Raw genomic sequence first — 288,358 nt, 5'->3', positions numbered from 1 at the left:
TCATTTGAGTTCAGAAGACAAGACAAACTTATTGACACAGCAAATACTTATTGGTGTTCTTACATGGTCGGTACTGAGACGAGGCTTCGCCTGAACAAGGATCTATACACGGATTTGAAGAGGAAATCAGGCACTTGCGAAGCTTACAGAGAAAAGAAGGTTTCTAGAGATTGGAGGATGTCACAGAGTTCGCGTGGTTTGATATCACTGATGGTGATGAGTGATCAGGTAGGTTGTCGAATGAAATATGCCTCAGAAGTACAAGGTTATTCGTTCGAAAACAAAAGGAGCATTATAGGGATTGGAGATTACACAGATAGGGTGAACGTTGGAGCTGCATGAAATGCAGATATAGGGAGAGTTGTAGGGATGGGAGATTGCAAAAAGTAACCATGATAGTTGGAGTTGCAAGAGATACGGAAGTAGACAGGATTGTAAGGGCTAGGCATTACACGATTAAGGATGTTAGCTGGACCTGCAGGGGTTTACTGAGGTAGGGAGCTTTGAAGGGTTTGGATCGGTTCACAGAGCTAGGAAGAATTGAATGGATTGGAGGAGCTACAGACACTGATGGTTGTAAGGCTGCAGGAGATCAGAGAGTTTCTGAGGGCTGTACAGGTAGGTTTGCAACATTCCAATCAGTGACACAGAGATGTAGAGTGCTGTTCTGGAAGAGGGTACAGGAATCGAGAGGTTTGCCAATGCGTGCGTTGTAGTCATGGAGCAGTTGGAGACTACGGCATTTATTAAAGATACTTCAAATAATCAACCTCCTGACCTTGATGAGGAGGATTAGAAAGTGTGGAGATTAAGAAGTTGAATAACAGTGACTGACGAATATGACAGAGTTGGGGAGTAACATTTTAGCTAGATGAATTATAACATGAGACAAGATGTAGTCAATGGAGTCCAGAAGGACAATGGGAGATCTGAAGGGGTTGCAGGTGATTAAAAGGAAAGTGAGCTTTTCTGCGTAGGATGGGGTAGTTTGCACAGACAGGGAATAGTCCAATTTTCCGAGATTAAGAGAATTGAGGAACTAACAGAGATATGAAAGGCTGCATCGAATGTCGACATTTGCTGATATGGAATACTTAGATTTTGGACAATATTTCGATGTGAAGGCTGGAGATTCTAGCAGAGCTTACAGACACAGGAACGGCAACAGGGACTGGAGACACTTACAGAGAGAGAGAGCATTGTATGAACTGTACGAGCTTCCTGTGGTTGGGACGGTTGTAGGGGAACTTGACATTTACGAAGTTAAGCGTTTATGAGCTGGAGAAGATTACGGAAATGAGTAGCTGATTTGGAGGAGGGGTTAACATTAACAGAGTTGGTAATAGCGATGGGAGGATGTTACACAGATAGTGTGTCTTATGGGAACTGTATTAGGAGAGTCACAGACATTGGAGTGGGTCCAACAGATCCAGAGTTTTGCAGAGACCTGAGAGGATTGCAAAGACAGGGAGCAATATAGGGCCTCCACAGCTTTAGAAGATTTCAGGACTGAAAGCTAAGCACAGAAAAGAGGGGATGTTGGAGCTGTAGGAGTTTACAGAGATGAGGAACTTTGGATGTTTTTGAGTTGTTTGCAGATGGAGGGAGGTTTTGATTGGAACGCAGAGGGGGAGTTGCACAATTACACGAAGAAAGAGCATTTGAGCTGCATGGAGGGCTGTAGGGAGTGAAGGAGCAAATAGCGTTGTGCAATGCACTTGTTGCTACAAATGAATACTGAGTACAGGGAGACTAGCAGGAGCTGAGGGAAGTTAGAAAGAGAGCAACCTGCAGAACTGTCTGAGTCAGTCTGGACTGGAGTAGGCCTGACAGATGGGGAGTGATATAGCTGCTGGAGCAGTTACATAGAGAGAGGAATTCAGGATCTGGAAGAGGTTACATTTGGAACAGTTGGAAGGAGGGCAACAGAGCTTACAACGACTGAAGTTAGAAGGTGTACTGATGAATTACTGAGGACAACACAGACAAGGAGGACTGCAGGACCAGGAGAAGGTAACAGTGAAGGTCTTAATCTTGGAAGAAGTGAAACTTGAAAGGGGTCAGAAAAGATTTACAAGGATGTTGCCAGGGTTGGAGGATCTGAGCTACAGGGAGAGGCTGAACAGGCTGGGGCTGTTTTCCTTGGAGCATCGGTGACCTTAAAGAGGTTTACAAAATTATGAGGGACATGGATAGGATAAATAGACAAAGTCTTTTCCCTGGGATCGGTACGTCCAGAGCTAGAAAGCATAGGTTTAGGGTGAGAGGGGAAAAATATAAAAGAGACGCAAGGGGCAACTTTTTCACGCAGAGGGTGGGACATGTGTGGAATGAGCTGCCAGAGGAAGTGATGGAGGCTGGTACAATTGCAACATTTAAGAGGCATTTGGATGGGTATATGAATAGGAAGTGTTTGGAGAGATACTGGCAGTTGGGACTACATTGGGTTGGGCTTTTTAGTCGACATGGACGGGTTGGACCGAAGGGTCTGTTTCCGTGCTGTATACCTCTATGACTCTATGACTCTCAGTGTAACTGTTTGTGGAGAAACGCCCTAGAGGCAGGGGCCACCCAACAGAAAGGAATGGACGCTGTAGCATATGTTACAGACATAACGAGGGCTCCAACAGCTGAACGATAGGAAGGTTTATCGCTCAGGGAGAGGAAGGAGATTGAGTGGTTGAAGGGACTGGGCAAGTTTTGGCAGATAGCCAGTTTCTGTGATCAGAAGAAGTTCGAGTGATAGGGATTTGTGTAGGTTAACAGATAGGGAGGATAGTAAGGACTAAAGAAGGTACAGAGACAGGGTGTGTCACATAGAAACATAGGAAAGGGGGGCAGGTGTCGGCCAAGCAGCATCACGAGCCTGTCCCAGTATTCAATATCATCACGACTGGCCATCAAACACTGTGCCCTCTTCCTGCATTCACCCCATACAGAGATTATCATTACTGGTGGAAGTTACAGAGACGGGGGGTTTGAAGTGACTGGGGAGATGTTTAAGAGATAGGGATGTGTGAGTGGCTGGAGGAATTTCCATAGATACGGAAGATTGGACTGACTGGGGAAGGTAACAGAGTAAGGCAGGGATGAATATATATGGGGATTACAGAGATCAGGAGAATTTGAGTGACTGGAGAAGGTTACAGAGATAGGGAGGGTTAGAGTGCCTAAAGGATGACATAGATAGCGGTGGTAGTTGGATTTGCAGCAATAACTTTGATAGGAAAGCTGTATGAATTGGAATATAGATAGGTCAGGGTGGTAGTTGTCACTACAGGAGTATAATAGACAGAGAGGAATGTAGGAACTCGAGAGTACACGGGTAGAAGTTGGTATCGAAAGGGTTTATAGAGAGAGGGAGAGATGTCGAGTCTGGAGATTCAACACAAAGTGATGATAGTTGGAGCTGCAAACTTTACAGATTTCGAGAGGGTTGCATGGATTGCCAGTTACACAGTTACAGATGGCAGTTGAAGCTGCAGGAAATACAGAGGTAGGGAGGGTTGGATGGACTGGCGATTACACAGATAGGGGCCGTAGATGGACCTGGAGGACTGACTGTTAGAGGAGGGTTGTAGGGGCTGGAGAGGATGCAGATAAGAACGGTCATTGAATCATAAAAGACAAAGACGTTAGAAACAGGCCATTTGGCCCAAAAACTTCACACCAAAACTCCAAAGAGTAACCCACGAGTGAGTGTTCGAGTGAGTGGATGAGATTTCAGAGATAGTGAGGCTTGTGGATTCTGATCGAGGTTCAAGAGGGAGAGAGGATCATTCAGTCTGGAAAGGATTGTGGAGAAATGCATAGTTAATGCTGGAGGTGAATGATCAGAGAGGCGTGTGGAGGTTGGAAAAAGGATGCTGTGACTGGGAGTCATAAGGAAATAAATGTTATCGTCGTTTCAGTAGGAAGTAATAGACACGTGTTTCTAATAACTCTCGGAATTTACATTCACAAGGAGGGAAGTAGGGAGGGAAAGATTTTACTGAGAGATGGACTGGGTTGTCGAGGTAGAAGAAGTTTATTTTAAGAGTTGTTGAGATGAAATGACGTGATAAGGAGGGTAATATAGACAGGATTGTGTACGGAGATAGGGAGGAACTGGAAGAGGTTACCGCAATCGTGAGGGATGTGATGATGGGTTTGGTGATTGGATGAAGTTAATAATACAGAGGGGTGTAAACACTAGATTTTTTTGAAACTGTTAGGACTGGAGTTGAATACAGCTGGTTTCAGGATTATGGGTGTTTTTACTGGCTTCAGGAGGTTACAGAGAAATGTCGGCGAGTAGTAATGGAAGAAGGTAGAGGTAAGGAGTATTGTAGAGATCGGAGAATGTGACAATGATAGAGGAGATTGCAAAGACTGCATGAAGTTTCAGACACGGGTTGGGTTAAAGTGGGTTCACAGTGATGGTCACATGGTGGTTTGTCGGGATTGGGGCAGGTTACACCGGCAGGAACGGTTATCAGGAATGGAGTTTGTACAGAGACGGCTGTCAGTTAGGATGGAAGATGGTTCCGCATGTCGAGTGGTGTTGTCGGATAGGAGGCAGGCGCGTTTTCAGGTCTGGAAAATGTTACAATGATATCATGTGGCATAGGGCTGGAGGAGGTTACACAGATGAGGACGTTCTTAAGGGCTGAAGAATGTCATAGAGACAAGGTGGGTTGCAGGTACTGGACAAAATAACAGAAATAGGGATTACTGGAGGGACTGGAGGAGGACATTACCGAGACAGGGCATATTATTCGGACGGGAGATACGGAGAGTAGTTAGCATTGGAGTAAGTTTCAAATATACAGTTAGTTTGCGGGGAGTAGAGAAGGTTGTAGACATAGAAACTGTACTCAGAGTGAGAAGCATTTAAGGCTCTGGTGCATGATTGGACCAAACATTGTGCTCCCTTGCTGTGTGACTCTATGATATGACAACAGAGAGTGTTGGAGAGGAAATAGAGAACTGAAATATCCCAGGCTTCAATACCACGTTCTTCTGGGAGACCTGCTATCACATGTGTTGTACTGATGTTCACTAAGAGAGCACAGGCCTGGAATGATAATGAGAAATCCCTATGCTGTCTCATGAAGGCTCGTTACAGCAGAGTGGAATGTACTCCTCTCATAAGAGAACGATGATTGAGCCTGCTGCCTTTATCCTTTGTGCTCATCCTTCAACACTATATCTATGTCATGCCTTGCGGGCTGATGTTTGAAGCCTTCTCATTTCTCTCTGCTCTGTTCACTGTGATAAATCTTATCTCGTTGCAGCATTTATTAAAGGTTCCAGATCTCCCTGCCCTCTGGCTGGCCATCTGCGTTCTGATGCACCCAACAGGGGACGACTGACGCACCCAACCGTTGGGAAGATTGTTGAGAACCTTCCTGAGACCCAACAGGTGACAGAGAAATAGACAGAATGGGAAATTACACTGGTGCAGTAAGGCTGACACAAAGAGATCTGGAAAATCCCAGTCTCCATCCGTGGTCTGTGCTGACTCGTCTATTTTGAGTAGAGAATTCCGTTGGCCTAGGATCCAAAGTAGCTGCAAAAGTGGGAGGTGCTGACAGAGGCAGCAATTGCACCCAGAAAATGAGGGATACCACATGGAGAGATACTGGGTGATGTCACTCGAGTTCAGGAAGGTATCAGGGTCTAATAGTGGTCAAGAGCAAGGGGGCTTGATTCATGGTACAGGTATCATTACTTAAGGATGAGTGAGCTGAGTGCGACAGGGGATGGCCTAGTGTTATTATCACCAGGGTGCTCATCCAGATTTTAATTCTGGTGTCAGGTATGGCCATCTGACTACTTAACATCTTTTAAGGTAGGAAATCTCTTATGGGCAGCAGATCTGCCCGACATATGACTCTCGACCCAGAGCAATGGGTTTGACTGTCAACTACCCTCACAACTGGTATAGAAAGTCACGCTATTCATGGGCAGCTCGCGGAGGTCAAGAAATGCTGGTAAGAGCTGAGAGTGTGGGGCTGGAAAGGCTCCTCGGATGCTGCCCGATCTCCTGTTTTTTTTTCCAGCGACAGATCTCTGTGCTCTGGTCGCTAGCATCTGTAGTCCTCAGATTGTCCCAATAGATATGGTCCCCCGAGTTAATGTTTTAAAAATGCCGTTGCACCAGGCTTCAATGCCTCCGTGCTTGGGCCAGTCTATAGGTTTGTGAATGGAAATTGTGGAAGAAATTCAGCTGAGTCTTTGTTTTAAATTACGATTGAAACTATTGATGTGGTTAGCGTGGAATATGTGGCTTCCCTGGAGGTCCATGAAGTTAAAACTTTGACAAGAATCCACAGGGAATGCTGGGACGCAAAAACAATGTAATCCAAGACAAGTTGGCAAACAGTTTCCAAGATTGATGGACGGTTTGAGATTGAAATTCTTTAACCAGGGATCTGTGCAGGAACCATTGATGTGTATTATTGACATTAATAACTTGGATGTGAAAGCAGAGATATCATGAATCGGTTTGCAGATGAGATGAAAGGCGAGGGTGCTGCCCACAGTATGGCAGATGGTCTCACAATACGGTCTGATTTTTGAGGCTGAGACAGAATTTCACGTGAGTAATCTGAATAGGCAAGGCAGGCAAGAATATGGCAGGCAATGAAGGAACACTGATGAATTAAGCTGCATTTACTTCGATGTTAAACTCCTGACACGTAATATAGATGAACTCAAGGCATGAATGAGAACATGGGATCGGGATATTATAGGCATTGCAGAAACACAGTTGAGGGAGGGACAGGAATGGCGGCTCAATGTTCCAGTGTACGTATGCGACAGGAAGGATAAAAAGCAAGGCAAGTGAGGAGGGAGATTTGACTGTTTGATCAGTAAGGACTCACTGCAACACCTCGAGTGGACATTCCTGAAAACCACGCAGTGAATCTCTTTTAGTGGAGAAATTAAGAACAGATTATCACTATGACATGACTGTACGACAGGACCCCAACAGTCAGCAGGAAATTGAGCAGCAAATGCGTTGGGAGATAGATGATATCTTTAAGAATGGCATGGTTGTAATAGTAGGGGATTTTAACTTTGCAAACCTAGCCTGACACGGCCAAAGTGTTCACATTTGGATGGGAGGAATTTGTTAGGTGGATTGAAGAAAACTGTCTCAGTCGAAATGTAAATGGCCCGACAGGAGGAAGGGGTAAAACCTCACCTCCCCTTGGGAAAAAAGGTTAAGAAAGTACTTGAGGTAGTACTTGTCGGGTGGGGAGGTGTGCGTACTTTAGCGAAGTGACCACTATTCTATGGGATTGAAAATATTTATAAAAAATGGTAGACCCGGTGCACAATTTAAATATTAAAATTAGACTTGGGCATTCCTGAAGGTCTTAGTCAAGAGCTTTCGAAACTTGATTTGTGGAGGATATTTGCAGGTAAAGGAATGGTTAGCACGTGGGAACCTTTCAAAATAAAGATAACCTGAGACTTCAGGGACCACATTTCCTCTTAGTGTGACGGACAATGCTGACACAAGTAGGAAACACTACATGTCTGGGGATATTGAGGCTCTGGTGATGAAAAAAGGTCATGTACCATATGTAGTCGGCTGGAGTAAATGAATCTTTTGAAAACATGGCGGGTGTTGTAATAGACTTAAAAGGGAAGTCAAAAGGGCAAACGGGGACCTGAGAAAGCTTTGGTAGATAAGGCTAAGGGAAATGTTAAGCGACGCTAAAAGTATATTAATAATAGAGGATTAACTAGTGACAGAATGTGGCCCCTTGAAGATCAATTGGGCCATGCATGTGTGGAACCACAAAAGTTGAGTGAGATCCTAAATGAAAACTTCACGTCAGTACTTACCGTGGAGAAAAACTGGGCAAGTCAAGGAAATAAATAGTGATGTTTACAAAAAAAGTCCATATCATAAAACAGGAGACACTGCAGGCTTTAAAATGCATAAAATATCGACAAATCCCTGTAAATTAATCATGTTTCACAGGACATTGGGGGAATTTTTGGAAGAATTTGTAGGGCCGATTGAAGAGATATTTCTGTCATTGACAGCCACAAGTGATGAGCCGGGAGCCGGGGGTTGGCTCATGTTGTCCCAGTGTTTAGGAAGGGCTGGGAGGCAAAGCTAGGGACCTAAAGATCAATTCGTTTCGTGTCGCCGTTGCAGACAATAATGGAAGTGATTTTTCGGGTCAGGACTTACATGCTTTTGGAAAGGCAAGGATTGATCAGGGATAGGCAGCACAGCTTTGTGCAAACAAAGTATCATTTTTCAAACTTGATTGCGCTTGTTGAAGAGTTGACCAACCAAGTAAATGAAGGTAGAGTTGTAGACATTGTCTATACTGACGTCACCAAGGCCTTGTCGAGGGTTTAGCATGGTTCATGCGTTCGTATGGTTCGATCACATGGGGTCTGAAACAGCAAGCCAAATAGACACAAAACGGGTTTGACAGTGGGAGAGAGAAGGTGGTGGTAGAGGATTGTTGTGCAGACTGGATGGCTGTGAACAACGGTGTGCCATAAGCATCAGTGCTGAGTCCACTGATGTGCATCATTTACAGAAACGAGTTGGGTCAGAATATAGGAGTCATTGTTAGTAGGTTTGTGGACACAAAAATTATGTTATAGTGGGCAGTGAATCCTGTTATCGAAGGGGATCTTGATCAGCTGGGACAGTGGGCCAAGCAATGGAAGATGATTTTAATTCGATTGTTGAATTTTGTTAAGACAAACCAGGGAGGACTAGCACAGTTCATGGTCGGGCCATAGGCAGTGATGTCCGACAGAGAGAGAGAGTGACCAAGGGGTTCAGTTACATTGTTCCTTGAAAGTGTCATCACAGGTGGACAGGGTGAGGAAAGTGGCATTTGGTACACTTGCCCTCATAGAACATAGAACATAGAACATAGAAACATACAGCGCAGTACAGGCCCTTTGGCCCTCGATGTTGCGCCGATCCAAGCCCACCTAACCTACACTAGTCCACTATCCTCCATATGCCTATCCAATGCCCGCTTAAATGCCCATAAAGAGGGAGAGTCCACCACTGCTACTGACAGGGCATTCCATGAACTCACGACTCGCTGAGTAAAGAATCTACCCCTAACATCTGTCCTATACCTACCACCCCTTAATTTAAAGCTATGCCCCCTCGTAAAAGCTGACTCCATACGTGGAAAAAGGTTCTCATGGTCAACCCTATCTAAACCCCTAATCATCTTGTACACCTCTATCAAGTCACCCCTAAACCTTCTTTTCTCCAATGAAAACAGCCCCAAGTGCCTCAGCCTTTCCTCATACTATCTTCCTACCATACCAGGCAACATCCTGGTAAACCTCCTCTGCACCCGTTCCAGTGCCTCCACATCCTTCATATAGTATGGGGACCAAAACTGCACGCAATACTCCAGATGCGGCCGCACAAGAGTCTTATACAACTGCAACATGAGCACAGGGCTCCGGAACTCAATTTCTCTACCAATAAAAGCCAGTACGCCATATGCCTTCTTCACCGCACTATTTACCTGGGTGGCAACTTTCAGAGATCTGTGTACATGGACACCAAGATCCCTCTGCTCATTCACACTACCAAGTATCCGACCATTAGCCCAGTACCCCGTCTTTTTGTTACTCTTACCAAAGTGAATCACCTCACACTTAGCTACATTGAACTCCATTTGCCATCTTTCTGCCCAACTCTGCAACTTATCTATATCCCGCTGTAACCTGACACATCCTTCCTCACTGTCAACAACTCCACCGACTTTCGTATCATCCACAAACTTGCTCACCCAACCTTCTAGCCCCTCCTCCAGGTCATTTATAAAAATGACAAACAACAATGGTCCCAAAACAGAACCTTGCAGAACACCACTAGTAACTGCACTCCAAGATGAACCTTTACCATTAACTACTACCCTCTGTCTTCTTCCAGCCAGCCAATTCCTAATCCAAACCTCCAACTCACCCTCAATGCCTTATATCCGTACTTTTTGCAGTAGCCTACCATGGGGAACCTTATCAAACGCCTTACTAAAATCCATATACACCACATCTACCGCTTTACCCTCGTCTACCTCCTTAGTCACCTTCCCAAAGAATTCAATAAGGTTTGTGAGGCACGACCTGCCCTTCACAAAACCATGCTGACTATCCTTGATCACATTATTCCTATCCAGATGTTCATAAATCCTATCCCTTACAATTCTCTCTAAGACTTTGCCCACAACAGAAGTGAGACTCACCAGCCTATAGTTACATGGGTCGGTACATCTTTTATGTTTGTACAAGACATTACTGGGTCTCCTTTTGGAGTACTGCGTGGAATTCTAATCATCCTGCTTAAGGAAACATTTCCTGAAACTGCAAATGGAGCAAATAATGACCAAGATGTTTCCCATACTCGAGTGTTTGACTGACCAGGAAAGTCTCGACAGAGTCCGTAGGAATTCAACAACATATTAGGATAATACGTTCCAGAAATAGGAAGGGTTTAGTAAAACTAGGAAGTTACAAACATTGGGAGTGTTGGAAATATTCATACAGGATTGATATAAAAGGAGTGTTCGAGGGTTTGAAGGAGGAGGTTGCAGTGATAGGGAGTAATGTCAGAGCTTGAATACGTTACACAGAGAGGGAAGGCTGTGGGTAATGAAGGAGGTTATGGAGATCGGCAGAGTCTTGAGGTTGAAGGAAGTTATGGCGATCGGGAGTATCGTGGGGACTGAATTAGGATGCGCAAATAAGGAGTTTCATGGAGACTGAAAGAGGTTATGGAGAAGGAGAGGGTTGTGGAGATTGAAGGAAGTTATAAAAATAGCGACAGTTGTGGGGACATGAAGGAGGTGATGGAGATGGGGAAGGCTATGAGTACTGAAGGAGGTTACACAGATTGGGAGAGTCATGGAGACTGAAAGAGTTTAAACATATAGGGAGGTCTGAGGGGAATGAAGAATGGTATGGAGACAGGAAGGATTGAGAGGACTATTAAGGTTATGGGGATATGGAGAGTTGTGGGGTCTGAACGAGATTTAACAAATAAAGGACAGCTCTGGGAACTGGTGGTGCTTATGGAGGCAGAGAGAACTCTAGGGACTGAAGGTGGTTATGGAGACAGAGAGCATTATGGGTTGAAGGCAGTTATGGAGATCGAGATCTTTGTGGGATCTGAAGGAGGTTGCACACTGATGGGGAGGCGCGTGGGGACTGAAGGAGGTTATGGAGATAGGGAGTCTCTTGACAACTGGTAGAGATTTTGGAGATACAGATGGTTGTGGTGACTGGAAGAGTTATGTCGATAGGGAGGGTCAAGTGTACTGCTGGAGGTCATGCAGATTGCAGAGAAACACAGGAACGAGAGCTCCAAATCCGCCATTTGATCACACATTGATGTGCCACCATGCAATATGATCACAACTGATCATCTAACTCAGCACCTTGTTCCTGTTTCACTCCATACTCTGATATTGTAGTGACTGGTGGCATTTAGCGACACAGAGGGCTGTAGTAACTGAGAGGGCGATGAGTCTTACATATATAGAGATGGCTGTGGAGGTTGGAACAGTTGACAGAGAAAGGGCGAGGTTGGGGAATGGGAGGACGTCATATGGAAGCGGAGGTCTGTCGGGACGGAACGTTGTAACAGTCACAGAGAGGATTATTGAAGCTCATGGAGGTCATGGAAATAAACTGTGTGGTAGTGTCTGAAGGAAGTTAAAGGATTAAAGGTTTGTAGTGACTGAACAACATGACATTAATAGGCACCAGCGGAGTTTACATAGACTGTGTGTTTTAGAGACAGAAAGAATTTATAGTCATCATTAGAATTGTAGAAAATAAATTATGGGAGGGCTACGGTAGCTTTGCATGGTGTACAGGGTTCAGACAATATTTTCAAGGATGCTGCCAGTGTTGGAGGATTTGAGCTATAGGGAGAGTTTGAATAGGCTGGGTCTGTTTTCTTTGGTGCGGAAGAGGATGAGGGGTGACATTTTAGAGGTTTATAAAATCATGAGGAGCATGGATAGGATAAATAGACAAAATCATTTCCTCTGGGGTGGCGGAGTCCAGAACGTGAGAAAAAAGGTTTAGGGTGAGTGGGGAAAGATATAAAATAGAGCGAAGGGTCAACTTTATCAGGCAGAGGATGGTAAATGTATGGAAGGAGCTGCCAAAGGAAGTGATGGAGTCTAGTACAACTGCAACATTTAAAAAGGCTTCTGGGTGGGTATATGAATAGGAAGGGCTTGGAACAATATGGGACAGGTGGGACTAGTTTGGTTTGTGTACCTGGTCGGCATGGACAAATTGGACTGAAGTGGCTGTTTCCGTGCTGTACATCTCGATGATTGTATGACTGTATGACAAGGAGGATTCTAATAGCTGGATGAAGTTGCTAAGGAAGACAGCTTATTTTTTTGCCATGATAGGGAAGGTTACATCGATCATGAAGAAAGTAGGAGATAGTTAGAAAGACAGGGAGGATTTTCGTCTGAAATGGACGACAGTGATTGGGATAGCTAAAGGAACTGAAGAGGGGTTTTCACAAATGAGGAGGGCTGTAGGGGCTAGAGACGAATACCCACATAAAGACGGATATAGAGACTAAATCCAAATGCACAGAAATGGAGAGTTGTACAGGTTGGAGAAGCTTACAGATATAGACGGGACTGTGAGGGGCTGACAGAGACAGGGAAGGTAGTGTCTACTGGAGGGTGTTACAATGACACAGACAGGTTTAGAGATTGGAGAAACTGGCATAGGGAGTATTCTATGGACTAGAGGAATTTACACACAAGAAGATGATAATGACACCCGGTACTTTGCGATTGTTCCTTGCCCAGCATTTTATCTACATCAAGTCCTCAGGGTCTGAATTAACGTCCACTACCTCCTCATTGCGCTGCTTACTGTGAATTTTCTTAACTCGCTGCAGGGTCTTCTGAAGGTCCCAGGTCTTCCTCTCCATCTCTTTCTGGCTGAACTACCGTCTTCAATGAAGTGATTGGCGAGATAGCCGTTTGGATTTCTGTTGAGTCAGGAGCATCCTGATTACCTGCTGGAGACAGAAAAAGGCAAGCTCAGCGATTAGACTGTTGCAGTGATGGTTACTCATGTAGAATGTTACTGAGCACAACAGAGGTTTGGAAATCCCAGCCTGTATCCCTGACCTGTGCTAAAGCGTCTGTCTGGAGTGGGGAATTCTGCTGCCTTCGGATCTCATACCAGCTGCGAGAGCGACATTCGCAGACAGAGATAGCAATTAGACCAATACTGTCAGGCATACCACATGGAGATATGCTGAGTGATATCACCAGTGTGCAGAAATGTGTCAGGATTACACCATGGTGTCATGAGAAGTGGTTTTGATTCAGTGGGCACTGCTACCAGCACTCGGGCAGGAGTGAGCGATTGAATTGGGATAGCTTCACTGGTAGGAGAAAGTGAGGTCTGCAGATGCTGGAGATCAGAGATGGAAATGTGTTGCTGGAAAAGCGCAGCAGGTCAGGCAGCATCTAGGGAACAGGAGAATCGACGTTTCGGGCATTAGCCCTTCTTCAGGAAGCTTCACTGGTACACTGCTGGGGCCAGTTTCGTCTTCAATCATATGAACAGGATAATGCAGACTGCTTTAACTGACATAGATGAGGAGAAACGGGCTCAGGTGAAAGACAATGTTCAAACCCAAAAGAGAATTTTTGCAATTTCGGAAAAGCATGGGGAAATAGCTAAAGACAACCAGGAGGTAACAGCAAAGGACTGAGTGTAACTAAAATACCACTTCATGAAATAGATTTGTGCATAAATTATGGTTAAAAAAAGTAAATGACAGCTCCTTTATTTGAATGCATAAAACTTCTGCAATAACATATGTGTACTTGTGACACAGAGACGTAAACAATTTCTATCTAATTACCATCAGGGAGACGTGGGAACAAGGTGAACATAAAGTGGGGCATCAGTATTCACGGCTCCGGAACATTGTGGAAAGTCAGGCAGAATGGAAGCAGAAGAGGGAACTGTCATGATTAGGGATAATAATGGGATTGCAAGGAAATATTTGACTCTCAGAATATAAATCAGTATGATTTTAATTTCTGGGTATTGGGGGTCAGAAAACTGAACTGGTAGGGTAAGGTTATGGCATATATTGTTCGGCACTGCAATAGCAGGGATTTGTTAGAATTTGCAAGGAAAGTCACTGGGATAATTGTGAGGGAATTCGATCTTCCTATCTCACTGTCTCATTAGTAGTGGGTCACAGACGAGGCTGACTCAGGGTTTTTTGTCGGTGGTGTTAAAAGCGATGTGGCTTCCACAGACACTGATAAACTTCAGGCAAAAGGTGGTCATGGGAAGGGGATGGGTGGGGCATTTTTGTGGCATCACGCCCCTTGTGCTCTTTCCTCCTGGATTCACCTTTTCTCGATAGAAAGTCTCGAGGTGGTCAATACCATTCCCAATGGTCCTCACCCATTTTGGACAGTCTTGCGACAGCAATTCCCAGATATCGGTGGGAATCCTGAACTTCCCTAGTGAGGCCTTGTGGGTATCCCTGAAGCATGTCCTCTGTCCACCTTAGGCTTGTCTGCCGTTTCAGAGCTGGGAGTGCAGCACTTGCTTGGGGAGTGTGGTGACAGTCATGAGGACAATGTATCTAGCCAATTGCAGCCGATCAATGAGGGGGGGGGGGGGAAGGTGGGTCAGCAACTCAATGCTGAGGATGTTGGTCTGTGTTGGAGCACGCTACTGTCAGTGTGTCTGTGGATGCCCTCTGTCTTGTGAGTGTTCAGAGTGAGACGTACGTTCTGGTATGTATCTGAAGAAATGTTGACAATGGGTGGGAATACCTCTTCTGAGATTGTACACACACTCAAATACCATCCACGTACTGTAGCTAGAAGACATTGAGTTGAGGTGAACTTGGTTTTGGTTTGAAGGGGGTGGGGGGAGGTTGAATAATCTCCTGCTCGTTCTGGAGATGAACACCACTCCCGCCGGGAGATTCTGGGCGGTGAGATGAAGCATTTAAGTGAGGTAGTTCAGGAACAGTGTTGAGGCGATTACAAAGTCCTGCTTGTCACTGAACCGAACAGGGAATGGGGCGATGGGGAAACCACTTTTCATTACCATGACTTCCATGTCATCATCAAGCATGTAAAGGATGGGGACAAACTTCATAGTGTAGCCAAATCAGAGAAGGACACTCCATGGCGTTTCCCAGATGGCGTGTGAAAATAGCATAATGACGTCGACTGTGGCCATGTACAGGGGTTGGTACTGTTTTCTGCATTTCTTCTGCAGCTATCACACGGTGACAATCATGTCCATTCTGTCGCTACGTGTCCGAAAGCCACACTGCGATTCCAGAAGTAGTTCCTCAGTGACAAGGAGGAGACTGTTGAGGAGCACCTTGGCGATAACCTTTGCAATAATTAACATCAGGTTCGATTCCTCTGTAGTTGCCACAGTCAGAAAAGTTTCCTTTTCTGAAAATGTTTCTGATGGTGACAAGTCGGAGCTCTCCCAGTGTACTCTCCTCCTTCCAGGTGAGGTAGGCAAGGGCATGAGGTTCCACTGGGAGCTCTGTGCCTCCGCAGTTCAATACCTCATCTGAATCACTCTCTGCTCCTAAAGGCTTGTTGTTCTTGAGCTGCCGGACGGCCTTCTCTATTAGAAAATTGCTGAGCCCGTAGTGCGTAGTGTGCTGTGGAATATGGTCAAGGACACACAGATCGATGGCATAGTCCTGTTTGTTGAGATCTCTGAAATGTTCCCCCAGAGTTGTTTGATTGCTTTTTGACTTTGATGAGAGTCACTCCGTCCTTTACCAGCAGTGGACTGGGGCATCAGGGATTTGGCTGATAACGTGGAATTCAATTGGAGCATGAAGTTTTACAGTGACCACTCCCAGAACACCCAATAATCTGAACTTGAAACAAAGCGAACGACAAGTGTATGAGAGAAGAACTGTCCAAGGATATGAGGCTGCACAGACGGACATGTATGGCTCTAAATTAACAGCAATAAATATTCAACGAAAGGACATTCCATTGACACAGGTAAAACTTCAGCAAGAAAGACCAATCGGTGGCTCACTCAGGTCGTTTAGGATTATATTAAATTAAACGAGTTTTCGAAGCCAGTCAACAAAAACCAGCAATTCTGAAGACAGAGTGTTTTAGATCTACCAAATTAATGAAGCAGGTGTTAAGCAGAGAGCAAGTGGAATCATTGTTGGACTTTAATGAGATGACAAAGGAGACTTAATGTGCTGGGAGTAATGGCTGATGTTCGAAGTGTGATAACGATCTGACATACGTTATAATACCCGTAGGAACTGTTCTGGCAGGAAGAGTTCACAGATATATGGAGGGCAATATTTACTGGAGTGTTTTAAAGAGATATGGTGTGCTGTGCGATATGGGATGAATTACAAACGCAGAGCATGTTGTGGAACTCAAAACAGGTAATAGAGAAACAAAGTGCCAATAATGTTTAAATGTACTGGACATTAACATCGCAGTACGGGATAAAGGAAGTTCGATATTGGGAGAAGCTGTTGGAACATGTGGATGCTTGTGCCTAAAGGCAAGGACAGCCAGATGGAAAACAGGGAGTGGAAGAAGAGAGGGACCTCGTGCTTGAGGAGGAAATGCCAACACATAAGCACAGAATATTTACAACGGCACACAAAGATCACACACACCACTCTCTCTCTCTCTCACACACACACACACAATCTGCAGGATAAATATCAACTCCGCATTGGTGTCAGTTGTATGTTAAGTCGGGAGCGGAATATGTATTTTTATTTATGCATTCATGGGATGTGTGCGTCACTGACTGGACCAGCTTTCATTACCCACTGCTATTTGAAAGAGGGCAGTTCAATGTCAGGCATATTGCTGTGGGTTCGGAGACATACCTAGGCCAAACCAAGCAAGAATGTCAGACGTCCTTCCCTTGAGGATATAAGTGGACAAGATGAACTTTTCCTGATGACCAAAAGGTACTTTTATGGTCATCATTCGATGACTGTAAATGGTCTCACCAATGTCCTGTAACGCCACAACATGGTACGCCAACTCCTCCGCTCAATGCTCTGACAAATGAAGGCAAATGTGACAAATTACTTCTTCACTACCCTGTCCACCTGTGAAACCACTTTCAATGAACTGCATACCTGCACCCTTAAGTGTGTATCTTTGAAGACTCTACCCAGGGCTTGACCATTTAACTAAATTAAATTTCAACAGCTGCTCCTGAGACCAGAGACCAAACTGATCAACATCCCATGAAAATCTTAGGAAACCTTCTTCACTGTTCACTCTACCACCAATTTTATTGTCACCCACAGACGTGCTAACTATGCCTCAGATATTCTCCTCCAAATTGTTTGTAGGAATGACGGAACCAGTAGACCCAACTACCGATCGTTGCCAAACACTACTGATCATAGGACACCAGTCAGAGCAACAAACCCTATCATCACCCTCTGTATACTACCAGAAAGCCAATTTTGAATCCAATTATCTTGCTCTCCCTTGATATCACTTTATTAACCAGTCGCCCATGCAGAAACCAGTCAGTGTCATTGTTAAAGAAAATATGTTTCCTGCTTCCTCGTGACCACATCCTCAAAAACTCAATTAGGTTCGTAAAATATAATCTCCCAGGCACAGAACCATGTTAAATATCCGTAATCCGTTTTGCTTTCCCAAATACACGAAGATTTAGAATGTATTCCAACACATTACCCACCAACAATGTCAGCCCTTACTGCTCTGTAGTTTCAGGTAGTTCCTTGCAACCCTCAACTGATGGAACAGCATTATCCGCCCTCCAGTCTTCTGGCACCTCGCCATATCTGTCGTTGATACAAATCTCTCTGCAAAGTGTCCTGCAAGCTGTTCACTGGCATCTCACGGAATCCTCTATACACCTGATCAGGTCCTGAGGATTTATTTACCTTTCCGTGCCTTATGACCTTCAGCATCTCCTGTTCCCTATTGTGAAATCTTTTCAAGGCATCATTATTTATTTCCCAAGGTTCCTGAGCTTCGATGTCATTCTTCGCAGTAAAGTCCGGAGCAAAACATTTGATTATATCTCCCTTGTCTCCTATATTTCCTTACAGACTGCTCCGCTGGTCTTAAAGGCGCCCTATTCTCTCCCGTGTTATCTTTAACCTTATGAAAATTTGTCAAATGACTTCTGAAAGTTCAAATAACCCATAGCGCTCTCTCCCAATCTTATCTATTCTGTCATTTATAGACGCTCCAAAACATAAAATACAACGGGTTCATCAAAAATAATTTTTTTTTTTCTAAACTCATGCATCTACATTGTTTCCAACTCTCCAGTAATTGTTTGTCATATCATTTTTAATACATTCCAGTACGTTCCCGACTTACTGTCAGGCTAACACCTTTTGGTTTCAGAATGACTGCACAAAGAGTTTTGCGACTCCTTGTGTATCAACCTGAAAAATGTAGCTTAGTGGGTCAGCAAGTATTAGAGAAGGCAAATCAAATTTTGGCATTTATTACAAAGGCAATGGACTCTAAAAAAGGGAGGCATTTCTAAAACTATACAAGGTGCAAGTCAGACAACACAAGAATATTACGAAAAGTATGAATGCCCGAAGGAAAGATATTCTTGGACTGGAGGCAAGCCAGAGAAGGTGCAGTAAGCTGCTCTTGCGAATAGAGAGATTTTCTAATGGGAAGTGAGGAATTCGGTGGAACTTGGCCTCAAGGGAGTTTAAGAAGAATGAGAGAAACATTTTATGAAACTTCCTAGATTCTGGGGTAGATTCTGTGTATTTAGAAAATAGAACAAAGAACATAGAACGTTACAGCGCAGTACGGGCCCTTCAGCACTCGATGTTGCGCCGAACTGTCATACCAATCTGAAGCCCATGTACTATTCCATGTACGTCCACACACTTGTAGAATGACGACTTAAATGTACTTAAAGTTGGCAAATCTACGACCTTTGCAGGCAAGCATTCCATACCCTTACTAATCCCAGAGTAAAGAAACTACCTCTGACATCTGTTCTATATCTATCACCCATCAATTTAAAGCTAAGCTCCCTCGTGCTCGCCGTCACTATACTTGGAAAAAGGCTCTGCCTGTCCACCCAATCTAACCCTCTGATTATCTTCTTTAAAGAACAGTACAAGACAGCATTAGGGCTGCAGCCCACCATCGCTGCACAGAACACATTGCTTCTACTGATGTTATTATTATTATTGTTGTTATTATTATTATTTTATTATTATTATTATTCCCAGACGTTGCTACTCCCTGCACTTCCTGTCTTCAAGTGATCAAACAATCCTTCGTCTACTTCATATGATTCTAATCTATTATTACCTTCTTGTATATGGTTCACATTCGTCCATTGTCTTCCTGTTGATTTAGTTTTCTGAATGGCATTTCAAACACTTGGTAATATTTGCACTTCTATAATCTCCGTTGTCATCTTCCACTCTTCTCGTAAAAAATTCTACGACGCAAGTCTAGTTTAAAATTCGTTCCTCTCATCTTAAACCTATGAAACCAACTATATGACAATTCCAAATTGAAAATTCGATTCCGATTATGCGCACGATCCAAGCCTCTGCTAATATTTTATACGTGAACCAGGTCAGCCCTCAGCCTCCGACACCCCAACCAAACGATCCATGTGTGTCGAACCTCTCATTATCGCTAACAAATCCTCATCCTGGCAATGTTCTCGTATACCTCGTTTGCATCCTCTCCAAAGCCTCCACACCCTTTCTGTAGTGTGCTGACAAGAAGTGGATGCATTATGCCAACTTTGGCGGAGCATGCGGTTTGCACAGCAAAATCATGAATTGCAGACTGTTACTTGTATTCTCATGCTGTGACCAGTAAAGGCAAACATACAATTCACTTTCATTGCCGTCTTATTCACTTGCATTGCTATTTTCAGGGAGCTATGGATTTACACACAAGTTCTCTCCGTATATCAATGCAGCTCAGTTCTCCGTCCGTTATAGTGCATTTCCCTTTTGCATTTGCAATTCCAGAAGGCAGCAGCTCACACGTGTCTGGATTAGTTCAATTTATCATTTCTCTCCTGATTTTTCCAGCTTATCTTCATTCCGCTGCATCATTTCATATCCTTCCTCGTTATCCACAACTCCACCGAAATTGGCGTCATCTATTCGCACCACTGACATTTTTTGTGCAAATCACTGATATAAATTACAACTCGGCGTTTCAGCACTGACCCTTGCAATACACCACTTTTAGATTAGGTTAGATTACCTACAGTGTGGAAACAGGCCCTTCGGCCCAACAAGTCCACACCGACCCGCCGAAGCACAACCCACCCACCTACATTTCACCCCTTCACCTAACACTACGGGCAACTTAGCATGGCCAATTCACCTAACCTACACATTTTAGGACTGTGGGAGGAAACCAGAGCACCCGGAGGAAAGCCACGCAGACACGGGGAGAATTTGCAAACTCCACAGAGTCGGTTGCCTGATTTGGGAATTGAATCCGGGTCTCTGGCGCTGTGAGGCAGCAGTAGCTAACCACGGTGCCACCGTGCCGCCCAAAGGGAATCATCTCACACTTGTCCGCATTAAGCCTCCATTTGCCACCTCTCAGTCCATCTCTGCAGCTTATCTCGATCTCTCTGAAACGTACGACATCCTTCGTCACTATCCACAACTCCACCGACCTTAGTGTCGTCTGCAAATTTACTAACCCACCCTTCTATTCCCTCATGCAGGTTGTTTATAAAAATGACGAACAGCAGTGGACCCAACACCGACCTTTGCGGTACACCACTGGTAACTGGACTCCAGGATGAACATTTCCCATCAAGCACCACACTCTGTCTTCTTTCAGCAAGCCAATTACTGATCCAAACTGCAATATCTTCTACAATCCCATTCCTCCGCATTTGTAAAATAGCCTACTGTGGTAAACGTTATCGAACGCCTTGCTGAAATCCATATACACCACAGCAACCGGTTTAGCATCATCTACCTGTTTGGTCACCTTCTCAAAGGACTCAATAACGTTTGTGAGGCACGACCTACCCTTCACAAAACCGTGCTGACTATCACTAATCACATTATTATTTTCGAGGTGATTATAAATCCTACCTCTTATTAACTTTTCCAACACTTGGCCAACAACTGAAGTGATGCTCAATGGTCTATAATTACCAGGCTTGTCTCTACTCTCATTCTTGAACAGGGAAACCACATTTGATGTCCTCCAGTCTTCTGGCATTATTCCTGTAGACCATGACGATTTAAATATCAATGCCAAAGGCTCGGAAATCTCCTCCCTGTCTTCGCAGAGGATCCTAGGATAAATCCCATTTGGACCAGGGACTTATCTATTTTCACACTCTGCAGGATTTCTAATACCTTCTCCTTGTGAACCTCAATCACACCTACTCTAGTAACCAGTGTCTCGGTAATCTCCTCGACAACATTGTCGCTTTCTAGAGTGAATACTGTTGTAAAGTATTCGTTTAGTGCGTCCCCATCTCCTCTGACTCCACACACAAATTCCCACTCCTATCCTTGATTGGCCCTAATCTTACTCTCGTCATTATTTTATTCCTTAAATACCTATAGAAAGCCTTAGTGTTTACCTTGATCCTATCCGCCAAGAACTTCTCATGTCTCCTCCTGGCTCTTCTGAGCTCTCTCTTTAGGTCTTTCCTGGCTAACTTGTAACCCTCAAGCGCCCTAACTGAGCTTCACATCTCATCCTAACATAAGCCTGCTTCTTCCTCTTGACCAGAGATCCCACTTCCTTCGTAAACCACGGCTCCCGCGCTCTACAGCTTCCTCCCTGGCTGACAGGTACATACGTATCTAGGACACACAGTAGCTTTTCCTTGAATAAGCTCCACATTTCTAATATGCCTATCTCTTCCAGTTTCCTTCTCTATTCGATTCTTCCTAAATCTTGCCTAATCGCATCGTAATTGCCTTTTCCCCAGCTGTAACTCTTGCCCAGTAGTATTCACCTATCCCTTTCTATCACTAAAGTAAACATAACAGAATTGTGACCTAAGTGCTCACCTACTTCCAAGTCTAACGCCTGGCCGGGCTCATTACCCAGTACCAAATCTAATGTGGCCTCGCTCCTTGTTGGCCTGTCTGCATACTGAGTCAGGAAGCCCTCCTGCACACACTGGACAAAAACTGAACCATCTCTAGTACTCGTACTATAGTGTTCCCAGTCAATATTAGGAAAGATGAAGTCCCCCATGACAACTACCCTGTCTCTCTCACTCCTATCGAGAATAAGTTTTGCAATCCTTTCCTCTACATCTCTCGAACTATTCGGAGCCCTATAGAAAACTCCCAACAGGGTGACCTCTCCTTTCCTGTTTCTAACTTCAGCCCATACTACCTCAGTTGACGAGTCCCCAAACATCTCTTCTGCAACTGTAATACTGTCCTTGACCAACAATGCCACACCTCCCCCTCTTTTACCACCTTCTCCGTTGTTACGGAAACATCTAAATCCTGGAACCTGCAACAACCATTCCTGTCCCTGCTCTAACCATGTCTCTGCAATGGCCACAACATCAAAGTCCCAGGTACCAACCCAGAATACTCATGGCGTTAAAGTAGGCACACTTCAAACAAACATCTTGCTTGCCGATGCCACCTTGTGTCCCTGAATCTTGATTTTGGGCCTCCCTACGCTGAACCTTTTCTATACTTGAACTACAATTTTGGTTCCCATCCCCCTGCTGGATTAGTTTAAACCCAATAGCCTTCGCGAATTTCCCCCCAGGATATTGGTACCCCTCTGGTTCAGATGAAGACCATCATGCTTGTAGCGGTCCCACCTAGCCAAGAAAGAGCCCCATTTATCCAAGATTCCAAAACCTTCTCTCCTACACCATCTCTGTAGTCACGTGTTCAACTCCCCTCTCTCCCTTTTCATTGCCTCACCAGCACATGCCACGGGCAACAAACCAGAGACAAGGACACTGTTCGTCCTAGCTCTGAGCTTCCATCCTAGCTGCCTTAATTTCTGCCTTAAATCCCCATCTCTCTTCCGACCTATGATGTTGTGCCTTAAGGGTCCCAACAACACGATCAGAGACATCACGAATCCTGACTCCTGGGAGCTAACACATCAACCGTGAGTCTCTCTCGTCCCCTATTTGTCCCCGTAACTATGGAGTCCCCAAATACTACTGCTCTGCTCCTCATCCCGTTTCTCTTATGAGCAGCAGGGACAGACTCTGTGCCAGAGCCCTGTACCACACTGCTTTCCCCTGGTCAGTCATCCCCCCCAACTTTATCCAAAATGGCATACTTATTGTTGAGGGGAATGGCCACAGGGGATCCCTGCACTGTCAGCTGGTTTCCTTTCGTCCCCTGACTGCAACCAATTTGCCTTTTTTCTTGTACCTGAGGAGTGACTACCGCCCTGTAATTCCTCTCAATAACCCCGCTGCCTCCTGAATGATCTTTAGTTCATCCAGCTCCAGCTCCAGTTCCCTCACGTGGTTTCTGATTCGCTGACGTTCCCCTAGATGTAGGCAGCAGGAATACTAGTGGTGACCCTTACCTCCCACATGCTGCAGGAGGAACACTCAAGCAATAAGACAAACCTCGTTACCTTACCAATCTGGCGCACAGGTCCATTTTTTTGGTTAGAGGAGGAGGATGGGTGGGAGACACTACCCGAGTAGTGTTTCGGGTGAAGCAACCACACAAATATATGTCTTCCCAGAAGTCCTTCGCTCCTCTGGCAAAACGGAGGCCCAACCCCCGATGTAAGTCCCTTTAAATGCGGGAAAACTCAACCTTCCCGGGAGCCCTCGCTTCACCTCTCCTTCTCTCCTCGCCGCTCTGGCAAAATGGAGGACGCACTGCGTCCAGACATTAATGGGTGAGGACCAGGGAGTTCTATTCTTGTTGCACTTGGACGGGTGGCGTTATCGGCCAGAGATGCAGGAAGTTGATGAAATTCACTGGAGGGTGTTGTTGACCATGTTGGAGGGGAAATTACGGTCCTGAAAATAAGAGGCCTTCTGCGATGTCCTGGATTGAAATTGATTCTCTTGTGAGCAGATACATGGAAGAATCGGACGTAAGATATAGCGTTTTTACCAGGATGGGGGATGGGATGAGTTGTAGTCCAGGCAGCTGTCGGAGTCGGTGGGTTTGAAATAGATGTCCATGTTGAGTTGTTCCTCGGAGACATAGAGGTCCAATAGTGGGAAGGAGATGTCAGAGATGGTCCAGGTTAACTTGGGGTCAGAGTGGAAAGTTTTGCTAAAGCTGTTGAACATTTCAAAATCCTTGTGGATAAAAGAGATGGCGCCGATACAGCCATAAATACACTGGAGGAATAGGTGGGTTGTTGTGCCTGCGTAACAGTGGAAAATAGACTGTTCCATGTCTCATCTGATCCAAACTACCATGAGGAGACTTAACAAATGCACCGGTAAATTTCATGTCAACAATATGTATTGCCTGAGCCTCAATAACCATCATTGTCAGTTTTTTGGTTTCCGTTGTGTGAGAAAGTGTAAACGGGCAGACAGTCCCAGCAATGGCTCTCATTCAAGATGGAGTTGAGGAGGAATATCTTCCCTCGGGGTGGTAGTGAATCTTTGGGATTTCTTACTGCAGAGGCCTTTTGAGATTGTATCATTAAGAATATTTATATAGAGCCGACAGTGTCAGATTTTAATTAATCAATGAAACAAGGCTGACGAGAGAAAGGTGGGAAAGTACAATGGAGGATTACCGGATCAGCCATGATCTCAAAGAACAGCAGGGCATACTCAGTGGACCAAATAGCCTAATTCCACTCCCAAGTATCATGATTTTAACTCAATCTGATTCGAACTCAGAAAAGATTTCATAATATTGTGTTTCACTGCTTACAAATAGGAGATAGGATACTTGCATTGATTGAAATCACAGAGATCGAGGGGACTGGACGAGATCCAAGACATATGTATGGATGTAGGCTAGCGGTCATTAGAGACTACATTGAGCAGAGTGTGGAGACTTTTGGGGGAATCAAGGTTGCAGAAATATTAATGCCATGTTGTGACGTCTGTAGAACTTTCCAGCGACATAGAGCATGTTATGAACTGCAGAATATTATACGAACAGGAAGAGTGGTATGGAACAGAGTATGTTAGATGGCAGGGAGGGTGATATCGACTGGAAAATGTTACATGGACAGTGAGGATGGTATGCACTGAAGAATACTACAAGGATAAGGAGGATAGTATGGGTTGATGAATGTCATAGGGCTGGAAGGTATGGATTGGATTGGAGAATATTATAGGCAAAGGGATGATGGCATGATGTGGAGAATGTTACAGGGGCAGACATGGTTATATCTGAGTGGAGAACTTTACAGGGATAAGCAGCACCGTATGGAATGGAGAATGTCACAGTGCTGGGAAGGATTGTTTGAACTGGAGAATGTTGCTGGGATAGGAGATGATATGGACTGGAAAATATTACAAGGCTAGTGAGGAATGTATGTACCGGAGAATAGTACAGAGATGCGGAATATGGTTTGGATTGGAGAAGGATACAAGATAAGGAGGATGGTAATGGACTAGAGAATGGTTCAGGAATGGGAGGTGATATATACTGGAGAACGGTGCATGGGTAGGAAGGATGGTCCGAAGTGGAGACTATTACAGCAATAGCTAGGATGGAAAGGACTAAACACAATTACTGGGAGAGGGAAATATCGTGGTGTGGAAAATGTTACATGGAGAAGACGAGTGGTTTGCACTGTAGAATTAACAGGGATTGGGTGGATGGTATGGAGTGGAAACTAAGACAGAAATAGGGAGGATGGCACGGGCTGAAGACAATTACAGGTGCAGAGAGGATTGTATGAACTGGCGAATATGACAGGAACGTGGAATACGGTATGGTTTGGAGAAATTTACAGGGGTAGGCAGTTTGGTACAGACTGGTGAACATAGCAGTGATAGGGATGATGGTAGGGACCGGAGAATTCTACAGGGATAGAGAACGTGGTATAGACCCGAGAATGTTCCACGGGTAGGGAGGATGGTATGAACTGGAGAATGTTACAGGTATAGAGAAGCGATATGGACTGGAAAATATTACACCTCAGGGAGTGCAGTATGGACTAGTGAACATAAAAGTGACAGGGAGGATGGCATATACTGCAGAATTCTGCAGGGTTGGGGAGATGATATTGACTGTGGAATACTCGATTGATAGCGAGAATGGTATGTGCAGTAGAATATTACCAGGATAGAGAGGATTTTGTTGGACTGGAAAATGTTGCAGGAATAGGGAGGATATTATCGACTGGAGAATCTTACAAGGATAGGAAGGGTGATATGGGATGGAGAATAACACAACACTGAAGTGTGGTAGGGTCTGGAGTTTGTTACAGGATTATGGAGGATGGTTTGGACTGGAGAACATTATAGGGATAGCAAGGATGGAATGGACAGGGATAGGGCGATGGTATAAACTGGAGAGTACTCCAGGGATAGGGAGCGTGGTATGGACTGGAGAATGTTACAATTATCGGGAAAATTGCATGGACTGGCATATTTTACATGGATAGTGAGGGTAACATGATCTGGAGAATGTTACAGGATAGCGAGGGAGGTATAAACTTGAGAATGTTGCATGGACGTGGAGACTGGCATTGATTGGAGAATATTACAGATTTGAAGGATGGTTGGACTGGAGAATGTTACAGGGACAGGGAGGGTGGTATGAACTTGTGATTGTTAGAGAGTGAAATGAATGTTTGCACTGGAAGCTTTTTCTGAGAGAGTGAGTCTTTTGCATGCTGGAAGATGTGACAGGGATAGGAATGCTTATCATAATTGGGAGAGACTGCATTCAGAGAGAATGTTGTGAGGGAATAGAGTCCCTTGCGGTATTTTGATGGGCCACAGTGAGAGGAGCTGTTTAAGGACATAAGGAGGATATAACTGCCCAAACTCGTCACACCTCTAGGGAGGCATATCACTTCTGTTGGAGTTTTCACAGGATGGATATTGTCAGTGTTTGAAGAGGCTACACAGATTGCGATCATTATAAGGGCTGGATGAGATTATACTGATCGGGATGGATTTAGAAACTGAAGAATGTCAAGAAATATTGAGGGTTGCAATGGTGAGAGAAGGCGTCAGCAATGTTGAGATATGACAATGAAGGAAGTTACCCAGATATCGATGCTGTAGCGTCTGGTTGGGATGACGTAGAGAAAGAGTTGCAGTGACTGTGGTCATTTGCACAGACAGGGAGGGTACAAGTGTAAGGCAGAGTTTACATGGAAAGGTAGAATTGAAGAGGCTGCAAGAGATTACAGAAGTGAGGAAGGTTGCATAAATCGAACGATGTTCACAGGCAGAGACTGGAGCAGCTCACCATTGTATGAGTCTGGAAGACGTCATAGAGTTGGCAATCTTATGGAGACTGGGAACACTGGAGACAGTCATAGAGTGCGAGAAAAGTGTAAGACCTGGTGTAGGTTCCACAAATCTGGAGGGTTATAGGGACAAGATAAAGCATAATTAGCGTTGACGGGGCAGACGTTTGTTAGAGAGATAGTGAGGGCTATAGGAGTTAGTAGGCATTGCGAGGGTCCAGAGGATATTCAGCAGATAGGTATGGTTGTTGGAGTTGCAGTACCTTCCGGAGAAAGAGAGTTCACGGGGACAGAGAGAATTGTAGCGATTGGAGGACACAAAGATGACAATGGCTGTAGGAGAAACTAAAAACTGGGAGCACTGTCGAAACTGGATGTTTCACAGCGATGAGGCGGATTGTACGAGTGTGTGACATTTACAGAATTAAGGAGGTGTGTAACATTCCCAGTAATTAGTGACTTGGAGTACGGTCCAGAATGTAGCAGGTTTCAGAATTTAGGAGGAATAGAGCAACAGGCAGTTGTTGAAGAAACATAGAGGGATATCGACTTCTAATCTGAGGTCCTGTGTCAGCTGAGTGTCATCAGGATGAGAGCTGACCTCGTTGAAATATATGGATTCGCAGGAGAAATTAACGGGTGGATGCTGAAAGGATGTTTTCTTCCTCCTATGGGAGAGGCAAACAAGCACACTCAGTTTGACATAGAGATTTCTCACATAATATGGAGAAGGGGACATTTTATTATTCAGTGACCTAAAGCTACTTCAAGTTTGTTTCTCCACAGCACCTAGGAATTTAACAGGATAACAAAAAAACAAGGTCATTATGGAGTGCAGTATATAACAGATGAAGGCCAGGCTGGAAGGACTGGTCGTGGTTCGAGACAGGGAAGACGTTCAGCAGCAGAAAGGGGTTACAGTGATGGTGTCCTGTCGGGACTGGAGAACAGAACAGGATCAATTAAAGAGAGGGTGGATAACTATATAGAACAAGGCTAGAGAATACAGGAAAGCCCAAAGCTCTCTATCTGTCATTTACTCAGTGAGCTACTCTCACCCGTTCTGGTGTCAAGCCCCACATACAATCAGCATGAGTTTTCCAACCTCAGGTCGCAGTGCACTAACCTCTGACCCAGTCGGTGAGATACCATCGGATATGTATTTACACTGGTACAGACTGCCCACAAACACACCATTTCTGTTATAATCACCATTCATACTCTACCAGGCAAAGGAAATGAGCAATCACATTCATTGGTTATATAATCCTCTGAATGACAGCCCACAGAAAAGAACAGAAACTACAAAACCTCTCTGCATTGTTCAAGGTGAATGGGAAAGGTTTCATTCTCTCCATTTGAAAGCACATTCCTGCAACTCACGAAACTGGCACTCAAAAATAATGAAAAGAAAGAATATTCCAGTCGAAAACTTGATGAGGTAAGCTCTGGTCAGTCATGCAGTTTGGAAGGTGACATGAGCAGCACCAGGTCAGTATCAGGTGCACATTCAGAATGGGCAAATAGATTCACATCTGAACTCACATCTCTAAGCCTGTGAATCTAAAGCTTTGATCACCCATTCTAGTAAAGATTTCCAGATGCAACTCAATAAGATCTCAGCCTTGTGCATTTGCCACAAACTATATTGTTGTTTAAACCCAAGATCCAATCTAAACAAAATCATCATTCCGATTCCAACATCCTTCAGATTCCACTAACCATTCTTGGTCCCATTCAGCAGGTTCTATGAATCCCGCTACCTCTAACCCCCTGCAGGGTCCATACCCCTTCTTAAATTTGTGCCATCCTCAGTTTCTGAAGGCCTTCGTACCTCCGTAGCTTGTTCTGGACGCTACAACTTTTCCTTACTCTGCAGTTTTACCCGGAAGAGTACTTGAAGTTGGAGGAGGTTACAGAGATAGGGAGGGATATCAGGAGAGGAGGGCATTGCAGGCATTAGGAAGACTGGTGTGGTAAAAGGAGGCTTTTGGAATTATGAAGTTTCATGTTGATTAAGGTATTTCTTGTGGTAGGGAGGATTTGAAGGGAGGATGACATTTACACAGATGTGGTGTAGGTGATGGAATGATTATGAGATGACTAGATGGATGGAGAAGCCGGTGGAGTTCATTGAAAGGCTGAGTGAAAGCGACTGGAGGAAGTTTCATAGATAGTGTATCTTGCAGAAACTGGATTGCGAGAGTCACAGGCATCAGAGTGCTTTCTAAAGATCGGGGGTGTTACATGATCCTGAGAGGATTGCACAGATAGGGAGGAATGTAGGGTCTACACACATGGATATTTTTGTTGAGACTGGAAGATATTACACTGATTGGTCACGTTTTATAAGCTGCAGGAGTCCAGGGAAACAGGGAGGCTTGAATTTATAGGAGGAATTTACAGAGAGAGGGAGCTATTTCGGACAGTACCAGGTTGCAGGTAGAACATAGAACAGAAAGGGCCCTTCCGCCCTCGATGTTGCGCCGTCCTGCGAACGAATCTAAGCTCATCGCCCAAACTATCCCATCGACATCCATATGCTTTTCCATGGACTGTCTAATAGCCCCTAATGTGGCTGAGTTAACCACATTGGCAAGCAAGGCATTCCACGCCATTCTCCCTCTCTGAGTAAAGAACATGCATCTGACATCAGTCTTAAATTCTATCAGTCCTCATTTTGCAGCTGTGCCCCTCGTACAAGCCGACGTAATCATCCGAGAGAAAAGATTCTCACTGGCCACCCTATCTAATCCTCTGATCTCCTTATATGTCTCTATTAATTCCCCGATTAGCCTGCGTATTCCAATGACAAAACACCCAAGTCCCTCAGCCTTTCCTCATAAGACCTTCTCTCCAGACCAGGCAACATCCTAGTAAATCTCCTCCGCACGTTTTCCAATGCTTCCAGACCCTTCCCCTAATGACCAGAAGTGTACACAATAATCCAAGTGAGGCTGCACTAACATTTTGTACATTTGCAGCAAAACATCTGGAACTCAATGCATCTATCAATAAGCCCTAATACACCGTATGCCTTCTGAACAGCACTATCAATCTGAGTGGCAGTTTTCAGGGATTTATGTACATGGACAGCAAGATCCCTCTGCACATCCACACGATCAAGGATCGTTCCATTGACCCAGTATTCTGCCTTCCTGTTATTCTTCCCTAAGTGAATCACCTCACATGTTATCTGAAATGAACTCCATTTGCTAACTCACAGCCCAATTCGGCAGTTTATACCTGCAACATTCTTCCACACTGACCAGGACTCCACAGACTTTAGTGTCATCTGCAAGCTTACTAAATCGTCCACTGCCTGCGTCCAAGACAGTTATAAAACTGACAAACAACCAAAATAGATCCTTGTGGCACACTGCTAGAACCGGACTCCAGTCTGAGTACTTTCAATGAACTCGTTGCCTTCTTACAGAAAATCAGTTTCTAATCCAAATTGCTCAATCACCTCAATCCCATCCCTCCACATTTTCTCCAATATTCAACCATGTGGAACCTTATCATAGGCTGTCTTGCAATCCATGCACACCACGTCAACTGCCATACCCTCATTCACATGCTGGATCACCTTCTCAAAAATATCAATGAGGATGGTTAGGCAGGACTTGCCCGTGCCGAAACCATGTTGTCTACCACCAATCAAATTGTAGCTTGCTCGATATTATAAATCCTATCTCTTATAATCACTTCCAAAACATTTCCGAGAACAGACGTAAGGCTCACTGGTCGATAATTACCTGGGTAAACTCTGCTGCCCTTCTTGAACAAGGGCACAACCTTCGCAACCCTCCAGTCCTCTTGTACTCAACCTATATGCAACGACGACTCGAAGATCAAGGCCTAAGTCTCCGCTTTCACCTTCCCAGCTTCCCGGAGAATCCATGGATAAATCCCATCAGGCCTAGAGTATGTAGCTACTTTCACATATCCAAAACTGATAACACCTCCTCCTTACTGACCTCAATCTTTTCAAGTCTAATAGCTCGCATCTCCGCCTTCTCCTCCACAATATTCTCCTTTTCTTGAGTGAAAACAGGTGTGCCATTTTTGCTCTTCTTAACTCTTTCTTTAAACCCTTCTCGCTATTTTGTAACTCTCCAACGCCTCATCTGAAGTGTCTTGTCTCAATGTCACATAAGCCTCCCCCTTCCCCTTAACAAGAGATACAATTTCTTCAGTTTGCCACGGTTCTCTCCCCTTATCACTACATCCCTGCCTGACAGAGATATACCTATCAACGACGCGCAATATCGGTTCCTCAAACCAGCTCCACGTTTCGACTGTCCCCATCCCCTGCATTTTGTTAAGCCATTCTATGCCTCCTGTGTTCTGCCTCACCGCATTATAATTGCCCTTCCCCCATTTATAACACTTGGCTTGTGGCATGTACATAACCCTTTCCATGGCAAACCCAATCGTAAGCGAATTATGGTCACTCTCACCAAAGTGCTCACCTACAACTATATCAAAGGTCCAGCCCGGTTCATTACCAAGTACCAGATACACCGTGGCCTCCCCTCTTGTCAGCCCTTCGACATACTGTGTCAGTAAACCCTCCTGCACACATTGGACAAAAAAACAACTGATCCATCTAATGCTATTATAGCATTTACGGTCAATGTTGGAGAACTTATAATGACCACCCTGTTCCTTTCAGACCTGCAAAGAATCGTTTCGCCAATCCTCTCCTCCACATCCTTCTAAATTTCCAGAGGCCTTTAAAAAATTTCCCAGCAGTGTTAACTCTCCTCTTCTGTTTCTAACTTCAGTCTATAACACTTCAGTAGACGAGTCCTCGTGAAAGATTCTTTCAACCACCATTATACTATCCTTGACTAACAAAGCCACATCTACCCCTCCTTTATCGCCTTGACTGATGTTAATGAAATATCTCAACACTGCAACCTGCAACATCCATTACTGACCTTGCTCTATCCGTGTACCCGCAAAGACCACAAAACCGAATTCCCAGGTATCCATCCATGGTGCAAGCTCACCTACCCTTTTCCGGATCCACCTGACGTTGAAGTAGACACTCTTGAAACCAGCTTGCTGTCTGCCAGCACACTCGTGGAACCGTGAAATCCTCCCATCTCAGATGAGAAAACACTCACTTTCATAGCTGAAAGGAAAAGAAGTTCCTCCTTTCCCAGACACTTCTGCTCTCCAATGTAAGCATTTAAAGATCTTAATTAGTGACTCACCTCTCCTGAGAGTCGCCTGGTCCAAGCTCCCATTAATCCTGATGCTGAAAACAGAAAAAAATAAACAGATATGGAGGGTTCTGTGGCATGAGAAAGTTAAGGGGAGAGTTTTTGTATCTGAAAGAGATTATAGAGATTCGGACCACTGAGGGGACTGCGATATTTTCATGGATAAGGTAATTTCAAGGCTCCGAAGAAGATATGCAGATAATGAAAGATGCCGGATTGAAGGCAAACACACAGGCATGGACAATTTTTTGGGAGATGGAAATTCCAGTGATTGGGGCTACTCTCCGGAGTTTACGTTGAGAAGGAAGGTTGAATTGATTGGAGAAGCTTACACTGATGTAGACAGTGTTTGAAATTCCAAAAATTGACGGAGGTAGATATTCAAAGTTTGTGAAAAGATTTGTAGCTCGGGTGCTCGTTGCTGTGGTTCTGTTCGCCGAGCTGGAAGTTTTTGTTGCAAACGTTTCGTCCCCTGTCTAGGTGACATCCTCAGTGCTTGGGAGCCTACTGTGAAGCGCTTCTGTGGTGTTTCCTCCGGCATTTATAGTGGACTGTCCCTGCCGCTTCCGGTTGTCAGTTTCAGCTGTTTGCTGTAGTGGCCGATATATTGGGTCCAGGTCGATATTTTTCTTGATGGAGTTTGTGGATGAGTGCCATGCTTCTAGGAATTCCCTGGCTGTTCGTTGTTTGGCTTGCCCTATAATGGTAGTGTTGTCCCAGTCAAATTCATGTTGCTTGTCGTCTGCGTGTGTGGCTACTAGGGATAGCTGGTCGTGTCGTTTCGTGGCTAGTTGATGTTCGTGGATGCGGATCGTTAGCTGTCTTCCTGTTTGTCCTATATAGTGTTTTGTGCAGTCCTTGCATGGGACTTTGTCCACTACATTAGTTTTGCTCATGCTCGATATCGGGTCCTTCGTTCTTTTGAGTTGTTGTCTGAGTGTGGCTGTTGGTTTGTGTGCTGTTATAAGTCCTAGTGGTCGCAGTCGTCTGGCTGTCATTTCAGAGATGTTCTTGATGTATGGTAGTGTGGCTAATCTTTTGGGTTGCGGCATGTCCTCGTTCCATTGTCTTTCCCTTAGACATCTGTTGATGAAATTGCGAGGATATCCATTTTTGGCGAATACCTTGTATAGGTGTTCCTCTTCCTCTTTTTGCAGTTCTGGTGTGCTGCAGTGTGTTGTGGCCCTTTTGAATAGTGTCTTGATGCAACTTCGTTTGTGTGTATTGGGGTGGTTGCTTTCATAGTTCAGGATTTGGTCTGTGTGTGTGGCTTTCCTGTGTACCTGAGTTGTGAATTCTCCGTTTGATGTTCTCTGTACCCTCACGTCTAGGAATGGGAGTTGGTTGTCCTTTTCTTCCTCTCTCGTGAATCGGATTCCTGTGAGTGTGGAGTTGATGATCCAGTGTGTTTTCTCTATTTCCGTGTTTTTAATGATTACAAAGGTGTCATCAACGTATCTGACCCAGAGTCTGGGTTGAACTTGTGGTAAGACCGTTTGTTCTAACCATTGCATTACTGCTTCTGCTATGAGTCCCGAGATCGGTGAGCCCATGAGTGCTCCGTTGATTTGTTCGTATATCTGGTTGTTGAATGTGAAGTGTGTTGTTAAGCACAAGTCCAATAATTTAAGTACGCCGTCTTTCTGGATGGGTTCAACGTCCTGTTGTCTGTTGTGTCTGTTCAGCAGGTTGGCTATTGTCTCTCTGGCTAGGGCTTTGTCAAAGGACTAGCCACACTACCATACATCAAGAACATCTCTGAAATGACAGCCAGACTACTGCGACCACTAGGACTTATAACAGCACACAAACCAACAACAACTCTCAGACAACAACTCACCAGAACGAAGGACCCGATATCCAGCATGAGCAAAACTAATGTAGGGTACAAAATCCCATGCAAGGACTGCACAAAACACTATATAGGACAAACAGGAAGACAGCTAACGATCCGCATCCACGAACATCAACTAGCCACGAAACGACACGACCAGCTATCCCTCGTAGCCACACACGCAGACGACAAGCAACATGAATTTGACTGGGACAACACTACCATTCTTGGGCAAGCCAAACAACGAACAGCCAGGGAATTCCTAGAAGCACGGCACTCATCCACAAACTCCATCAAGAAAAACATCGACCTGGACCCAATATACCGGCCACTACAGCGGACAGCTGAAACTGACAACCGGAAGCGGCAGGGACAGTCCACTATAAATGCCGAAGGAAACACCACAGAAGCGCTTCACAGGAGGCTCCCAAGTACTGAGGATGTCACCTAGACAGGGGACGAAACGGTTGCAACAAAAACTTCCAGCTCGGCGAACAGAACCACAGCAGGAGGTAGATATTGTTACAAACAGGATTATGGGAACTCGAGAGGACTACCGCCATGTGGAGGGCTGTAAATTTGCGAAGACGACGAGATCATCAGTTTCAGGCTGGGGTGTGTCGAAGTTGGAGTGATTATCAAATTTGTCCCGTCTCAACGACTTTCTTGCTATTGAGGGGGAGGGAACAATGACAGTAAAAGAGACGTTTATACAATCCAGATCACTTTACACCGATATATGGTATTTAGTCGGAGTTGCAGGCAGTACCCGCGATAGAGAGTGCTGTAGAGCATGCCAATGTGACCTTTTTTCTTCATTATTCTATTCTGTTATTAAGGATTGTACCGAGGTACTCAGTACCTAAGATGACACCGTGTGTTGGTGACATTGTTGCACTGCATCTGATCTTGTAACTAAAGAGTCAATACCTAATCACCTGTGCAAATTAGATGGCGCTGTAAGTTGGAAGTTAAAAACTTTTCTCGCCCATCATTTGAATGCATGTTGCAATAAAGCTAAATCATTCTTACGAAGATTACACTCCAAGGAAGGAATAAGTGTCAGTCATATGGTGCGTTGTGAGGACTAGAGAAGACGGCATAGGCAATGAATGTATTACTGACTGTTTACAGAATTCCATATAACAGTGGGAAAGAGGAAAGGTTCAATGTATAAGGATTGTTCACAGGAGGATGATACAGTAATACAGAGTATTGCAAAGATAGACGAGTTCACAAAGTTGACAAGGATTATAGGAACAGGAGGAGGATACAGTCACAGTCGAGTATAAAAAACAGGAGCAGGCTATATTGCTATTGATTATTAGAGGTACTGGAGGAGGTCACAGCATTAGCAGGGAGGTTATAGCTCTAGCCGATTACAGAGGTAGTGTCAGATGTCGAGACTGGATGAAGTTAGCAAGACTGAGGATTGCAGAGTTTGCAAGTAGTTTTCAGTCTGACCAAAGTTACAAGCAGAGAGACCACGATGTTGTGGCCGTAACGGACCCGTGGGTTTCACAGAGGCAGGAATAGTTGCTTGATGTTCCAGGGTTTAGAGCATTTAAAAAGAACAGGGAGGGTGCATGTAGAGTATGGGGTGTAGCATTGCTAAATAGAGGGTGTTTCACAGCAACAGAAACGAAGGTTGTTGAAGGCTTGTTTACTGAGTCAGTATGGGTCGAAGTTAGGAACAGCAAGGGAACAGCCACCGCATTGGGGGTTTTCTACAGACCACCTAATAGCAGTCGAGAGATTGAAGAACTCATATGCGGGCGGATTCTGCAAAAATACAGATGTAGCAGGATTGTTGTTATGGGCGATTTCAACTTTCTCAATATCGGCTGGAACCTCCCAAATGCAGATGGATTAGATGGAGACGTTTTTGTCAGGTGTGTTCAGGAGGGTTTCCTTACTCAGTATGTGGTCAGGCCGACGAAGGGAGAGGCCATTTTGGATTTGGTGCTCGGCAATGAGGCAGGACAGGTGTCAGATCTCGCGGTGGGAGAGCACTTTGGTGACAGTGATCACAACTGCCTCACATTTACCATGGCCTTGGAGAGGGAAAGGAGCAGTTACCGAGGGAACATATTTAATTGGAGAAAAGGAAATTATGAGGCCATCAGGCAGGAGTTGGGAAGTACAGACTGGGAGCAATTGTTCCACAGAAAGGGCACAGCAAATATGTGGAAAACATTTAAGGAACAATTGTTGCCTGTGATGTACAACTTCATTCCTCTGATACAGGTAAGATGGGTTAAGATTAAGAAAATTTGAATGAAGAGAACAGAGGAGTTTCTCGTCCAAAGGAATAAGGCACCTTATGTAAGGTGGAGGAGGCAATGATCGAGCACAGCATTAGAGGATTACAGGCTTGCAAGAAAGAAGCTCAGAAATGGACTGAGAAGAGCCAGGAGGGAGCACGACTAAGGCTTGCCATGAAGGATTGGGGGAATCCAAAGGCATTTTACTCATACATAAGGAATAAGAGAATGACCAGGGACAATGTAGGGCCAATTAGGGATAGGGAGGGTATTTGTTTGTAGAATCTGAGCAGATAGTGGAGACCTTAAATAAGGTTTTTGCTTCGGTTTTCACTAAGGAAAGGGACCTTGTTGCGAATGAGAAATTTGAGGAGCTGGGATACAGGCGTGACCAGATCAAGATTGATGAAGTTGATGTGATGGAATTTTTGGAAAACATTAAGATCAATAAGCCCCCAGGGCTAGACCAGATTTATCCCAGGCTGCTCCGGGAAGCGAGAATGGATATTGTTAAGCTGCTAGCGAGGATATTTGCCTCCTCACTGTCCACGCGGTTCTTACTGGATGATTGGAACGAGGCGAATGTTGTTCTTTAGATTACTTACAGTGTGGAAACAGGCCCTTCGGCCCAACAAGTCCACACCGACCCGCCGAAGCGTAACCCACCCATAGCCCTACATTTACCCCTTTACCTAACACTACGGGCGATTTAGCATGGCCAATTCACCTGACTTGCACATCTTTGGACTGTGGGAGGAAACCGGAGCCCCCGGAGGAAACCCACGCAGACACGGGGAGAACGTCCAAACTCCACACAGTCAGTCGCCTGAGTCGGGAATTGAACCCGGGTCTCTGGCGCTGCGAGGCAGCAGTGCTAACCACTGTGCCACCGTGCCGCCCTTTCAAGAAGGGAAAAGGGAAATCCCTGCCAATTACAGACCAGTCAGTCTTACATCTGTGTTCAGCAAACGTTTGGGAAGATTTCTGAGGAATATGATTTATTACTATTTGGCAAAGAATAGTATGATTTAAGCAGTTAGTATGGCTTTTTAAAGGGCAGGTCCTGCCTCACAAACCTTATTGCGTTCTCTGAGAAGGTGACAAGACAAGTCGACGAAGGTCGAGCAGTGTATGTGGTGTATATGCACTTCAGCAAGGCAATTGATAAGGTTTCCCATGGTGGGCTCATTCATAAAGTCAGTAAGTATGGGATACAGGGAGATTTGGCTATCTGGATTCAGAATTGGTTGGCTGACAGAAGGCAGAATTGTTGTGGTGGAAAGTATTCTGCGTGGAGATCGGTGATGAGTGGGGTTCCGCAGGGCTCCGTTTTGGGCCTCTGCTCTTTGTAGTTTTTATAAATTACTTGGAACAGGAGGTTGAGGGGTGGGTTAGTAAATTTGCACATGACAGAAATGTTGGAGATGCCGTTGATAGTATCGACGGCTATTGTAGGCTGCAGCGCGACATAGACAGGATGCAGAGCTGGGCTGAGAAATGGCAGTTGGAGTTCAACCTGGACAAATGCGAAATGATGCATTTTGGAAAGTCGAACTCGGATGCCGAATGTAGAAATAAAGACATGATTCTTGGAAGTGTGGAGGAACGGAGGCATCTGGGTATACAAGTAGATAGTTCCTTCAAAGTTGCCACCCAAGTTGCCACCATATAAGAAAGCATATGGTGTTTTTGCTTTCATTAACAGGTAGATCGAGTTTAAGAGTCGACAGGTTTTGCTACAGCTCTACAAGTCCCTGGTGAGACCACACTTGGAATATTGTGTCCACTTCTTGTCGGCCTTCTATAGGGAAGATACAGAGGTTTTGGAAAAGGTGCAAAGAAGGTTTACCGGGATGCTGCCTGGAGTGGAGGGCCTGCCTTATGAAGACAGGTTGAATACCCTCGAACTATTCTCTCTGGTGATCAGGAGGAAGAGGGGAGACCTGATCGAGGTGTGCAAGATAATTAGAGGAGCAGAAAAAGTCAATAGCCAGAAACATATCCCCCTGGCAGTATTGACTGGTACAAGGGGTCATAGTTTTAAGATTTTAGGAAAAAGGTATAGAGGGGACATCAGAGGTTGGTTCTTTACGCAGAGAGTTGTGAATGCATGGAGTGCGTTTCCAGCTGTGTTGGTGGAAGCAGAGTCATTAGGGGCATTTAAGAGACTGCTGGACATGCACATGGATAGCAGTGAGCTGTGGGTTGCGTAGGTTAAGTTATTATATTTTAAATTAGGAAGAAACCTCGGCACAACATTGTGGGCCTAAGGGCCTGTTCTGTGCTGTACGTTTCTAAGTTCTATGTTCTAATTACTCTGGACTGGACTAGGTGACAGTAATCAGTAGGAATTTACGGATTCAAGGATGGTTTTAGTGATTACAGGCGGTTACAGAGTAAAGAAGGATTAGTAGTGACGGGAGGAGGTCACAGAGATAGAAAAGATTTCCGATACTGCGCGAGGTTTCAGATAAACGGAAGGGTGAAGTGGCTTCAACAATGTTACACAAACTGCGTATTGGCAGGAAAGCTTGCAGGGTTACATACAGATAAGGGGAGTTATTGTGATGGTAGAAGGTTAGAGGGAAAGAGGTGCTGCAGTACAGGGTGGAGGAGTGCTGAATGGACAGGAGAAAATAATAGTGATATCATATTCTGGAGAGACTGGGGAAAGATACACAGTTCGGGAGGTTTGCTAAGAGCTGCAGGGAATTACAGAGACACGGTGGACTGAAGATACTGGACAAGATGACAGGGGTAACTATTAGGTAGATGTTTTGGGAATAATCATCATGATTCTGTAAGTTTCAAAGTCCTTATGGAAAGCGACAAAGGTTGTGCAGAATTTAAGCGTTTAAATTTGCAATTTGGCGAAGTGACCACAATTCCATTAGCTTGAAAAGAAAACAAAGGAAAAGTACAGGCTTGGTTCACAAGTGAACGTTATAAACTGGGGCAAGACAAATCTTGAAAGTATTAGACATAAATTGCTAACAGTTGATTGGGGAGTCTATTTGCAGGGAAAGGGAAGTCTGGCAAGTGTGAATATTTTAAAACTGAGATGAAATGAGCGTTTAGCGCTAGCATGATTCTATTAGTGGGCAGATCAATGCTGACAGATTTAGGAAACACTGGCTGACTATTGAGGCTCTGGGCAAGAAACAGTGAGCACATGTCAGGTATTGTCAGCTGGAACCCCGCACTGCCCGGTTCTACCTTCTTCCCAAGATCCACAAGAATGACCACCCTGGCCGACCCATTGTCTCAGCATGCACTTGCCCCACTGAACTCATTTCTACCGACCTCGACACTGTCCTATCCCCCCTAGTCCAGGAACTCCCCACATACGTTCGAGATACCACCTACGCCCTCCACCTCCTCCAAGACTACAGTTTCCCCGACCCCAAAAGCCTCATCTTCACCACGGATATCCAGTCGCTCTACATCTCCATCCGCCATGACCAGGGCCTCCAAGCCCTCCGCTTCTTCCTCTCCCGACGTCCCCAACAGTACCCTTCCACCGACACTCTCAATAGCTTGACCGAACTGGTCCTCACCCTTAACAATTTCTCCTTCCAATCTTCCCACAGTCCTCCCACAGTGGGTTAGTATAGGTTAGGTGGGCTTGGATCGGCGCAACATCGAGGGCCAAAGGGCCTGTACTGCGCTGTATTCTTCTATGTTCTATGTTCTATGTTCCCACTTCCTTTATAGCCCCAGATATGCCTGTTTCTCTGTTGGCTGCGTAGAACAGTCTATCTTCCTTAGTTACACCGGCACCATGCCCCACCTCTTCCTCCTCTTCATTGATGACTGCATTGGCACCACCTCGTGCTCCCACAAGGAGGCTGAGCAATTCATCACCTTAACCAACACATTCCACCCTGATCTTAAATTTACCTGGACCATCTCTGACACATCCCTCTCCTTCCTGGACCTCTCCATCTTCATGAATGAAGACCGACCTGACACGGACATTTTTTACAAACCCACCGAATCCCACAGCTACCTGGCTTACATCTCTTCCCACCATACCTCCGGCAAAACTGCCATCCCGTATTCCTAATTCCTCCGCCTCTGCCGTATCTGCTCCCAGGAGGACCAGTTCCACCACAGACCACTCCAGATGGCCTCCGTCTTTAGAGACCACAATTTCCCTTCTGCCATGGTTAAAGATGCCCTCCAACGCATCTCGTCCACATCCCGCTCCTTTGCCCTCAGACCCCACCCGTCCAACCGCAACAAGGACAAAACGCCCCTGGTGCTCGCCTTCCACCCTACCAACCTTCGCATTAACCAAATCATCCGCCGATATTTCTGCCACATCCAAACGGACCCCACCACCAGGGATACATTTCCCTCCCCACCCCTTTCCACCTTCCGCAAAGACCGTTCACTCCGTGACAACCTGGTCAGGTCCACGCCCCACCCCCACCCCCACTCCCGTCCAGGCACATTCACTTGCCACCAGAGGAATTGCAAAACCTGCGGCCACACCTTCTCCCCCACCTCCATTCCAGGCCCTAAAGGAGCTTTCCACATCCATCAAAGTTTTACCTGCACATCCACTGATATCATTTATTGTATCCGTTGATCCCGATGCGGTCTCTTGTACATTGGGGAGACTGGACGCCTGTTAGCAGAGCGCTTTAAGGAACATCTCTGCGACACCCGCACCAATCAATCACAGCGCTCCGTGGCCCAACATTTCAACTTCTCCTCCCACGCTGCCGAGGACATGCACGTCCTGGGCCTCCTTCACCACCGCTCCCTCACCACCAAATGCCTGGAGGAAGAAGGACTCATCTTCCGCCTCGGAACACTTCAACCCCAGGGCATCAATGTGGACTTCAACAGTTTCCTCATTTTCCCTTACCCCACCTCAGGCCAGTTCAAAACTTCCAGCTCAGCACTGTCCCCATGACTTGTCCTACATGCCTATCTTCTTTTCCAACTATACACTCCCCCCACCCCCTGACCTATCACCTTCATCCCCTCCGCTACTCACCTATTGTACTCTATGCTACATTCTCCCCAGCCCCGCCCTTCTCTCACTTATCTCTCCACCTATCAGGCTTTCTGCCTCTATTACTGGTGAAGGGCTTTTGCCCGAAACGTCGACTTCACTGTTCCTCGGATGCTGCCTGAGATGCTGTGCTTTTCCAGCACCACTCTACTCCAGCTGGATCAAGTGAATCGCTTGAGGTGCATCGGGGCTGAAGGAATAAACTTCAGATGGAAATCAGGAATGCAGAAAGGGGTCATGAAATAACTTCAGTAGATAACGTTAAGGAGAATTCAAAGAGATTCCATAATTGTATGAAGAGCAAAAGAATAACTAGGGCCAAAATATTAATCCTTAGTGATCAACGAAGCCAACGATGTGTGAAATAAAAAGATCCAAAACAAATATTTCACTTTGAAATTTATTGTGGATAACGACTCGGGGAACCAGTGAACTAAACAGTGATTGGCTTGACCACTGTTGGAATACTGTGTGCAATTCTGGTCCAAATGCCACGGGAAGGATGTTGTGGAAGTTGAAAGGGTACACAAAAAATGAACAAGGATGTTGTCAGGGTTGTAGGATTTGAGCTGCAGGGAGAAGCTGACTAGATTACATTTTTTTTAGATTACATTACAGTGTGAAAACAGGCCCTTCGGCCCAACAAGTCCACACCCACCCGCCGAAGCGAAACCCACCCATACCCCTACATTTACCCCTTACCTAACAACTACGGGCAATTTAGCATGGCCAGTTCACCTGACCCTGCACATCTTTTGGACTGTGGGAGGAAACCGGAGCACCCGGAGGAAACCCACGCAGACACGGGGAGAACGTGCAAACTCCACACAGTCAGTCGCCTGAGGCGGGAATTGAACCCGGATCTCAGGCGCTGTGAGGCAGCAGTGCTAACCACTGTGCCACCGTGCCGCCCACTAGACTGGTATCGTTTTCAGTTAAACATGGAAACCTGAGGAGTTATCTTATAAAAGCGTTTAAAGTTATGAGCGGCATTCGTAGGGTCAACACACATGGTGTTTTCTCCAGACTGTGGGATTTCAAACCAAGAGGGAATAGCTTTAAAATGCGAGGAGAACTTTTAAAAGGACCGCAGGTACAAATCGTTCACGCAGAGAGTGGTGCGTGTACGGAATAACCTGCCAGAGAAACTGGTAGAGGCTAGCAGAAATACGTTAAACAGGCAAGTGGATGAATCTACGAATAGCAAGTGTTTAGAGGAAAAGTGGCAAAATTCTGGTAATTGGAACGAGAAACAACATGGATGAGTTGGACCGAAAGTGTTATTTCCGTGCTGTATATCCCTATGACTCAATGTTTTCAAATGAGTCCACGTCATAGAAGAGGACATGCTGGAGTTTTTTAAAATACTAAGGTAGGTAGATCCCTAGGACCTGACCAAGAGTATCTCATGACATTGTGGGAAGCCAGGGAAGAAATTGACGGGCCCTAGCCGAGATATTTGACAGCCATGTGTGATGTGATGGAAGACTGGAGGGAGGCATAGTGGACAGTGAATGAGGTTTTCTTTGATGACAACGGTGTCTTGATGAAATGCGTGAATGGGCTGAAAAACCGTAAATATAGTTCTACCTGAAAAAAAATACGAGGTCATGCATGTTGGTACAGCAAACAAGTGTCGGGAATATACAATTAATGGAAGGCCTTCAGTAGTGTCCTAGAACATAGGGACACAATGGTCCAGAACATAGGGACACCAGGTATATCATTCTTTGAATCTTGCTAACATGGAGAGACAGAATGGTTAAAAAATGTACTTGACACACTTCACATCACTATACAGTTACTTCGAGAACAAGAGTTGGAAGGTCGTGATGAGTTTGTACAGGACACTGTTGAAACCTCTTCTGTAATACATTGTGCAGTTCTGTTCGTCCAGTTACAGGATGAATTTTCTTTTAAGCTGGAGAAAGTTCAGGTGAGATTTACCGGGATGTTGATGTATATGGAAGGTTTTAGTTACAAAGAAAGCCTGGATAAGTTAGAACTTTTTCATTGGAGCTTGGAGGTTAATAGGCGAGCTTACAGATGTTCATAAAGTAATGAGGGGGTATAGATAGAATTAATGGCAGTTGTCTTTTCCCAAGGGCAGGGGATCATCAAGACCAGGAGCTCCATATTTAACGTTAGTGAGAGATTTAAATAAAAATACACGAGGAACAGATTTTTACATAGAGGGTGGTTTGTGTGTAGAATGAACTTTCCAAGGAAGGTGTGAATGTGTGGACAATTGCAACGTTTAAAAGGAATTGCGAAAGTTTGAAGGGATATGATCCAGGAAGAGTCAGCTGTGTCAAGACTAGTTTTAAATTATGATGAACGGAACACTCAGTTACCGGGCTTTATGACTATGACTGTGAATATAGAATTGTGCCATTATTTAAGAAGGACTGCAGGTGAACTACAGATCGATGAGCCAGACTGCAGGAACTACAGACTGATGAGAAAGACTGCAGGATGGGTAAGTTGTTGGAGATCATTCTGATAGATGGGATTTACATGCATTTGGAAACACAAGGACTTATTACTGAGAGTCAGCAAGGCTTTGTGTGTGGGAAAAAATATCTTACAAACGTGCGTGAGTTTGTTAAAGATCTGACCAAGAAGATGGATGAAGGCAGAGCAATAGACGTAGTTTTTGGATTCAGCAAGGTCTTGGACAGGTTTTGACATGGTACACACGTTAATAAGTTTAGACCACATGGGATCAGGGAGAGGTAACCAACTGGATACAAAATGGGCTTGACGGTCGGAGACAGAGGGTGATTGTAGAGTATTTTTGTTCGGACTGGAGGCCTCTGACTAATGGAGTGTCGTACAGGTTGGTGCTGGGGCACTGTTGTTCACCATTTATATAAACGATTTGAGTGGTTATATCGGAGTCATAGTTAGTACGTTTGTGGATAACAAAATCTGTGTAATAGTGTCCAGTGAATATAGTTATCGAAGGGGATCTTGATAAACTGGGCCAAGTTGGCTAAGAAATGAAAGATGGAGATTAATTCAGGTGCTGGACTTTGTTAAAGTAATCCAGGGAGGACTAATACAGAAAATGTTAGGGCCCCAGGCAGTGTTGTCGAACAGAAAGAGACCAAGGGATGCAGTTATACTGTTCCTTGGAAGAACTATCACAGGTACTCAGGGTGGGGAAAGTAGAATTTGGCACACTTGCCATCATTGTCAAGAACACTGAGTACATGAGTTGGACATACCTCTAACATTGTCCTCAATATTTCCCTCGGGCCAAGAAGGCCATGGGACAACTTATGAATATTTATAAAACCATGCGGGATTTAAGTAAGGTGAATACCAAATGGTAGATGAGTCCAAATCTAAAGAGTATAAACACGAGGTGAGATAGCAAAGAGTTAAAGAGAGACCGACGTGTCTAACATTTTCCACAGAGGATGGTGAATATACAGAACGGACTGGCAGATAAAATGGAAGAAACAAATGCAATTGTTTTTGTACAACATGCAAAATACATTTGAGCAGGAACATGGAAACGAATAGGTTTGAAAGGATATGAATCAAACGCAGGTGAATATAACTCGTTCAGTTTTGGAAAACGGGTCAGCATTGTCGAAGTCGGTTGAAGAATCTGTTCCCGTGCAGCAGGACTCTACGACTCCAGTTATTGGAAGACAAGGCAATGGGGACAAGGTTTGTTGTACAGTCAGAAACAAGTTTCAGCCATCAGCGTAGTAGTTTGGACTGGAGTATATTTCAAATATATGGAAGCATTGTAGTGAGTAGAGGAGATGACAGAGATATAAACTGCCCTAAGAGATAGAATGATTGAAGACAATGGTCCACAAGACGTGTTATAGATACGGTATTGGAGAGAGAACATAGAACAGAAATGTCCCAGGCATCATTACCAGCCTCTCGTGCCAGGCCTTCTTTTATTTCTGTTGTACTGATGCTCACTAAGACAGCTTAGGCCTGGATTTATAAGTGTGAACTCCTTCTGCTGTCTTAGTAAAATAAAATGTAGTGTTGGGATAGTGATTCAGCCTGGGGTGTATCTGTACTGTGCTCTCCCACCAGAACGTTTGTATCTATGTCATGTCTTGTCAGCTGATGTTTGGAGTCCCCTCATTGCTCTCTGCTCTGTGCAGTGTGAATCATCTTACCTCGCTGCAGGATTTATTGAAGGCCCCAGATCTCCCTACCCCACCTCTCGTGGAAAATCCAACTATCTTCAATGAATTGTTCGACGACACATCCAGCAATTGGCAAGTCTATTGAGACAGGAACTTCCTGAATACCTACAGCAGACAGAGTATTAAACAGAATCGGATATTAGACTGATGCAGTCAGAGTTGCATGTGGGGAATGGCACTGAATTCCACACAGATCTGAACAATCCCAGTCTCCATCCTTGGCTTGTACAGCCTCGTCTCGCTGGAGGGGAGACTTCTGTTGGCTCAGGATCTGGAGTAGCTGCAAGTGTCAGAGACACTGACAGAGGCAGCAATTAGACCCTCACAAAGAGGGATACCACATGGAGACATACTGAGTGATATCACTAGACTGTAGAAAGTTGTCAGATTTTAAAATGCGTAGGAATCAGGCATTTTGATTCATGGTGCGGTGGGATGAGCAACCTGTCAGTAGGCGATGTGATGGCCGAGTCGTATGTGTACAAGACGATTTATTCAGAAACTCAGCTAATGTTCTCTGGGCACAGATTCAAATCCCGCTATCACAAATTAGATTAGATCAGATTACATTACAGTGTGGAAACAGGCCCTTCGGCCCAACAAGTCCACACCGACCCGCCGAAGCGTAACCCACTCATACCCCTACATTTACCCCTTACCTAACACTACGGGCAACTTCGCATGGCCAATTCACCTGACCGAAACATCTTTGGACTGTGGGAGGAAACCGGAGCACCCGGAGGAAACCCACGCAGACACGGGGAGAACGTGCAAACTCCACACAGTCAGTCGACTGAGGCGGGAAATGAACCCGGGTCTCTGGCTGTGAGGCAGCAGTGTTAACCACTGTGCCACCGTGCCGCTCACACGGCTCACACGGAGATCTGGGGCCTTCAATAAATCCTGCCGCGAGGTAAGATGATTCACAATGCACAGAGCAGAGAGCAATGAGGGGACTGCAAACATCAGCTGACTGCAGAAGAAATGCTCAGAAAAGAATATTGAATTAAAAACCTGCAAATGAGTATTAAACAATTGCTGACGATAGGAAAAATGTATCCGCTACATTCATGCCTTCGGGGATGGACGTCTGCAATTCTCACTTGGTGTGCACATCAGAGTGTGTCTCCACACCCACAGCAATGTAGTTGCCTCTAAATTGTCCTGTGGAATTACCCAGCAAGCCACTCAGTTGAAGGGCAGCTAGGAGAGGGCAATATATGCTGACCAGCCAGAGATCTCCATATTCCACGAGTGAATTTTTAAAAAAAATCCCATTGCAGTGAACCGCAATGATTCCGGGCTGTGATCAGTGTCCTGGCCAATAATGTTGGTCGGTCTATCAACAGGGTTTTCAACGGACAGAGAGGATGAAGGGACAGCGTTCAGTTGTAAGCAGCTTTCCAAATCCAAAGAGAAAACCTGAAGCATCGGAACAGTCATGGGGATGTGGCTGAAGACAGGCAGAACGGAACAGGAGTGGACAGTGTTTAACTAAAGCTGTACATCAGTGAGTAGGATTGCAAAAGGAAATTGCGGGAGAAAATACATCAGACTGTTCTTTTTTAAAATACACAAAGGATTTTCAATGGGATAGATGGAAATTAATGAGATTTAGTAACCAGAGTGACGTGGTTACAGGGTGAATAAAAGGTGGGATAAATATTTAACTGTACACAAATTGTGGGGTATCAGGCAGAAGGGGAAAGTAGGATGAATAAGCCCGGCATTAATGGATAACAATCCCATTACGGAGAAAGCATTTAGCCTCAGATAATGCAGCTGAATCAGTGTGCATGCCCATTCTGGGCAAAAGGTGTCAAAAACTCAAAGGAGAACTGTTTTACGCTGCCTTACAGTATTTCGTTGTTCATCACTGCATTAAACAGGAATTCACTGGAATTTATAACAAAGGCGATGTGAGAATTTTGGGGAGACTTCAATCTTCATATCAACTTGGACAGTTACACTGGTAACAGTGATATTCGAAGAGAAACTTAAGGAATGTTTCTGTCAGTGTTCCAGTTAACAGAACTTTATGCAAACGATTTGTGTCCTAACTATTTCAGATCCACGAGTAGGTGATGAAACTGAGTGACTGAGTAATGTCAGAGAAGGAGATCCTCGGGGAAATTGTGATAAAGTGATATCCAAAGGAATTTTGAAATTTTAAAGTGACTAAAGAAAAGACAAGCTCCATTTGCTATTAGAATCAAAGCCAACTCCATTTTGACAGAATGGCGAGGAGAGAAGGTGGAGTGAATCCAGGGCTTCTGGGAAGAATAAGTTTTCCCACTTAAAAAGGGACTTACCTCGGGAGTCAGGCCTCCATTTGACAGCGCGGCGAGGAGAGAAGGTGGACTGAAGCGATGGTTGTCTGGAGTTGAAGGGAGTTTCTCAAAAGGGAGAAAGGTGAACATTGGTGTTCCACAGGGGTCAGTGTTGGGGTTACTGTTGTTTGTAATATACATAAATGATCTGGACGAGGGTGCTGTTGATAGGAACAGTAAGTTTGCAGATGGCACGAAGATTGGTGGTACAGCAGAAAGCATAAACGACTGTCAGAGAATACAGGAGGACTGGAAAGTTGGGCGGAAAAGTGGCAGACGGATTCAATCCAGACAAATGTGAGGTGATATTTTTCGGCAAGACTAATTCTAGAGCGAATTATACAATGAAAGGAAGAGCCTTGGGAAAAGTTGATGGGCAGAGAGATCTGGGAGTGCAAGTCCATTGTAACCTGACGGATGCTGCACAGGTGGATAGAGTGGTCAAGAAGTCAAATCGTATGTTTGCCTTCATTGTTCGGGGTATTGAGGAGAAGAACTGGAAAGTCATGTTAACATTGTACGAGACATTGGTTCGGCCGCATTTAGAATACTTTGTCCAGTTCTGGTCGCCACATTATCCAAAGCATGTCGACGCTTTGAAGAGGGTGCAGAGAAGGTTTACTAGGATGGTGCTTGATATGGAAGGTGCTAGCTATGAAGAAAGGGTAGGTACCTTATTTATGTTTACATTAGAAAAAAGGAGATTGAGGGTGGGCCTGATTGAGGTTTATAAAATCATGAAGTGTATAGATAGGGGGGATAGAAATAAGGTTTTTCCCAGGGTGAATGATTCAATAACGACAGGTCACGCTTTCAAGGTGGGAGGTGGAAAGTTTAAGGGGGATACACGCGGCAAGTATTTCACACAGAGGGTGGTGGGCGTTTGGAACGCGTTGCCAGCGGAGGTGTTAGAGGCAGTCACGGTCGATTTATTTAAGATGCGGCTGGATAAATGCATGAGTCGGGGGGAGTAGAGGGATTCGCATGCTCAGGAATTGACCGACCGGTTTAGACAGTACATTTTGATTGGCTCAGGCTTGGAGGGCCAACAGACCTGTTCCTGGGCTGTCACCTTTCTTTCTTCTTCAGTGTCCTTTGTTCTACATGTGTTTGATAGGAGAACTGACCAAGACAAACAGGGTAAACAGACTGAAATATGTGTATGCAAATGAACGGTGGAAAACATTTGAAGAAACCATGTAAACATTCAGCAAAAGATCACTCCATCGAAACAGAGAAAACCTCCGGTCTCAGAATTGAACGATTCAGATTCAATTCAAAGAGGCGCTGATCAACTCTCGAAAAAAAAATCCCTTGAAATAAGCAGTTTTTTTTTTTAGGAACTGACAATGAGTCACAGAAATATGTAAGCAGGTGTTAAAGGGATTGCAACGGATCTCCGAACAAGAGGGGTGCAGCCGGAAGAGGACGCAATATCAGGGTTTAATGAAAAGATATGAACAGGGTGAGGTGTGGGCATTGGTGATTGCAAAGAGTGTGACAGAGAGGCGGAAGGGTCTGAGCAATGTTACAAAGACAGTACAAATTGTGTAGCTGGAGATGTTTGATGAGGTTGAGAAGGACATGTTCACTCTTACTTTTCATTCTTTGGGTGAGAGTATTATTGGATGGACCAGCAAATGTTGCTCACCACAAATTGACTGGAAGCGGCTCAAATTCATCCGTATTGGTGTGGGTCTGGAGTCACGTGTAGGCCAGACCAGTGAAGAATGCCTGATGTCCTTGCAGAAAGGGAATAAGAGAAGCAGTTCTACATCTGACATGATCAATAATCTGTTAATGATGGCTTCACCAATGTCCTGTACAGCCCCAAAATAACATCCCAACTCACCTTCTCAATGCTATGATGAATGAAGGCAAGCATGCCAAATTCCTTCATCACCGCCCTGTCTACCCGCAAAGCCACCGTTAACGAACTATGTATCTGCAGCTCTGAGCCTCTGTGTCTGATAACACTAAGCATTAAGGATTTCCGTCCAGCGATGGTTTTTTGAATCGAAATGCAATACCTCAAATTTATCTCAGTTAAACTCCAACTAATATGGCTCAGCTCCATTGGCCCAGCTTATCAACAGCCTGTTGAAACCTTAGACAACGTTCTCCCATGTCCACTGTTCCACCTATTTAAAGTCACCCACAATCGTACTAACCATGTCTCCTATATTCTCATCCAAATCATTTATAGAAATGACAAACGACAGTGGAACCACCAATTATCCTTGTGACACACCGCTGGTCGCAGGCCTCCAGTCAGAACAACAAACCTCTCCCACCACCCTCTGCCCCGCAATGACAAGCCAATTGTGTATCCAGTTGGCGAGCTCCCCCTGGATCCGATGTGATCTAACCCTATTACTCAGTCGACCAGGCAGTCTTTTCGAAGGCCTTGGCGAAGTTGGCTAGGCCGTTTATCAGTAGATTATCTCTGCCCCGAGACATTTTCATTACACTGGCAAGCATAGACTGGAAGGAACTGCACTCAGCTCTGTCTGTATTTGCGAAGTGGGAGTATTTTAGAATTCAGGGCCAGTGTGCTTCACGAAGAGTAAATGGCAAAGGCAGCACATCCAGTGAATGCTGATCAAGCGCTGTCATGAGTTTACTAAAGTAAAAAAAAAGTGTAGTAAAACCAGGTACAGAAAGTGCAAAGTGATCCTTAACAAAGAAAGGTAAACAATGTTTGCAAAATATCCGAGACAAGTACTAATAAGGAAAAGCCACAAGATACTATTTTAACTAAAGTTATAATAATTGGATTCCCAGCTAAAATGTAGAGCGTTTTCGAAACCAAAGAACAACCTGTGCACGGAGCCAGAGGAAGTAGGTGTGATCTTAAATGAATACTTCTTATCTTCATTCACACAGGAGAAAGACATTGTAGCTGGGAATGCTGCTGTGGGAGTTAAGGGAGAAGATTGCTGGGCTCCTGGTGCACGTACTTAATACTTTTCTGGCCACAGGTGAAGTGCTGAATGGCTGGAGGATAACCTATGTGGTTCATTTGCTCGAGAAGGCCAGCAGGGATAGGCCAAGCAACTACAATGGAGATGGTCTGACAACAGTGGGAGGGAAATTATTGGACACAATTCTGAGCGACAGGATAAATCAACATTTGGAATAGCGGGGATTAATGAATAGTTAGCATGGATTTGGTGGAAGAATCAATCTAAACATCAGGTCATAGATAGAGAACACAGGGGGCTAACACCTTCAACATATTGTCTAGCTATCACCATTGTTAACAGCTAACCCGAGAATGCAACTTTTAAAAAAAGGATTTTGTGATTTACACATGAAAGAAGTGAAACTATCACTGTATTCTAACAGATGCAAGGCTTAACAGACAATCAATTTTTCAATCTAAAATTTCAGTTACATCACACTGCAAATTTATGTTATAAATTCTGTGTTATGATCGAGGCCTCCACAATCACCTGATGAAGGAGCGTCACTCCGAAGGCTAGTGTGCTTCCAATTAAACCTGTTGGGCTATAACCTGGTGTTGTGTGATTTTTAACTAATGTTAATAAAGATACCTACAGTCTGTAACTCGATGGCGAGACTAAATATAGACTCAACAAGAGCCAGGATGGGTTAAAAAAATAAGGGGTGATAATAATCAAATTTCGCATCCAATATGCTCACCAAGGCACTGAAGAAAATGTGAAAAGAAATCAGGATAAATCCCTTTCCATTGTTGCTGAATTGCGGTCTCTTGTTTCCAGATACAGATCCATTGAATGGACATTCCGAGATCTTCTTCTCATTTTCGGAACTCTCCTCTCCCTCTCTCTGAAGCTGACGATCCCAGTTCCTGCTAGAGATGAGGCTCCAGCTAAACGCTGAAACCAGTCCATATTATTGGGAGAGACAAAGCCTCCAGTAACACAAATACGATCCACGGAGACTGACATTAATTAAAGTCTCTCATCACGAGGAGTTTGCATTCAGACCACTCCACAGATTAGACCTGTATGTACGCCACACAAGCATGGCAGTTCTTATTCATTAATTTAAAGACTTTCACAATTTACAATCAGAGCAAATATGTCGTCTGCTTCTCAACAGTGAACAGAATTCCCTCATTCTATTTTCTAGATTTTGTCTCATCGCTGGGGTTTACTGCAAATAAATATCTAATTCCTCCACAATGTAACGAGGTTTGTTCCTAAGCAGTGTGTTGCAAACTTTATTTATCCTCTGGGTCAAAGCAGTATTCAAACATCACATCGTAGATTTTCTACCTTTAATGGTTAATCTATGCTACACATCACTGTTCCCTCAACAAAATGAAACAGTGCCTTCATACGCACTGTCCTTGCGACCTTCATAACTTTCTGAATCCTGCTCAGCGACTCTGAGCGACCTGCTCAGTTTCCTCTGCTCAGAAGTTAAAGAAATGATCGAATTCACAAACACCGCCGCCACTGCGTCCACCACCACCACCAACCCGTGTTCGGCATGTTCTAGCATTTGCTGGTTGCAATGATTTGCTTTTCGTCAGTGATAACAAATGGACACAAATCAAGGGCAAAATCGATAATGAAGCAGACAAAAACATTGAGTAGCAGAGAAGGTAAGGTATTTAAGAAAGATTTGTGCTGGAATAACAGTTGCAATGTTTCAACTGGAAGTGACCAACATGATACAAACCACAACCTTTCTCATGAGTGATACCGTTTGGGAGGCCACGTTGCCAGCTAGTCATGATGAATATTAACATCGAGATAACTGAAGCTGAACGAACATCACCAGGAAATTAATTATCAAATCCTAGTGCAAATCGGCTTCTCAGATATAAATGCAAAGCCATTGAATTGTAGGAGTTGATGTGAAAAGAATTGGGATCAGTTTATGGAGGATCATTTCATGACCATGTTTACGGATTAACATTGACAGAGAGCCAGTGAGTAGCTTAGCTACCTTGGGTCGTACTGTATCTCAAAATGCGTGGAATTCAACATATTAACCTGTGTCATCACAAAACGGCCATGGATCGCTCACTGGAGCACTTCCTCTGCAATTGTTATTCTCTGTCTCTGAGTTGTGTTTGCAGTAAATTAACGTCCATCCATTAAGAAAAGAAAGCACTGTGATTACTTGTTCTCTAATTATATCCGCTCATAAACTAATAAAGGGAAAGGAAGCATCACATTCCCAATGGCATAGAAAACTTGCTTCAATGGCCCGTCATGGCCCTACAGTGATAAACAAGCTCAAACAATGCATTGAAGAAATTAACACCAGTCTGGTTCCTTCAAATTCTTCGACACTCTGTCAATGTAGCCTCCGCTACAATAGACCCCGCCGCCTCTCCCCACCCTCTGTCTGCCCAGTCTCTCCCCACAATCAATCGGTGTCTCAGAATCTTTCGCCCATATTCTGTCTCCCCCAGTCTCCAGCCGAAATATTTCTCCCCGTGTACGTCACCTCAATCTGTCGCGCAGTGTGTCTCACCAAATGTGCTACCTCGAATCCATCTCGCCCATTCTTTTCCAGCAATCTGTCTCCCCCCACATTCTGTGTCCTCCCATTCCTTTTCACCCAGTCCCTTCTGATCGTTTGCATCACCGGTCTCTATTTCTGCAACTACCTTTCTCTGTCTTTCTCTTTTTCTTCTCTGGGTGTTTGCCCATCTCGCGGTCGATTGCTCAGTGCATTTTCTCCTTTACAATCCTTTACTCAACAATCATACTCTGGCGGATAACCGCACAATCTTTCTCAAGATCATTTTGTTTAATTTACGCTGTGTGTCAATTTATTCGTGCTCTGCGTTCTGCAGCCAGAGAATATCAACTCTCATTCACTGTTCACTTCACCTTTGACAGATTTATGACAACTTATTGTCAATGCCTAAGGCAAAATATTGCACTGACGCAACTGCAGCGTTAGTTTAAAAAATAACCGCCGTTTTCTTCTAATTATAAGACATACCTCAGGACTTTGTATCGGAAGGTGAATCTATAAAAGACAATGTTCTGCTCTGTTAAGCCAAACAAATTAAATTGATCCTGGATGGGTGTTGTTTGATTATTTTGATACATTTTAAACCCATTGCTTCCATTTGCTTTAATATTCTGACTAATAGAAACATGATAGTGAGGAATCAGAGCCTGAGAGGTCATCCTATCAAAGTTAATGCTAATGACGCAGTTTGTCTGAGTTTTAGTCGGCATTCTAGAAAAGAACACTGATTACAGTGAAACTGCTACATTGAAAATAGATTACCATTCCTCAACAGATGTTTCTGGCTTGACTCTATTCTGTGAAATCTCTCCTGCCTGCAAGATCATGTGTTTGCATTTGCCATTTGCCAAGGGCTGTGTTATTGGGATGTTGCGGTAATTAGAACACATTTGTAAAGCTTTGATACCGGATCATTTGGCTTTCCCAATACTTCAATTATTCTAAATTCTGTTTTCTATCGTTTGGGATTCATTGTCGTGATTAAATAAGTTATGTTTTTTCTTCAAGCCGAGTGGTTTGACAAGCTGCTTCATTCCTGGAATATACACGCTACACTGAAAAAAAAGTAACGGTCTGGACTGTCTTATTCGAAAGTTTTGGCTTGGCCCATCCCATAATATGTTTGTCAGGCAGCTGGACTTCATTAGAATGGAATCCTCCAAGTCGGTGTTTCCCTTCAGATTTAGTGCATTATGAAGATTAAGAGTTTATTGATACTGGAAATCTGGATACGTCGGACATAAATTCCACCTACCTGAGCGAGATTGACCAATCAGCTGCACAGCAGTCTCACCAATTTTCTCTCAGTCAATGTTTTCTGTAATAGTGTTTTCCAAATATGGTGCATTCAGCACGGATTGACACTGAGCCCGAACTACGAAACAAATGCATGTACTTTCGGATTTACGTGATCATGGTTCATCTGCACAGTACATTTGTTCAGCGACTGTGGGAAAACTGAGTGCAGGTCTGCCTTTCCTGCTCTTGGACGGATGTTATGAAATATGACAGTGTTCTGAAAAGATAAATAAGAATGTTGCAGGTTTGGAGAGCTTGAGCTATACAGAGAGACTGAAGACAATTAGTTTGCATTCCTTGGAGTGGTAGAGGCTGAGTGCGACATTGTAGAGATTTTGGGAAATCAGGAGGGACATGGATACAGTTAATAGGCAAGGCAATTCCCCTGAGGTGAGACAGCCCGAAACTCAAGGGTGTAGCATTAAGATGAAAGGGCAACGAATCAAAAGGGATCTAAGTAGCAACAATTTCATGCAAAGGGTTGTGTGTGAATGGAATGGGCTGCCAGATAAAGTCGTGGATACTCGTATAAATACAGCATTTAATACACATCTGGATGGGGACAGTAACTGGATGGAGGGATACGGACCAAACGCTGGCAAATGTGAAGAAACTTATTTCGGATAGCTGGTCATCTGGTCCGAGTTGGTCTGGAAGTTGTGTTCCCATCCAGTCTGTCACTATGACTATATGTCTATTTCATATGGCCTTGAGTTTAACAATGGTGCATCATAATTTGCAGTAAGTGTTTGGAAGTTAGAGAAGTTACACTTGCCAACATTTGTAAATTTCCAGTCTAGTGCACATATCTTACAAGTGATTGTGCTTCCAAACGGTTATGTTCATATTCTCAAGCTTTTTTATTCAAATTTTACTAACCTTTCCATATCACACTTCTTCCCGTCTTTCTCTCTCTCACGCTCACTCTCTCACTTCCTCAATCAATCTCTCATTTGGTATTCCTCTGTCAAACTGTCAGAAATCTGCTAGTTCCTAATGTATCCTGAATTAAAGACAAATATCAGTAATGACGCGGAAATGCATATCTGTTGAGAGATATCGGGTCGTTCAATGTGTGGTAGTCAAAACCAAGTACTGAACTATACAAAAACGATTTTCAATACATGAGTCACAGCCATGTTATGCCCTGACCTCACAAGTGTACATCAAAACTAACTTCAATACTTTTGGGGCTTCTGCTCCACCGTCCACTGGTGAACAGTTCCACCATTCTCTGATTGTATACATTTTCCCTCGTAAATCTTCCTAAATCTCTTACACTGTACTTTATGTCTATTGCTCTCTGTTATTCATCCCTCATTCAAGGGGAAATATTCCTCCTGTCGATGCTATGCATGTCCCTCATAACTTTATATGCCTCAATCATGCGCTTGCACAATATCCTCTCCGTCAAGGATAACAAATTCAATCTGTACGATTTATTTATAAATAAAACGCTTCAGCGCCATCAACATCTCCTCTGCACCCTCTCCAGTGCCATCATATCCCTCCAATAATTCAAATACGAGAATAGAAAAAAAAGTAAAGATCATACTGTTGCATCATTACATCCCAGCCCTTTAATTCTGCGCCTCGACAAATCGTTTTGATGATGACCTGCGACAAAGGAATGCCCACGGTTGTCGGTAACAGACAGGCATTTGCCTGTTTGACAACAAGACAGAGTTGATGAGTCAGTGTCTGCTTATTTGGCGGGCAAGAATTCTGTACTTCTGTGTGGTCTGATGTTGGCTCGTAATGTAAAAGTAAAACAATCCAATACTCCAATAATTACTTCAATAGTTAGCAACCAAATTTCATGTAACATATCCCAAACCTTGTAAATGATTATTTACAAAACTTTATTTTCTCCTTCAAACAGTAGACTTAACAGTTTATTGATAATTCATTCAATGAGAGATATCATTAACAGACGAATAAATGAAGAACAAAGTCAACTGAATGATTGCTGTAACAAAAGTCCAATATATTTGTTTCCAGCACCCTCAAGTGACAGTCAATTGAATGTAGTGTTTCTCACAATTCACAATTAATTTCTACTTAAAACAAAAAAACTTAAGAATTTATTCATAAGTCATGCGATGAGAAACATTTTTAACAGACGAATAATCAAACAACAACGTCAACTGAATGATTGCTATAACGTAAGTCCAAAACGTTTGTTATCAGCACCCACAAATGACAGACAGTCGAGTGCATGTAGTTTTTCTCACAATTATGAATGGAAGAATATAATAACGCTGGTAAGATTACTTAAACGGTTTTCATGTCTGTTTTAAATGATCGAAATAGATAAAGATCTTAGGCTGGTTTTCTGTCGCCGGCAGATCGGGTCACCTTCTTAATACACATATGACCATAAAAAAATGCACAGAAATATGTTGCTTTGGCTCTTGTCTCTGTGTTGTCAATCTCATTGTATCACGACTGATCCAAATTTATGCACGTCCACTTTCCAGACCTTTTTGTTTTCACAAATCTTCAGGATGCATAAACCTTGATTATAATTCGCTGAGGACCATTTTTACTGCAGTTCATACGATTAAGGCATGTGGAAACCACAAACGTCTTCAGAGGGCTGGGCAATGCAAATACAGGAAGAGTTTTCTTCATATTGTGAGAGTACAGAAGCAGGGATGAAAGTTTAAGAAAAGAGAAAGGTGATTCCTCCCCGAAATCATGGTCCTTGTCTTCATCTCGAGAGTGGATGACATGTCGTCATGAAATCTCTACTATGAAACAAGGCCATTTGATATATCGTGTCATCAGCGATACTCTGAAGTGGATCATATCCACACCAAGTCCCGCCCCATCCCTTTAATACCGCATTTACCTGAGCTAATTCACCTATTCAGCAAAGCGCGAGAGACACTGTACAATTTAGCATAACCAATCCATCGAACTTGCACATGTTTGGACTGTAAAAGGACACTGGAGCACTCACGCAGACACGAAAAAACATGCAAACTCCATACAGACAGCACGCCATAAACCGTGGCCGTCGCCTTATGAGGGGCTTCTATGCAATTCACGACAGGTAACAGTTTAGATTTGAATAATAAATATTGTGAAGAAGGAGATAGATATACTTCTGATGAATGAATAGGTGAATGGGAAAAGTGGGAACATGTTTTGATTGAGTCACCACCCATGAACATATTCGACAGTGCGTTGTTGGAAAAGCACAGCAGGTTATGCGGCATCCGAGGAGCAAGGGATCGACATTTCGGGCTTAAGCTCTTCATCAGATAAATAAGAGGGTGTTGGCTTGAAGTGAAGGTAGATGAGAAAGCGATAAGTGATGGGGAAGTTGACAGGTCAGAGCGGGTACTGCTCCTTGATGCTACCTGACCTACTGTGCTTTTCCTGCAACATGCTCTCGATTCTGATCTCCAGCATCTGCAGCCCTCACTTTCTTCATCTAAGGAAATATTGAATGATGGAATCAGTGTGAAGTGCAGAATGACTTTCTCCTGTTCCAGGTTTCTATATTTACATCAAGAAATGTAGCTTTGATGCAATTTGTTGCCTCTGTCAAACATATAAGTTGTGAAAAATGAGGCCACAGTTAAATCTTGCCAATTCTATAGTTGTTAATTAATACCAACCTCTTTTCTTTGTTAGGTAGTCTAAATTGAAGTCAACATGATGTATCATGTCTAAAATCACAATGCCTTGTTTTCTGCTGTGTAAGTGTAAGCAGGACTATGCTGGGAAAATTAATAGACTGCTGATCGCAGATCCGAATGTCGCTGTGGTAGGTGCTGATACTTAACTTAAAAATTGAATTAAGAGTCGAATGATGATCATGCATTTATTGTCAATTGTGAAACAAAATCAGTCTTGTCCACTAATGTCCTTTATGGAAAAAAATCCGCCATGGTTTGGACTATTTGGGACCTCAGATCCAGGGCAAGGAGTTTAACTTTTGACTGCCCTCTTGGATGTTCAGGATGGGCAATAAATCATGACCAAGCTACTTACTCCGTCATCCTTTGAATGAATGTTTTTGAAAATCAAAGCTGTTTTATTCTACCATATCAATTATATCCTGAAATCATATCAAACAAAGGAAATTTACTCATCTCTCCACTCTGTTCTCCTGGGAACTGCATGGGTCCACTTGCAAGCTCTGCTGTCCTATCATTGGCATTGGAAACCATCTGCACACAGTTCCGAGAGCAATGGACTCTGAACACATCAAAACTGTACTCTCCTCACAGTGGCCCATGTCGCCATGCACAATCTGTTGCCCGCGAACGGCCTGGAAAACTTTCATAGAACATAGAATAATACGCGCAGAATAGGCTATTCGGCCCTCGATGTTGCGCCAACCTGTGAACTATTCTCAGCCCGGCCCCGACACAATCCTAAAATCATTCATGTGCTTATCTAACGATTGGAACAGGAGAATCGACGTTTAGGGCATAAGCCCTTCTTCAGGAATGAGAAGGGTGTGCCAAGCAGGCTAAGATAAAAGGTAGGGAGGAGGGACTTGGGGGAGGGGCGTTGGAAATACGATAGGTGGAAGGAGGTTAAGGTGAGGGTGATAGGCCGCAGAGGGGGTGGTGGCGGAGTGGTCGGAAAGAAGATTGCAGGTCAAGAAGGTGGTGCTGAGTCTGAGGGTTGGGACTGAGAAATGGTGGGGTGAGGGGAAATGAGAAAGCTGGAGAAATCTTCATTCATCCCTTGTGGTTGGAGGGTTCCTAGGCAGAAGATAAATGTGTTGCTAGAAAAGCGCAGCAGGTCAGGCAGCATCAGTAACAGGAGAATGAAATCAATTTGTTGGTTGCTCGATGATTATAAATCTTATCTCTCATAAGAGTTCCAAAACCTTTCCTACAACAGAAGTAAGGCTCACTGGTCTATAATTACCTGGGTCATCTCTGCTGTCCTCCTTAAACAAGGGAACAACATTTGCAATCCTCCTGTTCTCAGGTACTAAACCCGTAGACAATGATGACTTAAATATCTACTTTCACTCCTTCTCGAATTGATAACACCTGTGTGTAAATAACCGTGACCATTTCTAGTCTCATATCTCGTCACTCATTCTTTTCTTCCACAATGTTCTACTTTTCGTGAGTGAACAACGATAAGAAATGTTCATGTCGCAGCTCTCCAATCTCTACAGGGTCCAGACTCAATTTCCCAATTCTGTCTTTGACTGGCCCTATTCCTACCCTAATCATCCTTTTATACCTCACAGACCTTTTGAAAGCTTTAGGGTTCTCCTTTATTCTATTTGCTAAAGACTGATCGTGTCCTCTATTTGTTCTTCCTACCTCTCTCTTTAAATCCTTCCTAGCTGATCTGTACTTCCCCATCGCCTCATCTGTACCATCTTGCCTCATCCACACATAAGCCTCTTTCTTCTCCTTAACAAGAGATGCAATTTCTGTAGCGAGCCACGCTTAATTTACCTTATCACTTCCTCCCTGCCTGACAGGGACGTACCTATCAAGGACATGCAATATCCGTTCCTTGTCTGCATCCCCTGCAATTTGCTACCCCATTCTATGCATCCTAATTCTCGCCTAATCGCATTATAATTGACCTTGCCCCATCGATAACGCTTGACCTGCGGCACGTACCTATCCCTTTTCCTTGCTAAACTATACGTAACTGAATGATGGTCAATCTCTTCAAAGTGCTCACCTTCAACTAAATCAAACGCATGAGAGAACGTGAGGGCTGAAGACGTTGGAGATCAGAGCTGAAAATGTGTTGCTGGAAAAGCGCAGCAGGTCAGGCAGCATCCAAGGAACTGGAGAATCGACGTTTCGGGCATAAGCCGTTCTTCAGGAATCTTTAAATCAAACGCATGGCCTGGTTTATTACCAAGTACCAGATCCAACGTGGCCTCCCCTCTTGTCGCCCCCTCGACGTACTGTGTCAGAAAACCCTCCTGTATACATTGGACAAAAACTGATCCATCCGACCTATTCGAGCAGTAATATTTCCAATCAATTTTGGGGAAGTTAAAGTCCCCCATAATGACCACCCTGTTCCTTTCACTCCTCTCTTCCACTCCCTGGAAATCTGCGGAGGCTTACAAAAAACTCCAAGAAGTGTGACCTCTTCTCTCCTATTTCTAAGTTCAGCCCACACTACCTCAGTAGACGAGTCCTCATCAAAAGTTCTCCCAGCCACCGTTGCATTATCTTTGACTTACAAGGCCACACCTCCCCCTCTTTTACCGCCTTGCCTGTTTTTAATGAAAGATCTAAACCCTGGAACCTGCAACATCCATTCCTCACCCTGCTCTATCCATGTCTCCGATATGGCAACAATATCGAAGTCCCAGGTCCCTATCCATGCTGCAAGCTCACCTAACGTATATGGATATTTCTTCCGTTGAAGTGGACACACTTCCAACCACTTCGCTGACTGCCAGCATATTCCTGTGAACCTGAAATCCTGTCCCTGTCCTTCCTACGCTCATCCCCCTGTGCACTGCTGCTTCACCTCAGGTTCCTACCCCCAAGAGCTAGTTTAAACCCACCCGAATAGTACCAGCAAATATCGCACCCAGGATATAAGTACCCCTCTGGTTCAAGTGAAGACGGTCCTGTTTGTAGAGTTCCCACCTTCCTCAGAATGAGCCCCAATGACTCAAAAACCTGAAGCCCTCCCTCCTGCACCATTCTTGCAGCCAAGTGTTTCGCTGATATTTCTCCCTATTCCTTGCCTCGCTATCCAGAGATAACAACTTTGTTTGTTCTAGCTCTCAGCTTCCACCCCAGCTCCCCGAAATACTGCCTTACATCCCTACCCCTCTTTCTGCCTATGTCGTTGGTACCTCCATGGACTTGAGGCTGGTCACCTTGGCCCTTCGTGACCCCAAAGTTACGATCCGAGACATCACGGACACTGGCAGCTGCGAGGTTACACAACATCCGTGAGTCTGGTTCGTTCCCAACAAGCCTTCTATCTGAGCCTCTAAGAATTGAGTCCCCAATGACTAATACTCTCCTCCTTTCCCTCCTTCTCTTCTGTGCAACAGGGACAGGCTCTGTGCCAGAGACCTGGGCCCCACTGCTTGACCTTGGTAAGTCGTCACCCTCAACAGTATCCAAAACGGCATACATGCTTTTCAGGGGAACGACCACAGGGGATCTCTCCACTGACTGTTTTTTTTCTCCTTTTGAGCAGTCACCTAGCTTTCTTCTTGCCTATGAGTAACTACTTCCCTGTAACTCCTATATATCACAGCCTTTGCCTCTTGAATGATCGGAAGTTCATACAGCTTCCGCTCCAGTCCCCTAACACGGTCTTGGAGGAGCGAGAGTTGGGTGTACTTCCTGCAGATGTACTTGGATGGGACCCTATTATCGTCCCTGACCTCAAACATCATGCAGGAGGAACATTCCTCTCCCTATACCGTCCCGTCCCTGCTAGTACCCTCTTCACGAGGTAAAAAAAAGACGCTTTCCTGATATGAACCTTGTTAGAGGAGGTGGTTGTTTGGGAGGCCCTACAAATGTAGCGTCTCGGATTGAGAATACAATGACTTACATAGCAGGATGGAAATGAAAATAAGAAGTCCCTCCTTTCCCAGAAACCTCTGCTATCTGACTTCAAAGTTAAAAGCACAAATCAGTGACTCACCGCTCCCGGCTGTCCCCTGGTGCAAGCACCCGCCCTTCGAGTTGCTGCTGCCACTGCCGGAAAAAATCAGAAATGGAGGACTCCCGCGCTGGTGATAAGTTCAACCTCTGTTCTCATAGCATCTGCCTGTGAACCTATCCCCACGCTCTTCTTCTACCAATAGCCATGACCCCATCCCCACTATGTTTCCCTTGCAACGATTTCTTAAACAATTCTCAATCGGTTCCTCAAGCAATGAATTGTGAACCCATCACCACGCTTAGTGACTCACAACAGTCTGTGAACACATGGCCAGCCTGTTTCCCAGCAATCGGCTTTGGACTCATTCCCATTGTCTTCTGCCAGGAGCTGCTTGTGAATACATGCCCACTCAGTTCCCATTGCCTTGGCCTCTGAGCCCATGTTCACTCTTTCTCGTCACGACCGTTCATAGGCCATTGGTAGGGGAACAGATTTCAGATATATAACAGGAGTTTGCTCCTGGAAGATGGGGCATAGAATAATGGTGTTTACATAAGGAATCAGGCTGTTTGTGGGAGAACAAGATGGGGATGTATTCTCAGTTGTTGCGAAAGCAAAAACGTGGGGATGGGTTCACAGGCTGCGACATGTGGAACACTCAGCATTGTGGCTGATTAGTTACCTCTTGGCGCAAGTACAAATAGATAAACTTATTCATATATCCAGTCTGTTCTCCAATCGGCGGTCTGTGTCCCGTTCCACCCTCTGCTCCCCTCGCAACAGCCTGTGAACTCATCCCCAGTCTGTATCCTGAACAATAGCTGTGAATCGATCTCTAACCTGTTTTCCCTACAAAGGCATGTTGCCCCATCCCAGCTTCATTTTCATAGCATCGGACTGTTGACCCATACCTACACTTTTCCTCTCGTCATGGCCTGTGAACCCATAACTACTCTGTTCCTCTAGTAACGCCCTAAGACCCCATCGCCACTCTGTTCCTCTGGCAACAATATGTGCATAGGTCTCCAATCTATTTGCCTAGAAAAGGCTGTGAACCAATCATCAATCTGTTCGACCTACAATGGCCTAATGCTCCATCTTAACTTCATTTTGCCAGCAATGACCAATGAAACAATCACTATTCTGTGCTCTGAATTTTGGCCATTGAATCCAACGCCACTCTGTTTTTCAAACATCGACCCCTGACTCCAGTGACACTTTGTCCCACTCTCAGCAGTTCCGAAACCATTCTGAACCTTTTCTCCCGAATACCGCCTGTTGCCCAAACTCAATTCCGCTTTCGTAACAACGGACTGTGAACCCATTCCCCTATCTTCCGTTAGCAAACTCCTGTTACACTTCCCAACATTGTTCCCTCAGCAACGGCCTGAACCCATCCACACAATGCTTCCTTAGTAACGAACTATCAAGCCATGTCTTTTCTGTTCAATCAGCGACGGCCTCTGATCCCATCGCCACAGAATCTCCTCAGCAACAGCCTGTGTAACAATCTCAACTTGCTTACCCACGCAACGGCCTGTAAGCCCATCGACACGATGTCCTCTGTGCAATGGCCTGCTAAACCATCCCCTCGATGTTCAACTTGTAGTGGCCTGTATTGTCATTCCCACTCGATTCTCCCAGCATCTGCCTTTGATCTCATTCACCTTCTGTTTTCCCAGCAACGGTCTCTGAAACCATCCTCACTCTGTTCCCCTAGCAGCAGCCTGTGTCCCATTTTACGCTGTTCTCTGAGCAATGGCATATGAACCCATCTCCGATCTGTTCCATTCGAAGCGGTCTGTGAACCAATTCCCATTCCTTTCTGCTGCCAGCGGCCTGTGTCACAATTCCCTATCTGTTGCACTGGTCACTGTCTGAAAACCCATCCGAACTCTGTTCTTGTAGCCATTCCCACACTCTTCTCTGGCACTGGCCGGTAATCCTATCTCCACTTCACTTTTCTCGCAACGGTCTCTAAAACAAATGTCACCAGCTTCTGCTAGCAATGACAGAGAACCCATCTGCGCACTGAGTTCCTCCCAACAACCCGTGAAACGATCGCCAGTTTCTTTCCCCTGCAATGACCTTTGGTAGCATTCCCATTCTGTGCTCCTTGCAACAAAATCTGAACCCATCCCTATTCTATTTCCATGGTATTGAATGTGAAACCATCCACATTCTTTTCTCTTCACAGCAATCTATGACAAGGTCCACACTCAGTTCTCGGAACAACAATCTCCGAACCTATTCCCAATGTCTTCCCCGAGGAACGGCTGTTAACCAATCTCCATCCTGTTGGCCGAGCAAGGAATGTTGCGCCATCAGAACTCCATTTTTCATAGCAACGGCCTGTGAGCCTCCCCCCACTCTTTTCCCCGAGTAACGGTCTGTGAACGCATCCCTTTTCTGCTCCTCCAGCAATGGGCTGTGAATACATCTCCACTCTGTTCAGCTCCTCCGGTAATGGCTGTGAACCAATGATCATTCTGATCTGCCAACAATGGCCTGTTGCCTAATCAGAACTCCTTATTCCCAGCAATGGTCTATGAACCCATCACTGCTCTCTTCCCCTAACAATAGCCTGTGAAATTAACACCACTTAATTCCCCCAGAAGCATGTGAAACCATCCACACTTCGTTCTCCTACCAATGGCCTGTACGTCCATTCCCACTCTAGTCCTCCAGCAACAACCTGTGATCTCATCGCCACTGTGTCTCCTTACGAACGGCCTGTGTACATTTTCAAAATCGTTTCCAATGACAAAGTCCTATGAACTCATCGCCACACTGTCCTCTGAGTAACTGTCTGTGAGCGCATCCCTATCTCTGTTCAACTGACAACAGCCTCTAAACCCATTCCCTCTCCATTTGCCAGGCACGGGCGTTTTGTCCTCATTCCCACCCTGTTGTCCTAGCAAAGCTGTGTGAATCAATCACCCATTCTGCTCCCTGGCAGCGGCCTGTGTCATCAACGCCAATCTGCTCGCCTTGGAACGGTGTGTAACCATATCCCAAAATTGTTCTCGTAACAACTGCCCCTGGAACAATCCCACTCTCTTTTTAAACAATGGTCGCTGACTCCATCCCCACTGTGTTCTCCTGGCAACGGTGTCGAAAACCTATCTTAGTCGATTGCTCTAGCAACTACGTGTGAACCCATCCCCATGCTGATTGCCTCTCAGCAGCCTGTGAACCCACTGCCAGTCTGTTTCCCTGGTAATCACCATTGAAACTATTCCTGTTCTGTTTCTATAGCAATGTCCTGTGAACACATCCCCACTCTGTTCCCATTGCATTGACCTGTGCCAGCATCATCACTCTTTTTATGCTCACAAGAAACTGTGGTACCATCTGCAATGTGTTCCAAGAGCAACAGACCGTGAATCCATCCATCTTCTCTTCCCTGAGGCACGGCTAATCTCATGTCGACACTTTTCATCCAACCTCGGTCTGCTGCACCATCTCAGCTCAATTTTCCCCGCAGCAGCCTTTGACCCCATTCCGACTCAGTTCCCCTAGCGACCGTCTGTAAACCCTTCCCGCTATGCATTTCTCCCATTGGCCTCGAAACCCATTACCACAGTGTCCACCAATTAAATGTTTGTGAACACTTCCTCACCGCTTTTTTCCCGAGCAACGGCCTATAAATCGATTCCCACTCCGTTCACTTGGCACGAGCCTGTATCGAAATCCCCACTCTGCTTGCCAAGCAACGGCCTTTGATCCCAACACCGCTCGGTCCTCCCAGCAGCTTCTTTTGAACTCAGTATTACTCTGTTCCCTCCGCAATGGTCTCTGAAACCATCCCCACTCTGTTCCCATGGCAAAGTCTGCCCATCCATTCCACCGTGGTGTCCGAGCGGCGCCCTGTGAACGATTCCCCACAGCGTTTCCCCAACAATTGCCTTTTGCCCTCACTCAACTCCGTTTTCCTACCAACTGGCTGTGAGCCCAACTCTAATCTCCTTCCTTAGTTTTGGCCTATGAACCCATCCCTACATGTTCCCCTAGTTTTGGTCTTTGAATCTGTCCCCACACTGTTCCATTAACAACGACCTGTGACAACATTTCTACTCGGTTTGCCTAGCAGACGCCTGTTAATCTATCCGCAGTCTATTTGCCGAGAAACGGCCTGTGACACCGTCCTCATTCTCTTCACCGAGAAACTACCTGTGAGCCAATCAACTCACAAACGAACATAAACGTGAATTAAATATGTGAGACGAAGATTGGGAGGTAGAGGTAGTGCAAAACGGAGAGCGAGTGAAGGAAACTAGACAAGAGTGCTCAACACCTGAGGCGAAAGCAACGACAGAGTGAATTAAAACCAGTTTATTTGCTCGGGCCCCTGTCACTTCCACTTGTCGAAGGACCCTGACTTGGGGCTGAATCTGTCGCTCTCCAGGTCAACTTCTTCAACACACAGACAAACAGAAATAAAGTTCACTTTGCTGCTTGGAACTTTTTTAATGAACATTTTTATTGTTTTTAGATTGAAGTAATAGATACAGTCAGTGGGATGGCGCCTTTTATCACTGGCTCCTGATTCAAGAGAAACGTTGTAATGTATCCCCGACATGCCCTTTAGGATACATTTGTTAAAAAAAAAGCAGTGCCTTTAGCCTGTTACCACTGTGACAGGCTGCATCATTGGTGAAACATTGAACTGAAATAAGAGCAACCAGGATAGATTAATGACTGAATTTAGTTGACCGCTGAATGTGGGTAAAGGGATATTTTAGCACATTCTTCAGCTGATGCCTGAACTTAGTCTGGGTCACGGCATAAATTCCGGTGTTCGTGCAACAACTGAGGAGCTGGAGCATGAAACCCAATTCCTGCACAAAGTCGTCGATAATCACTGGAGTAACTACAATAAACCGCATCCGTCTCCAGATGTAATACACCATTACCGTTGACCATAACACAATGAAATTTGTCGAGATCACAAACATTAAAATGATGGATTTTTTTCGATTTCTCAATTCTGTGTCACATTGAGAGTCAACATTAGAATGAGCCCGAAGTCTCCTGCGGGCACTGCTGGCCACTAAAATGTATCTGACGGTGAAAACATTGAGCAGCAGAATCAGGAGAAATGCGAGAGCAGGGGTTAGAATGTAGTGGAGGAACTCGATTGTGACCCAGACACGGGACTTGTGAACATCGAGTGTAACATCACAAAACCAGGGTGTGTTCGCCAGTGTATACCAAGGTCTGAGCATAAAATACCAGAAAATGTTCTTTAAACAGCTCAGCACAGTCACAGTTACGAGAACAACAGCTGCCGTTTTCTCATTGCAATATTTACTTTTCAGCTTCAGGCAACAAATAGCCAAAAACCGATCAAAGGTGAAAGTGACAGTGAACCAGACGGAACAGTCAGTGGCTGCATAGAGCAGGACGGCGTGGAGATTACAAATGGGGATGGAGGTCAGGAAATTAAACTGATCCCAATAAACAATAGGAATGTGTCTCAATATAAGGTCGAGGAAAATGACCAGTAAATCTGCTATTGCCATAGCCGAGAGGTAACGACTGACACATGGAGACAATCCACAATCTTTACAAACCAAGACATAGACCGTCACCACATTAGCTATGAGGAAGGAAAACAAACAAATTATACTTCAGCCTGCAGGCATGCTGATCTGTTTGAATAAGTATTCAGAGAGATTTTCAAGTGTGGCACTTAATTTAGTTTTATTAGAACAATTAGAGCTGAAATAGCATTCTGTAAGGTATGCATTAATGTCAACAATGTGTCCTATAACGCAAGAAGCCTTCCCTCCTGAAATACACAGATGCACCCATAATAATAGATGATGTCCAGAACATTCCCACACACTCAATCAGTTGAGAGCAGAAACAGGTCACTTCTTCCCGGTTCCAATACGAAGGGTAAAACCTCTGCTATTCTGAAGGATTCTCTCCCACTTCCTTGAAGATGAATGGAGTTTGGAAATTTTGGTCTTTTAGTCTGAATAGTGGTCGCTCATACACCATGAACAAACGTCAACACAAGGAAAACTAATTCACCACTTTACTTGCTTGAGTTGACTTCGAAACAGTGTCTCCTTCTCCCTGAAATTCAATCTCGTCCTCGAGATCTTATCTTTCTTCAATTGGCTGACACATGAGAGTCAGTTATGGAATGTTCCAGAGAATGTCGAGCACGGATGTTCCGGGGAATACCGGGTATAGAATGTCTAGAGAAAGGTATGTAATGAATGTTCCAGTGAATTTCAAGTAGGGAATGTTCCGTGGACGGTCAGGCATGCAATAACCTGGGAAATGTCAGGTATATAATGTTCAGGGGAATGTCAGGTATGGAACATTGAGGTGAATGTTAGTTATAGAATGCTCCAGGAAATGTCGGGTGTAGCATGTTTTGAGGTATCACGCGTCCAGACTATCCGGTAATGGAATGTATTGAATGATCAGAGGTATGTTGGGTATGGAACCTTCCAGGAATCTCGGTTATAGAATGCTCTGTGGAATGCCGTGGACAGAACGTTGTCGGGATTATCGGGTACAGAATTTTTTGAGGAATGTCTCTGAAAGAATGTTCTGTGGAATGTCAGGTACAGGATGTTCTGGAGAATGTTGTGTATAGAATTTTCAGACGAATGCTGCTTACACGTTGTCTATGGCACGGTCAGGTTAACAATGTTCTCGGGAATGCGGGCTGTAGAAACTTCCAGAGAATATAGGGTATTGCACGTTCGGGCAATGTCACCTACAGGTAATTCAGGGAATGTCGGGTATCGAGTTTTCTGTGAATGGTCGGGTGAACAATGTTCTGGGGAATGTCGGGTAGAGAATGTTCCAGGGAATGTCGGGTATGGTATTTCCTGGAGCATATCAATTGCTGAATGTTCTGGGAATGTCAGGTTGAGATTGTTCCTTGGAATGTAGGTATGGAATGTCCCAGGGAATGTTGTTTACAGAGTAATTCAGGTTATATTGAGAATGGAATGCTCTGGGGATGCCAGCTGAAGAATGTTCCAGAGAATGTCGGGTACAGAATGTTCCTGGCTGTGTCGGGTACAAAATGTTCCGGGGAATATCGGGAAAATAATGTTTTGGGGAATGTAGCACAGAGAATGAACCGTGGAATGACGGATGTAGAGTGCTCCGGGGAAGAGTTAGGAAATCAATATTCTGGAAAATATCGAATACACAATTGTCGGGTCAAGATGTGCCCCCGGGTGTGTCGGATCTAAAATAGTCTGGCGAATGTCGGTTACAGAATATTAGATTAGATTACAGTGTAGAAACAGGCCCTTCGGCCCAACAAGTCCACACCGACCCGCCACCCACCCATACCCCTAATCTAACACTACGGGCAATTTAGCATGGCCAATTCACCTTACCTGCACATCTTTGGACTGTGGGAGAAAACCGGAGCACCCGGAGGAAACCCACGCAGACACGGGGAGAACGTGCAAATTCCACACAGTCAGTCACCTGAGGCGGGAATTGAACCCGGGTCTTTGGCGCTGTAAAGCAGCAGTACTAACCACTGTGCCACCATTACGGGAAGGTTCGAGCAAGAATGTCCCAGGAAATCTTGGATAGAGAGGTTTCCAAGGAGTATCTGGTACAGAACATTCCAGAAATGTCGGTCCCAGAATTTTCTGAGAAATATCGGGAACGCAATGTTCTGGGTAAGGAGACGTACTGAATGTTCAATGCACTGACAAGTTCGCAATGTGCTGGCGAAGTTCAGAAGTAGAAAGTTCGGTGGAAGACCGATTATGGAACGTCGGTGTAATGTCAGGTATGGAATGTAATGTGGAATGTCATGTATTGAACTTTCCGGGCAATGTCGGTCACAGAATGTCCAGGGAATATCAGTTACAGAATGTTCAGTAAATGTCAGGTCTGACATTTCCTGACCAATGTCAGGTATAGAATGTACCTGGGTGGTCGGGTATAAAATGTTCTGGGAATGTTGAGCACAAAATATTCCGGGCAGTGTCAGGTAAAGAAGGCCCCGAGGAGAGTCACGTGTACAAATCTCTGGGCAATATTGTCAACAGAATGCTCTGGCGAGTATTGGAAATTTTGAGTATGGAATGTTCGGGGGAATGCTGGAAGGAGAATGCTCTGAAGAATAGTGAGAATAGAATGTTCTGTAAATGTCAGGTAAAAATAAATGTTGTTCGTGTCGCGTACGCAATGTTCTGGGGGCATTTGGAATAGAATGCTCTGAGGAAAGTGGCCTCCTCAACTTTTTTGGGGACTGCTGGGCCCAGAATGATCTAGGCACTGCCGTTTACAAAAAGAAAATCCGGCAATGTTGGGAAAATATTGTTCCTGGGAGTATAGGGATACAATGTTCTGGGGAATGTCGGTCACACAACGTCGGGGACTGTCAGGTAGAGAATGAATCGGTGAATGTCGGGTATAAGAATGCCCTGGGCAATGTCTGTCAATTAATGTTCCGGGCTACAATTTTTAGAAGAACATTCCGATAATGCTCGGGGTTTTGGGACTGGCAGCTACAGACTACTCCAGGAAATGTCTGGTATGGAATATCCCAGCGAATGTCAGTAACAGAATGCCTCGAGAATGTTGGTGCAGCATGCCCGAAGGAATGTTGGATGTATAATTCTCCGGGAACTGTCAAACAGAATGCTCGGGCAATGTTGGGTAAAGAGTGTTCCGGGAAATATCAAGTACAGAATGTTCCAGGAGTGATGGGGCCAGAAGGCTCCAGCGAATTCTGAGTAAAAAATGGTCTGAAGAATGTCCACTAGAGAATTTTGGGTTGATGTCGAGTGTAGATGGTTCTGGGAAATGATGGATATAGAATTTTCGAGATACTGGATGGTATGGAAGGTTCTTGGTATAGAATGTTCCGTGGATGTTCTCTTACAGAATGTGCAGTAATGTTGGGCAGATAACGTTCTAGGCATTGTCGGTGTAGAATGTTCCATGGAATGTCGGGTACAGAATATTCCCGGGAATGTCACGTACTGAAATTTCTGGTGAATGATCGTTGCAGACTGTGTGGGGAATGTCTGGTGTAGAATGATTTAATGACGATGTGTTACACAATGTTCTGACAAGTGTTGGGAATAGAATGTTCCGGGGCATGTCTGATACCAAACTTTCTGAGGGATGGTGATTGTGGAATGTTCTGGGGAATGTTGGAAGTAGAATGTTTTAGCAACTCTCAGTTACACATTATTCCAAAGATTGCTGGGAATAGATTGTTCTGGAAAATGTTGGGTACTGAATCTTCTGGGACATGTTGATTGCAGAATGTTCTGGAGATTATCACAGACTATCAGTTGCAGAAAGTTGAAACGAGTGTTGGGAATAGAATTTTCTGGTGGAACGTCGAATACAGAACTTTCTGGGGATGTCATGTAAAGAATGTTCCGGGGAAAGTTGGGTATAGAATCTTCCGGAAATGTTGAATATAGAGTGTTCCAGGAAAAGTCGGTTGCAGAATGCTTCAGGGAAATAATTGTACAGAATATTCCGTAGAGTTTCGAATAAAGAATTTTCCGGGAAATTTCGAGTGAAGAATATTCTTGAGTATGTCAGGTAGAGAAAGTTCTGGGGATGTCAGGCGCAGGATCGTTCAGAGAGTGTTACCCAAAAGATGGTCTGGAGAATGTCCTGTACAGAATGTTCCGACGAATCCCAGGAAGAGTGTGTTCCTGGGAGTATATGGTACAGATTTTTCCGGGGAATATGGTGTCTGCAATGTCCTGGGGAATGTCGTATTAAGAATGCTCAAGGTAATGACGGGTGTGGAATATTCAGGGTAGTATCAGGTTTACAATTTTCTAGTGCATGCTGCGAAAAGAACATTCGTGTAAAGTTCGGTTGAGAATGTACCGGGAATGTCATTCAGAGAGTGTTCTGGGCTATGTTCGTTCTGGAATGCGCTGGGAATGTCAGATATAGAATAAGCGTGTGGATATCTTCACGGAATGTCCCACGGAATGTTCGTTACAGAATATTCATGCAAAATCAGGCATAGAATGTAATGGATTATGTTGAGTATCTGTTTTTCTGGGAATGTTGGCAACAGAATATTCCGGCAATGCCATGACAGACTTTTCCAGAAAAAAAATGGATCCAGAATATTCCAGGCAGCGTTGGAGACAAAATGTTCTGGGCATTGTCGGGGAACGAATATTTGGCGAGTGTTGGGTCGACACTATCCCGGAGAATGAATGGCAGAACATGTTAAGCGGAAATTACGGAGTGTACTGGGAATGTGGGGTATAGAATATCCAGGGGAATGTGGTGTATTGAATTTGCGGGGCAATGTCAATCCAGAATGTTCTGTTGAATGTCGTATGCAGAATGCACCGGAAATGTCGGTAACAGAATGCTTCAAGAATGTCGGGCACAGAATGTTCTGTATGATGCCGGGTATAGCATATGCTTGGAAATGACGCTTGTAGGATTTTCTAGCCAATATCGACTATGCAATATTCTATGGAATGTCAGGTGCACAAAGTACTGGGGAGGCGAGGTTACAGAATGTCCCGCGAATATCTGAAAACAAATGTTCTGCAGAATGATGGTATAGAATGTTGTGGGATTTTCGGGAACAGAATGATCCAGGGAAAATTCGATCCAGAATGATCCGAGGAAGCTTGGTTATAGAATATGCAAAAAATATCTAGAATAGATCATTCTAGGCAATGTCGATGTTCAATGTCCTGCGGATTGCCAGGTATAGACTGAGCCAGGGAAGGTCAGCTCCAGATTGCACTGGGGAGCTTCAGGAAAAGAATATTCTAAGGAATGTTTGTAAGTAATCTTTATTGCGGAATGTCATGAACAGAATGTTCCGGCAACTGTCAAATATAGCATGGGGAATGTCGGTACGAGAATGTTCTCAGAATGTCGGGTCCAGAATGTTCTAGACGAAGTCGGCTCGAGAATGGTCAGGGGGGTCTCAACTATAGAATATACAGTGGAATAACGAATCGAGGTTCTTCTAGGAAGTATCGGTCTGCAATGTTCTGCAGAATGTTGGGTACATAAAGTTCTGGAGAAGATCAGTTATGTAATGTCGCTGAAATATCTGGCATTGAATGCTCGGGGGAATATCGATATAGAATGTTGTGGGGATTTTAGGGTATAGAATGATTCGGTGAATGTCGGGTACAGAATTATCTGGAGAGCTTCGGATGCAGAATTTTCCTTGAATGTCGGTCAATGAATTTTCTTCGGAATGGCGCGTAGAGTGCCACCCGTGGAATATTGTGTGTGGAATGTTCTTGGGAATGACGGGTATAGAATTGTGTGGGCAGTGTCCGGTTTACAATGTTCTAGGTACATACTGTTTTGGGAAATGTCGTGTTCATTATGCTCTCGGGAATGTCTGGTACAGAATATTCTGGATAATGTCAGGGAGAAAGTATAGAGGGGAATGACGCATAACGAATGCTCCACAGAATACCACGTATGCCATATTCTGCAGAATGTCAGGTCCATAAAGTGTTGGGGACGATTGGTTATGGAATGTCCCAGGAATATATGATTTGGAGACGCCGGTGTTGGACTGGTGTTTACAAGGATAAAATCACAGAAAATCAGGTAATTGTCCAATAGGTTCATTTGGAAGCACGAGCTTTTGGAGCAATGCACCTTCATCAAGTGATCGTGGAGGATAAGATTGTGAAGGCACAGAATTTATAGCAAAAGTTTCCAGTGTGATGTAAATGAAATGATATGCTGAAAAAGATCAGAATTGTTTGCCCAGTCTCTTATCTTTTAGAATGACGATGTTGGTGTCAGTTCGTTCATAACTAAATCGCAAAACTTTTTATCTCAAGTTACATTCTGTAGTACTATTTGATAATTAGTGTCATGTTGGCTCAAATAAGGTATTGCAGGTGTTTACTGCCTGTGAGGCTGTCTGTGCCGGAATGGTCAGACTGATTCTGATCCAAAGGAAACGGATTTTAGTATCTTACATGGATTCTTGCAGTTTTTGAGGAAAATCAAATGTAATTCTGTAAGTACAAATTCACACCACAAACGTATGTCTGTGTGCATGTGGGACGGGGTGGGGGGCGGTGGGGGTGTTATGACTGTTGTGTGAGGTTGTGTGCATGTGTGAGATTGCAAAGGGGTTTAAGTCTGTGAGAGGGTGTGTGTCGGAATGTATGCGTGAGTGTATGAGTGACTGTCTGAGTGTCCGTCCGTCTCCGTGTGTGTACAGTATATAGAATGTTTCATGGACTGTTGTAAATAAAATGTTCTGGTTAACGTCGGTTGCAGAAACCTTTGGGCTGGTCGGCAATACAATGTGCTACGCACTGTCGAGAATAGAATGTTAAGGACAATGTCTGTCACTGAAAGATCAGGGAATGCCCATCACAGAAAAGGCAAGCAATGTAGTGTATAGAATATTCCCTGGCATTGCGGTTGTTGGATATTCCGAAAATGTCAGGGATAAAATGCTTTGGGACGTGTCAGGAATAGAATGATCCAGCGAATGTCGTTATAAAATGTTCAGGGATATGTCCGTTACAGAATATCGAGAATGTCGCATACACAATGATCTGGGACGTGCCAGTTACAGAATGTTCCGATAAATGTTGGGTAGAGAATGTACAGGGGGGTGTCAGATATATAATGTTCTGTGGCGCGTTGTGTGTACAATATTCTGAGTAATGTCGGTTGCAGAAAGTTCCAACATGGGCGATAATACAATGTTCTCGGGAATTAAGGGAATGGAATGTCACAGGCAATATCTGAAACTGAACGTTGCGAGAAATGTCCTTCATAGAATACTTCAGCGATGTCGGGTATATAATGTTCTGGGAGCTGTCACATCCAGACTGTTCTGGCAAATAAGAGTAAGAGAATGTTCTGGAAATATCAGGAAGAGAGTGTTCCAGACATACCCAGGGGAATGTCCGTGTTAGAATATTCCAGGAATTTCCAGTGGAGAATGGTCCGGGGAATTATGATGTCGAATGCTGCCGGGAATGTCGCGTTTACACTGTTCTGAGGCATGTTGTGTATCTAAAATTCGGGGCAATCTTTGTTACCGAATATTTCGGGAAAATCTGGTGTAACACGTGACAGGAAATGTCAGGTACCGAGTGCACAAGGGAGTGTCGTGGCCAGAATATTTCTGGGAAATACAAGTACAGAACTTCCTGGGGAATGTCAGGTGCAGAATATATGAGGGTGTGTCGGGTAGGGAATGTTCTGGAAATTACACGTGCAACATGATTCAGAGAGTGTTGGCTGCAGAACGCTCCGGAACGTCTTGGAGAATGTCGGGTACGCTGGGAAGCGTCAGTGAGAGTATTCTCCCAGAGTTTTGATACCTAATGTTCCCAGGTGTGTAGGGTTTTGGCTGTTCCGAGAATTGTCAGTAAATAATCTGCCAGGAATGTTAGATGCAGAAATTTTGGGGTAATGTTGGATGTAGATTATCCCAGAGAATTTGTGGTGTAGAATTCTCCAGGGAAAATCAGTTACAGAATCTTCTGTAAATTCTATAAAATGTAGCCGAAATTGACTCGTTTAGAATGTTCCAGGGAATGTACGTACAGAATGTTATGAGGAATAGCAGTTACAGACTATTCCGGAAATGTCGCTGACAGAAAGTCCCGGGGAGTGGCAGATACAGAATAATTCGAGGTTTTCAGACATAAAACGTTCAGGTGAAGATCGGTTTTGGAATGTTCCAGAAATATCACCTAAATTATGGCCCGGGGAATACAGGGTACATGATTTCCTGGGGACTGTCAGGTAAAGAATGCTCCGTGGAATGTCAGGTACAGAATGTTCTGGGGAATGTTGCTGAGAGAATGTTCTGAGAATGTCGGGTATCCCATATTTCGGTCATTGTTAGCTGCAGTATGTTCAGAGGCGTGTCGAGTATAATATATAATGCGGAATGTCGGATAGCGAATGTTCTGGGAATGTCAGGTCGAAGAAGTTCTGAGGAATGTCTAGTATAAATGTTCCAGCTATTTTCACGTATAAAATGTGCTGTGGAATATTGTGTATAGAAAATTGTGGGAAACGATTTGCCAACCTGCCAACCCATAATAGGTCCACACAGAACATAGCAAAGCAAACTTGGCCAAACTTTACAGCGGAACACTCAGAATGCCTCAGCAGGCACCAAGCAGTCTGATAAGCGAAACTAGACAACACTCGCAGATAAGGGAATAACGTCCCAGCACCCACTAACAATAACACAACAACACATCTATTCCAAAGCCCTGAGGGCTGTTTCAACACCCAGCAATACCAAAGCCACACAAGGAATAGTTCATCGAGAGAGGCACCACCAAAAACATTGCTCCCAGGGCAGGAAAATTGAAGAATCTTACTGCTTCATAAGAGACATTAGCACCTACCTGCCAAGGGGATTGGAGTCTCTTGACCCATTGATACTGTCAGGATCTTACATTGTATCGAGAATCAAGATATTCATCCAATAAATGTATTCCAATTAGCATCATTGCAGCTAGATTACTCTATTTCCAGTTACATTGTACTTTCCCCATTCCTGATTAGCCATGTTGTCTAAGATTATTATACAAACTGGCTTCTTCCTCAGCTCGAGGAAGAAATATTCTTGGTTACCTGGACAGACTGTCTGTGGTGTTTCAGCTTAGTCAATTTCTCTTCCACGATATTGCTGCAATAATAAACTTTTATTATTGGTGTGCAAATAAATTAAATTTAACGAATTGGCAGCCGGCAATTCGGAACTGAGCAGCCTTAGACTTGCCCTGGGGAGGTAGTCAGGTTTACTTTTAAATTCATTACCTAAATTGTATAAGAAACAGAATATTTTGTACGTGCTTAATTGCCATGAGCCTGGCCTTCTGTGACGAAACTGACCTCACCAGTGGAAAAATGGTCGGGCAGAGAACGTGTGGCGATATAGGTGGAGAGACTGTTGATCAAATTTTCCCTTTATTAGTGGTAAATCTTCCGCTTAAAAGAAAATTACTGGGGTTGCAGCTATGCTACCCTGTCCTGTTATTTCTAAGTGTTTGTTTTCGGTCTGTTAGCTCCCCGGTTACTGAGTGCTTGACTTTTTAATTTCGGCTGTCACCTCTGCCTGTGTTTCTTCAGCGCTTAAATGTTTGATGACTTTGTGGTCAGCGACAACACACTCGATTTCCCTTCATACCTTCACCTGTTAATCACTCACTGCCTCTGTGAGCGCTCTCCCTCTTTGTTTTTACCTTGAAAACCTAACTACAGCACTTGCAAGTCAATCCAAGACGTCCAGGACGCCATGGGAGCATGGGAATCCACCCTCTGCAGGGAGATTTCAATTGTGGGAACGGGGCAACTCCAACCATGTGGTGAGAACTACCCGGGGCGAAAATGAACAAGACTCCTCAGGAAAGACATGGTTATTACGTGAACTTCAAGAATAAGGTAGGAGATGCTCTGGCTACACCTGCATCACCGGCAGACAGTATGCTAAAAGAAACAGTGGACAGCCATTACGTTGACCCCTTCACAGGGCACCGTACTCATGGTCCCAAGGGAACTGATCATGTGGGGAGTCCTGCAAAATTGAAAAATTCACGACTGAACCAGGGACATCTCCCGGGGTCACAGTGTTCCCTCACAGGACACTGCCAACATGCTGCAGTGTCTCGCGATATTTTGCGACGTTGCCAAACTCCATCAGCCCCCTGGTCAATAGGAGACAGAGGGTGTAGTGGAAGGGAGTTTCTCAAAATGGAGACCTGTCACCATTGGTGTTTCACAGGGATCCATGCTGGGACAACTGTTGTTTGAGATATATATGACATGGAGGAAGGAATCGGTTGCCTGATTAGCAAATTCGCAGATGATACAAAGATTGATGGAACAGAAGGTAGTGAAGGGGACTGTCAGAAAATACAGCTGAATATAGACAGATTGTAGTTATGGACAGAGAAATGGCAGATAAATTTCATTCCAGGCAAAAGCTAGTTAATGCATTTTGGAAGATCTTTTGAAGTGCGATGTATACAGTAAATTTGAAAAGTCCTGGCGAAAATTGACGTAGAGAGGGATCTGGGTGCACAGGTCCATTGTTTCCTGAATGTGGAAATGCAGGACAGTAAAGAGGTCAGGAAGGCATGTGGCATGCTTTCCTTATTAGACAGGGCAATGAGTACAATAGTTGGCAGGTCATGTTCCAGTTGTATAGGACGTTGGTTCAGACGCATTTGGAATACTGGAAAATGTCCTGGTTGTCACATTGCTGCAAGGATGTAGATGCTTTGGAGAGGCTGCAGAGCAGGTTCACTAGGATAGTGCCTTATATGGTGCACAATAGCTTTGAAGAGACGTTAAAAGGATTAGGATTATTTTCATGTGGAAGACGGAGGTGGAGGGGAGACCTGATTGAGGTCAATAAAATGATGACAGCTATTGAAAGTGTGAATAGCAATAAGCCTATTTCCCAGACTATGGAACTCAAATTGTAGGGGTCACGAGTTCAAATTGAGAGTGGAAAGGTTTAGGGGAGATATGTGTGGAAAGCTCTTTATGCAGTGAGTAGTGGGTTGCTGGAACACTTTGCCAGTGTATGTTTTAGAGGCGGAAACAATAGCGTCATTTACGATTTATCTGGACAGATACACGAATTGCAGGGAGTAAAGGGGTAGAGATCTTTCGGAAAGAGCTGGCAGGTTTAGACAGACGAGCTGGATTTGCACAGTCTTGGACGCCCGAAGGGCCTGTTCCTCTGCTGTGACTTTCTTCGTTCTTTGTTCTTTATTTATCTCTGAAATAAGTATAGTGCTTCCCCCTGCGATGAAGCGTGGAAAACACGTGTTTAAATTATTTGCCTGTTCCCTTTGCAATTCTCCGGTCTCATCTTCTGAGTGTCCCATATCTACTATCCTCACTTTGTTTCTTCCAAGTGTCATACACTCATCTTGAATTACTTTTTCAAGGTACAGAAAAGCTCCTGCGGGCTTTTCATTATTTCCTCTCAGTTTACTTTCTTGATATGTTTTCTTCCTTTTTTTTCAAATCTATCTTATGCTTCTCATTCCTAAAATAAAAATCCCATGTCTGGCCTACGCTAGTGCACACCAATCTGTGATTGAGTAGAATACATGACAGCCTTCGCCAACCATGGATGGTTCATCTTCTTTTCCAATCCTTCTTTTTGAAATCCACCAATCATTCCTGAGCAGAATGAAATATGATTTTGGGGCGGCACGGTGGCACAGTGGTTAGCACTGCTGCCTCACAGCGCCAGAGACCCGGGTTCAATTCCCGCCTCAGGCGACTGACTGTGTGGAGTTTGCACGTTCTCCCCGTGTCTGCGTGTGTTTCCTCCGGGTTTTCCGGTTTCCTCCCACAGTCCAAAAAATGTGCAGGTCAGGTGAATTGGCCATGCTAAATTGCCCGTAGTGTTAGGTAAGGGGTAAATGTAGGGGTATGGGTGGGTTGCGCTTCAGCGGGTCGGTGTGGACTTGTTGGGCCGAAGGGCCTGTTTCCACACTGTAATGTAATCTAAAAAAAAATCTGCTTAAGTGTTTGCACCTGCGCAGCCACTGAGCTTCCCCTGGATTTATTTTCACATTCTGATTTAGATGAGATGTAAGACAGAAAGCTGCAGTTATAATTTCGGTTTGTTTTCAATCATTTGCATGAAGGAACACGTGATCAGCTGAGAGTGACAGAATTTTAGCGAGTTTTGAGTAGATTTGGAGCTCAGGTTAATCTTCTGGATGTCCGTTTTGTCGGTGAGCTGGGAGTTTATTTCCAACCGTTTCGTCACTGCACTAGGTATCATATTGAGTGGGCCTCAGGCTAAGCAGTGTAAATGATTTCTGCTTTCTATTTATATGTTTGGATTTCTTTGGGTTGATGATGGCATTTCCTGTGGTGATATCATTTCCTGTTCTTTTTCTCAGGGTTTAGAAGATGGGGTGTGACTCGATCTTTTTTGTTGATAGGGTTCTGGTTAGAATGCCATGCGTATAGAGATTCTCGTGTGTGTCTCTGTTCAGCTTGTCCAAAGATGGGTGTGTTGCCTCAGTGAAGTGGTATCCTTCCTTATCTCTACTGAAGGATGCTAGTGAGATAGGGTCATGTCGTTTTGTGGCTTGTTGTTGTTAATGTATCCTGGCGGCTACTTTCTGCCTGTTTGTCCAACGTCGTTTTTTTACAGTTCTTGCACGGTATTTTTGTAAATGACGGTAGTTTTGCTTGTTGTCTGTATATGGTCGTTCAAGTTCATTAGCTGCTGTTTTTGTGTGTTGGTGGGTTTGTGGGATTGGAATCATGTGCACTGCTTCTCCTGAGTCCAACTGGAGATTTTACCTAGTAGGATGACGAACTGTCTGGAAATGAACCTCCCTGTTCAGCGAGCAAACCTACATGCAGTGACTGAATTGTTCCACTTTCTCCCTCTTTCTTATTTCCGGTAGATGATGCCACATTCTACTGGGAAGTTTCCGACAACATCTTCTTTCTGTCAACGAGAAATCCCGCCAACACGAATGGACTGAGCCTTCAGCTGTGACTGACACATCACCCTCTCTTTTGTCCTGAACATTCACCTCGTTTCCCGAAAAATGATAGAGATCCCCTTGTACTCATTTACCAGGACACTGCAGTGCACATTCACAGAGTCATCCTCCGCCACTTCCATCAATTCCAGCAGGACAACACCATGAAACCCTGCTTCCCGTCCCGATCACTGTCAGCATTTCACTGGAACCATTGCCTCTGTGATACCTTCCATCATCCTGAGCCCTTCCCAACTCACCCATGGTAAGTTCCCATGCAATTCTGGAATCTGAAACTCGTGCCCCTTCATCTCTTCCTTCCTCACTGTCCAAGGCCCCAAACAAATCTTCCAGGTGAAGCAACATTTCAGTTGTACACTTTCAATCCAGTCACTTGTCATTGCTGCACACAATGGAATCTTCTTTACATTGAAGAAGCCAAACTTGCTTTGAGTAACACCTGCACTCTTTCTTTCTGAGCAACCCTGTCCTTCTCATTGATTCCCATTTCAATAAGGTGCCTTGTTCTCAAAGTACCATTTCTGTCCGCGGCTGTGCAATGTTCCAATGAAGAACAACCAAAGCTCGAGTAAAACGTGGCTTTACACGTTGGAACATTACAGCCTGAAGGAAGTAATGTTCAAATCCATAGCTTCACAGCCTGACCCTATTATGACTGTGATCCGTTTTCAGACGATTGTTCTGCCTGCTCTCCCGATCACCATTTCTTGTTTTGTATTGCATTCAATAGAGAAGATCGTGCAACACAACTGGGAAACTTTGCACTAAAACTCTTTGCTGACTCATGCAACAGACATGAATTGACAGACAGAATTCAAAAAGCCACAGATATTAGAAAGCAACAAACACATAAATTAATCAAAAAAAGACTTGACCTGCAGAGAAAAAAGCAGACAAACTTACATAAAGTAACAACGTTACTTCACTGACAACACAGAAGAATGGAAAAAAAAACGTATCAGACCGACCCTTAACAGACACTGAAAAAAGCCGTAACAGTAAGGGGATTAAACCGCAACTGCCAGGATGCGGACGGGAAAGATTTCTTAGCAGCATTAGAAACAAAACTAAAAGACAAACAACTCACTGAAGAAACCCAGAAATCCATCAGACCGGTAGTCACATCAACATTAAGCAGAAAGAATTGGAAGGAAACACACTCAATACAGAAGAATGGAAAGCATTGGAAAGACTTAAAAAAGGTAAAATACATTGTAATCCTACCTGCAGACAAAAAACACTAGACAGTCATTCTATATCGAAGAGACTACATTGAAAACGCGATCACACTACTTACAGATACCAATACTTGAGAACAAGTGGCGATAGACCCGAACCGACAACTCGTGAACCAAAGCGCTACCTGACTCAAACAAACGTCTGAAGTCTGGAGAAATAAATAAGATCGACTTCTAAAAAATGAAACCAGTTAGTTCCAACACACCACGCTTCTACGGATTATGATAATTCACAAACCAAGAGCCCCGTTAAGAGCCATAATCTCACGACCTGGAACACCAACATACAGATTGCCAAAGGAGCTCCGCCAAAGACTAAAATACTTAGTCAAAGACACACGCCACTCCATCCACTCCACCGAAGATGTCAAGACGACCATCAAAGGCACTAAGATAGAAGAGGATGAAATAATTGGCTCGTTTGATGTAACAACCCTGTTTACAACAATCAACATTAACCTGGCACTGACTACACTATTAGAAGACCCAAAGACGCAGTCAGCAAATACCACTAACTTCATCAAAAACGACAGTATCATCAAGCTCGTGGACCTATGCATTACCACACACTTCATCTTCAACGTCGCAATCTACAGACAAACCAATGGAATACCCATTGGACCACCGATATCAGGGTTCTTAGCAGAGGCAATAATGCAGAGACTAGAACAAATAGCTCTGCCAAACATTCAACCTAAACTTTGGGTCAGCTACGTGGATGACACCTTCGTGATCACTAAACGAAACAAATGATAGGAAACCTTCAAGACCATCGACAATACGCTCACTGGCATAAAGATCACGAAAGAGGATATACTTAACACAAACTTCCATTCCGAGATGTCACAGTAGAGCGAATAGCCAATGGGGAATTTCGAACAGCGTCTACAGAAAGACAACACAGACGGAACAAATATTGTACTACAGAAGGAATGATCCCAACATCCGCAGACAGTGTAAAAACAATGACTGCAGATGCTGGAAACCAGATTCTGGATTAGTGGTGCTGGAAGAGCACAGCAGTTCACGCAGCATCCAAGGAGCTTTGAAATCGACGTTTCGGGCAAAAGCCCTTCATCAGGAATAAAGGCAGTGAGCCTGAAACGTGGAGAAACAAGCTAGAGGAGGGTGGGGGTGGGGAGAAAGTAGCATAGAGTACAATGGGTGAGTGGGGGAGGGGATGAAGGTGATAGGTCAGGGAGGAGAGGGTGGAGTGGATAGGTGGAAAAGGAGATCGGCTGGTAGGACAAGTCCAGACAAGTCATGGGGACAGTGCTGAGCTGGAAGTTTGGAAATGGGTGAGTTGGGGGACGGGGAAATGAGGAAACTGTTGAAAGTCCACATTGATGGCCTGGGGTTGAAGTGTTCCAAGGCGGAAGATGAGGCGTTCTTCCTCCAGGCGTCTGGTGGTGAGGGAGCGGCGGTGAATGAGGCCCAGGACCTCCATGTCCTCGGCAGAGTGGGAGGGGGAGTTGAAATGTTGGGCCACGGGGCGGTGTGGTTGATTGGTGCGGGTGTCTTGGAGATGTTCCCTAAAGCGCTCTGCTAGGAGGCGCCCAGTCTCCCCAATGTAGAGGAGACCGCATCGGGAGCATTGGATACAATAAATGATATTAGTGGATGTGCAAGTAAAACTTTGATGGATGTGGAAGGCTCCTTTACGGCCTTGGATCGAGGTGAGGGAGGAGGTGTGGGCGCAGGTTTTACAGTTCCTGCGGTGGCAGGGGTAAGTGCCAGGATGGAAGGGTAGGTTGAAGGGGGGCGTGGACCTGACGAGGTAGTCACGGAGGGAACGGTCTTTGCGGAAGGCGGAAAGGGGTGGAGAGGGAAATATATCCCTTGTGGTGGTGTCTGTTTGGAGGTGGCGGAAATGTCGGCGGATGATTTGGTTTATGCGGAGGTTTGTAGGGTGGAAGGTGAGCACCAGGGGCGTTCTGTCCTTGTTACGGTTGGAGGGGGGTGGTCTGAGGGCGGAGGCGTGGGATGTAGAGGAGATGCGGTGGAAGGCATCGTTAACCACTAGGGAAGGGAAATTGCGGTCTCTAAAGAAGGAGGCCATCTGGTGTGTTCTGTGGTGGAACTGGTCCTCCTGGGAGCAGATACGGCGGAGGCTGAGGAATTGGGAATACGGGATGGAATTTCTGCAAGAGGTAGGGTGGGAAGAGGTGTAATCCAGGTAGCTGTGGGAGTCGGTGGGTTTGTAAAAAATGTCAGTGTCAAGTCGGTCGTCATTAATGGAGATGGAGAAGTCCAAAAAGGAGAGGGAGGTGTCAGAGATGGTCCAGGTAAATTTAAGTTCAGTGTGGAATGTGTTGGTGAAATTGATGAATTGCTCAACCTCCTCACGGGAGCACGACGTGGTGCCAATGCAGTCATCAATGTAGGGAGGAAGAGGTGGGGAGTGGTGCCAGTGTAATTACGGAAGATCAAATGCTCGACGAAGCCAACAAAGAGACAGGCATAGCTGGGGTCCATACGTGTGCCCATGGCTACCCCTTTGGTCTGGAGGAAGTGGGAGGATTCAAAGGAGAAATTGTTCAGGGTGAGGACCAGTTCGGCCAATCGAATGAGAGTGTCGGTGGAAGGGTACTGTTGGGGACGTCTGGAGAGGAAAAAACGGAGGGCTTGGAGGTCCTGGTCATGGCGGATGGATTGTCTCTCCACGCTTCAGGCTCACTGCCTTTATTCCGATGAAGGGCTTTTGCCCGAAACGTTAATTTCGAAGCTCATTGGATGCTGCCTGAACTGCTGTGCTATTCTAATACAGTAACATACAATAAACAGACCATTGGAGAAAGGTAATTTCGAGCGCAGATTCTTGTGTGTGTTTCTCCAGTGCATGAGGAAACAACATCAAGAGAGATCTCGGAGAGATTAGGCGCTGGGATCATGTATTGAAGCTGCCAAACCTGCTGGGACCCCAAGCAGCTCCTGGACGCTGCAGCTAAAAACAAAACGAGAAGATCAGGTCTGTGAGCGCTGGCCACTGCCTTTCCATTGTCACCACCATTTTAATGCATGAAACACCTCCTACGTTATTTACTTAAGCCACTTTAAGGTGGCAAATCTGTACCACTGCTTTTACGGCGTCTCTACAGAAAAAAATACACTGAGGAAAATGACCATTAAAAGGTAAAGCATCGTCACGCCTCCTCCTTTAATAAAATGAGCTATCAATATACAAAGATGTGTCATCTCTTTTTAAATCATTTATTCTTGCTCTCCTGGTAAACAACAATACAAACGTAAATTACAATCAATCTAAGCGTGCAAGCATGAATAACTCCACTTTAATTCAGTCAGTTTAATCCTGCCACAGAACGCCTCCATCTTTCTGCATCCACGTTTCGACAACATGTCAGCAATTACGTTTGCTCGTCCTATCACCTGTATAATTCTCAAACTGAATGCTGGCAATACTATGCTATATCTAAACAGACTGGATATTTCCTCCTTTAATACCAACACCAAGCTCAAGGTTTTCTTCTCAAATGTGGGATATTTCTGTTGAAGATGTCTCCAAAGACTCCAACCTCACTTTACGTAATTGAGAGTTGATTCCGCCAATAGTCCTTCTGAAAGACGTATCTCTTAATGTCTCAGCCTCCAAGATTTACAAGCCTTTGCACATCCTAATATTGTAACCTCTTTACCTGCTGCTCCTGGCCTATTTCAGTAAACCTTACTCTCACAAGTAAGTTATATTAAGATCTTACACATTCGTCGCAATCCCTCACAGAAGCCAAACCTTGATTTATGGTCCAACTCATTATCATCAGCCACGCCAGCTTCTAATCTTGTCATTTTAAGTCTCTGGTCTTCCATATGAGTTCTCGTCAACACAGGAACTGAATTTCTGAACACCTCCAAACTTACAGTGTTATATACTTGATCAACCTTCAATTCCCAAATCCACCTATCAACCTTAGTTTGTATGATTCTTTTAAAGTCAATGCACGTTTATCCTGAGTCCCTCATTAGATTCCTAAACCTTTGTCTGCAGGCTTCTGGCAGAACTTCAGATGCACTAAAGATAGTTTTATTCACCTCCTCATACTCCCCAGATACCTTCTCTGATAGTGATGAAATTACATCTCTAGCTCTATCGACCAGCTTTGTTTTAAACAACCAAATCCACATGGACAGTGGATACAACATTTGTTTAGCCACTTTTTAAAACGAAATGAAGAAAGACTTCTACATCCTTCTCATCAAATTTAGGCAAAACTTCGATATATTTAAACAGGTCCCATTAAGCCTTTGACTACGATCGTTTTGCTATCCTCAACATTGTCCTTATTTAGCCAAACATCGACCTTCATCTCCCCCTTTTACGTCGACTTTCCACGCTAATTGCCAAATTATGAAGAATAAACTCCATCTTCCTGTTTTTTCTTTTTTTTCCACTCTTTCTTCTTCTTCTACTATTTGTCCTTTAAATCAGCGTTTTATCAGAATTCTAACTGTTTCAACTCAGTTTCATGAACAATTGTTTCATCTGTAATTGAATTTGAACATTTTCGAAGATTCCAATGGCATATCCATCAAATCTAAATGCTGAGACATTACTGTAATTAGCTTTCCTTTTCCCACACACGAAGGTGGCCCCAACGCCATCTTGTCTCCAATTCTAACAGCCTTGATTTGGTCAGCTTTCGTGAAATCCCCAAGGTCACTCTTTCCACCCCGAGCCAACTACATGTGATTGAGCAAGTCATGACTACACAGTGCTGGGAACGCCCAACAGGCAGGCAGCATCTGAGGACCAAAAGACTCGATGTTTCGGCCACAAGCCCACCTTCGACTCTGATCTCCAGCATCTCCAGTGCTCACTTTCTCCTAGTTCGTTACTACACTATGCACTGTTGAAACAAACCAAATTCCACAGCCAGAACAAAACACACTCTGCCTTTAAGCTGTACAATTCTAAACACAACTTGTTTATCGATTTAGAATCGGACAAGAGTCCCCAGTTTGCTGTGGACCAAACAGACTGCCTTTAAGCAGGTAGCCTAAACATCAACCTTTTCTTATTCTTAAGGTGGGTGTTCCAGATCTGATGCGACTGGCCAAACCTCTCAGCTTTATGCAAAAAATAACTTTTGTTACACTCGTATAAAAATATAAACAAAATGAATAAGAATTTAGAATCATATAACTGTTGGAAAACTTAAGCGAATAATAGCTACAGTACCTTTTAATAATTAAGTGTTCTAATATAGTTAAATACCACAAACACACCACTTGCCAAAAAAGCAAATTCAGACATTCATTCTTACGTGTAGGTCTCCAATCCAGGGGAAAACAACTATAAGACAGATTTCTGAGAGAATAGCAGCTGGCAGTCAATCACTGAAGCTTCCAATCCTTCCAGAACCCAAGCACCTGCTGACTGTAAAACATATTGGAACGCCTGGTCTGTAAGATTTGGCCGCTCCCTTCTAATTGTTGCCACCTTTAAAAAATAAACCTTCTGCCAATTTCTGCAGTCGGTTCGGCACCCCTGTCTGAAGGACTCGCCTTCAAAAAAGGTTGAAACAAAGTAACGCTTTTTTTAAAGAAGTGACAGCATTGTTACATAAGTAAGATGTCTGTTCATGGAGCGCTGTGCAGACGACACTCGTGTTTTGCCCAGTGAAGAGGACAATCTGTCCAGTCTGGGAGAATTGCAATCCTTTCCAAACATATAGGAAGTATCCGTACTTCAGATGACTGTCCTGCACGGTAGATATGCTGGTCTTTCTCTGAAACACAGTAAATGGGCTTCCCACAAATGTTTGTCTCAAAATTTCAATTTGAACAGCACAAGGGAATATATGTGTGATGCCGAGCGTGCGGTCTTGAGCATTGGGATCATCAAATGTGATATTAATTTGATAGAGATTACACTCTGTGGAAATAACGTTGAATGTGAACAATTGGCAGGGGTACGGAATATCGATGGAAAAAGACTGAGTGGCGTTTAATGGATAGACGAGATAAAGTGATTGAGAATGTCAAAATAAAGGCATTGCCAGACCCAATTAATCTATAAATCAGTGTGCATGAGAATGATGATGGATAGGATTTGGTGGGAATAAGGATACAAATGTGAAGTGTTGACTCAAATTCGCTTCTGCAGATTTGAAGCTAGGAGTGTCAGCAGCAGATAGTTGACATTATTAAGAGTGCATTACATAGTTCCAGGATCAAACAACAAATGGAATGAGACAGTGAAGTACATTCTGTATGTTCTCATAGTTAGAATTTAAAATGGTGGTGTTATGGTGTCAGGGATAAGCTCATGACCGAAGGGATCATCACATTTGTGACTCATCTGTCTCAGCCTCAGAAATTCGCCAGGGATGGGATGGGGGTCAGAGAAAAAAAATATGATTTTTTGAACAGAACTTCATTTTCCCAATCATGAAACTGAGTAGGTCAACATAGAATCCGATTAGGGACACTGGCAGAAGCAAAGTGGGAGACAGTGAACGAACCATTTCACTGATGCAGTTAGTAGTGGCTTATAACTTGCATATTTGAAGTCAGAGTCTCAGAAGGAACAATAATTGTGGCAACGAGTAGGGAGTAAATGAAAGAACTGTATTGCAGTCATAACTGGTTTTAAGCAATAATATTTGGACAGGCAGACTTACCAGGGACACCAACGATAGCCAAGATAGGAAAATAAAAATGCTTAATAATGCAAAGAGCATAGTAGATGTGCCATGATAAAGGCAACCAATAATATGTTGAAAGAGCCCAAATATAATTGGATAAACTCCTTTCTATTGTTGGAACATTCCAGTCCATTGTTCTCAGATTCTGATCCATTGTTGGAATATGCCAAACTGTTGTTCTTAGATTCTGGTCCATCGTTGGAAAATTCGAATCTAATGTTCTCAGGTTCTGATATCTCTTCCCCGACTCTCTGGAGCTGCTGATCCCTATTAGTGTGATGCTTACACTCATATAACACACTGAATGGAGCCTGCTTCTCATTAAAAGATGGGAACATTCCAATGTGATTCACGAAATCCATGGAGATGACATTAATCACAGTCGCCGAACAAACAGGTCCAGTTAACCCCTTCCTTACATTGCTTTTCATACCACAATAAAATGGATAATTTACTTGATCTGGATAAAATGTATAAGGTTGACTGCAGGATGGACCAAAATCTTTCTATCATTTTGACCCTTCTTCTTTGAATGTGTGAGTAATGGCAACATACTTCAGGTTTGTATGTGTGCCATTCAGATAATAAAAGGAGACAAAACTACAAGAAAAGAGAAGTTGCTTAAAATGACTGGATGGAATTTTACGAGAGACAGTCATCCAGGGTACGATGTGTATTGTCCATAGAGTTGTTGTGAGGCTTTACTTGGTATAAAGTGCAGTGTTATCAAATCCTTTCATACGCTTGACACAGAGCATTGAGAAAGCTGCTCAGGATAAGGGGGACCTGCAGGAGCATAGGTGAGCATAGCAAGAGAAGTCGGTTGAGGAGGTGGAGAACTCGACATTTTGTGTGTAAGAATTATTCAGTACTGGGAGTGAGTACAAGGGGAGATGCAGTAAAAAGGGGTCATTGGGGGAAAGGTAGTGAAGTGGGGAAAACTGGTGCATCATACAATTAGCGAATTGGTCCAATTCATATCCAGATTTACGGGATCGAGCAAAGGACGAATCGTTGCAGGGCACTAACAAATGGAAGAATTGGGCTTAGGCTTATATAATTGGGAAGTTTGGAGCCGGGCGTCAGATAACGGGAAATATTGTGCAGTTACCAGTAAATGGGACAATTGAGGCAGGACAATATTGAATGGGAGAATCAGAGGAAGATACCCCAAAATAGTCTCTGGCTCCCAGTCATTAAAATAATTGATGTAGGGCAACTCTTTGAAGTTAATTCACATTTGATATTTGGGAGGCTTTTGAAGACAGTTTGACAGACTTCAGGAGAGATATGCTCCTATGAAAATGGGTCGAGCAATGGAAAGATTAGGGAACGATAGTTGACAGGTGAATTTATGAGACTACATAAGAGGAAAAAGGAAGCACAATTGAGGTCCAGGCGATTCAAGACAGATGAAGGTTTGGAAGAATGTTGGGAATGTGGAGCCAATCCGAAACGGTGAATTAAGAGATTTAAAATGTGTGATGAGATATGTTAAGCAAACAGGGTTAAAGAAAATTCCAAAAACTTTTATTCATATATCAGGAGCAAGGTGGCAACTAGAGGAAGGGTTTGCCACTCAAGGACAAAACCGGAAATTTATGCGTACGGTCAGAGAAAATGCGTGCGATTCTTAATGAATACTTTGGATCAGTTTTCAGCGAGTTGAGGGGCATGACGGATTTTGAGGAGATGGATGGATATTTAAATACTCAAGGTCAAGGCGGCATAAGCAGGGAAGTAGTGTCGGGTTTTCTGAAAGACATGAAGGTGGACAAGTCCCGAGGTCCGGATTGGATCTACCCCAGGGAACAGAGGGAAACAAGCGATGAAATAGCTGGTAATTGAACAGACATGCTTTCAGCAATCTTGAATACGGGTGAGGTCCTGGCGGACTGGAGATTTGCTCATCTTTTTCCCTTTTTAAGAAGGGAAGCGGGGAAATCCAGACAATTATACACCTGTGACCGCGACGTCAGTTGTCGGGAGCTGCTGGAAACGTTACTGAGGGACAGGATCTGTTCGTATTTGGAAAATAATGGGCTTGTCAGTGATAGACAACACCGTTTTGAGCAGGGAATGTCATATCTTGGAAATTGAATCGAATTCTTTGAGGAAGTGACAAAGTTGATTGATGAGGGAAGGGCTATAGATGTCATATACATGCATTTTAATAATGAATTTGGTAAGTTTGCCCATGGTAGGCCGATGAAGATTGTGAGTCGCATGGTGTCCAAGGTTTACAAGCTAGATGGATAGAGAACTGGTTGAGCAAAAGGAGGCAATGAGTAATAGTGCAACGCAGGTCCCAAAATGAAGACCTGTGAGCAGTGGTGTTCCATAGGGATCCGTACTTGGAACACTATTGTTTTTGATACACATAAATAATTTGGTGGAAGATGGAGGTGGCCTGATTAGCAAGTTTGCAGGTAATCTTATGATTGATAGAATAGCAGATAGGGAAGGGGACTGTCAGAGAATTCAGCAGAATATAGGTACTTTGGAGAGTCGGGCAGAGAAATGGCATATGGAGTTCAATCTGGGCAAATGCGACGTGATGCATTTTGCAAGACACAGTTCAAGAACGACCTCAACAGTAAATGGTAAATTCCTGAAGTATGTTGGTGAAAAGAGAGTTCTGGGTGTTCATGTCCATTTTTCCTGAAAGTGGCAACGCAGGTCAGTAGCGTGATGAAGCAGGCATACGGTGTACTTTGCTTCATTGGACGGGTTACTGAGTATAAGAGTAGGCAGCTAATTTTACTGTTGTATTAACACATTTTCCGGTAACATTTGGAATACTGTGCACAGTTCTTGTCACCACATTACGGAAACGATGTGAATGTTCTGGAGAGGGTGCATAGGATTTTCTCTTGGATGTTGCCTGCTATGGAGGTCTCTGCATAAGAAGAGAGGTCGCTCAGATTAGCATTATATTCATTAGATATACGCAGGTTGAGAGGGGCCCTGATTATGGCTCACAAAATCACGAGATAATTTCCTTCCCTGAAGTGGGGGACTCAGTTACTGGAGTTCACTCGAAGAGATATGGTTCCAAAGTCTTTTCTGCAAAGGGTGGTGGGTGCTAGGAACGCGTTGCCAGCTGAGGTATTGGGGCGGGAACGATATCATATTGTAAGACCTATTGCGACAGATACATGAATAGACAGGCAACAAAGGGAGACAGATGCTTGGAAATTGACGAAAGGTTTCGATGGAGGATTTGGATCAGCGGAGGCTTGGAGAGCAGAGAAAATCCATCTGATTAACCAGCATTTCCACACACATCGTCTGCTGTATTCCTTCCTTCTGATGTGCTCTGCTCCACATTAGGGAGACCGGACGCCACCGTGTAGTACGCTTCCCGAGAACATTCCCGTGACATGTGCATGGAACAACCCCAACGCACCTTGGCTGATCACTTTAAGTCCCCCTCCCACTCCACCAAGCACATGCCATTACTGGGCCACCTCTACCGCCAGACCTTTCCACCCTTCTCCAGGAGAGAGAAATCCTCATTTTCCGCATTGTGACCTACCAACCTGACCAGATCAATGTGGATTTCACTAGTTTCCACATTTCCACTTCCCGCTCCCCACCTTATCCCAATTCCAAACTTTTTACCCTGCACAACGTTCTTGGACTGTCCTATCTGTACATTTTCCTTCCCACCAATCTGTTGGACGCTCCTCAGCGACGCTCATCTTCACCCCCAACTTCACCTCCATGTCGCCTTCTCAGCAACCTTCACCCAGCCCATCCCCCGTCCTCCCCCCCCCCCCCTTTAACTCTCATGCCCCTCAGCCACCCGGTCATTCCTGATGAAGGTCTTATGCTCGAAATCTCGGTTCTCCTCCCTGTCAGATGCTGCCTGACTGGCTGTACTTTTCCAGGCACACACTCTTCGACTCTGATCTCTAGCGTATTCAGTGCTCACTATCTATATATGCTATAACTCGAGTACGTCGGATGGATCAATTGTTTTGGCTAATGTGTACAGGAGAGTTTCTTGAAACATTATATCGAAAGGCAGACAACAGGGGAGGCCACACTTGATCTGGCGCTTGATAATGAACCAGGCCAGGTATTTGATGGAGTTTTAGGTGAGCACGTTGGAGAGTATGACCATCATTCAGTTTCGTTTAGTTTAGCGATGGAAAGGAATAGGTTCATGCCACAAGTCAGGAGTTATCGATGGGGCTAGTGCAATTATAATCCGATTCGGCAAGAATTAGGATGCATAGAATGGGGTAATAAAATGCAGGGGATGCGGAAAATGGAAATGTGGAACTGGTTCAAGGAACAGATATTGCGTGTCCGTGATGGGTAGGTCATGTCTCACAAATCTCTTTGAGTTTTTAGAGAAGGTGACCAAGCATGTAGATGAGGGTAGGGCGGTTGATGTGATATTCATGAACTTCAGTAAAACCTTTGATAAGGTTCCACATGGTAGGCTGTTGGAGAAACTGCTGAGGCATGGAATTGATGGTAATTTAGCAGTTTGGATTAGAAACTAAATTTCTGAAAGAAGACAGAGAGTGGTGTTTGATGGAAAATATTCAGCCTGGAGTCCGGTTAATAGCGCTGTGCAACAAAGGTCTGTTTTGGGAACACTGATGTTTGTCATTACTAAAAATGACTTAGACACAGGCATAGTTGGATGGATTCGTAAATTTGCAGACGACACGAAAGTCGGTGGAGTAGTGAACAGTGTGGAAGAATGTTACAGGTTGCAGGGGGACTTGGATAAACTGCAGAATTGGGCTGAGAGGTGGCAAATGGAGTTCAACGCAGCTAAATGTTAGGTGATGCACTTTGGGAGGACAACAGGAAGGCAGCGTACTGAGTCACTGGAAAGATTCTTGGTCGTGTGGATGTGCAGAGGGATCTTGGAGTCCATAGATCCTTGAATGTTGGCAGCCAGGTGGATAGTGCTGTTAAGAAGGGGTACAGTGTGTTCGGTTTCATTCATAGAGAGATTGCGTTCGGGAGCCGCAATATCATGCTGCAACTATACAAAACGCTGGTCCGGCCACACTTGGATATATTGTGTACAGGTCTGGACTCCATATTTCGGGAAGGATGTGGAATCATTGCAATATGTGCAGAGGAGATTAACTAGGATGTTGGCTGGTCTGGAATGAAGGTCTTATGAGGAAAGGCTGAGAGACTTGAACCTGTTCGTAGGCTAAGACGGGATTTGATAGACATACAAGATGATCAGAGGATTAGATAGGCTCATTAGTGAAAGCCTTTTTCCTAGGATGGTGACTTCAGCGTGTACGAGGCGGCATGACTACAAATTGAGGGGTGATGGCAGCTGGTGATGAGTGGAGTTCCGCAGGTGTCAGTGTTGGGACCACAACTGTAAAACTTTATACGTGAACAGTCTCGATGTTGGATGTCAAGGATACAGAAAGCAGGGTTACAAGAAGGATCGGAGGGATGAAATGTTTTTCATGTGAGGAACAGTTGAAGATGCTAGGTTTGCATTCGAGGTTTAGGAGTCGGAAGCAGAAAGTCATTCAAACTCAAAGAATACCGAGTGAACTAGATAGAGTGGAGTTGCGAAGATGTTTCCCTGAGTAGTAGAGATTTAGCCCGAAGGTCACAGCTTCAGCGTGAAGGAATTACTCTTTTGAATGGAGATATCGAGGAATGTATTCAGTCAGAGGGTGATGAATCTTTGGAACTCATTGCCTCGGATGACTTGGGAAGCGAAGTAATTCAGTGTATTTAACTCTGAGAGAAATAGGGGCTTGATGATTAAGGGGATAAATTGTTATAGGAGCTAGGTGAAAGAATGGGTTTGAGGAAGAATTCAGCCAGGATCGAATGGTGGAGTCGATTCGATGGTCCGAATGGTGTAATTCTTCTCCTATATCTGAGGATATTATGGATTACGATTATTGTGTTGGTTTCATTTCTGTCACATCGTTTCACATAATTTCCAGCACTTAGCTGATTATTGTTGTCACCTCTTCGTTTCAGATCGACTGCAGAAAGCTGGACCACAGAGCAATTTGGGAATTCTTGTGTATAACTCTCAGAAAGATTAGATTAGATTACATTACAGTGTGGAAACAGGCCCTTCGGTCCAACAAGTCCACACCGACCCGCCGAAGCGAAACCCACCCATACCCCTACATTTACCCCTTACCTAACACTACGGGCAATTTAGCATAAATTGGCATAAAGGGCCAGCAGGTCATAGAGAAGGCAAATGGAATGCTGGTGTTGATTTCAAAGGGAATGGAGAATAAAAATAGGACAGTCTTGCAACAGCTATATCGGGCTGCAGTCAATCCACACTTAGAAGACTGTGAATAGGTTTGGACTCCTATCCAAATGGAAAATGTTCTTTTGCAGTGGAGTCAGTCAGACAAGATTCACGAGATTGATTCCCAAAATGTAGGGGTATTGATGAGAAGAAGTGGAGAATATTGAACTCAAAATAATTAGAATTCAGAAAACGAGCTAACATATTAATATGTCGAAGATTCTTCGGTGTTCTTACAGGGTTGGTACTGAGACATTGGTTCCCCTGAGCAAGGATCAATAACTGGAGATAGACGGGTGTGCAGTCGCTAGAGAACGTTACAGAGAAAAGAAAGGTAATACAGACTGGATGATCTTACAGAGTGCAGCGGTTTGAGATAAATGATGGTTGTTCGAGATCAGATAGGCAGTCGAGGTAATGGATGTCACAAAGAGGTGCAGGGTTATCAGTCCTGAAGTAGTAGGAGAAGAAGCGAGTATTACAGGAATTAGAGGTTGCACAGATCGCAGAGGGAGAGTTGCAGAGTTGCACAAAGGGAGAGTGTTTGTGGTGGTGGGTGGGATGTAGGAAGTGGAGGAGCAAACAGATATAATTAGTACTATTGCTGCTGAAAAATCAAACCGAATAAAGGAAGCTTGCGGAACCAGGACGATGTTAGAGAGACAGTGGGCTGCAGAGTTTGGCAGAGTCTGTAGGGACGGGAGTAAACCTGAGAGATGGTGGGTGATATTTGTGCTGGAGCAGTTACAGACAGAGAGGCCTGTTGGGACTGCAGGACGTTACAGATACAAGGAGGGCAACGGAGATTGGTGAAAATTGCAGAGACAGGGATGAAAAACTGCAGAGGAATGTTACAGGCAGAAAGAACTGCAGAGCAGGAGCGGGTAGTGCAACCAGAATGGTTTCAAGGGAGGCCAGTGTATGCGTCAAAGTAACAGAGTGTAGGGGCAGCTGTAGGGATTGGAGTAGCACCCAATGTTAGGGACGCTTTAGAATATCACGTTAGATGGATAGAGAGGTTTTCAGAAGCTAAAGGAATTTATAAAAATAGTGAGGGTATCACGCACGCGGAGGAAACAGATTGGGAGAGTTGAAGGGACTGGAGGAGATTTGAGAGATAGGGAGTATTCCGTGGTCTGAGAACGTTCCAGTGATTAGAGATGAGAGAGCATCGAACATTACAACGCAATAAAGGCCCTTCAGCCTTAGATGTTCAATTTTCATGCATAAGTCTATAGAATGAACATTAAATTTGGTGAGTCCAGTAATTTTACAGGCAGTGCCCCTGCTACTCTCTGAGTAAAGAAATATCTCTGAACTCTTTCCAATATCTATCACTCCACAATTTAAAGCTATGTCCCCTCGCGCTATCCATCACCATTCGAGGAAAAAAGCTTTCACTGCCCAGCTTACTCAGGCTGCACAGATCGAGTGGATTGTAGGGACTCAAAGAGAGAGACGAAGACAGAGGGTGTTGCAAGTAAACAGAGGAAATGGGGCATTTGTAGCCATTCACTCACACGAGTCAGGCCAGCCTTTCAGCATGATTACGGCTGACCATCTAACACAGTGCCCTGTTCTTGCTTTCACCCCAGACGGAGACTTACTTAACTGGGGAATGTTACAGAGATAGGGAGAGATGGAGTGACTGGATCAGGCTACTGAGACAGGGAGTATTGGAATCTCTTAGGGAGCTTACACAGATAGAGAGGCTTGGAGTGACTGCGAGAGGTTACAGAGATTGGGCGACCTGTGGAGTATCGAGGTTATAGAGACAGAGACTATCATTCAGCCTGGAGAAGATTATGGAGATTTGCTGACTTGTGAATGCTGAAGAAGTTGACCGAAAATGGAGTTATGTGGTGTCTGAAGAATGTTACTGTGACTGGGAGGATTATAATAGGAAGTGCTAGTTGTAGAAGTAAATATCATCATCTCTTGTAGAGGAGGTAATAGACAAATATTTCTAATGACTCTCAGTGTTTACAAGCACCGGGAGGTGAGTCGGGAGAGGAAGAGTTTACTGAGGGATGGACTGGGTTGTAGAGATAGAAGAAGTTTATTGTAAGCGTGAGGGTGTTCGTGATTAAATGTTGTGACAGGGAGGGTAGTAGGAAAGGATTGTGTACAGAGATTGGGAGGAGCTGGAAGACTGTAAATTGTGTGGTGTTGCAGTGGGGGGGGGCAGGAATGTTATCGAATATGGAGAAGGTTACAGTGATAACATATGCTATAAGGGCTGGAGGAAGGTACACAGATGAGGAGGCTGATAGGGACTGGAGGATTTTACAAAGACAAGGTGAACTGTTGGTATTGTGCCAGATGACAGAAATAGAGATTATTGTAGTGTCTGCAAGCAGTGATTGCTGATATTCCGCACGTGATGCAGCCTGGAGGAATAGAAAGAGATCGGGAGGGTAGTCAACATTGCAGTGGGCTTGAAATTTACACTGGGGTTGTATGGAGTTGGAGGAAGTTGCAGAGGTAGGAACTGTTCAAAGAATTCTAGGTTAAAATTCACACAACACCAGGTTATAGTCCAACAGGTTTATTTGGAAGCACACTAGCTTTCGGAGCGATGCTCCTTTATTAGGTGATTTCGGAGTGACGCTCCTTCAAGACAATCACCTGATGAAGGAGCATCGCTCCGAAAGCTAGTGTGCTTCCAATTAAACCTTTTGGACTATAACCTGGTGTTGTGTGATTTTAAACTTTGTACACCCCAGTCCAACACCGGCATCTCCGAATCAAAGAATTCTAAGTATTCAAATCAATGGCGCAGATCAGTTGGACCGAAGGGTCTGTTTCCTTGCTGCATGACTCTACTATATGACAAGACAAGGTGTTAGTCTGGTGATCCAGACAGAATGATCCCAGTCATTATTACCATCTTCTTGTGGGAAGCCTCATTTCACCTACGTTATACTGATGCTCACGAAGAGAGCATGGGCCTTGATTGGTAACTGCGAACTCCCGATGCTGTCTCAGGAAGGGTCAATGCAGCACAGCTGAAAGCAATCCTCTCACAGGACGAAGACGATTGAGCCTGGGACCTTTATGCTCAGTGTTCACATTTCAGTACTGCATCTACATAATGTCCTGTGGACCGATGTTTTACGCCTTCTACTGCATTCTGCTCTGTGCACTGCGAGTGATCTGACCTTGCTGCAGGGTATATTGAAGTCTCCAGATCTCCCTGTCCCTCGTCTCTCTCTCTCTGACAGAAGCCTTGAATTCTGCAGAGTGAGGAAGTCCCCGAATATCTGTGGGAGACAGATAAATATAAAGACTCGGAAATTAGACTGATTCAGTGAGGGTTACAGTTTTAGAAATGGTATTGAGTCCCACAGAGTAATGGAACATTCCAGAATCCATTCCTGTCCTGTGCTGCCTCCTCTTTCTGAACTGCAGAGTTCTGATGGCTCAGGATCTACAGTGGCTGCAAAAGGTGCCGTCAGAGGCAGCAATGAGACCAACAAAGTGGCAAATATGACATGGAAAAAACTGGGTGAAATCACTAGAACGGAGAAAGGAATCAGGATCAAACAATAGTCAGGAAGAAGGGGGTTAGTTTCATGGTGCACTGATGTCAAAACTCAGGGATGAGTGTGCTATAAATATCATTCCTGATGAAGGGCTTTTGACCGAAACGTCGATTTTCCTGTTCCTCGGATGCTGCCTGGCCTGTTGTGCTTTTCCAGCATCACTCTAATCATGACTCTAATCTCCAACTCTGCAGTCCCAACCTCCACCTGAGCTATGAGTTGAAAGGTCCATGGGCTTGTGTTATTCTCACTGGACTGTTCATCCTGAAATTAATGAGGTTGTCTGAACGGTCAATATTATTTCAGGAAGGACATATCTTCTTGGCAGCAGATCTGGATTGCATATGACGCCAGACTAAGAGCAAGGTGTTGATTCTCAAATGCACTCTGAATTGGTCGAGCAAGCCTATAATTTGAAGGGCAGCTAGGGGTGGGAAAGAAATGCTGGACAGCCAGAGATACCCAGATGTAAACGTCTGAAGAAAACAAAAATAATTGAAACCGTGCTGCAACCAGTTTCCTTGCCAATCGTTTCGGTAGGTTCGTGGACAGGCCTTTAAACTGACTGAGAGGATGCAGGGACTAGGTTCACGTGAAAGAGGTTTTCCATATCCAAACAGAAAAGGTGAAGCATTGGAACAGCATTGGCATCTGGCTAAAGGCAAGCAGAAATGAACAGGAAGTGACAGATTTTAAATTAACCTGTACATGAGTGAATAGATTTGAGACAGGAAAATGTTGGAACGGACAAAGTAACTGCAGTGAGCTGGAGGTAATTGAGAAACAGGTATAAATGAGATGTAGTCACCGGAGATGTGATTGCATCGTGAAAAAAAAACGTTGAACATCCATATTCAATTGTACACAATCTTGCGGAGACACAAGCAGAATGGGAAAGCAGGATGAACAACCTGGAAAGTAATGAGTGTCAAAGCATGATAGAGAAAACATTTGGCCTCAGATTAGGAAGTAGAATTAGTAATTTCTGGGTAAAATGTGTCAAACGCACAAACAGGACAACATTTTAAACTGTCCGACATTATGCCATAGCTCCTCGTTATAATAAACAGTAATGCATTGGCATTTGTAACAAAGGCATTGTGTTGATTTTGGGGAGAGTTCATTCTTCATGTAATCTGGGAGAGGTACACATTCAAGAGTTACATTCGAAGAGGTGATCAGAGATTTTTTCAATACTTCTTTGAATAACACATTGTGCAACTGGCTAGGGATGTAACCATCTCAGTTTAATCGTTGGGTGATGAATCTGAGTGAATGAGTCAGGATCACACTAAGAGATCCTTCGGGAAATTTTGATAACATCGAATTCATAGGGATGATGCAGGTAAAAATAAACATATAGGACATGTGACGATAACTCACCAGTTGGATTAAAAATTGGTTTGGTGGTAGGAGACAGAGCGTATCCGTACAGGATTGCGGTTCAATTTGCAGCCCTCTGACCAACAGTGCGCCACGAAAGAACAGAAAGGGACAGAGGTAAAGTAAAACTACATATGTGGATTGGAAGTGCTGTGAGAGACCTCAGGTTGCAAGTACACAGTTCTCTGAAAGTGACTCCACTCGTAGACAGGATGGTGAAGCAAGCATTTCGAGCAATTGCCGTCATTGGCTCGAGCATTGGGAATAGGAGTTGGATATTGGCGAGGCTACCATAAGTCGATTGCTGCATATCTGGAAAAACCCAACTGCTTTACGTATGCATTTTGAGAAGGACATCTGACATTCTTACCTGTTTGAGCTTACATGTGACGCCAGACCCACAGAAATATGGCTGCCTCTGAGCTGCCCGCTGGACAATTAGCAGTGGGAAATGTATGCTGGTCCAATCAGTGACATACTCACCCCATGAATGAATAAAGAAAAATACGTATTTCTCTCGTGACCTCTGCAAACCATTCCAGCTTCACAGTTTCTACCAACTTTGTGATATCGCCCTTGACCGTCTCTGTAAGACGCTCTCCAACTCCAGCACCTTCAACTCTCCCTGTTCCTCTTATCTCATTAAAGCACGACAATGTTTCCTCTTCCGACAGCATTCCACCTGCTTGAAGACCCCTTGCTTTCCTCTTCCGACAGCAATCCACCTGCTTGGAGACCCCTTGCAATCCCTTTTAATAGTTTGTTCCATATTTCTAAGACTAGCTTTCGTCAGAATTGTTAGGTTTTTGTTCGCCTTCCTGGCATCTTTTAATCGAATGTGATCCTTTCCATGCTCGTGAGACACAGGTTGGGAATTCTTGCAAAAAGTTTGCCTGTTTCAATGGAATGTCCTTTTGTTGAATATTTTGTTGAAGTTTTCTTCTTTTCACTTCCAGAAATATAGCTGGTTTTGTACCCTTTTTACCTGATGCGTTCCCCTCTCAGCGGTACCTTCACAGCATTGCTAAACTTATTAATCTGTCTGCCATGTAGAAACTTGTCAGAGAGCTTCTAAATTCCATGCACACAGCACTTTGGGAAAATCTCTGGAAGAAAATGTGGAGCCCCTCTCAGAGATATTTAAATCATCGACAGCCACTACAGACCAGTGAGACTGATGGCAGGGATGGGAAAGTTGTTGGAGCTGATTCTGAGAGAAAGGATCGTCATACATTTGGAGAGGCAAGGATTGATGAGACAGCATAGATTTGCAAGCGAAAAATCGTTTCTCCAAAACCTGATTGAATTGTTGTCGAGAGTGGGACGCACGTAGGGAGAGAGGGACACACACACACACACAATCACAGACACACACACAGATACATAGAGTGAAGGAGGGACACGCACACACAGTGTCAGAAATTACACACACAAGCAAACAGTGGGAGGGTCACGCACATACGGAGAGCAAGGGAGGAACTAACGCATACACAGAGGGGGCAGGACACACACGCAGACAGAGTGAGGGGGACACGTGCACTCACAGCGAGGGAGTGAAACGCAAACAAAGCAAGTGAGGTACACACACGCAACGAGGTAGTGACACGCATAAACACAGCGGGGGAGCGGCAAGCCCACGCAGAGCAAGGTGGAAAACGCGAAGACACAGCGAAAGAGGGTCTTGAAAACGCACAGAGGGTGGCAAGGAAACAGACACGACAATATGGAGCGATTGACGGACACGCACCCTTGGAGTGAGAAGGGACACGCAGACACAGAATGATGGAGGGTCACGTACTTACAGATCAGGGGAGGAACATGAACACACACAGAGTGAGGGCGGGACACATACATACACCTACACACTCACATATACGAACGCACACATACACGAACACATAGACACAGTGCGAGAGCGAGACACGCATGCACAGAGCGAGGGAGTTACACGCACATACACAGTACTTGGGAGGTATGCGTCGAATCAGAGGGAGGGGGCACGCATACAGAGAGGGGAAGGGACACACACTCAGACACAGAGAGAGGGAGGGACGACGACATACAAAGCGAGGGAGGGACAAGCACAGACACAGAGTGAAGGACATGAAGACAGTGAGGGGCGCAAACACAGTGGAGGAGGGACACAGACACACACAGCGTGGAAGAGACCACACACAGCGAGGAGATACACACAGATACAGAGAGACAGGCACACTCCAAGAAAAGGAAACACACACACACACACACTTACGGCGAGAGAGGGCAAATACACAGAGTGAAGGAGGGGCACATACCCACAGTGAGGGAGAGACATGTGCACAGACAGCGAGAGTGGGCCACACATATGCACAGTTCAACGTAGAAAGCAGCAAGCGCATGGCAAGTTAGGGACAATCACCCACGCAGTGAGGGAGGGACATACATATATATAGCGAGATGGCGACATGTATATAAACAACAAGAGAAGAACACACACACAGCGAGGGAGGGACACGCGTGCACGCGCGCGCACAGGTACAAACGCGCGCATACACACACACAGACTGAAAGTGATGCACGCACAGAGCAAGGGGGGGTCAAGCACACACAGTGTGAGGAAAGGTCTCGCACATACACATACTCACACACACAGTGAGGGAGGAACATTCACACACACACATGAGGGAAGTAATCGTACACACACAGAGTTAGGGAGGGACACGCACAGACACAGACTGAGGGAGGGGTATGCGAATGAACAGCGAGGAAGACGACACACGCCCATGCACACGGCGAGGTAGAGACACGCACAATCACAACGAGAGCGGGACATGGTTACACCCAGCGACGGTGGAACAGACTCCCAGCGAAGAACGCACACACGCACACAGTGATGGAGGGAAATACACAGACAGCAATGGAGGGATGCACACACAGTGAAGGAGGGAAATGCTCACACAGCAAGGGAGGGACGCGCATACACACAGCGAAGGAGGGGAAAGCACACGCAGCGAGAGAGGGACACGCACACGCACAGCGAAGAAGGGAAGCACGCACAGAGATGGAGGGACATGAACGCTCACAACGAGGGAGGGAAACGATTCTGTAAAGTATAAAAATAGATATGTCACTGGACTGGATGGGAATCATCTTCCAATACTTTGAAAAGTTAGGGAGGAGATTGCAGAGCCTGTCGCTTTAATCTTTATGCCAGCATTGATTACAGGAACAGTGCCAGTGGACTGGAGGATAGCAAATGTTCTCCACTTGTTGAAGAAGGAGAGTACAGGCAACCCTGGTATTTATGTAAAGTTAAAAATCACACAACACCATGTTATAGTCCAATAGTTTTAAATGGAAGCACTAGCTTTCGGAGCGTTGCTCCTTCATGAGGTGGTTGCCACCCTTATGAAAGAGCATCGCTCCGAAAGCTAGTGCTTCCAATCAAACCTATTGGACTATAACCCTGGTGCTGTGTGAGTTTTAACGTTGTACACCCCAGTCCAATACCTGCATCTCCCAATCATAACTGGCATTTGTATACCAATGAGCTTTATATCGGTCAGGGGAAAGTGTTGGAAAGGATTATAAGAAATACGATTTATAAAGATGTAGAAACCATTAATTTGACTGTGCTAGTAAACATGTTTTTTTTTTAATTGTAAGTAAGTCGTACCTCACAAGTCTAATTGAGTTATTTGAGGAGTTGACCAAATAGGTGGATGAGGGTAAAGCAGTAGATGTGGTGTGTATGGATTTCAGTAAAGCGCTTAAAATGTTCCCCATGGTAGGTTATTGGAGAGAATACGGAGACATGTGATTGTGGGCGAATTAGCGGTTTGGATCATAAATAGTCTAGCTGGCAGAAGAGAGAGCGTAGTGGTTGTTGGGAAATGTTTATCCCGGAGTTCAGATGCAAGTATTGTACCACAAAAATATGTTTTGGGCCCACTGCTGTTTGTCATTTAAAAAAAATAATCACCCGGATGAGGGCGTAGAAGGATGATTCAGTAAATGTCTGGATGTCTGTACTACCGTTTTTCATGCAGACATGAATTGGAAATATGCTGTAGCAAAAGACAGTAGTATGAATTGTATGTGGCAAACACTGCCCTTACTGTGTGGCAGTAGTGTTGGGAATAGGTGTTGAATGCTTGGTTAGCAGCCGCATGCATTCTGTTATATAATAAACGTGTTTACTTTTTCAGTAAATTCAATAATGATTGTGATCCTTCGCGGGAAAGGTGTGGACTCTTCAGATGTGTCACTCGCTACTTTGTCACCATGGCAACGGCATATCAGCTGGTGGTGCTCCTTGACCTGTTTTTGAGAGATATTCCCATTCTTTATCCAGATCACTTTATTTTCCTGGTACATATGGTGGTGTGTAACATTGACGCTGTTCTGCTTTATGCAGTCAAAGATTGCTCTTTTTGGTAGACTGTCGCATTCACCTTTGATTGGTTTGCGACCTTTTTTTTACCAGAAGCTGAAACCTGAACACTGGAGTGAGAAAACAGCCGCTGCAGTTATTGGAACAGTGACTGTCTTGGAGGGTTTAAAGTACATAATCTGGTTACTTCTGTACAGCAATATATATATTGTTTCCTGAATGAACCTGTGTTTTCTGGTCTGAATCGGTATGATACTAATTTGACGTTATGGGCTGCAACCAGAGTTGCGCACTCCATTCTCAGAACCTGATTCCCGTTTAAACTGATCCCGCAGCTCAACGTGTTTATCGTCAGACATATTTTTGTGAGCAGCAGAGTCCACAGGCGATTTTGGGCGCTCAGCATTTGCTGAAGTCCCAGACACACTACGGTGGAAAATCAAAGGAAATCCAGTATTTTACTCTTTGATATTTTTGGCAATTTAAATCTGTGTGGGCAGTAATTAAAGTGATACCTACACGTCAGCGAGTTAGTGATCTGACTGTTTATATACATGTGCCAGCATATTTCATAGGTTTAGGTCTCATTCTCCAACTGTTGAGTTGCTGCACAAACACTGGCTTCTAAGCCACAACACATGCTAGGTTCAGAGAACAAGTGGAGAATATGCTGATGCATCACTTCAGTCTTTGAGAAAAATTAAGTAAATGGTGCTATCAATGATACATTCTCGATTGAAACACGATAGATTTTTTAAAAAGACCAATAAACTATCCACGTGGATTTTATAATGGGCATCTATTGATCCCCATGGTTAAGAGTGACTGTCAAATTTACACAGTAAGAACACTGGTGTGGATGGTGGTGGGTTAAAAAGAGGTTTTGTCCTCACTCGTACATTGACCAGTTATATGCATTCATTAGGGGCTGAGTCAGAAATTGACAGGGGCGAGTGAACACAGCTACAGAGCATGAATGAAGATTGCGCTGTTCAATGAATGGCTTAGAGAAACGGTTTGGCCTCTGGAAACACTTATGAATTTTGACAATGTAGCACAATGGTCCTCAGCTATAGCACTGATCATTGGCGTTGAAATGAGTAAAGATTTTGGATGTGACACCAATTCTGTGCTCTGAAGCTGCTTTGTCATAAAAACAGGGATAGCCTTGTTTGTCCGACATTGTTTGTCCGACATTTTTCGTTGTTACGAATTGTCAAGTAACATTACAGGGAATTCAAAGAAGATTTGTGTCCTGCAGGATTTGTTCTCACTTTAAGCCCCAGAGCCAATCTGTCTTTCTGACCATCCACCTACCTTTCTGTCCATCTATCAAGCCATCTATCGGTCTGTCTGTCTGTCTCTCTACCTATCTGTCTATTTATCGATCTATCTGTCTGTCTGTCTGTCTATCTATCTATCTATCTATCTATCTATCTATCTATCTATCTATCTATCTATCTATCTATCTATCTATCTATCTATCTATCTATCTATCTATCTATCTATCTATCTATCTATCTATCTATCTATCTATCTATCTATCTATCTATCTATCTATCTATCTATCTATCTGTCTATCTGTCTATCTGTCTATCTATCTATCTATCTATCTGTCTATCTGTCTATCTGTCTATCTGTCTATCTGTCTATCTGTCTATCTGTCTATCTGTCTGTCTGTCTGTCTGTCTGTCTATCTATCTATCTATCTATCTATCTATCTATCTATCTATCTATCTATCTATCTATCTATCTATCTATCTATCTATCTATCTATCTATCTATCTATCTATCTATCTATCCATCTACCAATTTATTCTACCTTTTCAAGGTATCATATATTAAGCCAGCTAATGCTCTGCGATCCTGCCTGCTTAGCATTTCCCACAATCTGGCTGAAGACAAATTCTTCATAATTTTTCATATTCAATTCCTGATCTTTTATGTAGGCTGCATAATGCTCAGAATTGCAATAGTTAAATGTTCAAATTTCATGCAGCTCTGTTTGATTACGCACAACCTCATCAGAATGGTGAATAACCAGGATGACGGAGGAATAATGTCGGACTGATCGTTTATAACGGACAGGTATTAAAATCACGGAAACGAAGAAATACTTTTTACGCAATCTTCGAATCATACCGTCTCTATTTCTAATCACGTTCTATACCGTCCTGACTGCATTTTAATGAGAACAATTTAAAAGTAGATTACACTGTACTGAACCACGTGGAGGCATTGCCCTGGAATGTTCGATAACAACAATGCATACTCTGTATATTAACCCTCTTGTACATGACCTGGCACTGACTGACAGGGAAACCTTTAGGAAAGATTTATTCAATATTCACATACGGTGTGTGTCCTGGGAATGTTCCATGGTGGATTGGAGAGAGAAAATCTTCCTTAGTTCTTACACCCACTGTTTCTGCCCTTTTTTTTTTACTGCGGGACAGAGTAGAGAGGGCTTTGTTCGGTGACAAACCTAACTGTGGCTGGTCTAAGAAATTTGTTGGAGGCCGTGTAGAAGGAGTGCATTATTCGCCATATACTCAGAGGCATAGTTTGAAGTCAGTTGAAGGATATTTCAAGGGGATTTCAAGGACGGTCTTGATCAATCGTTGGAGGGAGAAATTCAACTCAAATGTAAATCTAAACAATTGGTTGAGAGATCGTTAACAGACAGTAATGGTCAGTGTTACTTTTGGGACTGCAGGAAGGATTGTCGTGGCGCTCACCAGGTATTGAGACCATAAGGCCAGAAGACAAACGTTTATAAATTAGACATTCATCCCATAACCAGAGTAAATGTTTAGCAATAGCTTGTTTTGTTGAATAGAGAAGCGCTCGTTATTTAACACTATCGATTCTTCGTAACTTTGATGCTTTCCCCAACGTGTGTCTCATTTCAACACTAATGGGCCATTTAACAAACCAACAGCAGAAGAAGAGGTCACTTCACCCTCCTGACCTACTCAAACATTCAATATGATCACAGCAGATCTGAATTTAAGATAGGTCCAAACTCCACTGATACTCTTTGATCCACTGGCTATTTAATAATATTTCAGCTCCATATTGAAATGATTTGAATCCACTGAGGTTTGAGGAAGAGAATAACAAACATTCACAGATCTATGCATTAAAAAGGAAAACATTGCTCACTTCTTTCTTAAATTGGCGTCCTGTTAAAAAAAAACAAGCGCACGGATCCCTTTGTTTTATATTATCTGACAAGAGGAAACATTCCTTCCAACTCTACCCAGTTAAGTACCCCTCGGAACTTATATGTTTTAAGTGTGTTACGTGTGATTTAAACAGCCATAATCATATTGGGAACTGGAGCAAACGCTGAAATCGGAGCGTCCACTTTTGATCATTGTTTGCACTTTAAATATGTACGGTTGAGACAGGTGTGTCATTGAAAGGAATGGCGAACACAAAGAATGACATTTTCCCCTTTCATAAACTGGTGGGATGGATTGAAAATGCAACAATGAACGTCTAATTTTAGGTGGTTGCGTATCGGTGATTTTTTGGGTAGGAGGCGCGTGTTTATACACCGTCACCGGTTTCAAAGTATAACTCAAAATACAGTTAATTGGAGCTTTTGTCAAAGATTGCAGTCGATCCATGTCAAATTCCCTATGCCTCGCATGTGGCTTGCAAATTCAGACATATTACGTTCCTGGATTGCTTTTGAGAATTTTAGATATTCTGATTACAATCTGTCATTTTTAGAGAATTTGTCAAATCCTTTTTTCATATCAACGTCAGGAAAGTCAACGTTTGCCAAAGTCTGGAGCTCCTGAATACCCAGTTTTAAACATTGAATTCTAAGTTGAAAATGTGGAAGTGACTTGTCAAAGTGATAAATCAATTGAACGCCGACTGAAGATTCCTTCCACAGTCCAAAGATGTGCAAGTGAAGAGGTTTGGCTCTGCTAAATTGTTCATCGTGTTAAAGAATGCGAAGAGTAGATGCTTTAGCCACGGGAAATGCAGATCGACAGAGATAGTGTAGGTGGATGTGTCTGCATGGTATGTTCTTCTGAGAGTTGGTGTTTACTTGTTGGGTATGATAGCCTGCGTCCACACTGTGGGGATTCTATGCTTCGATTCAATGAATCACAATGGGGAGTACTATATGTACAGATTTCTCGATGGCTTGGAGCTTTGCAGTCATGCCTTGAGCTGTTCCCCACCTGCAGACGAATATAACCATTTATGTCGCAAACTCCTTCTATCAAATATTTACTCTCTTATTTAACCCTATCCACTTCGACTTTCAGTTAGGACAAAGGCTGTGAGAATGTCTCGTAAATCAGCTGCTCAGTTGACGTCAACCTGGTCAGGCAAGTTATGACTGCTGAAATAGGACTGGATTTTAGAATTTTTTTCGAATGAAGTCATATTGGTAAATGAAGGAAAAACAAAAAGTAGCAACAGCATTGCAAGAAATGTATTATATAACTCTGTAACAATCCAGTTGAAACGGATGAAGCAATATGCATTCAAATTTGAGGCAAGTGTAAAAGCAACATTGTTTTGAGAGGAGGTTTTGTCAACTTTCCAACACTTAACTGGAGGGAATTTTTAAACGGTATGTATTTTCTTGCCTGTTTCTCTGTATCAAGAAATCGTTCATTTCTCCATTTCTTCTCTCGATTATTTTCCTTCTGCTTAGTACATTATCACATAGGTTCATAAGTTTTTAAGGGATAGGAGAAAAAAATGGACATTAGGCATCCAGTCTGCTGCGTCATGTGATCATCACTGATACGCTGCAGGACCATTGTCCTGCCTTCTCTCCATATTCCTTCAACCCATTTCCAAATAGAAAGCTGAGTAACGTCTCCTTAAATGTACTCACTGTCATAGCATCCATTGCACTTTGGGAGTTGAGAATACCAGATTCACAACCCTTTGGGAAAAGTAGTTTCTCTGCAACAAATCTAAAATTCCTTAATGTATACATTTTGCTTAGAAAAACTCCATTCATCTCATTTTACATGAATACACAATCCCGATAGATGTCTTTTCCCCATTCTGAAGGCTTTAGAGTTATCAGAGTTTACCAGGCATGAAGGTCTGTACCATTCCAATTCATTACCATGAACGGTAAGTCATGGAAAGACTGGTACACCATCTGCCTTAAATCCATCTCGGGCACAAACAATCCTTGCAGCTGAGACAGCGGTTCGCCTGAACCTCTTGCAAGCTAATTAATATACCTGCTGCTCGCAATGTGGTCTTCTCTACATCGGGGCAACCAAATACAACGTAACTGAGGCTTTAACCGAACATCTCAGCCTGATCTGCAGGACCAACTTGACCTCACATTCACCGCCCATTTTAATTCAATTTCTCTTTCCATTTCTATCGTCACTATTCTTGGCCTCTCCCATTACCACAGGGAATCAATCTGAAAACTGAAAGAACAACACCTCAGCTTTCACCTCAGCAGCACACAGACTGGAAGATTCAACATTGAGTTCTCCAATTTCAAATAGCGTCCATTCCCATCATCTGACTACATTCCTAGCCCGCCTTTCCATTAATCCCATCCAGCCCTCCTTTTAGCCACCATCCTGGTTTACTGTTACCATCGACCAATGAGCTCGTAACCACTACGTGTGCTCATGTATTCCCACTTCGCCACACTTCACCCCCAATCCTTTATCTGCAGCTCCCCTTACACCCACCTCCCGTCCTGAAAAACTGTGCACATCAAAACTTGACCTCTGCACTACCTGAGACTGCATGGCTTGCTGTGTTCTTCCATCCTCCTGCTTGTCTACCATGGACAGACACTGGCAGACATGAAGGCACAGGTTCATACACAAACGTAAAAGCCATGTATCACGCATAGATACAGACCAGACACATATGCAGTTAACCACAGAGATCTATTTCAAATCAAGTTCATACACGCGTACACACAAAATCAGACTCAGATTCACTGACAGAAAATGGGAAACGATCATCAACAGAAATACACATTCGTAAAAATACAGATCCACTCACAGGCAAAGAGATCCATGCAGAAACTGGTATGTAAACAAATACACTTTTGGAGGACTCACTGATTTCTTTTCAAATTATTTTGAGTTGATTCTTTTGACCACGTTTGTTTTTCAGCTCTTCACTGCGAAGAAGAAGGTAAAGATCATTTTCGGACGATATACTGCAGTAGGTGTTTAAAGCAAAAGAGAACAAAACAGGCTTTTGTAGATTCTTGAGTTCATGCTTGAAATTAAACGTGGGCTGTTTCCTGATCAAAAGATACTGCATAGGACTTGGTTTCATAAAAGTCTGCGCAAGATCTAATAATGAAGCAGATCGCAGTCGGTGAATGGTCGTGGGAACCTCGTGCAGACGATTATCAGTAAATCAGTGAGTCGTCAGATTTCGAAATGGATTTTGGACTGCTTCATCGAAGAAGAACAATTCTTTATTGTCGTTGCAGCATTAAGCTTTGAAAGCTAACTGTCTGAAATCCCACGAAACGCTCTTGATGTTTCAGGGAATAGAAAATGACGATGTAAGCTATATGTCCGTTTACTGGGCGAACTTTAAAGATGACCGCCAGGAAATCGATCTGGAAAATCTGCCACATACTCTGGTCAGATATATGTTCACTAGTATTTCATTTATTCTTTCATTGTCAGTGTGCATCTTCTAGTCTTCCATGAACTATTCTGAAAATTTAGCCTTTTAGGTGCATTACACTGATCAACTGGATTACCTTGTTTCAGTTCGGTCTGCTGAAGTTGCTTTGAGACATTCCAAATTGTTTGCTGAAAGTACAAACGAGTGTCGAGAAGTGAGTGCTCGCAGAGACTGCGATTAGGTACTTAAAAGTCTGGTTAGGCAATTTGGCATACACTTGAGGATGTTGAAATGTAGTAATTTTAAAGTGTTGAGAAAATAAAAGTAGAAAAACTGACTTGTTCCGACTGTCTCTTTCTGTATCATAGGAAGGCACAATCACCAGCATAAATACTTTAAAATGTAGACACTTCAATATGTGTGCAGTTGTGCAAATTAACATACCGATCAATGCACATAATAGTGCCACAAATAAATAAATATGTCGACATGCAGAATTACAGGAACCCACCGACAATTACATAGCAATTCAAGCATTGGTCACAGGAACATAGACGATGACACTGGAGTACAGTCAAATACATAAATACACAGAAAGAAAGGCACAGAAATAGGAAAGCGTCCAAAAAGACAGAGTCATCATCATATACATCGACACGGATAGAAAGATGCAAGTGCAAAAACAAACTGACATGCCCAGGCAGAGATAAACATAGACAAAGACACAACTGCCTACAGAAAGTCATTCTGATGCAAACGCACTTGATAAAGCATAAACAAGCTCTCATAGTTTGTTACTGTCAAATGAAGAAATGTGGATACTCCCAAGTATACATATAGGAGTGCATGAACATCGATAGAGAGAAGTAAACATAAACACAGACATATATACACACTTCCTTATGCATAGAAAATCTGACACAGTCACTGTCATTCTAAAATACAAGAGGCACTACCACACAGACTCACAGTTAACACAGACACGTGTTAAACTTAATCACCTATAAACGTGAAGCAAAAATGAACACTGGCAAGCAAATCTGCATCAGCGCTGATATATAAATACCGACATAATTCCACAGATAAATATGCAAAAGAACACACAGACACACAAGCACAGAGACATGCAGATAGCAACGCACATTTACACATGCAAGGTCACTTTTTTCATCACATTGATGCAGTTACGCACACAGATAAGAGCAACACAAACGCGTAAGAAGTAGATGTAGTGTCAGAGGAGAAGACACTGGGGACAGATTTATCAAAGACATGGAAGAGTGCTCAACGGAGGTCTGAATGATTTACTGCAACAATGATTTACGGCAGGCATAACATTTGGTAAGCCCGTGAAACGTTCAGCCACGGATTGGAATTTGGAAAATGACTTTCTTAAATTCTGGGCATGCAATGAAGTTTTAGTCCATTGATTGGTATGGCGACTGTCCATTCGAAGACACATATGATGAATTTTAAGAAAAAAAATGAATAGGGAAAATGTGGTCACAAATTGCACACTGTTCATTTGTTGGCATGCATTCCCTCACAGATTGATCGATTTGAATTGTCAATAAGCAGAGTAATAGAATGTAATTCGACATATGCACTGACATGATGAGGTAAATATCAGTCAGCAGGGGTAAACCCATATTTCGGCGAGTTTGCAAACAAATCAGTTGAGCGAGGTCGCAAATGAGGAGAAAGTGAGGTCTGCCGATGCTGGAAATCAGAGCTGAAAATGTGTTGCTGGAAAAGCGCAGCAGGTCAGGCAGCATCCAGGGAACAGGAGAATCTCGGGCTTATGCCCGAAACTCTGAGTTTTTATTTTCTCTGAACGTAAACTGTGTCACTGCAAAAATGTATTTTTACAGCAATCTTAATTCAGCTGCATTGCTTTGATTTGTTGAAAGGTAATTTCTGACTCCATGTAATCCCAGGATCTCTTCTGGTTATGTTGTAGTCTTATGAATATGTGGGTGTATTGTACCTTTAAGATAGCTGAAAGCTAGCAGAACGACGGGACAGGACCAGATATTCTGAACAATAAACAATGTAACACATGATCCAGCTACTAGGATAGATCAGGTTGCTGACTGCCTAGGGATAAAAACAGATCTTAATAGGGCCAATTCGGTCAAGTATGCCCCCATCATAAAATAACATGCTCCAATCGAGTTTGAATGTAGTTTATTCACACTCTTAAAAGCCAATGACACAATCCGAAGCTTTGGGGTATAAGTCGGGAAAATTAAACAGTTGGGTGGGAGACAACTGTGATTTAAGAAATATTTAAGAAATAAAATTGTTTATTTTTCTTTAAATAGTTCTTGGCCTCTCGAATTGCACAGATTACTGCACAGTATAAATCTTTTCTGTGTTGCTGTTTTAAATAAGGAAGGTTTACCCTGTGCCATGACAGTAGCATATGACTTCTATTACATACACAGAAGACAGCAGGATAGATCTGCCAGATATGTTGCAAGGTAAAATTACAAAATTTCTTTTCCTGTCTTTCTCTGGGATACTATGATTCTCTCTCCTTAAGTGACCCTTCAGTCCCTTATGGGCTCTGTTGGCCATTAAAGTATGTCTGACTGCACAGCATTAACCATAGCAACACATTCAATGGTACAATGGACATAAAAATCTTATCAAACTAACACAAATGCATACTCACAGCACGACTATCGTAGATTGGCTTTGCAGAACAGAAACAAGATACTTATTTAATTATCAACCAATATACACGTATAAATAGAAAGGGATATTTGTTTCAAACAGTGCAGAACGCAATTTGATGCTCGAACTACGGCTGCCGTTGTCATTGGGCAATATATATTTTTTAAGCTGCTGGTATCAAATGACAACAAATCAACCAAAGAGAACATGACAGTGAACCAAGCTGAACAGTCTGTGGGTGCAGCAAGCAGGACAGCACCGAAATACACACAGCAGAAATATTGAGGATTGACAATTGGAAATATTCATTACTGTCATGTCTCAACCCGCCGTCAGTGATAATGACAAATCGATCCACCATTGCCGAGACAACTCGTTAGTTAGTAGTGCAAGTAAAAAGGCCGAAGTTTTGACGGGACAGGATCTCAGTTCCCAATAACTCACTGCAGAAGACAGAATGAAAGTGGAATAGCCAGTTCTCCCAACTTAGCATTTTTTTTCTGGTTTGATTTGGTTTTTAACAGGCTGGGTATTCACTAAATACAGTCAGGCAGCTTTGAAGCTGCGAGACCCAAAGAAGCAGATTCGTGTTCGTACCCTCTGTCTGTATTCTCTACTGTACCTCCCTGTGTTAAATTGTACCTTTCGTGGCAAGGAGCCGTTAAGGGGATTGATGCAAGTATTTGGAACAGCATCATTAACTTGGGATAATCTTCTGGGTTTTCGTACAGGTTAACTTATGGGTTATTGTGTCGCTTATGTTGGTGTTTCCTTCGGTAATCATGTAAATAAATTGTTTCCTTTACAGCTAACTGGGTTGGTCATCTGCATTCCTCCTTGAATATATGCGATGCTCCTGCTTAAAACAACGTGTAAAGTTAGGGTTTGGGCCACTATATTCAAATATTTTGAGGGTGTCCGGCCTGGTCCTTAACCGCTTCAGATATACTGTAGATACAGATTCTACCAGGTTTCAACGACCCGCCCCCACCACTGACATTCTGCTTAAAGCTCCCCTTCTTGAACACGATGCTATTTTATATTATTCTGTACTTTGATTGTCAAATTAATCATGGAAAAACAGAATATTAAAGCAAAATTAAACAAGCCTTGCTCAGAACATCGTTGTATATTTTGAAAGTCTGTAACCTGAAAGACATCGTAAGCATAGTTTTACGCAATTGCCCGTTCAAGAGAACTTTGCAGATGAGCGGGAGCTTTGGTCTGTGCACGAGTGGACTTGCAGCTAACAAAAAGTAACATTTTAATTGTGAATTTGTAACACGTTTTTGACAAATGTCTTTTACCTGAGAGTAAATATGTGATGACCCAAAACAGCTAAATAGCTTGGGATGTGAACAAAACGTTCAGAGGTAATCAGGTCTTCATAAATGAAAGGATTATTTCTATTGTCTCAAATACAATCACTTGAACAACAAAGAAAACTATTTATGCTCACTGTCAGCAATTGCTGTGAATTGAACAATTAAGTGAGTCGGTTAAAGACTGTTACAGAATTGAAACGCTCAGCCTGCGCTACCAGCAACCAACTGAAATATGCCAGAGTAAATTACACAGAAGCAAGTTTCTGAGCACCATTTTAACAGTACACAACACATTTTAGTCAGCTGCATATAAATTGGGGATGAGGATAATAACTGGGCTTGCAAATGACAGAAAGATTATCCGGGTCGTCAAGCATGTGGAAGCAGATATTAGGTTTCAGGAAGATTTAGACGGGTGGCTCAAATGGGTTAATCAGTAGCCGATCAAAATTTGCCATGAAAACTGCGCGATATTGTACTTTGCAAGAAGTAACGCAATGAACGTTTACTCAAAGAATGGAAAGTCACAGAAATCTGGGAGGAACAAAGGAAAATTGGGGTGCTCGTCTCTCGATAATTGAAATTGTCACCAAATGACGAAAGGTTGTTTCAGAAGACAAACAAGGATTTTGTCTTTTCCTGCGATGCCACCAACAGTAAGAGCAGTGAAGTTCTCTTGAAACTGTACAAACCTTCTCGTATGCCACAGAGTACAGTGCGCAGTTCCGTTTGTCACACAATATGATGATGTGAATTCTCTGGCGGAGGTGCAGCACTTAGTTACCAGAGTGTTGGCTTGGCTGAAGAAACTTAGACAGTAACCCAGTTTGGATAGGCCTGGGTTTTTGTTAGACAAGATACTGCTGCGTGCGTCCAGATTGAGGAATGTGGCATTATGAGGGGCAACGAAATGACGGATATGAATTAGCAGTGCATTTTACTGATGGTTGAATAACGAAGAGGACATAATTTTACGTTAAGTGTTTATTGGGTATCAAGGATTTTGTTTCTCACTCAGAGGGTTTCGGATAGCTGGAATTTACTACCCAGGATAAGTTAAAGTGGGAAACCTCATAAATGTTAAAACGTATGCAAATGAGCACTTGAATTGTGATAGCAGAAAAGGCCATTGGTCAAATGTTGGAATGTGGGATTAGTGTCGGAAGAATGATGCAGGACCAAATTATTGGAGGCCATTTTCCTTGTTGTATTTTCCATGACACTGTCGGAGAACCATGTCAACTGATCTCTGGGCAGTAAGCTCTACCTTTCAATTCTTTCCCATCAATCAAAACGTTTTATTTTTTCTGTCTTTGTCATTCTGTGCGTGAAGCGGCAATTTAGAGTGGGTTACACTTTTAACTGCTCGTGCTGTCCTTCGAAGTTTCATCGTAGGTTTCGTATGTTTAGAATTTAGTGATGCTAATGAACAATCATTCTTCTTACATGTCTTCTTAGGTAATATTAAATTGTGCTTTCAACCACTCTGCGTTTGAATTTCAATCAAACTGACGAATAAGGTGGACTTTCTTTACTAAATGTTTGACGACAGCAGAAACACTGAGACTTGAATTCCAGATCGATAACCCAGTTTGGCATGATATCAGGTACAATCCCTTCCTTGGTTTGGAAATTCTCAAGATTCATGAACTACCCAGGCGTAGATACTGTAAGCTTTAAACCATCAGCGGCTTCACACGATCCTTGGCCTTGAATCTGCACAGCCAATCTACGGAACATGTTTCCGACTTTGCAAGTCTCCCTGCATTGGTCACGGCATGGGAATCGATGCTGGAACGATAGGATATTACATTGCCAAATTTGAACGAGCCCATATATCTGATGGTTCACAGGTAATGAACTGTATTAGGTTGTGATCTTCCCGCATCATGCATTAAGTGAGACTTATAGCTAGATGCGACACAATGTGGTTTGTACTGGGTAATCTCTGTTTCTTGCAAATGGAGCAGAAAAGTATGAGTGAAGAATCTACTGAAGCCACGCACGATTTTGAAGGGCAATGACTTGGTGAAACATAAGCTGTTCTTATTGGGAAAGATGTCAAGAAGACAATGGCATATTTATAAAATGGGAGACTTCTTGGCAAAAATAATATCTTATTTTATAATGAACCAAAGAAAGCAAGCACATACATCATTATAACGGTGTCATGTCGTTACGTAACATATTAGAGAGAAAGCAAAGATTTTGATTACATTTGCTCTATGCTACAAGACAAAGGTGAAACTCAGCAGTTCTACAAAATTTTGTGGCGACAAGGCAGATTTCAGGTTTTGAACGTCAAATTCCTTCTTCAGAATACATGAGACAGACCTGAAGTGCATCAGCGTTGTCCCGCAAAAAAATTAATAATCTGCAGCATACGCTGGAATGATTTGATTTTTTCCACCATTCCAAATTCCCCGAAACACGACAAAGTAAGCTGAAAACATTTTTCGATGTGGCAAAAATTGGGTGTCGACATTGGGTGCGAAAAGCAACATGCACTAACACGGTTTCTTTTCAAACGGAATATGATGTGAAATAGATCGGAAAACAAACAGCTAACAATTCATACCAGAGTTGAGAGGGAGTAGGAAACTTTCCATTGGCGTCTGCGTATTAAAATTACTGCTTGACCAGGATTAAAAACTGTGCCGATCAAGGAACGCATAGTTAATACTTGATATGAATTTTATAGCAGTTCTAAACGGGGATCACATTTTTTCAACTCGGATTATGGTTGTGTGCTCATTGGAATAACATTAACTGTCAGTTCTGCTAATCTAATGCGCCCCTGCAGCTTGACACACCTCATAAATTGAGGTGGTTTGTGAGAATACAGAGATGGGAGAAGGCGCCAATGATTTTAAAAAGGATATCACTTGGAATTCAGCTCACCATCGAATAGATCTTTGAGTTTCTGTACGTGTTCGGTTTTCTTCTGTGCAAACAATCATCATGCTGAGGGTGGATTTTGCATGGTTTGTGACAGGTACAAATATGAATGGTTTCCATCTTTACAAAGCATTTGGCTCAGCAGCATTATTTTTATGTATTATTTACGCATGCAATTAATGATCAGAAAAAAATCGCAATGACAACACTAAGAAGTAGGGTTGAAGCAAAAGGCAAGAATAATTGAATGTCGTTTCATTTTTCTTCAGGCAATATTTGAAAGGGGCACATAATGTAGAGAGCATGGGATTAAGTACTTAATCGTTTTAAGTAAAGATGAGTGTGCAAGTTGAACCTTATTCTAATATAATTGAAAGTAAAAGAAACAAACAAAAAAAGACCCCAACATAAACTCACATCCAAGTTTAGAAACATAGAAAAAATACAGCGCAGTACAGGCCCTTTGGCCCTCGATGTTGCGGCGATCCAAGCCCACCTAATCTACAGTAGCCCACTATCCTCCATCATCTTATATCATCTCAATATACATTTGGTGTTTGGTCAGATTATGATATATTGCTGTGTAATACCAGCTTATTGTTTTCAGTGCACAATTGAATGCTGATATCGTCGAATCCATTGTGCCAGGATCTAGTTTATCCAGCTTTGTCTGCATCAGTTGTTTCTTGTTTCTTTTTATCGTCATACTGCTGCTGATATTATAGATGACCACATTCACCATTGTCGCTGGCGAACGGAACAAGGGAATCGTCCAATAATAAAACACGAATGTACAGAGATGTTGCTTAATAGAACTTATGGCCAACTGATTTCTGGAAGTCCACGGCAGGCGTTTTTCTTTACATCGATCACAGTAATCCCAAACACACACGTTGCTGTAAAAGACTGATTGCTCATAAATGCAGGAAATATTAGAATGCTGCAACAGGAGAGAATGGACAGTGGCATTGGCTAATTAGATTAACCTGTGAATTAGATAGTAGAACATCTGATGAATCAAAGGGAGAAACTTCACCAGGACAGAAATACAAAACTTAATAATAAGACAGTATTCAAACTGAGAAATCTGTTGGCCAGCTCCCAAAAGGCAGAGAAATTCAAAAGGAAATTGAATGGATGTTACATTTGGGAGAAAGATTAAGGAGAAGCAGTACAAGTTATAGGTTAAACGTTTGCACCAGTAAAGGAACAAAATTTGTAAAACCTAGATATTTTCGAAGAGATAGGAAAATGGGTACAACTGCTCACAAGACAAGAGACTTGTTTATTAAAAAAAGGACAGAATATAAAAGCAAGAAAGGCACGCTTCAAATATTCATAGCCCGGTCAAAGCCGTCGTATTTTAATTTCTTTAATTACGTTTTACGGTTTCCATTTTCTGATGCCTCTCTGGGTCAAGCAGGACTCATCAAATCTGAACCAATATTGCACGGTACATGAATAGAATTGGCACATGCAATTGTGTTTTCTTTCATCCGAGAAGTGATTAATGCAAGATGGTGTATTCTGCTTTTTCCCTAAATTGATTTCTTCTAATGTTAGTGTCCAGAGTAATTATAGTTCTAAAGCAGTATCGTTGAATGTAACACATATTGCCATCAAAGTTTGTGCGAAGATTTGTAGCTCGGGTGCTCGTTGTTGTGGTTCTGTTCGCCGAGCTGGAAGTTTTTGTTGCAAACGTTTTGTCCCCTGGCTAGGCGACATCATCAGTGCTTGGGAGCCTCCTGCGAAGCGCTTCTTTGATGTTTCCTCCGGTGTTTATAGTGGTCTGTCCCTGCCTCTTCCGGTTGTCAGTTTCAGCTGTCCGCTGTAGTGGTTGGTATATTGGGTCCAGGTGGATGCCTTTGTTGATGGAGTTTGTGGATGAATGCCATGCCTCGAGGAATTCCCTGGCTGTTCTCTGTCTGGCTTGCCCTATGATAGTAGTGTTGTCCCAGTCGAATTCACTACTATCATAGGGCAAGCCAGACAGAGAACAGCCAGGGAATTCCTAGAGGCATGGCATTCAACCACAAACTCCATCAACAAAGACATCGACCTGGACCCAATATACCAACCACTACAGCGGACAGCTGAAACTGACAACCGGAAGTGGCAAGAACAGATCACTATAAACACTGGAGGAAACATCAAAGAAGCGCTTCGCAGGAGGCTCCCAAGCACTGATGATGTCGCCTAGCCAGGGGACGAAACGTTTGCAACAAAAACTTCCAGCTCAGCGAACAGAATCACAACAACATATTGCCATGTGCGTACAATTTATAGTGATTGTGGATTTTTTTTCCATTTCATTCACATTCTGCAGATACCTCATAGACGTCTTTGATATTTTCAGTAAAATCAAAAGTGAGAAGTGTGAATGACCCAGCAACTAGCTTATGCAGCTTTGTTGATTCGATTTATAATTATACAAATAAAATATACCCTTATAAGTGTGATGAATACATTGCCCATAATTAGAAGGGCTTTTTATTAATTGTTTCCGAGCGTACGGTTTTGCTGAGGTTTTCTTGATAATGATACCCAGCCTATTTCCCGCGATTAAGATAGACCCACTAACATAAGTATGTCAGTGTGGTTTTCCCTTACTTGCTTTCATGAATAGCAATATTACATTGGTTACCTCATGCCTTCTGCATGTTTGGAATCAACAAACTGATTATTTCAAACTGACAAGAGTGCATCTTGTAAATTTACACTGTGACCTCTCAGTACATGCCTGCAGGTTAAGTGGGATTGCCCAGTTAGCTTCCTTTGCTTCAAAAATGCTCTTTCCTCGTCTGCACTTAATTCAGTTCATTTTCTATATGCTTTTACTGTGAACAGATACAGAGAGCCTGTGTTCAGTAACAATGAATAGGTCTATTGGCTCCTCTTTTCTGTCTTCTGCTGTAAAAACAGTTGTATTTTGCTTCTGAAAATCAGATAGTACTTTTCGAGAAAGATGGATGCTCGCAAAATTTATGCTCTTGAACCAAACATCACATTAGTCACCAATTTCCTTTCTCATGTTTTCAAAATTGACTCGGGTTTGTGGAAACTGCTGGCTGGACCGTCATTTGCTATCTGCCCTACTTGGCCATGGAGAAGGCGCTGATGTGGTGCCTTCTCGATTACTGCAATGCTTTTGTTGTAGGAAACCCGATAATGTCGTTCCAGTGGACATTCCACGATGTTGATGAACTGATAGTGAAGAAACGATCACATACTTCCAAGACAGGACGGTGAGTGGCTTGACGGAGAATTTGCAGGTGTTGGCATTCAAATGTGTCTGCTGTCTTTGTTTTCCTCGATGTAATTGGTCGCAGGTTTGGAAGAGGTTGCCTGCAGTTGTATGCTAAATTTCTGCATTGTGTCCTGTGGATTATAAACAATGCTGGTAATTAGCGTCCGTGGCCAAGGGCTCGTATGTTGTGGATCTAGTTTCAACGAAGCTGCTCCCTCACCTATATTGTAAAATTTTCTTGATTGTAATTGGAGATGCACCAATGCTGGAATTTGGAACGTTTGCTATCTCCATTGTGATGTAAACCTTGTTGATTATGGATATGGTTTGTGGGAATCAGGCAGTGTGTTCCTCTCTGCTGGATTCGTCGCCTCTCATCTGCCTATGCGGCCTGTAAAATATGTCGCTTGCTCAGGTCTGTTGCTGGTCAATCACGACTCCCCTGGAATACTGTTGGTGTCTTTCAAATACGAACTTTGATGACAACCTCGTTACTTTTTGTGATTTCCCGTCCTGATCGTATCTCATTCCATGCTATTCTTTTTAATGGTATGTTGCAATATATCTTCAATTAACATTTTTCATTAAATGTTGCCCACTTAACATTCAATGGGTACATTTCCAATTTTAATTTTGTGACCACGATGTACAGGGTTTCTCACTTCTGCATTTTTATTCAGCATTTTGCACTTGCAAGTTTTCACTTCTGGTGGATATTTAACAAAAAGTGGAAATTGTTCACTATTACTTCCAGCATGAACAGTATACATTTGCAAAATCATCACCTTATATTTCACCAGCAGGGAGCACATGTTACATTTCAAAACAGTCGTGAAATTTATTGGATGCGATGGTCTCAAGAAAACATGGTGAAATTAAGTTGCTGGAATGGTTCACTCATATGTATGTGAAATTCTTGCAATAATGTCTCACATTGTGTAAGGTTGACCATCAGCTCCGGGCATTGGGTGGCATTGGAACCTGAGAGTCATAAATCGAGGCATTTATGGGGTAGAACAGATTTTGAGTGGTTAACTGGTATTCCAGGGAAATATACTGGAGGGTATCCAGTTTGCCCACTATGCTTGGAAAGATTGGTTGACGCTAGAAGATGGCATTGTGTTGGTATTCTGATTATCCAGATTTTTATAACCATGCCATTCTTGCTGTGTTTGGTGTCGCTGATAATCTCAGTATCGGATTCTAAGCCTTTCGAGCTGCCATGTCTGACATGTAGTCGCCTCTCTTGCTCGATTATTTCTTGTGTTTACTGAATACAGTAACTGGTACTTGAATATCTGAGGCAGCTATAAACTGTGTAAGGTTATGACAGCGAAACGAAACTGAAGTGATTCATGGTAATGAAGACAGATGGAAGAGTCACTCGAAGTGGCGGTGTATGAAGGCATATGAGTTTTTCTCCTTCAAATCTATATGACGAGAAAATGAAATGATTAACAAACTGCAAAAAAAGTTTAAAAGATTTTGAGATTTACAATGGTCACCAATGTTAAGGCCGTACAATTTGGTGCTGAAAAAGCACAACAGGTCAGGAATTATCTGATTTGCAGGAAAATGGTTATTTCAGGCATAAGCAGTTTTGAAGAAGGGGTTATGACCGAAACGTCAACTTTCCTGCTCGTCGGATTCTGCCTGATCTGTTCCACTTTCCCAGCACCAACATGTATCGACTCTGATCTCCCGCATCTTCAGTCCTCAGTTTTAACCAACATTAATGCGCAGGAAGTGGCAACTTAGACAGTTTACATTTATCTGAGGGCTTTCAAATAAAACAGTTCATTTCATTTCGTTTTTACTGCCTCGTCTCCTATTTAGAAATCTTTTCATTGTATACAATGCAATTTATCTACTATGGAGCCACAATACACTGCAGCATCGTTGGAAGTGGTATGTTCCACGGATTATTGATATCCTTCTCCGTCATGGGGACCGACGTGATATTACACAATCTCCTGTACTACGAAGACCAGCAATGCAAACTCGCCTCTGTACCCAGTCCAAGGCCTTCATACATGTCCTAATTACAACTGAGCAATTGAATTCGAGCATAACTCCAGTAAGGCAATAGAACACAACACAATTTGGCGGATCCTGGGAAACCACAAGGATAATTGGAAACAGCAAATGCAGGAGATAGCAGCGGGTCAAACATTATCCATGGAGAGAGAACAAGTTAACGTTACGAATTTAGATGACTCTTCTTCAAAAGCGTTATCTAGACTTGAAAGGTTAGCTTTCTCCATCTCCATGGGTGCTCTCTGAGGCGTTGTGACCTCCAGTATTTGTTGTTTTCAGGATAGAATCCAGCATCTTCTATCATTTGCTCCAATGGCTCAATGGGATCTTGGCGTGCATTTAGATCTTGGCCCTTTTAGCGATCAGGGCAGATGACTGAAGTGTTTAGTAAGGTCGGATTGTTGCTTTTAGTACTTGAGGCATAAATTTTACTGGCAACCTGATTATGCTGTAACTGTGGCTAGGACACATGGATTGCACGCAGTTCTTGAATCTGCATATTTTGGGTGGTTGTCACCGTACTGGAGAGAGTGTGAAAGCAATTTACTGGGGAGCTGTGCCCTGCTCTTGAGTGTCGGTTTTCAAGACAGTGATTAACTAAACGTTCCTCAGAGCAATTGAGTTTGAGATGAGGCATGATTGTCATATAAATGCATAAGGAGTGTATTCGGGGTACACAGAGAAAGAAAAAAACATGACTCCTTGATGGAGCTATTAATGGCCAAGGAAAATGGATATCAGGTGAGACATGGAACATTTATAGGAGATGTAGCGAAAAACCTTTTCACTCAAAGAGTGGTGGGGACCTGGACCTCACTGCTTGTGAGTGTGTTAGAAGGTAGAAATACGCATTAGATTTCGGATGTATTCAGGCATGTATTTGCGATGCCAAAGCATACAACTGTATTTAGGTAAAAACAATGACTGCAGATGCTGGAAACGAGATTCTGGAGTAATGGCGCTAGAAGAGCACAGCAGTTCAGGCAGCATCCTAGGAGCAGTAAAATCGACGTTTCGGGCAAAAGCCCTTCATCCTGACGAAGGGCGTTTGCCCGAAACGTCGATTTTACTGCTCCTAGGATGCTGCCTGAACTGCTGTGCTCTTCCAGCACCACTAATCCATAATAAAACGTTATTTGCCAAGTGCTGAAAAATTGCCCGAGAACAGTCAGCTGGTAATTTTTGAATGACACAGACAAAATATATGATGACCTTTCTTGTATTCCAAATCCATCGGGCTCTTTATCCATGGGGACGTTATTAGTGGGATTGGATAATTTAACCAATTGAATCTATTCAATCATTTAGTACGTTGGTGATTGACCTCAACGTGAACCCAACTCCCCGTTCTTATCAACACTTCATACTACTTCAACTAATGGCAAATTGCAATTCTGTCGAACTCTTCCTTGCATTGTCTCACTATTGCACTATCCACTGCAATCTGCTGCGGAAAATTCCACAGTTATACAACCGTTTTAGAAAGATAATTCATCCTCATCTTAGTTTTCAGTGTGCCATTCTCGATTTCCTCACATGAGGAAATATCAGTTGCATATGTACTTTGTGTACTGAGATGCTGAAAGTACTTAAGTGTTTCATGATGGTCTTCGAAAATGTTTGCATGTGGCCACGTGCACAATTGTGAGTGTCCATTGGCCCTTTCACTCGGACGTCTTCTGTTGACGAAACGGACAAGTGGGCCAAAGGTTCTGAAACTAATAATGAATTGGATATAGAAACATGAAAACATTCAAGCAGAAAGAGACCGTTCATCCCCTTGACCCTGCTCCACCATTCATCATAATCATTGGCGAACATTTCAACTCAACAGCCTAATTGAGCTTTAACCCCATAATCATTTACCCTAATCGCCCCAGCTGATGTATATAGCCGCTTTTGAACCTGTTAAATGTTTTCACATCAACTCCGTCCTGTGGTAATGAATGTCACAGTCTCCTCATATTTGTCTGAAGTATCCTTAGGGGGTGTCCACGCTTGTTATCGAGACAGACACAGACCATTCGAAGGATCCTACATCTCTGGTAATTCTAGAATTTTATGTCTCGATGAAATTCCCTGTCATTCGTCTGAACCTTAGTGAAAGTAATCCTAACCAATCAGTCTCTCACCACGTTAGTGCCAGCATCCCTGGAATCAGTCTGGGAAGCCTTCATTGCACTCCTCAGACAGTCCAACTGATACAATAGATAGTGCACCTCAGTACACAGTGAGTATCCGAATCAGCAAATACGGGAATACCCTCAACAGAGCAGACATTGTGCTCTGCTGTGATTTCATTGCACTTACATCATCTCTCCAAATATTCCATTTTGCAGAAATAAATGTGAAACTACCTCCAGTTGGCTCTGTGAATGCGAGAGAAAAGAAAGTTTTCAATGGAATGTCAATATTATATGTTCTCTCATTCTTCTAATCTCAAGAATTAATAGGCCGAAAATGCTTAATTCCACGATAATAAGACTCGTCCCTCAGCTTTGGACGTAGTTCAGTGAACCGTCAGCAGCAGATCACACAACTTCAGAATAAGGATCTAGAACTACGATGCATATGTTGCTTCACCACAATTTATATTATAAAAAATCCTGAATACTGCACTTTTATCTTGTTTTTTCATATGCCCAGCCATGTAACAGGCAAAAACTCTGGTATCCAGCAACTGCAGTCCTCACTTTCTCCTTTGTGACTGGCAAAGTCAGACTGTCTCACTGTTCTCCCTTGCTTTTTCAAGTTCTAGTATTTCTTTCCGAAGCTTAATCGATTATGTGACTGCGAATCTATGTCAAAGAACATCTATCTTCTATTTAGAACAAAGAACAAAGACAATTTACACACCTTTAAACATTTCACCTCGCATCTTGAAAGCGTGACCTCTCGTTAATGAATCCTTCACCTTGGAAAAAAGCTTATCTCTGTCGACCGTGACTTTGCAGAACTCAATCAGGTCCCCTTCAATCTCCTTTTTTCTCATGAAAACAACCCTAACCTATTCAACCTCTCTTCATACCTAGCATCTTCCATACAAAGCAACATCCTCATACATATTGTCTTCACCCTCTCCAAAGCGTCCTCATCCTTTTGGTAATGTGGCGACCAGAACTGTACAGATTATTCTGAATGCAGCCAAAACAATGTACTTTACAATTTTCCAGCTGTTATACACAATACCACGTCTGATGAAGGCAAGCATGCCATATGCCTTCTTTACCATTCTGTCCACCATTGCAGCAACCTTCAGAGTACAATGGACCTGAACTCCCAGATCTCTCTGCACATCAACACTTCCCAAGGATCTTCCGTTTCCTGTATATTTCGATCCAGAATTAGACTTCCCAAAATACATCATCTCACATTTCCCTGGATTGAACTCCATCTGCCACTTCTCACCCAACTCTCCAGTGTATCTATATTTTCCAGTATTCTTTGACAGTCCCCGAAGCTTTCTGCGACTTCACCAGTCTTCGTGTCATCTGCAAACGTGCTGATCATGTCAACCGTGCCCCCTTCCAGATTATTTATGTCTATCACAAACAAGAGTGGCCCCAGCACTGATCCATTTGGAACATCATGGTCACTTTCTTCCATTTGGTGGAAGTCTCTTCAACTACTACTCTCTGTCTCCTGTTGCTCAACCAGTTCTGTATCCACCTAGCAAGAACACCTTGCACACTATGTGACTTTGCTTTCGCAATTAGTTTACCGTGGGGAACCTTATGAAACGCCTCACGATAGTCCATGTATATGATATCTACAGACCTTCTTTCATCTTTCAACTTGATCACTTGCTCAAAGAAAGCTATCAAACTGAAGGCATGATCTCCCCCGCACAAAACTGTGCTGCCTATCACTGACATGCTTATACTTTTTCAAATACAAATACATTTTTCCCTCAGTACCTTCTCCAGCAACTTTCCTAGCACTGACGTTAGACTCACTGGTCTGTACCTACCTGGAATAACCCTACCAAACTTCTTGTACAGGTGGTCAACATGACAAAACCTCCAGTCCTCCGACACCTCACCCGTGTTTAAGGTTGCCACAAAGATGTCTGTCAGGGGATCAATTATTTCCTCTGTAGCCTCCCTCAGCCATCTGGGGTAGATCCCATCCGGTCCTGGGGATTTATCCACCTTACTAGCCGGTAGCCGACCAAACACATCTTCCCTACTTATGTCAACGTGATCTAGAGTTATCAGACTTCTACCTCTAATATCAACATTCATCATGTCCCTCTCCTCAGTGAGCACTAATGTAAAGTAAGCAATCGGAATTTCACCCATTTTCTCAAGTTCGACACGCAGCCTTCCTTCCTTATCCTTTAGTGGACCAATCCTTTCTCTAGGTACCCGCTTGCTTCTTATATAAGAATAATAGACTTTCGGAATCTCCTTAACTCTGCTCACTAAAGTTATTGCATGACCCATTTTATCCCGCTTGATTCCTCGTTTGAGATTGGTCTTACTCTCCCGGTATTCCTTCAAGGCCCATCCTCTTCTTAGCTCCCTGGACCTTATGTACACTTCCCGTTTCCTCTTGACGAGTTGCACGATTTCTCCTGTCATTTACGGTTCACGAAACTTGCCTTTCCTATCCTTTGCTTTCAATGGGATATGACTATCCTGCACTATCTTTAACCCATCTTGAAAGTCTCCGACGTATTAAATGTGGACTTCACTTCGAATAGCTGCGTCCAATCCATATTTCCGAATTTTGATAGAACTGGTCTTGGCCCAGTTCAGTCCTCTTCCTTTAGGACCAAGCTCATGTTTGTCTATGAGTATTCTAAAACTTAAGAATTGTGGTCACTGTTCCCAAAGAAGTCCCTCACCGCAACTTCTACCATCTGGCCTGGCTCGCTCCCCAACACAAGGTCCAATATGGCCCCTTCCCTCGTTGGAGACTTGACATACTGCTCTAGAAAACTCTCCTGGACGCTTTGTGCAAATTCTTCTCTATCCAGACCTCTGACACGAAGTGTATCCCAGTCAATACTGGGAAATTTACAATCACCCATCAAAACCACCATGTTGCTGCTGCATTTTTCATAATTTGTTTGCCTATTTGTTCTTCTACCTCACACTCACTGTTGGGAGGCCTGTTGTACAGCCCCAACAGTGGACCTGGCAACACAGTCACGGAGGTTATGGTCTTTATGGAAATTTGATAGGGGTTTGTCCGGAAATTTATCTCTGGTGGTGGAGTTCGTTTGTAGACAGCAAAAATGGCACAGAATGGTGCGACTAATACAGAAGTGGTTGGGTGGAAGTTGATGATTAGTGCATTTCTGTTCTTGTTGCAGTTGGCTGGCGGGGATTAGAGGGCGGAGGTGCGGAAAGTGCATGAGATGCGATGGACGGCATCATCTACCACTATAAAGAAGGAGGTTAGCTGGCGTGCTGTGATGGAACTGGTCCACCTTGGCGCACTTGCAGTGGGGGCGGATGAATTGGGAGTAAGGGATAGCATTTTGACAGGAGGCACGATGGGATGAGATGTAGTCCAGGTAGCTATGGGTGTCGCTCACCGTTGATGGAGATGGGGAAGGGGAGCTATGTGTCTGAAATGGTCCAAGCGAACTTAAGGTCGGGGTGGAATTTGTTGGTGAATTTCATGAAACGTTCAATCTCCTCGTGGGTGTACGAGATGGCATCAATACAGCTATCAAGGTAGTGGAGTAAAATGTGGGGAATGGTGTCGGTGCAACTGCAGAAGATGGACTGTTCCACGTAACTGACAAACAGAGAAGAACAGCTGGTGACGATGCGGGTGCACACGGATACCCATTTCGCCTGAGGAAGTGGGAGGATTCAAAGAAGAAATTATGGGGATTGAGGACAAGTTCAGCCAAAAAAAGAGTGTCAAATAGAGCGGTTCTGCTGGGAACGCCGGGAGAGGAAGAACTGGCGTATTGGAGGCCTTCGTCATGGCTGATAGATGTGCGTACGGATTGGATTTCCATGGAGAATATTAGGCTTTGGGGTCAGATGAAAAGAAAGTCTTGGAGGAGGTGGATGGTGTGGGTGATCTCCCCAACGTATGTGCTGAGGTCGTGGACGAGGGCGGGGAAGACAGTATCAAGGTATGTGGAGATGATTTCGGTGAGCAAGAGCAGCCTGCGACAATGGATCGGCCGGCGCAGTCAGTTTTGTGAATCTTCACTTGGAGGTTGAAACATGTGGTGCGCGGTTCCCGAACTATGAGGTTGGAAGCTGTGGAGAGAGATCGCCTGAGGCGATTGATTTTTTCTGGTCTGGGAGATAATGATTTGTAGAGTGGTGCTGAGATCATGATTGCGGGGTCAGTAGGAGGTGGTATCTTTGAGTTGGCGCCTGGCTTCAGAGGTGTAGAGGTAAGTGCAGGAATCCACCTCCACCCAACCCACCTCCCTCCAATTTATTTCTTAGCCTGCTCTGCTCTGAAGCCTCATTCCTGATGAAGAGCTCTTGCCCGAAAGTCGATTCTCTTGCTCCTCGGATGCTGCCTGCCTAGCTGTGCTTTTCCAGCACCACACTTTCGCATCTTCAATTTGACGACGAATTCCACGAACTAGACAAACGCTGCAAAAATATGAAACTAAATTTCTCACTCATCATTCAGCATCAATGTCGATTTTACCAGTTTCCTCAATTGTCTTCCCCCGTTCAATTAGGCACTGATCTCATGACTTGTCCTACTGGTCCATCTTCCTCCCCATCTATCTACTCCACTCTCCGCTCCGACCTATCACCATTACCCCACCTCAATCCACTGAGTGGATTCCCAGCTAACTTCCCCTTACCGACCCACTCCCAATTATCTCACACGCCCTCGGCTCACAGTCGATTCTTCTGTTACTCCGATGCTGTCAGAACTGCTGTGCTTTTCCAGCAACACACTCTTTACGTTCATCTATTATCAACCAAGAGGTAATAAGGAATTTAAATTGAATTTTGACAGATATTGCTGAAGTAAATAAGATCAAAGTAAAGAATTTTGATTCACTTGTGCAAGCATTGGTTTCTCCCCATCTAAACTATTGTGTTAAGTTATAGTCACCACAGAGATGACGGCTTTACTATATCAGGTTAAAAATCACACATCAGCAAACTCTCATCCAAATGGTTTGTTTGTCAGCCCTAGCTTTCGAAGCGCGGCCTCTTCATCAGGTGCTTGCGTAGCAGGACCACAAGACACAGAATTTCTATCAAAATGTTACAGTATCATGCGGCTGAAATATATTAAGCAAACTTAAATTAAGTCTTTCATCTTTTGGAATGGCTTTTCTAGTTTCCTTTCGTAAACATGTAAACTCCAGAACACTTTGAAGTCACATTCTCAATATAACTTATGATTTTTAACAAAAGGAGTCATCTCACCTCAGATAATGCATAAAAACGCCAGGTATACTCTGTATCCAAATCTTGAGTCAGACTGGTTATATTTCCAAAGTGGGTTTTACGGATACTGATATGGATTGACTGCAGTTTTTTTCATAGTTGAGCAAAATAAAATATAATTCTGCAAGTAAAGATTCACCCATAATCTTGTGTGTGTGTGTGTGTGTGTGTGTGTGTGTGTGTGTGTGTGTGTGTGTGTGTGTGTGTGTGTGTGTGTGTGTGTGTGTGTGTGTGTAGGACAGACAGACTGAGTGTTTGAATGTGAGTATGTGCATGTGGGTGTGAGTATGAGGGATTGTGCGCATGTGTGTGTCTAAATTCTGTACAGTATATGTGAGTCTGATGGTTATACGACTGTGATACGGTGCGTGCGTGGGTGCGAGTGTACTGGGCGGGGAATGCTTGTGTGCTTATGATAAATAGCTTATTTGTGAGAGAGGGTCTGTGTTAGTGTGAGTATGTTGGAGTGCCTGTGTATGTCTGCATACTTTTGTGATTGCGTGTCTGTTTGCATGTGTGCTGTGTTTGTGTGTGTTTGTGTGTGTATATATGTGTGTGGCTGTGTGTGTTTGTGTGTGTTTGTGTGTGTGTCTGCGTGTGACTCTCAGAGAGACAGAGTGAGATATAGAGTGCGTGTATATTTTGCAGTGAGGTCAGCTGCAATGTGACATGAACCCAAGGTCCCGATTGAGACAATCGCCAGTATACTGAACGTGTCTAACAGCTCGACCACTTTGCGTATTTGTTTGTCCCGACATTTCTCTTGGAAGCTGGTCAGGCGAAGGTCCGAGGCAAAATGTCCTGTATTACTGATGGGTTCCCTGACTGGAATGAACAGCCTTTCCTGCTCACTGTTGGCAGTGTCCATATGTTGTTGTATCCTCTGCTCGGTCCTGTCAATGTATCATGCCTCAGTGCATCTTTGCCTGCAGCATATGAGGTAGACAACGTTGGACGAGTTGCATGAGTACCTGTGGCATCCATGGTGGGTGACGCTCCCACGTGTAGTGTTGGTATCTGTGTCGAAACTATGACACGACTTAGAGCGTCTACTGTGACAGAGCTGCACGGTGTTGTGCTCGATGTTGTCCTGAGGACTGAGCATTTTGCTGCAAAGAATGGTCTGTTTAAGCTTTGATTGTCGTTTAAAGCCGAAATGTGCCGTCGTTTTCATTGGCGAAATGGAAGAATGAACAGCACATAACAATCACTAGACAAGGGTGTTCGGATAAAGTAAAAAATCACATAAGGCCAGATTATAGACCGACAGGTTTATTTGGGAGCACTCGCGTTTGCAGAGCTGATCCTTCATCAGGCAGTTGTGGAGTGCAAGGTCATAAGACAAAGAATTTACAGCAGAAGTTTACAGAGTGATGCCAGTGAAATGCCTGGACTGTTCAAAGATGCCTGGACTGTTTTTTTCAGTCTATCATCATTTGGAATGAACATGTTAATTTCAGTTCTTCCATATGTAAATCGCAGATAAGTTTTGTATAATTACATTCTCAGGTGAAGTTCAACAATAGGTGCCATGTTAGCTTAGATAATGCATTGAAGGAGTGAGCTTAAAAGTGGCCAAGCAGGGTCTGATAGCCAAGTTTGGTATCCATGGGGATGGCCTCAATTGGGACCTTTGGTTCATTGCACACTGCAGGTAACACCCTCTCTGCAGTTCACACTCTCTCACTCACGCAGACAAATGCACGTGCACATTTACAGACACCCATTCACCAACTGCGAAAGACCCATATGCTCATGCAGAACTTTCCTAATACACAAGCTGTCTCATACTCACACTCACACACATTCACACCTCACATACTCAAACCCAACACGCACCCTCTCACAGACGTTTATCTCTTTACTCTCACACACATGCAAGTACACAGTATCTAAGTGACGCCCTCACCCACCTCCCCCAAACAAACACATGCTCACACACTCGTACTTTGGTGGGGTGATTTTGTAAATACAGATTTACAGTTTATTTTGAGCAAAGACTGCAAGAATACATGTAAAATTCTGTAAATCCTTTTTTTTTAAAGAAAAAATCAGTCTGAACATTGTGGCACAGACAGACAGACTTCAAGCTCGCACTTTCAATGAGTTCACATAACACCTATTGTTCAAATACAATGGAGAGTGTAACTTCAAAAACGTTCTGGGATCACATATGAAAGAACTGAAACAAGCATGGTAATTCGAAAAAGATGTGATTCTTAAACGCTTCAAGTCTTTCAATATATCATTTCAGTTGCATCACACTCTAAACGTTTGTATTAAAGGTAGTGTCTTACGATCTTGTACTCCACAACCATCTGATGAAGGAGCAGCGCTCCAAAAGCTAGTGCTTCTAAATACGTCTCTTGGACTACGATCTGTTGTTGTTTGATTAGTAACTTTGTTCGAACAGAGGCTGGTAGCCAAGTTCGGTACCCGTGAGGATGGCATCAACCAAGACCTTGGGGTCATGTCACAGTGCACGTGATCCCACTGCACTATATTCTCCTCCCTCTCTATCTCTCAAACAGACACACACAGTCCTGCAATTGATACACTAACACAGACCGTCTCTCATATACAACCTCTCTCAACTATGCACAACAGATACAGCCACACTCTCACACCAACACAGGCAACTGCTCACAGTCGCATATCCGATCACCCTCACACAATACTTCACCAAGCTTACACACACATACATTCTAACATACATTCGCATAAACACGCATGTACTGACATGCACACACTCACTCTGTCTCTCCTGCACACACACATAATAATATTACGTGATGAATCTGTATTTGCTGAAATACATTTCGATTTGCTCAGAAAATGCATAATCCACTGGCAATCCATTGAAGTTTATTTAAATCCTACATCAGAATTACAACCAGTCTAACTCAAGATTGGAACACAGGCATAGTTTAACCTCATACCTTTTATCCATTGTGTGATCTGAAACCATACCTCTATTTTTAGAAAATTTGAATTTGCGTTCAAAGTGTGACTTAAATGAAATTATGGGATTTACATAATGAACTGATGCAAGGAAATATAAAAAAAAGATGAAAGATAATCTGAGATTGTTGAAAATATTTCAGCCGCATTAAACCGAAAACTTTTGGTCCTGCTCCACACCCAGCTGATGAAGAGGCAGCTCTTCGAAAGCTAGTGCTTAAAAATAAACCTGTTGGAATATAACCTGCTATTGTGTGATTTTAATACTGTCACTCAAGTCCAACACCGACTCCTCCAAATCATTATTGCCGTATAATGAAATGTTGCACAATTTATTTTGATACAATTGACAATTCAGAAGAACAAGATACCTAACTGAGATGCATAGAATTTTGAAGTTGATTTCCGTTACAGACATCAGAGAGTCGTGATTTTTGGCAATCTAGATCGAGAGAATATAGTTTTAGGCTGAGTGACGCCGGAGTTCAAACAGCGACTAATAGAAATGACTTCTCTAAAAGGGGTACTAATCTATGGAATTTCTTGCACAGAATGCAGTTGATGGCCTAACACTTAACTGATTTAAGGAGTAAATAGATTTCAAATCATTAGTGCGTTGAAGTGAAAGTGTATAGAAGTCAAAATATGACCGAAATAAGCTGTAAACATTTAGGCTCACGAGTCTCATCTCACTTGGTCCCCAGACTAACTTGCTGTCAGCTTTAACTTGTACTTACATTCAGAGTAATATAGTCACAGAGTCGTACAACTTGGAAACAGACTGTTCAGACAAAATCGTCCAGATGTATCTCTCGAAGCCTCCACTGTCCCTGCACCAGTCCTAATGCTTTCTTTAGAAGTCGTTATTGTAATCGCAGTTATCACTTGCCTGGGCAGTTCGTTCGACATACAGACCGCCGTCTGTGTCCCTTTTAATTTTGTCCCCTCTCCCCTTAAACCTTTGACTTCTAGTGTTAGAATGTTTTATGCTGGTTAAAATACCTTGGATATTTCAAAATTCAATGATTTCTCAACAACTGTTAGACTATCCCTCAGCCTCGACACTTCTTGGGAAAGATACCGCCATCTATCCTGTTTCTTCTTATAACTCAATTCGTTCAATCTGGATAACACATTGTAAACGTTTTCTGCATTTTGAGCTGTGAAATAGATTTCCAACAGAAGATTATGATTGAGCCGTATGGAACGTTGGATAGGCAGCAAGTAGAGTACTCAGTTCAGTTCTGATAACCATTTCTGAAACGACGCGTTTGCACTGGAGGTGGTACAGACCAATTTCAGCAAATTATTATCTGGGAATGCACAAGTGAGCTATTAGCAGAGGTGGCAGAAGGTTAGACAATGTTTTTTGGAATAGTGAAGCTAAGGGTGTGAAGACCTATTACAGCTGTACAGTATTATCAGGGTGCAACGGCAGAGTGAATGGGAAGCATCAGTTCCTCTTATTTGAAGAGTGAATAGCAACGATGGAAGGTTTGAGGGGCTTTGAAGAAAGTCCGTTTCACAGAGAGTATCTTGATTGCGGGAAACTTTTCAGTGAGGTGCAAACCTGACATAATGTGAGAATGATTGTATGATCACTTTAAATTAGATAATATTTGAGCCCGTGGGATGCGTGTTGGAAAATGTGGTAAGTTACTTCGGTGGTGTCCACCTGGTGCATTGTAGTGCTCCTTCTGTGAATTTTCATTGTATGATTTTCTTTTTCTTTTTAACTATTGCTCGGCCATGTTTGTCGCTGTCTATCCAGAAGCGATTGCCAATCCTTAATTGCCCAGAGAGGTGTTTTGTGTTAAAAACATTGGTAATGGTCTGGAGTCAAGTATCTAATTGGGGAAAAGGAAATTATGATGCCATCAGACAGGAGTTGGGAAGCACAGATGGGGAGCAATTATTCCACAGAAAGGCACAAAGGAAATGTCGAGAATGTTTAAGGAGTAGTTCTTACGAATGATGCTCAAATTTATCCTTCTGAGATAGGCAAACAGGGGTAGGGTTAAGGGGCCTTGGATGAGAAGAACAGAGGAGCTAATTGTCAAAAGAAGGCAGCTTATGTAAACTGGAGGAAGCAAGTGTCTAGGACGGCTATAGAGGATTACAGGTTTGCTTTGAAGGAGCTCAGAAATGCATTGTCGAGAGCTAGGAGGGGGCAGGAAAAAGGCTAGGAAGGAAAGATTAGGGAGAACCCAAATACAATTTACTCATACGTGAGGAATAAGAGAATGATCAGGGAGTGGGTAGGTCTGGTCAGGGATAAACTAGGGAAATTGTGCATGGTGTCTGAGCAGATAAGAGAAGGTGTAAATGATTTTTTTTTGCTTTGGTTTTCACTAAGGAAAGGGACTTTGTTGTGAATGATAACTTTGAGGAGGGGGAAACAGGCTTGAACAGATCGAGTTTGAGGAAGTTGGTGTGCAGGAAATTTTGACAAATATTAAGATTGCTAAGTCCCCAGGGACAGAACAGATTTATCCTAGTTTGTGCCGGGAAGCAAGAAAGGAGGTTACTAATTCACTGGCGAAGATCTTTGTTTCCTCACTCTCCAAGGTAATGGTACCAAAGGATTGGAGGGAGGCAATTGTTGTTCCACTTATCAAGAACAGAAATAGAGAAAAGCCTGGCAGTTACAGACCAGTCAGTCTTTCGCGTGTGGTTAACAAATTTTGGAAAGAATTCTGAAGGATAGGATACACGAATATATGTAAAAGCAGAGAATGATTAAAGGCAGTCACCATGGCCTTGTGAGGGGCAGGTCATGTCTCACAAATACTATTGAATTCTTTGTGGAGGTGACAAAAGAGTTTGATGAAGTTCGAGCAGTCATTGTGGTGCATATGGACTTGAGCAACACGTTTGATAAACGGTTGGCTTACTCATATAAAACAGGGATACAGGGAAATTTGGCTATTTGTATCCAGATTGGCTGACAGAAGGCAGAGAGTGGTTGCTGATGGAGATTATTCGGCCTGTAGGTCAGTGGTGAGGTCATCCCGCACAGGTCTATTCTTGGGCCTCACTGAAAATGCCACGGAAAATATTTCATGGGGATATGTATTCAATATCTCTGGTCTTTGCAGTATTTCTGCCTTACAGTGCTGTGAATACAGAGTTTGTGCGAAGATTTGTAGCTCGGGTGCTCGTTGTTGTGGTTCTGTTCGCCGAGCTGGAAGTTTTTGTTGCAAACGTTTCGTCCCCTGGCTAGGCGACATCATCAGTGCTTGGGAGCCTCCTGCGAAGCGCTTCATTGATGTTTCCTCCGGTGTTTATAGTGATCTGTCCCTGCCGCTTCCGGTTGTCAGTTTCAGCTGTCCGCTGTAGTGGTTGATATATTGGGTCCAGGACGATGTGTTTGTTGATGGAGTATGTGGATGAATGCCATGCCTCTAGGAATTCCCTGCCTGTTCTCTGTCTGGCTTGCCCTATGATAGTAGTGTTGTCCCAGTCGAATTCATGTTGCTTGTTGTCTGCGTGTGTGGCTACTAAGGATAGCTGGTCGTGTCGTTTCGTGGCTAGTTGATGTTCATGTATGCGGATTGTTAGCTGTCTTCCTGTTTGTCCTATATAGTGTTTTGTGCAGTCCTTTTTGCATGGTATTTTGTACACAACATTCGTTTTGCTCATGTTGGGTATCGGGTCCTTCGTTCTGGTGAGTTGTTGTCTGAGCGTGGCTGTTGGTTTATGTGCCGTTATGAGTCCTAGGGGTCGCAGTAGTCTGGCTGTCAGTTTCGAGATGCTCCTGATGTATGGTAGTGTGGCTAGTCCTTTTGGTTGTGGTATGTCCTCGTTCCGTGGTCTTTCTCTTAGGCATCTGTTGATGAAGTTGTGCGGGTATCCGTTTTTGGCGAATACCTTGTATAGGTGTTCCTCGTCTTCTTTTTGCAGTTCTGGTGTACTGCAGTGTGTTGTGGTCCTTCTGAATAGTGTCCTGATGCAGCTTCGTTTGTGTGTGTTGGGGTGGTTACTTTCATAGCTTAGGACTTGATCTGTGTGTGTGGCTTTCCTATATACCCTTGAAGTGAATTCTCCGTTTGGTGTTCTCTGTACCATCACGTCTAGGAATGGGAGTTGGCTACAGAGTGAATACAGAATTGTGGAGGCTCATTGAGTTTGGCTGTTTGTGTCCGTATCATAACTACATGTGAAATAGGATAAAATAAACAAATAAAACGATGTGTTGACGAGAAGATATCATTCAATAATAAAAATAAATGATTCAATTGATCATAGTAATAATGAGTTAACGTAACTATCAGACGTTTTATCTGTGGCGTACAATTTTCCTCTTGCGTTTGAACAGATATGAACATTTGGACAGAATAAAACAGAAATCAGGATCAAAACTGGATCGCCGCTGAAGCCTATTCTGTTAAGTCAACGTTCTCATGGTTCACTTTATCACAGCATCAACTGCACTTTGCTGTAGCGCTCTTTTACCAGTTATTAATTAGATGTCCTCTTTAACATTATACAATGTTCAAGAATCCATCGCATACTGGGATAGTGAATTTCACAAGTTCGTGTTGTTTTGAATGTAGTCATGTTGTTTTGAATGTAGTCATGTTTTATTTTCTTATTGCGCTTTCCCCGCGAGGCACAGGGGTGGGATACATCACATTTGCCTTAACTAAAACAAACTGAAGTTTATCTCAATTAAATAATACGAAGTCTTCGATTGCGCACGACCAAATACTTAACCTCGCATTTATCTACGTTAAACTCGATCTGCCAGTTTTTCTACGTTAGTCATGTGACCAATTGAAGCACATTTGTCATTGTCTTGTGTATTTCTTGCAAGTTAATTTCCTACCTGTTTAACATGTATTTTATTTTTCCACTCTGTGATTCTTACTAACCCCTCATCCAATTCATCAATATAGATTGCAAATACTTGAGGCCCGAGACAGAAACAGCTGAAACGCCATTAATTGCATCTTGTGTACTACGAAAAGTGCATCATTTATCACGAAATTCTAGTTTCTTCTTTTATATAAAAAAAACAATATTAATCGGAGCTAATAAATCACTCCTAATCTAAGTAATTTAAAATTGCATGTTAATTCTTCGCACAGCACATTTTAAACAATCTTCATGCAAGTCCACGTGGTTTACAATAACAGATTACCGATCGACCATTTTCCTTATTTTGTCTTCGATGACCGGTTGTGACGTTCGGGTTACACCATCGTGTAACTTACCTCCTGTTTCCCAAGGCTCTACATCATCTAGAAGGCACAAATCAGCAGTAGGATGTCATAAACCTCGTTTAACTAAATGGTTGCAGCTCCAGAAATGTTCAGAAAACTTTAAGACAATCCAGCATCAAACGGCTTACCTAAGTGGCAATGCATCTATAATCATCCCCTTGCTCCACCACTGTACATCAGTTGCAGCCTGTAGGAAGTGCACTGAGGAAAGTATTAGCTTTTTCAAAAGCCACGATCACTACCATGGAAATGGAAACGTGCAACAGGTATGTCGGAACAGAGACATTTGCGATTTCCTCTCAAGCTTAGGAGATTTTGGGTTGCATGGACAGGGTGCATAGAATGATGACAACTCCGTAAGCTGAAACGTTAAGTAGTGAGAGTTTTATTTTTAAAACTAGCAGGTCCAAGGAAGATTTGAAGTCCAAAGAAAAATTATTGACTTGAGGTGCTGAGTATTGGAAATGCCCTACCTTGTAGGAATGTTGAGACCAGCAAACTCACAAGCCTGACACATGTGCCCTTGCAGGTTAATAACATTCAAGACCACGACTCAGTTTTGGAAAGTGGATGACATTTACATTGTGTGTATGTTTGCCAGTTCAGACTTTATGGGTCAAATGATCTCATCTGTATTACATAAATATAAGTTTTAATCTGTCTTCATTGTGTAGCGGGGTGTCACTGAAATTAAACTTTCATTGCAATTCTCCATCTCCTGAAAACCCTACATACGGTTGCAACATGCCCAGTAATGGCTATGGCTGTTTGGCACATCGGCGTCATTGCCTCGTTTTGGAAAGCAAGACTCTCAGAATGTACTGGAACTCCGAGGACAGTAGGAAGGAGGAATACATGATTCAGCGGCAAAAGGCGTCAGCTGGTGTTTATCTAAGGCAAATTCCGGATGTTAACACAAAAGGTGTAGATTGTGAGTTCACATGCAGCCCAACAAAAAAACAGAGTTGAGTTGTAGTCACGAGTGACAACATATTACACGAGGATGAAAACCTTCATTCAGGTAAACATAGAACATATAACATAAAAGAGTACAGAACCGCACATTCCTTGATGTGCCAACCTCTTATCCAACTCTAAGATCAGACTAACTCACATAATATTCATTGAACTATCTTCCATGTGCGTATCCACAGCTTGTTTAAAAGCCTCTGATGTGTCCGACTGTACAAAGTGCTGGGAGTAACTTCCATGCATCCACAATTCTTTGAGTCAAAACCCTATTTCTGATATCTCCCGTAAAACTGATTCCAATTATCTGTAAATTATACCTGCTCGTGACAGAAAGTTGTGGCCAGGGAAAAAGTCTCTGTCTGCCCACTCTCAACATCTTGTAAACTTCTGTAAAATCACCTCTTATCATTATTCACTCCAATTGGAATGGCCCTCGGTCGCTCAACATTTTTTCATAATACATGCTGTCTAGTCCAAACAGCATCCCAGTAAATCTCCTCTGTGCCCGACCTAAACCGTCCATATCTTTCCTATAATGAGGCCAACAAAAAAACACGATATTTCAAATGTGGTGTAACCAGGACTCTATACATCTTTAGTAGAACATTGCAGCTCTTAAACACAATCTCCCTGCAAAACAAAGCCAGCACATCATATGCCTTCTTAATAATTCAATCAACTCGGGTAACAACTTTGATGGACGTGTGGACATGTCCCCTAAGATTTCTTTGTTCCTCCACACTGTCCATAATCTTGCATTTAACCCTGTTTTCTGCATTCAAATTCGACCTTATAAAGTAAAAGATGTCACACTTTTTTAGATTGCAATTCATCTGCCATTTATCACATCAGTTCTGCATCCTGTTAATGTTCTGTTGCAAACGTCAACAGCCCTCCATACTACCGATAACTCCACCAAACTTCGTGTCATCGACAAACGTACTACTCCACCCGTCCACTTCATCATCTGAGTCATTAATAAAATCAGAAAGAGCAGAGGTTCCAGAACCGATCCCTGCAAAACACCACTGGTCAAGGAGCCCCAACCTGAATACTTTCTATCGATCATCACTCGTTGTCTTTTAAGGGCGAGCCGATTTAGTGTCCAGACCAGACAGGTTTCCCTGTATACCATGCGCCCTTACTTTCTGAATGAGCCTACAATGGCAAACATTCGACACTGTCCTATCTCCCCTAGTCCAGGAACTCCCCACATACGTTCTTGACACCACCCAAGCTCTCCACCTCCTCCAAGACTTTCGTTTCCCCGGCCCCCAACGCCTCATCTTCACCATGGATATCCAATTCCTCTACACCTCCATCCGCCAAGACCAGGGCCTCCAAGCCCTTCGTTTTTTCCTCTCCAGACGTCCCCAACAGTACCCTTCCACCGACACTCTCATTCGTTTGGCCGAACTGCTCCTCTCCCTAAACAATTTCTCCTTTGAATCCTCCCACTTCCTACAGACCAAAGGGGTAGCCATGGACACACGTATGGGCCCCAGCTATGCCTGTCTCTTTGTTGGCTACGTAGAGCAGTTGATCTTCCGTAATGGCACCGGCACCACTCCCCACCTCTTCCTCCGCTACATTGATGACTGCATTGGCGCCACCTCGTGCTCCCGCGAGGAGGTTGAGCAATTCATCAACTTCAACAACACATTCCACCCTGACCTTAAATTTACCTGGACCATCTCTGACACCTCCCTCCCCTTCCTGGACCTCTCCATCTCCATTAATGACGACCGACTTGACGCTGACAGTTTTTACAAACCCACCGACTCCCACAGCTTCCTGGATTACACCTCTTCCCACCCTTCCTCTTGCAAAACTGCCATTCCGTATTCCCAATTCCTCCGCCTCAGCCGGATCTGCTCCCAGGAGGACCAGTTCCACCATAGAACACACCAGATGGCCTCCTTCTTTAGAGACCGTAATTTCCCTTCCCACGTGGTTAAAGATGCCCTCCAACGCATCTCATCTACATCCCGCACCTCCGCCCTCAGACCCCACTCCTCCAATCTTAACAAGGACAGAACGCCCCTAGTGCTCACCTTCCACCCTACCAACCTTCGCATAAACCAAATCCTCCTCGACATTTCCACCACCTCCAAACAGAGCTCTCCACCAGGGATATATTTCGCTCCCTACCCCTTTCCGCCTTCCACAAAGTCCGTTCCCTCCGTGACTACCTGGTCAGGTCCACGCCCCCCTACAACCCACCCTCCCATCCTGGCACTTTCCCCTGCGACCGCAGGAACTGTAAAACCTGTGCCCACACCTCCTCCCTCACCTCCATCCCAGTCCCTAAAGGAGCCTTCCACATCCATCAAAGTTTTACCTGCACATCCACTAATATCATCTATTGTATCCGTTGCTCCCGATGCGGTCTCCTTTACATTGGGGAGACTGGGCGCCTCATAACAGAGCGCTTTAGGGAACATCTCTGGGACACCCGCACCCGCACCGCCCCGTGGCCCAACATTTCAACTCCCTCTCCCACTCTGCCGAGGACATGGAGGTCCTGGGCCTCCTTCACCGCCGCTCCCTAACTACCAGACTTCTGGAGGAAGAACGCCTCACCTTCCGCCTCGGAACACTTCAACCCCAGGGGATCAATGTGGACTTCAACAGCTTCCTCATTTCCCCTTCCCCCACCATATCCTCGTTTCAAACCTCAAGCTCAGCACTGTCCCCATGACTTGTCCGGACTTGTCCGACCTGCCTAGTTCCTTTTCCACCGATCCACTCCACCCTCTCCTCCCTGACCTATCACCTTCATCTCCTCCCCCACTCATCCACTGTACTCTATGCTACTCTCTCCCCACCCCCACCCTCCCCTAGCTTATCTCTTCACGCTTCAGGCTCACTGCCTTTATTCCTCATGAAGGGCCTTTGCCCGAAACGTCGATTTCAAAGCTCCTTGGATGCTGCCTGAACTGCTGTGCTCTTCCAGCACCACTAATCCAGAAACATTATCAAATGCTCTGCTCATATTCATGAACATCCTCTCCAACTAATGTTATTCCAAAACAAAGTATGTTGCTGAACTGAACTTCAGACTTCATTCATTTACTCATCAAAATTAACAAATCACAAACAACCGAGGATTCATAAAATCTTACGAAATTTGCAAGTTCAGTTCAACATGGTTCGAAGAGGGTTCATTTCAGTTACAGAGTAAAGATACAGATGTTTAGCACATTTATCAATTCCACGTCAATTCTTCCAAATTATGACAGGAAGTTGCCAATTTGATGAGCTTTTTCATAAAGACAGTGGTGAGGATACAATTTAAAAATATTCATATTACATCTGACCAATTAAGCTTGCCTTTCCGAATAACTTGTCAGATCCTATTTCACTTGTGGTGTCTCAGCAAGTTTAAAAGCGTATTCTTTTTATAAGGTTGTTTTTAATTTCAGATTGTAGCTTTTAACAAATGAATCATTGAACTGAATGCAAAAACAATTTGTACATGACTGCTGTGTGTGACATTTTCAAATGATAATATTTTAATATCTTTATGTTCTTTTATCTGATATGAGACATATTTTGTTTCTTTTATTCAAACTCTAGGTTCTGTGTTTTATTTTCCCTGAAACTATCATTTATTTTATTGTTCCACAACACTTTCCTCAAATACATCACAATCGCTGTTGATATTATGAATCTTTGCTCATGCGCAATCCCATTCTCCCAACCTATTTTATAAAGTCTTCGAAAAATGTAGTGCAGAAGAAGCACTTCGACCCATCTATCCTATCCGATTAGAGTTATACCAGATCTACAGGAAGTCAACTTGCAGACTTGGTCAATAGCCTTGAAAGCTATGACACTGCAAATGGTCATGCTAGAGTCGTTCGACGTTGTTTGGTTACCCGTCTCAACTAATCTCTGAAGCAATCTGTTCCAGAATACGACAATTTCTGGGTTTAAGCATTTTGTCCTAAATTCTCCTGTAACCATCCTGGCTTCCACGATAACTGTGTCCCCTTTGGATTGTCCCTTGATCTAAGGGTGATACCTGTTTCCTTATCACCATGACTATGTATCTCAAAATCATATACTGCTTCACCAGGTTGCTCTATACTAAGTAACACGAGTTTATCCACTCTCGATGCAGAGATTTATCTTAACCTTGTGCGTTGCGAAGCTGCATTCTTCATTAAGCAGGCCCTTGTGCCATGTGAATTCACTTTCACATACTGGTTACATTATAATGCTAATATGTGAATTTTGCTCCCTCTATAGCCTCCAAACCTAACAGTCTCAATGGGCTTATGCAGAATTAAAAAAAAAACTCTCCGAATGATTCGACGAGCTTCATTCCTTCAAAATAGTTAATAAAAACCTATGTCCTTTTTTTGAGTTGGAATAGCGGGCAAAAAAAACCTTCTATTTAAGAACGACATGAAATGCATTCCCAATCGGTTCTTTTTTGAAATAAATCCCTGTCATTTGACAGAGATGACATCCGCACATTCCTATGTCTTATCCTTTGGCAGAATGAATTAAAATTTGTCAATTATTTGGAAGATGACGCCTTGTGATTATCCTGTTGCCTGTCGATAAATGGATTTGTTCTTCGCTGGAGATCACGAGTTTTCCCATGTTTACATCTTCCTCTCTCCACTGCAAAAGTCATTAATGCGAAGTAATCGAACGAACTGGACATCCCCGCACCCCACACCGTATCACACTTCCTTCACCAACATAAAAAACCCATACTTCATACGACAGTAAACGCCCGTTATTGGACCTAACAATTCACGCTCTGGAATTTATTAAAACCACTTCACACACAATCTCTCACACGCCACTTATCATCAGAAACACTTTCACGAAATAAATTCCTCCCACCGTTACCCTAATTCTGCAACTTCCTATGAATTATAGAGTCATATTGATGTACTGCATGGAAACAGACCCTTCGGTTTAACCCGTCCATGCCGACCAGATATCCAAACGCAATCTAGTCCCACCTACCAGCACCCGGCCCATATCCCTCCAAACCCTTCCTATTCATGTACCTATCCAAATGCCTCTTTCATGATGTAATTGCACCAGCCTTCACCACATCCTCTGGCAGCTCATTCCATACACGGACTATCCTCTGCGTGAAAAACGTGCCCCTTCGGTCTTTTTTATATCTTTCCCTCTCACCCTAAACATATGCCATCTAAATCTGGACTCCCCGACCGCAGGGAAAAGACTTTGTATCTTTATCCTATCCATGCCCCTCATAATTTTGTCACCCCTCAGCCTCCGACGCTCGAGAGAAGACAGCCCAGCCTGCTCAGCCTCTCCCTGCAGCTCAGATCCTCCAACCCTGTCAATATCCTTGTAAATCTTTTCTGAATCTTTTCAAGTTTCACAACATCTTTCCGATAGGAAGGAGACCAGAATTGTACGCAATATTCCAACAGTGGCCTAACCAATATACTGTACAGCCGCATCATGACCTCCCAACTCCTGTATTCAATACCCTGAGCAATAAAGCAAAGCATACCAAACGCCTTCTACATTATCATACCTACCTGAGACTCTACTTTCAAGAGCTATGAACCTGCACTCCAAGGTCTCTTTGTTCAGCAACACTCCCAGAACCTTAGCGTTAAATGTGTAAGGCGTGCTAAGATTTGCTTTCCCAAAATACAGCACCTCGCAGTTATCTGAATTGAACTTCATCTGCCACTTCTCATCCCATTGGCCCATCTGGTCCAGATCCTGTTGTAATCTGAGGTAACCCTCTTCGCTGTCCACTACACACCCAATTTTGGTGTCATGTGCAAACTTACTAACTGTACCTCTTATGCTTGCATCCAAATCATTTATGTAAATGACAAAAAGTAGAGGGCCCAGCACTGATCCTTGTGGCACTCCACTGGCTACAGGCCGCCAGTCTGAAAAACAACCCTCCAGCACCACCCTCTGTTTTCTACCTTTGAACCAGTTCCGTATCCAAATGGCTAGTTCTCCCTGTATTCCATGCGATCTAACCTTGCAAATCAGTCTCCAATGGGTAACCTTGTCGAATGCCTTACTGAAGTACAAATAGATGTCATTTACTGCTCTGCCCTCATCAATCTTCTTTGTTACTTTTTCAAGAAAGTTGTCGAGTATGGGGTTTCAATTTGTAGTTTTGTCAGAAATTCAAGACCCTTTCCGACAAGCGTTACACGAAAATAGCCTGTTTCAAATTTAAGGAATAATATCTGTGATGATTTTTCTGACAATTATAAACACGACTGTGATTTTAAACTGACGCATTTGATCACGTTATCCGTAAGAGATTCGTGCATTTATGTGTAAAATATCAATGCTCAAAAAAATTTTCAAAACACCGATACTTGAGTTTGAAGATGTCAAGGTTCAATTGACATGCTATCTGTACAATTCAAACAAAAATCATATAACGCGGAAGTTATCAAACACATCAAAGTTCTGATGGAAAATCTAAGGAATAACTGTGCAAAGCATGTTCTTTTTTTAACGGCCCGGGGAATTAATACAATTATTTTCGAAAAATAATGCAAGATTTATATTCAGCTACAAAAAGACTCCGCTAAAATCCATTTCTCTTGTCCACATTTTTAATAACTAATCTGAGAGTGTGTTTCAACAGTGATTCCAACATATTCTTCAACTCTTCTCTGAATTTATTCTGTGTTGCGGCATAGATGCATGGGTTCAGGAAACAACTCAACAACTTGAGGATATTTCCAGCTTCAGTTGCGATATAGTCAGGGTTATTAATGTCAACCCAGTAGAAATTAAGGTTTGACAATCTGGTGATGACCAATGTCGCGGAATGTGTTAACCAATACAATATGAAACTGACAGATACGGAGAACAATAAATTGATGGACTTCCTCCGGTTCTCAATTTCAGCATGGATTTGATTCTTGTTTTTGTGACCATGGAGTCTAATGCGAGTTCGATTCGCCATTACAATACGGTGGATGGTGAAAGAATTAAAAGAGAAAAGTAAGAGAATTGGAAGCCAAGCAATCCAGGCGCTATAAAACCAGAAAAACGATATCCCTGCGGATGAAGCGAAGAAATTTACTTTTGGTCGACAGCCCCACTTGATTTTATTAATGATTTTCTCTGCCTCATATGCAAACAAAACTGGAATATTTTTTACACGGTCAGGACCGAAATAATTATTAATACACTAGTTGCAGTTGTTTCCGTACAATATAGTTTTTTAAACGTTTGACAGCATATTATCATAAATCTGTCAAATTTGAATGAAACGGTGAACCAAACACTTAAATCGAGACTAGTTTTAGTCATGTATACAATGATCTTGCAAACAGGCGTGTGGGAGAAGAAGGTAATTGGAAAATGATAACTGAAACTACGATAAAGAAAAAACATTATTGATAATGACAAATAGATCCGATCATGCCATGGCCACTAGAAATGAGGAGATGCATCTGGAAAGACCACATTTTCCTCGTGAGAGTACTAATATAGTCATCACATTCGCTGTAAGAGAGAGAGATGTAAGAGATCGAGTCGGTAATATTGCAATGCATGTTTGAAATCGGGATGAAGATCCTCATTAAAATGATGTGAACACATTCTGAGTGATTTGCAAAACGGGAAATATATGCAAATATTTTCTATGCTGTTGCAGTCGTCACACTGTTTGGTATTGTCAGAATGTCAAAAGAACAATAAACCTCTTTGCAGGCGAACTGTGGGGGGATTGTTATTTCATCAGTTGCTCTTCCAGATGAAGGAAGAAACAGAAAGTGTTGAGACACTGTTTCGATATTTTTCTGTGAACACTGTCAGTGGGAAATGAATGGTATTCATCACTAACGCGGGGAAATTAAAATCAACGTGAAAGAAAGAAAATCGCCTTACCTGGAAGACAAGCAGCTGCAAGAAGTGGATAGTAAATCTCTTTCGACATCAAAACCGTTGGGTTTTTTATTTCTGAAAATCAATGACTTTTGTAGTTGTTGAAGGTCTATGGTTACTGTATAACAAACGCATGGGAACTGTAACCTGCATTTATGCATGCATCAGGACTCCAGAGAGACAATTATGTCAAATTAGCAATTTCATTAGTTACAATCATGCAGAATGTTTTTATTTTGCATTTGAAACTAAACAAAATAAGATCAGATCCTGGAATTCTAGATTTTACTTTCATTGTTGTATCCATGCATTGGATGCTAAATGTCATGTACATCAACTTACTTCTGCATTGGGCAGTTGTCATTTATGAAAACTAACACTGCTTCGTGAACTGCTTTTTTACCATTAAGATATTTATCGAATGTACTCTGCTCTTCCTACTCTTAATATAGGAATCCAAGCGTATGTTGTAGCTTATTACATTCAAACAATTGTGCAGTTTGAGAAATTGTATACTCATTTGCGAATAGTGGTTCAGTGAACACGAACAGATTGACTTACCACCGTGTAGTCTATTTTTCTGTCACGCACTGAGTTTAACCCGGACGTTGTTGGGATGAATGCCATCCATCCACATAGTACCCCATGGGTCACAAGCTGGAGATTTACTGTATGTCATCTGAAGGCTTCGGAATGGACAGACAAACTGAATGAATTTCAGCGTTCCGTCCAGAAAACATAATGAACTTCGTGTAACATGTTAAAACTAAAGAGCTTATGAGGAAATGAATATTAGCATGGTCACGAGAGAAGTAGAAAGAAAAAACTTATTGAGCTTGGGGAAATGCTGTCACCTTAAATGCCGGGGTGTGTAGTTTAATGATAGAACGGGAGTGCCCAGGTCTGTCAGTTCAAGTTTTTTCAAAACATTATTCTTAGACTTTGTTTTCGCTGTCACAGACAAAAGATGCTTGAGTGCTGGAGAGTTGCCACTTTCAGCAAAGGATTCTTCTGAATCTCTATGGAATTGACCCTCTTCAGATGTTGTTCTCTCCGGCCTGTCAGAAACTATGTTTGAATTTAACTTTTTGACAATGGGCACGTTTATGATTTGTTATTGTATTGGAACACTTAGATACTGATAGTTACGGTAGTGAATTGATGGAGGTTTTCAACAATTAAGTTATTCAAAATTCCAAATTCGTTTGTTCCCCCTCCAACTGTCGTGTTTAGTTCACTTTGGTTTTGATTTTGCGAAGTGTTTTGTCAAGTTGTACCAGATCGGGAACACCCCTTCACAGCTACATTTATAATATGAAGGAAAAAGGATCCAGGTCACCTTCTTAAAATATTTTGAGTGAATCTGGTCTGGTGCATAACAGATTTGGGTTTCTTGTCGGGGTTGATTCGACAATTCCAATTTGGATTTGATATTGTTGGACTCAAAGGCGAGTGATAGATGTCGGTTTCTTTTCGTTGTGCCTGTAGAATCTGGGGTTTTAAAACAGGGATTTTTATCGTAATGCCTCTTTCAGTCACTGTGAGCTTTGTCGGGCGTGGGGAAGAAGTTGTTTGTGGCTTCTACAAACGTTGGGCAAGGTAAAGACAGTGGAATTGGCAGACTGGAAGTGACAGACAAAGCTGGAGTTCTGTTTACCTTTGTCTGTCTGAAAAGGAGAATTGATTAAAGCAATAGTCTAACATTTAAATTTGCTGGAAACGCCATCAAAAACTTTGTAATTGACTTGAATTCAATTGGATACGAAGCTAGTTGAACATATGAAAAGGAACTGAAACAGTTTTAGTCTGGTAAATGCAGAGAAAAGTAATACAAAAGAAAAGCGTCATTCTTTCAGAAATAAACACTAAGAGGATAAGATTGCCCTCACAGAATGACGGGACAAAGAGAGAGACAGATGAAAAGAAGAACGTGGTAGAGTTTGTTCTTCAGAACTTATCACTTATAAGGGAAATTCGACGTAAAATTATTAATGTGAGGGTGAATGGTCAGCAAAGTTAGGAAGATAGTGATAATGAGCCAAACCATCGTATACAAAGGCCTGGTGGGAATTTCTTTAAATGCATCCATACATTGACTAAATTTAATGGAAAGGGTGTAGAAGCCATTTTCATTTCATTTCTGAAATGGGTTGAACAAATGATGCGGTCACTCACCATATAGGTTTTATTTATCTGAACAAAGTTGGCAGGTAGAGTTAGTGATGTATCCACATCACTATCTGAGTAGCGAGCTGCGGAGTACGAGGAGGTGAAGAAACTATTCTTAAGTGCATATGAGCTTGTGCCTGAAACCTACAGACAACGCTTCAGGAATGTAAACATGGACCCTGTTCAAACTTACATTGAGTGTGAAAGGATTCATCAACGTCACTTTTATAGGTGGAAAAGGGCATTTAAAATAGATAGAACCCATGACGCTGTTAGGGAGACAATTTATTTGGAGGAGTTCGAAAGATCACTTCCTGAGATCGTGGGAACCAATGTGGAAGTTCACAGAGTGAAATGTGCAAGGAAAGCCCCTGACATGGCTGCTGATTATGGATTCGCTCAGAAATCCAAATCCGGCTTCTGGCATCAATTTCAATTCTTGAGGGATAAATATTAAGTTCATGAGTTATCCTCAGTGGTTTTAGGGCAAATTAGATCTCATTGAATGTAGTAATTATAATGTACCACAGGGTAAAACAGAAACAAATGAAGGGGAAAGAACAGTTAAATTGCTGTGTGTTTTTTTTTAACAGCACTCAAACAGGCCCAATGAATTCACAGTGTTTGAGATTTAGAAAAAGAATTTGTAGGACATGTACAGAAAATGAGTATAAGGTAGTGAATATTGTTAAAGTGGCAAAAGAAAGCACAGTGGCCGTTGAAAGGTTGCACCAGTTATAAAACCTGGTCGGACGTTGCTTGAAAAGGAAGTGCCAGACCTTCATAAAACATTTACTTGCGAAGGTAAGGTTTACTCACATAGGTCAGAAGCAGCAGCTAAAGAAGATGTAGCATTCAAAGATACGGAATCATTTCAATCCTTCATGTTGACGGATGAAAAGATATGAACCACAGAAAGAATATTACTGGAAATATTGCTAGCATGTGGTATTCGTGATGAGAAGATAAGTGCTCTATGATGTAGAGTGAGGTTGGAGTGTCAAGCTAAAAGTGGAGAAGTGTTGTTAAGAGTACTGGAGACATTATGGGCTCCAGGAATGCAGCTTGTGCTTTATACAATATCGCTGGATCACAGGTTGGCTTCCTGCGCACCGTGATCGAAAAGTCAGTGGAGAATCAGAATCCCGTACTACTGATTTGTTACAGGAGATATATCCTATAATTTTCCCTGGCTATGTGATAACAAGTTTACAAAGTCAGCAGTTGGAAAAGGGTGAGAAGTCAACAATAAAGATAAGAATCTTAAAGTGGAGTTTTCAAAAAATCCGTTATTGTAAGAATGATGAAACCAAGTCGTGAACAGGAGGACGACAATGTGATATTTTTCGTTCAGAAAAATTAACTGTGTTACAACGGAAAGAAGGAAACCTGAAACAAATTTATTCAAGTGCGTACACAGAAGAAATTGCTGAGTTTATACTCGGATGCTATAATCATAAATATCTTCTTAGTAAGAAAGTGGAGGTCATTATATTTAGACGGACGAAAATTGGGAGAAATTCATCAAGGGATATTACTTGTGATTTATAGAAAGGAGGTGTTATGGGTCGTGCATGAATTACCAGTTGGAATAAAAACTTTCAAGCTAAAATACAACAATACTTTGTACTTCATATGGACGTAGTTAAAGTTTTCCAGGAATGTCATACGTGACAGGCAATTGGAAAACTCCAGGCGCTAATAAAACCACATTTTAATACCCGTTCCCGTATTTGAGCAATTTTTGACAAACTTATTTTTTTGAGTAGGACCCCTACCTGAAGCAAAAGTCTTGAATATCTGAAGACATGACATACAAGTTCGTGTTGAATACTGAACGCTTCGGATTTACATATTTGACACATTTTATGAGACATCCACGAGACCATCTTGATTTATTTTTTCTCTCGGCAACCATTCGTACACTTCAGCGAGTCCGACAGGAATGGAAGTTCATTGCACAGTACTCTTGATCTGTTGTCAATCAGAAGAGATCATGAATCAACGTAATATTGAGAAACAGGAAAGTGATGATATCTTGGAATATATTCGGAGTGCAACAGAGAGAAGCAACAAAACTATTGAAACCCTTAAAAGTCACAACAACAACAAAAATGTGGACACCAAACATTGCACATTTGTTCCTGTCACACAGAAATAGAAGGAGATAAGCAGGTCATGAAACCTGTTCCATAATAAAACAATATCACTTGTCTCCTTCAACTGTTCGTCACGAAAAGGTATTTAGGAAACCATTATACCTGATAAATTGCAATAGGAGATCCCCGATCACTTTGCCTACACTGACTGTACTGTTGAAATATGCAATGACAGTTTAACAATTAACCGTTGATCTACTCAGGTAATATTTAGTCTCCATTTGCCACATTATCTCAGGAAACGATTCAGTTACATGCAATTTTCTATCGAGTCCTGCATTTTTTGGTTATCTGTATTTGCACTGTAGAGATAACGTCAACTGCTGCAGTCCTTGTGCTGTCAGTAGACTCACACGGCTATTCCAGAATTCTTCCCAGCGAAGGCAAGTTAAGATGTTTCCAAAAAGGTGTTGAGTGATTGGAGCGAAGTTTGCAGAGGAAAGTGCTCCCACGTATCTGCTGCTCCGTGCTTGGTAGTGATGGAGGAAATAGAAGTTGATTTCCAATGAATATAGCGATTTTTATTAAGCAGATCTTGCAGAACATCTCCAGTGTTTTAATTGGACCTCGGTATTGCAGGCAACGAATGTGTGCCAATTGAGCCAGATGCTTTGTTTTGAATGTAGGCCAGCCCAAATCAGATTTCACACATTTTTTTTTGAACCATAGTTTCATTGCCATCCTTATGCATTTCATTCCAGATTCACATTGATATCAAATTCAACATTCCGTGGAAGTATTAAGGCTAAGTCCGCAGGGGATTAATGCGTCTTTGCATTACTCATGTAGTCACTGAAATCACAATCACAGCGTCGCGAATATTAAACACGTTTTCTAACACTTTCATAGGTTCTCCCAATTTATCTTCTCGAATTATATTTCAATCAGCATGAAACAGAATGTTCTCACACACTCAGGAAGAAGTGGAATTTAGCTTAGAATTCAAGAGATGCGAAGACTAATCCACAATTAGCGCGGATACAACCAACTGATACACTATCAAGAAAGGTGGTATTTTAAGACAGACTTGCTATCTTTAAGCTGGAGACATTGTTGCTATAATACCAGATATCCCCCAGTAGACTGCTCACCAGATTTAAATTCCTATGTGCTCTGTGTGACATGACCTAAACATTTAAATTGAATAACAACAACTCCAACTATTCCACCCACAACAATTAATCATGGTGGCTGAAATATTTAATTGCATGACAGAACCATTCAGACTAAAGATAGTCATGTCCAGAGGAATCTCTTCAGATTAAACCTCCTCTGACCTTTCCAGAGCTTTTGGCAGCTCTGACGCATCTGTGACTTTCCCAGGTTCTGGACTGTTTCATTCCACCCTCTATCCTTCCATTGTCTGATCAGGAGGTGATTTGATTTTGATTTAATTTGATTCAACATAGGGTCACGCACTCATCTTCAGGGAAGTCAATTTCCATTTCGGAACAGCTCCTAGTCTAGCGGCTATTCACTCATCGGTGGATATGATCCTGAGCTGGGGAACAATGTTGTGATTCATTTAGTGGGTAAGAAGTAAACGGAGGTCAGCATTCACTAGCAGAGAAACAGAACAAGTTTCTGAACAGACATCATTGCAGATCTGAAGATTTAGAGTATAAACCAAGTGATATTTAACTCGCTTCAGTAAATGTCCGATCACATTCTTGCTGACTGATTACAGACTGAACGACAGAAAACACTCTTTTAACACTCAATCCGCCATTTTGGTGAGATGAGTGCAACCTGAATTGATCCTGAAGAGTCCACACTCAGATGTAATTTTCTAAGTCATTGTTCAGATGATCGTTCCACGGGTCTGTATTCCCAATTGTAGTAATGGTTCTCCGATCGGTTGAATCCTGCCTTCTGCAAAACAACTTGTTCCAGCATTTCACATTCATGGACAGCAATTTGTTCAGTCCAGACCCATATTTTCTGACAATGGCTGCAAGTCGCGGGCATAAATGGAAAGGGAGCAAGTTCTCTTTCTCCACCTCCTCTTTTGGGGGATATTGGATTACTTCCAGGCTCTTGGCATTCACCAATGTGTCCATTTTGAAAGCAGCTGCCGTTACTACAAATAGTAGCCCCTTCCCTGATGTCATTTAGGGGCAAGATAAACTTAGCCTAAAATACAAAATATAAATTCCTGGCCTGGACTGCACAATATGCAATTGTGTTTTCCCAGACATACATGTCAGGTAATTTCAAAACCAAAGACAGGCAAAAAACCTGCACTTTTTACACCTAGTCATGCTCTCAAGGACACTTCAAGAGGAGAGTCAATTGATTGTGCAGGATCCCTTCTTAAAAAGAACAGTGGAAGTCATTATTTGTTAACAATAATATCTGTGTCGACTATATTTTCAGAAGCCACTCCATTATGATTTTTTAAGACTATCTACAGTGTGGATAAAGGCATTTCTGCCCACAACGACCCTTTGAACATTAATCTGCCAAGACACATTCATATTCCCAAACCGTATTAAAATGTTTTAGTAGGGTCAGAGGTGGGGGTAAAAGAGGGGGAGGTGTGGCATTGCTTGTCCAAGATAGTATTACAGCTGTGGAAAGGACGATGGATGAAGACTTGCCATCTGAGGTAGTTTGGGCTGAGGTTAGGAATAGGAAAGGTGAGCTCACCCTGTTAGGAGTTTTGTACAGGCCTCCTAATAGTCCTAGAAACGTAGAAGAAAGTATTGCGAGGATGATTCAAGAGAAGAGTGAAAGTAATCGGGTGGTTGTTATGGGGGACTATAACTTTCCTGATATTGATTGGGAAAGCTATAGCTCAAGTTCGTTAGATGGGTCAGTGTTTGTCCAATGTGTGCAGGAGGGTTTCCTGACACAATATGTGGATAGGCCAACAAGAGGTGAGGCCATACTGGATTTGGTTCTGGGTAATGAACCAGGCCAGGTGCTAGAATTAGAGGTAGGTGAGCACTTTGGGGACAGTGACCACAATTCGGTGACTTTTACTCTAGAGATGGAGAGGGATAAGTGTGCACTACAGGGCAAGAGTTATAGCTGGGGGCAGGGAAATTATGATGCGGTGAGGCATGACTTAGGATGTTTGGCTTGGAAAAGTAAGTTTCAAGGCAAGGGCGTAATTGATATGTGGAGCTTGTTCAAGGAGCAACTATTGAGTGTCCTTGATAAGTATGTACCCGTCAGGCAGGGAGGAAAGGGTCGTGTTAGGGAGCCGTGGTTTAATAAGGAATTGGAATCCCTTGTTAAATGGAAGAGGGCGGCCTATGTAAAGATGAGGCGTGAAGGTTCAATTGGGGCTATTGAGAGTTATAAGGAAGCCAGGAAGGACCTGAAGAGAGAGCTAAGAGCAGCAAGGAGGGGACATGAAAGGTCCTTAGTTGGTAGGATTAGGGAAAACCCTAAGGCTTTCTATAGGTATGTCAGGAATAAAAGAATGGCTAGGGTAGGAATGCTGACAAGGGAGGCGCAGTAGTCGTTTGGCGCACCGACCTCTACACCGCTGAGGCCAAACGCCAGCTCGCAGATACCTCCTCCTACTGCCCCCTTGACCATGACCCCACCCCCCACCACCAAACCATCATCTCCCAGACCATCCATAACCTCATCACCTCAGGGGACCTCCCATCCACCGCGTCCAACCTCATAGTACCACAACCCCGAACCGCCCGTTTCTACCTCCTGCCCAAAATCCACAAACCTGACTGCCCCGGACGACCCATCGTCTCAGCCTGCTCCTGCCCCACCGAACTCATCTCCTCCTACCTCGACACGGTCCTGTCCCCATTAGTCCAAGAACTCCCCACCTCCGTCCGTGACACCACCCACGCCCTCCACCTCCTCCAGGATTTCCACTTCCCCGGTCCCCAACGCCTCATCTTCACCATGGACATCCAGTCCCTGTACACCTCCATCCCCCATCACGAAGGACTCAAAGCACTCCGCTTCTTCCTTTCCCGCCGTACCACCCAGTACCCTTCCACCGACACCCTCCTTCGACTGACTGAACTGGTCCTCACCCTGAACAACTTTTCTTTCCAATCCTCCCACTTTCTCCAAACAAAAGGAGTAGCCATGGGCACCCGCATGGGCCCCAGCTATGCCTGCCTCTTCGTAGGGTATGTGGAACAATCCATCTTCCGTAACTACACTGGCCCCACCCCTCATCTTTTCCTCCGCTACATTGATGACTGTATCGGCGCTACCTCGTGCTCCCACGAGGAGGTTGAACAGTTCATCCACTACACTAACACCTTCCAGCCCGACCTCAAATTCACCTGGACAGTCTCGGACTCCTCCCTCCCCTTCCTAGACCTTTCTGTTTCTATCTCAGACGACCGAATCAACACGGACATCTACTACAAACCGACCGACTCCCACAGCTACCTGGACTACACCTCCTCCCACCCCGCCCCCTGTAAAAACGTCATCCCATTCTCCCAATTCCTTCTTCTCCGCCGCATCTGCTCCCAGGAGGACCAGTTCAAAATACGCACAACACAGACGGCCTCCTTCTTCAAGGACCGCAATTTCCCCCCCCGACGTGATCGATGATGCCCTCCACCGCATCTCCTCCACTTCCCGCTCCTCCGCCCTTGAGCCCCGCCCCTCCAACCGCCACCAGGACAGAACCCCACTGGTCCTCACCTACCACCCCACCAATCTCCATGTACAGCGCATCATCCGCCGTCACTTCCGCCACCTCCAAACGGACCCCACCACCAAGGATATATTTCCCTCCCCTCCTCTATCAGCTTTCCGTAGAGACCACTCCCTCCGCGACTCCCTTGTCAGATCCATACCCCCCCATCAACCCAACCTCCACTCCCGGCACCTTCCCTTGCAACCGCAGGAGGTGCAACACTTGCGCCCACACCTCCCCCCTCACTTCTCTCCAAGGCCCCAAAGGAAACTTCCATATCCGCCACAGATTCACCTGCACCTCCACCCACATTATCTACTGCATCCGCTGCAGCCGGTGTGGCCTCCTCTATATTGGGGAGACAGGCCGCCTACTTGCGGAGCGATTCAGAAAGCACCTCTGGGCCACCCGGACGAACCAACCCAATCACCCTGTAGCACAGCATTTCAACTCCCCCTCCCACTCCACCGAGGATATGCAGGTCATTGGACTCATCCACCGCCAAACCACAACAACGCGACGGTCGGAGGAGGAGCGTCTTATCTTCCGACTGGGAACCCTCCAACCACAGGGGATGAACTTGGACTACACCAGTTTCTTCATCCCCCCTCCCCCCATCTTGTCTCAGCCGAATCCCTCCAGCCCGGCACCGCCTTCCTGACCTGCAGTCTTCTTCTTGACCTCTCCGCCTCCACCCTACTCCGACCTATCACCCTCACCTTGACCTCTTTCCACCTATCACATTTCCAACGCCCCTCCTCCAAGTCCCTCCTCCCTACCTTTTATCTTCTCCTGCTGAACACTCTCTGCTCATTCCTGAAGAAGGGCATGTGCCCGAAACGTCGAATCTTCTGTTCCCTAGATGCTGCCTGACCTGCTGTGCTGTTCCAGCAATAAAGTTTCAGCTAGGAATAGGTCCAGTCAAGGATAGTAGTGGGAAGTTGCGTGTGGAGGCTGAAGAGATGGGGGAGACACTGAATGAATACTTTTCGTCAGTATTCACTCAGGAACAGGACATTATTGTCAATGTGAATACTGAGTCACAATTAAGTAGAATGGATGGCTTTGAGGTATGTAGAGAAGAGGTGTTGGAAATTCTGGAAAGGGTGAAAATAGATAAGTCCCCTGGGCCTGATGGCATTTATCCTAGGATCCTCTGGGAAGCAAGGGAGGAGATTGCAGAGCCATTGGCCTTGATTTTTATGCCCTCGTTGTCTACAAGAATAGTGCCAGAAGATTGGAGGCTAGCAAATGTGGTTCCCTTGTTCAAGAAGGGGAGTAGGGATAACCCTAGTAACTATAGGCCGGTGAGTCTCACTTCTGTTGTGGGCAAAGTCTTAGAGACAATTGTAAGGGATAGGATTTATGAACATCTGGATAGGAATAATGTGATCAAGGATAGTCAGCATGGTTTTGTGAAGGGCCGGTCGTGCCTCACAAACCTTATTGAATTCTTTGAGAAGGTGACTAAGGAGGTGGACGAGGGGAAAGCGGTAGATGTGGTGTATATGGATTTTAGTAAGGCGTTTGATAAGGTTCCCCATGGTAGGCTACTTCAAAAAAATACAGAGGTATGGCATTGAGGGGGAGTTGAAGGTTTGGATGAGGAGTTGGCTGGCCGGAAGAAGACAGAGGGTAGTAGTTGATGGCAAAGGTTCATCTTGGAGTGCCGTCACTAGCGGTGTTCCGCAAGGATCTGTTTTGGGACCATTGCTGTTTGTCATTTTTATAAATGACCTGGAGGAGGGGTTAGAAGGTTGGGTGAGCAAGTTTGCAGATGATACGAAAGTTGGAGGAGTTGTAGACAGTGAGGAAGGACGTCGCAGGTTACAGCGGGATATAGATAAGCTGCAGAACTGGGCAGAAAGGTGGCAAATGGAGTTCAATGTAGCTAAGTGTGAGGTGATTCACTTTGGTAAGAGTAACAAAAAGATGGGTTACTGGGCTAATGGTCGGCTACTTGGTAGTGTGGATGAGCAGAGGGATCTTGGTGTCCATGTACACAGATCTTTGAAAGTTGCCACCCAGGTAAATAGTGTGGTGAAGAAGGCATATGGCGCACTAGCTTTTATTGGTAGAGGAATTGAGTTCCGGAGTACTGAGGTCATGTTGCAGTTGTATAAGACACTGGTGCGGCCGCATCTGGAGTATTGTGTGGCCATACTATAGGAAGGATGTGGAGGCACTGGAACGGGTGCAGAGGCGGTTTACGATGTAGATATAGGGGAAGATGTTCCGACGAACCAAATCCTTGTAAGCGTAACGTTCGTAAATTGGCACAATTTGAATGAATGCTCGAAGGCCATATAATGAAATTGAGTGACAATGCGTCGAGCCCACACATATTATTGGTGCCAAAACCAGATAGAATACAACGGATGTGTGTGGAGTATTGCAATATCAATGCATTTGAAACCTTTTATGCTTATCCGTTTCGACATTTGGAAGACTGCATTGACAACTTGGAAGAAGCAAATTATTTACGGGTTCGACATGTTCAGACGATACTGGCTGGTACCTTTAATAGAAAGAGTAAAGCCATTTCCACTTTCGCGACGCCGACTGTACCGTATCACTTTAAAAAATACGGTGTTTGGCATGAAATAATATACCATCCATATTTCAAAGTTACCCAATAAAGTCATTTCCTGATCACCAAATTGTGCAGTTTGTACTGATGATCTGGTGTGAATTTTAAACATACCTTGTAGGAACATTTGCAAATTGTTTTGCGAAATTGTTCGATTGAATTCTGAAGGCAGGCTTGATGATGTCCCTGTCGAAACGTAAATTTGCCAAAACCTAAGTCCTTCTTCGGCCATATTATTGGACTTGGACATCAACAGGAAGCGATAGGATTGAGTGGATTTTTTATCAGAAGTTCTTACTAAATGTTCGCAGTGTGGCTGCTCCACTCGATGAGTTACTGAAGAAAAATAACAAGACTACATGGACGGCAAACTGTCTGGAGACAGTTGACAGCCTAGAATTAGTTCTTACAACTGACTCAGTGATGGGCAAGCCTAATTACGCAAAACAGTTCAAGGTTGCCATTGGTGCAAGTGATGTCGGTGTCTATGCTGTGGTCTCCCAGGAAGACAATGAGAAGATATTAAGACCTGCAGGGTATCTCTCTGGGAATTGAACATTCATCAGCAGAAATGTTCGACAGTTGAGATGGAGACTTTGAGATTGATGTTAACATTGTAAAATTTCTATGTTTATATTACCAGTTATGTACCTAAGACAATCATATCCACTGACCATAACACACCGAAATATGTACAGAAATTTACGGACACAAATTCCAGACTGTTTATATAGAGTTTGTTGTTCCAAACATTCGAATTGACGATTGTGCAGATGGCAGCACAATAGAGCGCGATTGCTGACGCATTTTTAAGATTTAAAGGACAAGATAGAAGTGGTCGGTGGTGGTAGTTTTGCAAACTGAATCAGAATGTAGTCGTGCATATTTGCATGTTTATATTCAATGTAATATTTATAGAAGTTTAATGTACACACACTGCTTTTAAAATTGAGTCATCGTTGGACATTTATACTTTTTTAAGATAGAAGCTGTGATGATGCTGCTCTATTGTAAAGTTTATGGTGTACATTGATAAGAGGGGTTTTATCGGGAGACATCCTGATAGTTTTGAAAGTATCTGCTTGAAAACAGCGGAAGTGCTTTTATAAAATAAGTGTACATTGAAAGGGGAGTGATCAATTTCATCAGTTCAGGATTTGGTTTGATTTGATTTGCACAACCTGTTTTGTTTGCAACTGCTAGTCACGTTTTAACTGTGAATCCAAAGAAGCTGCTGGCGACCCAAAGGAGCAGCTCCATGCTTATCCTCCTTCTCTCTGCTATTGCTCCTGTAAGAATTTGTGTTTGATTTAACTTTTTTTTTAAAAGGGTTGTTTGCTTGCAATTATTTGTACTGTTCAATTAAGGTGCGATAGAGTCAGTTAAGTTTTTAAATGGGTTAAGTTAATCTCAATTAGTTTTTCTTTTGTTGATGTTTCAGTCAGTTGTCTGTAATTAAATTCTGTTTTGTGTAAAACTGAGTGGTTAGGCCAGCTGTGTCAGTCCTGGAATATCGACTTCACACCTGTTGAAAACCATTGGAAAATGTACGGTCTAGGCTATGTTCTTCACATATTATGGGGTAAGGGGTCGAGCCTGATACACAACAAAGCAAATATAAATCCACCTCTTAGGTGACAGTACTAAAAGCTATATCACCTGACAACAATGTGTGTGTCTTTTGTTGTGAATTAATTCATAAGTATTTAAAAGGACAGGGAGAGATACGATTTTGTATTAAATATTTCATCAAAAAAACTGAACAGGGATGTTGTGACGCACGTCTAAATCGAATGGGATTTCAAAAATACCAACTCCTGGAATGGGGCGCCTCTTGCTGAGATGGTGTTGATGAACAGGTCTCTCGAACCGCTGCAGTCCCTTGCAGTCCCTGCAGACGATGTTATTTAAAAATGCTTTGCAGGAAGTAGAACCAGCGCAGTGATGGAATTGTGATAAACTTGCCCTTCCAAATTCTTGGAAGTCTTTCAGATGGTTGGTGTTCCATTTGTCTTTGTTGATTTCTTAATGCTTAGGACATTTGGCGAATGGCTGCTCTACATGTCGCAGATATTCCACACTGTCGTCACTGACGTTTGGTTGTGTAGGAGTCGATATTTGTGGACGTGATGCCAATCAACACGGCTAAATTGTCTGGGATGATGTCAAGCTTCTTTTGTGTGTTATTTGATCATCATCCCCATCGCTGTCGAGGGTTGAGCGTTTGTCTAGTTGGGGGTTTTCTTTGGCGTGTCAGGAGCTCCGTGACTCGTTGCAGGATTCATTGCCTCCGATCTGTGATGGGATTTCCTTAATATTTTAGAATGAAAATACTTGAGCTGCTGTCGGGATTGCGAAGAACATGAGGTTCAGTGAGGAGTCACACATCAATCACACACAATTTGTTCAGAGACTGGATCGCTTTCAAACGGTATTCCACAGATGCACATATACTATCAGAACTCACATATCCTGGATATAATCAAGGAACTGTATCACGCTATCCCTCGTCTGTTCACGACTTAATAGAAAATTGTCTGTCACTGCCATTTTCAATGCAATTATCTCTTTATATCTCATATTGCTAGAGATCAAACACCGAGTTTCTCCACACTCTGCTCATATTATGACCATCAAAAGAGTTCATCTATTCTTCCTCAAGAGAAAGGAAATATTCTCCTATAAAGGAGACATAATCTGTACAATCATCACAAATACTCTGTCAACAAGAGACTCACTCTTATCACAATGCTATGTTTTCCGACATTTGCCTGTCCCCTTTACTTTGACTTGAAAGTTCATTACATCTCTACATACTGCGACTGGTCAGACATGTTAAAGTGCCTTGATCGATTTGCTTTCTGCCTGTAACATCAGAACGAGAGATTACTTCTTCAGGTGATCACACTCGGGAGATAGACAGAGAAGAAAAGATATGCACATGAATTGGGGAGTTTTCACATAACTGTATGGAAATTGAAGCATGGAAGTTCAAGGGGAATATCTTTAATTTCTTATGCCTCCATGAGATGTTGTCATCCCTGTTAATACAGCATTTTACGCTCATCCTGGCATTTCATTGAACTGAGTGTCTTGGTCGGCTGTTCCATTTGAGATAAAAGAGTAAAATATTTTATTGTGGATCTCCAATCACAAGGATCCTTCACTGAAAGGCATGATTAAAGTTGAAAACTTTTAAAATAAATAGCTCGAGTTTCACGGTCTCTGTTTAAAGTCCACCAATTTCCTTCAAATGTTATGGATCAATCACACCACGTTTTTTTGGAGGGGCGTCCATGTTAGTCGTCAATGACCTGGCTAAGATGTAAATGTATCCCTGTCAGATTTACTTGGTGGAAAGAAGAAATTGATACCATTTGAAGTGTAATTGTTTTTTAAGTGGAGGGGTGGTAAGAAGAGATCTGGAACATTTGCAGCTAGTTGTAACAATGTCAACGATGATGCTTTATTCAGACGCTGCTCTGAGGTTCACGAGGAAACTGGAAAATTAGGATATTGATCCTTGTGATGATATTGAGACATAAAGCGCAGTATGGCAAAACGAATTATGATGGTTCTGAAAAGTCTGATGCTTGCTCAGATGTTAATAAGGGAGGGGCTTGCAATTAATCATTAGTAAAATGTAATCTGCTATTAGTATTTTGGAAGTTTCAAGGAATTTTGTTTATGTGAAATGAAGATGTTGGTTTCCGTCTTTCCAAAACTGCAATATAACACGGAGTAATCTATTTCAAATTGTGTAATCGACAGAATGAATTACCAAAGGAACACCGACAATAGCGACGATCGAATAGTAACCACCTTGAAAACCAAAACTACATGTTTGATCCGCAATTCCAAAGGGATTTAATCCAACCAAATTCACATAAGATCGTCAGGTAAACTCCTGTCCATTGTTATGCAATTCCAGTCTATTGCTCTCAGTTCCAGATTCATTGTTTGAGCATTCAAGTCCACAGTTCTTCAGTACTTATGTTCCAACCCTTTTCTCTGGAGTGATTGATCCCTTTATTCTCAGTGTTGATGCTTTCACTGATACTATGGCATGACACACAAGACAGGGTCCATTCTTAAGAGAAACGATAAACTTCCAGAGACACATTTATGATGAAGACTGGCGTTAATCATAGCCACGAAATAAAATTAAAGTTCAGTTAACCCATCAAAATTCAATAATTTCTCTCAACATTCAAACTAATATAGAATATTTATATTCAGTGAGTGCGATATCTGAGGGATATGAATTGAAGTAATGTTGGATTTCGTGGAGTGGTTATATGTAATCATACGTTCTGCATAGATTTAAGAATAAAGCCTGATGACTGTCTGCACATACATGTATGTCCCTAGACATAACTGAGATACAAATCCTGAAACTGTTGTCCATTCCCAGGTATTGTAATATAACTGAACGAGTAAGGAAACTTTGAAACTCCATATCTGAGGATAAATACACGACGAAGAAAATATGGGTTAACAGCAGGAAGAAAACTGACATGAGTATGTTCGTAAGGAATTGTATCTGATGAAAATAATTCAATTTATTATTTCAGGTCAGACAAGCTAGATGATGTTGGTTCTTTTGATGTTACTGATGTCAATGAAATGTGATCAAGTAATCATTTACTGGACTTCAATCACATTGTATGTGTGACCTTGTTGAAGGGAGAGAAAACTGAGAGAACTGGGGAACATGGCTGTTCACACTGGGTGGAAAACAATCCATCCAAGTCATTCGTATTGGAACCATTCTCTTTATAACGCATTACAAGAGAAAATTCTAATATACATCTACAATGAGGAATGAGGAGAGACAATATGAATAGACTGAATCAATTCATGCATGAAAAGAATCTCTTTCTGAACACGCTAATATATCTCTGAAAGTTCTACGTGTAAGATTACTAAATGCCCTCATAATGCTGGGGATTAAAAGGTGAATTGTAGATACCTTTAAAAAGCCATTGAAAATATTTTCAGACATTACAAATGAAGCATTTTTAAATTTTCAACTGATCACCTCTTTCAGTGAACTCCTTTGACCCAGCCTCTCACACAGTCTCTGTGTTTTAAGTTCTTCTTTTTGTTGTTTCAGTGTATTTCGAAATACAATGACCATCATCTATCTGTCCCGTCGATATCCCCTCATTTTGTCTAGCGATCTATCTCCCACACTTCATGTGTAATACCCATTCTTCACTCACTAACTTTGTTGCTCCCCAATTTTCCTCTCTCTATTCATATCCTTTCTCTTTCTCTCTCCCCGCCCCCATTTCTCTCTCTCTCTCTCTCTGCCTCACAGTCTATCTCCAGTCCATCTTTATATCTCCAAATCGCACAACTGGTAAACTCGTGCAGTCAGATGGGCTGATTAGCTACCATCTATGCTGGAAGAGGTCTGGTGTTTACTGTCACACAAAAATACTTGGGTGCCTGGGGAGACAAGCTGGTCCAGTGAAGAGGAAACAGTGTGCAACGTTCTCTGTTGTACAGCTGCCTCGAAGCATTTCTTGAAACAATTTATTTGTAATGAAATTCGAATACTTCGCAGGAAAGTTATCAATTGTTTTTTCTTAATTCAGGAATTAATGCAGAATATGATTCCAGGATATTCCAAGCAATAAAAGAAATCGCAGCGTAACATCTGTGAGAAAAGTTGAAGATACAGTTACAAATATTTCCAAGTTATACATGAAAGCAAAAAAAATCAACCAATTAAAACAGTCACAGGGAAGCAGCATTCTCCTCCTTGTCGGGGAAATGATTATTGACGTTATGTAAAAAACATACAGCATGTTCAGTTGATGCTTTCAGTGCATTAGGAAGGTCGTCGATATTCCATGATTTATTCCCATAATTGAAAGCTGTGATAAATTGTACCTATACAGTTGTCTTCAAAGATGCTGCCAGAACAGGATCGATCTATCAAAAGTAACAGAATGTAAATGGCATTCATCGTGCAGACAATGTGATCCCAGCAGATGGCACTCAGTAATAGAACACAGAATGCAGAACATTACAGTGCAGTACAGCCCCTTAGACTCTTGATGTTGTGCTGACCTGTGAAATAAATCTGAAGCTCATCTCACCGACAAAATTCCATTTTCATCCGTATGATTATAGAATGATCATTTAAATGCTCTGTAAGTTGGCGAGTCTACTACTGTTCCAGGCAGGGCGCCCATGTTCCACCACTCTCTCAGTAAAGAAACTAACCCTGGCATCTGTGCAATATATAATATTACTCATTTTAAATCTATATCCCCACGTCTGATCCATGATATCCGAGGAAAAATGCTACCACTGTTCGCCCTATGTAATCCGCTGATCATCTCAGTCAAGTCACCACTCAACCATCATCTATCTGACGAAAACAGCCTCAATTTCCTCAGCCTTCCCTCCATACCAGGCAAAATGCTTGTAAATCTCCTCTGCGCCCTTTCCAATGCTTCTACATACTTTCTACAATGGAATGGCTAGAACTGCACACTAAAATCCAAGTGTGGAGGCACCAAATTTTTGTACAGCTGCAACATGGACTCATGACTCACAAACTCAATTCCTCTGCCAATGAAATCAAATACACTGTGCGCCTTCTTAGAACCCTATCAACCTTGTGGCATATTTCAGTGAACAATGTACATGGACACTGACATCTCTGTCCTCATCTGCCGAGCTAAGGATCTCACCTTTAACCCAGTACTCTGTATTCCTGTTACGCCTTCTAAAGTGAAAACTTCGTCTCATTAATCATCATTTACCACCTCCCTACTTAGCTCTACAGCTTATCCCTAACCCTGTGTAACGTGCAACTTCCTTTGGCTCTATCCACATCTCTGAGGAGAAAGTGAGGTCTGCAGATGCTGGAGATCAGAGCTGGAAATGTGTTGCGGGAAAAGCGCAGCAGGTCAGGCAGCATCCAGGGAACAGGAGAATCGACGTTTCGGGCATAAGCCTGAAGAAGGGCTCATGCCCGAAACGTCGATTCTCCTGTTCCCTGGATGCTGCCTGACCTGCTGCGCTTTTCCAGCAACACATTTCCAGCTCCATCCACATCTCCACCATCGTGAGTGACATTTGGAAATTTATTCACCCATTCTTAATTGCCCTCATTGAGTTCATTTATATAACAAATGACAACCAGCAGTGGCCCCAAAACACATCCTTTAGGAAACCACCATTAACTGAACTGCAGTATGAAAGTTTCCCATCAACCACCACCTTCGGCCTTCCAAAATGAAGCGAACCAATTTCAGATTAAAAACGCCATATCACACTGAATCACATGCCTCCGTATTTTCTGCAATAACCTACCACTGGGAACTTTATGAAACTCCCCACAGAAATCATATACATCACAACAACTGTCTTATTGTCTTCTAATGTTTGGTCACATTCTCAAAGAATTGAATGCAGTTTATGAGGCACGACATGCACTTCACAAAACCGCATTGGCAAACCCTAAACACATTACTCCTATCTAGATAGTTATAAATCCTATCCCTTAAAATCCTTGCCAACATGTTACTCGTAACCGAAATAAGGTTTACTGGTCTATAATTACCAGGTTAGCTCTATTTCCATTCCTAAGCAATAAAGCAACATTTACTCGTCTTCTGGTACTATTCATGTAGACTTTGATGACATAATAATCAAAACCAAAGGCACTGCAATCTCATTCACGGCTTCCAAGTAAATCCTCGGAAAATCCCATCCCGCCCGGGTACTATTCAATTTACAAACTTTCAGGAAATGTTCACACCTCCTCCTTGTGAGCGTCAATCCCGTCTTGTCCAGCGTGACGTAAGACTCAATGCCTCTAATGGCAACTCCCATTCGGAATAATACTGTACTAACATCCAAGACATTTAATGACGTTGGCACTCTGATTTAACACAACACCCCTCCCACATTCCACTGTATGCAAGGTCGAGGTTACCATTGACCAGAATCAAGGACGAAACGGTATCAGTTTCAGTTTATAGCGGAAAGAATAAATTGAAAGTTTATGGGCAATCTTTTTACAAAGAAGATGTGTATCAAATGACCTAACAGCAGAAATGGGAGATACAAGGTCATTAACACCATTTAGAAGGCCTTTGGACAAATAAATGGAAGGGAAACGTTCCAAGGAAACAGATCAAGTGCAATGTATTGGGGTTTGTGATGAGAGACACTTCTGTCGGCACTGACATGTTTGGGACGAAAGGTCGACGTGCATGATGCAGGACTCCATGACTCTATGAATCTATAACTCGACGAATTCCTTCAGGCCTATATTATTTCTCTATCATTCCATCGTTCCCCAGCTCATACAGTTTATCTCTATCCTTGTAATATGCGCAGAATGAAACGGGTGTCCTTCAATGTGCAGTGTTTTCGAATTTGCACTGAATGTCTGTCTGTACATGACTCGGCCCCACCCCACACACTAGTTTTTGCCACGAATCGTCTCCAGAAGATACAGCTAACGTTAAATCTGTATCGTCCTCCCTTTCCTCAATACTTATCTATTACTGTCATCACCAAACATATCTTGAATGAGAAAGTGAGGACTGCAGATGCAAGAGATCACAGTCAAAAAGGGTTTTGTGGAAATGCGCAACTGGTCAGGCAGCGTCTTGAGGAGAGGAGAACCGATCATTAGGAATATAGTGGGACACAAACGGGCTGAGTGAAAAATGAAGTAGATGGACCGGGGGCAATGTAGCTTGGAAAGTTATCGGTCGATGAAGGTGGGATTTGTTAGTGATATGTCGGAGTGGAGGGTTGAGCGGAGAGGTGTGAAGGAACTCCGACAGTTCAGGCTGTGCCAACTTTGAGGTTTGGGTCTGGGATAAGATGAAATCACTGAAACACTTCCCGTACTTTCAACAAGGTTTACGAAATAACAGCACGAACTGATGTGAACAGATACCAAAATGAGCGTGTCTCTCACGTGCACGCACCCACACATTTGTTTATGGGGTGCATTTATATTTGCAGAATCATACTTTCATATACATTCTATTTTCCTCAAAAATACATAACCTACAGGCAGGCAATACATATAATATCGTGTAGATTCCACTTTAGAAAAAGAACCCACAGTCTCAAGATGACGATACAGACAGAATGTAAGTTCTCACTTTAGCGCAATTTGTGAGCTGATATGGCACCTTTTGTTATAACACCTGTAGTTATTTTGAGAATGTGATTTAACGGAAATTCTAGGATTTGCATACGAAAGAACTGAAATTGACAGATACATTCTAAAATATGAAATACTTAATCCAGGTTTGTTCAATGTTTCATTTTAGCTATACAACAGCATAATCTTATACTCTACATTCAGCATACTATGATTCTGCTTCACTGTCACCTAATGAAGCAGGGCGTCAAAAGCTAGTGTTTGCAAATAAATCTGTTGGACGATAACCTGGTGTTTGTGATTTTTAACGTTGTCCACTCTTGTCCAACACTAACTCCTCCAATTCATGACCGCTTCTTTATGTATGGTTGGTACTGTTCCCACTACTTTCTGTACTCTTCATTGATGTTGATCCAAGTGGGTTATGGCTTGACAGTTACTATGAGGCGGTAGATAGAAGAGGTTGCAGAAGTTTGCAGAAAACATGAGTAATGCAGTGTATGATTCGACTGCTGTTGATAGCCCACTGCACCTTCTGGTCATCTGATTGTTAGTTCCTCGACCTGTTTGAAGTCTGCTCCATTCCTTACAGTGTAAATGGTACTCTAGAATTTAGAAGTTCCATAAAATATGCAGATGGCAGTTTCTCCCCTAAAGGACTTTGCAACGGCCATTGTTACCATAAATGATTTGGAAAGTTGCCTTTATCACAGGCAGATTGGTGATGATACCGTCAAGTATATTTTCCCTTTTATTGATTCACTCAGCACCTGCCACATTCCCATCTATCTGGCCACTGGCAGACCTAACTTGTTCTCCGAGTAGTAGCACCACCCTCCGGCCCTCGGGTTTCCTTCTCGCCCCCAGCCTCTGGCAGACGCGTTAGCAGTAATTGTTTGGAGCCTCATTTGGTGGTGACTATTAAAACCAACCATCGAGAGTGCATTGTCGGTGTTTTCCACCCTTGAGGTTGTGTTAAAATAAAATTCCTGACTTGGCTGATACAGTATGTGATAATGAGCAGCAGGTTTCCTTGAACATTTTAAATCTGATGTTATGACACATTCCAAGAGACGGTATCAGTGTTGAGCACTGTATTGCCCACCTGCCTTTGACCTGTCATCGCTACCAGGTTATGTCCTGCCAGTCAGAGTGGACATCCCACAAATGTTGATAATGTTGTTTGGGATATAGCCATGCTCACAGAATAATCCTCTGCATGTAATATTGACTCTTACTTACGAGAAATACACAGCAGGTCATTCATGTTTTATTTTCTACAGTGAAGAGGTAACATCACTTTATTTCTTAGCCACTTTATAACTAATCAAACGTCATTGATTTTCAATTGAAAATAATTGAATTAATCAGCAGTTAAACTATCAGAGTCCGCATGCAATTATTACAGATTTTCCTGATGATCGTGAGCAATTGATTACGTTCAGACCACTGAATACACCAACTTGGAGTGAATAAGGGTGTTGAAATGACTTTGAAGATGCCTGAATTCAGTTGCAGTGTTACTGGACTTGATTGCTATCTTCAAAACGCAAGCCATCTCCTAAATCTTTCCAGAGAACTTGCATTGTGGATTTGTGGAGTTAATCACATGTTTCCTCGTGAAAGATCCGTTACAGACTCCCTGAGTAACAAGAATATTCATGAGCCAGAGCAGCTAATGCAATAGCACAGGATTCTGTGCTGATCCAAATGCAGTATAGCATTCATACAAATTAACTGTTAATAACCACGTTAAGCAGTCATATGTGCTGATTACTTCTCGTGTGTTACTTAAACCTCTGTAATTCTGCACCACAGACCAGACCAGGAATGAAGGTGTTAGGAATGTGATGGACTTCAGCAGCACATTACGTCTTACAATGAAAACTTCAAAAAGAGTACTCAGTATATGTCAACTCCAAATTGTCAGTGTCCAGATAGATTTGTACAGCTACCTTGATTGCCAACAGATTCCCTGCCCATTATTTTTGTTTGTGACTAACTATCGAAATTTATATGAAATATTTTCAACATCGTTCTAACTATTGATCTCACAGGCTCAATACTGAATTTCTGATAATGCCTATTTTGGTTGGTGAATAAGTACAAGTCCACTCAATTGTTTTGTGCTTTTTGATGACTAGAATATAATAAGTAAAAATCAATGAATAAATCACATCGAAGGATTTTCAAAAAATTTCTATGGTTACCTCATCCAACGTCAAACTTTTATTAATTGGAACGAATAGAAAATGTGATAAGACGTTTCCCTTTAACGAATATTGTGGACTAATATCCGCACAGAATTATTTTCATGACAATACTTTATCTGTTTTTCAATGTACTGCAATCCAGATACGGCTCATTTTCTTCGAACTTATTCACAGGTGAGCAGGTTGGTTTATGAATGCCAGTGCCCCTGTGATTCGAGGTGTGTCGTGAATGCCATTGAAAAACTGACAGATTATTTCGACTGACACATTCCTTCAGCTGTTCAGAGAAAGCAATGTTTCAAATGAATCCAAACAGCCTGCGCTTGCAAAATGCAAAACTCAGTATCATACATTAGCTACGTTTGGTCAATAATTTTAATTCTAATTTATTCAAAACAAGTGGACATCGCTGGTTGGGCCTGTATTTACTGGCAATTCGCTCACTTCTCTTGAGGAGGTATTGATTTATTGCCTTCTTGAACCCTTGTCTGCTGTGTGTTTCAGTATAATCATAGAAGAGAACAGAATGCAGAATGACTTAACCTCTTCGAAAAACCAACATTATGCTCAACTTAGTGATGCTGTTCCTAATACTTGCAATTATTGCCATAAACACCGTAAGGTAGAAAATGAAAATATCAAACACAAGGTATTACAGAAGAGACGCCAAAGCGAGGGGAAAGCCTGGACCTGATCCTTTGGAGTCCAGCAGCTTTTCAAATTTACTGTACTAAAACACCAACCAAATCAGAGAAAAGCGGAGCTGGGAGAATTGGCACGTCCTCATTCATTGTACAAGCCTTTAGTTGAAACATAAACGCCTTTTGCTTGAGGCAGTATCTGTCAAACTGACCCGAACATATCTCAGTTACATTTTTCGGCGTTTGTGTCTTTTACAATCTGTTTGACATAAAAAAGACAAGAACATCATAGCGTTGTAACAGGAACAGTAGCGTGAATGTTTGCAGGAGACCTTGTGGATGGCACGCATTGTTGCTACTAAACAGGGGTAGACGAGGGGCGAAGCGGCACTCATTCAAATATGTGGGACAAGTTTAGCAAAAGATTCGATGCAGTATAACCCTCAATCTGGAACGGCCCATCATGATTCCAGGACATGGCATGGACGGGGTTCCATCCATAATAAAGTAATCCCGACTTCACTCCTTTTCAAATGTGCATGCCAAGTTCAGCTTGACGCTGGACATTGATGAACTGAGCCGCCACACTTTCCCCATTAAACACGCCCTGGACAGCGACAGCATTTTACAGGAATAAAATTAAAGCACCAGCTAAACGGTCCTATTTCAGGCACGCCCAGGACAATTTATTCACCGCCTCAGACTAAAATTAAGACTCCTCATGTTCTGTCCCCAGAAAATAATGAAGAACAGTTGTAGTATCGTTTTTGTGACAGAATAAAGCACATTCTGAAGTGCGTCCATCAAAACTTTACAAGACAGGATCAGATACAGAATAAAAATTTTCTCTGCCCTGAAACCAACAAATGGTCTTAGTTCTGGTGCAGAACACTTAGTTCTGGTCCTCTAGCACACACCCTCACGACAGGAACAGCACATGATCAAATGCAGAATAGGTCTCATTCCATTCTGAATTAAAAACAAAACGAAAATAAATATCAAACACTCCAGAAGCAGTGCAACAAGTTTTGGATACGATGTAAACCTGCTCAGCCTCGTTCAAATTTCCCAGGTAATTTCTAGCATGGAGATGGATATTCATAATTCATGTCACACCACGTTCGGCATCAATCATTCTAGTGCAGGTGCAGTATAGTTTTGGTAGAGACTAAATTTTCCTCTAATGTTTCAAAACGGACATAAAGCTCCCACCGCATTGTATCATTAAATATTCCCATGAAAGACACAGGGAGAGTTCAAAAACAGAGTGTTGTTTATTCCACTAGCAATGAACGAAAGGAAACTCAATGTAAAGCTACCTATACAATGCCTCCATCAAATAACTGTGGACAAGTGCAGCGTAAGGCTATATGGACAAAAAGCTACTTCTGCAGTCTCTTCCATCAAAAATTCTTATGATAGGAACATAAAAGTGTTAGATGCATAATGAAAGTCAGCCTCTCCACCCTCATTTAACTCTCGCACAGGACTACAGCATTAAATAAAGAACAAAATATAGTAAGCGCTGCATCCTCCAAAAAAATGGACAGACAGATATATCACAGCGTGTGCTATGGTGTAAAACGTTTGCGACAACAGCACTTTTCAAATTCACAGACGATTTTCGGCAAGGGGTTGGATATTCATTGGATAAAGCCCCATCAAAGTGTGCCAGAACAGGTCTTTCAGCCGTTTAGATGTTAAGGAAAACTTTCTTACACTGTCTCCATGAAAAGTCTCAGTACAAATAGAGCTTGTGGCTAGATATACAATAGAGCTGACTCTGCAATATGTGGATCACGCAATGTCAGGACAGATGCAACACAACATTAGTTACAACATAAAGGTCAATCTGTTAAGAAAATAGACCGCTGCAGATGCTGAAAACCAGAAACAAAGACAAAAATGCTGGAAACGTTCAGCAAGTCTGGCATTTTTATGGAGAGAAAACAGCGTTATAATTTCATGTCCAGAAGAATCACTGGACCCAAAACATTAATAGTGTCTTATCTCAACAAGTGCTGATTGATCAAAGTTTGTGAGAAGGTTTGTAGCTCGGGTGCTCGTTGTTGTGGTTCTGTTCGCTGAACTGGGAATTTGTGTTGCAGACGTTTTTTTCCCCTGACCAGGTGACATCCTCAGTGCTTGGGAGCCTCCTGTGAAGAGCGTCTGTGTTGTTTCCTCCTGAATTTACTACATAGGACAAACAGGAAGACAGCTGACGATCCGTATCCATGAACACCATCTAGCCACGAAACCACACGACCAGCTATCCTTAGTAGCCACACATGCAGATGACAAGCAACATGAGTTCGACTGGACAACACTCCCATTATAGGGCAAGCCAAACAGATAACAGCCAGGAAATTCCTAGAAGCATGGCACTCATCCACAGATTCTATCAACAAACACATCGACCTGGATCCAATATACCGGCCATTGCAGTGGACAGCTGGAACTGACAACCGGAAGCGGCAGAGACAAACCAGTATAAATGCCAGAGGAAACAACACAGAAGCGCTTCACAGGAGGCTCCCAAGCACTGAGGATGTCACCTGGGATGAAACGTCTGCAACACAAATTCCCAGCTCGCTGAACAGAACCACAACGCTGATTGATCAATCTGGAGTCTTCTGATCCAGCACCCCAGGCCAGATTACTTGAAAGATTACACACAAGGAGTTAAGATTTGCTGACACTCAGCTTTGTCAATGACATAGGCAACGTTCGCCAAGGAGTTCGGCCTGCATAAATCACTGTTCTCGGTGCATTCAGCAAATATTCCCAGGGCATGTCCAAAACTGGATTAAACATTTAATAAAGATCCTCTTATACCCGCCCTTGTGAAATGAACGTGATCTGTTCAGCATGGTAGGTATTGATTAAACCAGACCTTACAGTCTCCTTTTCAAACACTGTACATATATATATATATATATCGTATCGTTAGATGCAGAGTAAAATGTGCACTGTATTGTCCCCATTGAAGATGTCAGCACAATGACGAACACGGGTTTCGATGCTTTGGAGAACATCCCCTTCACTCGTCCTCATTAAACATCCAAGCCATGGTCAGTTTCTATTCTTTTAAACTGAAACTAAAACATCTTCTATCATTTGAATCATTTCGTAAAACTGCTCTTATTCTTTTAACCTGACAGCAAAACTCGACCAACATAATGTCCTATCAAAGCTTCCTATGACAGATGCAGCATAGCGTTAGACGCAATTTAAAATCCCTCTACACTGTGTCCAAAATATTTCCGGAGGAGTACGATACACATTTGGATACAGACTAACTCCGCATCTGCACTGTCTTCCATCGAGCACTTCCAGGGCAGGTACAGTCCAGGGTATGATCCAGAATGGAACTCAACTCGAATTTCTAGCCCATGTTCAAAATTGGTGAAAAATTAATTAAATTTCAAACCACTGCCGCTCCGCCACCAACAACAATTTATTCACATCAACCTCTGAAGTGCAGATATTGCGCATATTCAATAAAAGATCAATACATCATTTTATACTGTCCCCAGCAAACAGTCTCAGGAAAGATGCAAACTAGATACAATGCAACTTGAATCTCCAATGACAATGGCTCTGAACATTGTCCAGGCCATGTTCAGCATGGGGTAGATATAGAATAAATCATCCCATCCCCCTCAGACTGCCTTGAATCAAACCCCCCAGTACAGGGCAGCACGGGTCTACACAGGGGTTAATGCTGCATGTATTCATCTCGAACCAAATACTGAAGATCACGTGCTGGAGCAATATCTCTATTTGCTTTGTTGTTCAATGTACTGGCCTGGAATACACAACTCCCTATGCTGGATAGATATATATGTTGGCTCCATAAATCAATGCACTGTTCCGGTCTGCACAACGTTCCATAGGGGACAGATATCTCATCTGAGTTTAAATCAATTCACTATTGTGTTCTGCACAGCTGTCCATGCTGGATATATATTTCAACTGGTTTGTCGATGATTGGATGGATCTCCTCTGCGTAGTGCTCCATGCTGGACAGTTAGAAAGCCTGAGTTTATAATTAAATTCACTGCTGTGACCTGTTCAGTGCTCAATGCTGGGCAAATACCCTCCTTACTGATAATGTGTTTCTGCCTGAAATGTCGAATCTCCTATTCCTCAGATGCTGGACGACCTGCTGTGCTTTTATAGCACCGCACTCTTGATTCTGATCCACAATATCTGCAGTCCTCATTTTCACCTGGGCAAATAGCTAGTATGGATACACAGATCATGCACTGCTGTTGCCTGCACAGTGCTCCACCTGGACAGATTACCGGTTCTGAATAACAAGTACATTGACATTGTCCACATTGTTCCATGCTGAACACATATCTCATTTAAGTTTATGTTGGCTGGTATTTCAGTGTGGTGTATGGAGAATGTGCGATAACTAGTCTTGCCTAACAATACCCTTCTTTAAGTTCATATTTTTCTGATTAAACCTGCTAATGCATGACTCTGCCAGGTGGTCCTATTTTCTGTCTACGCATAACATGTGCAACACATTATACATGAAGCAATTGACCAATTTTAACGCGAATAACTGTCCTTTAGGATATCTCAGCCTTGGGGCATATTTGTCGCGAAGCATTGTGTTCCACAATTCGGAAGCTCAGAAACAGCAAAACAAATGTGAGGCTATCTCTTTCTTTCAGTTCCGGTTTCCCCGGTAATGCGACATGTTGGACAACGGTTTTCAGAAGTTTTGAGGCGAGTATGGATAACGTGTCCTCCGCCTATCCGCTGAACACTTCAGGAGTCTCTCTCTGCTGATAATGCGTTCGGTAACTCGAGGGGAAAAACTCAAATGTGACTGAATCAGCCCAGGATTCTAACTTTTATTTCAATTACGTTTTAATGAATTATAGTACTGGACACCGAATGTATTATGAATTTCTCTGGACAGACGTTTTAATGGCCCATTCAAGATGTGGTATTGTTGCAGTATCGGTGTCTCCAATGTTAGAAACAAATGAAGCACAGGCTGCAATGAGAGGAATCTCCGTGAAATGGAATACAGGGTCAAATTCAGGTAAGCCATAACCTTATTCATGTGAAGCAGGATTGAATAGCCCACTCATGGAACGTATTATGAATGTCTGTTTGTCAGAAGCCAAAATCCCTTCTCCCCCAGTGCATCATACACCTGGGGAGTGGCTTCGCGGTTTCTGTTCCTCGTTAACAGATTACTGGTGGCTCGCTGGTCTCAATATTCTCCTGTGTAAAATGTTTGATCAGCTGAGAAATTGTCTGGTGTCTTCATCTTCCTGTGGAATGGAGCTGGGGGACTAAATTGCCTCTTCAAAATCTTACAGTTCCGATTGGAGTAAAGCTTTTCTCTTGTTTCTGTAAAACACAGAGCAAATCTGAATGATATTTTTTGTGTCTTGTTTTCTCTCTGTCACTGAGCAAACACTCTGAATAGATTTGTTTTTGTATGTCAGAAGCGGAATGGCAGCCTCCTGATCTACTGTAATAGGATTTACTCTCCGATTGACCTCCACACGTTCCTGCAAAAATGGTTTCAGAGGCTAAATGGCCTCCTCCAGTTCATGTGCATCAGATACTAGACACTGAATGATCTCCTCCTGTTCATCTGAAACAGACTCGGGACGTTAATGGTTTACTTCTTTTCCTGTGTAACAGACTGAAGAAGTTGAACTGCCTTGAACTGTTCCTCTGAAACAGAAACCACAAGCTCTTCCCCAACCTGTGGATCTGCCTAGAAAGACTGATGGCCTCTCCTGCTCCTCTTTAACGGACGCAAGAATCTTAACCTCCTCCTCCTGTTTCCTACAACAGAATCTGGAAGCTGAATTGCCTTCACCTTTTTGCCTGATGCAGACTCGAAATGCTGAGTATGCTCCTTCTATTCCAGTGTAACAGTCTCGAGAGTGTGAGTGACCACGACCTCTTCCTGTTTAGCAGATACGTGAGGCTGAAGGGCCTCCTTCTGTTTCGTGGAAACAAATTTGAGTGACTGAATACAATCATATTGCCCGAGAGGACGGAGACAGGCACTTTCGGCCAATCTGCTCCATGCTGACCAAAATGTCCATGCACATGAATCCCATTTCCCTACATTTGACATTGAAGATGTAAACCTTTCCTATTAATATATCAGTCCAAATGCCTTTTCAATGTTGTTAACGTGCTCGCCACATTCCATATGCGTACCGCCCTCTGTGAAAAAAACGTTGACTCTCTGTTTCACTTGTGCTTCTTCCCCTCTAACCTTAAACTGATGCCTTTCAGTCCCCGATTCTCCAACCGTGGGAACAAAACACTGAGTGCATTAACCCTATCCCTGCCTCTAATTCTGTTATCCACCTTCCAGAGTTGCCGTATGATCTTTTGTGGTCTGAAGAGAGCAGCCCGAGCTTGTCCAAACACTGCAAATAAATCCACTGAGTCCAAGTAACCTCCTTGCAAATTTCTTCTGCACTCTTTGCAATCCTCTCCCATCATCTGCAATTCCACACGCACATGCCCACTTTTCTTCCTTGAGTTGCCCTGTTCTCTCTCGAGTTATTCTTAGTCCTATAATTCATTTAAATTAGCTCTTTTGATTCACCCCACCGTCTCAGCCCAGGGCTATCTCATAGCCCAGTTTTGCCTCCGGATTTCCTTCTTCAGTAAGCTCCAGCATTTTCTGTATACCTTCAGCTATTCCCTTGATCCTAGCTGCCTCCACCTCAGCAATGCATCCTGATTTATTCTGGTCAAAGCACAAACTCTTGTGCCATCCGCAGTTGAGTAGTCCTTTCAGCATGACTTTTCACCCTCACAGGGACGGATAGACATTGAACTCCAGCTATCTCACTTTTAAAGGCATCCCACTTGCCAGAGGTCCCTTTGCCTTCGAACAAACGGGTTCATTCAACCTCTGCAAACGCCTGACTACTTCCATCAAATTTTGCCTTGACCAAGGTTCAAACTTGAATCTTTGACTGGCATCCTTCTGTTCTTTTGAACGGGTCTCGAGGCGAAATGATCATCTTCCCGTCTCTCAGCAATAGACTTAAGATGCCAAATGATCAGCAATTCATGGATTATGAGTAGTCTTCAAACTTTATTTTGTGGAGGTCCCTCCTTTCACCATTGCTGAAACACAAACAGTGCAAAGTACTCCTCAACTCTTAGAAAGATCTTACAGAGTTGCAGAAACAATTCAATATGCTCTTAACGATTCTTTTCGTTTCCACTCCAACTTTCCACTCTCATGTGAGAGCAGTCTCGCGTGGACACAACGGTATCTTCTTATTGCTGTGTAAAAGACACACGGGGTGAGTCGACTTTCACATTTTTCCTGAGCAGTACTGTCAATGTTCTGAATGATTCGTCACGGTTATGAAAAGTTTTTCTAACAGGGCAGTTGCGATTCATTTGGAGATACAGTTTTAATAAGAGCAGCATTACACAAAGTCAATGAGGAATGGATATTGTTATCCTGGTTTATGATATATGAAAATTGCCTCAACAGTCAGTTTATGCAATGGTCTCTGAATTTATCCCTGTGACCTTTGATTAAAAAAAGGGTGGAATATATGCAAGCCAGCAGTGCTCTGACATTACTCGCAAAAACAAAAAGTAAAATTGAAAAGGAATGAAAAATTTATGATCCATGCCTCAGCAAAAGTTATAAATTACATCGAGAGATAGCGTACGGGTTCCTTTTCTTTCTGTGATGTGAAAAGTAATGAAATAAAGAGGTTAAACTGTTTGTTCGGTGACTGTGATTAATTCTATTTTCCATGGATTGTAATTATCGCAGTGGAAAATTTCCTACTTTAAATTATAAAAAGGGCGCCATTCACGGGGTTATCCCATGCTTTGTGTGTGAGAATCAAGGATCTGCAGCTCCAGACAGGGGGAGCGGAGATATCAGAAACTCAGAACATTTGACTGGAATGCAAAAACAATGGGCAGGGATTTATTTGGAGATATTTGGTTTCTTTCTACATATTCTGCTTCAATGTCATTATCACTACGGATTGAGTGTGTACTTTTCATTCTTCAAGATTTTTATTATCCCATCCTGGCTATCATTGGTGTCCCTGGTAAGTTTGACTCCATAATTATCAATTCTGTAAAACATGTATAATGTGGTTCTGTTCTCTTCATTTACCCTATACCTGTGGCCGCTGATAGTATTCCTGTTGAGTCTCTTAATCTAGTCAAAACTCTCCAATCTACTATCAACTGAATCAATGAACGAATTCATTCACTCTGTGTTCTGGCAGTGTTTCTCAAGTCTCTCTAATTTAACACAATCGGTTTCAACTGAGAAACATGATTCATTACTTCACTTCTATTGTTATTCAAACATTGGGAGCATGGAGGGTGCTATTTTCTGGTCTGGTTACAAATTCGATTTAATCCTCTGAATCCATCCGATCATTAGACAATAGCTGAGTTTCAAATAGACAAAACCTGACTGTGGCGATCCCTTTGGCCTTGTGCTGATTCCCAATCCCATATATTGAACATTTCTAACTTCAACAGCTGTCAACTTCAGAATATTCCTCACTGCTATTCTGTCTACTATTTCAATATCCATCTGTGACATAAAGTATTAATGATACTCGGATCCGCTGCTGATATAACCAGCTCAAACCTGCATGAAAACTACCTTTAGTCGAAAATGCACAACTCCTAGCATAAAACACACTAAAATCCAACCCACCCATTATTCCGGTGCACATCACCCTTATTTTTACTGGGTCAGACAATACCTTCATTTTCGTAACTCAAGCACATAATCACATATGTCCTTGAAACGTCCTCCAATCTCTCTCTATCGATTATTCAAACCCCTGTCGGTAACTCATATTTAATCCAATATCCTCCTTGCGTGTTCTCTGTCAAATGACATTTTAAAATATACCACACTCACCCACCACCTCAAAAACGCACATAAAATCTTTTACATTGTACAAGTGTAAAATAAATATAGAGATTAAATATAAATTTATGGTAGCCATATTCACTGTTGCTCATAGTATGGACTGCGAATTTGCGCATGCTAGCTGCTAGATCATGCATGTATTGCACTAATATACGAGGAAGATTTGCTATGCTTCTAGTGTTGGTCATACACTCAATTTTACTGAACAGTGTATTTGCTTAGTTTTCACAACTTCCCATGCTGGCTTGCCATCTTCCAGTTTATGATGGGTTGGCTGGTTGTGAAAGTTAAGTTCAGAATATTTTTCTAATCTACCATTTCAACTAATCTGCATTAACACAAGTAAATGTTAATGATGAGAAAAATGTATTTCTTGAGCCTGTTTGAGGTGGTTGATTTAAACAGTGCTTTGAACATCAAGTTAGAGGTCACACTCTTTTCGATTTGGTGCTGAGTAGAAGAGCGAGGTGAAAGGATCATGAGGGAGAAATTCAATGTAATGATCGTACTGTATTGCACCAGGGTCCAAGGTTCGATTCCGCCCTCAGGAAATGTCTGTGTGGAGTTTGCACATTCTCTGCGTGTATGCACAGGTTTCCTCTGGGTGCTCCAGTTTCCTCCCACAGTCCATAGATGTACAGGTCAGGTGAATTGGCCATGCTAAAATGCCCATAGTTTTAGGTGTATTGGCTAGCGGAAATGGGTCTTTGTGGGTTACTCTTCAGAGGGTCGGTGTGGAGTGGTTAGGTCGAAGGGCCTGTTTCCATACTGTCGGGAATCTAATCAGAATGCACACCAGGTTTTGTTACTTTTCTCTAATTACAGTTATGAACTTCTGCCATGCAGGCGTAGATTGTACACGGGGAAAGTTGGCAATCTTAACTTGGTAAAGCACATGAAACAATAGTTAATAGAAGCCAGGCAATGCCTCTTACTTAACGAAACATTGTAACATACATAGCATATACATATCCCTTCAAGGTGCAAACAGCAACAAGGATTGATTACTCAACTTTGGTCATCAAAACAAATTAAAGGTTGCAGGAATGATAGACAGCAGCTTCGGAAAAAATGTGAGATATCGTGGTAACTCATGGATTCAAGAAAATTACGGTAGTAGAATAGCGAGGTTCCTGTGCTGACCAGGAAAGTTTAGACAAAGAACAGGAATGCAAACTATCAAAAAGCGTGAAGACTGCCACAAAACATGTTTTGATATTTGATTGGAAAATTGAAAGCAGAGTCAATCGTGTAATAGTGAATTTGTGGACAACAAATTTATCGTGAAGAACTGAGAAATTACAGGGAAACTGAAAAGTTACATTGTGTCGATCTTCATGGAGTATGATCGAGAATATCTATGTGTATGGAATGAGCTGCCAGAGGATGTGATGGAGGCTGGTACAATTGCAACAGTTAAGAGGCATTTGGAAGGGTATATGACTCAGAAGTGTTTGGATGGGCATGGGCCGGGTGCTGGCAGGTGGAGTTCGATTGAGTTGGGATATCTGGTCGGAATGGACGGGTTGGACTGAAGAGTTTGTTTCCATGCTGTACATCTCTGAGACTCTAAATGCCACTTAACCATGAGACTTGGGTAAACGTAGATTAAAATCATTAACATCAGAGAAGAGTCCATATTTATAAACAAAACTCTATTGAGCATTCATAGGTTGGTCGGATCAGTTGCACTGCACACCAGAATCTTGGAAGAAGCAGAAATACACATACTGATCACATTGGTAATCACTGTTCTTTTCGTGCACATTCTGGATAATTGGAACGTTGTAAATATAATCTGATCACCTAAAACAGGTAGAAAAGGATATGATGGTGCAGCGACGTTCAGAGGTTATTTTGATTTGTGTTTCCTTTGGAAAGACGTTGTAATGCACACGTGCCGTGCGGTGTCACAAAACGAGGAGAGTAAACAACTTGTGAAGCCTTGTTTCATTTCGAAGTTGGAACGGTGGAGACAGGCTGAATGAATGTGGCGAGCTCCCAGAGATCAGGATGCCCAGGTTTTGGTTCCTGAGTAACACCGCTGCTGAGTTGGGTGCTTAGTAAATTTCTTCTGGCATCTACTTTCTCTGAGCATTCTCTTGATGTCAGTTTTCTTTGCCTGGAACGGCATCTGAGAATCTGTGTCTGCATTTGTCGTTTTGCCCAGCAGATTGTGTTTATGTTCCAACACGTTTATTGCGAATTTATACAGTTAATGAGTGACAATTATTGTATTAGCGCAATAAAGTATTCCCATCGAGCTATTCGTAGTTTCCTTTCTATTTGATTACGTTTTAAAAGACCGTTTAAGCATTTTTTTTTGTCTTCACCTCGATTTGTTTGACCACTTGCATTGCTTCCCGAACAAGGTGCTTTACATTTACTTTGGCGATAACAGAAAGTTGCATCCAGGTTACTTCATTAAAATAGTTTGAGGACACCTGGTCTGATTCATAAAAAGGGACAGTGTCGGACAGCAGCCCAGATAACCACAGTCGTGAATCATTACGGAATCTATGAAATAGCATGCACATTATCAGAATGCGATACTGGATATTTAGACAGTAACGACATTTCAGAGAATAATTTATGCATATGTGAAAGGGGAATCATAATTGACAACCGAGTTGGAACTGATTCAAAAGTTGAGTGCAGCAAGGAACGGAACCTATCGTCATATTCGCGCAACTGATTGCTCTTCCGATGCTCAAGTGTTGGGCACAGCAGATTTGAATATCCTGGCCACGGTTCATTGATATTGACGCACGACTCAGGCCATGAAACAAGTAACACCGCAATTCAGAATTAGAAATAGGTGACGGGGATAAGGTATTTTGATAGAAAGGTCCTGCATGGAAGGTTGTTGAGTGTCGTTAAATCTCACAGGATTCTGGGAGAGCTAGGCAATTGGATAGAAAATTAGCCTGAACTGAGAAGACACGGTGGTGGTAGATGGTTGTTTTTCGAACTGGAGGCCTGTCACTAACCGTGTGCCATATGGCAGGACAGTGTGTCCACAGTTGTTCATCACGTGTATCATGGAGTGTTCACACTTTTGGATGATTTCCATTCGCTCCAGAATAGTTCCAGAGATGAAGAGGGAAGGGTAGCAAAGATGATTCTCAAAAGGAGTGAGAGAGACAATCTAGTTTCTTTCGGCGGTGCCTTAAGTTTCCAAATATTAACCAAGAATGCGACAGTTCAAGAACTTTAGATGGAGTAGTTTTTGTCCAATGTGTGCAAGGGGGTTTCCTGACTCAGGATATAAACAGGGCAACAAGGAACCACATTAACTTTGGTACTGGGTAATGATTCCGGCCAGGTGGAGATATCGTGGATCTTATTCCACAAAGATAGACACCGTGTAACTTTCATTTTTCCCTGTAAGTTCTCAGTTCTGTACAATAAATTGTTGTAGTACAGACCAACTTGATTTGCGTAGAGCAGTAAGCTTTACTTCGGTTTTGGGTAAAGTGTTGGAAAATATGTGAAGAGGTAGGATTTATAATAATCGAGAAAAGGACTAAGTTGATTAAGGATAGTCTAAACGGTTTTGTGAAGGGTAGGTTGTGCCTCAGAAACTTTGTTGACTTCTTTGAAAAGGGACCATACTAGTGGATAAGGGTGAGGCAGTTGATATGGTGCATATATATTTCAGTAAGGCGTTTACTGAGGTTCCCCACGGTCGGCTAATGCACAAAATACGAAGGCAGGGAATGAGTGTGATTTATCGGTTTGGATCAGAAATTGGCCTGCTTGAAAGAATGCTGAGGGTGGTGGCGGGTGAGACATTCTCATCCTGGAGTTAACTTAATAATTCGGTATACTGCAAGGATCTGTTTTGATTTCACTTCTGTTTGTCATTTTTATAAACGACCTGGATGAGTGTGTCGTAGGCTGAGCTCATAAATTAGCTGATGACACCTTAGATTGGTGGAGTTGTGAATTGTGCAAAAGGATGTCATAGGATACAGAGGGACAGAGATAAGCCTCAGAGCTGAACTGAGAGGTGGCAAATGGACTTTAATGCGGAAAAGTGTGAGGTGAATTAGTTTCGAAGAAGCAACAGGAATACTGGGCTCAAGTAAGATTCTTGGACTTCTTTGTGACAGGTGATAGGTTTGGAGTAGGTGGGTTCTTTGTTGATAGTACCGGCAATTCGGTTATGTTTACTTTAGCGATGTAAACGGACAAGTATCTACCACATGGCAAGAGTTATTGCTGCGGGAAAGGGGATTATGATGCGATTAGGCAGGATTTAGTATGCATAGGATAAGAAAGCAAATTGCAGGCTATGGATACAATTAAAATGAGGAGCTTAATCAAGGAACAGCTACTGCGGGACTCGAGTACGTATGTTCCTGTCAGGCAGTGAGAAAGGTATTGAGCGCGAGGGCCGTGGTTAACTAAGGAAGTTGAATCTCTTGTCAAGAAGAGGATGCAGTCTTATGTTCGACGAAATTTGAAGACTCAGTTGGGGAGCTTGAGACTTGCAAGTTAACCAGGAAAGACCAATAGAAATAGTCAGGAAGTGCCAGGAGGGAACATGAGTAGTTGGCGGTAGCATCGGGAAAACCCTAAGGCTTTCTGTCGGTACATCCGCAATAAAAAAATGTCCAGATTAAGATAAGAGTCAATCAAGGTTAGTCGTGGGAAGTTGTGCTTGAAGTCTGATGAGATTGGGGAAGCACTAAATGAATATTCTTCGTCAGATTTCACCCTAGAAAAAGACAATATTATGAAGGAAAACACTGAGTTACACGGTATTAGATAGTTTTGAATTAACACCTTCACAAGGAGGAGGTGTTTGCAACTCTGGAATGTGTAAAACGAGATGAGTCGCCTGGGCCGGCCGGGATTTATACTGGGATTATTTGGAGGATATTGCAGAGACTTTGGCTTTGATATTTATCTTGTCATTGTCTACAGGACTGGTGCCAGAGGAACAGACGTTGTTCCCTTGCTCAAGAAGATTCTTGGGAGTGCAGGTGAGCAGAGCGCTCTCAGTGTGCATGCGCATATATCCCCGAAAATGGCCACCCAGTTTGATAGGGCATTTAAGAAAACATACTGTATGTTAGCTTTTATTAACAGAAGGAATGAATTTAAGAACATGTGGTCATGCTGCATCTGTACAGATCTCAGGTGTGTCCGCACTTCGAACATTGCATACAATTCTGGTCACCACATTTTCGGAATGATGTGGAAGCTTTGGAAACGGTTCAGAGGAGATTGCCTGGGATGTTGTCTGGCATGGACCGAAGGTCCTCCGAGGAAATGCTGAGGGACTTGAGAGTTTTTTTTTCGTTGGAACGAAGAAGGTTGAGAGGTTACTTTGAGTTATACAAGATAATCAGACCATTAAATGGTGGACAGTGAGAGCCTTTTTCCTCGTATGTGATGGTGAGGCAGAATAACATTAAATGAAGGTTGATAAATATAGGAATGATATTAGAGATAGTTTCTTTACCCAGAGAATAGTAGGGTCGTGGAATGCACTGCCTGCAGCCGACGTAGACTCGCCAACATTAAGCGCAATTAAATTGTCATTGGATAAATATGGACGAAAAAGCAATCGTGTAGGTTAGATGGGCTTTGTATTGGTTCCTTCGGCGCAACATTGAGGGCTGAAGGGGTTGTATTTCGTTGTAATGTTCTATTATCTAGGGATTTGACGATAGCATCGCATATATATTTATTAGGTAGTTTTGCGGGTGACAGCAAAAGTGGTGTTGCAGCAGACGGTGAAAAAATGTTACAGTGAGAATTTGAACAATTGACCAACGTACTAAGGAATGGCAAATGCAGTTCAATTTAGTTGTATGCGAGGAATTGTATTTTCCTCAATCAAATCGGGGCAGGACATAAACAGTCAATCTTGGGCGGTGGGGAGTGTTAGATTACAAATACTTCAAGTTGTGCAGGCTCATATCTCCTTGAAGTGGAATAGCAGAGGCAGAGGGTGGCGAAGAAAGCTTTCCACATGCTTGCTTTCATCGGTCTGCACACTGAGTGTGGGAAATGAACCGACTTTCTGAAGCTGTCTTGAATGTCGTAAGTCCACATTTTGAGCATTGCTTAATGTCTTGGTCGGCCTGATGTCGCAAGGACATTATTGAACAAAAGATTGTTCACCGAAGATTTCCTATGTTGCTGTCTGGTCCGGAGGATTTGAGGTTAAGTTTGTTCAAATCTAAAGGACTCAGGATTAAGGTGAAGAGGAGAGATACAAAAAAAGTTCCACAGGGCAGATCTTCCATGACGACAATGGAAGCTAGGTCTGGTTCGGGAATTTACATTTAGTGCTGAAAGTGAGGACAATCTTGCATTTTAGAAAGGGTCCTGAATGGTAAAGGTATTGAGTGACATTGGCCAAACAGAGGTAAATGGCGAGAGACTAATTGTCAAAACTGGGCGGCATGGGCAACTTGGGCTGAAAGGCCAATGGGAAAATAGTCACATTGAAACGTAAAATAATCACATTGAGGAGATTTACTAATGCAGGGACATGGAAATGTGCTGGCAGGCAAGATTCAGGAAGATCACAAGCTGTTCTTCATTGACAGACAGCGGAACAGAATAACCAGAGAAAGATTAGTACCCATTCGAAACCAAGTGAGCAGTCTGTGAATGTAACATGACACAATTAGAAAATGAATACTTCGCACGTGCTTTTAGTTCGAGAAAGAATAAGACTAGTAAAAAATTTGAGAAGACGGACTGTTAAACTGTTCAGGTGATTGAAACAAAATGCAATCAAGATTGATGCTTTTGATTGTTGTAATGCTGCAAAAATCTCCGAACGATTTGTATTCCAGGCTTCTGGGAAGATTACGGCGGAAATGTCATGGCACAAAGCTGTTCGTCTACTCGACCCACAGGTGAAGTGACAGAGAGCTGAGAACAGGTAATGTGCTTTCCTTTTCCAGGACGTGTGTTAGAGAAAGACCAATGAATTGTGTATCATTAGTCTCATTTCAATGATAGGGAAACTGTTGGTCGATTACCGAATATGAAATGTGCTTGTTCATTTCAAACAACAGGGTTTGATACGGTGTAGTCAGGAAGACTTATTCAGAGAGAATTCATAAACAATCAATTTGATTATACATTTTCAAGGAGACTGTTTACATGGTGTTTCAGGAAGGACGTGGACACAATCCCACATGGGAACCGATAAAGAAATGAAACTTGCTTCCAAAATAATAGTAGTGGCACGAGGCAGAGGGTGCTGTTTGAAGGCTATTTGTATAACTGGAGACCAAGGACCTTTTATCAATCACAAGGGTCAACGCTGACTGTCTTCTCATTTGTGGTATTCAAAAAATGATTTGATTTATAAAAGTATCGAAAAGTATTGGATGCAGTCATAGAGTTAGCTAGATGTCCAGCATGGAAACAGACGCTTCGGTCCAACCCGTCCATGCCGAACCAGATATCCAGATCCAATCTCGACCCACCTGCCAGCACCTGGCCCATATACCTTCAGACCCTTACCATGCCACCCAGGTTTGGTTTCGAATGGGTACTAATATTCATAGACTAGTCCAAAAGCCTCTTAAATGTTGAAGTTGCACCAGTCTCCACCACTTCCTCTGGCACCTGATTCCATACACGTAGCACGCTCTGTGTGAAACAGTTGCTCCTTAGGTGGCTTTTATATCTTTCCCGCTCACCCTAAACCCATGCCCTCTAGTTCTGGACTCCCCGACCCCAGGGAAAACACATTGGCTATTTAACGTATCCATGCTCCTTATAATTTTGTAAACGCCTATAAGGTCACCCCTCAGCCACCGACGCTCCACAGAAAACAGCCCCAGTCTGTTCAGCCTCTCCCTGTAGCTCAGATCCTCTAACCCTGGCAATATCTTTCCAAATCATTTCTGAACCCTTTTAAGTTTCACAACATCTTTCCGCTAGGAAGGAGACCAGAATTGCAACAGTGGCATTAGCAGTGACCTGTACATCTGCAACATGACCTCACAACTCCTGTACTTAATACTCTGAACCATAAAAGAAAGCATACCGACAGCCTTCTTCACTATCCTGTCCAGCTGCGTCTCCACGTTCAAGGAGCTATGAACCTGCACTCCAAGGTTTCTTTTTCAGCAACATGCCCCAGGACCTTACCATGACGTGTATAAGTCCAGCTAAGATTTGTCTTACTAAACTTCAGCACCTCGCAATTATCTGAATTAAACTCCATCTGCCACTGCTCAGCCCATTGACCCATGTGGTCAAGATCCTGTGTAATCTCAAGTAAACTTCTTCGCTGTCCACTACATTTCCAGTTTTTGTGTCATCTGCAATCTTACGAACTGTACTTCTTACACTCGCATCCAAATCGTTTATGTAAATGACTAAAATGTAGAGGACCCAGCACCGATCCTGGCTGCACTCCACTGGTCACAGGCCTCCAGTCGGAAAAAAACAACCCTCCACCACCATCCTCTGTCTTCTACCTTTGAGACAGTTCTGCATCCAAATGGCTCATTCCCCCTGTTCTCCGTGAGATCTAACTTTGCTAATCAGTTGTCCCATGAGGAACATGGTCGAACGTCTGACTGAAGTCCATACAGATCACTTGTACCACATTGTCCTCATTAATCCTGTTTGTTACTTCCTCAAAAATCTCAATCAAATTTGTGAGGCATGATTTCCCACACACGAAGCCATGTTGTCTATCCCAAATCAGTCCATGCCTTTCCAAATACATGTGCATCCTGTGCCTCAGAATTCCTTCCAACATCTTGCCGATCAGCGACGACGGGCTCACTGGTCTATAGATCCCCCCTGGCTTGTCCTTACCATCATTCTTAAACAGTGACATCACGTTAGACACCATCCAGTCTTCTGGCACCTCACCTGTGACTATCGATGATACAAATACCTCAGCAAGCGGCCCAACAATCATTTCTCTAGCTTCCCACGGAGTTCTAGGGTACACCTGATAAGGTTCTGGGGATTTTCCCACCCTTGTGCGTTTCAAGATGTCCAGCACTTCCTCCTCTGTAATTTGGCATTTTGCACGAAGTCACCATTTGTTTCCCTCCAGAATATATCTTCGATATCGTTTTCCACAGTAAGTGCTGATGCAAAATAATCGTTTAGTATCTCTCCCTTTTTCTGCGGATCCACACAAATGCCGCCTTGCTGATATTTGTGTGGCCCTATTTTCTCCCCAGTTACCCTTTTGTCCTGAACGTATTTGTAAAAACCCTTTGGATTCTCCTTAATTCTATTTGCCAAAGCTACCTGGAGTCCCCTTTTTGCCCTCCTGATTTCCCTCTTAAGTATGCTCTTAATACCTTTATACTCTTCTAAGGATTCAATTGATCTATCCTGTCTACACCTTACATATGCTTCCTTCTTTTCCTTAACAAAACCGTCAATTTCTCCAGTCATCCAGTATTCCCTATATCTACCAGCTTTCCTTTTCACCCTAACAGGAATATCCTTTGTTTGGATTCTCGTTATCTCATTTCGGAAGGCTTCCCATTTTCCAGCTGTCCCTTTACCTGCAAACGTCTGCCCCCAGTCAGCTTTTGAAAGGTCTTGCCATGTTCCGTCAAAATTGGTCTTTCTCCAATTTCGAACTTCAACTCTTAGATCTGGTCTATTCTTTTCCATCACTATTTTAAATCTAATGAAATCATGGTCGTTGGTAGCAAAATGCACCCCGACTGACACCTCAGGCACTTGCCCTTCCTTATTTCCCGAGTAGGTCAAGTTTTGCACTTCCTCGAGTAGGTACGTCCACATACGGAATCTGAAAGTTTTCTTGTTCACATTTAACAAATTCCTTTACATCTAAACCCTTCACACTATGGCAATCCAGTTAATGTTTGGAAAGTTAAAAATCCCATACAATAATCACCCTATTATTCCTACAGACAGCTGAGATCTCTTTACAAATGTGTTCCTCAATTTCCCTCTGACTATTAATAGGCCTATAATACAATGCCAATACGGTTATCATTCCTTCCTTCTTTTTTCAGCTCCTCCCAAATAATATTCCTGGATGTATTTCTCCCTCTGCATAGCTGTAATGATATCCCTTATCAAAAATGCAACTCACCCTCCTCTCTTGACTCCCTTTCTATCCTTCCTTTAGCATTTGTATCCTCGAGCATAAAGCTACCAGTTTTGCCCATCCCTGAGCTATATTTCTGTTATTGCTCTTATATCCCAGTCCCATTATTCTAACCATGCCTTGAGTTTGTCTGCCTTCCCTGTTATGCCCCTTGCATTCAAATAAATTTAGTTTAATTTAATAAATCTACCTTTTCCTTGCCTGCCCTGACTCTTTGGTTCGCTTCAGCTCTCAACTGTAGCAGTCTCAGATTGATATCTTTCTTCGCTATCTCCCTGGGTCCGACACCTCACCCACCACCTTACCAGTTTCAGTCCTCCCAAGCAGATCTAGCAAATTTCCCTGCCAGTATATTAGTCCCCTTCCAATTAAGGTGCAAGCCATCCTTCTCGGACAGGTCACTTCTACTTGAAAAGAGATTCCAATGATCCAAAAATGCGCATCCTTCTCCCATACACCAGCTCCTCAGCCATACATTCATCTGCTCCGATTCCTGCCCTCAATAGTTCTTAGCCCCGGATATAATCCAGATATTACCTCACGGGCCTCCTGCCTAACTCTCTGTAATCTCCCTTCAGACTCTCAACCGTTTCCCTTCCTATGTCGTTGGTTCCAATGTGGACAGTTCTCTCTTGCTTGTCCCACTCCCCCTTCATACTCGCACCAGGGAAACAACACACCATTCTGATTTTCTTTGCAGCCAGCCACAGAAACGTCTATCTATACCTCGGACTAGAGAATCCCCTAATACAATCGATGTCTTGGATCCCGACGTATCCCTCATTGCATTGAAGCCAGACTCAATAACAGAACCTTGGTTGTTCGTGCTACTTTCCCCTGAGAATCCATCCCTCCCCCACATTTCCCACAACAGCATAATTGTTTGAAATGGGTACAGCGACAAAATACTCTTGCACTGGCTGTCCACCTCTCTTACCTTTAGTCGAGTTAACCCATCTATGTGACTGCATCAGAGACTTTCTCCCTTCCTATAACTGCCATCCATCAAATACTGTTGCTGTTGAAAATTCCTCATTGCTTCTAACGGTCTCTCTAACCGATCTATTTGATCTGATAAGATTCGCAATCAACAACATTTATAGCAGATATAATCCGATATAATCCTTCAACTCTCTTTCAGCACCCACATATGACAAGAAGCGCATATCACTCAACGAAACGCCATTTTTGCTTCTTCACAATCTATAGATACAGACAATGACACCGTCTGCCCCAAGTTAAATTAATAGATATAGCTTTTATTTTAAGCTTAATCAAGACAAATAGCTCCAAAAATATAAAATCAAGGAAGAACACACTCTACTGAATACTGAAGACTTTCTGTAAGTCACTCTTAAAACAACAATACACTTATCTGTTTCTGTGCTGTAAATTTCACCCATCAGTTTCCCCAAGATTAGTTGTGAATTTCACTGTTAGATAATTTTCCCAGATGCACTTCGATGTCCCGCGATACATGAATTTAAACAGCAAAGGCAGTGTCAGTTTCTTTCTTTCTCTCTCTCGATCTCCTGCACTGACCTCACCATGTGCTTCATTTATCTGTTCTTCTCCATTTTAAATCTGCTGTTGTTTTGATTCTTTTATTCCAAAGTTGCAAAACAATCCACCAACAAATAAAACAGTAATTGCTGCTCCTGGAATTCGAGGAAATCACTAGCAGCACCGAAAATACCTCAAAAAACGATCAGCTCTAACAGCCAGAACTTTTTTTCCATTGCGTTTGGATATTGGAATAACTTGTTTTGATAAAGACCCAAGTCTAGTGTCCAAGTTCAAAGATGATGCGATTGGGGCCATTACAGTGGCATAGATTGAGAATGGGAGATCTGATAGGAGTCAGTGACCAGAATCAAAATATTTTGTTTGAAGCAGAAGTAATGGCTGGAGGAATGTCGCACAGATTGGTGGTTTGTATCAAAACTATTCAACACAGATCACAAATATTTGGTTGAGTGAATCAAATGCGATCTTTCCAAGTCTGTTGATGGCACAAAATTATGTAAGATTGCGACGGGTGGCAAGACGCTAAGAAAGCTCCAAGCTGACTGGGAAAAATTGAGCGAATGTTCCAATTGGTGGCAGATGAAGATTACTGTGGATAGATGCGCGGTCCTCCATTTTAATGGATAAAATGGAACGACAGTCTATCATTCGAAAAGTGATCGATGGAAAAAATGTTGGTCCATAAAGCTAGTCACGTCCGTTTACTTTTTTATTCCGGTTGAACAGACCTCTTTGGTTCATGCATGGCAGTGAAATCTCGCGGCAGAAATCAGTACTGGGCATGGGTTTGGCATGGTGATCCGAGTTGGTACATGTAAATTGAAAATGATGTGTATCTGGTTATGCATCAGTCACTGAACGTAATACGGTAGATACAGAAATAAAATGTGAACGCGAATGGTGTGATCAAGTTCATATCCAACGGGATTTGTTTACCAAGTAAGGATGTCTCACTGAGACTGTGCCTGGGCTTGGTGGAACCTCAGCTTTAATATTCTCGTGTCCTCTGTGTAGAATTGCTCTCTTTACCCAATAAATGACATCATTTCTCTCGAGATATGCAGGAAAGGATGACCAAACTGAACTCTTGGATGGAATTTCTTTGGATGAATACGCGTTGGATTAATTGAAGCTCGAAACAATGATCTTGACGAAAATCAGTGGATGTCACAGTGAAACATAAAAAACTCTACCAAAGTTAGAAAGACTGGAAGCTGTGGTGATGTTTACCCTGGCTTGGGCATCGAACACAATGGGCCACAATATTAGGGACAGGCAGACAACTCCGCATTGAGATGAGAAAGAAAATGACTCCGCTCACAAAATTATGAGACTGGCGAGTTATCTACCTCATTAGGCTGCACGAAAATAGGCATAAATATTAACAAAAATCAAGTAGATGTATTTATTGATGCGAAAGCAATAAGCAGAGCGCGGTGTGCAGATAAACGATCAGCCATGATTATACTGAATAGGCAAAAAGCTTGAAGAGGCAAAGGGACAGCTGTTGTATTGACTTTATTTTTACCAATAGTTAATTACATTAGGAGTTATACAGTGTGCTGAAATAAAGTTCAGCCAAGAACTACAATGGGTTGATGATCCATGGAGGGAATGCCGACTCCTCCTTTTACAGTGTACCCTGTTGGAAAGTCGTGCAAATTTTAATACAAGCTGTCAGAAGGTCGGGACGTGGATTCGACAGATGTGCGTTTCTGATTTCCAATCTGATGCTTGGTATTCTGAACAGTTTTATCTTTTACGATCATGGAGTTATTTTGAACAATTGAATAATTTGCTTGACCTTTTCGAAGAGGACGGAAGAATTCAGCACATTGCTGTGTGGCTGGAATCATTACGAAGCGAAGCCATGAAAGCGTGTTAAATTTCTTCCATGAACGTAAAACGGTGAAGAAAATTGGTACTTACATCGCGACATTTTCTTTTATGTTTTAACTTCGACACGCTGCCAGAGGATTACCCTGATATGGAGTGATAATCAGACTAATTTTCACAACAGCACAATATCCACGTGGAGATGTATCAGAAACAACCATATGCAATGTAATTCTGCGTGTGTGCAGTTTGAACTCTCACTTCAGGAGAACTTCCAACAATTTAAATATCACGCTGAATTCGAAAGTGTGGTAATTGGTCAGATTTTAATTATGGTCCACTTATGTGACTTGTAAAAATTTAGCAATCCTTTACAATGTCAGGCAAGTGTTAGATTTGGAGCTGCAATGGAACAGCTTTCTTCGAGTCAGGGCTTGGTATGCATGCTATTGCGGCTCCGTGTTTCGGACTGCTGTCTCATAGTACCTCGGTTCGATTCCAGTCTCGGGTGCTCGTCTGTGTAGAGCGTGCACATTCTCTGCGTGCTTGTGTGGGTTTCCTCCCACAGTCCAAAGCTGTAAGGGTCAGGTCAATTGGCTATGCCACACTGCCCAAAATTTTAGTTGCATTTGTCAGAGGGAAATGGGTCTGGGTGGGTTACTCTTCGGAGGTTCGGTGTGGAATTGTTGGGATAAAGGGCCTGTTTCCACCCTGTGGAGAATTTGATCTAAACGTCCGCAGTCTTATTGCAGGAATCGTTTCTGGCTCAATTGCTTTTATTGTATAAAGCCGTTTATAAATTTTCAGTTCAGTGAATCGAATTGATCAAAGACTGTCAAATTTGAATCCATGGACATCATGACGAAAGAAAAGTTGATCATCCATTTCTGGCTGAGGATGGGAAGAAATGTCTGCCGTATATTTTGTATTGGTGTGCTGCGCTCTTCCAATATTGACAATTGCGAAACTGATAGAGCATCCTCCTCCAATGAGTTGTTTTATAGTCATTTACCATTTTCACTGAAATTTGCCTTATCTATCAGATATTGGTGCTGCTGTTGGGGATTCACGTTGTCAATTGCAGTCGCTGTATTGGATTATCATCATGTATGTGCACATGTTATAGAATGTCGCTTGTACACCTGCGGCCGTCATTGAACCAACGCTTGGTTGATAATCATGGTAGATGGTGGGAGTACCTCATGCATGAGTTTATAAATGTTATTGAAATTCCGCTGTTGCTATGGTGTTCAGCATGACCAGAATGCACAGTTACGAGATGCAATTTTTAAAATATAATTCTGCTGTCTGTCACTCAATTTCCTCTGAAATGCACATTCATTGTTTACCCCGACACACCTACTATGGTTTGCGTTGTGGTACAAGTTTTGCAATTACTGCACTAGCAGTGGAAGGTGCTGGGAGGGGACGGTAGGTTGGTGGGGGGGCATGGAACTATCAAGCGATTTGCAGAGTGCATGGTCTCTCCGGAAAGCTGATGAGGATGGGGGGATTATATCTCTGGTTGTGGGTTTCTTTTGTACGCCGCGGAAATGGTGGAGGACGATGCGACATATACAGTGGTGGATGGAGTAGAACGCCAGGACTAGGGGCTTCTGCCCTTGTTGCGGTTGGAGGGTTGAGGTTCAAGGGCGGAATTAGCTCAGTTGCGCTGGATGCCATCACAGAGACGTGGGAATGGAAATGGATAATGTATAAATGGCATCTGAATGGTTACTTGAGTAATAAGTGTTTAGAGGTTTATGGGGCGAATGCTGGCAAATGGAGGTACTTTAAATTAGGATATCTGGTCAGCTAAGACCAGTTGGACAAAACAGTCTATTTCCATAACTTGTATCTTACAATGCTGTGGCTAATGCGATCAGGCGAATGTTCCGCAATTGTGAAGGCTCATGCTGACGAAGGAGGTGACTAAAGTAGAGAGGTTTGTGAGTACTTGAAATCACTTCACATTTTAGGTGCTTTCTTTGGACTGGTGGACGTTTCTGAAAATTGGGCATTTTAAGCATTCAACAATTTGCACAAAAACGGAATTTCACAATGTCAGGTCTTGGTTCAGCAACCTGAACAGTATAGAGGCTGGAGAAAATTACATCAGTAGTAGTTGTGAGTGTAGAAGATTATAGACCAATATTATGACATGACGACTAATCATTTCATCTGGCGAAGACGACCCAGATTGGAAGGTTTATGAGGACTGGTAAAGAGGTCCCAGTGACGGAAGACAGAACGTGATGATGTTGCTTTTGTAACAAGGTTAGGTGGCCAATTTATAGATGACACGGGAATACATACATTTGATCTGTCTGGTTTACATGGTTTTTAGGGCCGATTTGATTGTAGCTAACAGTCTCAGAATCAGTCGTTTGCCTCAGTCAAAAGACTTACAATTCAAAAGATGAACTGTTGCACAAGGAAAGGGGAGTAGCCTGTTCTCCCAGATCAGCTTTACCCTGGTTTGCTTTGTTTTGGCTTCAGCAAGGAGTCAGTTGTTTTTTTTATGAGGTTAGTGTTCAAAGAAAGTGTTTCGTGATGGTACTTTCTCTCACTGGCATCTCTCCTGCAATAACCTATATATGATTCTTTAATTTTGCCAAGGGCGTGTTAATGGGGATGTTGAAAATATTTGGATCAGCATAATTAAGTTACGAAAGAGCTGATTTTGTTTTTAAATAGTTGAGTCATTCTGAATTCAGCTGTCTTTCGTTCATCTATCATTCGATAATCTTGCAAATCAATTCTGTTTTATTTATAACTACACGGCTGAGCCACCTGCATCACTCCTGGAATATTGACACTTGCACCTGCTTAAGACAACAGGCAAAGTAAGTGCCCAGACTAATTCCTTGAAATGTTTACAGGGGATCTAGCCATTTCCATAACGGCAGAGTAATGTGCAGATATATAGCGGCTTTAGGAAGTTCAACAGATAGAGATGTTTGGAGCTCTGGAGCAGTTTAAAAAGAAAAAGATATTTGTAGCTCGGACGCGGTTTACACAGACAGAATGCATGTGTTTAGAGATATGGAGAAGGTTGTATAGCGTGGAGAAACTATCAGAAACATGCATGTTTATATTCACTGAAGATGCTAACTGATTTTAAAAATACAAGTACAAGCTTGGGTTCTGAATTTTAAATGGACAGGGAAGCTTTGAACCTAGCAGACTTTCCTCCGATTGACATATTTATCGGGGCTGCAGGCAGCTACATAGATAAGAGCATTGTACAGGCTGAGATGATTCCTAAAAAAAAAATGAGTTTGGAAGGGGATGAAAAGTGTGCACATACAGGATTGTAAAAGCTCGTCAAATCTATGCAGATAAATAAATCGATGTAAGGACTGAAGGAGCTTACATTTACATGATGTGTGACGGTGATAGGAGGATGTCACATTGATAGTGAGTTTCACAGGAACTGGTTTATGAGGTTCGCAGGTATTTGTAGATTTTTCAGTTCGGACTGTTACAGGGACTTGGGAGGATTACACACAATCGGAGCAATATTGGGATTCACATGCTGATTAGATTTTCAGGAATGGAAGATATTACATAGGTAATGAGGGCTGTGGAAGCGGCAGGTATTTACAGAGATAGTGAGGTTCAATAGAGTTGGAAGCCCTTGCATTCAGAGGGAATGTTTGAGTTGTAGAAGTTACACAGAGAGAGCGGTTGAGGTGTAAGAATACAAAATATGAGACGGCTCCAGAAAACGGACGAGGGAACAGCGAGAAGGAGTATTGCAGATGTTGGAGATAGCTACAGGCTAAAGGATCACTTATAGGAGCTGGGAGGGTAGAGAGAGAATGGGCTGCAGAGTCTGGCCGAATGTGTTAGATTTGGAGTACATTGACTGAAGTGGAGTGATGGAAAAATTGCAACCGTATGGAGTAACATGTTTACAGAGTTGACAGATGCAAGGAGGTTGGTTCTAAGTAGAACTGATGAACTGGAGAAGATCTTACAGACCAAGAGGTTTGTTGACGAGGAGAACTTAACAGAGATCTAAAAGTTTTCAATTTTTGGAGAGGTGGTGTACGTGGGGACGAGTTTGCAAAGGCAGAGTGAGTGCTTGGATTTGAGTAGCAACAGAAAATAAGGAGATCTATGGACGTTGTAGGACATGATGTTCCAGAAATAGCAAGAGTCCTAGCAACTGAACATATTTCCACTGATTTAGAGGATTAGTCTGCTGGAGATAATAACAGATTATGGAAAAATCTCATGTTCACTCAAGGCTCGTGTTAGATTGATTTGCGGAGCACTGGGTGAAAGGTGGGGGACAGGAATATGAGCAATGCTTTAAATTGCCATTTCTAAGCTAATATCCAACAGGGGGATGAGTCAACATACTTTGAAAGTCAAGCTTGAAATGTCTATATATGGCACAGGGAAAGGCGTGGAGAAACACGGACAGAAAGGAAAAGAGACACAGCGTTGCATTTAGGGAGCCATACTGTGTTGTGCATCTCCCCATTTAGGACAGTTGTGGTTTTACATAGTGTTCCACTCTGGACACATTACCGTTTTGCATTGAGATGTGCACGAGCCTGGCGTCTAGCATATGTCATGGAGAAACTCAGAGAGTGAGACAGAAAGAAATGCAGATGGGGGCGAAGTCGAGATGGAGACATAAAGGGAGACAGGGAGATGGAGGGAGAGAGGACAGCGCTGGAGATCGAGAAAGTGAAAGACACTTACGTTATGAGAGACTGCAAAGCTTCCCATTCTCGGCACATATCTTGACCACGATTATAGATGAATGCAATGATGTGGATTGCACTGGGTACAACTCTGGATGCCAGACCAGACTAGTCTGGTCTGCACAAATCTTACATGAGCATAAATACCTCGTCTGGCTTTCTGGCACGTGGGCTGTCTCAATGAGATGTATTGAGAATGTGACATGGCCATATATTTATTTTATTATTGCGATGCTTTAATTTTATGTCCTAATTCTTGGTTTTGCCCCGTCCATTATTGGTTGAGTGTGACCATGCACAGTATATCACTTTGGGAAATTCCCATTGTCCTGCTCCCAGCCATACCCTTACCGCAAAGAAGCAAATTGTCATTCCTACTCTATACGGGACTCCACGGGCAAAGAAAGTAAGGCATGCTGATCAAACACACGCCCTTGGTGTACCGTTCTAAACATCTGACCCGCATGACTCCCCAAATGCAACCAACCGCATCAAAACGTCTGATGTATACAGACATCAATGGAAACACTGGAAAGTCGAGTGGACGGGTCATCAATGACATGGAGCAACAGTTCTGATGCCTGAACATGTCGAAATAACCCCCGCACGGGACACAGTGTACCATTCAGACATGCAATTACTCAACATTTATGTATTGTTGAAAAATTGACAAGTTTGGAATTACCCATGTGATTTACTATCTGTCAACTGTTGCTACTAATTATTAATTGACAGAGCGTGAACTTCCAATTTATATCTTAGTTCCCTGCCCATTTTGGTTTCGCCCAAAAATTTAGTTGGAAATATTTGTTCCATTCATTCACATCATTATTATTGGATGCAAATAATTAAGGACAAAAAAAAAATGTTGACTGTGTTACAGCCGTCAATACTTTCTTTAAAATGACAAGATGCCAAATAATGACTTTTGTTATTCCTGACTTAAGCTCATCAAACTAGCCTCACTGTAACCTGATGTATGAGCTTTGAAAGGCTGCATGCTATTTACCTTTTCGTGCGTAAATAGTTTGAGAGATAAAAGCGTCTTCTTGAATGGTCACATGATTTTATTTAGAAAATGGACTTAAAGTGCTGAATAGACTGTTTTATGATAGGTCTTGTTGTGAATGGTGTTGAACATTTTGCCGTCAAAAGTGAACAGCCTTTCCTGACTTTATGATGGAGGGAATACCACTGCATTTGCAGATCCTGGTGAACTACAGTGCCTCGTGGACACCCTGTTTTATTTGCCCAATCTTCGAGACGCATCTGTCCTACTTCGCAGAAGGTAGTGCACATAACACAGTGGACAGTATATTCAGTATGAGAATGAGACTTTACCTCCGCAAGGACCATGTTCTGGGCATCCAAACAAATGCTGTTACGGACAGATACATTGGTGATAAGTCGTTTTATGACAATGTTTCTTATTTATCCGTTCAATCATCACTTTGCATAGTTTGGCTGTCATTATTTTAGTCGTCGGCTGCCCCCGTTCATGCTAGTCCTGCGGAGATGCTCTGGTGATGGAGATTGAGGTACAATGCGAGGAATACATTATGTGACCTTACTACTCTCAATACGACACCTAATTTGTTTTCAACATCAAGTCGAACTGAGATCACCAAGGGGTGTTGTGGAGGGTTGCTATTTGGTATCATCAAGCTATTTCTTTGAAGTCGTTTGATCGTTAACCATGAAATTTCACAGGTTCTTCAATCAATGTTAATGAATTCCATGGTAACTCCTTACTGCACTGCATACAACTGTGCCATGAACATTGTTGGCTTCTCCTGCAGGTGGAAAAGGATAGGAAAGGAATGGTTTGTTATATTCTCAAATACATTAAGTGAAATTGGAATGATGTAATGTCACAGAGGAGACCTAATTAATGTGTGACAAATATTGGGAATGGAATATTTCGGACAGTTTGCATTTTCGAACATTGGACACGAATCTATGTGGATCTCAACAAACTCCGGGCATTAATTGGCTTTCGAATCCTTGCAGCAAGAATGACGTTGGTTTACTGACATTAGTTGTTGTACACCATTCCCAGAGCCACTCGTCCCTCAAAATAGCTCCTGAAATTCACCAGTACCCCGGACACCAGTGACATCTTTCACAGACCATAGTGTATCTAAACAAATATTTCAATGCGGACGAAACTGCAGAGTCTGTGAGATTTGCTCTGCACTTGTCAAGCAGCAAGAAAATGGTGCCGCCAAACCCTCGTTGTGGGCACGGACATGGACCATCTCTTGGATGGACTTGTGCTCAAACAGGGCTTCTTCGCCGATAACCAGCGGCATAGCCCATGGCACCAGACCATGTCTAACTGCTTCGACAGATATGCAAACCAGATATACACAATTCTTCTGTTAGAGGAATACGCAGGATTCTCGGTGGATCATTGCCTATCTCCACTCCATCAATATAAGGTTACCCCGAGTGACAATCTCGCCATTTCTCATGGCAAGAGCAAACAAGAGACAACGCAATGATCTCAACGTCGAGGTAGGCTTCACAAAGCTTCTCACGAAACGTAGGCAGAAATGGACACTGCAGACGCTGCAGATTAGAGTCAAGATTAGGGTGGTGCTGGAAAAGCACAGCAGGCCAGGCAACATTGGAGGAGCAGGAAATTCGACGTTTTGGGCATCAGGAATGTTGAAGGGCTTTCCTGATGAAGGGACTTTGCCTGAAACATTGACGTTCCCGCTCCTCGGATGCTGCCTGACATGTTGTGGTTTTCCAGCACCACTCCAATCTTAATGTCACCAAACATGCCATTAAGCTTGCCACAGCACATGTCTCTCAGGTTACATGGAATCGGTTGGCGTCGAGCTCAGAAACATCAAGGTGAACTTAATATTATGGCAAGGTTGTGTAATGAAGACAAAAGTGCAGGACAAATTTCGTACGTGTGAAAAATAACAGGAAGCTACACATGTACGAACAAATATTGCTGAAGGAATGCAATGGGTGTGGAAGTATTCAAAAAGAGACAGCAAAACTAACATGTCAGATCGAGAGTCTGTTCATCCGAACAATGTTAGTATCAGATCTCAAGCATCTACAGTTCTTTATTTTATTTAAGATGGGTAAGTATTTTGCATGCTGCAACATTCATGGGACTATTGACCTGGAAAGCAGCAGAAGTGGGAAAGGCAGTAGTGCAATTGATGGGTCAATCACAACTGAAGTCCCTGTCCACAAGAGTTTGAGGTATGGAGTACGCTAAGAACGGAAATGAAGTTCAATATGGAGATATCCTGCTGGGATTCGACATCATCCAATCAGATGTGACAGAGACGAAGGGACTGGTCGAGAATACTCACGCTTTGCTGACATTGTGTTCAGCTGCACAGGGATGCCAAGGCGGAAAGATTGGAAAGTACCAGGCTCTAAATTGTACTGAATAATTGCATCTTATCTGAAAGTTGCATGGGAAAATACACTCAGCAGACGTTCAGTGGATAAACAAGGAGAAGGCGGGAGCATACTGATTAAAAGCAGAGCAGCCACAATCAACTGGGAGGAGAGTCTAATTGAATTTAATAGTCGAATTGTGCACATAGGTTGTATGTTGTTCGGATAATGGCATACATTTTAAGTAAACGGTGCATTCCACTCAGTGAACTTTATTCTGTACTAAAAATAAGGCCTCATTCAGAAGGTGAACCACCAGCGTTTGACAAAGATGGTCAAGAAGTGTATCCAGTCACAGACTGAAGGAAACAATATGCTGAGAAGACAGGTAGGATGTGCAGATTTGTTTTTGAGCAACTATCTACGATTTAATGTTGCAATGAGGATTATTATTTTTATTTACTCAGACTGTCGAAAGTCTTCAGAACACACTTGCTAGAGAGCACTGGAGTTAGGGTCATGAATATTTTTGTCATAAAAATAGATCGATTCATGAATAACCAAGGTATCAATGGTTATCGGTAGTGGACGGGAATGTGTTGCTTAAGATACATTCAGATCCGCCATAATTATAGTGAATGGTCGAGTGAGTTTGAATCGCTGACTGGCCAAATAATTGAACATTCTATAACCAATAAACTCTGGATCATTATATAACCATCGTCCTCCAGAATATTCTATAGCTGACTCTTTTGTGAGTGGCTGAACGTCAGTCAATTGGACTAAATACAAAGTTCTCAGAAAAGAGATCCTGTTCTGGGGAGAAATAGGCACTGGTTCGAAATCGTCTCAGGCAGTTAAAGAGGTTTAATATGCTTTAACTCCGTTTATATTTCATCACAACAAAAGATCAACGATAATTTAGACGAAAAGGCTAAAATTTCCAATCTCCATTCGTCTTCAAGTAGCATTGGAGAGAATCCTTAAGGACGAGTAGTCAAGTCGATGGGATTCCATGTAAAACACATCCTATTGTTTAATTTGTTTTGCTCAGGAAGGAGCGTTTGTTGTGAATTCCTTCACGTATTTCTAAGTAATTGGGAGGTTCCTATTTGTTGCCACAACTTCTCGTATTCAAAAAAATTTCAGAATGCAATGACACATTTGAAAGTATTATGAGGTCGTCCATCAAACTGGTGTCTTTCCCTCTAGACTGATGAGTAATTTGTTTTTTTTTAATTCCTTGCAGTTAACGTCGTGCTTTATAAAGATTGTGGATTGTCTCCATGTGTCAGTCGTTACCTGGTGGCCATGGCAGTGGCGGATCTTCTAGTTATTTTCCTCGACCTGATATTGAGACACATTCCGATTTCCTCTCAGCTTTATTTCGTGAAGTCAATCCACGCATGTAATATCCATGCTGTCCTGCTTTATGCAGCCACTGACTGTTCTGTTTGGTTCACCATCACTTTCACCTTTGATCGGTTTGTGGCCATTTGTTGGCAGAAGCTGAAATGCACATTTTGCAATGAGAAAACGGCGGCTGTGATCCTGGGAACAGTGACTGTGTTGAGCTGCTTAAAGAATACTTTTTGGTATTTTATGCTCACAAGTCGTTATTGGCTGTGCAACTTCCCGTGGTTTTGTTTGGTAACAGTCGATGTTATTTACTCTCCGGTCTGGGTCACAATCGAATTCCTCCACAACATTCTAAACCCAGCTGTTCCATTTTTGCTGATTCTGCTGGTCAATGTTTTCACCGTTAGACACATTTTATTGACAAGCAGAGCCCGCAGGAGGATACGCGCACATCTTAGTGAGGACTTCCAGTGTGACACAGAAATGAGAAATCGAAAAAAATCCATCATTTTACTGCTCGTGATTTCTGCCAATTTCATCTTTTTTTGGTCAACGTTAATGGTGTATTCTATATGGAGCCGAATGAATGATTTGGGATTCATCGCTGTCGGTCTGGACAGTTTTGTGAAGGAATTCGGCTTCATGCTGCAGCTCAATTGCTGCACAAACAGCGATTTATACCATGACCCAGACTAAGTTCAGAAAGCAGCAGAAGAATGTACTGAAATATTTCTTTACTCAAATTAATTTGTGGGTGGCACGGTAGCACAGTGAGAACTGCTGCCTCACAGCGCCACAGACCCGTGTTCAATTCCCGCCTCAGGCGACTGACTGTGTGGAGTTTGCACGATCGCCCCGTGTCTGCGTGGGTTTCCTCCAGGTGCTCCGGTTTCCTCCCACAGTCCAAAGATGTGTAGGTTAGGTGAATTGGCCATACTAAATTGCCTGTAGTGTTAGGTAAGGGGTAAATGTAAATGTAGGGGTAGGGGTATGGGTGGGTTGCGATTCGGCGGGTCAGTGTGCACTTGTTGGGCCGAAGGGCCTGTTTCCACTCTGTAATGTAATGTAATCTTAATCAGTTAATTAAATGCACAACTTAATTAATTCAATCTGATCACTCAGGCCGCAAGGATTCATTTAAATGCTTCTCTCAACTCGTCAGTTGAAAAGTGCAACATTAATCTACTGTATTCATCATTTTAATTTGTAAAGAGTAAACACATACATTAAACTATCATCAGTGTATAAAGATCAAGACTTTGCTCGTCCTTTTGTTGAAGAATCAAATGTGGGAGAGAACATCGACCACAAGTACTCGTCCAAAATGAAGAGGAATGGACTGGTGTCGAGCTCAAGAGTTATGTTTAAATTATTCTGGTCTTGCTTCCACCTCCAGCATCAATCATTCTGACGTAACCTCAGCAGAATTCATCTCTCTCATTTGTTCCCTTTCCCCCATAGCTCACTCGCAGTCTCACAATGCCCCTCTCTTTCAATTCTACACAAATTTTCTTTCTCTTTTAGTTCCTCCTTCCCCATTCTGCTTATTTTCTTTCCGTAGTGCTGAATCCCTAACTCTCAATCTCATACTCATGAATATCTTCCTCTAATGTTCTCTCAATTTCGGTTGCCAGAAGGACAGAGTAGGTGTGGTATCACAAGTCCTTACGAGGTGAACAGAGAGAAGGTGGGACTACGCAAGAACAGAGGAAGTGTGGAGCTTCAGTTTGTTGTGAGGAAAACAGCGTGAGCCTCTAACGAAATGTCATTGCGAGGCTCCAAAGTTGGTCTGAGGCGACTGGTTGTTGTGGGGGGCATATGGAGAAGTGGCAAAGCAGGCTGTTGCCAAAGGAACAGTGTTTGGCGTGGCACCATACTTCATTACTAGGGCAGGATTGGGAGCACAGTTCTTCAACAATAGAGATTGTGTGTGTGGTCACTGCCTTTTGCTGGGCGAACAAAGTGAGAATGTGTAAACAAGCCGTTGCAGGAGGAAAACGGTCATAGGTGGAAAAATGGGATTTTGCTTGGCGATCACAGTAGGCCTTGTGACCAGACTGTTGCTGAGAAACATACAATGGGTGAGGACCAAACCTGTTGTTTACGAAACAGAATAACACTTTGCAGCAGGCGATCGCTGGGAGATCAAATTAGACGGAGCATCACTTTGTTGGTAAGAATTGTGACGCTCTTGGAAACCACTGCGTGTGGGACCACTGTCCGTTGCTATTGGAAGGATTTGGCGATGCTCGGTGTAAAGTGTGATAGTGGGACGACAGGACACTGTAGAGTGGAACAGTGGTAGCTGGAGACCCTAGGTGTTGCTTGGTGAAGGTATTGGTGGTTGTGTAAATGTCTGTTGTGAGGAGAAGAATGTGGACAAGGGAAATTTACCATTGGTAGGCAACCAAAATGGATGTGAGAACACTGGCCATTACTACAGGAACACAGTGACAGCGGGTCCGCAGGCCATGGCAAAGAGAACACATTAGTTACCAAGATCTCTGACTGTTGCTGGGAAATCAGTTTGGGAATGTATTCATAGACTATCGAAGGGAAACAGTGTGGGTGTGGGGATAGACTTGTGAGCAGTTGCTGGTGAGCAGTGTGGGTTAGTTGCCCCAAGCCAATGCGATGAGAACTGAATGCGGATGTGGTTGGTGAGGAGAGTTGATGGGACCACCTGCTGTTGCGAATGGAACAGAGATTCGATTGGGCACAGTCACTGCGAGGGTTTGGACCACACGCACTCTGTGTGGAGATGATTTAATCCAGGTTCCCTGGATGTTGCAAGGGGAGACGAGTGTAGCACTTGGAGGAGCAAGCTGTTGATAGGAATGAAGAGTGAAGTTGAGGATGCACGTCATTGTTCGTGAAACAAAGTATGAGTGGATTCAGAGCCTTTCCTTGAGAAACCGAGTGAATATATGATCATTAGCTGTTGACAGAGGAATAGAGCGGGGATGGTTTCAAGGCAATTGCTGATACATTAGAATCAGCGTGGGACATTTCCAGTAAAGATGGAACAGATTGGGATAGGGCCATCAGCTAATACTCCGAGGACTGACTGGATGTACAGCTGCATTGTGTTCCAATGGGAGCACGGCCGGATTTGGAAGCTGCTGTTGTTGGGCAATAGATAATGGATGGCATCACATGTCATTTCTCGGGAACCAGAGGGTGGGAGGAACCACACAGCATAGCAATAGGAACAGAGAGTGGATGGGGCTACAGGCCATTCGCAGGGAAGAAACAGTATGTTGTTCGAGCGACAGAGTTAAGGTATGCACACAGGCTAATGGAACGGTTATTGTGGGACAACCAAGTAGTTATGAGGGGAAAGAAGTCCTGTGTAGGGCCGTAGAATGTAGCAAGGGGTAGGCAGAGGCTATGTAGTTTTGTTCACAGTCCAGTACGATTGGCGAAGTGTGTTATCAGCAAACAGGTGCAGGGGAAATAAACAATCTTTTGCCCGGGCAATGGAGTTGCTGTGGGAGCATTGGGTGCTGCAAGGGGATCACAATGGTGGATTTGTCTAAGTCAGGAGCCAGCCGGAAAAAAAAAACTCAGCATTTCACTTACTTTGTCTTTCCCTTTAATTTTAAAACATCAAAATATTCGGTAACACGTGCCAAACAGAAAAAATGACGTTAGTTTGTTGATGAAGCTGAGCAGGAAAGAGTCAGCGTGATAAAAACAAGGATTGCAGATTCTGGACACCAGATTCTAGATTAGAGTGGTGCAGGAAATGCACAGCAGTTCAGGCAGCATCCGAGGAGCAGGAAAATCGACGTTTTCAGGCAAAAGCCCTTCATCAGGAATGAGGGCTTTTGCCCGAAAACGTCGATTTCCCTGCTCCTCGGATGCTCCATAAACTGCTGTGTTTTTCCAGCACCACTCTATTCAAGCGTCAGACTTGACCCGCAGTCCCTGATCCTTTGGGTCGAAGAGGGTACAAAGGCCGAATCAGCAGTTGAATGTACGTCACTGTAACCTTGCTTTAACCTCAGGTATCACACATACCGAGGTGGGCTCGGCAGAATTAATCTCTCACCTTTGTTCCATTGCTTTGCGAATCAGCCCCGACTCACACAGTATCTTTCGCTCTCCTCCAGCCATTAAACTTCCAATTTCTCACGTTTCGCTGCCCCTTCGCCGAATTTTCTTCCCCTCTGTTCATCTCACGTTCTCACTACATTCCTCTCTCCCAGTTTCATCACTTTGTCCGCATTTCTCTTTCTCTCACTTTCTCACGCTTTGCGTGGCCAGTGGACAGTATAGCGTTCGAGCACGATTGAAAAGTGTGGATGTGTGTCTACTGTCTGTTGCTTCGTGGAAAGTGTCGGTGCGATCCATTGTGTTCAACCAGGAGAACTGAAATGGTAGATCCAGAGAATGTTGCTCGGGTAAAAGTTTGAAAGTAGGACCACTGGGCGTTGGTCTTGGAAACAAATGTGTTTGGGGCCGTCAGGCGTTTGTAGAGGTAACGAATCGTTAAGGGCCCTGAGACCATTTCCAGGGTCCAGTGCAGGCGTGCGGTCCCTGGCTGTTGCTCGATAAATGGATGACCGATTGGAAGAAGGATGACGCTAGTGGAAAAGTGATCAGTTAAGTTAAAGATGGTTTCTCCGGAGCAGTATGGGGATGGGTCACAAACAGTTGGAAACGGAACAGATTGAACAAAGGGTGATTGATTGTTGCTACGGGTACAGTGTGGCAGATGGGTTCAAGAAAGTGGAAAACGGAATGACAGTTTCGCCATAGACTGTTGCTTCGAGAACAGAGAATGTGTAGCATGATTGGCGTTTTCTAGGTGAACTATGGAAAGTAATTTCAAGGGCGTTGTTCATCATTGGAGTTGTAGGCCATTCCTAGGTGAAGCAGTAGGTGTTTTAGCACTTGTTCTTTGTCTACGGTAAAAACGTGGTTTTGGGATCGCTGGTTGTTGCCTGGTATGGAAGGAAGGTTTTGCTAGAATTAAGCCTAGTATGTAAGAAAGGTCTGACAAGGAAAGTCTGATGGACTTGCGGCTATTTTCGTCAGACAGAAGAAGTTTGAAAGGTGATATTATTTCGACACATAAGGTAATCGTAGGGTGAGATAGGCTAGACGTTGTGAGCTTTTTCATCGGATTATGATAGCAAGCATTAGGTGACGTCGCTTTAAATTGAGAGGTGATAGATATAGGACAGATGTCAGAGGTAGTTTTGTTTTAATCAGGGAAGAGTAGGGACTTATAACGCACTGCCTGCAACAAGAGTAGACTCACCAACTTTAAGGACTTTTAAATGGTTACTGGAAAGACGTATGGACGAAGATGGAATAGTGTAGGTTAGATGGGTTTTGAATTAGTTTCACAGGTTGGCGGAACATCGAGGACCAAAGGATCTGTACTGTACTGTATTGTTCTGTGTCCATGTTCTGTTGGTCGAACTGAACCTGCTTCGACTGCCCATGCTTTTCAATTGAAAATGCATTTTCAGTAAGAGAATTAATTTCAATTAAGACCTACAGACCAGTCCCAAATAACGGAATAAGTGAAAAAGAAGTGACACGTGTTCTGACAGATTGTACAGTACAGTGGATCGAGGTGTTGGTGAAATCACGGTGTATGCGGCAGTTTCACTATGCAGGGTTTAGAGTCACACAAATATCATTGTGTAAGACCGAAATACAGCTTCTGTTTTTTGTTACGGCTCTCTGACTGAGCAACTTACGAAATGCCAATCGCATCTTTTTCCTGGCAATCCCACACATTCATGCCTTTCCAATAAATATCTTATTCTACCTGCAATGCGAAGAATGAACTGATTTAAAAACCTGATTGGCAAATAATGGAAGTCAAATCGCTGTTTCATTTGAGTCCCATTGACGGTATTTTCAGATTCACGACTATCAGCATTTTAACATACATAAGGAGTTTGCAATGTTGCTATTTAAGAAGTTGGTTTGTTTTCTTTTTGTTTTATTTGGGACTTTCCAACTTGTGGTTTGTATCAATGCTGTTTAAAGGTGTATTCAGTGGGACATAATCTCCCTGTGTTTTCCTGTGCCTGCCCATGTTGTTTTCGGCAGTTATGCCTGGATGACAGCAATTTGTGTCTCGGACATTGGCAGGAAGCCGCTAATTGCGACCTCAGTGGTCGCGTTCTGCTGGTAGCGGAGGACTGGCTAGGTTCGGATAAAACCTTACAGCTTGACCCTGTCCCATTGTGGAAGCAAAGATGTGAGCATTCCATCTGTGTTTGTTCAAATCCAATTTCCTCACAGATGTAGAGATTAACGGTGGAGCTGGAATTATTGTGGGAAACCTTCTTACAGCTAAAATCCTCACTGACAACTACAAACTACACCATAGAGAACAGAGATGCCAGTCTACACTCTGACTAATTTGGACACGAGTGTGATTGCCAGAAACAATGTGTCGACGTGTTCTTTTCTGAATCAGAGTCACTGGACTGGGAATATTAACTCTTCTTTCTCTCCAGGGAAGCTGACATTCCTGCTGAATTTCGACTGTCCATTTGTGTTTCTTATTTAACATTTCCAGCGTTCTATATTTCAGCGAGTTAACGTTTGTTGTTTCGCTTGGATTGATTAATTTCCTGGATCGGTTTGATTCTTCCAAAGCCAAAGAAAAGGATGTAAACCAATGTCATTGTTAGATATTAAAAACTGTTGACAGCAGATACAAAAGACAAACTACTGCTATGTCCGCGTCGAAACTCCATCAGTCGCCCTGCAATGTGTACAATCCCTCATTCATCTGACTGCCAGTATCCAATATGGCACCGTCGTTTTCTTCATCATTATGGAAGGATCTAAGAGGTCAATAGTCGTAAAAGGTTTACCTGGCATTGAATATGAAACCATGACTGTCAAGTGATTAGAGCCTAAAGCCTGATTACAATCTATAGACCGCTCGGCTACAATGCGGTATTCTGCTTTTATGACCCATGACAACCTTTTCCTAAATTGCCACCTTGCTGTGGTGCAGAGACTCGAATATTCTGCTGCTCCGCTAACGTTATTACAATCGATGTCGAGGCACGCAAGTGATATCAAAGTTGTAACTGCAGACGAAGGCTGTAACTGTGCAGAGGTCTTTGAGGTCTATATGTCACTGGCACAACATGCTGCTTCTGTCAAGGACAGTGTGCGTTCTGATGCGCAACATCTTTCCTAAGTTAAAAGTTGTTTTGCGCAATTCATCAGCATACAGCAATTCAACTCACCAGCCAACTCCACTGGCCTCACACTTACATAATATTAAGTCCTTGTGGCGATTTGTGAGACGTGACAGGGACAGGTCTGTGAGACCTCAAAATGTCATGCCTTGGACCGCACTGAGCAGATGGAGCTCCATTCAGGCGTTCACTCTGGGAAAAAATTGAAGTGAACGTTTTGACAGTTTTCTTCATGAGTGAGCAGCAACCTGCAGGATACACGCTGAACGACGAGGAGGCCAGAGGAAATGCCCTAAAATGAACTGATCCGTCATCAAACTGGCTGGAAAAATGTACCAAAAGGCTCATCTCATGAAATCCACAATCAAACTTGGTCTAAATTTGATGTGTACGAATCCTCATAGATAACGAGCTAAATATTTATCCAGAATGAAGAATGTTGTTTGACGCCCGTGAACGCAGGCTGTTCAACATTAATAATGTTGCCCTACAGACAACTCAAAAAGCGGGTGATTGGCAGCTGAAGGAGGATAATAGTAATTAAACATCGTTGTGAACTTAAAAACCGGACATCAACCAAGGAAGTACGGAATTGGGTTTCATCTCAAGAAGGAAGTCACCAACCAATTCACGGAGCTTCCTATTGGAAATAAAGAACGCCTCATGGCTCTTCCTTGAAACCTTACCAAGAATCAGAGGGCAAACGTTTTGTGCGCCTTGGGAAAATGTTTGATGTCACAGGTGAACGAAAATAAAGTTTACAATTCACAGTCGACACATCATTCCATGATCTGAAAATCAACTCTCGCAAATTCCAACTCGTTCCCTCGTGACCAGTCTTAAATATGGAAGTAGATTTGCAACATCAGATTGAAAATGCTTTGTTGCTGCAACTGCAGATCACAGTGTCACTGTTGACATTGGTTACTTGCTGCGTACATGTGGAAAACAGATTGTGGAAACGTTGTAATCGTGCAGCATGTCAGCGTGGGCCAGAGCCATGCAGTTACACAGTGCAGCAAAGGCACTTTGGCCAAACGAGACCCCATGGGGAATATGCTCACGGAAAAACGTGTTAATCCCAAAGTCCTGCACTTGGTCAAGAAGCTTGAGTGTTACACTATTTCAATTTGTCATCCAAATATCTGGGAAAGATTATAACGATTCCAGCCAGACTCCCTTCTGAGGCACCGTATTCCAGATTCCCGCCATGCAGTGAGGGCAAAAATGTCTTTTTTTTCAAATCCGCTTTGAATTTCAGCCATAAACTATATCCCGTCGTTATTGACCCATTACCCATGCTGTTTACATAGCATGCCCGTACCCTTCATGATCTTACAGACCACAGTCACGTAGCCACCTCAGCTTTCACTGCTGTAAAGTAAACAAATTAGATCTACGAAGTCTCTCCTCATAGCTAAATTGCTCCATCACTGTCAACATTTTGGGGAACCTCTTCTGTAAACCTTCTAGTGTTATCCTATCTTCCTGTCAGGAGGTGACCATAAATGCACACAGTATCCCATCATACATTCAACCAATATGGTTTGCTAATTCAATAATACTTGCCTGATTGTGTGTGTTATGTCACCATTTATGGAAGCAAGTGTCCCACATGTCCTAGTGAGATTCTGTGCCTTACCTCAGAGATCTGTGAACACATCCTCTCTCTGATCTCCCAGCAACGTCCTGTCAAACGCGCCCCACTCTGGTCCCCAAACAACAGTCTATGTTTCCAGCCCCACTCTGGTCGCCTAGCAACGGCCTGTCATTCGATCTCTGCTGTACTCGCAATGGTCTGTGAATGAATTCCCTCTATTTTCCCTAGCAACGGAGTTTGAACGCTAACCCACTCTGTTTGCCCAGCAACGGCCTGTGAACCCACCCCGCTCAGATCCGCGAACATCAGCCGATGAAACAACGCCAATTCTGTTCCATTCCCCACCCTGTTCGCCTAGTAACCGTCTATGAACCTGTCCCCAGTCTTTTCCACAAGCAACGGCTTGTCAACACATCCACACTCTTTTCTCCTTGCAACAGCCTGTGACCCTATCCCTACTCTCTTCTCCTAGCAACTGCGTAAGACCGCCTCTCCGCTCTGTCCTCCGAGCAACGGCCTGTGAACCCATACCCACTCTACGCCCCTAGTAACTGCCTTTACCGCATCTTCACTCTGTTCTTCTGGCAACTGCCCGCGAAAACATCCACACGGTATTCTTCGAGCAACAGCCTGTAAATCCATTCCCATTCTGTTCCCAGTGCAACGGTCTATGAACCTATACCCACTCTGCACCCCTAGCAACTACCTGTAACCGCATCTCCACTCTGTTCCTCTAGCAACTATCCATGGACCATCCACACTGTGTTCTCCGAGCAACAGCGTGTTAACCTATCCCCATTCTGATCGCTGAGCAACGGCGAGAGATTCTGTCCCCATTCTGTTTGCTCGCAACAGCCAGTGGACCCCTCCTCACGCTGTTTACCTTTAACAAACTGTGGCCACATCCCCAATCTATTCCCCCAGCATCGGCCTCTGAAATTATCCGCACTCTGATCCCTGAGCATCGGCCTGTGAACCCATCCCCACTCTATTCCCCTAGCAACAGACTGTGGTTCCATCCCCACTCTGTTCTCCCAGCCATTGCTTGTGACTGTACGCCGGCTGTGTTCTCCTAGTAACTGCCTGTAAACTCATCCACACTCCGTACTCCTAGAAACAGCCTATAAGCCCATACTACGCAGTTCCCAAAGCAACGGCCTGTGAACTCATCCACATTGTGTTCTCCTCGAAACGGTCTGTCATCCCGTTCTCATTCTGTTCTACTCGGAACTACTTGTGACACCATTCCCACTGCTTTCTCCTAACAATTGGTTATTACCCCATCACGGCTCTTTTCCGAACCTCACCCTGTCTTCCCCATGCAACTGTCTGAATTCCCGTCCCATTCAGATCCCCCAGCAGCAACCTGAGGCTTTTAACAAACTCTGTTCACCTCGCAGCAGTCGGAGTCCCCATGCCCTCTCCTTTACCCAAGCAACTGCCTGTGTCTACATCCACAGTATGTTCTCATTGGAACGGCCTGTGACACCATTCACATTCATTTCGCTGTACAACGGCCTGTGAAAGTACTCCCACTCTGATCCCCTGGCAACGGCCTGTATTTACCTCCACACTGGTTCTGAACAGCGGCTTGTCACTCCATCCCCACTCTGCCATTCTTGAAATGGTCTGTGAACCCATTCCCACTCTGATCCACGAGCAACGGTCTGTGAACATGGCCTCTCTCTATTCTCCCAGCAATGGCATGTGAACCCATTCTACTCAGATTTTGTAGCAACAGCCCATGAACCCATCCACATTATGTTCTCTGAATAACAGTCTGTGTGCCCATCCCCACTCTTTAACCCAGCAACAGCCTCTGAACCCACCACCAATCATTTCCCGTGGCAACGGAATGTGAAGCAAACACCAAATGTGGGTGGCATATACGATGGCCCAGGCAGCAGCAACAAGTCTCCGGTATTGTAGGGCACCAAGCTGTGGCAGAGGATGCAGGCCCCAGGCAAAAGCAACAGTGGAGGTCCATGGCATGCTCCAGGAAGCTGTGGTGGAGGAAGGCCCCAGAAACTGGTGGCGATCTTATGTCCTGTGAAGGGGTCCCAAGGCAACTCTCATGCAGCAGTGGTGGCAGACACCGAGCAGCAGCGGCAGCCCTAAGTTTTGGGGGGCCCGAGAATGTCCCCGGCAGCAGGAATAGAGGCATACCCCAGGCAGCAGCGTTGGAGTCAATTACTAGGCAACAGTGGCGGTCTTCGGGGCGGGGGGAGGGGGCAAGGCAAGCGTCAGGTAGCAGTTTTGGAGGAAAGCCGCCGAGATTTTAATTTCAGTGGGTTCCCAAGGCAGACCCCAGGAAGCAGAAGTGGAGGCAGACCACAGGCAGCAGCAGTAGAGGCACACCCAAGTGGCAGAATTGGAGGCAGCCAGCAGCAACAGGTTCAGGCAGCAGTCGCAAAAGGCCCACGCAGCAGCGGCAGTGATGAGGTGTCGGCTGCAGGCTGCAGTGGTGTGAGCATGCCCAGGCTGCAGCAGCAGCGGCGGAAGTGGTAGCTGCCTGTGCAGCTGAGCACTGCTCAAACTAAAAAAAAGAAACAACCACAAAAAAAAACCAGAATTCTGACAAAGAAACAAATATCTTTCCTAAACAAGTGGGAAAAGAAAAGGAATCTCTCCACCTGAGTACAAGCAGGACACACTGACTGTGGGCAAGCGAGCAGAGAGTCAGTGTCTTCAAACGAGGAGATTCTAAGTCCGTTGTATATAACTTTATTAAACAATACACAGTTTACAAAATAGTTAATATTAACAGCTGGATGCAGAGAAAGGGCAATTTTACAGAGGAGAGGAGCAGCAAAGCCAAGAAACAAACACTACCATTTAACTAGATTTCAGGTACTTAGGACAAACCTCAAATCCCACTTTCCACCATCACAAAACTGTAAAAAGTACAGATAAGACGGTCTAATTACTTTTAAAAAGTGAAACAAATGCAAATCCCCATGCAACCCAGCAAGTCACTCGACCTTCCGACTTCCAGCCACTCTGAGGCAGCCTGCCCTACGCCACTTCTGGCACTCAGTTACTCCCATGCTTCTTGTGGCTTCGCGGTCCACCCTGACACAGCTTCTGGCCACCTCCAAGACAGCCAATCCTGCTGCCCCCAACCTCCGGGAGGGCAGCCTACCCACCTTCCAGTTTCCCTAACTGACCTTTGCACCTTCCAGTCACCTCTATGACAGCCTGCCCCGGTACCTGCCGGGTTGACAGCGGTGAGGATAGCCTACCCTCCTTCTAGCTCTCAGTCTGCCCCTACTTACCTTTGGGCTGTCGCCCACCTCAATGTGACATCCGGCCTTTGGACGTCCCTGATACACCTTCTGGCACCTCTTGGACAGCCCGTGCCCCTCACTGTGATGACAGCAGACATGCCTTCTGGATCTCGGCCTGGCCGTACGGACCTTCTGACTCTCAGCCGATCTGACACACCTACTGGCCACCTTTAGGGCAGCACGTGCCGATTACCCCTTGCTCTATACGACAGTGCTCCGAACAGCCTAACCATATTCCGTCTCTCGGGGCGACTGGCATCGAGATGTCTTACCCATCCTTCAGCTTTCGGGATGTCTTACCCACAGCCAGGTTCACACCCTGCCACTCTCGGGGTGACAGTTTCCAGGACGACTTATGAACCTTCCAGCTCACAGCGAGGCCTGATTGACGCAAGAACACAAGGCAATGCAGGCGATGAACCTAACAAGCAACAAGGCAATCAATTATCGAGAAGCAGAGACGTTTGTAGTACACACAGCCCATGGCCAATAACAATTTTTATCAAAATGTCGAGTCTATTCAAAGGAAAAGAGTCTGTTCTAGTATAGAAAATGCCTTGTCAGAAATGGAGACTACTTCGAAAGTAGAGTTCATTGATAAAAAACACAGTCCATAACGAAGGACAGAGTCGACTCTGCACACGCCACAGCACACGCCGCAGCACACAATTTTTCAGTCTCCATAATTTCGTGGCTCTTCCATAGAAAACCAGGCTCACTCCCTGGAACACAGGTCATTGTGAAGATGCAGTTAACTCGCAGGGGTTTACTCCACTCCCAAATTCTGGGACTACTCCCGAATTCCAATGTGTAGCAGGTGTTCACATCAGCACACATTCAGTCTTTCCAGAGGCCCAATCCCAGGCTGATTTGATAAAATGTATTTTCTCACAAGGGCTCAGTCGAAACACCAAAAAAAGTGAAGACACGTAGCAAAAAGAAAAGAAAACCAGCATGGAAGGGATACGCCCTGCCACAAAATCAACATTGTCTTTTTTCTGTAAATAAAAGAGCAAAGAGGAGCACACAGGCTGTTACCAGCCAGTGAACCACCAGTTTCCAAATGAACACAGAATTACACCTCAAATATATTGACATCGTGGTTAGGCAGTTTAGAAATCAGTCATCACTAAAAAAGGACTACCAGTCAACAAACTGGCTATATAATTCAGCCAGTTCAGGAATCATGTCACCCACCCCCACCTCCACGAAAAGAAACAGAAACCAAAAATAACAGGATCATACTGACTGTGGCCCAGCCAGCACAGAGTCAGTGCCCGAAACCGAGATCATTATAATTCTCCTGCTTTTTAAATCTTTATTAAACAATCCAGTTTACAAAATAGTTAACATTTACAGATGCATAGAAAGAATCAACAATTTTACAAGGGAGAAGAGCAGCATAGCAGGCTTCAAAGCCTACCGTTTGACTAGTTTTCAGTGAAATGTGCACAAACCTCAAATCACAGTTTCAATCACCACAAAACAGTAATAATGATAAATACATATATGACAGTCCAATTACATTGAAATGTGCATAAAATGCAGACGAACAGCAACCCAGGAAGCCGCTTGTACCTCTCACCTTCTAGCCCGTTCCGGCTCTTGGTTTTCCTCATGCCCCTTATGGTTCTTGGTCCCCCTGAAAAAGCTTATGGCCAGTTCTCGGACAAACCATTCTGTTTTCCCAATCCTCCGGGTTAACACTGGACAGGACAGCCTACCCACCTTCCGACCCACCTAACAAGCCTTTTGCACTTTCCAGCCATCACTAAGAGAGCCCACCCCGGTTTCTGCCGTGTTGGCAGCTTTGAATCGGGCCGACCCGCCTTCCAACTCTCGATCTGTGCCTATGTACCATCTGGGTCTCGCCCACTCCGACGCAAAATCCGGCCTGTAAACTGTCCTGACACACATTCCAGCCACCTCTCGGACAGCCCGCCCACTTCCCTGGGACGATAGCGTGCAGTACAGCCCAGATGCCTTCCGGATTTCGGTCAGCCGCTATGCACCTTTTGGCTCTCGGCCGCTATGAAACATCTTCTGATCAGCTCGAGTATAACCCGTCCCGCCTACCTCTTCTCGGGGCTACAGCGCTCAGAACGGCCTACCCACCTTCCAGTGCTCTGGGTGACTGGCATCAGGATGGCCTACGCAAGCCCCGGCTCTCGGGGTGACAGCTTTCTGGACGAACTATGTGCCTTAAGGCTCACAGTAGGGCCTGCCAGACCCAGGGACAAACAAGGCCATGCAGGTGAGAAACCCTGCATGCAACAAGACAAAACCAATTATCAACAAACAGAGTCCTTTCTACTACAGAATTGCTTCTGATAAAAAAAGGTCTCTTCAAAATGTAGAGTTCACTCCCAGGAACAGTGTTTACTCCAGTGTTAGAAATGCATTGCCAGAAATAGTGTTCCCTCCAAACTGCAGAGTACATTACGAAAAACAGAGTCCACAACCGAGGGCCACAACCGAGGGCAGAGTCCACGCTCGAAGACAGCAAATGCACACCCAACAGCTGTTCAGTCTCCATAGAATCCTGGCTCATCCATAGAGAAACAGGATTACTCACAGGAACACATAACACTGTAAACGTGCAGTTAACTCACAGGGGTTTGGACCACGCCCAAATGCAGAGTCTACTCCCGACCTCCAGAATGCAGCAAGCTCTCAGCTCCCAGTACCTGGTGTTCAGTCTTTACAGAGGCCCAATGCCAGGGCCTGGCATTACCACAGGAGCAGCTCATCTGGTAAAACGCATTTTCTGGCAAGAGCTCAGTACAAACACCGAAAATGAGTGAGACACAAACAACAAAAAATAAACAAGAGTGCAGGAGCTGAGCCCTGCCACAACATCAACATTGTCCTTTCCTCAAAGTAAGAGAGGAAACAGTAGCACACAGACTATAACCGAACCAGTGAAATAACAGCTTACTGATGAAAACTGAATTATACCTGAACGACATTGCCTGTATGGATCAGGCAGTTCTCACTAAAAAGTGAATACCAGTTCACAAATTGGCTATATAATTCAGCCAGTTCCGGAATCAGGTTCACCCAAAAAAAAACAGAAACCGGCAGCAACAGGAAGACACTGACTGTGGCCCAGCCAGTACAGAGTCAGTGACAGAAACTGTGGAGATTTTAAATCTCCTGATTTTATTTCTCAGCCAGATTTCCCTGATTCGCTCAGATGAACATAGCCAATCAGGAGGTCACATTCTGAGTTCCTTATCTCTGACCTCAATCCATCTCTACAATTTCCTTCAGTGATTCTGTGGAATTTTACAACACAGAGAGTTGTTGAGGCTGTTTCGTGAAATATATTCAATATGAGTTGGACAGATGTTTTATTGAGGAAGGCAATCATGTGGAAAATGGAGGAAGGTAACATGAGTGCTATCAGGTCTATAACGAATGGTGGAGATGATTCAGTCGGCTGAAATTCCGACATGTAGTCCTTTGACATCCTAGTAAATCTCTCCTGCCACTAGGAAGCAATGAGTAGCGCAGATGCTGGAGATCAAAGTTGTAAAGTGTGGCCCTGGAAAAGCACAGCATTTACAGCAGCATCGGAGGAGAAGTAGAATCAATGTTTCAGCCTTAAGCCTTTCAGCAGAAATTCGTGATGAAAAGCTTATGCGAAAAACGTCAATTCTCCTGCTCCTCGGATGCTGCCTGAACTGTTGTGCTTTTCCAGCGCAACACTTTTTGACTCTGATTCTCTTCTGCACCGTTCCAGTACAATCACGCCATTTCAATAGTGCGTTTGTCAGAAATGCACACCTTTGTCCATCTGCTGACTAGCCAAAGGTCTGAACAGCTGAACACCCACCCAACACAGCTCTTATTATAAATGGTTTGCGTCACAAAGTGTTAGGTATGAGTACTCAATTTACTTATTCAACTCTGCGTCCACGTTGAGGGACTTGTCATCCTGCTGACTCTCTCGCACCACAATATTACCTGCCCCTCAATCTATTTTTGTGTCATCTTCGTTCAGATTGTTAAGCTCGAGCGTGGACTGTTGTGGTCCCGACGCTGATCTCTGTGGAACTCTGCTCATAGCCAGTACCAAGCTGAAAAAAGACACCTTTATCCATTACCTCGGTCTCCTGCAAAAGAGCCAAGCTGACATGCATGACAAAATCTTGTCACTAAAATCATTGTCGCTAATCTTGTTCAGCAACCTCCTGTTTGGCGCTTTATCACAAAGGTTTTCTGGAAATCCAAAGATCACATTTACTGACTCGTAGAATCGCGAGTGTGGATACAGGATCTTTATCCCAACAGATCCACAATGACACACCGAATGCTAACCTAATCAATGCCAATCCACTCTCCTCTTATCCATTATTTACCAATGACGAGTGCACCTAACCTAAACATTCCTGAACTCTGTGGGCAATTCACATAACCTGCTCACCTAATCGAAAGATATGCTGATTAGGTGAATTAGCCATGCAAAATTGTCTATAATATTCAGGAAAGTGTAGGTTAGGTGAATTAGTCAGGGCTAAATACAGGGTGCAGGAATGGCTCTTGGTGGGTTACTCTTCAGAGGTTTAGTGTGGATTTGTTTTACCGAAGGGGACGTTTCTACACTGTAGAAATTCTACAAACCATTTAATTGTGGAGGAGTGCGGGATACCCGCCATTAGCATACACAGACACTGCGAACTCCAGACAGACGATTGCCCGTGACTGGAATCGAAACTGGGTCCGTGATGCTGTGAGGAAACACTGGTAACCACTGACCCACCATGGCTTCCATTCTGCTCGCTTGTTTATTACTGCCTCAACGAATTTCAATCGAATTATCAGACTTGACCGCTGCTTAGTGAAACCGTGCTGACTTAAAACTATTTTCCATGCACTTCCAATAACTTTGGAAGCTCATCCTTAATAATGAACAAATAATCTAATCATCATCCTGGATCAGCCTCATCAGCCCAAAATCTCTCGTCTTCTCTCTTCCATCGCCTTCAACATGCGTGTTACTTTACTTTCTTTCCTTATCTGTCCTCACTCTCCCCGCTAATGTGTTTCATTCATTGGAATAAATTTCTGCTGTGCCAACCGAAATACACCCACAAGCTGAAGCCATTTTCAGTTAACCGCTTTCCCTGGTCATTTACCCTTCCAATCACCTCTGGTCAACTCCTTCGCCACATCTTTATCACTTTTGTTTGAAATGTTATATTAAGTCTGACCGCAGCCTGGCCTTCGCAAACTGGAAAATTAAATTAATCATATTGCTGTCACTGTCGCCGCAGCACTTCTTCAATTTCAGCTTTCTAATCAAAGATAATTCATTCCACATCACCAAATCCACATTGTCCAGACTCTAGTTGGTCCAAGAAAGTCTTGTTTACATTTCAAAAATTCATTTGCTTGATATCGACAACGAATTGATTTTCCCAGTCAATCTGCATATACAATTTCCCTTTAATACCAGTAATAGTGCATTTTTTTGCACGCTACATCTATCTCCTGATTTAAGTCTTACTTCACATATTGACGCTGCGACGAGATCTGCACGGAGGTCAATCTTCTGTTTTCCCCAATGTGATTCCATGCCTTCTGACGAAACTTTGCTCCTCGCTATTAATTGAACTTTATTCTTTACCCGCAATGTTTCATTGTCCTCTCGGCCCACCTACCTGCCCGTTTAATATATTCTGAAATAAATATTCCCCATCAGTGACTCTCTTGTAGCCACATCTCTCTGATACCCACAACATTGCACCACGACCATGGTGCTACCAGCTAATTTACCGGATTCTCTGTTGTTGCGCTTGCCACACAATGCGTTTAAATTCTTATATTGAGAAAAAGGACTGTCACTCAACTCTTAGCAATGACACGGAACAATGCTCAGTTATTGGCAATAATTAATGCTAGAACATAACTGAATGCTATATATTAATAACATTAGCAGAACAAACATTTGCTTTAACTTTACTTCGTATGATTGTCTACCACCACAGTCGTGTTGGGCCGGCTCCATGTGGTGACGTTAACTGGTCTTCTTCCGAGGATCCAAGGGAAATCTTCTTTTTCTGTTGCTGTTCTGGAGGTTTGTGGCGATTGTCATCCTCAAAATACTTTGCGTCCTTTTTGGAGGGTTTTGAAGATCTGCCAATGGATTGGTCAAGTTCAATTACACTGGTCAATCAGACTCAACCAGATATAGGCACATTGATGGCAGGACGGCTGTTAGATGTTTATTACGGTATGTGCTGGGTGCTCAAAATAACGGTGTGAAGAATCTCTGTGTCTGGTGGATGACTTGATGCTTCCGATTGCACAGAGAGCATTTACCAGTCCTGTCTAGCTTCAAGTGCATATTACAGGATCTATAGCTATCTTTTTTTTTTTGCAACTCGTCTGTGGGCAGCTGCAGCCTGGATGATTTATGCCTGATGCTTATTGACATCATGTTAACAAGCTGTTTTCTCTTTCCCTGCATATGCTAGTTACTGACCACTTCATCGAATTTCATTGTGAATCAATAATTTTTGACGACCGGTTCGGCAGCAACTTAGTTGTGTGCATTTAATTGAAGGATCCTCAGCACTGCGCTAAATATAACTCTTCCAATACTTATCTATTCTGCCTGCAGATTGATTACTGACCTACTCTATACTGTCTCGACTATTATTCATTCTGTAAACTTCAGAAATCTCTCATAAGCCCGTCCCCCATAACTACGTTTCAGTCTTTGTGATCACAATGTTCTACCTTTCTGCTTGAATCCTGGTGACAAGTCAGTTCAGGTGGACCCCATACCAATGATCCAGTTCCTACTGCCCCTACACTGATGCCAGTGCCTAACGGAATGGAGCCACACTTTCACACATCATACATTTGGTGACATGTGTCCATCTTAAATTTTCTTCCTTCTTAGCCAAGTTTCACGTGAGCTGGGTAATCCTTCAGAGATAATAACACTTGAGGTGCTGTTCTTTAATTTAGTTCTATTTCGAGATAATATATTCACGGGAAGATTTGTGTTACTTTGAAATGAGACTTGCAGACAGATGCTGTCATTTGCGAAATAAAGTAAGGAATTTCTAATTAAATAAGCATATCTACTGATTATAACTTGCCTTGCCTTCAAAACGAGTATATGGAGTCGATTATTGTATAAACTTTTCTTGAAACAGATGTTATATATAAATGTGTTTGGAGTGTTCGTCCGCATGGGACATGGCTCCTGATACGATGCTTGATGAAAATTACCACAACGAAAGTGTCTGAGAGTCACATGCTCAGCGACAGGATTCGAGGTATTAAATGACTGTAAGTGCCTGTAACATTAAGCTCAGGACAAAACAGTTAAGCCCCAATTCTGTTGAATGGTGCAGCATGCGAGATGGGCTGAATGGATTCGTGATAAGTTTAATTGCATGTCTTTAAAAAAGTACGATTCTATCAATGTTCGTGTGTCACATCGTGGGGGAAACTGGTCTTTATTTGAAGCTGCGAATTGTCTGTAACATTACCCAAAATTTCCATTTTCTGCATTGTCTGAAACATTTATTACTGACATAATTTTTGAACGACTGGATGTCAGTTAATTGAGCATAAAAATAAGAGCGCGGGGCAAACGAGCTGGATCCATGGAGAAGATACTGTTTAGCAGTCTCTTCAGGCAGTTGAAGAGGAGAATATATTTTACTTGCTTTAAAATTTCTTCACTGCAAACCATCAAACACAACTTTCATTAAGAGACAGACATTTCCAACCTCCGTCCTCTTCGAGGAAGTGGGACAGAATCTATCAGGATGGTAATGTTTTCAATCTTCGCATGAGGGACTGAAAAACAGTTGTCCTGTGTGACGACACGGGTAAAGTCCCCTCATTCACTTAAACCAGCCACACAGAAGAGAGTTATTCCGTCCCGCATTCTGTGAAAATTCGAGAGGCAAAGAACGATATAAATTTAAAAACAAAAACAACTTTACTTCTGAAAGCATAACAGTGAATAATTAGCTAATAGTTTTTCGGAACGCCATCGTCTAACATATATTCGCCTTTTCTAATAGTAAAACGATCCAACCGTCTATTAAGGTGTACAAAAGTCAAATTTCTTAACCAGGCTGTCGAATCTTCCCTTTTTATCTTCCTCTGTAAATTTTCTTCTTTTTTAGATTTCTCGTTCACTGATTGTTCATAGATAACTGCACTTTTAAAAGAGCTAATGTTCTGGGAACTCTGCACGTGTTAGGAGCTTGGTAGACATTCCTCAACTGTTCACGTCTACCCGGTTTTATACCCCAAAACAGCGGATTGTTTCATTGGCCTTTCCACTAAATTCAAACCTGATTGGAATTTGGCATTTTGAGGCATAGTTTAAACTGATTGGTTGCATTAGATGTGTTTTCCTTTATCTCCAGACAAACAGCTACAGTAACTGTTAGACCAAAAAATACATTGTATTTTGTTCAGAAAACCTAGTGCGATCAGGTAGTTCTGATAGCTTTTAACTTTCTTAAAGGCGCAGTACACGTCTACACCTTCATAAACTTAATAAAAACAAATTAACATCAGAATGAAAAGATTTTTTTTCTATTCTTTAACGCATTACCCGAACAGACAAATAACTTTAATGTAATTTCACCTTGTCACCTTCCCGTAAATTATATGTGACATGAGAAATATACAAGTCTCATCTCAAATTTATGTTAAATCCACGACAATGTATTCTCTACATTCTTATGAACGATAAAATGTAGAGTGCTTTTAAAATTAAAAGTCTGCAACTCAAGACTCCAACGAAATAGGCTCATTTTACTATATTTAGAGTGCTTTTAGAAGCTAAGCGGATTGTGATCCGCGTACACGACCATCTCTGACACATCGTTTATGTCATTCACATTAAATTTTGTAAGGCTGGTACATATCCAATCGTTCTTTTTCGGTCAGGGAGTATTACCGCTGGTCGATGTTGATCTTCTTTGAAAAATAATCAACTGACAATTCAATCTTATCTTCACCGTCCCGTTGGAATACAGGTCCAATTTCTACGTCACGAGCATTGATTGGGACTTTAAAATGTTTTAAAATATTCGGCGCAACTACAATTGGTTCAGTGGTTAATATTGATTGCAAGTGGTCGAATGCCTCTTGAAATTGTTCTGTCAACTGACACGTTGTGTTGGTCTAGTTTTCCAAGGGTTAAGCCAATACGGTTGTTGTTTTGTGGGCGAAGTATTGCATACATCTACTTTATGTACAATAGCGTTAGTTATCCCCACCTTTAGATTACTTACAGTGCGGAAACAGGCCCTTCGGCACAACAAGTCGACACTGACGCTCAACCCACCCAGACACTTTCCCCTACATTTACCCCTTCACCTAACACTACGGACAATTTAACACGGCCAATTCACCTAACCTGCACATCTTTGAACTGTGGGAGGAAACCCACGTAGACACGGGAAGAATGTGCAAATTCCACAGAGTCAGTCGGCTGAGGCAGCCATTGAATCCAGGTCTCTGGCGCTGTGAGGCAGCAGTGCTAACCACCGTGCCACCTTATTCGGCGCTGTGTCCTTATACTGCCATAACAAATATTTAACTGCGTTCTATGCTGCTGAGACACAGAGCACACTCACCAATTCTATTTCTCAAGGATTTCTTCGTTTTTAATGTATTTTAAGGCGCATCAATATCCACATCATCTGGATTTTATTCTTCACGCTCCGAGGCAGTAACGTGCACCTATTTCTCCAGTTCTTTCTCTCTAATACCATGATGTACTCGATACTTCTTTTTCTATGTGGAACCTTTACTAGATAATTATCCTAACACAACTTTTTTGCAATTTGATAGGGACCACTAAACTTCGTTCTGAAGGGATATCTTACCACTGGTTACAGTACTAACACGTCATCCCCTCGGGAAACTTCCAAATCTCAGAGTTTTTACAAGTGTCAGCTGCTTCATTGTAGGTTGTGCCCTTCTTCGGTGTTGTTTAGCCAACTCATCTGTTTGATGTAACCTCTCTATCACCTCCGATACATAAACTGAGTACGACATGTCCGACTTTGGTCCTGTCTATTTTTCTTTAATTAATTTCAATGGGGTTAACACTTCATGCCTGAATACTAACTCGAATGGAGTGAACTGAGGAAATTCTTTTGGGCATTTTTGATGGCAAACAATACGCGCAATCATTCAAGTAATCATAACAGTATGCTCTCAAAATGGTCTCCATGGTCTGCTGCCATCATTCTAAAATTCCCTGCGATTCAGGACGACACTAACTGGATTGAAAGGACTTAATCGACGTTTCGGGCATGAGCCCTTCTTCAGGAATCATGCCAGAAACGTCGATTCTCCTGCTCCTTGGATGCTGCCTGACCTGCTGCGCTTTTCCAGCAACACATTTTCAGCTCTGATCTCCAGCATCTGCAGTCCTCACTTTCTCCTGAAAGTACTGAATACCTAAGATATCCATGACCTCCATAAACAGCATAACATGTGTCTCTTCGTGGGCCTGAAATTTTCCGGCTAGCCTATACTGTGTGAAGAAATATACTAACTCCTCGAATACGCATTTTGGCTTGCTATTCCATAATGAAATTGCCTCTAGAAATACATTCAGTATGGAAATCAAATACTTGTTCCCAATTTTACTTCTCAGGTGGGAACCTACAGAATCAATTATAACCTGTGTGAAAGGTTCTTTAAATGCGGGAACTGGTTGCAAGTTTGCTGATTTTATTACCGCCTGTGGCCTACATACCATTTGGCATGTATGATATGGACAACAAAAGCTAACCACATCCGTGTGTATACCAAAAGAAAATATATGACTTTCTTAACCTTAGCCTAAGTCTTTCTTATCCATAATATGACCTCTTACACGAATTACCTAAAACACTTCCTTTCTGCATGCGATTGCCACCACAATCTCGTGCACTTCACCCCATTTCTGTTCTGCATTAAACTGCCTTGGTCTCCATTTCCGTCTTTGGATTCCATTTGGAATGGAATGAAAACACCGAATACTCTCTGCCTCCCTTTTGGAGTACGCATTAACACGTTTAGCTTTGATCATTTTGTCTTGCTGTTGTGAGTCTCTTAGCCTTTCAGGACAAATGACTTCTGGTTGACCTTTGTGGGTGGCACGGTGGCACAGTGGTTAGCACTGCTGCCTCACAGCGTCAGTGACCCGGGTTCAATTCCCTCCTCAGGCAACTGACTGTGTGGAGTTTGCACGTTCTACCCGTGTCTGCGTGGGTTTCCTCCGGGTGCTCCGGTTTCCTCCCACAATCCAAAAATGTGCAAATTAGGTGAATTGGCCATGCTAAATTGCCCATAGTGTTAAGTGAAGGGGTAAATGTAGGAGAACGGGTCTCGGTGGGTTACGCTTCGGCGGGTCAGTGTGGACTTGTTGGGCCGAAGGGCCTGTTTCCACACTGTCAGTAATCTAATCTAATCTTCTGCCTGTTCAGCATTACGTCAAGCAGCGTGTCCACTAACTGAACATGTACTTCTTCATGTTTCTCTTTACGTTTCGCTTAGTTCTGTGACTTTTGATCGTCGGATCTGTTTAATACACTGTCTGGGAAAATAGCAGGATATTTCTGTTTTATCTCCTCAGTTTATTAGTCTTGCGTGTGCTTCTGCACAACCACCGGTGTCACTTCCACCTTGGATCCTGCAAAATCATTCCGAAGAGTAAACTGAATTCCTGGAGCCGACACTCAGTCAGTCAGTCCCTCAGTTACATCCCCAAATTGAGCTTACATAAGGGATCGCTAAATATATCCCACAAATTACCAAACTCTGGGATATCAAATCAGAAGGAGTACATAATCGCTCATCCCTTAATGGCAGCGACTGATTACTTCCTGCAGCTTTCAAAATTATAACTTCTTTGCTTTCTCCTTTTTTCTTTCTGAGTAGACTTTGCCCCTAGCGGCGATTTCTTCGAAGAGATTAGATACAAACTCCAGAACCAGCCCCTGCCCAAGCAGTGCACTCTCCTGCAGCTCCTCAGCTCTTAGTTGGGGTCTCCTTTAAGACCTCAGCTAATGCTACTCGCTAAGCTTCTTTTACCACTTCTTTACCTAACAGTGCCCCTCTGTAATGACCAGGCTGACTTTACTGGTCCCACGTCAGCAAGATGCAAAATCTAGAGTTATTTCACTGCCTTTCCAACCTCTTGGGCTTCTTTTAAACCGGTGGTAAAGTCTGACCAGAGTTCTGCATTCTTGGTTTTGTAGTGTGCGATCTCAACTTCTATCCCGCACATGACGAAATTCTGGCAGGAAGCTTGTCTTTTGCATGTGCTATTTCTGCTGCTCTTCACACTTCCACTAATGTATGTTCTTCCCCTGAATTCTTGACATATCCTCTGCTACTGTACTTATCCTTATGTTGGAGCCTCCTTCTCCATGCGGTGCCGAGATAATATAGTGGTGAGTACTTTGCCCAGTGTGCGCAGCAACCACTGCTAGAATCTGAAGCATAGCAATAAACATCTTCCCTGCTTTACTCCACGTGACATGTGCTAAACGAACGCGGTCAAGAGGCAATCAGTTGAAATGAAAATATTCTCCGAGCTCATGATTTTGTTCCTTCAAACCGTCGCTCTCTGACATCTCTGCGAGTCATATGTCTGCATTCCCTTAATTCCCTGTGGCACTCCATAAACTAACACTTATTTTCACATTGACAACGTTCAGTCGGTGCTGTTGGGAATACTGTTGCTGGGCAAACGCATCCCAATCTCAACATCATGATCTTATGACAACTTTATCCATTCAGTTACCGAGGTAATGAGATCAATCCTCATGTGCAGCTTTTACTGGCATGAACCAGAGATTACTGTAATTAATTAAGTATATAGATAGGGTAGACTGAAAGAAGCGTTTTGAATGATGAAGGGATCAATGACCAGGGAGCCATATATTTAACATAAGAGGCTTAAAAGATTGAGTACATGTGCAGAAAACACTGTATCAGCCAGCGGATGGTGGGAATCTAGAACTCACTATCTTGAAGGCGAGGAGAAGCAGAAATCCACATAACTTCAAAAGTTTCCAGATGTGAATTTGTGGCACTAAGGCAGAGATGGCCAAGTAATAGAAAATAGGCTGAGAATAGTCAAACAGCTACTTCTGCCAATATCATGCAGAAGTGTGTTACGACATGGCAGTGAACCCTCTGCTAACTAAACCAAACAAAAAGAAAAACTCACCTCGGCATGTAATCTGTTGAAGTATGAGTGAGAGAGAACATTCCAAGTGCACTATTTAAAGATAAAATGCCACTTTTATTTTTTTCAACTCCAAACGAGAATATTAAACAAAAACGGGTTACAACTGCAGGCCCCCTTTCTCTTCAAGATTGGTTATCCACCTCCGAGTTCAGAACAATATACTGATCCAGTAAAACCCCTTTTAAATTTGTGGGAAATCAGTTTTCAAAAACAGAACGCAGTTGTTGTCTTCGGTTGTGGATTGCCGTCTGTCTGTAGATCTCCTAAGGTCATCTTCGGTCTTCTGCTCCTCAGAATTTCGCATTAAAATGGGTACCTTTGAAAGAGAGGGTTTGTGGCAATCTATATGATAATGGCAGGCCGCCGTTTTGCTCACTGCTGTCCTTGGTAGTACAATGGCTAATAACCCCGCTTGTTACGTGGCCGACCAGGGTTCAATTCACTGTTTTGATAGAACATAGAATATAGAACAATAAAGCACAGAACAGGCCCTTCGGCCCACGATGTTGTGCCGAACATTTATCCTAGCTTAAGCACCCATCCATGTACATATCCAATTGCCGCTTAAAGGTCACCAATGATTCTGACTCTGCCACTCCCCCAGGCAGCGCATTCCATGCCCCCACCACTCTTTGGGTAAAGAACCTACCCCTGATATCCCCCCTATACCTTCCACCCTTCACCTTATATTTATGTCCCCTTGTAACATTCTGTTATACACAGGGAAAAAGTTTCTGACTGTCTACTCTATCTATTCCTCTGATCATCTTCTAAACCTCTATCAACACACCCTCATCCTTCGCGTTGCAATGAGAAAAGGCCTAGCACTCTCAGCCTATCCTCGTACTACCTATTCTCCATCCCAGGCAACATCCTGGTAAATCTTCTCTGCACCCTCTCCAAAGCTTCCACATCTTTCCTAAAGTGAGGCGACCAGAACTGCACACAGTACTCCAAATGTGGCCTAACCAAGGTCCTGTACAGCTACATCATTTCACGACTCTTGAATTCAATCCCTCTGCTAATGATCGCTGAAAACTTGACGCTAAAAGACTTGAATGCAGGGGGGCTTCGTGGTTTGTTTTAAGTTTTGCAGCTCGGGGGCCTGCTGCAATTCTTATGAGGATGTTCTGCGGAGTTTTGAAGTTGATTAGCAACCATTTCCATCTCTGTCTCTGTGCCAAACTCAAAGTTGCAGAGCCTCCTGTGAAGCACTCCTCTTTGGTGGTGTCTGGATTGATTCAGTTTTCCCACTGCTTCAAGTCTTTGGGATTGCAGTGGTCGTTACATTGGGCTGAGCTCAATATGATTGTTGGAGGAGTCCGTGGATGAGTGCCATGCTTCTAGACATTATCTGGCTGTCCACTGTTTGGCCTTCGCGATCGGTCAAACGCTTCAACAATAATGCGGTCTGTTGAAAGCAAGGTTAATACTTTAATGAAATAAGGCAGCCTGGCGCAGTTTTGTCTAGCAACACAGAGATTAAAGCTTCCGTGTTCTGTGGTGAAATTGCTCAATTACATTCGAAAATTAAACATTATTTACAGGCTATTTAAGAAACAGCACAACCTTAATTACAAAAGAAAAACTAATTTCATAAGTTGACATAATTGACAACAGGTTAAACCAATGATAATTCCTGGCAAATGCTTTTTGTGTCATGGACATCATCATTTTATGCTTGCAGTTCAAGGTTAGTTCGACTGATCAGTTCGGGTCTTATCATTCATTTTATGATGACTCCATTGACTACTTTATCTTCTAGTTCAACTAAGTCAGCAAAACAGAAATGCAGGTTCACAGTATCAAATCGTAACTTGAAGACATTCTGTTGTGTTATTTTAAATTGAAAAGTAATTTTGAGCTTAATAAAATCCTACTTTTAATTGCTGCTTCTAACAATAGCCAAAATTCAAACTTTACATCCTCAACTATTGCAGGAGTTCGTCGATTAGGGCCATTCTTCTAGAAATTCTCTGCCTGCCCTGTGTTTGCCCTGTCCTACTATTATTGTGCTGCCTGAGTCGAGTTTGTAGTTTTTGTCATCTCTATATATTGCTGCCACGGATAGCTGGCCGCGGCAATTCCTCCCTAAGTACAAACTTTTTGCCAATAATGGATAGCCCACGTATCTTTATCCATAGATACCTGCCTGACGAACGTCCGAAGGAGGATATGTCATGAGGAAACACATGAACCATGCTACCCTCCATAATAAAAAAAAATAAATTGCCTCTGAATTGACTGCAAGACTGCTGCGACCACTCGGATTTCTGATAGCACAGAAATCAACAGCTATTCACAGACAATAAAGCACTAGAACACCGACCGAACACCAATAATGAGCAGGACAAACGTCGTGTGCCAAACTCCATGCAGGGACTGAACGAAACACTCGAATCGACAAACATGCAAACAACCAACGATCTGCATTCATGAACATCAACGAAGCCCTGAACGCCACGGCCAGCTTTTCCTTTTATCTCAACTCTGGACACCGAGTGTCTCGGATTCTGGGGCTCAGAACTGGGATTATATGTCTTCAGCATTTATTACTTCCTTGTGGGAGGCAACAGCTCATATATCAGCTGTAAAACTCGATTTCTGATTGAGAAATACATTCAAATGGGTGCTCAGAGAAGTATTTCTGCGTTGTTTATCCTGCTTTTCCTGACACTACTTATTCTGCGCTTCCAAATAGTTTATTGGGTGTTTCTATGGTCGTATTGTGGGCAATAATGTGCATTGTGGCTGTATTATAAATTAATCCCAACAGTGCCTTTTTTTAACTTAATATGTGCAGTAGTAACACAGTAAACGATCCATTAATATTGCAAGATAACATAGAGAGGCGTGTGAAATGCCAAGGTCTTGGTGACATTTCAAAAATGGTTAGAGATTACCCTCATTCACATAGAATATGTTTTGGTAGAGGTGAGGAACAGTGGGGGAAATGTCACCAGTGGATGTAGTTTACGAACCCACTTACAGGAATCACACCATGAAATAAAAAGTACAAGAAGAATATTTTGTGTGAGAGAGCTAAAGGATGGCAATAATCATTGGTCACTTTAATTTCCCCTCTGCAAGACCCGGCTCCATTAAAAGATAGTTTAGAGAACCATCTTCAATACATCAAATATGCACCAAGGAACAACACGAGATATATCTTGGCATTTTATTAATTTACAGGCTACTTAGATTCATTTTGTTTTTCGAAATCATCACTTTTATAGTGAGCATTCGGAATATAGCTCCTGACATGGAACTTCATCTGTTTAGTTTTTCCCACTCAACCAACCTTTCCACACGATATCTCTTTGCAGATTCCCCCGCCCTCATCACAACATGTCCTCCTACCTATTGCGTATCATCAGCAAAGCCGAACTTATTTCACTCTGCTACTTCGTCCAAGTCATTAAGAAAGAGGTAACTATTTCAAACCATTCCGAATTTCGCTAATTATATATTTCCAACTTGAAAAATACCAATTAATCCCGATTCGGTGTCTTCTGTTAAGGAAACAGAGGACAGTCAACACTCATTTATTACCGAACACATTGAACCCCACCCTTGTGCAATTACTTTTCATATGGACCCATACTGAGTGCTTGTGAAAAGTTCAAATACACTTCATGCACCAACATACTTGATCAACTCTTCTGGTCCCTTGACCAAATGACTCTGGCAAATTGCCCAGTATCATTTTTATTTCACAAACGATGTTGACTCGGTTTGACTGTAATGATCTTTTCTAAACTGGCAGTTTTTCTTCCTTTACAATGGTCTCCAGCATTTTCCAAATGATAGAAAAGGCTTTGGATCATATGGAAGCAGTTTGGTCCATCAGGTCAGCGTCAACTTTCACTGAGAACCTGTTTGGTTTGGTTAATCCTCAAATCTACTTTTCTGCCTTATCGCCATGGCTCTTGATCCCCCAAGGGACTAAATGTCAGTTTATCTCAGCCTTGATTATTCACAGCCTTGATGGCCCTCCGGCACAACGAATTACACAGATTTGCTAACCTCTAAAAGAGATTTTGTCCTTCTAATCAGTGTCTTAAATGGGTAACCCCTTCCCCTGAGATGATATTCTCGGGTTCTGCACTATTCCAAGTGCAAATCTGAGCAAAACAAAATCTTAAACTTAGAGATGCACTCTTTAACGTGCCCAGTTCTAGGCGTGAATATTTCACATGATTTCTTTTTTTCAATCTCTTGTTCAAGAAAACTGCCATGATCTGTGCATTACATTTGTCAATGACAAATCTGCTTCAAAAGCACTTCATTGACTGCAATCCAGGTGGCAGAGAAGGATGTTATACAAATACAAGAACATCTTTCTTTCGCTATCCATTGCCGTGTTAATTAATCTTTCTGAACATGCAACTGGATCCTTCCCATTCACTCTATCTCTCGTCAATGTGTGTAGCTCAATTCAATCTCCCATCAGCCTCATTGGCTCTGAATAATTACAAGGAAATAGCAAATACTGGAGTCTTGGTGAGGACAAGACAAGCCAAAAAACTGATATTAGCAATTGGAATCCGCCATTTTATAAAAAAATTCGGGGCCGAGTGGTGAATGCAATGGAGGAGAAGGCCGTGGGCGCTTTGGTCGCAGACTTGAATCTTGCTGGCAATATTTCCTCAAGTTGACAACTTTGAAAGACTCCCTGAAGGTCGAATTGTCGCAGAAATCTCAGGAAACCCATCTCAACATACTAATATATCATTTGTTTACACTTCAGAAACTCGAGTGCTGAGTTGGAAATGTACCACACTTAAAACGTTAGCTGATTATTTTTCCATGGATACTGCTCGACCAGTCAAGTTTCTCTGTATTCTTTGATTTTTTTTCTGTGCAAGTGCTGTTTTTTCATTAAATGCATTCAGTTGTAGACCTCGGGTAACTGACCATCGTCCGTGGCAACAAGTACTCCTTATTATGATCCCGCCCCTCCCCACCGCTCCCTCCCCATCATGACAAAAGGTCACAGGAAATCTCCAGATCACCGTCTTTGCACCAAAGCACACTTTACCATTATCTGCACTCTTTCCACTGAACGGGATTTCCTCATTCTTGGACACGGTACGAGGCGGAGGATTGTGAAGGGATTTTGAGTAACTTTTGTCGGTTAGCAGGTGAAAAAATGTTAAGGAGGTAAACATTAAAAAAGTAGTCTCCAGCTTTGGAAATCTTTAGAAACTCTTTGGGAAGCGCAACCAGAGGGGAAGGAACCAGGGTGAACTGTCGGACTGAGCAGAGGCAGTCGGGATATGTTCCCAAACCTTCAGAGGCCGAGTCATTGACTCTGGTATTCTCGGGACATGAACTGATCTGAGACACTGAAAGGATTAATGTTCCTGCACGTCGGAAATTCAAAACTCATCTCAACTCCAGTTCAATGGGAACACTCGGGACAGATAAGACACTGAAAGGCTCGAAGCGAGACAGTCCCAGTTGGTGGACAGCTTGGCACAGTTGGGTACCAGAAAACGTATCAAGCGAGTATCCAAAAAAGGTTTCCGTATTTCGTTAGTGGTGTACGCAATGAACTCCGGATGCTGGGAATCTGAAATAAAAGCAGAAACTGTTGGACAAACTCACCAGGCTTGGCAGTAACTGTGTAAGCAAACAGAGTTCTGATAAAAATTTAAATATTGTCTCTGATTTTCTCTCCACTGATGCTGCCAGACATACTGAGTTTGTTGCGCAAGTTACTATTTTGTTTTTTTTAAATGAACGTCACTTCTATATGTCGGTTTGAAACACCCAGCTTCACAATTTACGGACACTTTGCTCTTTCGAAACGTGTGAAGTGATTGGATTTAAACAAGCGCCAGCAATGATTCACTCTCCAATAGCTCAACAGAGAAAGAGACTCGGAAAGTGAAGTGGGCAGTGTGTTTCTTTCATTGTGAACAAGTTGTGAAGGCGATGAACCTGAAATCGATTTGGGTTTGCCAGTCCAGGTTGGAATCCTTACGATTGTAATTGTAAAATGTAGTTAAATCGAAGGGAGATTGCTCTCTTCCTTCTTCCTTAAGATTCAGAGCACAGGACAATAAACCAGAATATTTCAGCTCGATTGGGAATGGCAGAAGTGTGCATTCCAATGTCTTTCACGGTGCAACAAGTAGAAAATCCCAGAGCATTTGATACGCATTGAAATGTGCACTTTCATCGCCAATTTCGATTGAGTCTATGAGCCAAGTGTTGGCAAATGAGACGAGAACAGTCAGGGTCTTGTCTTCGACTGGTGTAGACCTTTGCTGAAGGGCATTTTCTGTGCTGCAGACCTTTATGATCTGATGTGGTGAGTCGGTCGGAGAAACTGGTGGATGTGAAGCACATGGAATGGGCATAATCTTGAGAGCTCTGCCCCTCTCGGAGCATGTGTGTGTGTGCCTCCCTGTGTTGGTGAAAATGAGGATGATTTCCTCAAGGGTGTTTGACAGTGTGACCATGTCAAATTTCAGTCCAATTGTTGTGTCATTTGGAATCACAGGGAGAATCTCATTGATATTTGCCATGGAAACATCAGTGCACATAAGGCTATGTGCAAAAGTTGAAAAATGGGACTAGAAGAGATGGATGTCCGATGACCCGCACTGCATCTCGGCCGAATGGCCTTTCCTCACAATTTAAAACTGACAGACCACAATTGTCATTCGGGGAGGGGCAGGCTGAACTTTGAATTGACTAATGGCCTACTTTAGAGAAATGTGCAATGTCCAGGTTTGCCATTCTCTGTGGCGCAAGTGGCCAGCGCATTTAGCGGGTAAGCGAAAGATTGTTGGCTTGAGACCACCCAAGGACGAACCTGTCACTGTTTACACCTCCATCCGTTCAATTTGCTGCAAAGTTATGAGTTTTTAATGGGGGTTAGGAAAAACGTTTTCCAAACAGAAATATTACCCAGAACGAACCTGATCACAAATAAAAAGGCAAAAGTAGTTTTATTAAGAAAATGTATAGCTGGAGCTTGCGTTTTCTGGTCTTGGTGCTCTCACTGCCGTAACCTGGGTTCGAATACAAGGTAGGGAGTTCAATATGTTTTCTCTCATCGTTTATCATGGTGATAGCATTCCTAAAGCACGGAGTTCAGTATGGAGCCGTATGTTTTTGACCCTTACGTGATTCAGATTAACATGAAACAAAGATATGTGGATGTTGGAAATCTGTAATAAACAGAAGATGTGACAGAGAAACTCACGGGTTCTGGCAGCACCTGTGGAGAAAAACAAACACTGTTTCAGCTGGACAGAACATTGGTAGTTATGCATTTTAATGATTTAACACCGGGGAAATAATCAATTTCACTTGACGATTCTGCATATTTATCAGAATCTCTCATCAGTAGACAACCGTCAATTTTAAAAATACAAAATGTCTTTATCGGCTGGAATGCTGCAGGAGAGAGGCTACGCTTGTGAAAGTTGTGCTTAAATCAATACTCTTTCATTTTTCGTACTGTCAGGGAGCAGCTATGTGGAATGCGGAATTGGTTCTTTCAGTGTCGACTTCAGTATGTGTCTGTATTTATCTTTCTTGTATCGACCTGAAACACTGTCACATTTTCCGACACTGTGTCCGTCCATATCCCGTTTCTGCTGACATTCAGAGGCAGTTTCAGAGTGAAGCTGCTGAGAGTCTTTCTCCCACTTGGCTGAAGTATGTAGAACAAGGCTCACATTCACTGCATAATGTGTCTGTCACTGAGGCCTCAGGTAAGGAGACATTTCTTCCCTCAAAATAATATGAGTTTTTAAGATCTAAATAGAAATCATAATCGACCAGAAGCAAAATAATTCCACCCCAGAAATATAATTACAATAATATATTAACTGTTGATGTAAAATGAGTGAACGGTGACAACAGATATGAACGTGATCAGCTCGTGGTGTCTGTGCCATTACAACAACATTCCTCAGCAATTCTGCAGTGTCTCCTGCGTTACCACATTATTCCCAACAAACTGGGAATGAAGGAGGGAGAATAAAAGTAGAGGAGATGGAGAAGTTCTTTGTGAAACAAAGGGAAGTCTCGACTAGTTGAATTAGGCAGGAAGAACATTCACTGATTGGACCACAGCTAGCGGCAGGGTTGAGTTAACACCAAATAAGAACGGGCTGAGCCGACACTTACGAGATGCTAGATTAACAACACAGTATTGGCAAGATGTTTAAACAATGAGCCTTCAATATACAGAACACGCAACCCCCGGATTAGTCCACATAATCGTTTGTTTATTAGATAGGCATTTTAACTAACTTTGTCACGGCGACATCACATACAATACCCTTCACGACCCGATGTGCATTTTCTTAACTATTCAATCACAGTAACGCGAACATTTTTGCTGAATTAATGTTGCTTAGCGAGAATATAAACCAACATCCCCTTATGAAAAGAAGGACAGTTCACAATTGAACATTCACCACTTAAGATGAACAAAAAGAAGGCAAACTTCTCTTGCTTTGGTTTCAAAATTATATTTTCATCGGTTTTAACTGACAGCATAAAGAGGATGCAATCATACTTTCAGCGCTCGTTAACCAGTTTAATGCACACGGAGGAAACCTTACAGCAAGCGGAAACGTGTAATTGACCAGGAGTGGTGGGTGAGTTCGTGTAAATTGAGCGCAGTACAGACTGACCCATTAGCATCAACACTGGGACTGCACCACCACCTCCACGCTCACTTTCTGCCCCCCTACGTCCCAGTCATCATTATCTTTCAATATTATTTCACTATGCCTGCTTCACCTTGCAAAATATTCCCAACCGCATGCAGTTGTCCATTTGGAAAGGGCAGGTTTTACAAGCAGATTCATGGGATACACTCTCATAGTATTCACTGTTCATCCTTAATTACCCCAGACATGGAGGGGTGAGTTACTTTCCTGAACCCTTGAACTCCTTAGCGATCTAAGTAGAGTGCAGTGTAGATTACAGCTGCTTTAATTCTCCAAAGTTATCTTGAGCACGAGGTGATTTTAAATACCTGATCTGCAGGAACGAGAAATCTTTCACTTGTCTCACAGCAGTAAATGTCTCCGTGGATATCAGAGTCCATTTCCCAGCGCTGTGAGAGGAGGGGAAGATGAAGTGGTCCCCCACGCTGCTCATTATCATCTTTCAATTTTCCAAACCCACCGACCCAAACGCAGTGACTTCTTAGAATGGAGGGGAATCAAACAAACAAAGGAACATCCAGTTTTGTAAATCAGAAGAAATTCATTTAGAAGCGGATTCAGAGGAGACTGAAGGGCGAACTTTTCGACTGAGCATCGAAAGTTTAGCCTTCCTCAAACCGCTAGTACAACTGATCCGAGAAGTTTGATGCAATTGTTATTGGTACTGTTTTGTTACATTGTCGTCACTGTGAGGTACAGGACCAGGAATCAAACCCCAGTCACCATGGTGAATGCATCATATCCTAACCACTAAACCACCAAGGCTGACTTGAGAGCCGCTTTCATTGGTTCTTCATGATGCAGCTTTTGTTTTTTTTCTCAGTGGCGATACATTTCTGCACCAAAATAATTGAGACATCGAGCTTTTACACACAAGTCATCCTTCACTTTTTGAGTTCCAGTCGATTTGCTGCAACGCTGGTGAATCTCATCCTAACAAAACCAGATTCTGTCCGTGAATCAGTTCCTTCATTGGAATGTTTGTCTGCAGAAGAACCGTTGCAGAATTCATGGATCAACTTCATGTGTATTTTTACAGAATTGAATGATGTGTGGTGAACACAGAATCCTCCATGGAAGGGAATGCAGTCCATGTCCGCTAAGGCGCAGTACTGTGCAAACGCAATATGACCACGTCTCGAGAGAGCATCTGTCCCTGTGGAACATGTGCAATGCAGCTCCCAGAAGCAGCATGCACCCTGGGTGACGCCGAGTCTCAGCGGCTCTCAAAGTGCGAGTCAGAGCCGCCTGCAGCGGGGGCAAAGCGGCTAGAGCAGCGGGAGTGAGCAACTCTTTGGAGCGACTTGTTGTTTAAGACCCAAGGTCAGTAAGGTGGAATCCCAAAAGCATGTGTCGAACCACAGGAAGGTTACTTAAAGAGCTGCTTTATATCAGTGTAGCGGTTCGAGGTGGAGATGTATCCCTGACCTCCTGTGTGGGTCACCTTTTTTGTTTTATTCTCATTCAGAGTGGAGAGAGAGGAACCAATGTTGGGTTTAACCCCCAGCGTGTTGAGACTGTCCGGCTCGCCTGATTGCAAATGGGAGGCGACTACGGGAAGTAATCCGAGGTGTACATGCTTAAGTGAAGTTATCTCTTCAAATTTCAGGCATTTGTTATGGTAGGGAAATTTATTAAGAATGATTATAATTGAATTTACTTCGATTTTATGACTGAGACATGAGCAAGGTTAATGAGACCAACATTCACCGCTACATTGCTGTGACAGTTCTCCGAGAGTGCTATCCTGTCAAGAGTAACAGGATTGTCTGACAGCAGCTACAAAGAAATAACAACGTGCATGCACAAGAGGACAGTGTCTGCCTGGGACGATAGTTTCTTGTTGTTGCATCCCCACTCCGCTTGTATTGACCTTCTTCGAGGAAGGAACTTTCACAGCTATTCCCGAGATATACAAGGCGCAAACTGTGCCCTTAAGTATACCCCTGCTCCCACAGTCTCTTCTTTCATTGAGGGCTGCGTTTTCTGGAGACCGAGGACAGGTGTTGGGTCCCCTTCCTTACAGGATTTCCAAGAATTTTAAGTTTTCGTGACAATAAAGTCACTTTTCGTTGTCACTATTTCTAAGTGGCTTCACACAAGTTATTAGATTTAATGAACTGCATTTCACAAACTATTTTGGCGACGTAAACAGTTGTCTTCCTTATACTAACGTTTTTCAGATTTAACTTTGTTTTACAGAGAATCACAGACGTGCATTTAGCAGCAATATTTGCAAACAAATCCCAATACAGTCGGAGGGAGTCAATTAATCAGGACTTGAAAACACATTATGTCTGAGGGAAAAGATTCCCAACGTCAGTGTGACTGGAAATGCTCAGTGACACATTGGCCCAAGTGGCCGTTACAGGTGGACTGACTATGGACAGGTCCTACACGAGTTCCACAATCTAAATAACCTCACCCCATTTACACTGGGGAGATAGTTTATCCCTGTCCTGTGTATGGGTGAGGAGTCAGCAGATCATCCAATATGGGGAGACACGAGCACATCTGCAAAATGGACCAACAAACAAAAATTTGTGGACAAGGGAAGGGATCAAAATGTCCATCATTGCTGGAAATTCACTGACACAGTCACACTGAGGAGAGGTCTTCACCTTCACCATGTGTGGAACGGCATTCAGTGACTCATTCAACCACCTGACACACCAACACTCTCAAATTGGGGAAAGGTCATTCATCTGCCAAGAGTATAGAAAGAGATTCACTGCATCATTTCAGCTGCTGAATTCACACTGGGGGTAGGCCATGCATTTACCAAAACTATGGGAAGAGTGTCAGTGAGTCGCATCTTTTGTTGACAATCCAGCGAGATCACCCTGGGGAGACGTCATTACCTTGCTTTAAATCTGGCAAGACATTCTCTCAGTTATCCTGCCTTGAGGCTGACCAACTGGTTCACACTGATGAGAAATCTTTCAAATGTTAACACTGGGCTCCGTGCTGAACGCCAATAGTTCCAAATCTTGCTGACCTTGTTTCTCACCATAAGCAATCTTTAACGAATTATCCACAGAAATAATTCGTCAACCTAACTTAAAAGTCCACAGACTTGCCCCAAAAAGAGGGTCCAAGGAGGTTCCTGTGGCTTGAAGAGTGAGGTTTTAGCTCAGGAGTCTTTGACAAGGAGGTTGAGTGAAGTGATTACGCCACAGTTGAAGAGGGTGAAGACATGACTGCCAAGCTGGTTCAGTGTGCTACGTGCTTGATGTGGGAGGTCAACGACTCTGGTGTGTCTGGCTCGTCTCAGTGTGGAAAGTGTGTGCACGTTCAGCTACTGACAGAGCATATTGCAGCGCTGATGAAAGAACTCGAGGACCTTAGGCTCATCCGAGAGAACGAGATCTTTCTGGACAAGACCTTCAGCGAGGTTATTACACCAATCGTAGCAGAAGAGAGCAGACAACGAGGAAGGCAGAGAGGTGACAGGTGCAAGAGATCCCGGGGGAAGTACCTGTCAGGAACAAGTTGAATCTTTTGGAAACAGAGACAGATGACACTGCCAGTCCGCGAGGCGGCCAGGTCTGTCAATCAAAAGTTGGCGTGGAGACAGAGTGGAAGAGTCGGATATCACATAGAGCCGTGGTAATAGGGGACTCCACAGTGAGAGGAACTGACCGGGGTTTTTTTGGCAGCAGACGGGACTTAAGAATGGTGTGTTGCCTTCCTGCTGCCAGGGTTAAAGACATCACAGACAGCGTGCAGGAAATCTTCAAGGACGTAGGTGAAGAGCCAGAGGTGGTGGTACATGTCGGGAAGAAGAGGAGGAACATACTACAGCAGGACTTCAGAGAATTAGGAAGAAGGCTGAAAAGCATGACATCCAAGGTGGTTATCTTCGGTTTGCTTCCAGTTCCTCGGGCTGGTGAGGTCAGAAACAGGCAGATAATGGACTTGAACGTGTGGCTGGGGAACTGGTGCAGGAAGCAAGGATTTAAATTCTTTGAGCACTGGGGTATGTTTTCTGGTAAGCATAAATTCTACAAGAGAGACGGTTTGCACCTTAATAGGTTAGGGACCAGCATTCTGGCAGGCAGGTTTGCTACTGCAACACAGCTACATTTAAACTAAGTAGCGGAGGGGAGGGGACAAACTGGATGTTTATGAAGGAAATTGGAGGGAAAGTTAGAACAAGGGAAGTCAAGAAAGGCAACTGTATCAATGAGGCAGAAAACTCAGAAAGGAATCATGCTGTCAGGTTAAATGAATTAGGAGTTGATGGGTGAGGGCAGTAACAAATTAAAAATCCTATACATGAATGCACGAAGCATTAGAAATAAGGTGGATGAGCATGAGGCTGTTTTGGAAATTGGCAGATACGATATTGTGGGGATAACTGAGACGTGGCTTCAAGTGGACAGAGCCTGGAAAATGAATATTCAAGGCTACACGTGCTATCGTAAGGGCAGTCTGACGGGCAAAAGGGTGGGGTGGCCATGTTGGTAAGGGATGGTATTTAGACCCTTGAGCGGGGGGACCTGGAATCAGGGGATGCAGAGTCAGTGTGGATAGAGCCGAGAAATACCAAGGGTAAATATACCCTCTTGGGAGTTATCGAAAGGCCCCCAAACAGTAGTCTGGATGTCGGATGTAAGTTAAATCAGGAGTTGAAATTGGCCTGTCGCAAAGATGTTACTACAGTTGTTATGGAGGATTTCAACATGCAGGTAGACTGGGAGAATCAGGATGGTATTGGACCTCAAGAAAGACACTTTGTGGAGTGCCTCAGAGATGGATTCTTAGAACTGCTGGTGCTTGAGCCGACCAGGAAGAAGGCAATTCTGGATCTTTTGCAACGAACCAGAATTGGTCAGGGACCTCGAAGTGAAGGAGCCATTGGGAAATAGTAACCATAATACAGTAAGCTTCAATCTGCAATTTGAGAGGGAGAGGTAACAATCAGAAGTGACAATATTTCTGTTGAATAAAGGGAACTATGGAGCTATGAGGGAGGAGCTGGCCAAAGTTCAATGGTGCAATACCTGCGCAGAGATGACAGTGGAGGAACAATGGTGGATATTTCTGTTTATAATGCAGAAGTTGCAGGATCAGTTCATTTCAAAAAGGAAGAAAGATCCTCGGAGGAGGCATGGGTGGCCGTGGCTGACGAGGGAAGTTAAGAAACATATAAAGTTAAAAGAGAAAAAAGTATAACATAGCAAAGATAAGTGGGAAAACGGAGGACTGGGAAGCTTTTAAAGAACAACAGAGGATTACTAAGAAGGAAATTCGCAGAGAAAAAATGAGGTACGAAGGTAAACTGGCCAATAATATAAAAGAGGATAGTAAAAGTTTTTTGTTTAGGTATGTGAAAGGCAAAACAATGGTTATGACTAAAATTGGGCCCTTGAAGAAACAAACAGGGGAATATATTACGGGGAAAAAAGAAATGGCAGAAGAATTGTATTGGTACTTCAGATCTGTGTTCACTGGGAAAGACACAAGCAATCTCCCTGAGGTAACAGTGGCTGGAGAACCTGAGCTTAAGGGAATTTATATTTGCCAGGAATTGGTGTTGGAGAGACTGTTAGGTCTGAAGGTTGATACGTCCCCAAGGCTTGATGGTCAACATCCTAGGGTCCTGAAGGAGGTGGCTCGAGAAATCGTGGATGCGTTGGTGATTATTTTCCAGATTTCGATAGATTCGGGATCAGTTCCTGCGGATTGGAGGGTGGATAATGTTGTACCACTTTTTAAGAAAGGTGGGAGAGAGAAAGCAGGAAATTATAGACCAGTTAGTCTGACCTCAGTGGTGGGAAAGATGCTGCTGTCTATCATAAAGGATGAAATTACAATACATCTGGATAGTAGTAACAGGATAGGTCAGAGTCAGCATGGATTTATGAAGGGGAAATCATGTTTGATTAATCTTCTGGAATTTTTTGAGTATGTAACTGTGAAGATGGACGAGGGGGATCCAGCAGATGTAATGTACCTGGACTTTCATAAAGCTTTTTATAAAGAACCACATAGGAGGTTAGTGAGCAAAAGTAGGGCGCATGGTGTTGGGGGAAAAGTACTAACTTGGATTGAAAGTTGGTTGGCTGATAGGAAACAAAGGGTAGTGATAAATGGCTCCATTTCAGAATGGCAAGCAGTGACCAGTGGGGTACCCCAGGGATCAGTACCGGGACCGCAGCTTTTTACGATTTATGTTAATGATATAGAAGATGATATTAGCAATAACATTAGCAAATTTGCTGATGATACTAAGGTGGGTGGCAGGGTGAAATGTGATGAGGATGTCAGGAGATTACAGGGTGACCTGGACAAGTTAGATGAGTGGTCAGATGCAAGCCAGATGCAGTTTAATGTGGACAAATGTATGGTGATCCACTTTGGTGGCAAGAAGAGGAAGGCAGATTACTACCTAAATGGAATCAATTTAGGTCAAGGGGCAGTACAGAGAGATCTGGGTGTTCTTGTACACTAGTCAACGAAGGTGAGCATACAGGAAGAGCAGGTAGTGAAGAAGGCTAATATCATGCTGGCCTTCATAACAAGAGGGATTGAATATAGAAGCAAAGAGGTTCTTCTGCAGCTGTCCAGGGCCCTGGTGAGACCACACCTGCAGTAGTTTGTGTAGTTCCGGTCTCCAAATTTGAGGAAAGACATTCTGGCTATTGAGGGAGTGCAGCTCATGTTCACAAGGTCAATTCCTGGAATGGCGGGATTACCTTACACTGAAAGACAGGATCGATTGGGCTTCTTTACCCTTGAGTTTAGAAGACTGAGAGGGTATCTGATTGAGACATATAAAATTATTAAAGGATTGGACACTCTGGAGGAGGGAAGCATGATTCCGCTGATGGGTGAGTGCCGAACTAGAGAACACAGCTTAAAAATACGGGGTAGACCATTTAGGACAGAAATGTGGAGAAACTTCTTCACCCAGAGAGTGGTGGCTGCGTGGAATGGTCTGCCCCAGAGGGCAGTGGAGGCCCAGTCTCTGGATTCATTTAAGAAAGAGTTGGATAGAGCTCTCAAGGATTGTGGAATCAAGGGTTATGGAGATAAGACAGAAACAGGATACTGATTAAGGATGATCAGCCATGATCATATGAATGGTGGTGCAAGCTCGATCGGCAGAATGGCCTACTCCTGCACATATTGTCTATTGTCTATAACAGTAGGAAGAAACGCTTCCAGACATACCTGGGAAATTTCGGTTTGATGGGTCTTGAACTGTAGGTAGAAAGAATAGAGGATTGCCTCGGGCCCTTTAATTTGGTGACTGCTTTGGCCATCCCAATGTTTCCTGGTACACGGATGCTTGACCTTCATGGGGGTCCCCGGGGCTTCCTGTCGCATCCTGACGTCCGATGATAGTGGGTCAGGGGTCGGGTTGGGCCGGGGGAGGGGGTAAAGTGCGAGAATGGGTCGGACGTGTTTGAGGAGACTGTCAGCAAAGCGGCTGGGAAATCGACACTGGAGAAACCAAGCAGAGACTGGGTGTCTGCTTCGCAGAACATCTGCATTCTCTCCTCAGAGAAGGCCCTGAGCTTCCCGTTGCCTGCCACAATATACACCACTCTGTGCTTTGGCTAACATCTCTGTATCAACTTGCCGCAGTGTTCCAGTGAAGCTCAGCAGATGTTGGAAGAGTAACACCTCATTTTTCTGTTGGACCCAAGCACCACAGTCAATATTTAATTCAATAATTTTCGAGTCTGATCTCTCTTCCGTCCTAGCTCCCAAACGCACACATCAGGCCTTGTTAGCTCACAGCCTGCTATTATGCACAACTCATTGTTAGCCATCAAAAGCCCCCATTAACAACTATTCACCCTCCCAACATTACCACTCCTTTTTATCCACCTGCTCATTTCACTCTTTGGGTTCCATCCTCACCTATCGTTTACTCCTTACCTGCGCATCAATCCCCCACAACCACTCTGTCTTCTGAATTATACGGACATTTTCCCAGCTACCATTAATTCTGCAGAAGGTCTTTGAACCCGAAACGTTAACTCTGATTTCTCTTCCCAGATTCTGTTAGGCCTGCTGAGATTTTCCAACAACCAATGTGAAAGTGAATTAGTCACGGATCACGTGGGACTGAATCATTCAATGACTTGTGTTTCCATCTGCAGAGATTTACATTTGTACATTACACTCACAGGCACTTCCGGATCTGGCTTCATGTCAAGCAAATATTCTGCTATTATATTTTCCTTTCAAATATTCAGGGCAATTGTTCTTGTCGAAGTTGGAAAAGTGTTGTGTTCTGATCTCTGAAATTACTCGACAATAAACGGAAAATGGGAATGGTACCAAATCCGTTTCTTTTTTCGCAACCCTCACAGATCCTTTGCCTTTTTTAATATGTGTCCTTGATCCACCCTGGGGCATACAGTCTGCAATCAGTCCAGCGAGAGACAAGTTTAGAGCCGAAAGCATGGAAAAGGAAGGGAAAGGGTGAAGCAATTAAATGGAGATGGTCGGAGTGAGGTGGGATAGACAGAAGCGAAAGTTATTTAGAAAGACAGGAAGAGAAAGAGAAACAGAACATGCATGAGATTTTCACATCTCTTGTTTGTCATAATTAAAAACCATTGCAGTATGGTCGCTTCCCATAATCATGGACAGCAGTGAGATAATAGGCGTGGGCTTGTGGTGCAATGGTACAATATCTGTCTCACAATCACAATATTTCGTCTTCAAATTACGTCAGGCCCATAGTGCTTAAGGAAAGCTTAACTTCCTAATTTTACATGGCAGAAGAGTAAGTTATCTGTGCGTGGCCAAAAATCCAAAACTTCCTTCTGGCTCCTTTGGATTATGCGTGAGGTTTCACTGTCAGTTTCACGTGGGGACAATATTTAACGGATGTAGTGTGCCTTTTCTTTGTTTAAATGCTTGGTTCTCCTTGCGTAAGCAATAAAATACAAAGAGTTGCACATGAGCATTAAGCACACTGAGCAGCCGTTTCGTTTAGCTGGTGACAGCACACTTAATAACATTAAATTGATGTTTTATCGCCTTATCTAATGCAAGCAACTTTATTCTTCAACCTTCTCGAAGATTCCAGCTCCACCTGTTACAACAGAGTCACAGGGAGTTCAGAAATAAATGATTCAAAACGTAGAGTTTTAGAAATTTACAGCATGGAAAAGACAGTTCAGTGCAAATCGTCCATGCCAATCAGAATAAATAACCGAATCTAATCCCCTTTGCCAGCATTTTAACACTTTCCATCTGAACCCTTCCTATTCAAATTCCCACCCAGATATCTTGTAAATGGTGTAATTGTATCAGCCTCCAACACTTCGTTTGGCAGCTCATTCCATACACACACCAACCTCTGTTGCCCTTCAGATTGCTTTTGAATCTTTGCCCTGCCACCATAAACCTATGTACTCTGGCTCTGGACTTTCCCACCGCAGGGAAAATAACTTGTCTATAGCGAGTTTTCAGAAGAGTTGTAGCTCAGTTTGATGTTCTGGATGTGTTTGCTTGCTGAGCTCGAAGGTTCGATTCCACCTTACTATTTAGCAACGTCAGCGGCCCTCCGTGAGAAGCACTACTGATGATTCCTGCTTTCTATTCATATGTTAGTGTTTCTTTGGATAAGTGATGTGAAGTCATTTCCTGGAGTGATTTCATTTCCTGTTCTTTTTCTCAGGGAGTGGTGGTGGTGGGGTCGAACTCGATGTGTTTGTTGATAGAGTTCTGATAGGAATGCCACGCTTCTAGAAATTCTCTTGAATATCTCCATTTGTCTTGTCCTTAGATCGATGTGCTGTCGCAGTCGAAGTGGTGGCTTTCCTTTTCTCTATGTAAAGATACTAGTGAGAGAGGGTCACGTCGTTTTGTGGTTAGTTGATGTTCATGTATCCTGGTGGCTAGATTTCTGCCTGTTTGTCCAATGCATTGTTTGTTACCGTTCTCGCATGATATTTTGTAAATTACATCAATTTTGCTTGTTGTATGCACAGGGTCTCTCAAGTTCATTAGCTGCTATTTTAGAGTGCTGGTCGGTTTGTGGGCTACCATGATGCCAAGGAGACTGAGTAGCCTGGCAATCATTTACCAGATGTTTTTTGATAATGGGGAGAGTGTCGCGGGTTTCTGGACGTGTTTTGTCTGCTTGTTTAGGTTTGTTGCTGAGAAGTCGTAGGACAGTGTTCATTGCTTACCCATTCTTTTTGAATACACGACATGGGTGTATTTTCTCTGCTCTGCGTCGTCCCTCTGTCCAGCAGTGTGTGTTGGCTCGTTGAACTGATGCAGTTTCATTATTGGATGTTAGTTTTATTGACTTTGTAGTGCAATATTTGTTTCGTATGTGTCGTTTTCCTGTAGATGCTGATTTGAAGTTCTCAATTGGCTGTTCGCTCTACTATGACATCTATGAATGACCTTCTGTTGTTTTTTTTACTTCCGCTTTCGTGAATTCTATGCCAGTAAGGGTATTAATGATGTTATTGAAAATTTCTTCTAATTTGTTTCGTTTATTGATGAAAAAGGTGTCATCCACTAGCCGACAGAAAGTGTGAATTGGATGGGTGGCAGAGCTGTTTGTTCGAGTCTCTGCATTACTGTCTCTGCTAGGAACCCGGATAACAAAGATCCCATGGGTTGTCCGTTAGTTTGTCTTTAAGTTTTGTTGTTGCAGGTGAAGTGTGTGGTAAGAAATAGGTCCATTCGCTTGACGATACTGTCCTTGCTGATGAAGTTGGTGGTGTTTGGTGCATGCGTCTTTGGGTCTTCTAACAGTGTAGTGAGTGTTTCCTTGGCCAGGTTAATGTTGAGTACAAGAGTAATTCAGGGAAATTTAAAAGTGCATATTCACTCGATTAATCAAATTGGCAAATGTGGCCTCAAAGAACGATCCATAGAATCTTTGAGGGATTGCTTCTAGAGCAACATGTCAAGGAACCATCCAGAGAACTGGCATTTTTTTTGGATATGGTATTACGTAATGAAAAATAAGTGACAATTCATATTGTAGGACAGAATGCTCTTGCAAAGTGTAACCACAAAATGCTGGAGTTTCAAATTCACGTTGAAAGAGTGAAGGCAGTACCACATGCCAGAGACTTAGTGTTGGACAATGATAATTATACAGGTCTGAGGAATAAGTTGATACGAGTGGACTTGGCAGAAAGATTGAAAGCCTCAGGAGAGTAGAAGAACAGAAGCAAATACTTCGGGAGATAGTAAAAACAACTCAATTGAAGCATAATCCTGAGAGGAAGAGCAATTGCAAGTATTTGAAAAGTCATTCATGTTTTAATGATAACAGGAAGGCGACTTAACAGTCTAATGTTGATAATGAATCCACTGTTCATTGTTGGAAAAGCCCATCAGTTCACGAATGTCTATCAGGGAAGGAAACCGCCATCCTGACCTGGTCGAGCCGATATCTGACTCCAGAGCCACAACAATAAAGTTGACTTTTAACTGCCCACTTGGCTGCTCAGGGTGGGCAGTGAGTGCTCTTTGACATAGCGAAATCCACATTCTGTGAACGGATAAATACAACAATACTTCAATTGTCAGCAAACGGTTGTTAAAAGGATAAACCAAAGAGCTACTAAACAATACGAATAGAAAGCATAAACATTGATGCCAAATACCTCCCCAAATGTATGAAAAGGAAAATAATGTTTCGCCTTTCACAAGAAGAAAGTGGCGAAGTAGTAATGGGAAACTCAGAAATGTAAGAGGCATAAACAATACTTCCTGAGTTTATAGTGGAAGATAATTTTTAACCCAAATTTATAGCAAATACGAAGAAGCTTATTGGCAAAACGATGACGGGGAAGGTACTAAATGTAATTGATGGGATTAAAGACAAGTAAGGCTGTCTAGCTTGATGGCCTGCACCATTGCAGTGAAGAAGGTCACAGCAGAGGAATTGGATGTATTAGTTAGTGTAACCAAAGAGGATACATCATTTGATTTTGGAACGGTGCCAAAATTTCAGAAAAATAATAATGTGATATTATGTGTAATTAGAAACTAGACAGTGAGCTTGATGTCTCTCGAAGGAACTTGCTTCAGTTAATCGTAAATTAAAAAATAACCGAACACTTGGAAAAAAGAAAGATGAATTCACCATAGTCAGCACGGTTTCATGATGGGCAGTTCGTGCTGAATAAGCGTGCTGGATTTCTTTGAGAATGTGAACAGCAAGGTGGATAATGGAAGCTAGCAGATGTGATATATCTGTACTTCAAAGAAGGCATTTGACAAGATATCGTATAAAAGATTGGTCAAGGATGTTAGATCCCAATGGGTTAAAGGTAGAGTAGTGAATTAGATTGAGAATTGGCTTACTGATAGAAAACATAGCACCGGGATAAATGGTCCTTCACTGTTTAACTGAGACTACTGAGGTGCTGCATTTTCAGCTCTCACACTTCAAGTGTTTACAATCTATACAGTTGACCTGGAAGGAGAGGCAGAGCTTGGCAGCAAAAATCACAGCTGATATTAAATAGGTGGTAAAACAGGCTGTGATGAGGAGGTAAGGAGCTAACAGATGAACATTGACACGCGAGGAGAACGGAAGAATAGCTGGCATATGGATTTTAATGACATTAAGTGTGAGGTACTCTGTTTTAGTGGAAAAATGAAGGGCAAATGCTTAATTAAATGGGAAGCACATTCAAAGTGGGGAATTCATCATGGAGAACTCAGGGAGGCAAAGAAGTGAAATAAGGTAGTTTTGGCAGGTAAAATTAAAGGTAGTCCAAAGACATTATACAACGATATTAAGAGCAAGATGTTAACTGGTGAGAGTGTAGAGCCTCTTAAAAATCAAGAAGGACATCTTTGTGTTGACCGCCAGGAGATGGGGAACAAAATCATCCCACTCTTGGTGCATCAGACAGCGGCAAACACACTCATTTCTGTACCTCGTATTTATACAAATTTGTCAGCACAATGACCCGTTTGATCATGAGTAACTGAAAATCACTAGGTCATCACTTTAAACAACACAAATGTGTAATTCGGCAATGACCTTATTAGTCAATCTCTGAAATGTGAATGCAGCGTTTTTCACATCAAATGATATAGTTGACCTAAAATAGACCATTTAGCGTCACGAAAGCTGAAATTGTCTTTGTTTTTTTTTCTGACAGAGGTAATTACCAATAGGCTCTGAACAAGTCCAACTTGGAAATGTAAGTTCCTTGTCCAACTTTTTCGACGAAGTCCTCCAGCTGTGGAGTTGGATAGTCGTAAGTATTTGTAATGGTGTTGATTTTGCGATAATTCATAAATAACTGTCGAGTACTCTCTGGTGTTGGTACCATGACCATAGGTTATCTCCAGTCATTGTAACTCATTCTGATTATGCCATCTTGTAGCACGTGTTGTATCTCCTTCTGAAGCTGCACCAACAGTCGAGGGTTATGCCCACAAGGATGTTGCTTAATCGGAACAACATCTTCTCTATCCACATCATGCATAATTAGGTGACTATTTCCCAGTCTTTTTCTGACTATCTCCGCATGTCACCGTAATATTTTTGTCAGGTCATTTCGATTTTCTTGTGGAAGGTAACTTCATAATTTATCTCAATTTTGACAACTTGTTCATCGTCCAGTTTGATTTCGGACATTTCGAATTCAGAGTCCTCTGAACTTGATTCTTATTTCTATGCTGTAACCTTCTCCTCCTGCTCTCCTTCCCCCATCAAAATAACTCTTGAGCATGTTCACATGACACATTCTTTGAGATTACTTCCTTTCTGGAATCCTGATCAAGTCGTTCACCTCCCTCAACTTTCTCTGAATTTGATAAGGTTCACTAAACCTGGCTTTTATGGCTTTCTTGTCACTGGATGTAACACCAATACTTTACCCCTCTTTGCAAAATTGCGAATTTATAATTTCTTACCTGCTTCCTGTTTCGTTATATGCTGTGACGGTTTTAAATGCTGTCTAGCCAACTCTCCAGCTCTATTTAATCGTTCTCTAAAATTTGACACATGGTCCAAAATGGTGATCTCTGAATTTTGACTTAATAATTTCTCTTTAATAAGTTGTTACAGTCCTCTCACGTCATGGTCGAAATGGCGATTATCTTGCTCTTTGGATGCTGCCTGACCCGCTGTGCTTTTCCAGCAACAATCTGTCGACTTGGATCTATACTGCATTTCGTATCAAGTAAACAAAACGTAATACTTCTACAACCTTTTTAGCTCTGAGGTTGATTAATGGGATTGTCTCTGGAAATAAAGTTGGCACATCAATTATTTTTACTAAATACTTATTCCCACTTCTGTGCAGTAGTGGACATACGCAATCAATCATGACTCTTGTGAAAGGTTCTGCAAATGCCGGAATAGTTAGTAAAGATGCAGGTTTTATTCCTGCATGTGATTTTCCGATTAGTTGATATGTATGGACGTTTGGAAAAATGCATATACATCCTTGCGTAATCCAGGTCAGTAAAATATCCTTCTATTTTAGCATGCGTTTTCCTTCTCTCCCAAATGACCTCCAAGTGGCAGCTCATGCTTCACGCTCAGCATCTCCTTTCTCTAACCTACTGGCAAAGTAATTTGAATAAACTCTACTGATTTCTCATCTACTTGAATGTATGATGGTTTCCTCCTTAAGACACGATTTGTTAAGTAATGAGAAACGGGAATTCTTTCTCTGTAAATGCCTTTCTTTATACCTGTTTTAACTTCTCATTTTCATGCTGTAATTAAATCAGCTAAGCAGCGCTAACCATACTCGCATGTTTGACTGTTTGCTATTTCTCTGATCCACTTACCTAATCGAAGCAAGTTTCCGATAAAGCTGTGTCAGCTTTCTTATTTGTGCCTTTTGATCAATCCTGCTTTAGTTTGTGCCTCTGAGGTCTTGTGATCGCAAAATCAGTAAAATTCCTGGATAAACGTTCTCAATGTATTCAGTTGCCTACCTCTCCACTGGCTTTTCAACCAGAGTAGGCAGCACGCCTACTGGTGAATCGACTATTTCATTTGCAAAGTCAAATTGTATTTCCTGAGTTGAGAGTTTGTCCAGTACTACTACCACAAATTCTCCACTCTTTTCTGGAGGCTTAACCTGACCTTACATAACTCAGCACTTTTTGTCTCACTATGACTTTCTTTTCCAAGTACCTTTTCTGGCAATAATTCCTGAGGAGTACATGTCTCCTCATCCTTTAACATTGCAGACTGAGAGAATGCCGTGCTCTTACTATTGTGACCTCCTTACCACCTATTACTGGCCTATATGAAGAAATTTTAGCCTTGCAAGTGTACTTTATTACGCAGATCTGACATTTCCTCTGTAATTAACCTCTGATCATCTTGTACATTCTGAGGCAATTGGTGAAATTCCCTTCTGCGTTTTGTTACTAGTCAAACAAAACTTCGAAACTTGTCTGGTTAATCTACATCTTGCCTCCTCCTAGCCCACCAACACTGATTTTGTGAGGCCCACTATAATACAGTGGAAACTCCAGATTTTTAACGTGTTTGTCCCCATCACGTGTTTCTTTTTTTACCCAGTGGCAAGTTATCTTTATGATCATTACTGTGGTCTACCTTTCCCTTTCCACGTGAGTGTTTCTTTTTTGTCCCAGTTTCTATTGCTCATAGACTGAAATTGATTCTGGAAGCCAAACCGAGTTTTATGGACCAGGTCAAAATCATCAGCCACCTCAGCTGCTCACCTTGCCGTTTTAACTCTCTGTTCATCCAAATGAGTTCGCACTACTTCCTCTCTGAGCCACACCTCAGCCTTCATCTCCAGCATTTTAAGCTGGCTTTACTTTCCAAATGTCAGATTTGAAGTTCAAACATTGTCTTTTTGTTTCTCTGCTCTCTCCTTTTCCCTTTCTTCTGCTTTTAATCGTAATCCAAACTGTTTCATTTTTGCTGCACTTTCCTTATATCTCATCTAGAACTCAAGCTGATTCATTTGCAATTGATTTTTTACCATCTCAAGAGATTCTGATGGTTTCTCCAGCATTTTATAATGCTGGCGTACTGCTGCAATTATCCCTCCTTTCCCCATTAATGAATGTAGTTCTAATTCCAAATTGTCTGCTAGTTCTTGAAACTTAGTCTTATTCACGTTTAGCAAAACTTCTAAAGTCACCGCATCCACATCCAGAAAACTTATGGCGAATGAGAAAGCTATTGCTATCCCAAGCTTTTTTCTTCCCGAACAAACAACATCCGAAATAAAGATACTAGCACCAACCACTCGCTGTTACACGCCCCACAAAGAGGCCCCGCTCTGTTATGGATGAGGCCAGACCACTCAAAACATTCTGAAGAAGGCAGGCCAGACCCTAACTTTGCAATTTGTTTATATAAGTGTGCAGTGAAAATTACCTGGAGTAAGTTCGCTAGGTTGACTGCTAGATTTTAACGCAGGCAAACATTACATCACAAATTACGCAATGAAACAGAAGGAATAGAATAAAGTACCCCTACAGAACTGAATCGATCCAAACTAGACTTAATTATGCAGTTCTGCATGCACACAACATTCACAATAAGCATACACCCTTTAAAACTTAGTATACATGGAAAACATGCTTAGAGGTTGAGGTCGAACGGCAGAAAGAGAGAGAGAGAGTGAGTTTCCACACAGCTCAGAGTTGAACTCTTCACGAGCTCAAGTTTGAACCAAACTGCTTATCTTGAGAGCTGAACACTCGCCTTTCATTGTGCAGGTCACTTCTAAAACATAACCACTTTGGCCTGAAGTCTCATCTGTTTGCAAGTAAACAAAAAAGGCCTCTCGAAATCCCTTTCATTTCAAGCCAGACTGATCGGACCCCGGCCTGTTTCATTACCCCTCTGAAAGAAAATCAAGGACAACGTGTCTTTAAGCGAAGGAACAGCTTTTAGATCAAAACGGGAGCGAACTTTGCGACAGTGAATAAGCTGTCCCCAGATGTAACGTCAATGAATTTTATGAAGCAAAGCTTCTTCGGCCTGATTCGGTTTGAAGTTGCAAACTTATGTTTTGGAGACAGATGTACTTTGTTTTACCAGAGGCCGAGACAGCAAGAGGTGTTGTTCGGCAAGATTAAGGAAAATAATCGAGATCAATGTGTAAGATATGACTCAGCTTGCTCCTGCCCCACCGAACTCATCTCTACATACCTCGACACGATCCTGTCCCCCTTATTCCAAGAACTCCCCATCTACGTTCGGGACACCACCCACACCCTCCACCTACTCCATGATTTTCGCTTCCATGGTCCCACGCCTTATCTTCACCACGGACATCCAGTCCCTGTACACCTCCATCCCCCATCACGAAGGAATCAAAGCCCTCCACTTCTTCCTTTCCCGCCGTACCAACCAGTACCCTTCCACTGATACCCTCCTTCGACTGACTGAACTGGTCCTCACCCTGAACAACTTCTCCTTCCAATCCTCCCACTTCCTCCAAACCAAAGGAGTAGCTATGGGCACCCGCATGAGACCCAGCTATGGCTGCCTCTTCGTAGGCTATGTGGAACAGTCCATCTTGTGCAGCTACACTGGCACCCCTCCCACCTTTTCCTCCACTACATTGATGACTGTATCGGCGCTGCCTCGCTCGTGCTCCCACGAGGAGATTGAACAGTTCATCCACTTTACCAAAACCTTCCATCCCGACCTCAAATTTACCTGGACCGCCTCAGACTCCTCCCTCCCCTTTCTAGACCTTTCTATTTCAATCTCGGGCGACCGAATCAACACGGACATTTACTATAAACCGACCAACTCCCACAGCTACCTAGACTACACTGTCCCCTGTAAAAACGCCATCCCATATTCCCAATTCCTTCGTCTCCGCCGCATTTGGTCCCAGGTGGACCAGTTCCAATATCGTACAACCCAGATGGCCTCCTTTTTCGAAGACTGCAATTTCCCCCCGACGTGATCGAAGAAGCCCTCCACCACATCTCTTCCACTTCCCGCTCCTCCGCCCTTGAGCCCCGCCCCTCCAATCGCCACCAGGACAGAACCCAACTCGTCCTCACCTACCACCCCAAAAACCTGCATATATATTGTATCATCCGTCGTCATTTCCGCCACCTCCAAACGGACCCCACCACCAGAGATATATTTCCCTCCCCTCCCCTATCAGCGTTCCGAAAAGACCACTCCCTCCGTGACTCCCTCGTCAGGTCCACACCCCCCACCAACCCAACCTCCACTCTCGGCACCTTCCCCTGCAACTGCAAGAAATGCAAAACTTGCGCCCACACTTCCCAACTGACTTCTCTCCAAGGCACCAAGGGATCCTTCCATATCCGCTACAAATTCACCTGCACCTCCACACATATCATCTATTGCATACGCTGCACCCGACGTGGCCTCCTCTATATTGGGGAGACAGGCCACCTACTTGCGGATCGTATCAGAGAATACCTCTGGGACACCCGGACCAACCAACCCAACCACCGCGTGGGTCAACACTTCAACTCCCCCACAATCTCCACCAAGGACATGCAGGTCCTTGGACTCCTCTATCAACAGACCACAGCAACACAACGGTTGGAGGAAGAGCCCACATCTTCCGCCAAGGAACCCTCCAATCACAAGGGATGAACTCAGACTTTTCCAGTTTCCTCATTTCCCCTCTCCCAAACTTGTTCAGTCAAATCCCTCGAACTCAGCACCGCTTTCCTAACCTATAATCTTCTTCCTGAACTCTCCGCCCCCACCCCCACTCCGGCCTATCACCCACAGCTTGACCTCCTTCCACCTATCGCATTTCCAAGTCTCTCCTCCCTACCTTTTATCTTAGCCTGCTGGACGCACTTTCCTCATTCCTGAAGAAGGGCCAATGCCCGAAACGTCGATTGCCCTGCTTCTTGGATGCTGCCTGACTCGCTGCGCTTTTTCCAGCAACACATTTTCAGCTCTGATCTCCAGTATCTGCTGCCCTCACATTCTCCTGTAAGATATGACTGACAACAATGGTCAAAACTGAAAATGTGTTGCTGGAACAGCGCGGCAGGTCAGGCAGCATCCAGGGAACAGGAGAATCGACGTTTCGGGCATAAGCCCTTCTTCAGGAATGCCCGAAACGTCGATTCTCCTGTTCCCTGGATGCTCCCTGACCTGCTGCGCTGTTCCAGCAACACATTTTCAGCTCTGATCTCCAGCATCTGCAGACCTCACTTTCTCAACAATGGTCAAAAGACAATTCAAATCATTCAATTTTAAAAGGAGTGTCGGACGAATTGGTGTCAGGATACAGTCAGTGAGTTCCAGGATTTGAGGCTGACCAATATACTCTAATGCACCTGCGATACGCCCCTAACGAGTTTTCTGCCATTGCATGAAATCACCGTTGTCATGAATCCAACTCTGACAAGTAGTGTGGTGGTAATATTTCCATTCTGTCGGTTTCCCCATCACTTCCATGAGCCTGGCTGCTGTTATTTGCTGCTTTAACTGCCCAGTCAGCGGTGGGCCTGTAGAGGCATCCTTTATGATGGATCTTGAAGTATCACACACTGACTACGCTCTAAGTCCTTTCACCCGCTGGCCTTCTTGAATTTCGTATTCAACATCAAGGAGAACTGTCTTATCGCAGAGGAGTGCTTTCAAGGGGCTGCAGGCGTCCATCACCAGGCGTTTTCCTTGACCATCTTTGATTTGTTACCATGACATTTCGCGGTTTCGGCTCTCAATGATTGAGATTTCCGTGTAACCGCTTTCCTGACTATCCACCATTGTGCAATCACGACTAGTTGGTCTGTCCTGCTGGTTGGGCAGTGTATACACAGGGATGGTAATGAAGCTTCATGCAACGTTACCCATAATGTATAAAGTGCAACATCAAGGTTATCACATAATCTTGTCGGTGCTGTGTACAAAATGCCAGTTGCGTTTTTGGTTCCCTGATTTCCTCTGATAGGCTGACTGACTCTCATCAAACTCCCCAAGTTTATTGGTTTTTGAACCTTTACAGTGAGAATCGCGTTTGGTTTCCTCACACCTTACTGCGTGCCATTCCAACAGCAAATCCTCACTCACCAGAGTTCGTGGAATTGCCCAACATCCCGGGAACCAATCTTTGAAAGCTGAAAGTGCACCAGGGTAAGCACAGTCCGTGCCAGCTACCCTGCACAGCTCCTGATATTGAGCTGCTTATGACAGACAGGGGACATTTACTGCCCTCCATAAAACTGCATTGTGGACGGGGGCATGGAACTCCTTCTGTGTGGGGTGGGTCACAGGCAACACTCCCTCTTCCACCAGGAACAGGGTAGAGGCCATGACGCCAGGCCAAGGCTGCGTGCTCTGAAGTTGCGTCCCCGGTTAGAGCAGTCTCAGCCTTCGGGAGCAATGTACAGCATTGTCGGGAGATCATTGTCCTTCTCCACTCCGCCAGTGTAAGTGGAGAAACATAGGGAATCTCGCCATACTCCTAGAGAAGAACAGACAAGTGGCAGCAAAATTATATCAACATCATGGTCTTGCAAAACAACTCTGACTGTAGGACCAAAATGAACCAGAAGCGAAATTACAGCTCCTGACTTACATCTTGTCGCCGCAATGAGAAAATACACTCAGGAGAAGGTCAGTGTATAAAGTGGGAGAGGTAATTAGAATGGGTTTGAAAACATATCAGCCCTGGTCAAAAAGCAGAATTGTCTCAATAGGCTGAATGCCTGATTTCTGCTCCTTTACGTTATGGTCTTAGAGATAATGTCAGATACTCAAGCAAATATTGTAATGCACGCACCAAAACTGTATTCTTGCTTTAAGAAAATGCTCGTTGAGAAGCTGAACAAACTGTGGCTCACAAGGTGGATCAAAGAGTGTATCCAGTCACAAGCGGAACCATACAACGTGGTGAGAGTAACCTTGAGGGTCCAGAGTCGTTTTTAAGAAGACATCGATTCATTACAGGAATGCTGAGACTTTTTTTTCTTGTAGGCTCGTGAGTGTTTGAGACTCTTTGTCCCAGAATGCAGCGGAGAGAGAAGTCGTGCAAATATTTGAGGAACAGCTAAAGAGAATCATTAATAATAGCAGAGAAAATGGTTATCATGTATGGGGTGGGAATTTGTAGCTCAGGACACAGTCTGATCATCCAGAATCCGACTGAATGTGTGATTAGGTGTGAATATCTGAAAGACTATCTGATGCCATCAAAAGGTATGTCCCTGTGATTGTAACAAACCATGTCTGCTCTTCCTCATGTGGAATCTTTCTGACCCTGGGGGAATATGTTTGGAACAGAGATAGGTGAGTGTTTCCGACTCGGGCAAACTTGCTGGGCAGAAGGTAATTAATGATGTGGATCTTTATGACTCGAACGAATTCCATCCTCGACATTGCCTGGAACTTTTCATAACTGACATTCACAGGGCAAGTCCATAATGGAGAATCCCCATAACATTCTGCAGCTGACATTGTCCAAAAGATGCCATTCCCGACATTCCCTGGAACATTCTCGACCCGAGATACCCCGAAAAATTCTATAACGACATTCCCTGGAACATTCTATACCTGACATTTTCCAGAAGATTCTATACTCAATATTCTTGGGAACACTCTGCAACTGAAATCCCCTTGGGCAGTTACAGGAATGAGTAGGATTTACCTGCATCTACATTTCTTTATGACAGAAGTTCGACATAACCGTGACAAAAAGACAGAAATTTCCAAGCTCCGTTTGTCTTCAAGGAAATGGGGGAGAATCATTCTGGACTGCAGCGTTTTCAACACCTGTACTTGGAACTGGAAAAAAAAGTGACATGCGTCCGCTCTTGAGTGACCTAGTCCGTGGGATTGTTTTAGAAACCGTCTGTTCTTAAGGAGGTGTGTCTCTTGGGGAGGGAGGTATTCTTGTGATTCGCATTACATTTTAACCATTAAATCAGAAATGACCATTTGTTTTTTCAGCTCCAATTACTTAAATAAATCTCTGAATAGAGTGATTAAATTTGAAAATCTCACTGAGTTCTCCATGAACCTGGTAACATTGCCTCCAGGCTGATGTATCATATGTCTGTTCTCCTTCCTCACAGTTAACATAGTGACGATCTACGTCCTGCTTTATGAAGATTGTGGATTGTCTCCATGTGTCAGACTTTACCTGGGGAACATGGCAGTGACAGATCTACTGGTCATTATCCTTGACCTGACGTTGAGACACATTCCCATTGTTTATAAGGAACAGTTTTGTTTCCTGTTGTCTTGGCGTGTGTAATATCCACGACGTCCTGCTTTATGCAGTGGCTGATTGTACTGTCTGGTTCACCGTCACGTTCACCTTTGATCCGTTTGTGGCCATTTGTTGTCAGAAGCTGAAGATTAAATATTGCAGTGAGAAAACGGCGGCTTTGGTTCTGGGAACAGTGACAGTGCTAATCTGTTTAAAGAACATTTTCTGGTAATTTATGCTAATACCTCGGTATTGGATGGGGAACACGCCTGGTTTTGTGCTCTAACAAACGGTCTTTGCGAGTCACGTGTCTAGGTCACAACAGGGTTCCTCCATTACATTCTAACCCCGGGTTTCCCACTCAGACTTACTTTAGTGACCAGCAGAGCGCGCAGGAGTCTCCTGGATTACACCAATGACACAGAAATGAGAAGTAGAAAAAATAAATTCATCATTTTACTGTTTGTGATCTCGGCCAATTTCGTTCTATTATGGTCAACTTTCTACGTGTATTCTATGTGGAATTGGATGTGGTATATTGCGGATGTGGTATATACATGGTTTTGTGCAGGAAGTGGGCTTCATGCTGCAGCTCCCCGGTTGCTGCACAAACACCACGATTTATGCTATGACCCAGACGAAGTTCTGATAACAGTGAAGAATGTGCTGAAGTATCCCTTTAGCCAAATTTATCAATCAATCAATCAAATTCACTCATGAATCAACCTTTTCGGCATTTTCTCACTTCAGTTCAATTTTTCAGCAATGGAGCAGCCTGTCACTATGTTAACAGACTGGGAATCTTGCGGGTTTGTCCAAATTTATTCGACAGGGTGTTACTGTGACATATTTCAATGTTTTTACTCAGTTCCAGTGCAAGTGAGAAAACGTATCATCCACTGACTGTAACTATCACTTCATGTGGAAAGAAAAAAAAATCATTAAGATATGTCAAGCCGCAGAGTTAATTATATTGCTGTTTGTCATTGTGTTGAATAAGCTGAACTGGAGTGAAATGGACTCGACACCAAGTCGTCGTCCTCAGGAAACGGTAGCGAATCAGGCTTAAGCTCAGGACTTGTGTTTAAGTCTCTCTGGCCTTCCTCTCACCTCTGGAATTATGTGTCCTGCTGTATTCTCCTCCACTCATTATCAATTTTGTACTCTCTCTCCCTCCAAATCACCCTCACTTAACTTACACCCGGTAATTGGGAAGAGATTGGTGATGGGTTCGCAGGTCTTTACCAAGGAGACAGAGTGAGGATGGTTTCAGAGTCCTTTGGGAGGAGTAGGTACTGTGGATTGCTTCACAGGCAGTTGCTCGGCGAACAGAGTAGCGATGGAGATAGTGGCCGTGGCTTGAATGGAGTGGCGATAGGTTCGCAGGTAGTTGCTCTGTTAGCAGAATTTGAATGGGTTCACACGCCTTCCTAAGACAGCAGAGCGGGGATGTCGACAGAAAATAGGACAACAGAGCGAGGATGGGGATCAAAGGTCATTGCTAGTGGCTCAGACTAGGAATTGGGTCAAATGCCATTAGTAGGAGAACGGAATGTGGAGAGGGTTTTTAGGTCATTTCCTAGGGAAATGAGTGGCGATGAGTTCGCACGCCATTGTTATGAGAACAAAATGGAGATAGATTTATTGGCTGTTGTTCGGGGAGCACAATGGAGATCTGGTAACAGTCCGTTGCTCTGGGAACAAATTGAAGGTGCTTTCAGATGTTGCTGGAATAACAGAGTGTGTGTGCAATCGCAGTCCATTGCCAGGAGAAATTACTGTGGAAGAGGTGACATTCCATTTCTAGAAGAACAGATTGCGGCTCGGTTTGCAAACCGTTTCTATGGAAGAGAGTGAGAATGGATTCAGTGACAGTGCTAGGACAACAGAGTGGCATGTGGATACAGGCTGCTGCTAGCTGAACTGAGTGCAGATGGGTTCACAAGCTGTTGCTGGGTAAACAGAGGTGCGGATGTGTTCACAGGCTGTTGCTACGGGAACAGAGTCAGGAAGAACATTTCACGCAGTTGCTTGTGTCACAAATTGGGGATGAGTTTATAGGCTGTTGCTCGGAGAACAGAGTGGAGGCTGTGGAATCAAGCAGTTTCTCAGGGAGGAGAGTGGGTATAGGTATGCAGATTGTTTTCATTGGAAGAGAGAATGGATGGTTTGACAGCATGCTGTTATTGGAGAAGCGTAGCGAAGAGTTCGCGGGCCTTTTCTAGGGGAACAGATTGGGGGTGTGTGGTTACAGGCAGTTACTACGAGAACAGAATGGGGATGAGGTTAGAGGCTGTTACTTTGAGAACAGAGTTAGGACAGGGTCACAGGCCACTGGTAGGGAAACGGCGTGGGGATAGGTTTATAGATCGGTGATAGGGGAACGGAGCGGTAATGGGGGTTTAAACTGTTCGGGAAACGTAGCATGGATGAGCTCAAAAGCTGTTGCAAGATGAACTGAGTGGGGATGTGTTCACAGGCAACTGCTAATGGAGCTGACGTGGGTGGGGGTCACAGGCCGTTACAAGGGAAACAGAATGGCGATGGAATCCGATGAGGTAACGAGGAAAACACTGCGATGATGAGATCACAGGCAGTTGTGGCACCAGGGAGAGGATGAATTAACAGGCTATTGCTCGGAGAAAAGTTTGTGCATGGTTAAGAGAACTTTGTTATGAGAAAAAAATGTGGATGGGATCAGAGACCATTGCTCCGGAAATTGAGTGGAGATGGATTCCTAGGCCATTGCTTGGAAAACAGTTGCGATTGTTGCACAGGCTGTTGCGGGTTCACAGACCAGTTTTGGTGGAGCAGCGTGGGGGATGGGTTTACATGCCCTCACTCGGGGAACAGTGTGAGGATGTGTTAACATGCCATCACGAGCGGAAGAGATTTCAGTATGTGTTCACAAGCGAATATTAGTCGGGCAGTATGCCATTGCGTTCACGTGGTGTTGTGAGAGGAAGAGAGTTGGGATGGTACATAGGCTTGGCTTCGTTACTATGGTGACAGAATGACATTGGGTCACAGGTCATTGCTCGGAGAACAGAGTGGTGGATGTAAAATAGGGCCGTTGCTCCGGAAAGAGTGTGTGAATGCGTTCACAGGCCATTGCAAGGGCAATACAGTCGGGAAGTGTTCACAGGCCGTTGATTGATGAACAGAGTATGGATGGGGTCACAGGCTGGTGATGGGTGGACAGAATGGAGATGGCACCACAGGCCGCTCCATGAGAATAGCGTGGTGATGCTTTAAGAGGCCATTGCTATGGGAGTGGTAGTGGGATCTCAGACAGTTGCTAGGTGAACAAATCAGGGATGCAGTCACAAGCAGTTAGTAGGAGAGCAGGGTGGAATCAGCTCACAGGATAGTGCCATAGGAAAAACGTGTGTTTACAGTTACAGTTCGTTGCCAGAAGAAAAAAAAAGGCATGAGCTGAAACGCTGTTGATTCGGGAACACAGCAGGAATGGGGACAAAACTGTTGGCAGGAGAAGAGCGCGTGCATATAATCAGATAATGCTGCGCGGAGAATACAATGCAGATGAGGTAAGAGGCCATTGTTCGAAGGACAGGGTGGGAATTAGTTCCCAATCCATTGCTCGCAGAACAGAGGTGGTATGTGTACACAGGTAGGAGAACAGATGAATGGGTTCGGAAGAAGTGGCTATGGGAATAAAGAGGAATTGGGTCACAAGCAATTGGCGGGGAAAGAAAGTGTGGATGTGTACACAGTCCATCGCTAAGGTGGACTAAGCACTAAGAATGGGTTAACAAGCCGTTGAACACAGCGAGCTTCAGTTTAGAGACCATTGCTCGGAGATCACAGTGTGGATGTGTTCATAGACCGTTTCTGGGGAAACAGGCTCGGGGTGGGTTCATAGCCATTGCCAGGAGAACAGAATTAAAGAGTTCACAGGCCATGGTGCGGAAAACAGTGGGAATGTGTTGACACGTCAATGCTAGGGAAACACAGTTGAGACTGGTCAAGGGGCCATTACTGGTAAATCAGGGCTGCAATGTGTTCACAGGCCGTTTCTCGCCGAACACATTGAGAGTGACTTCACAGGCCATTGCTCGCAGAACCGAGTGGGAATGAGGTCACAGTGTATTGTAAGGAAAACTGAAAGAGTAATGGTGAGTTAACAAGTCGTTGCCGCAGGAACAGAGTGGGGTTGTGTTCACATGCCATGCTCGGAGAAGAGCATGTGAATAGATCAAAGAGTGGAGATGGGCTCACCGGATGCTGTGATTGGAAGAGAGCAGGGACAGGTTCCTAGGCCATTTGTCGGAGAACAGAATTGTGATGAGCTCACAGGCCGCGGCGCGGGAAACAGTGGGAATGGGTTCACATGCCGAATCCAGGAAAACGCAGTTGAGGTACCTCAAGGGGCTATTGCTGGTAAAACTGCTTAGGGGTGGGCTCACCAGCTGTATCAAAGGGAAGAGACGAAAGGTTCACAGGCTGTTGTGAATGGAAGAGAGCGGCGATGAGTTCACAGGTCGTTACTGGGGAGGAGATTTGGTACGTGTTAATGGACTGATTCTAGGAGAATAGGGTCGCAAGAGATTCTCAAGCTGCTATTTGTGAAACAGAGTGGGCATCGGGTTACATGCTTATACTTGCGAAACAAAGAAGGAATGGATTCAAAGGCCATTGCTGTGATGATAGAGTGAGAATGAGCTCACGGGATGCTGCGATTGGAGGATAACAGGAACGGGTTCACAGGCAGTTGCGAGAAGAACAGAGTGGGGATGGTGTCGGAAGCATTTGCTCGGGAAATAGTGTGGTGTTGGATCCAAGGACATTGCCCGGAGAAATACGTGTGCATTTGTTCACATGCAGCTGCTAGCAGAAAAGAGTGTGGATCGGGTCAGAGGCGATTGCTGGTGGAACAGATTGGAAAGATTTCCCAGGCCATTGCTACAGCAATGCAGTTGGCATGGGGGTGATGCTGATGCCAGGACAGCAGAGCAGCGATGCGTTCGCAGTTGCGAGGTGAACACATGGGAAATTCTTTCTCAGGCCTTTCTAGTGGAACAGTGTATGGATAGTTTAACAGGCCGTTGCGAGCGCAATAGAGTTAGAACATAGAAGAATACAGCGCAGTACAGGCCCTTTGGCCCTCGATGTTGCGCCGATCCAAGCCCACCTAACCTATACTAACCCACTATCCTCCATATACCTATCCAATGCCCGCTTAAATGCCCATAAAGAGGGAGAGTCCACCACTGCTACTGGCAGGGCATTCCATGAACTTACGACTCGCTGAGTGAAGAACCTACCCCTAACTTCAGTCCTATATCTACCCCCCCTTAATTTAAAGCTATGCCCCCTTGTAATACCCGACTCCATACGCGGGAAAAGGTTCACACTGTCAACCCTATCTAACCCCCTAATCATCTTGTACACCTCAATCAAGTCACCCCTAAACCTTCTTTTCTCTAATGAAAACAGCCCCAAGTGTCTCAATCTTTCCTCATACGATCTTCCTTCCATACCAGGCAACATCCTGGTAAACCTCCTCTGCACCCGTTCCAGTGCCTCCACATCCTTCCTATAGTATGGCGACCAAAACTGCACACAATATTCCAGATGCGGCCGCACCAGAGTCCGATACAACTGCATCATGACCTCAGGACTCCGGAACTCAATTCCTCTACCAATAAAAGCCAGTACGCCATATGCCTTCCTCACTGCACTATTTACCTGGGTGGCAACTTTCAGAGATCTGTGTACATGGACACCAAGATCCCTCTGCTCATCCACACTACCAAGTATCCGACCATTAGCCCAGTACCCCATCTTTTTGTTATTCTTCCCAAAGTGAATCACCTCACACTTAGCTACATTGAATTCCATTTGCCACCTTTCTGCCCAGCTCTGCAGCTTCTCTATATCCTGCTGTAACCTGCCACATCCTTCCTCACTGTCAACAACTCCTCCGACTTTCGTATCATCCGCAAACTTGCTCACCCAACCTTCTAACCCCTCTTCCAGGTCATTTAGAAACCTTCTAACCCCTCTTCCAGGTCATTTTATAAAATGGCTTCACAGGCCGTTGCTTGGGTAATACAGGGGGAATCGGTACATTAGCCATTGGTGGTTCACAGGCTATTGCTAAGATAATTGAGAGGGGAGGTCCACCGGTAGTTGTTGGCGTAGATAGTGGAAAATGGTACACAGGCCTTTGCCAGGGAAACACAGCGTGAATTGGTTCACAGACCGTTGCTGTGGAAGCAGTGTGGGTATGGGTTCGCAAGCTGTTGTGGTGGGTGCACAGGTCGTTGTGAGGGGAAGAGAGCTGGGATGGGGTCAATGGCCATTACCAAAAGAAAAAGGTGAGGATGTGTTCGCTGGAGGTTGCCATGAGGTTGCGAAACAGAGCAGGAATGGCTTCACAGGCCGTTGCTTGGGTAATACAGGGGGAATCGGTACATTAGCCATTGGTGGTTCACAGGCTATTGCTAAGATAATTGAGAGGGGAGGTCCACCGGTAGTTGTTGGCGTAGATAGTGGAAAATGGTACACAGGCCTTTGCCAGGGAAACACAGCGTGAATTGGTTCACAGACCGTTGCTGTGGAAGCAGTGTGGGTATGGGTTCGCAAGCTGTTGTCAAGGAAACAGTTTTGGGGAATGTGTAGCAGGCGGTTGCTCGCAGAACCGAGTGCAGATAGGTTTATAGGCATTGCAAGAGGAACAGAATGGTCATGGGTTCAGAGTCAGTTGCTGGGAAATCAGATTAAGGCTGGGTTTACAGGCCATTACTAGGGGTACAGAATGAGGCTGGGGTGACAGGCTGTTCCTTACCGAACAGAAGCGGAATAGTTTCACATGCCTTTGCGAAGAGAGCACAGTTAGTTGCTCAGGGAAAGGAGCGTAGATGGGGTCACAGTCTTTGATAAACGAACAGAGTGGTGATAGGTTCGCTCGCGTTGATCGGTGCACAGTGGAGGGATGGTTTCACAACCCATTGCTGGCAGAAAAGTGTGGAGAAGGGTTCATGGAAAGCTGCCAGGAGATCAGAGTGGGGATGAGTTCACAAGCCGTTGCTTAAGATATAGAGGTGGGGATGGCTCACAGGCTGGTGCGAGAGATAAAGAATAGGGATGAGTTCACAGGCCATTGCAAGCGGAGCAGTTTTGTGAGGGGATGACAGGCTTCGCGACAGCAACAGAGTGGGGATGACATCACAGGACGTTGTGCAGAAAACACAGGCAGAAAGCGGCCACAAGTATTCCGAGAAGAGCAGAAGGAGGCTGTAGACGATATAATGGAAACAGTGAGTGCTTTGTTTCAGAGGCTATTTCTTGGGGAGCAGAGTGGTGTTGGGTTTTCACACCATTGCTCGGAGAATAGAGTGAGGATTGCGTAACAGGCCATTGGTAAGGGAAAACAGCGGGGATGGCGGGGGGGGCACATGTGGTTGACATGGAAACAGAACAGGGAGGGCATCACAGGCTATTGCTAAGATAAGAGAGTTGGGATCGGTTCGCAGTTAATTGCGAGGTGGAGAGTGAGGGAATTGCTGCATCGACCGTTGTGAGGGAAACAGTGTGGGAAACATTTCACAGGCTGGCACTGGGAAACAGTGTGGCTATGAGTTGACAAGCTATCGCTGGGAGAACACATTTCAGATAGGTTAACAGACAGTGGCTTAGAGAACTCACTGTGGATGAAGGCATACATGATGGCAGTGAAACAGGATAGGCATGGGTTCAGAGACAGTTGATGGGAAATCAGGCTGAGGTTGGGTTTACAGGCCCTTGCTGGGGTTATAACGTGGGGCTGGGTTCACAAGACATTGCTGGAAAAAAAAAGTGAAGGGAATGGTTCACGTGTTTTTGTCATGCAGAGGGCTACGTGGTCGCTTTGGCGGACAGGGCAATGGATTTAAACACTTGCTTGTGCCCAGAATTTTAAATATAACGGAGGTGTGGCCAATTATTTAATTTCGGCGACTTGTGGCTGATTAAAAGGGAATGAAATGGCTGTTAAAATGTCTGTTGGGCCGGCATGGTGACTCAATAGTTCACTTTGCTCTCGCAGTGCTAATGACCTGTTTTCAATTCCAGCCAAGGCGACTGTCTGTGTGGAATTTGCACAGTCTTCCCGTTTCTGCGTGGGTCTCCTTTGGGTGCTCCGGTCTCGTCTAACAATCCAAAGATTTGCAGATAAGGTGAATTGGCCATACTAAGTTATCCAGAGTTTTGGGTACATTAGTCAGGGAGGCATATAGGGTGCGGGAATTGTTCTGCGTGGGTTTCTCTTTCGAGGGTTAGTGTGGACTTGTTGGGCCGAAGTGTCTGTTTGCATGCTGCAGGGAATCTAATCTAATCAAAAAAATGCAAAGAAGTTCTGGGATTTCAAGACGATTCCAATTTTGCCAAAATGTTTCGAACGTAAGAAAAAGGCCCTACTTTAAGAATTAACCAATAAGATGGTTTTGGTTTTAACCAAGCACAAAATTAAATGTGAAACTGGAAGGCAGTTATTGAACACTAAGGTGTGTCAGAGAAACTGACAACTGCAGTACAGGGAGAAAAACGTAAATTACAATTGAGTTAAATGACGTAAGAAGACAAACAAATAGAGAGCGCGGAAAGAAAGATGGAGGGGGAATGGGAAAGTGAGAGAAAGAGACAGAAGAGAGGGAGAGAGAGGAAACGGGAGAGTGAAGGTTCTTGGCTGAGCAAAGAGAGAGAGAAGTAAGGGAGAGAGAGAGGAAACAAGAAACAGAAAGAACGTTCTCAGCTGAGCAAAGGCATAGAGAATTTGAACTTGAGAAGTTGTGACTTAGTCTGCAAAGTCGGGTTAACAGGATGGAGAAGACAGAAGAACGTAGCGATGTCATTAAACATATTAAAACTCTGCCATATTTTGATGAGAAAGGTAATGAAGTTTTTTTAATTTCATTTGATAAATTGGCTCGACAGATGGAATGGTCTGATGATTTATGGGTAACGCTAGTTAAAAATAAACTGGCAGTCAGAGCGAGTGAGGTATTTTCTGCGCTGTCAGAAGAGGTGGCAAGCGGTTATGAAGAGGTGAAACAAGCGTTTCAAGTGCCTATGAGTTGGTGCCAGAAGCATATTGACCGCGGTTGCGAAAGACAAGGAAGTAAACATGGCTGTGTGATTTAAAATAGGTAAGATATTTGAGGTTCTAACAGAGATTATTCTGCTGGAGGAGTTTAAAAACTCATTTTCGGACATGGTGAGAATTCACATGAAGGAACAGAGAATTCAGGAAGTGAGAAGGGTAGCAGAATTAGCAGATTAGTATCTGTTGGCGCGTAAGAGAAAATTCTGTCCAAAATTTCGTCATATGAGGCAATGAAGTTGTGAGAAGGGGCGATCCTTCGCCACGAAACCAAGCACTTATAAGAATTCACCACAGGAAAATAAAGGACCCCAAGAGGATGGAAAGGAAGTGAATGGCCTCAAGTATTTCCACTGTGTTAAAGTGGGACACGCAATGTCACAGCGCCTCTTGGTTAATAAAGGCGCTGTGGGAAAAGATGTGGTTAAACCAGCTAAGCTGGTGAAAGAGAGAAAGAAGTAAAGGATACCTCAAGATGTGTCAAGGAGCTGCAGGAGAGTACACAACCGAGGCAGTGCTTAGTAAAGATCTCTACAAAAGTTCACTTCTGTGGGTAAAGTTTACTTTGAAACAACAGAGGGAGAAGGAGAAGAAGTTTTAATTTATAGAGATACAGGATCTAAGTGGTCACTGATTGTAAAAGATGAGCCAAAATGCACTGTTACTGATCTGTTACATGGGAGTATGGTCGTTTGTGGGATAGATCGAGAGAAATGAACCATTCTCCTATGTAAGATCAATTTGGAACACCAACACAAGGGTGTGTAATCAACATTGTGAATGTTTGACAGCGTTTCAATTCCAGGAATTGAGTTCGTTCTTGTAATGATTTGGCAGGATTCAAGGTGGGAGGGGGACGTCTTGTTGTAGAGAAGTTCAAGGAAGACCAGAAAGCAGAAACATCATGGTGATTTCCCAGAAAGTGTGGTGACCAGATCACACCGTTAAAAGTCACAACACAAAGCGAAACCTAAACAGAAAGACAGAGGACATGAGATTCAGTCAGTGAACATCCTGTTTGTCGTAATGATGCAGGAAAAACCCGTACAACCGGAGCGTTCGACAGTAGTGCTTTCTCCTGCAAGGCTAAGGGAGTTGCAACAGCAAGACAAAGTGATAAAAGATATATATGTAGAAGTGTACGCTCAAAAGGAGGCAGAGAATATTCCGAAGGGGTTATTATCTGAAGGATAATACTGCAAGGGAAAAATGGAGACCACGGCTGGTTCGTACAGAGGAGGGTTTGGCCGAAGTGCATCAGGTTGGGTTACTGGTTGCATACAGACATGATGTGCTAAAGGAAGCAGATGAACTATATGGACAAGGACACCTAGGGGTACGACAGACTCAGGCTAGTTTTATTGGCCTGGAATGCAGAAGGATATGGTTAACTTCTGCCATATGTTTCATACATGCCAAAAGGTAGGTAAGCCACAGAGGGTTAAAAAAAAACATTTCTTGGCAATTCCCGCTTTTGAAGAACATTTCATGTGGGTTATAACTGATTGTTTCGATCCGTCCCAAGAACCAGAAGCGGGACCAGTACTTGTTCACCATAATAGAGGCGTCCACCTGATTTCCAGAGGCAATTCCATTACGGAATGTCAAGGCAAAACAGGTGATAAAGGTATTCGTGGCTTTCTTCACATGGTACTGCCTACCCACAGAGATTCAGCCGGACCAAGCGTCACACTTTTCTGCTGGGTTATTTAAGCAGGTTATGGATACCTTAGGTATACAGCACTTTAAATCCAGTGTGTATCATCCTCAACTATAGGGAGCTTTAGAAAGGTGGCTTCAGACCTTGACGCCAATGGTGGAAGCATACTGGCAGGACAACATTATAATTTTGATGTAAGTATGAAATTCGTATTGCTGGCCATTAAAGATGCCCCAAACACATCCACTCAGTTCACTCCCTTCGAGTTAATATTCAGTCATGAAGTGAGAGGCAATTGGAATTAATGAAAGAAATAATGACAGGTCCAAAGTCGAAGGTCTCACACTTAGGTTGGGTGTCGGAAATGGGGGAGAGATTAATTGGTACAGGTGAGTTAAATGAAACGACATTAGCAAAAGCAGAGGTGACGTTTTTGGAGATAACACCTGTCATCACACGTTGATCCACACGGACAGTAAAGACGAAAGCCATCGAGGAATTTCCACGACCAACCTCGAAGAAAGAGGTGGATCATTTCTTAGGACTCAGCAGATTCCATCAGAACTTTGGTCTGATTACATTCTTCTGCAGTAAACTTCAGCAGTGTAGTTTTACCAATAACCGATTTGCTGAAAAAACACAAGTTTTTGGTGGACAGAACAATACCTGGAGGCGTTTGACCGTTGAAATCCATATTCGCCACCAGACCAGTTTTACTTTCACCAATCTTTTCAAAACCTTTCAAAGCCATTTTCGATACTCATGACACGGGAGTTTGAGCTGTACTCCCAGAGGAATATGAGGATTGGGCTGCACTGTCAGTTCATTACTTTTCGAAGAAGATCAGCACCCATCAGAGCAAATGCTCCACCATCGAAAATGAACTATTGAATTTGGTACTGGCCTTAGAACATTTGACTGAGTATGTCACGACTGTTTTGGAGACAGTTGTCCACTCAGTTCACAATCCGCCTACCTTCTTAGAACGATTTAAAGACAAGAATATGACACTACTTGAATGGAGTCTTATGCTGCAGACTTTCAAATTAAAAATCATTTATGTTGGAGGTCGGATGAATGCAATCGCAGATGTTTTAACTTTGATTTACTGCCAAATCATTCCCAAGAACCAACTGAATTCCTGGACCTGACATTCTGCCAATCGCTCCCACTGGTACTTCACCAATGTTGAATTAGTAGTCCAACCTAATGTTACATGGAGGAACATGAAATTTCCACCTATCTATACCACAATATCCCGCACTCTCGGATGAGAGATCAGGAAGAGTGCATATTCGCTCATCCCTTACTGCCAGCGACGGGTTAGATCCTGTATCTCTCAAAATTAATACTTCTTGTCCTTCTCTCCTGTTCGGTTTGAGTAAATTTTATCCACAGAGGTAAATTCTTTGTAGGCATCTGTTTAGTCTGTGCAGCCTCTGTTTAGTCTGTGCAGTATGCTGCAGCTTCTCAGCTCTTTTTCGGTTTTTACTAACACTTTCACTAACGACACTACCTCTTCTTCTTTGAGCGAACATTTTCCCACAGTGCCTTTCTTTACTGACATGTACTTTGTCTTTAAGTGTCTCACTTTACCATAATGGAAGCTTTAGCCTTTCACCTGTTTTCTATCCCTTTTTTAGCTTCTGTTTGTCCTGTGTTAAATTCTTTCCAGTACTCTCTACTTTTCGTTTCGTAGTGTAGGATCGCTCCTTCTCCCAATTTCTATGCTCCGCAAGACGAAATTCTGGGCAAAGTTTGTCTTATGCATCAACATGTATCAATCTGCTCATGCAACTACCCTTTTCACTTCCTGAACTTTCTCTTCCTCCAGGAGATTTCTTACCATATCTCGGAGTGAGTTTGTAAACTCTTCCAGTAGAATAATCTCTCTTTGAGACTCGAAGATCCTATCTATTATTAACACACACGCGCATCATTTGAACAGAGTATGTTTACTTCTTTTGAACACAATATAATTCTGACCTGGTCTCCTCTTTATGTTTCCAAACGGCTGTTTGTACGCTTCTGGTTCGAATTCACATGCCTGTTCAACTTCTACATAATCCCATGACCCATGATCTGACAGCGCGGCAAAAACATCACTCGCTATGCCGACCAGCTTAGTCTGAACTAACATTATCCATGAATCCTCGGACTACTCCATCAGCCTTGCCAATTTTTCAAATGAAATGAGTAAACAAGAAAGTCTTCAACATCTTCCTCATCGATATGTCTCACGGTTTTGACATATTTGGGCATGTATGTCATTATGTTCTCTTTTAATCCTGTTAACTTGACTTTAGTAACTAAGTCACAACTTCTCATGTTCAAATCCTCACAGTTTTTCTTGCTCTACTCTTTCTGTCTTTCTCTCTTCTTTCATTTGTCTCTCTCTCTTTCTCTCCCCTTTTTCTCTGTCTGCTCAGGTAAGAACCTTCTCTCTCACCTTTAATCTTCTCTCTCTCTCTTTCGTCTCTCTCTCTGTTTTCTTTAAATTCCGTTTTCTTCAGACGTAATTTACATTTTTTTCTATCTGTGCTGCACTTGTCCTTTTCGCTGAAACACTTCAGTGTTGAATAATTCCCTTACAACTTCAGGTTTATTTCTGTTCTTGATTAAACCCAAATCTAATCTCTTTGCTAAATCTAAAAATGTGATGCATTTCTTGTCAAATTTGAGAATCATTTTCAAATTCCAAAGCCTCTTTAGCAAATTTAAGAGCCAATTTTTCTCGCCTTTAATTTAATCAAACTCAGGTCACCGAAATTAAACACATGTCGCACTTAATTTTGTTTTGAAAGAAAATCTGGGTTACTAAACGGCAAATACTTAATTCTTCTGGGATTTTTCGTATCCGCAAATCTATTCAAATTTGTCTAAACCAGTTCAAATCTCAGACGAAAGCCCCCAGTTTGTAGCAAAAGGGGCTAAACCATACCTGCTAATTTAAACTACCAACATAGAAAAGACTTACCACATATGGTAACCTCTAAGTTAGAGAGTCGAAGGTCTATTTTAAGTAAAATAAAAATACACTTTATTTCTTAAAGAATAAGAGTGAATAATTAACTAACACCCATATAAAATTCCTTCTTCTAACCTGTCCTTGACTTTGCCTTCCATAATACTAGTTTGATTAAACCCCCGATTAAGACTTACCAAGCATTCAAATATCAAAACCAGACAACTGTCGAATCCTCTCTTTGTCTCTTCATCGAGAGATTTTCTGCTTCAAAGATTTTATAATACACAGGTCGTTGATGGATAAATATAGGAGAGCTGTATTTCGGCCAGGCTGTACATGCTGGTGGCTTGGCAATTCTCCTTCAAACTGTTCATTTTTTTCCCGGTCGTATACCGCGAAATATCAGATAATTACATTTCTTTAAAGTATTGCGAATGTGCAAAATTCAAACTTGATTGGAGTTTGGCATTAGGGGGTATAATTTGAACTGAATTTGATTTTGTTTTTGTGTCAAGGCAACCCAGCCAGTGTGCGCTGTTCTCAACCAGAATTTATGTTGTAAGTTCTCCTGAACTCTGTGTGCTTCTCTAAGTGCATGCCAGCTTTCAATTTTATTAAAGGTACAGTACTTTTCCCATATCCTCAAATGTCACTGCCATTGGAAAATAATGAAATAGGAAGTGCAGAAGCCCCTTTGCTACATCAGGTTTTCACCATCATTCAATATGATGATGGCTGATATTGTAATTCCCAATTTATATTCAGTGCCTTGTGTTTCACATTCTTACGTGATAAGTGTTGCACCGGCTTCATCAGTCTCCGAGTGCTGATATGGATTCTCGTTGCAATGCAGAGTGTTCTGCCTGTACCATATTTTATACATTGTTTAACACGTTCCTCCTAGCGGAATTATAGACAATAGGCAATAGATAATAGATGCAGGAGTAGGCCATTCTGCCCTTCGAGCCAGCACCACCATTCATTATGATCATGGCTGATCATCCTCAATCAGTATCCTGTTCCTGCCTGATCCCCGTAACCCTTGATTCCACTATCCTTAAGAGCTCTATCCAACACTTTCTTGAAAGTATCCAGAGACTTGGGCTCCACAGCCTTCTGGGGCAGATCATTCCACACACCCACCATTCTCCGGGTGAAGAAGTTTCTCATCAATTCTGTTCTAAATGGCCTACCTCTTATTTTTAAACTGTACCCTTTGCTTCGGGACTCAACGATCAGCGGAATCATGCTTCCTGCCTCCAGAGTGTCCAATCCTTTAATAATCTTATACGTCTCAAGCCCAGTCGCTCCAATCTTTCAACGTAAGATAATCCAGCCATTCCGGGAATTGACCTCGTGAACCTAAGCTGCACTCTCTCAATAACCAAAATGCCTTTCCTCAAATTTGGAGACCAAAACTGCACACAATATTCCAGGTCCCTGTACAGCTGCATAAGAACCTCTTTGCTTCGATACTCAATTCCTCTTGTTATGAACGCCAGCATGCTATTAGCTTTCTTCACTGTAGTAATCTGCCTTCCCGTTCTTGCCATGAATGTGGATAACCACATATTTATCCACATTAAACTGCATCTGCCATGCATCTCTCCACTCACCTAGCCTGTCCAGGTCACCCTGTAATCTCCTAACATCCTCCTCAAATTTTACCCTGCCACCCAGATTTGTATCATCAGCTTCCAATCTGTCTCACCCTCTCAGAAGTTTATAGATGTCACACAATTTACCATTCGTTTTCTGAAATCTCCTGGGATGCTGACCAAGTCGAACCAAAATCTGCTCACTCGCAAACCTGTCATTCCAGAAAAAAATCTGGTCAACCTTTGCGCACTTCCTCAATGTCAGCTTACCCCTCATTGGGTAAAGAGAGCAAACGTCACCCATTGCTGCCCAGTTTTCGTGATGATATCTCGCAAAATTCCTGTAGAACTGTAGTAAGCAATCGTACTCTTGTAAGTAATTCCCTTGTAATGAAGGTGAACATACTACATATTTTCCAAACTGCTTTTTGCTCCTGCAATGTTGCTTTCGAGAACTAGTGTACAATGAGATCGAGATCTTTCTCAATGCTAGAGCTAATCATTTGGTGCGTCCATGCGCACGAATCGGCGTTGTTCATGCCATTCCCAGTTTTGATTTCTCTTATTCCAGTGCATGAACTTCAGTGGTCAGCAAAGAAATAAATAAATAAAAGGCAACAGGGATCAACATTTTTCAAGCAATCTCTTTTCAAATCGTAAAATGACATTCTAATTTCCAATCAAAGTACAAAACATCACATCGATCAGTATTGCTATTTATCTGCCAAGTACTTGCCCATTCCTCCTACTTGTCTCAATTTCCTAGGAAGTCTTAAATGCACTTTACCATTCACACTACTTCAGAAAATAGTGCAGTGAGCAGACTCGAATATATTGCATTTAATTCCCTGAACGTAATAAATAATATGTATTGTGAATCGTTCGGGCTTAGGCAAAAATCACTGCGATATCACTTGAACATACTACAACTCAGCACCCCCCCCCCACCACCAAAGAAACATTGTTTCATTCGTACTTTCAGCTATCTGTCAGGTCTCCAATTCTAAAACCATCATCAAATATTATCCCAATCACATAAGACTTGATTCTGCACACTGGGCTTAGGACTTCACTTTTTTTTGTTTTTGAATATTCAAATGCAGTGCATCCATTGACTTTCCATACTGTCTTCAGAGCCCATTTCTCAAATGCAATTTCAGTTTCATAAATCTGTGCTGACTTTGTCTTAACCCATCAATTTGAGTTCCAACAATTTTTCAAATGTAATTAACATACAAATTTCATTGTATTCCCATTTTCGGATCAAACATAAGTTCCCTTGTATTTCTGGGAATTTTTTTTTGATTGTTTCGTTTTATTGTGTGTTGACAGAATTGAAGTAATTGCTTCATAATTCTGCCATTCAAAAGCTTTCCCTTCTCTGGCTTCAGACTGTAAGGAAGCTGTACTTATTTTCTCTTAGCTTTTGCCATTAGCATATGCTTAGAAGATATTGTAAATTTTTTTGTCAACATGGTCTTCAGAGACCCATCTATTCCTGGCTTATGCTGCTCCGTTATTGACCTTCTACAATCATATATTCACCAAAACATAGAATCTGTCTCGTCAGAAATACAGCACGATCTGCTTGAGTTCGCACTTTACCACACAAGAGATGTAGCTCTGAATTTTTTTGAAACTTCACGAGTGCATCCAAGTACTTTTAAACGGTGGTGAAGTTACTCGTGACAATTACCCCCACGGCCAATGAATATCCAGACTCCCTCTTGCTCGAAAGCAATCCTCAAATCTTCTATAAACATCAAATCGTGTACTTCACATGTGTGCTCCCTTTATTTTGGAGTAGGGGAAGCTTGTCCAATGTTTTGGAACAGGAAAAGAACGATTACTCCAGCAATGTTATTTCAGGGATGCAGCAGGAGACGATTTCGCATCTGAAGCCTTCTGTGGTGGAAATGGATGAAAACCTGCAACCTCTAAAACTGTTACAGCACAACAAGAATGTTTCATAAGACCGCAAACCTCTTCCCCACCAACAGTCGTGGGGAAGCAAACATGGAGCCGTTTACTAAGTAACACTAGCAGGACAAACGCAACGACAATGCATGAAGAAGAGAACGATATTCAGCACATCGTATCCATAAACGGGAAACACAATGAGTCTATTCATTCAATCATGCCTCTTACGAGAGTAATCAGAGCAGCACTTTTCAAATGTGGTACCCATTATACAGGAACTGAAAAGATACATGAAGTTTACAGATGGGAAGAACTTAGAATATTCATCTTCACTCGGGAAAACAAAGAATTGGACAAATTGGTATTTAAGGCAAATTATTAGAATCCATTATCAAGGAAATAATGACTGTTTTGTGCAGTCAAGCAACAACGTCTTCGAAGTCAGAATCCAATATGAGGGAAGAATGATTGAATTATTTTCTCGAGTTATTTAATAACAAGGTAAGCGAGGTGAACAATGGGATTCTGGTGATGTAATATATCTGGACTTAGAGAAGGCATTGAATAAAGTGCTGAAAAACAATTTAGTCCTTTTGATAAGAGCACATGGGTTTTGTAGCAATGTATGAGATTGGATTGTAGGTTTTCTGGTTTGCAATCAGTATTTTGATGATTTACAGGTGGCGCAAATGACACCCACATCCATGGTTCTTACATTGGGCTTATTCAGAGAATATGAAATGAAAAAGGAGCCGACAGTTGTTTCAGGGGCAAAGGAATACCTGCATTTATTAAATATGAGAAAGGGTAAGTAAACCACAAGGAACAAAATCATGTATAATGCACAGATAAATTGACACAAGCAACTACACAAATGACAGCAATTAAATACATTATCGAATCAAATACAGGTTTAGTTCTATTCTGATCAAACAACTGTTTCAATCACAAAATTTATAGCAGGCTCCATATCCTTTGGGATTACTGGACAGTCACCACTCAACTTCCCCCGCCCTGTGAGCTCTGTGGGAAAGTTTGGGGTCTAGCGAGCTTAAGCTCACCACTTGGGAGAACTCACAATGTTGATGTCCAGCTGGAATTTCCTGCTTGCCTTGGTCAGTGCCTCGATGACGACTTTCGTCAGTTCATCTTCAGACTGAGGATACATTAGGACGATTATAGGATTTATCAGGTGAGTACATGATGTTTCTTAGTTTCTAGTGGTTTTCTGATCCGGCGCTCACTTCAGGATGTGTATGAAGCCTTGTGTGTCAGTCGGGTCGGTGGTTTTCAGAGGTTTTTTTTTCTATTCTCAGTGCTACTGGCCGTGGATTTTACCATTGGTTTCCCAGGTGTGGACACGTTTATGTAGGTAGGTTTCCGAATTGAAATTGGGATCCCTCTGACGGGATTTCTGTGCAGATAGCTCGTGGGAGAATCTCTTTGGGAACCTTCTCCGGGTGGTGGCAGCAGAAATAGTTCTCGTGAGAATAACTGCCTTATGGCAAATCTCTCTCTCAGGTATAACTCAGTTATACTAATTGAGGGCCTCTTAACTTCTCGATAAATACCATATGCCAATGTGTTCCTGTTGATCACTTTCAAGATGAATTAGCTTCCTGGTAATTCAAAGTAGATGCATATTCTATTTGAATTATTATAATCTCCAGTATCTCAATGCTTGTATATTGATTGGAGTTGAATGCCTTGCTATCGTTGTCCGCCACACAATATCTGGTTTGGGGTAGCACCAAACAGTAAACGTTTTTTTCGTTCCAAAGTATTAGGTCTGATAAACTGTTCTTTTGGAGTCAAGGCATGAATTGATTTTCAGAATGAACAATGATTCCAGGCAGGTGCCTCTGTGCCTTTTTACTTTTCCAAAGTAAAACCCAGCTGCATATTTTCTTGAAAAGTATTTTTGAACACTACAGCTGTTTGGTCCAGTCTAGGGATTATTGGTTGATCAATATGTATAAAAATAGCCAATCAACAAAATGGACACAAAATGTGTGTGGTTTTCTGGTTGGCAAATGTTGGGATGCTGCAGAGTTCGGTTCTCAGGGCACAATTATTCAAAATCTATTGTGATACTTAAAATACAGTAAGGGGATAGAAAATATGATAACAAGATTGAGAAATGACAGTTAATATGCGAAAAAGTGAATTGCAATGAAGATATAAGTAACTTACAAACGAAAATGGATAGGTTGGGTGAATGGGCCAGCATTTGGCAGACAAATATTAACGTGGGCAATTATGGATTTATCCATTTTGGTGAGAGAAATAGAAAGGGAACATAGCATCTAAATAGCGAAAGTCTTCACAGTGTTTTACAACAGAGAAATTTGGGTCCCCTCATGCATATCGCATAAAATTCCTATAGGGTCACAGCGAGATAATGAGAAAAGCAAACTCTATTTCAGTGTTTATTCCTGAGGGAATACAGAGCTGAAGTAAGGAAGAGTTGCAGCAAATAGGCAATGTATGAGTGATACTACAACTGGAATACTCTTACAGTTTGTGTGCCCAGATTTGAGCAGGATTGTGGTTACCCTGAGGCAGGTAAGGCGATGTTCACTATATTAATCCCAGTGAAGAAGGGTTTACCTCATGATGAGAGGTTGAGCAGTTCAGGTTTACAATGACTGCAGTTTACAAGATGAGAGGTGATCAAATTGAGTTATGTAAGATGCTAAAGTCGATTGATAACGTCGACGTGGATTGGGTATTGTATCACATACAGCAGCCTTGCACAAGTGATCAAAAATTTAGGGTACAATGAAGAAAGTTTAAAACCATTCAATCCTCTCATTGATTGGTGCATCTGTGTAACTCACTTCCCTAGATAGATGTTGGGACATAAATTAACCATTATAGAGTGCGGCAGGAAAGCGAAACAAAGACCCCGATGACATAATCTGTGATTGTCCTAAATGGTCGAACGGGCTCGAGCGGCTGAATTAATGTCAGACGCACTTCGTTCTTATGTATTCATGTAAGTTGCAGCATAATGAATCCGTTACACTGGAATGAACAAGGGCTGGTTATTAAACAAGAAGCAGACGTTCAGGATGAATCAGTTTCGATCAGTTTGAAAGTACGGAATCAGTAGAGCCACACAGGGACTAGTGCTGTGTCCTAACTATCTACATTCTATATCGATGATCTGAAGGAGTGGTAGAGACGTATGGGAACAAAGTTTGGGGATGGCGTTAATTTAACAGGAAAGTAAATGATCAAGACAATTTGAAGAGGCTGGAGATGGATATTAACAGTTAAGCAATTGTTTGACAGGTGAAATATAAAGTGACTAAGTTTTAACCTGTAAATTCTTTTCAGGAAGATTGAAAGATCATAAATTAATGAAATGCAACGATGTGACAGGACAGGGCTTCGTGATATAGTGTACACTGGAGGGTTCGTTCTGATCTGTTCAGACAAAGCAAGAGTTGCTCCTTCTCCTTGATGACCTGCTCCCTGATGTTCCAAGTGGCTCCACAGCAATCGGCAGACAAAGGATATTTCGATGTGTTTGTCTCATGAGGATGCAGTCGGAGGGCTGCAATCTAATGATCCGTGTATCAAGAGGATGGCCTTGATCTGAGAGACCTCATGGAATACGTCAACAAGAGAAGAAAAACAAGACGCACATCATTTCATTGTTCCTGCGCTTCGCAATGCTAGCCGTCTTTACAGTAGGGACACAAAAACAAAGGTCATCAGAAGACACAGCGGGACAGATTTGTACTAAAGATTGGATTAGCCAATTAATTAATTAATAACATCAAAGTTTGATCGAATATTTGTAGCTCTGGTGCTCGTTGTTGTCGTTCTGTTCGCCGAGCTGGGAATTTGTGTTGCAGACATTTCATCCCCTGTCTAGGAGACATCCTCAGTGCTTGGTAGTCTCCTGTGAAGCGCTTCTGTGATCTTTCCTCCGGCATTTGTCGTGGTTGGAGTCTTCCGCTTCCGGTTGTCAGTTCCAGCTGTCCGCTGCAGTGGCCGGTATATTGGCTCCAGGTCGATGTGCTTGTTGATTGAATCAGTGGATCAGTGCCATGCCTCTAGGAATTCCCTGGCTGTTCTCTGTTTGGCTTGTCCTATAACAGTAGAGTTGTCCCAGTCAAACTCATGTTGTTTATCATCTGCGCATGTGGCTACTAAGGATAGCTGGTCGTGTCGTTTAGTGGCTAGTTGGTGTTCATGGATGCGGATCGTTAGCTGTCTTCCTGTTTGTCCGATGTAGTGTTTTGTGCAGTCCTTGCATGGGATTTTGTATATTATGTTGGTTTTGCTCATGCTGGGTATCGGGTCCTTTGTCCTGATGAGTTGTTGTCTGAGAATGGCTGTTGGTTTGTGTGTTGTTATGAGTCCTAGTGGTCGTAGTAGTCTGGCTGTCAGTTCAGAAATGTTTTTGATCTATGTGGCTAGTCCTTTGGGTTGTGACATGTCCTTATTCCGTCGTGGAAAGGTTAGTAAAAAGACAGGGTTTCGGTGTAAAGGGAGGAAAGAGACCTTGGAAATTCCAAGTCATAAGAATGATGACATTGAATAAACGAATTGCCACGTCAGTTGAAATGTTTTTGTGATATCAAATTCTGAACGTGCCTCACAAAACCTGCTCAGGTAGCATAAACTGACACAGGTTAACAGTCTAACAAGGAGGACTATGCAGACTGTGCCGATGTCCTGCTCAGGAATATATACTTTATAACCAACATGCAGTGCATTGCTACTTTTCACAGGTTGTTGGTGCTATGGTTGTACTACTTGGGATGGAAGAGCATTGGAGGCGTGGCATTAAGGGTGATTTCACGTTTTATATCACAGGTTGGATCGCTGAAATAAGAGCGAATTTGGTGGTTGTTGACAATGATCATCCTGGAGTTCAGTTGCTAGTGTTGCAAAGCAAGTATCTGATTTGGGGACACTGCTGATTATCATTTTTAGATATGACCTGGATGAGGGCATAGCCGGATAAGTTACTAAATTTGCAGATGCAGCTGCGTTCCGATGAGTTGTATATAGTGTTGAAGGCTGTTGCGGATTACAGAGGGACATATGTAAGCTGCAGAGCTGGGTTGAGAGATGGCAAATGGATTTTAATGTGGAAAAATGTGAGGTGATTCACTTTGGAAGGAGCAACAGGAAAAAAGTGTACTGTTCTAATAGTAAAAATCTTGATAGTGGAAATGAACAGAAATATTTGGTAGACCATGTACATAGATTCTAGAAAGTTTCCAAATAGGATGATAGAGTTTTTCAGAGTGCATACGGTGTGTTAACTTTTATTGGTAGACGGATTGATTTTTGAAGGGCATGTTGCAGCAATACAAAACTCTGGTGCCCACCCCATCATTATCTCCTCCCCTTCCTGTAACGCCAGGAGAAGAAAACTACAATAGAATAGCAAGTCCGATTTTGCGCGAAATGTGTTCCCTCATCCTCCTCCCATCGCCATGCGTAGCGGCTCCAGAGTCGAGATTCTGAAACATTCATGACCCACATACCAAGTAACAAGCACTGATCAGTGAAGGGTAGTTCTCACTTTAAACTTACTATCATTCCGTTTCCTCCAGGCATAACGTAGAAACTGACAGTAACACCATTTTTCTTTTGTGTCGAGTCAGTTCAAGTCAATTCTCAAGAGTCTCGTGAGGAAGGAGGATGACCTCAGAGAACGTCATCTCCATCTCCTCCCAGGAAAGGAGTACGTGGGCTCCCTCCCACGCCTCGTACTGTCAACTGCTCAGATACAGAAACTAATCTGTGATCTTTACTGGTTTCCTCACTTGACTGGGTACTTCCAATAATCTATGCTCATATTCTCTGGGGCCCTGTGTTCCTTCCTCCCACGCCCACACCTTGTAAATGTGCAGCATATGTTATATTTCCAGTCAATGTTCATCCTATCAACGTTAACCATCTCTGCAATACATCTGTGGTCAGCACCAACTTAATCATGTCCTGTTGCATTTGCACGCTGTCTTGCACACATTTCACACTTCTTACAGGTTTGGTATCTGAAAGCATGGAAATGTTACTAGTGTCACAATCAACGCAGAAAAAAAAATGAATTACTGAAGCACTCTTTCTGGCGAGCAAGTGAAATTCTGATGTACTGCACATTGAGAGACGTAAATATTGAAATACTTCTCATGGAACCAGTCAAATAATGACGAGCTGTGACCTGAACAACAGAAATACTGAATAACAGCAGGTGAAGGAAATTGTAACAAACTCATCCACAGAGCAAGAGAAATTCGGACAGACAGTTCCCATCCGTGTTCATGTCAGAGTATTAATCATTGTGTCTATATTCCTGTATTAGTTGTAGTGTCTTGGTTTGAAGTCAAGATGGTGACGTTCAGGATGCTCCTTTGTCATCTTCGCTGCTACACCTATTCATTTCTTGCTTTTCCGAACACTGAACCGGTCGTGCGCCACAGGCTCAGGAACAGAGTGTGTGCCAAGGGTCCTGAAGCAGTTTGTGGCTTAAGGGCTCGGGAGCAGCGTATGAGCCGTGGGTCCCCAAGCCGTTTGAAGGACACAGGGCCTAGAGAAGTGTGCAGACCACGACGTGTGGAGTAGTCTGCAGCCCACGATCACTGGAGAGGCGTTTGGGGCAAGGGTCCTGAAGCAGTGGTAGGCTACGGGTTCTGGAGAGTACGAAGGGCACGAGCCCCGGTGTAGTGTCTGGGTGACGGTTGTGTAGTAGTGTGTTGGCCACGGACCATGGAGCAGTGTGTTGGCTGCAGGGCATGGAGCAGTTGATGGATAACAAGCACAAGAGCAGTGTGTGGGTCATGAGGACTGGCGCACTCTGTGGGCCACAGCAACTAGAGCAGTGTGTAAACCACGAGCTCTGGAGCAGTGTGTGGGCCTGAAGCCCTGGAGCACTGTGTGTGCCACGAGCCGAGGAGCAGTGTGTGGGCCACGAGTCCCATAGCCTTGTCTCAGTGTAGCAGCGTTTGCTACATGAGCCCCGGAGCAGTGTCTGGGCCACGGGCCACGGAGCAATGTGCGGTACACGAACCTCAGAACAACTTGCGGACTCTCATGTGGGCCACGATCATCCCAGCAGCAACTGCCCGGAGCAGCATATGGGCAGTGCGTCCTGAAGGTGATAAGGTCTGCTGCTTCCAGAGCAGTTGGTGGACTTCGCAAAACTGGAACAGGTGAAGGCTGTGTGATACACAGCAGCTTGGAGACGCAGTCCCAAAGAAGCGCACAGTTAGAGACTTCCAGGCGGAGAAGAGTGTATGTAAAATACCCTGAACTTAAGTTGCAACATTTGTGTTCTAGTTGCAGATTTGGAGTTTAGAGCGGGAGCAGGGATGTGCTTGGATGTTAGACTGGAGTCTGCTGCAGTCTGCAAGGCCACGTGCAAAGACCCTGCAGTGAGCTGTGGCAACATTTATGTTGATATATTTGACTGATTTTTCTTATCTGTATATAGTTATGCAGCTACTTTTTCCCCCTTCTGAATTCATGAATTGTACCTAGGTATTTGTATCTCAGAGTTGGCCATAAGAAGGCAGATATTGTGAAAGCTTTTCACTGTACTTCAAAGTGGAGTACCCGTGAAAATAAAAGATTATTGCGTGTTGTGTGTGAGAGAATGAGTGACAGATTAGGCAGCCTCTGTGTTGATTAAGCAAATGCAATGCCACACTCCAGTGACCTCCCCATGCCACTGCACGGAAGGTGGCAGAGGGCAAAAACGTCCAGCAATTCAATCAGAGAGAAGAAGGGGAGCGAAGGTGCTCAACAATTTATCCAAATTGACAGCAATATTGGCACACATACGCACCCATCCACGCGTAAACACACACATACGCATACACAGGATATTGTGAGGAGGATTACAATTGCAATCCGCCGCTCATAGTAGAGCATGCTCATGTGGAATGATGTTCCTTCTTCATTTGCAATTTCCCAATAAGTTGCACAAGCAGTATTCCTGACACAGAATGACATATTAAACAGTGCTTCGACCGCATTGGAGAACAGGGCCCATCAGAGCGAACAGTTTGAAAGGGTTTGAAATTAATTCTGTTGCAGTTTATCCAACTTCCAATATTTTTATTGATGTACACTTCCTAATTATTTGGGAGAAAGGATTAGAAAGTTCTGAAATATACCTAATGATTGCATATGGGCCAGTAATGGGGATGTTAATCTTCTTCTGCTAATTTCACAGACACAACATTTCATGGATTCGGAAAAGATGTACTTTGTGTCTTCAACGATATTACTTGAATAACCAAACGAGTTTGAAATGTCAGAGTTACATAGTCGTTGATTTCTTCTCAGAATTAACAATAAAATCTGCACCTTGGTCAAGGGGCAGGAATTGGACAACTTTCAATACAAAAGGCAGCAAGAGATGGAGAGAGACCGACGTGAGGCATTTTTTTAGATTAGATTAGATTACCTACAGTGTGGAAACAGGCCCTTCGGCCCAACAAGTCCACACCGCACCGCCGAAGCGCAACCCACTCATACCCTACATGTACCCCTTACCTACTACGGGCAATTTAGCATGGCCAATTCACCTGACCTGCACATCTTTGGACTGTGGGAGGAAACCGGAGCAAACCCGTGCAGACACGGGGAGAACGTGCAAACTCCACACAGTCAGTCGCCTGAGGCGGGAATTGAACCCGGGTACACTGACGCTGTGAGGCAGCAGTGCTAACCAGTGTGCCACCGTGCCGCCATTGCAATGAAATCAGTCCCAAAATAATAGTGACCGAACTTCACAGACATGAAGATACAGAGAGTTACACATTGATACATTCATCACACAATGCACAGAGAGATAGATGCACATAGACATAGAGGAAAACAGATAAAAATGGGTAGACATGCAGATACAGTAGCGTCTTTAAAACAAAAATCCATCCATAAGGTGATAAACGTTTAAAGGCAGAAGACAAGAGAATGGTGTGGAAAAACATACCACCAATATTCCACTTTTTGGGCGAAATGGCTGAATTCTGCTCGAATTTCGAATGGTTTTATACGATCTTTAAACGTATCCCGAGAGTCCCTGGAATCTAATTTTACTAACTATTTTGTTTGGCAATCAGTTTTCATGTGTGGTGCATTTGATGGGCTGAATGGGCTATGTCAACTCATGGAATCCCGACAGAGTGGAACCAAGCCATTCGATTCAACAGGTCCACACCAATTCAACAAAGAGGTTATCACTGTGCTATTGATGTACCCCAGCATTTCCCTGGACAATCCATCTAACCTACACATATTCCGTCTGTGGGAGAAAACCAGAGCATCCGCAGGAAACACATGAAAATGGGGAATATTTGCAAACTCTGTAGAATCACCCAAGGCTGAACTTGAACTCGGATACCTGGTGCTGTCAATGTTTATTTGGAATAAATAAGAAACGTGTGCCAGCCACATTCAGATAAAACATGAACATTCTGAATGACTTGCCGGGCTCGAGGGGCCGAATGGCATATTATTCATCCATGCGTTGGTCTTTCAATCGGCCCCTTGAGATTGTCACAAAGAGAGAAAGAGTGTGTGTGTGTGTGAGTGAGTGTGTGTGTGAGAGAGAGGGAGGCCCTTTTCAGAGAGCCAGGAAATTTAGAAAGAGACTGGAGAATAGCAATCGGCCCCTCTCAGTATTTATACAGTGATTCAATGAATTCGTACGGGCATCTGAATAAATTACATACCACAGGGTGATGCCATTTGACCTTACGAGGCTGGTAGTCTTGAAGGTGGCATTCTGATTTGCTAATAGGGAACAGAGAGTCGAAATTAACTTTTATCTTCATCTTGGAAAGCCAGAACTAGTGGAGTTCCTATAAAATCCGTGTGAGGTCAGTGATCATTTGTAAAATACATAAATTACGTGGATATGAAGACTGAATTGATTGGAACTGAATTAATTTATTTCGCAAAATAGTCATGTAATAGTTTGTCAGTTGAAGGCAGAACTGGGAAGTAGACGGGGTATTTAGTGTAGACTTCCATCAGAAACAGTGAGGGAGTGACAATGTAACAGGAAACATGGACAGAGATTGCAGAACTCTGCGACAGAAGAGAATACCTTGTCCTGGCCAATGATTCACGTGATGTTTTTATTCAGTTGCAGCAAGTGATTTGAAATATATATGGATAGCTAATATCGTCTCTGCAAAGTTTACCACCTTTCATCGCAGAAGAAATTTACTGCATCTGTTCAGAGCCTTGCTGAGACCTCACCTGAAGCACTGTGTGCAGCTTTGATCCCCTGACATGAAAGACAAATGCAATTTGTTGAAACGATTTTCGATGATGACTCTCTTTCACTATTGCTAAAATGCACTTTTTATGTTCTGAAAGATTAACCGTTTTGGTCTGAGAATGAGAGATACAGTTATTACTCCATGTAAGATATTGTGAATTGTGTATCTAATGGACATTTTCTGTTGCACTGGAGACTAAAATGAGGGTATTAACTTTTTTAAAAAATAATACATTTGTTTTAACATATATACTACGAAAGCATGAAATAATGAAAAAATGGGGAATTTTACAAAAAACAAACAAACTAAGAATTCAGAAATTCTTTCGTTAAGAAAAAGGAACTTTGGTTTCAGCAGCAGAAATGATGCTTCTACGCAGAGCAGAGAACAAAAATGGAGTCACTCAGTTTCCACAATGGGCGAGGATCCAAACTGGTGTTTGTGCAATATTATGGCATTTTTCAAATCGTGGGAGAAAATGTGAACAGCTTGACGTTCACTGCAAGTTCACACAGCAACGACAGAGAGAAAGATTATTCAGTGCCCCTCTCAATCAACACGGAAGTTCCACAGGGCCGTATAAGTTTATCAGGAATCACTTAACCTTTGTACGTGTTGAGTTTCTGCTGAGGAAATAATGAGCTGGTCCATAACCCTCATGTTCCAGTGCAGTCACCCCATATTGCCCCACAGCACTATCAATTAAACAACACGTGTCTTTATACACTCTTCATAATGTAGACATGCCAGAGATTCGTCTGATCGAACTCCATTGCACTCGCTCTGCGGCAAAGATATCATTCCTCAATAAGGAATCAAAATCTGGACACAATATCCCAGTACTCTCTGAACAAGACTCTCAGTGGTGAGCACAATACTCCTTTACCATCATTTTCCCATTTCGAATTCTTAATTTGGTCTTTAAAAAAACGAATTTTATGCCACACACAGCACAGCGGTTAGCACGCTTGCCTCACAACGACAGGAGTCAATTAGAGCATCGGGCGACTGTCTGCGTGGAGTCTATACATTTTTCCCATGTTTGCGTGTATGTTCTCTGGTTTCGCCGGTTTCCTCCCACAATCAAAAGATGTACGTTTTAGGTGAATTCGCCTTGCTAAATTGTCCATGCTTTTCCAGAATGTGTCAGTTGATTAGAGTACATACAATGTGGAAACAACCCCTTCGGCCCAACATGTCCACACCGGAACTCGGAAGAGTAATCCACCCAGACCCATTCCCCTGACTAATGCAGATAACACTATTGGCAATTTAGCAGGGCTAATTCACCTCACCTACACATACTTGGATTGTCGGAATAAACCGGAGCAAACCCACGGAGACACGGGTAGAATGTGCAAACT

The sequence above is a fragment of the Chiloscyllium plagiosum genome, unplaced genomic scaffold (genome assembly GCF_037043375.1).
Source record: "Chiloscyllium plagiosum isolate Xiang-an unplaced genomic scaffold, Cpla_swu_hap1 HiC_scaffold_52, whole genome shotgun sequence".
NCBI classification, from domain to species: domain Eukaryota; kingdom Metazoa; phylum Chordata; class Chondrichthyes; order Orectolobiformes; family Hemiscylliidae; genus Chiloscyllium; species Chiloscyllium plagiosum.
The sequence above is the reverse complement of the archived record's forward strand: the minus strand, read 5'-3'. Positions refer to the sequence as shown.